At 41.8% G+C, this 266,050-nt stretch overlaps 38 protein-coding genes and 2 non-coding genes across 63 annotated transcripts in view; 21 read left to right on the top strand and 19 right to left on the bottom strand.

The window, feature by feature from the left end:
- Window positions 1–19,559, top strand: part of LOC115765433 — a 20,908-nt gene extending 1,349 nt beyond the window's left edge. Inside the window, 10 exon segments of the mRNA XM_030708979.1 lie at window positions 1–525; window positions 598–798; window positions 8,830–9,115; window positions 9,188–10,577; window positions 11,458–11,814; window positions 13,610–13,811; window positions 14,632–14,795; window positions 14,865–16,708; window positions 17,720–18,474; window positions 18,539–19,559. The exon segment at window positions 1–525 is cut by the window's left edge and continues 114 nt beyond it. Of these exon segments, the coding sequence (XP_030564839.1) occupies window positions 1–525; window positions 598–798; window positions 8,830–9,115; window positions 9,188–10,577; window positions 11,458–11,814; window positions 13,610–13,811; window positions 14,632–14,795; window positions 14,865–16,708; window positions 17,720–18,474; window positions 18,539–19,559 (6,745 nt within the window).
- A 3,093-nt stretch (window positions 19,560–22,652) lies between these two features.
- LOC115765311 (mitochondrial ornithine transporter 1) lies at window positions 22,653–26,356 on the top strand. Its single transcript, XM_030708809.1, has 4 exons — window positions 22,653–23,689; window positions 23,818–24,264; window positions 25,687–25,792; window positions 25,854–26,356. Exons 1-4 carry the CDS (start codon window positions 23,176–23,178, stop codon window positions 26,143–26,145), a joined length of 1,359 nt encoding a protein of 452 aa, XP_030564669.1. The 5' UTR covers window positions 22,653–23,175; the 3' UTR covers window positions 26,146–26,356.
- Window positions 26,353–29,026, bottom strand: LOC115765310 (FAST kinase domain-containing protein 5, mitochondrial). Its single transcript, XM_030708808.1, has 2 exons — window positions 27,117–29,026; window positions 26,353–26,458 (listed from the first exon to the last, which is right to left on the bottom strand). Exons 1-2 carry the CDS (start codon window positions 28,950–28,952, stop codon window positions 26,369–26,371), a joined length of 1,926 nt encoding a protein of 641 aa, XP_030564668.1. The 5' UTR covers window positions 28,953–29,026; the 3' UTR covers window positions 26,353–26,368.
- Window positions 29,027–30,933: 1,907 nt separating this feature from the next.
- Window positions 30,934–32,353, top strand: LOC115765313. The gene has a single exon (XM_030708811.1). The coding sequence runs from the start codon at window positions 31,296–31,298 to the stop codon at window positions 32,319–32,321; it is 1,026 nt and encodes a 341-aa protein (XP_030564671.1). The 5' UTR covers window positions 30,934–31,295; the 3' UTR covers window positions 32,322–32,353.
- An 846-nt stretch (window positions 32,354–33,199) lies between these two features.
- On the top strand, window positions 33,200–34,521 carry LOC115765403 (gustatory receptor 8a). Its single transcript, XM_030708938.1, is given in 4 exon segments — window positions 33,200–34,031; window positions 34,099–34,245; window positions 34,290–34,393; window positions 34,447–34,521. Coding segments are annotated over 4 exon segments (1,158 nt in total).
- Window positions 34,522–34,585: 64 nt separating this feature from the next.
- LOC115765326 (protein GPR107) lies at window positions 34,586–37,882 on the bottom strand. Its single transcript, XM_030708827.1, has 7 exons — window positions 37,525–37,882; window positions 37,277–37,387; window positions 37,061–37,206; window positions 36,172–36,997; window positions 35,978–36,111; window positions 35,651–35,918; window positions 34,586–35,583 (listed from the first exon to the last, which is right to left on the bottom strand). The coding sequence occupies exons 1-7, from the start codon at window positions 37,642–37,644 to the stop codon at window positions 35,005–35,007; spliced, it is 2,184 nt and encodes a 727-aa protein (XP_030564687.1). The 5' UTR covers window positions 37,645–37,882; the 3' UTR covers window positions 34,586–35,004.
- Window positions 37,883–38,378: 496 nt separating this feature from the next.
- On the bottom strand, window positions 38,379–41,761 carry LOC115765284 (glutamate receptor ionotropic, kainate 2). The gene is made up of 6 exons (XM_030708775.1): window positions 41,689–41,761; window positions 41,468–41,617; window positions 41,029–41,411; window positions 40,782–40,961; window positions 39,016–40,503; window positions 38,379–38,945 (listed from the first exon to the last, which is right to left on the bottom strand). Exons 1-6 carry the CDS (start codon window positions 41,732–41,734, stop codon window positions 38,424–38,426), a joined length of 2,769 nt encoding a protein of 922 aa, XP_030564635.1. The 5' UTR covers window positions 41,735–41,761; the 3' UTR covers window positions 38,379–38,423.
- Window positions 41,762–43,153: 1,392 nt separating this feature from the next.
- LOC115765285 (proteasome subunit alpha type-7-1B) lies at window positions 43,154–44,341 on the top strand. The gene is made up of 3 exons (XM_030708776.1): window positions 43,154–43,341; window positions 43,492–43,721; window positions 43,778–44,341. Exons 1-3 carry the CDS (start codon window positions 43,243–43,245, stop codon window positions 44,202–44,204), a joined length of 756 nt encoding a protein of 251 aa, XP_030564636.1. The 5' UTR covers window positions 43,154–43,242; the 3' UTR covers window positions 44,205–44,341.
- A 355-nt stretch (window positions 44,342–44,696) lies between these two features.
- On the bottom strand, window positions 44,697–51,519 carry LOC115765283. 2 transcript variants are annotated; one of them, XM_030708773.1, is made up of 7 exons: window positions 51,357–51,519; window positions 51,127–51,294; window positions 50,896–51,070; window positions 50,536–50,830; window positions 46,258–50,194; window positions 45,585–46,203; window positions 44,697–45,032 (listed from the first exon to the last, which is right to left on the bottom strand). In XM_030708773.1, exons 1-7 carry the CDS (start codon window positions 51,400–51,402, stop codon window positions 44,921–44,923), a joined length of 5,352 nt encoding a protein of 1,783 aa, XP_030564633.1. In that variant the 5' UTR covers window positions 51,403–51,519; the 3' UTR covers window positions 44,697–44,920. The 2 variants fall into 2 exon arrangements, with proteins under 2 accessions (XP_030564633.1, XP_030564634.1); XM_030708774.1 differs by lacking the exons at window positions 50,536–50,830; window positions 50,896–51,070; window positions 51,127–51,294; window positions 51,357–51,519 and adding an exon at window positions 50,272–50,525.
- Window positions 51,520–52,160: 641 nt separating this feature from the next.
- LOC115765274 (la-related protein 7) lies at window positions 52,161–54,170 on the top strand. Its single transcript, XM_030708764.1, has 2 exons — window positions 52,161–52,434; window positions 52,499–54,170. Exons 1-2 carry the CDS (start codon window positions 52,164–52,166, stop codon window positions 54,088–54,090), a joined length of 1,863 nt encoding a protein of 620 aa, XP_030564624.1. The 5' UTR covers window positions 52,161–52,163; the 3' UTR covers window positions 54,091–54,170.
- Window positions 54,171–54,431: 261 nt separating this feature from the next.
- Window positions 54,432–55,718, bottom strand: LOC115765292 (TM2 domain-containing protein almondex). The gene has a single exon (XM_030708783.1). The coding sequence runs from the start codon at window positions 55,636–55,638 to the stop codon at window positions 54,832–54,834; it is 807 nt and encodes a 268-aa protein (XP_030564643.1). The 5' UTR covers window positions 55,639–55,718; the 3' UTR covers window positions 54,432–54,831.
- A 162-nt stretch (window positions 55,719–55,880) lies between these two features.
- On the top strand, window positions 55,881–57,289 carry LOC115765378 (decapping nuclease DXO homolog). The gene is made up of 2 exons (XM_030708902.1): window positions 55,881–56,739; window positions 56,802–57,289. The coding sequence occupies exons 1-2, from the start codon at window positions 56,039–56,041 to the stop codon at window positions 57,247–57,249; spliced, it is 1,149 nt and encodes a 382-aa protein (XP_030564762.1). The 5' UTR covers window positions 55,881–56,038; the 3' UTR covers window positions 57,250–57,289.
- Window positions 57,273–58,354, bottom strand: LOC115765379 (rab-like protein 3). The gene is made up of 3 exons (XM_030708903.1): window positions 58,245–58,354; window positions 57,694–58,188; window positions 57,273–57,635 (listed from the first exon to the last, which is right to left on the bottom strand). The coding sequence occupies exons 1-3, from the start codon at window positions 58,282–58,284 to the stop codon at window positions 57,349–57,351; spliced, it is 822 nt and encodes a 273-aa protein (XP_030564763.1). The 5' UTR covers window positions 58,285–58,354; the 3' UTR covers window positions 57,273–57,348.
- A 143-nt stretch (window positions 58,355–58,497) lies between these two features.
- LOC115765298 (annexin B11) lies at window positions 58,498–63,574 on the top strand. 2 transcript variants are annotated; one of them, XM_030708789.1, is made up of 8 exons: window positions 58,498–58,576; window positions 59,885–59,950; window positions 60,607–61,155; window positions 61,911–62,292; window positions 62,376–62,605; window positions 62,671–62,880; window positions 62,952–63,020; window positions 63,083–63,574. In XM_030708789.1, the coding sequence occupies exons 2-8, from the start codon at window positions 59,939–59,941 to the stop codon at window positions 63,146–63,148; spliced, it is 1,518 nt and encodes a 505-aa protein (XP_030564649.1). In that variant the 5' UTR covers window positions 58,498–58,576; window positions 59,885–59,938; the 3' UTR covers window positions 63,149–63,574. The 2 variants fall into 2 exon arrangements, with proteins under 2 accessions (XP_030564649.1, XP_030564650.1); XM_030708790.1 differs by lacking the exon at window positions 60,607–61,155.
- An 87-nt stretch (window positions 63,575–63,661) lies between these two features.
- LOC115765299 (TNF receptor-associated factor 3) lies at window positions 63,662–66,346 on the bottom strand. The gene is made up of 6 exons (XM_030708791.1): window positions 66,154–66,346; window positions 65,664–66,083; window positions 65,446–65,594; window positions 65,106–65,386; window positions 64,290–64,405; window positions 63,662–64,225 (listed from the first exon to the last, which is right to left on the bottom strand). The coding sequence occupies exons 1-6, from the start codon at window positions 66,286–66,288 to the stop codon at window positions 63,917–63,919; spliced, it is 1,410 nt and encodes a 469-aa protein (XP_030564651.1). The 5' UTR covers window positions 66,289–66,346; the 3' UTR covers window positions 63,662–63,916.
- Window positions 66,347–67,902: 1,556 nt separating this feature from the next.
- LOC115765347 (probable phospholipid-transporting ATPase IF) lies at window positions 67,903–83,129 on the bottom strand. 3 transcript variants are annotated; one of them, XM_030708860.1, is made up of 10 exons: window positions 83,049–83,129; window positions 73,446–73,653; window positions 73,255–73,380; window positions 72,647–73,193; window positions 71,897–72,311; window positions 70,339–71,099; window positions 69,768–70,270; window positions 68,897–69,710; window positions 68,241–68,567; window positions 67,903–68,177 (listed from the first exon to the last, which is right to left on the bottom strand). In XM_030708860.1, exons 1-10 carry the CDS (start codon window positions 83,049–83,051, stop codon window positions 67,964–67,966), a joined length of 3,918 nt encoding a protein of 1,305 aa, XP_030564720.1. In that variant the 5' UTR covers window positions 83,052–83,129; the 3' UTR covers window positions 67,903–67,963. The 3 variants fall into 3 exon arrangements, with proteins under 3 accessions (XP_030564720.1, XP_030564719.1, XP_030564718.1); XM_030708859.1 differs by lacking the exon at window positions 83,049–83,129 and adding an exon at window positions 80,629–81,034; XM_030708858.1 differs by lacking the exon at window positions 83,049–83,129 and adding an exon at window positions 76,112–76,532.
- Window positions 83,130–86,556: 3,427 nt separating this feature from the next.
- Window positions 86,557–90,614, top strand: LOC115765294 (probable phospholipid-transporting ATPase IF). The gene is made up of 7 exons (XM_030708786.1): window positions 86,557–87,055; window positions 87,129–87,254; window positions 87,323–87,869; window positions 87,938–88,352; window positions 88,414–89,005; window positions 89,209–90,019; window positions 90,085–90,614. Exons 1-7 carry the CDS (start codon window positions 86,899–86,901, stop codon window positions 90,572–90,574), a joined length of 3,138 nt encoding a protein of 1,045 aa, XP_030564646.1. The 5' UTR covers window positions 86,557–86,898; the 3' UTR covers window positions 90,575–90,614.
- A 529-nt stretch (window positions 90,615–91,143) lies between these two features.
- On the top strand, window positions 91,144–93,327 carry LOC115765244 (negative elongation factor D). The gene is made up of 5 exons (XM_030708704.1): window positions 91,144–91,257; window positions 91,350–92,062; window positions 92,146–92,592; window positions 92,657–93,138; window positions 93,210–93,327. Exons 1-5 carry the CDS (start codon window positions 91,195–91,197, stop codon window positions 93,239–93,241), a joined length of 1,737 nt encoding a protein of 578 aa, XP_030564564.1. The 5' UTR covers window positions 91,144–91,194; the 3' UTR covers window positions 93,242–93,327.
- A 53-nt stretch (window positions 93,328–93,380) lies between these two features.
- On the bottom strand, window positions 93,381–96,562 carry LOC115765246 (trimeric intracellular cation channel type 1B.1). 3 transcript variants are annotated; one of them, XM_030708712.1, is made up of 4 exons: window positions 96,544–96,562; window positions 94,855–95,173; window positions 94,512–94,784; window positions 93,381–94,450 (listed from the first exon to the last, which is right to left on the bottom strand). In XM_030708712.1, exons 2-4 carry the CDS (start codon window positions 95,130–95,132, stop codon window positions 94,171–94,173), a joined length of 831 nt encoding a protein of 276 aa, XP_030564572.1. In that variant the 5' UTR covers window positions 95,133–95,173; window positions 96,544–96,562; the 3' UTR covers window positions 93,381–94,170. The 3 variants fall into 3 exon arrangements, with proteins under 3 accessions (XP_030564572.1, XP_030564570.1, XP_030564571.1); XM_030708710.1 differs by lacking the exon at window positions 96,544–96,562 and adding an exon at window positions 96,212–96,299 and having other exon boundaries at window positions 93,382–94,450; XM_030708711.1 differs by lacking the exon at window positions 96,544–96,562 and adding an exon at window positions 95,590–95,683 and having other exon boundaries at window positions 93,382–94,450.
- A 215-nt stretch (window positions 96,563–96,777) lies between these two features.
- On the top strand, window positions 96,778–99,606 carry LOC115765245 (dr1-associated corepressor homolog). 4 transcript variants are annotated; one of them, XM_030708706.1, is made up of 6 exons: window positions 96,778–97,042; window positions 97,325–97,702; window positions 97,763–97,950; window positions 98,292–98,580; window positions 98,634–98,849; window positions 98,913–99,606. In XM_030708706.1, exons 2-6 carry the CDS (start codon window positions 97,673–97,675, stop codon window positions 99,195–99,197), a joined length of 1,008 nt encoding a protein of 335 aa, XP_030564566.1. In that variant the 5' UTR covers window positions 96,778–97,042; window positions 97,325–97,672; the 3' UTR covers window positions 99,198–99,606. The 4 variants fall into 4 exon arrangements, with proteins under 4 accessions (XP_030564566.1, XP_030564568.1, XP_030564567.1 ...); XM_030708708.1 differs by lacking the exon at window positions 97,325–97,702; XM_030708707.1 differs by having other exon boundaries at window positions 97,325–97,950.
- Window positions 99,607–99,918: 312 nt separating this feature from the next.
- On the bottom strand, window positions 99,919–109,985 carry LOC115765251 (furin-like protease 2). Of its 4 annotated transcripts, none has more exons than XM_030708727.1 (17): window positions 109,923–109,985; window positions 107,195–108,211; window positions 106,606–106,710; window positions 106,433–106,508; window positions 106,233–106,354; window positions 105,545–105,679; window positions 105,322–105,481; window positions 104,305–104,608; window positions 103,060–104,235; window positions 102,419–102,606; window positions 102,190–102,346; window positions 101,849–102,123; window positions 101,495–101,777; window positions 101,229–101,428; window positions 100,876–101,166; window positions 100,595–100,812; window positions 99,919–100,517 (listed from the first exon to the last, which is right to left on the bottom strand). In XM_030708727.1, exons 2-17 carry the CDS (start codon window positions 108,053–108,055, stop codon window positions 100,113–100,115), a joined length of 4,956 nt encoding a protein of 1,651 aa, XP_030564587.1. In that variant the 5' UTR covers window positions 108,056–108,211; window positions 109,923–109,985; the 3' UTR covers window positions 99,919–100,112. The 4 variants fall into 4 exon arrangements, with proteins under 4 accessions (XP_030564587.1, XP_030564588.1, XP_030564585.1 ...); XM_030708728.1 differs by having other exon boundaries at window positions 106,242–106,354; XM_030708725.1 differs by having other exon boundaries at window positions 106,233–106,508.
- A 5,511-nt stretch (window positions 109,986–115,496) lies between these two features.
- LOC115765269 (protein no-on-transient A) lies at window positions 115,497–123,390 on the bottom strand. Its single transcript, XM_030708758.1, has 5 exons — window positions 122,987–123,390; window positions 119,291–120,527; window positions 116,940–117,284; window positions 116,813–116,874; window positions 115,497–116,001 (listed from the first exon to the last, which is right to left on the bottom strand). The coding sequence occupies exons 1-5, from the start codon at window positions 123,335–123,337 to the stop codon at window positions 115,894–115,896; spliced, it is 2,103 nt and encodes a 700-aa protein (XP_030564618.1). The 5' UTR covers window positions 123,338–123,390; the 3' UTR covers window positions 115,497–115,893.
- Window positions 123,391–123,842: 452 nt separating this feature from the next.
- On the bottom strand, window positions 123,843–125,779 carry LOC115765238. Its single transcript, XM_030708695.1, has 8 exons — window positions 125,099–125,779; window positions 124,924–125,032; window positions 124,723–124,858; window positions 124,509–124,653; window positions 124,366–124,442; window positions 124,187–124,302; window positions 124,003–124,117; window positions 123,843–123,941 (listed from the first exon to the last, which is right to left on the bottom strand). The coding sequence occupies exons 1-8, from the start codon at window positions 125,722–125,724 to the stop codon at window positions 123,844–123,846; spliced, it is 1,422 nt and encodes a 473-aa protein (XP_030564555.1). The 5' UTR covers window positions 125,725–125,779; the 3' UTR covers window position 123,843.
- Window positions 125,780–125,961: 182 nt separating this feature from the next.
- LOC115765239 (splicing factor U2AF 50 kDa subunit) lies at window positions 125,962–131,502 on the top strand. Its single transcript, XM_030708696.1, has 5 exons — window positions 125,962–126,067; window positions 127,436–127,999; window positions 128,077–128,165; window positions 130,766–130,888; window positions 130,955–131,502. Exons 1-5 carry the CDS (start codon window positions 126,055–126,057, stop codon window positions 131,414–131,416), a joined length of 1,251 nt encoding a protein of 416 aa, XP_030564556.1. The 5' UTR covers window positions 125,962–126,054; the 3' UTR covers window positions 131,417–131,502.
- A 541-nt stretch (window positions 131,503–132,043) lies between these two features.
- LOC115765237 (1-phosphatidylinositol 4,5-bisphosphate phosphodiesterase gamma-1) lies at window positions 132,044–137,966 on the bottom strand. The gene is made up of 4 exons (XM_030708694.1): window positions 136,671–137,966; window positions 136,123–136,609; window positions 134,745–135,601; window positions 132,044–134,677 (listed from the first exon to the last, which is right to left on the bottom strand). Exons 1-4 carry the CDS (start codon window positions 137,949–137,951, stop codon window positions 133,607–133,609), a joined length of 3,696 nt encoding a protein of 1,231 aa, XP_030564554.1. The 5' UTR covers window positions 137,952–137,966; the 3' UTR covers window positions 132,044–133,606.
- Window positions 137,967–138,829: 863 nt separating this feature from the next.
- Window positions 138,830–143,360, top strand: LOC115765234 (post-GPI attachment to proteins factor 2-like). Of its 2 annotated transcripts, XM_030708691.1 has the most exons (5): window positions 138,833–139,179; window positions 141,595–141,834; window positions 141,907–142,171; window positions 142,238–142,456; window positions 142,756–143,360. In XM_030708691.1, exons 1-5 carry the CDS (start codon window positions 139,018–139,020, stop codon window positions 142,914–142,916), a joined length of 1,047 nt encoding a protein of 348 aa, XP_030564551.1. In that variant the 5' UTR covers window positions 138,833–139,017; the 3' UTR covers window positions 142,917–143,360. The 2 variants fall into 2 exon arrangements, with proteins under 2 accessions (XP_030564550.1, XP_030564551.1); XM_030708690.1 differs by having other exon boundaries at window positions 138,830–139,179; window positions 141,907–142,456.
- A 2,286-nt stretch (window positions 143,361–145,646) lies between these two features.
- On the bottom strand, window positions 145,647–147,807 carry LOC115765235 (transmembrane protein 185B). The gene is made up of 4 exons (XM_030708692.1): window positions 147,504–147,807; window positions 147,377–147,447; window positions 146,751–147,325; window positions 145,647–146,692 (listed from the first exon to the last, which is right to left on the bottom strand). The coding sequence occupies exons 1-4, from the start codon at window positions 147,539–147,541 to the stop codon at window positions 146,300–146,302; spliced, it is 1,077 nt and encodes a 358-aa protein (XP_030564552.1). The 5' UTR covers window positions 147,542–147,807; the 3' UTR covers window positions 145,647–146,299.
- Window positions 147,808–147,974: 167 nt separating this feature from the next.
- LOC115765236 (NADH-cytochrome b5 reductase-like) lies at window positions 147,975–149,627 on the top strand. The gene is made up of 2 exons (XM_030708693.1): window positions 147,975–148,095; window positions 148,151–149,627. The coding sequence occupies exons 1-2, from the start codon at window positions 148,093–148,095 to the stop codon at window positions 149,075–149,077; spliced, it is 930 nt and encodes a 309-aa protein (XP_030564553.1). The 5' UTR covers window positions 147,975–148,092; the 3' UTR covers window positions 149,078–149,627.
- A 593-nt stretch (window positions 149,628–150,220) lies between these two features.
- LOC115765287 (band 7 protein AGAP004871) lies at window positions 150,221–152,576 on the top strand. The gene is made up of 4 exons (XM_030708777.1): window positions 150,221–150,462; window positions 151,482–151,995; window positions 152,055–152,220; window positions 152,287–152,576. Exons 1-4 carry the CDS (start codon window positions 150,285–150,287, stop codon window positions 152,464–152,466), a joined length of 1,038 nt encoding a protein of 345 aa, XP_030564637.1. The 5' UTR covers window positions 150,221–150,284; the 3' UTR covers window positions 152,467–152,576.
- Window positions 152,577–155,475: 2,899 nt separating this feature from the next.
- LOC115765432 (ionotropic receptor 21a) lies at window positions 155,476–159,388 on the top strand. Its single transcript, XM_030708978.1, has 5 exons — window positions 155,476–155,856; window positions 155,926–156,207; window positions 156,791–157,670; window positions 157,740–157,932; window positions 158,508–159,388. The coding sequence occupies exons 1-5, from the start codon at window positions 155,476–155,478 to the stop codon at window positions 159,325–159,327; spliced, it is 2,556 nt and encodes an 851-aa protein (XP_030564838.1). The 3' UTR covers window positions 159,328–159,388.
- Window positions 159,389–159,569: 181 nt separating this feature from the next.
- On the bottom strand, window positions 159,570–163,288 carry LOC115765282 (dolichyl-diphosphooligosaccharide--protein glycosyltransferase subunit STT3A). The gene is made up of 6 exons (XM_030708772.1): window positions 162,928–163,288; window positions 162,340–162,668; window positions 161,879–162,268; window positions 161,398–161,685; window positions 160,741–161,217; window positions 159,570–160,534 (listed from the first exon to the last, which is right to left on the bottom strand). Exons 1-6 carry the CDS (start codon window positions 163,046–163,048, stop codon window positions 159,980–159,982), a joined length of 2,160 nt encoding a protein of 719 aa, XP_030564632.1. The 5' UTR covers window positions 163,049–163,288; the 3' UTR covers window positions 159,570–159,979.
- LOC115765443 lies at window positions 160,603–160,689 on the bottom strand. The gene has a single exon (XR_004018118.1). It is a non-coding gene; the product is annotated as a small nucleolar RNA Me28S-U3344 (small nucleolar RNA).
- LOC115765442 lies at window positions 161,757–161,841 on the bottom strand. Its single transcript, XR_004018117.1, has one exon. It is a non-coding gene; the product is annotated as a small nucleolar RNA Me28S-U3344 (small nucleolar RNA).
- Window positions 163,289–164,089: 801 nt separating the features above from the next.
- LOC115765250 (blood vessel epicardial substance) lies at window positions 164,090–197,920 on the top strand. 6 transcript variants are annotated; one of them, XM_030708721.1, is made up of 9 exons: window positions 164,090–164,232; window positions 164,648–164,715; window positions 174,129–175,006; window positions 189,439–189,596; window positions 189,687–189,789; window positions 189,873–190,022; window positions 190,087–190,228; window positions 195,011–195,043; window positions 195,747–197,920. In XM_030708721.1, exons 3-9 carry the CDS (start codon window positions 174,467–174,469, stop codon window positions 195,809–195,811), a joined length of 1,191 nt encoding a protein of 396 aa, XP_030564581.1. In that variant the 5' UTR covers window positions 164,090–164,232; window positions 164,648–164,715; window positions 174,129–174,466; the 3' UTR covers window positions 195,812–197,920. The 6 variants fall into 6 exon arrangements, with proteins under 6 accessions (XP_030564581.1, XP_030564582.1, XP_030564583.1 ...); XM_030708722.1 differs by lacking the exon at window positions 195,011–195,043; XM_030708723.1 differs by lacking the exons at window positions 195,011–195,043; window positions 195,747–197,920 and adding an exon at window positions 191,790–192,082.
- On the bottom strand, window positions 176,243–180,742 carry LOC115765249 (transmembrane protein 205). Of its 3 annotated transcripts, none has more exons than XM_030708715.1 (3): window positions 179,681–180,742; window positions 177,306–177,586; window positions 176,243–177,066 (listed from the first exon to the last, which is right to left on the bottom strand). In XM_030708715.1, the coding sequence occupies exons 1-3, from the start codon at window positions 180,355–180,357 to the stop codon at window positions 176,618–176,620; spliced, it is 1,407 nt and encodes a 468-aa protein (XP_030564575.1). In that variant the 5' UTR covers window positions 180,358–180,742; the 3' UTR covers window positions 176,243–176,617. The 3 variants fall into 3 exon arrangements, with proteins under 3 accessions (XP_030564575.1, XP_030564576.1, XP_030564577.1); XM_030708716.1 differs by lacking the exon at window positions 179,681–180,742 and adding an exon at window positions 179,002–179,044; XM_030708717.1 differs by lacking the exon at window positions 179,681–180,742 and adding an exon at window positions 178,430–178,938.
- An 11,098-nt stretch (window positions 197,921–209,018) lies between the features above and the next one.
- On the top strand, window positions 209,019–221,584 carry LOC115765318 (the record flags this gene model as incomplete). Its single annotated transcript, XM_030708818.1, has 8 exons — window positions 209,019–209,362; window positions 214,009–214,184; window positions 214,944–215,039; window positions 216,791–216,931; window positions 217,594–217,811; window positions 218,850–219,208; window positions 219,278–219,861; window positions 220,676–221,584. Coding segments are annotated over 8 exons (2,622 nt in total), but the record flags the coding sequence as incomplete, so codon positions are not given.
- Window positions 221,585–221,779: 195 nt separating this feature from the next.
- On the bottom strand, window positions 221,780–226,819 carry LOC115765260. Of its 2 annotated transcripts, none has more exons than XM_030708739.1 (4): window positions 225,689–226,819; window positions 224,043–225,622; window positions 223,501–223,979; window positions 221,780–223,439 (listed from the first exon to the last, which is right to left on the bottom strand). In XM_030708739.1, the coding sequence occupies exons 1-4, from the start codon at window positions 226,335–226,337 to the stop codon at window positions 222,323–222,325; spliced, it is 3,825 nt and encodes a 1,274-aa protein (XP_030564599.1). In that variant the 5' UTR covers window positions 226,338–226,819; the 3' UTR covers window positions 221,780–222,322. The 2 variants fall into 2 exon arrangements, with proteins under 2 accessions (XP_030564599.1, XP_030564600.1); XM_030708740.1 differs by having other exon boundaries at window positions 224,043–225,617; window positions 225,689–226,044.
- Window positions 226,820–226,933: 114 nt separating this feature from the next.
- Window positions 226,934–230,169, top strand: LOC115765262 (NEDD8 ultimate buster 1). 2 transcript variants are annotated; one of them, XM_030708742.1, is made up of 5 exons: window positions 226,934–227,130; window positions 227,212–227,396; window positions 227,458–227,916; window positions 228,720–229,511; window positions 229,578–230,169. In XM_030708742.1, the coding sequence occupies exons 2-5, from the start codon at window positions 227,277–227,279 to the stop codon at window positions 230,037–230,039; spliced, it is 1,833 nt and encodes a 610-aa protein (XP_030564602.1). In that variant the 5' UTR covers window positions 226,934–227,130; window positions 227,212–227,276; the 3' UTR covers window positions 230,040–230,169. The 2 variants fall into 2 exon arrangements, with proteins under 2 accessions (XP_030564602.1, XP_030564601.1); XM_030708741.1 differs by having other exon boundaries at window positions 227,209–227,396.
- A 4,277-nt stretch (window positions 230,170–234,446) lies between these two features.
- Window positions 234,447–256,233, top strand: LOC115765254 (ATP-binding cassette sub-family A member 12). 2 transcript variants are annotated; one of them, XM_030708732.1, is made up of 14 exons: window positions 234,447–234,979; window positions 248,492–248,910; window positions 248,969–249,111; window positions 249,168–249,251; window positions 249,324–249,464; window positions 249,540–249,679; window positions 249,745–250,844; window positions 250,907–251,027; window positions 251,096–251,286; window positions 251,354–251,691; window positions 251,747–252,396; window positions 252,458–253,704; window positions 253,886–254,591; window positions 254,877–256,233. In XM_030708732.1, exons 2-14 carry the CDS (start codon window positions 248,615–248,617, stop codon window positions 255,720–255,722), a joined length of 6,003 nt encoding a protein of 2,000 aa, XP_030564592.1. In that variant the 5' UTR covers window positions 234,447–234,979; window positions 248,492–248,614; the 3' UTR covers window positions 255,723–256,233. The 2 variants fall into 2 exon arrangements, with proteins under 2 accessions (XP_030564592.1, XP_030564591.1); XM_030708731.1 differs by having other exon boundaries at window positions 249,324–249,679.
- A 4,421-nt stretch (window positions 256,234–260,654) lies between these two features.
- On the top strand, window positions 260,655–261,733 carry LOC115765304 (sentrin-specific protease 8). Its single transcript, XM_030708800.1, has one exon. It carries the CDS (start codon window positions 260,753–260,755, stop codon window positions 261,527–261,529), a length of 777 nt encoding a protein of 258 aa, XP_030564660.1. The 5' UTR covers window positions 260,655–260,752; the 3' UTR covers window positions 261,530–261,733.
- Window positions 261,734–266,050: the final 4,317 nt, after the last annotated feature.

The following is a 266,050-nucleotide window of genomic DNA, read 5'->3' as shown; positions in this document are numbered from 1 at the left end:
CGAGGACGACGATGACGAGGATGAGGATGCGGCCAGCAGCCATCTGGACAGCCGCACGGCGCTGACAGCGACGCATCTGAGCAGCAGCGCCGCCGCCGAGAGCAGCGGCTTGCACATGAGCGCAGTTGCCGCGGCCGCGGCAGCAGCAGCAGCTGCCGCAGCAGCAGCAGCGGCTGCCAAGCTGAATGCAGCAAATGTGTCAGCCGCACAACTGGAGCATCACAGCCAGAATGCCAGCTCGGTCCTGGACATGGTCAGCAATGTTGGCGGCAGCATTGGCCTTGGCATTGGCGGCGGCAGCAACAGCATCGCTGCGCCGAGCAGCCTCATCGGCGGCAACAGCAACACCAGCTTTTCAACGAACAACAACAGCAGCCATGCGCTCAGCTCGAACCTGGGCAGCGGCATCAACTGTGGCAGCGGCGAGCAGCAGCCCTCGCGCCACAGCAGCAGCTCGCACCAGCAGCACCAGCAGCAGCAGCAACACCAACATCAGCAACATCAGCAACAGCAGCAGCAACATCAGCAGCAACAACTGCACCAGCACCAGCAGCAGCACCAGCAGCAACAGCAGCAACAGTCAAGCAGCGCTGGCAGCGGCAGCGGCAGCGGCAGTGGCAGCGCAGCCAGCGAACGACGCAAATATCGCCACCAGAACTACAGCAAGAACATCTACATTGGCACCAAGAACGCCGAGAAATGGGAGCACATGCGCACCCGGCTGCAGTTCAAGAATGACGTCGAGTTCGTCGCCTACCTCCTGAATCTGGCCGATAACGACACGGATCGGCTTAACAAGTGAGTACAAACGTGAATCGAAATGTGAAAGTCAGTTCTATTCAAAACAGAAACGATTTCAACTAGAGAACCAGTTCATTGGAACTAGTTCACACAGCTTATCGAGTAGAAATCCGAAGGGAAGAAGGGTCCATTCTCGTGGAAGGAAATGAATTATATAAACAGACTGACTGACTGACTGATTGATTGACTGATTGACTGATTGAATGACTGCTTGACGGACTGACCGACCGATTTCGCTGCAGTTACCCTTGTCTTTTAATTCCACCCGCAACTGTGGAAAATGAATGGAAAATCATTAAATGTTTACAATCCGATTGACTTCGAGCACACTTTCAAAGTTGCTTGGGAAAATCCATAAAACAAGTTGTTCACATTCAAACTTGAGTTGCATGAATGACACTTGGATTGAATACATTTTTCAATAGTTGCTAAAAGGGGCAAAGTAAATAGATAAGACTTTCACTTAAACGGACGGGCAAACATATTTATTAGTTACTACAGCTTAGATTTAATACTATATTTTATTTAAGCTGCGACTTCTTAAGCAAATTACAAGTAAAAGAGGGCTTAACTATGTCAGCAAGGGTAAAGAGGTAAAAAAAAGGGGGAAGATATCGAAGTAAAAAACAAGCTCGTTCGAATTTATGTATTGCTTATTTCAAGTCTCGAGCTTATGATTTGCGAGATCGTCAGGCACGCAGAGAGACGGACTCAGACTCAGCTCGGCCTACACAAGATCAACAATTGACTGCATGCTGGCACTCGCTTTATCAGTCTCTGAAAGCTTAAACTTGTTGCGAATTTTAACGCGTCCAACGACAGGCGCAAACAGAAGAAAGCGGGCAACGCCGCTGTTTTACAGCTGTGTTGCTGTAGATGCTTAGATCTTATTGATTCAACAGCGGGAACTGAGTGAGATAAATGGGCCCAACTAGTTCCCTAATTGAATTATTCAAATGAAAGTTTGTTATGTCATGTGCCAGCCCCATACATATATTAATATTGAGTCTGTAACCCACATAGTCCATAGCACAGATGAGTCTTACCGCAGTAGTATCCCTAGGATTTCTATTGACAATCCTTAAGCGCTAAAGGATTGATCTCAAATATCGTTGAAAGCATCCCTTTGGCAGAATAGCTTCAGATAACCCTTGCTCAGCCAGTTGCAAACGTGGCATCTTTCTTTTCTTAGCAAACAGCATCCCTAGCTAAATTAATAAACTGGAAGAGCATTGATATATATATATATATTATTTTTTGTATTATTTTATTAGCAGAGCCAATGGATTTAGCCATAATGAAAGCCACCTTAATAGAACGTTTATTGCTCCAACGCTTCCAGCTCCATTAGCTCCAATATAGGTTCGTCAATATAAATTCACTTGTCGGTTTCTTTGGCTAGCATTTATATATCACGCATGTAAAACATTTGAATCGAAAGTCCAAACAGAAAAACCACTAAAATGCTCTTAAGCTAACATCAATTGTCCTGGCTACAGTCTCTGATACAGGATGTTCGCGAGCTCGTCTTATCGAGTGTCCTTTCCGGACTTGTTGTATAGGTTTCGGCCATTGAGCTCGACAACTTGCTCCAATTGTCGGAGGTGCGGACGAGCAAGCGCACTCTGTTCATGATCCTTCTATAGAGCTCAAGGGGTACCGCGGTTTGCAATTTGCATAGCAGAATATGTGGATCGGCACAGATCATGATCGCATTGGCAAAGTAGTGGACGGCCCTGTCCCAGTCATCGCGCCGCACATATGCTTCACCCAGATACACGTGCCGCAAAAAGTATTCGACCACTTCGGCATTTAGCGGAAGCTTGCAGTTGGCGGTTTGCGGTATTTCCATCATTTGCCGTCGCTCGTGCACTTTCCGTCTGTATTGAGGATCTTTGCAGCGTTTGTAGTCAAAGTAAATGCAATAGCTAACGAATGCCAGTGCTGCCAGACCGAACAATATCAGCTTGTGGCCACTAAATTCGAGCATTGTTTTCTGAATATGCTACTCCACACCTTAAATTTGGCCCGACGAAAATATTTGATATTCAGATATTCAGATGTCAAAAGTACTTAATAACTGATTACATTTTGAGTGACAGCTCTAGACGTAAATTACTCAAGCCGTGCCGATTTAAAGCGGATTTCAATTGTTGATTTGTGGTTAATACGAGATTACAGAAACATAGACTCGACATTTGGGTCTCTAGTACTCTTTGAAATCGTTCCGCTTATGCAGACAGCCGGACGAACAAGATCGACTTGATAATATGATATGCTGGAATATAACAGACATATATGTATGTGTATATGGATTTAGCGATACCTTCTCCAGTTTCGACCAACAGCTGATTTTAGTCGCATATTTGGATGTGGAAACACTGGCAATTGCATTTAATTTAACAGTTAGTTAACCTTAGCGAGCACTTAACTGAATGTGACATTTAAATAAACGCCAGCTTAACTGGACATTGTCCGCCATTTTGAATAAGCACTCGCCCTGCAGCTCTCGGCAGGCCGTCAAAAGCTCAACGTGCCTTGTTGGCGATCGCTTTCGCAGAGCTTTATCGCATTTTCTGCTGCTGCCCCATGCGCAGCTAATTATCTGCCTTGATTGCATTTCAAACGGAAGTCAACAAAGCTTTGTGAGAGCACATTACATTATGACGCTCTCTCGCTCGCTGCTCAAAAGCGAATGCCCGCACAAAAGCACAAAGCATGAACTGTGGCGTGGCTAGGCGCAACGGGCGAGGCGTGGCGGGGCGGGGCGAACTGAGTTGAGTTGAGTAAAGGCGAATTGAGTTGAATGAAGAACAAGAACAAAAGCCGCAAAAGGCAGCCAAAGATATGGCAACGCTCCGTTGCTCAAGATTGTTGATAGTTGAAGCGATGTCGACACAAGCACACGCACACACACACATCAAGCAGAGGCAGAGAGAGAGCGAGAGAGGGAGAGAGAGAGAGGGAGAGAGACAACTTTTGGGCAACACACGCCGTGTTACCACGTCTGCCGCGAACTGCGAACTGGGGGGGGGGGGGGGGGGGGGGGGGGGGGGGGGGTGGCTAAGTGCTGGGGAGGCGGCGCCGCGGCACAAAAGCGAACCATGTTAAAGCGATTTATGCCCGAGTGCATCAGCGCCCCTCACAGCCCCTCACAGCCCCACAGCCGCCCTTGTGCCCGCTGAAATCTACAATCGACTGCACTGGACTGCACCGCACCCTGTGCCAGCTACAAAGGCACAAATGCGGCATTCGTGCGGTTGCATGCAACGGCGCTTTCATGTTGCCTGTGTCGCAACCTGAGCCCAAACCCGAGCCCGAGCCCGAGCCTCAGCCAAAACCGGAGCCCGCTGTGTGCAACGTCGTTGCTGCCGCCATGTCAGCGGAAGCGGAAAAAGCAACATACATGCATACAACAAACAGAGAAACACACACACAAACACACACAAACACACACACACACACGCACACACGCACACGCGGGCACATACTTAAGCAAGATTGAACAGCATGCGGCTGCTACTGTTGTTGCTGCTGTTGTTGTTGTTGTTGTTGTTGTTGTTGTTGTTGTTGCAACAACATTTTGCATGCATTTGCATGCCATGCTGCCAATTCGCTTTATAGAGTGTGTGTGTGTGTGTGTGTGTGTGTGTGCGTGTCTGCATTTCATGGCGTTGCCTTCAAGTCGCAACCAAATCAGAAGCCCCAAACCCGGCAGTTACTGTTGCCTTGCCACGCCTTGTATGTAACGTTGTTCTGGATGTTGTTGTTGTTGTTGTTGTTGTTGTTGCAACGTGGCCATCATTTGGCGCCTTGTGCGTGTTAACGTGCCCAAAACTGATTTCCAGCATTCGCTTTCCAAATGCAGATGCCAATGCTTAAAAAGTTGATTGATTTTGCCTATGACTGAGCTCCATAGACTTTTCAATGGCAAATTCTAGCAAAGCAAATGTTAAGAAAGTACCCGGATATTGTTAGGATGTAGCCCGAGGACATTTCATACTGAAATAAACAAAAGTCGCTTATTCGTTTTAATTGTTAATAATTTACATACAAGCCTTTCGCCTGGCTTGAGAGCTTAAGCCCAAGAGATCAGCAAGGCTCTACGAAGTTCAGGGCATTGAGCTCACTGATTGAAAACTCTTTGATCTTTATTCTTATTTGTCCAATATCTTTAAAGATCGCCAGCTTTCATGCTGGCCCAGTTTTAGCTAACCAAAAACTCACTGCGCGAAAAGTTTATCAGCTGTGTTGCAATTCTTTTCCCGTGTCCCTGGGGCTCCATTGCACACTTCCCAAAGCTAATATAAACGTCTACAGCACACACACACACACAGAAAGAGAGAGAGAGAGAGAGGGAGAGACAGACACGCAGACAGAGAATGTCGCCTTAGCTTTTCGTTCAGTTTGTGTTTATTTCGTTTCTCGCATTTCGCCCATGTCGCCCAATTTCTGCGCATTTTCGACATCTCGCCCAAAAGCACAAAAACCAGTCATGAGTGGGAATGCGGCTGCAGGGGGCCTTTGCATGTGTGTGTGCGTGTGCGTGTCCGTGCCCGTGTGCGTGTGTGTGGATGAGTGTACTTAATGCGCCAACGAGTAACGCACACGAAACGAACACCACAAACTGAATCAGATTCCGAATCAGCCCCCATTGAAACTCATCAGCCCCAGCCCCAGCCCAAAGCCCAGAGCAACCCCCGCGACGCCCTCAAGCAGCACATTAATGGCAAAGCAACAGCAACAGCAGCACACACACATACACACACGCACACACACAGGGAAATAGAGAAAGAGCCGAGCACAGCAGAAACAGAAACAGATGCAGAAACAGAAACAGAAACAGCCAACTGTAAATTCAGAACAGAGCACTGAAAGCCGCGGCAGAAGCAGAGGCAGAGGCAGTGGCAGAGGCAGAGGCAGAGGCAGAGGCGGAGGCAGCTGGCGGCGAACCGAAAGAGTGTGCGGCGGCGCGAGGGGTATTGGGCTTAGGCTGTTTGCTGTGTGAGCCACAAAGTGGAGCAGGATGAGTGGTGCGAGTGGTGGGCGGGGGGGTGCAGGAGTGGGACTGCCTGCCTGCCGCTTGTTTCTTTGGCGCTGGCGCTGTTTTCGATATTGTTGTTAAGGTCCTAAGGTGGAGGATTTAATGAAGGATAACACACACACACACACAAACACAAACACACACACAGGGGCACAGAGACACATACACGCAGACAAAGTGACGCACAACGTACGCGTTGCTGCGGACCATGTGCAATTTTCAGCGATAGCGACAACAACAACAACAACAACAACAACAACAGCGACAAGGACAACAACAACGTGGCCGTATTACACTCAACATGCGGCGTTGTGCTGATGAATTTCCTGTGCACGAAGCACAGCTGAGAATAGGTTAATGGATGTGTGTGGGGTAAGGAGGGTAACGGGCGGGAGGCGGGGGGCGTCAAGCAGCCAGTGGGCGTAGCAGCAGTGCTTGGTAGAGATATTGTATATTGTATGCAAGTGCATATCATGCTGCCCGCCTTGGAACTGGTAATTAAAGGCGGCCCACTGGCAACTGGCATCCATATGGCATATTATACACGGGCTAACTCAATGCAGAATTCAAAGAATGCAATCAACAAACAGCTTAGGTTGAAGGCGACTTGTGGGAGTGGCAGGCAAGGCTGCTTGCATGCGCCCAGCAACAGCAACCAGTTGCACCTAATTGAAGAACTGATCTGCAGTGGGATTACAAAAGTCTGGCCAACTGTTAGCTAGCTGCCATCGGGCCAATGATGGGCAGGGAAATGATGGCCTGCATGGAGTGCTGGCAATGCAATGATTGTCCGCCTGGTTGTGGCCGTGGAACGTGGGAATGGTACGAAACAGCCAGGCAGGCCAGGAACTAGGCTGCAACTAGGACTCAGCTGGACAAATGCATCATAGTGCGATCAACAAACGGAACTGCGGGACAACAACGTGCCGCATATTGGATACCCTAACACACATGTTTATCCATAGTTGAAGTATTATTATTTTTATTATTGTTATTATTATTATTATTATGATTATTATTATTATTATTATTATTATTATTATTATTATTATTATTATTATTATTATTATTATTATTATCGTTACTACTATTGTTACTATTATTACTATTATTATTATTATTATTATTATTATTATTATTATCATTACTATTATTACTATTATTATTATTATTATTATTATTATTATTATTATCATTACTATTATTATTATTATGATGATTATTATTATTATTATTATTATTATTATTATTATTATTATTATTATTATTATTATTATTATTATTATATTATTATTGTGAATTATATTTGAATAATTATTGTTATGTACTTTTACCATAATTATACGATATTCATTCAATAGCCTCGGATTCAAAGCCAGTTCCTGGATTGTTCAGTTAAATTTGAATCACATTAAAATCACATTTTCTGCTAGATTCCATTCTCGAAATTTGAAGTTGATTTTTCAATTTTGAACGACTCTTCTTGATTTGCTCTTAAAATGCATATCAATATATTCTGATCCAAATCAGGCTGAAACATTTTTAGCCATATATGATATTGTGATCCGATGCGGCCGACTCGCATATATGTACATGTTGAATATGTGTTCTAGTTGGGATCATCAAACTAGAATATACCCTGCAATTTGATCCGAAATATCCTGGACTGTGCATATTATTAATATTCAAATAACTTTTCACTTAGATTAATCCCAAACGTGCTAACTGATAAAAAAAAAGTATAGCCTACATATTTAGTATTCGGGTTATGTTTACGTTCAAAATAGTCGAAGACTGATAAAAGCAATCCTAATCCTCTAGAGAACTATATACTGGACAGCAAATGGTCAGTTCTTCAAGGAGATTTACGATAATGATTCAACATAGCTGCATAGGGATAAATCGCTCGAACATTATAGCTTGCAGAAAGAAGAATTATTCAGAAATTAAGGAAGTCTTTCAATATTGAAAAGTCTCATTATAGCGTTCGATTCCTTTAAATAATTGAAGTCAACATGGAATGGCCTTAAATACGACTTAAATTCCTCCATGCACATAAATGATATTCTGTTCGCATTAAGAAATATAATTATAAAGTCTGAATGGACTTTACGAATTTACCATAAGTCAAATTAGGAAATGGGCGAACAAGTAATACTAAAGTCCTACGTCCATCAATTCGAGTATTTATTTGGATAATTGTAGTCAACTCAACACGGAATAGTCTTAAATACCTCTCGAGGTACATATATGTTATTCTATACCCATTTCAAAATATTTTGATAGATCCATGATATTCTATTCGGCATTCACTCTTAAAATCCCTAATAAATATGCATTGAGAAAGTACGACTGAAGTCCTACAGCATCAGGATTGACGATAATGAAAAAAAGTTGTCGATTCCTTTAGATAGTTGAAGTCAACTCGGAATAGCCTTAAGTACCTCTTGAGGGTTTTGTCCATGTACATATGTTATATATGTTATGCTGCACCCATTTGGACAAATTATGATAGCTCCACGATGTGCTGTACTGTATTCACTCTATAAATCTCAATTGGAAATGGACACAATCCTTTTAAATCCGCATTGAACATGTATTAGTGAAGTCCTACAGCTGCTGTCGCTGCTTAACCAGCGCCTGGCAGCGGTCCAGCTTATATTTGGGCACAGAATAGCGAGAAGAGCGTTAGAGAAATTAATTAAACGCAGGATAGCGAGAAATGAGAAGGACAATGGGCACGATGGCAATGGGGACAAGGGTGGGGATGGCGATGTGCTCGGCTGTGGACTGTAGGACGACGGCTGCTGGCGTTGGCAGTGGGCGTGGACGTGGGCGTGGAGGCAGCAGGCGTGAACGTGACGCCATGCATGGAAATAACGCATTTTGTCGACCCACTTTTGGCTGCGCACCACTAATCAACAATTTCCCCCGCCCTGTGTCACTCTTTTTCTATTTCTGTCCGTCTCTTATTCTCTTTGCAGCCTGCCGCCGCCATCGCCGGCACACACGCCCACCAAGGGATTCGATGGAAACTTCAAGCTGGAGCCGAATCTGAGCGTGAAAGACTTTGCCCCGCCGCCGGAGAATGGCAACGGAAATGGCAATGGCAGCCTCGAGTCCGGCGGCCCGTCCGTTGCCATGGCCACGCCCACGCCGACGCAGCGCAAGCGCTACAAGAAGCGCGTGCAGTTCACCACCGACGCCCTCAATGGCTATGCGGGCTCCAAGGCCAAGGGTGGCGCTGGCGCTGGCATTGCGGCTGCTGGCGCTGCCGCAGCCGGCGGCTACAACAACAATAACAACAACAACAACAACAATAACTTTGGCACAACAGTCAAGTCAAAGAAGCAGGAGGCCAAAGCGGCTGCGGCTGCCCTGAAGGCAGGCGCAGCGGCAGCGGCAGCTGCAGCAGCAGCGGCAGCAGCCTCGTCGGCACTGCCCGAGGTGCTCGACTGTCGCATCGCGGAAAAGATCAAGAGCGAACTGGAGGCCTGTAGCAAGGAGTCCCTGCCAAGTGCACTGTGTCTCAAAAAGGCTGCTGCAGCTGCCGCAGCCGCTGCAGCGGCAGCGCGTCACAGTGACGACGACGAGGATGAAGAGGACGACCATCATCAGCAACAGCAACAGCACCAGCACCAGCAGCTGGCGGCGCCGACAGCAACGGGCGCAGCTCACATCTCCACGGCACCGGCCACGCTGGTGGGCACTGGCTGCGGCGGAGCGGACATGGTGGATGCCAGCAGTGCCAGCAACGGTCAGCTGGGCAACTTCCATGTGCGTTCCAAGAGCCAGGCGGGCAGCAAGAAGTCGCAGTCCGCGAAAGCAGCCGCTGCGGCAGCTGCTGCAGCGGCGGCAGCAGCAGCAGCTGCAGCGGCGGCCATGATGCCGCCGAACAGCTATGATGAGCCGGAAGATGATTCGGCTGTTGGGCCGGGCGATGATGATGACGAGGACGATGAGGAACTGGACGAGGAGGCGTTGGCGCGTGAGATGAAAATGGAGCAGAACTTTGTGGAGGAGGAGGATGAGCATGATATTGCGTTCCGGTCGCAGCAGTCCTGCCGCGAGTGCTCCATCTCGCATGACCACAAGCTGTGCCCGCTGCGCAATGCCTGCGGTAATGTAACGGACGCAGTGGATCTGGCTGAGTGGATCGAGCGCCGCAATCTGGAGGCTTTGGCTAAGCTAAAGGCGGACGCACAGCGCCAGGCCAAGGTGGGCAGGCCGCGTCACGATGACGATGAGGACGACATGGAGGACATGGACATGGACGAGTCATCGCAATTGTCCGAGCTGGAGACCAAGCCGCTCATTACCTTCGCCGAGGCCTCGGTGCCCGCCGAATTCGAGCTGCACAACGTGGAGCCCAATGTCACCGGCGTCTTTGCCCGCACCGAGGTCCGTGCCTACACCAAACTGGGCCCACTCATCGGCCAGCCGGTGCAGAGCGGCGAGGTGCGCGAGGGCAGCGACATGAAGTGGATATTCGAGATGTGCGAGGCCGGCGCCGATAAATCCTATCTGCTATGCTGCGATAATCCCAACGCATCCAACTGGCTGCGCTTCATCCGGCCCGCGCCCAGCTACGAGGAGCGCAATGTCAATCTCGTTTCCATCGATCGCCAGGCCTACTTTGTCAGCTGTCGCGATCTCCGCAACGGCATGGAGCTGCTCTACTGGAGTGATGACTGCAACACCATGTGGCGCAAGAAGCACACAGAGAAGACAAGTAAGTCGCACAGTGGGCACCCACTAAGCCGGCCAGCATATGGCCCGTTGTTATTAACATTTATGTTTGCCCAACTAATTGGTTAACTGGATGTTAGTCATCAAATCATGCAATCATTACTTATGGGTCTGGCAATCTTGACAAGCTGATTCGTTTATGATTCAATAACATTTGCTGAGACTAACTGACATCTTCCTATCAAACTTGTCAGGCGCTTTAACTTGTTGTCAAATAGAGTCTCAATTATACTTCTGAGCCACCTATTATAATTAGCTGTCTATTTATCTTTCTGCTAAGTTAGCTATTATTGGCACAGATGGCAGTCCAGCCGGTAAATACATAACAAGAAGATGTTAACCTAAGAAAGTTGTCAGGCGCTTTAACTTGTTGTTAAATAGAGTCTCAATTATACTTCTGAGCTTCCTATTATAATCAGCTGTCTATTTATCTTCCTGCTAAGTTAGCTATTATTGTCACAGATAGCCGTCCAGCTGGTAAATACTTAACAAGAACATATAAACTTAGTGTAGCCCCTTTGCTGGGCATTGCATGGAAATAAACTTTAATTTTCATTAAAATCTATCAACCTCGCCATTAAATACTTAACGAGAAGTTATAATTAAGCTCTTCATCCTTATCAGATTTATCTTTTCCACTAGATATATACATTTTCCACTAGAGTCGCGATTAAACGACCTGCTTCTTACGCTAACTTAAAGTCCTTTCATTCATCCATGCCACATGCTTGTCTTTTAAGCCAAAGCTTGAGTGCATCTTCAACAAATGTCATTGTGGATTCTTATGAATTGCATTGAGTCAACACTTACTCATCTTTTTCTCTGTTATTTTCCGAAAAAAAAAAATAAATAAAAATAAACAGACTGCGGCGGCTGCAATTTGAAGTTTGAGCATCCGCTTTACTACCGCACGCACTGTTCAGTTTTTCACGATCCATCGATGAGCCTAACCATACGGAAGTACCACTGCAAGGTGTGCGGCGAGGCGGTTCTGGGCAAGGACAACATCATGAAGCATGCGGCCGAGAAGCACGACGGCAAGGGCGCCTATCAGTGCCAGTTCTGCAACAAGTTTTTCCTACGCCTCAACTATTTGGAGATGCATCGCACCTACGGTTGTGCCTCGAACCCGAACCGATCGCGGCCGGTCTGCGATTTCTGTGGTCGCAAATTCTGTCAGCCGCAAAAGCTGAAGGCGCACATTAAGCGCGTCCACAGTGGTAAGTTGCGTATATGCCACGCCTTCCACATAGAACGTAAATACTTACGTAAATACGTAGAAGTCTGTATATCGTAAGCGTATGCAACAATAGCGGAGAATATTGTAAGCTCGTATATCGTATATCGCATATCGCATATCGTAAACCGCATATCGTAAACCGCATATCGTATATCGTATATCGTAAATTGTATATCGTAAATCGTGTATCGTAAATATAAACCACACTGACGCTATACCGCTTCCCCATAGTAATGTACTAAACACTCTTCACCACACCCCAATAGAAACACACACACACACACACACACACTCACTAACCAATATCGTATGTACTAATATCGTAAAATAACGCAACCTGCTTAGCCGTAACTACTAACTAACCACTTAAGCACACAATCACCATCAGTCACCACAACAACACCCACCACCCACACTCAAAACACCCATTTGTGATCGCTCATCTTCATGACTCTTCAGTTGTATGCCTAATTGGTCGAAACCATTTTTATATGCTTGGTTCATTTCTTAACGAGTTTAGTTAATACACATCACACAGATCAAAAGCACACAAACACCTTAGTCCGGCAGACTTAATGGGAATTTGGAAAACTCATTCATGCCTGAATAGTATCAATAAGAGTACGAATTCGCAAGGAGCTTGCTTTAATTAATAATTATGATTTTCCCTTAAATGAAAATATGACACTTATTTCGGAAACCTTCTTGCTTAGCCAAATGCAACTAACATATGATGAGGGATGTGCCACATGGGTATGAGTATATAAAAAGGAAACCTCCTGGAATATTTTACGATATATAAGAAGTTTTAAATAATAAAAGTGAGGAACTGAGGTGGCACATCTTTAGAATCTTTTAGCTCGATGTACGTAGAGTTATCTGTGTCATGCTCGATTTTATTTAGATTAGTTTTCGACAATGTTCAGTTCAGTTCAGTAGAATGGATTAGTATCCCGGTCAGAGAAAGGCTTAGACCGCCTCTCACAATAGCTACTCTGTCATATTCAATATGTTTCAAAATGTAAATATGATTAAAGAACAAACTATTTTTGAAAAATGGTTCGCTTCAAGCTTTAGTTCATGTTCATAAATAAATGTTACTCCGCGCTCAAACTGATTCGATTCTGACTACAAAAAACTTGGTAATTTGCTTTCTTAAGCAAAGGCATTGAGATTCAGAATAGAGGACACACAGTTTTGCGTGTGTAGAACTTCAATTTAGAAAACTCTAAGCCTGACGATAGATCAATAATCGATAAATTGAAATACTTATTGAGACCGAACCACAGTGAGCATTAAAAACCACCTTTTCAGGAGGTGCAGGAGGTCACATTATAGTATTCAATGAAAGATGTTCAAGCCGTTTATAGAATTAACTATGTATACGAACCACTACACCGAACCACTGTACCACTGAACCACTGAGCCACTGAACCACCGAACCACCACCAAAGCAGCATACGTAAACAGCATCATTGTAAAATCGCTTTTAGTGAATGATTTGCTTTGTATTTGATTTGTGTTTGGTATTTGATCTTGAGTTTTTAGTGCTGGACGAAGATCAGCATTATGGACAAACTATATTGATATGGTTTATTTGTTCGATCTAGTGACTTATGCTTTCTGTGTGTTTTGGCTTACGTTCTTGTGATTTGTGTTCGTACGTTCGTTTGTTGTTGGTTTCGATTTACCTATGAATTTTCTGTATTCACTAATTTTCTTTCAAAATCACCACAATCCGAAAATTTCATTTTCTTCATACAATTTCATTTTAGATATGGCTGAAGTTTTACGAGATTTTCAGTGTAAATTATGTTCAAAACTTCTAGGATCGCGTGCGGCATTGCAGCGCCACTCGAAGGAGGTGCACAGCCGCAACTCAACTGTGGTCAGTTGTCCGCGCTGCCAGAAACTCTTCCAGAATCGCAGCAATCTTAAGATCCACATGCTCACGCATTCGGGCGTGCGTCCCTTCAAGTAAGTGCCCCCAGCCCGTTCCGACAATCCCACTTGCAATCGTCTTTTGCTTACACAGAGAGAACAAATCAAATACGAAAGCACTTGAATTAAGTAAGACGACTCTTAAAAGTACGCTTATATCGGTAATAGTTCGCTCAAGTATGAAATTCGTTTTGCTTGTACGAAAAAAAAACTTCAAATCAAGCTATCTTTATTATTTCATCCTATTTCGCTTGACTCAAGTGTTTAATTCTTAATTCTAGTATAACTCTGAAATATGAAATTCTTATTTCAAGAATAAAAAACTTGAATCATGTTATACTTGATGAAATTCTTATTTCAAGCTTGATTCTTTTATTCAAGATTTTTTGTTTTACATTCTAATAGAGCTGAAAAATCTTGTTTTAAGTATGAGTCAAGCCTAAAATTCGTATTACAGGTATGACCTCTTATGAATGAACTTAAATCAAGCTTTTTTTTGTATTTGTATTTTGTATTCATATGATCTTCATTTTCGCCCTGATATAAAACTAGTTTTGTCTTTAACTGTTCTTAAAACAATCCCAGCTTAACTTTGAAACAAGCTTAAGTTCGTCTTTAAGCAGGGCCTTTGCTTTGCAACTTCAAGAACTTGTTGACTTGAGTCAAGTTTGATTCGTCTTGATTTTTGATAGCTTGATTTGAGTAAAAATTTTTATTTGAATGACTTTTACTTGATTCAAGAAGTTCTAGTTAATCTCAATACAATAACTTTTAGCTTCAGTTAAGATTTTTGTTTTTTCTCTCTGTGCACATTTGATCCACCCACACACACACATACTCATCCGGTCATTCACAGGTGCGCGGAACCAGAGTGCAATGCCGCCTTCACCACGAAGCAGTGCCTACAGTTCCATTACAAGAAGGTGCACAACTATACCCAGGAGCAGATGCCGAAGATTGAGCGCAGCGTGGCCTACACTTTCGATGCCTACTCGGGCGGCATGAAGGTGGACTTTTTGGGTAAGCCAGTGGGGCAGGCGCAGTTGGGTGTACTAGCGCCACGCCCTAACGCTGCCCTCTCCTTCACAGAGCAAGCACCGCGTCGGCGACGCAAGAGCCTCGAGGATCAGAACCAGAACTCGATGCTCAGCAGCTCGATGCAAAGCGACACCGAGTACAGCGACGACAATATATTCGAGGCCATTAAGAAGAGCGGCAAATCCATCAAGGATCTGTGCCGCAACGAGCCGAATCTCTCGCTGCTCAGCTCCAAGATCTCCAGCATATTTGGCGAGAAGGTGCCACCTGTGCAACAGGTCTCGGGCCAGGTAAGCGCCGTTGTCGCCGCCACCGCAGCTGGCACTGGACGCAAGCGCAAGCGGAAGAAGGAACCGGCGATACCATCCCTCGCCGCCCAGCAGCAGCAGCAGCAGCAGCAACAGCACCAACAGCAACAGCTGCAGCAGCAGCAGCAACATGCTCAGCAGTGCCACCAGCAGCAGCAGCAGCAGCAGCAGCAACAGCAGCAGCAGCAGCTCCACGGCGGACATCTGGATCAGTCGCCCTCGCATCTGTCCCATCAGCAGCACCAGCAGCAGCCGCAGTATCATGCGCACAGCCACGCCCACGCTCATGTGCATGCACACGCCCACCAGCAGCAGCAGCAGCAACAACAACAACAACAGCAGGCGGCCGCGCACCACCAGCAGCAGCTGCACGATGCCGACGAGGAGGAGGAGAGCGTGCGTCTGGAACAGGTGCGTCGCAAGCAGAACGCCCAGCTCAGCCTGGTCGAGTCGTTCCTGACCACCACGGCACAACGCCTCAGCGCCCAGCAACAGGTGCAGCAAGTGGTCGCAGCCGCGGCCGCTGTCTCGGCAATGGCCGGCGCTGGCGAGGATCCCGCCAAGCTGGGGCACATGATGGGCCACATGGGCGGCGTGGGCGTTGGCCTGGACGATGATGACGATGACGACGAGGACGATGAGGATGCCACAACGCACCACCTGCATCACCAGCAGCAACAGCACCAGCAGCAACAGCATCAGCAGCACCACTCGCACCAAGCGCATCCACATCATGCACACACGCACCCCCACCAGCACGGACAGCAGGCGGCGCAGCAGCCGCACGATGCCGGCTATCGGCATGCGGCCGCCATGAACGCCGCCCTGGGCCAGAACCTGGTCGTCAGCAAGGGCAGCAAGAAGTGGATCGGCGCCGACGATCGCCATCTAAGCGATGGCGGCGACGTGGCCAATGATGCAGCAGTCGGCGGTGCGGGCAGCGGCGGCGGCGGCGGTGGTGTCGTTGTCGGATGCGGTCAGCTGTCAGGTGGTGGCAGTGCTGGTCAGGACCTCGGCTTCGCAGTGCCACCCAGCGCCGTGGACGAGCACAGCAAGCTGCTGGGCCAGAACCGCGACTTCCTGGCACGGCTCATGAGCAGCGCCAGCGCCAGCCATGCCAGCCATCAGCATCAGCACAGCGCGCACAGTCGCGAGGAGGACGAGAACAGCTCCTTCCTGGATGTCGTCGAGTCCAATAACAATGCGGCCGCCGCTGCAGCCGCCGCCGCCGCGGCCATGTCCCAATACCATCACAGTGCGGCAACCAATGGCGGTGCGGGCGCTGCTGGCGGCGCCGGTGGTGGCGGTGGCGGAGGCGGCGGTGCTGGCGGGCACACGCCCACCGGCCATACGCCCACAGCGCCCAGCAGCGTGGAGCCGCCGCAAATGCAAATGAACTCGCTCAGCCACTCGCAGTCATTCATGAGCTCCTTCTACAACAACGCCAACGCAAGACTGAGCGGCGCCGGCGCTGGCGTTGGCGTTGGCGTCGGTGTCGGCGCCAACTCCTCTTCGGCCAGCATGCTGGTGGAGGCGGCCCTCAACTCCGTTGGCAATATGATTGACAGCGAGAGCAGCGATCTTAAGGTGCGTCCAAGTATTTCATGCCAGCCCATTCGGCTAATATCATTTCAAAAATTTTAGCGACCATTGTAAAGAAATACAAATCTTTTTATTATGGAAGGGATTACGATTAATCTTATACATATATATATATATATATATATGTATATACAAATATTTATCCAGACTGACTGACTGATTGACTGATTGATGATCAATGCACAGCGAAATCGTCAGAGCTAGGGGGCAGAAACTGCAAATTCCACCCGAAACTGTGGAAAACTGGTGAAAAACAAATTTTTCAATGATCTGAGAAATTTGAGCGAAATATTGAGGTCAAAGGCGGATTTCAGAGAAATTCGAGCTGTTAGGGAGATATTTAAAATTTCAAATATAAAATTTGAAGAGAAGGCGAAAAACGGCTACAACTGGAAAGATCTTGAGCGAATCAAACGTCAACTTTCACAATTGAACCATAAAAGTCCTGAAGATGCAAGTGTCCGATTAGGAGACATCCTCTCCTTTGGCCCCGTACCATGGGAAGTGCGTTTTTGAATAACTTCGGTGTATATAGTCCGATCTTTATGAAATATTCAGAGCTTTCAAATGGCACCCAATTGTATGTATATGCCAAAGTGCCAGTCTCTTGTGGACGAGCTATTCGACAAGTGTGAAATATTCTTAATCTGTGTATATATTGTGTAGAGATCAAGGCTTCAAATTTGGGCGCCGCGTTCTCTTAGAAGAAGCTCTTAAAATGAAAGATGCTCACAAAGTATAGGCTAGAGCAAGAGACCTGGAGTCTTTTCGGCGATTTCCGTTGATCAAGAACATTTAGCAATAACTTCTTGAATGAGAGTGTACGCGTGCAAGAAGCTCAAGTGCAGCAAACCATTTTGTAGGGTGTCTTCTAGTCGAGAACACTTAATTATTCCACTCTAACTAGATATACCCTTTGATCTTATTGCATTCTAAGAGCTTGCTAAACTTATACGCATCTAATCCAATTCTATTCCGGGCATTCTCATGACTCAGGTACCCACCGAGAACCACATAAATAGCGATAGTCCGATGAGTGCGCACGTGGATGCGGAGGCGCAACGCTTTGGCAGTGGCGGCGGCGGCGGTGGCAGTGGGCCGAACGGCGCAGGCATTGGGGCGACCATGGACAACCTGGAGAATGAGCTGAAGATGATGAAGAACCTGGGCAGCTTTCCCATGCAGATACCGCCACTGCCTATGTTCCAGGGCGCTTGCAACATATCGCCGAGCGCCTCGACGCCCACCAATCCGCAGAGTAATCAGAATCAGAACGATGTGGATGTGGATGCCGGCAGCACGCCGCGGCCGCAGCATCCGGACTCTGATGGTTTCTCGTCGTCGCAACATCGCACACCGCCCTCGCCGCCGCCCATATCGCCGGGACGCGACTACGGCGGCATGTTTGGCGCCGGCAATGGTGCTGGCGGGCCCGGCTCGAACAGCACGCCAGCGGGCAGCTCCAGCGGCGGCGGTGCCCCAACGGTGGGCAACAATTTGTCCGCATCGTCGCCGCTGCCGGCGCTGCAGCCGCAGCGGCGCAACGCCTCCAGCGTGGGCAGCACATATCCCGAGCATGAGCTCATCTCGCCGGCCTCCTCGCCGAGCATACCCCGCTACAACTTCAACGGCGACATGATGCGCCACAAGCGCGCCGTCCAGGAGCAGGAGCAGCAGGAGCGACGACACAACATCTCGCGACACAATCACATGTCCAGCGACGAGGAGAACAGCATCATGCCACAGAACAGGTGAGTCGGCAGCCCCATAAGCTAGCAACGACTGCTCCAACTAATCCGTATTTTGTGTGAACAGCGCCGGACAGGATATGCGCATGAAGTTCCCGCAATCGCAGATCGATCTCATGTACTCCAAGTACGAGAGCATGGCCAGCAATCTGAAGTACAACAGCCAGGAGCTGGACTCCCCGGTCGAGTACCGGCAGAGCAGCAACAGCAATGCGGCAAGCGCTGCAGCCGCTGCCGCCGCGGCAGCCAGCGCCGCCAATGACATGTCCGATCTGCAGGGACTGGACATGAGCTCGCGGTCGAATGCCTCGAGCAATTACCATCATAACTTCCAGCTGCCAAGCAGTCGTTACCATCACCACATCTACGATATATTGTCCGATCGAGAACAGAACCAGCAGGCGCAGGCGCAGCAGCAGACCCCAGCCTCGGTGGTGCATCAGCAGGAGCATGGCAGCCATGGCGGTCACAGCAGCCAGCTGGCCATGCAGCAGCACCAGTCGGCGGCGATGCACAACATGCTGAGCGAGCAGCTGGGCGAGCAGGAGCACGATCAGACCACATCGGTGGACCTGAGCCGTACCGCCAACTATGTGGTGTCATCTCCGCCGCAGCTGCCCTACAATCATCCGCACCACGATATGCTGCGCATGGCCTCGCTGGATCTGACACCAAATACGGCTAATATGGCCGTCGGCAACAATCGATCGTTTCTGTCCTCGCAGATGCAGCACCAGAGCCGCGAGAGTCTCGAGCATCATCGGCTGCTATCGACGGTCGAGCAGCATCGCATACTGGCCGCCTCGAATGCGGCAGCGGATCAGCATCGGCTGCTGGTCGATCCCACCGCCCATTTGCTGATGGAGCAAAACAATCGGCTACTGGGCACCGCGGATCAGTCCCGTCTCCTCGGCGAATCGGCGGCGGCAGCTGCCCAGAATCGTCACATGGCCAGAAGCTTTGGTGCCTACCATCAGGTGGCATCGAGCAATTATCATCCGGGCGTACGGCCACCGCCGGTGCTGCCATCGGCCAACCATCATGCTTCCAATCCGTCGAATTATCATCCATTTCCCGCCTACTACTAGGTGGCGCCATCTGTCGGCCAGCACAGTTGATTCATGCAAATCGCAAACTAAAAAAGCCACCATTCCCCCCCCCCCCCCCCCCCCCCCCCCCTAGTTTCTATCCCACTATATATATATACGTGTATACAGATCTGATGGATCTGGCATATATATATGTGTGTGTACTCTGAATATACGCTAGATATACGATCATTTAATTATTTACTAACAGCTGCCAGATGAGATGCGTGAGGCTAAGTGGACATCTAGCAGAAGGACCTACACCTACATATATATATATATATATATATATATATATGGATAACCGGGACTGTGTGCAATTAAAATATCAGATATATGTGTGTATATAACCCTGTACGTTCGCCTGGCAGCAGCTACCTATATATATATGCACGATTACTATCCACGAATCCTTGATTCTATAGCTCAATTTCAAGCGCAAATCTATGTTTCAAACGTAACAATTTTTGGTTCCTCGGTTCTATTCGCATGTAACTCTCAACTAACAAGCCACAATTAACTCATTATTAACTATTGAAAGCCCCAATTAAGGTGTGTCGCATTATGTTCAGTGTCTCAGCTACTATTTGTATTATGTGTGAGCAATTGTTTTTAAAAATTAACAACAACAACAAATAAATAATAAAAACTACCAAAAAAAAAAATATATATATATGGAAAATAACAAAAACAACCATAAAGTGTGCCAATATGTTTAAGTGTACATTGAGTTTTTTTTTTTTTTTTCGCTACAGCTGGCAAACTACATATAGAAATATATGATTTTGTAACAATAATAATAACAATATGTATAGTTGTATATGTAAAAAAAAAAAAAAAATGAAGACGAAAACAAACAGTTAATATATAAAAAAAATACAGTTTGAAGAGAAGCTAAATTATAAATACATAAAATGCAACACATAAAACTGTAATTTTAAACAATTCGCCGCTGAGTTTGTATAAAATAGAAATTGTATAAAAACCAAATGCGATATTGTATCTCGTATACATAAAAAACAAAAAACAAAACAAAAATGCATTGCTATTTTTACACCACGAAAAAAAAAAAACAAACAAACAAACAAGAAGTAAAAATTATAAACGAGTACAAACTGTTGAGCAAAGGTTGAGTGAAAGGGCAACAATATAATAATAATACAAATTGTAATAACAAAAGATTAATTTGGCTTAAAACAGAAAAAAACACAGCACCAGATCCGTACGGGCCCCGGACAAACTCAGCGCTAGTAAAGATCAGTAAATATATAATGAATACCAAGTTATAATATTACTAGCTTAAACACTTATTATACCAATTGACAGACACACACACATGCATACATGTCATAACACATACATATATATATATTATATGCATATATCTCTTCATATATGTATATATATGTTTATATATATGGAACAGTTTGACAGATCAGGAACTTAGCTCAAGCGACTTTTGTATTTAGTCCTTATCAGTTTTTTTTTTGTTTATGCCTATTGAAAAATGCAAGATTTGGCATAACACGACAAATATATATATATATATATATATATACATATATATATATATATATATAAGCATATACATGAATGTACTAAAAGATATATAAATATAGCAAGTAAATGAATTAATGCATATAATTTCATGTAAATTATTAAATTAACAAATTAATAAAGACAGGCAAAAGTAACAGGAACTCTATATATACATATTTATATATATATATATATATATATATATATATATATATATATATATATATATATATAAACATCCCAATGATAATAATAGTGTGCGGGATGGCATATAACATAAAATAATGCTGATGTGCTAATTTGCCAATGAGCACATTGAAAATGCTGATAAAAATGATATTTACATGTGGAGTAATCAAATTATCGATTATAAATAAAACGGAAATTATTTGAATGAAAACAAACAATACCGATAGCAGTTACTTCGTGTTATCGATAATAGAGCAAAGGCAACAACTAGGAACAGCGTTGCCACTTGTTGCGCTAAAAAGTAGCCGTATCCAAAGTTAAAAATAGCCAAAAATAGCTGAATTGAGCTTCTGCGCAACTTTCAACATGATCATTGGAACTAACCGAATCTAGACAAAGAAACTAATCGGATATCAAAAGATCACTTGCATGCGATTCGTTAATTCTTGCAATGCCTGCATTTCGGGATATTTTAGTATATCTTTGAATGAAGTTCCCTACCATAGTATAATCTGAAGGAATGTTCCCTTTAATGATCTGACTGTTTTGTCTTTTGCTTGCAATTATCTGTGTGAGTGTCTGACTTGCTTGATTGAGAGCATACTGAAGAGCTAGAAAGTTTCAGCCCCATTATAGCTATCTTAACGACTGTGGAAAACGGTTGGAAAACTCTATTATGAACCATGTTTGAATTCTATCTAATTAGTTTCAAACTCTTTATAAAATATAGCTCAGCTTTAGTTATTTTGAATTATTCTCCATTCCATTCGTAAAGTCGCAAAACTGTCGAAAATTATTAGTTGAAGCGGAATTCCTCCACGTCTTGCATATGTTCCCGCAGCCGGAAAATGGGTGGATTTAGTGATGTCTTTTATGTGAAGAAAAGAACTTGATCTGGCCAAAACTGTCGTAAGAAATTTAATAATGAAATCATTATTTAAAATCATTATTTAAAACCCAGCAACATTTTTTTAAACATATTTAAATAGATTTCTATTTCGGAGGTATATTTTGGATAGCTAAAATAAAATTGCATTTCCTGTTTATCTATCATTTTATGACTGAAAATCCATAATTTTTGAATGGAATCGTATGTTAAAGAATTTTGTTTTTTTTTTTTACGTTTTTAGTATTTTTTCCAAAGGTTTAATTATCAGGAATGAACTGAATTTCAGATTGTTGTGGATTTTTTAATTTTGTGACATTTGATTGAGTACTTGTTTTATTTTTTAGATCAAAATTGTTGGCTTTTCATTAAAAGTGATTAAACCAGCCATGTTACTGAGATACGTTTTGAATGGACGTCCTTATTGAAAGCTAGATACGTGCTCATGGAGAAATATATATACTTATAAAATATATATTTACATACCTTCATACGTAAATAGTACATAGAGTAAAATAAAATGTGTGTAGTTTCATAACTTTGGCATTTCCTTCCAAATTCTTGTTGAACAAAATGCACAACGAGTTTTGTTTTCATATGCAATACAGAGTTAACGGCAAGGCAACAGGGCGGATAAGCAGAAGCATAAGCAGCAATATTAGCGGCCAGAGGCAGCAACAGTTACACGAGAAGAACGATAAGAGTAGCAGTCAGACGGGATTGCGATAAGAAAGAGGGAGAGAGAGAGAGAGGGAGAGAGAGAGAGAGAGAGAGAGAGAGAGGGAGAGAGAGAGAGAGAGAGGCAGAGAGTTAGACAGCAGCAGCAGAACGGACGACATTATCGAGAAGAAGCGTAGGTCAGAGAGACGAAGCGATTATTTGGAGAATTCGTGGCGAGAGGTTGCGAGAGAGCGCGTGCGAGCGCTATCATGACGCAATAGACAATCCAATGAATGAAATAGCAACAAACACAATAGTTGGGAGCACAGCAAGTACATACATATGTCGCCGACGCCTGCGGAAATTGTAGTAGCGACATCGGCGCCGCTAAGAGAACACAATGACAATGGCTACAAGTCGGCCAAAGCGGAGGCGGCGGCAGCGGCAGCGGCAGCGGCAGCGGCGCCATCAACAGCGTCAGCGTTAACCAAAGGCAGCGGCACTGGCGAGGTTTCGCTTTCTGCTGCTGAAGCAGCGCAGCCGTCGTCGCTGCCACCAGATATCGGCTCAACCAGAGTGGGCAGCGAAGTGCTGATAATGACGCCAGAGCAAATTGCCGAAGCTTACGAAAACTCTGTGCGAGAGGAAGAGCGTAAGAGAGCCAAAGTCGAAGAGAGCAAAGTGCGATTCAATCTGCCCGGCATACGAAAAAAGGCCGTAGCCTTTCGTGACGGACTCTTGCTGATAGTCGGCAAATTTTTGACATTCATTTTGCATTTAGACATGCATGGGGGCAACACCGGCAACAATATCAACTTCGTGGAGGGGCTCATAGACTTTATCGCCGGCTCGCTGGGTGAGTCCAGACTCGGCGACAATGCGTTCATATACGCTTTCTACATGTACATACATACATATATGGTGTATGTGTATAGGTCTGTATGTATTTAATTCGCACGTGTTTCTCGCCCTTCACACCCGCAGGCGGCGCCGCTCAAGTCTATGTTTCCCAGCCGTTGGACACCGTCAAAGTGAAGCTACAAACATTTCCCGAAACCTATAAGGGCATGTTTGATTGCTTTATTAGCACCTACCGCAGAGATGGCGTCATGCGGGGCCTCTACGCTGGCTCCGTGCCGGCGGTCTTTGCAAATGTGGCCGAAAATTCAGTGCTCTTTGCCGCCTACGGTGGCTGCCAAAAGTTTGTCACCTATGTGGTTGGCAAGGAGCTGGCCAGCGAATTGACAACCACGCAAAACGCATGCGCCGGCTCTCTGGCCGCCTGCTTCTCCACGTTGACTCTCTGTCCCACTGAGCTGATCAAGTGCAAGCTGCAGGCCCTGCGCGAGATGAAACACTTTGTGGAGCCCACCCAAACGGCCGACCTTCGCACGCCATGGACGTTAACACGTTACATCTGGCGCACCGAAGGTGAGTTCTGGCTTTTTTTTTTATATTTTTTTGGCAGCTTCTTGATTAGATTATGTGCATATCTCGATGTTATTGCTCTGCGTTCCTTCATAATTCACATTTAATCGCGTACACTGTAGATACGCTGCACAAAAGCAATCAGCTGCGTGTTTACTTGACTGTCGTCGGCGTTGCCAGACTAAGTTTCAAATAGTTCGGTTTAATTTACAAGTTTGGCTTGCGATAGATACAAATTGAAATTGCACAAATTTGACATATAATTATATGTCCAGGATTTGAGTCTTTGATTTTTTTAGAAGCCAAACTCCAAAAACTCCTCTGGCCATGCTCTCAGAACTTAGAGCTGCTTGGTAAATTGCATTTAAATCCAGTTCATTTTAAATTTTCCAGAAATAAGATTCTAGTCGTAACTAAAATTCATAATTTGATTATCTTTTCAAGAACACTTGAGTTTTGAGTTTTAGAACATTTTAAGCGCCTATAAAAATTAGAATATTCCCAATTTTAATTAGCACCTCGAACTAAGCGAGTCCTTTAGAATATTTCATTGAAACTGATCTGCTTTTAAAGATCTGTCAATTTGTATATATATAAATGTATGCATACATTTTCATTAAAGAACATTTCCTATATCATTCATTCACTTGATTTGATTAATGAAATGGTTCGACAACATGCTGAATCGAAGAATGAATCAAGTGAAGGCCTTACTTAAATATCATATATATCCGAAGAGTATAAAAATACCCAGAATTTATTCTGTTTTCTGTCTTTAGATAATTCACATTCGTTCACATTTCCTTCCTTCATAGCTTTTAGCTGTAGAGTTCTTCAGATTATAATCTTTGTACAAGTACAAATTTGTAGAACTGATAAAAGACACATTTTTTTTTACCTTTAAGAACATCAAATACATCCAATATATTATAATAGCATATTGATATATTGTGTTTAGGCATGGATTTATGGAGCTTTTGAAAATGTTATTGGCTAGTAAGTGATGTTTGGCTCTTATCAGTCAAGTGGAAATTTTACAGAATCTTTTTTTGATTGATTGACAACAGAATGGAGCACAGTACACGCTGGCCGGCTAACAAAAACTTGTTATGGTGCATTTGTAACGACCTCACATATGTATATTGCCCGGAGGGGTGGATCGGTTTTTCAAAATTGTTGTGATTGTCCGCTTTCATTCGCGCCTGGCACGCCAGCAACTGATAAGCAGCGTCACGACCAGGGTTACTCCACATGGGGGTTACTTGGTGTAGTCTATTAATAGAGCATTCATTTCCATTCACCGTCACGCACTTGAGAATCACATATAAATTAGCATATGCTCTGTCTCTCTCTCTGTCTCTCTTTCTCTTTCTTATGCGTTATGGCTTTGATGTCTCTCTCTCTCTCCCTTGCTGTTTCTTACAGGCATACGCGGGTTTTATCGAGGATTGGGCTCCACATTTATACGCGAGATGCCCGGCTATTTCTTCTTTTTTGGCAGCTACGAGGGCACACGCGAGCTGTTGCGCGGGTGAGTAAATATTGTAAGATGCGTGAATGCGTTAATTATAATGTAAATTTATACTTGACAGTAAGGATCAGACAAAGGATGAAATTGGACCGTTTAAGACAATGGTTGCCGGGGCCGTTGGCGGTGTCTGTCTGTGGACATCAACATTCCCAGCAGATGTCATAAAGAGTCGCATTCAGGTGAAGAACCTCAATGAGGGCATGTTCAGTGTCGGTGCGGAAATAGTTCGACGAGAGGGAGTATTGGCCCTATATCGCGGACTGTTGCCATCAGTACTACGCACCATTCCGGCCACGGCCACCCTGTTCGTTGTCTACGAGTATACCAAGAAGGCTCTCCATGGGGCGATGTGACTGTGACCTGTGACAGTTAAGACAGGCGTGGGCGTTGGCGTGGGCGTGACCGCGGGCGGTTACAACAAATAAGCTCACGCTGCCAGTGCTCCATTGCAAACAATTTCTGATTCTGTTGCCTTTGTTATTTTATTATTATTTTCGCTATAATTACTACTATCATTAGTATAATATTGCTGAGATCATCCACATCCTGCCCAGCATCACTCGTCGCTGCGGTCATTCAGATACTGGCCGCCTGCCGGAGACGCCGCTTTAAAAAGTCCTGCCGGTCCGCGGCCGTTTCCAGTGCGCGCCACTCATGCCAATAGATCTGCAGACGGACGTACAAAGTAGTTGAAAATAGTTTAACATTCGATATGTTGATGGGAAGCAACTGCCCTGACGCGTATATACGCACACAATTTTTTTGTATGACAATAAAAATGATTCAAGACAAGTCAAACGCTTGAAAATAAATTAAATAATTGTATTCTACTGCAACTAGAACAACAAGGATTATTATTTGCCTAGCCTATCAAGTTACCATTTTACCACCTTACATATACATATATAGTTTGGATCAGTGTCGAATTTCTTTTAGTTCTTTGAATTTTGAAAACATTGGCCTCTTAGTTCCTTAGCTAATTGTACGAGTTTGGTTAACATCAAAAATTATACATTGTTCATTCAAGAATCTCACGAATCTTTTCTATCGTATTGGTTCGATTCTGACGGAGTAAGAATCAGTCATGCTCGGATATGGTTCGAAATCTCAGAGTTTTGTGCTCGAAGCGTTCATACGTATGGACAGACAGACAAGGATGGCTATATACACTTGCCTGTTGATGCTGATCAAAAATATATATATAATCTGATCAAAAATATATATAATCTATGAGGTTAAGGAATGAGTTAGACACTTCACGACTCGAGGACATAATTTCAACGAAAATTAAATACATTTTTACAAAGCATTATGTGCCACTTACCACGACAGGCTTGTGTCCCAGCTGCTGCAGTTGTCGCAGCTTCATGGCAAACTGTCCCGTGTAGCGATCCTTTCCGCGTATGACATTGTTCCAGCCGGCGACTGTAATGATCAGCGTGTCCATGTGCGCTGCTTCCCTGGGGCCGAGCAGGTGCTGCCGCGTAAGCAGGACGCCGCTGTAGTCCTCCGGACAGCTGGCATCTAGGGACACAGCGCACTGCTGTTGTCGATCGTAGCATACAACCAGATCGCAGCGATCGTAGTGGGGCAGTATATGCTTCAGACCGACTGTGGTGCGCAGCAGACTGCCCACAGCATCGCGAATCTCCAGGAGAATGCGATCTGTGCTGTTGAGCTTGTATTGGATTTTCGCGCGATCCGGTATATACTGTGTATACAACTTGCCCATCTGCTGACGTTGCCGCTCGGTGAGCCGTGGCCCTTCGTAGCCAGAGCCCAGCAGCTGAGCAAAGCTGTCCAGGTGGAAGTATTCGCGGCCGGGCAGGCCGTTTCGATAGGCATGGCGCAGGAAGCGCGGCTCCAGGGCAACGCTCAGCTGTTCGACATCGTAAATGCCGCGCATACTGAGAAACTGCAGGCAGTTGGAGTAGCAGCGAGGATGGCGCACTATCTCATCGATGCGGGCGCGCAGCATGTCCGGAAAACGCTTCAGCAGGCGTTGCTCGACGCCGCTGGCGGTGTTCAGATTGAACAGTGCCATGACCAGACAAATGCGCTCCAAATCCTTGAGTCGTGTTGCATCAAGTTCGCGCTCGAAGCGCAGCAGAATGCGTTCCACAAGCTCATCATTGCAGGTCTGCAGCTCGCAGCCAAGCAGCGCCATGTGCAGGCAGGACATTAGCGAGACGCGCTCCACCTGCGACTGAAGCGCCACCAGAAGCTTACCCAGTGCTTCCACCTGCGGCAACTTGCTGCTGTAGCGCAACACTTTGATTAATGCGACCAGTGTAATGTCCTCGACGCTGTCCAGCTGCGCTTCCAGGCGCGTGTAGATGTGCTGCAACAGCTCGGGATTTCGTATGGGCGTCTGTGTTTTGAAGAAGCCCATGGCCATGATTCCCAGCTCCTGAAGCGTCATTTGCTGTACGCACTGCGCCAGATTTAGTTCAAAGTCAAACATCTCGAACACCGGCCGACGCAGCAGGTTGCACAGAAACATGGACTGCACCAGCTGAGCTGGCGGCATTTTTCGTATCTTGCGACCAAGCTTGCGCAGAGCTTGCCACACAAATTCACCAATCCGCGCCAGACCCAGCTGGTACCAGGCATCGCTGACCAGCAGCAACTGTGCACTGGACCAGCGCTCGATGCGGCGACAGCACTCGATGTCCAAGGTATTCCACAGCTCCATGTAGTTGGCCACCTTCGTTGAGGCCGGCGTCGGCAACTGTTGCAGGCCGCGCAGCACACCCAACAGCTGCTCGTCGCTAAATTTATGTAGCTCGTCGCATAAAGCGCCTATGAAATCTGTAAAACGTTCCTCGCTGATCTGGGTGCCCGTGTGCGCGCAGTGCTGTATCAGCGCCAGCAAATCCGCGTACAATTCATCCGGTTGCGCATTCTTTTCAGGTTCAAGCACATGCTGTGGCGCGGCAAAATCAGCTGTACCTGCTTTTGGGCTATCAATGGAGCGTACAAGCTGATACGGCTTCAAAGATTCGGAGAGAATACTGTGTGCGTACTGATTCTCATAATCGACAAAAACTTTTGCGGGCAGCGCTGGCAAGGTGCGTATGTGACGATGCAGCAACAGGCGGGGCGGACTCCGTGCCATGACCAAGCCACGCAGCATACATCTTGTTGTTGTCGATATCATTTCAGCTACAGTTTAATTCATAAATTCAGGAGCTTGAATATTTCGGCGTTATGTCAGGACAGCAACCAAAACCAACGCGCAACAAAGACATCAGCTGCTATCAGAGTTGCCATACAGTCAACCATGTGGCTGGAGGTGGCAATACTGTCATCTCTAATATTTTCTTTTTATCGATACTTTCGCGATGCTTTTCGATCATTTCCCAATGTACTCAATAATAATTCTATTAAATTTGAAACTGTAATAAATATATTCTAATAATACAAATAATATAATATAATATAATAATATATATATTTATACTTTTAAACGATAAGCAAAAAGTGCAATAATGGCGACCAACCTTAAATATGACGAATGTAGACGGATATCTTAAACAGTTTTCCCCAATTGGAATTCTTTCAAGTCACCCAGCTAGAAAAAAATGAAATATAATATAATTGTTGGCATTAATATTTAACAAGTTCATTTCAGTATGGTAATTTCAAAGATATTTTCTTGTGAAGCAATCTCCATACAAATGTAAATGATTATCAATATTATTTTCTTAAACTATACATAAGTATGATTAATTATTTGTTGTTTTAGTTCTTTGTATTATTGATATACACGTAATACGCCGTTATACATAATTTTAATGGCTGACCATGAATAATATCATTGTTATGCGTTCATGCTTTCCATGGAAACCAGTTTTTCGTTGATAATTTCTTTTTGAATTATTTATCTGGGCCGGGTTTTATGCATATGTATATATGACGTATACGCCAGATAAGCCCAACTGCCAAATACAGGCAATGATAAATATACCTTAAAACTTGTATATTCCAATTAGATAATTAATCTACATCTAAACCATGAAGAAAATAACAAGAAGGAGATGAAATATAATTAAATTTGCAAAGCTTGAAAATGTTTTTATTTTAATTTCCGCTAGCATATATATAAAACAAAAACCAATTCAAATGATTATGTATTGATATAGAGTATATGTATGTTATAATATATACAAAAATATACCTGTACATAATGAAAAATATATTATAATATACGTTTTCATCTTCGTTTTAAGCTTTAACGTATTTTATTCAAAATTGCGTAGAAATACTTTAAAAAATTATTTTTCAAAAGATTGCGAATTGTTTTAAGAAATTGCACAAAATGTACATATATGTATACTACATTCATATACATACATATCTATAGAGAGTGTTTAATGAGATGGCATAATGCTAATGATGATGATGATGATGATGATGATGATGATGATGATGATGATGATGATGATGATGATTTGTTGGCAACTTTCTCAGTGCTCGTATTTTTCCATTTGCATAACAATTAAATGTTATGTTTTAAAAATAATATTGAATGAAACTCATTAAAAATAAAAAACTCTAGAAATTGCCCCAGCTTGATTATACAATGGAAGGTGTCCAATTAGAATGCGCGAGTTTTCCAACCAGAAACGAAACGCCATTGAAGCTTCTAAAGTTTGGATATCGAATTCGTATCCAAAGACACTTTCATCTTGAACTTTCGTTTAACAAAATGCATGGCAACAAATGTTATTGTTGCTGCTGCCGCTTTTTGCTGGCGGCTAGAAAAAATCGGTATGTGGCCGGCTGCGGCGCATTTCATTTCAATAATAATGAAAACAAAAGTTTTAAAACAAACGAAGAAAAAATAACAAACAAAATATAACAAAAAAAAATCAACCGCTAGCTGCGCGCAAACGAGATCGTGGGCCAGAGGCAAAGGCAAAGGCAAAGACGCAACGCACGCATTAAAGATGTAAGCGGGGGCATCTGATATTTGGGAGAGGCGGACGCTTACGAAAATATGCTGCCCCAACTCCCCGCGTCGCTCTGCTCGAAATGACAACGACAGTTTACAGTTGCTTCCCAATACCCTAAGCTATTATGGCGTTCGCATTTAAAGGTTATGTTGGCACCGAAAGCACAGAAAGTTCTTTTTACTATTTATATAAACAGAAATAATAAATGTCTAATGTGCGAAAATGTCTAATTGATTAACTCCCTTGGCCAATTGTATTCTCAATGCGATTAGACTTGATATTTTGATGTGCCTTGACATAATGCAGGGTACCACAAGGTCGACCCGTCGAGGTTGTTGTCAATTTTCCCGTTTGAGCTGCGCAGTCGCTGCTGGTATATAAATTTTGACAAAAGAAAGACTTCGATTTAAACCAATTTTGGCAATGCGCGCGGCCATTAAGTGACAGCGCGAGATCAGAGCAGCAGAAGCACCAGTTATCAATATCGAGCCAAGCTAACCATACCGACAGCCAGCAGATACCCAAGCGCAGTTGTGGATTCCGTGATGCTACCGAAGGTGATTCCAGCTTTGCGTCTGGCGCTGCTGCTGCCGGCGATGGCGGCGGCCTTTGGCAACGAATATGTGCACATAAAGGTGCATGTGCCCAAGGATCAGGCGCCGAGTATTGCCATCGATGCGGAGCAGCCGCCGCAGCACAAGGTCATCCATCACTATCACCACCATGCGGCGCCGCAACTGAGATTGCGCGCACGCCCACCACCAAAGCCCAAGACAAGCCCGCTGCTGGAGAGCGTCATCTTGTCCGATCTTGACAAGCCGCTGCACATGAGCGAGCACGCGGACTATCTGAACCATGCAAAGGAGCTGGCCGAGCATCTCAGCGAAACATATGTGATCAAGAAGCCGCCACTGCCGCCAAAGAAGAAGGTGAACACCTACACGATCATCGAGGAGAAGCACCGGCCGACTAGTTACGACTACGAGTCGCGGCCAGAGCACGGCGTGGACACGTATCGGGTGCAGCATCATCATCACAAGCACCAGCAACATCAGCTCGCCGTAGACGACAATGACGACGATGTGGGCTATCACTATCCCGGCCCAGTGCACCAGCATCGCCATAAAGGCTCCTCCTCATTGTACCATGGCGGCGGCTATGCGGAGCCAGCGCCGGTGGAGGAGCCTATGGATTTAGATCAGGGCTATAGCTATTCGCCGCCCCTCTATGCCCATGGCCGACCGCCTACCCATACACTGGAGGCTCCCGAAGAGTCATCTCTGGACAGCCCGTATCCATATGACTTTAGCAGCAGAAGCGCCACCAGCAGCAGCAGCAGCAGCAGTAGCTTCCGGCCATCCCAGCAGCTGAGCACACAGCCAGATGCCTACGAAGACGAGACTGATTCCTATGCCGCGCCGATCCAGTCGCGTCGTCGTCGTCCCGGCCCCGTCGAGTGGCCCGGCCACCGCGGATATAACAGCGCTGCCGCCGAGACATATGCCGGCGCGGACAGCTACAATGCTGGGCCCGGCAGCACCGGATATCAGTATACCGGGCCCTACCTGTAGTCGTGATTCTTGAAACTTGCTTTAAGGCCTATTTATTTGATTTTTTTTCATAGTCTAAGTCGATTAAAACTCAAAGCTCCGCAAAATCAGAAAGTCTTCGTATACTCTGTTCACGAAGTGGATCTATATACCAAAATTGGTGTATTAGGCCAGGCGCTTATATAATATAATATAGCATTATGAATCGGAATAACATAGATATGTGACCCGTTCCCTATATACTCTCTTAGGATTCGTCTCGTCGATCTTGCTCTTTGATAGAAAAAAAAATCACAAATGAAGCAAGATCTGGTAACGCGATACCTGTGTACTTTCCTTTCAGACGTGTTTCACCCTTTCAGTCAAATCACTGCCTTCTGGGTGGAAAATGAGGGGAATCTCTGCATGGGTGAAATTTCAAGTTTCGACCGATCGGTTTCAAATACATTTTCAAAATTCTACATAAAGACTTTAGAAATATGTATTGATTTGAGTGTTATCGGGAATTACACCCGCAACTGGGGAAAATTGGCGGAAACGCTTCCGATTCTTGGCTCTTAATTCGTTGAAGTTCAAACTCAGTTTGTTTATACTCATGGAAATATTTCCTGAGGCGAGAAATTCTGTGTGGACCATCAAAAATGTAAAGCAAAAAAAAAAAAAATCTTGGACCGCGCAAGGCCGGGGAATACCCGATAGAAACTATTAAAATAGCTGTACCCATAAATAAACAATGCTGCAGTTGCATTCACTCTAGTGGAATCGACGCCCATCATCAAAGTGCAGTGAAGCAGGGTGTCATTTTGTCCTTGTGCGCCACGTTCCGCGGGAGATAGGCAACTGCGATAGGATCGTCGATGGCGGCAGAGTTCTGTTGGCGGAATTGAGGTCAAACGACGATGGGCTACCATATTGACAAGGTGCTGCGGTTTCACCTGCGCTTCTATCAGCTGCTCGGTCTGCACGGGCTACCGCTGCCCGGCGACGCGCATCCAAGCCGGAAGGCGAAGCTACTGCAACTCTGGGCCGGCTGCCTGCTGACAGGATTTAGTACAATAACATTTGTGTGCCTGGCCAGCGACGATGACTATCTTGGCCATGAGGACGCCTTTAGCTGCTTCAATGATGGCATGAAGTACGGATTTGCCGAAATGGCCATACTTAGTATCTACGGTGAGACACTGCCCTGACAACGATTCCAACTGGCGCGCTTCTGGCAACTGTATGGATCGCGAACGCCGCCAGCTAGCACGCTGCGGCAGCAATTGGTGCAGCATCGGCGCTACCTCATCCTGTTGTATGGCCCACTATTGTTGGAGCTGATGCTGCTGAGCATGTTCGTTGCCGTGCAGGATATTTCGCGTCACCTGCTGCTCTTTTGGATCACCTTTCAGCCGTTTGTGTTTGTGGTGCATCTGCGCAACACGCAGTTTTTGCTGCACCTGGAGCTGTTGCGCCAACAGCTGGTGCAATTGGAATGCGAGCTGGGGCTGCTCGTCGAGTACTCGAGATTTGCCAGCGGCGCAGCCAGCTTTAGTGGATTCGCAGAGTACCTTAGGCGGCGAATGCGCGAGAAGCAGCTAATGTACGAGCGCATCTACGAGCTGTGCACCAGCTTTAGCAGGGCCTTCAGCTATTCCGTGCTGACCGTGCTGCTCATGATCTATATACGCATCACAGTCGATTGTTATTTCTTGTACTACACCATCTACATAAACACCGACAATATTAGTAAGTTGTTCACCTCTCTCTGTCGCTCAATCTATCCCTTTCTCTGTCTAATCCGCGCGTTCTTAAGGCTTCGCTGACTATTATCTGATGATGCCCGCCGTCATGCAGATACCCGCCTTCCTCTACGCCTCGCAGAGCTGCATGCAAATGGTGCCCCGGATCGCCTACCAGCTCCACAATATTCAGACCACCTCCTCAGCACTTTCCGTTCAGGTGCGCAACTAGTCCTGGTATTGGAGATCGCATCTCAATTGTGTCATTTGCTCTTACAGATCCAAAACTTTTCGCTACAAATTCTACACGAGCCGGTGCGCATCGATTGTCTGGGCATAATTGTTTTAGACAATCATCTGATAACACGGGTAAGTGGAACACCAGCTAGTACGACTAATCTCAATGCAACCAACCAATTAAGATTGCGTGCGCCCTTTGCACTTATATGATATTTACCGTACAACTGATGCCCAAGCTGAGTGGATCCACTATATAGAGAGAGGCGATTAAAGAACAGGAGAAGAGCAAGTGGCATTGTCCAATGTATGTTATATTAAAGCTTTATGTATGTATCGTATATTCAATAAAATTATTTCATTATTGCCTTAAAACGAATCGGTTAAGCATCGATCTGGTTGTTGGCTATGTGGGGGAGTGTGGGATTGCGCGAAGCAACGTTTTTTATTTACACGTGCGTTTAGGTTGGACGGGCACTTTTTTCTTTTAAATCGAGGAGCGGGGCAGACTACTAACTAAACATCATTCAACCCATCCCAACCGAATACCCGTTTTGCAACAGCTGGCGGGAGTTGGAATTCGTCTTGCTTACAGTAAGATTGCAGTTAAGTGCGTATCTTATACATATGTATATATAAATACCAGTATACCATATATATATATATATAGATATATATATAAATCCTAATCATATATATGTATGTATGTGTATGTGTCTATCTGTGTAGCGCGACTAAACGATCTAATCGTATTCATGACTTGATTCACGTTTCGCAATCAGATTCTCGCGCTCATCATCGTTGCCCTCGATAATGGTGATGGTATTGGAATGGGCCGAGCGATTTAGCGGCTTAACGCGATGCACCGACGCGGTGAGGCCAGATTCGGTGACAACCTCCACCTCGTCGTCTTCATCGTCATCGGGCACTGTGAAGTATGGATGCGATGAGACTGGGCGGAACTTGTAGCCCGTGAGCACAAAGAAAACATATGTGGCCATTTCGCGGAACATCTCGTCCAGCCAGGCATATTGAAAGACGACCGTCATCTGTAGCAAGTCCACAATGATGCGCGTAAAGTAAATGTAGCAGACGATCATTATATAAAACTGGCGGAAAAGTTTCAGCTTGCGAAGATTAATTGCCGCCTTTCCGTCTGTCGCGGACGCCTCGTGCAGATGGCGGATGGACCACACTATTGGAAACAGTATGGCGCCGCAACATAGCAGATCCACAAAGAAGAAAATGTTGTGCCAGGTGCGGAACTCGGCGTCGCTTTGATCCGATTCGTCCGTTATAATTTGCGCTACATTAGCCAAAACCTAAGCACAGATTAAAAATATTATATAAATCGAATGCATTAAGAGGGCAACACAATTGCTTGCCAACCTGCAGCGGAATGACAATCATGAAGATCTTCTTGTCCTTGTCGGAGAGTATATGCTTGATAAATGTCCAGCCGGTGCCAATGAGCACAATAGTTATGAAAAGCACGGCACCCTTCAGTAGATGCGCTATGTAGTAGAGTATCGCCCAGGTTTCCACATGCTCGCCACGTTTCTCAATGAAATGATAATTGATTGAATGGAACATAAGAGACAGCGACTTTAGGAAAACGAGAACGGCCATAAGGTAATGTATCTTGTAGACAGTGTGCCTGTAAAACAATTTAACAGTATTAATACTATGAAGTGCGTTTGTCCAATGCGCACCCACTTGCTCTTCTTCAGGATGAACACCCAGAATAATCCTGACAAAAAGAATAGCAGACTCATCATAAAGTACAAGGCCGGCAACGGCATTTCTCCCGCCGACAAGTAGTTGCCATTGTTGTTTTCCTCAATGTCCACCTAAAAAATTACACAAATTAGCTAATTATTTTGGACTGGCCTGTCACAAACTGAACTTACATTGAAAGACAGCATCTTGGGGTTAACATAGTTGGGACAGGCGTGAAAGTATAAATTGTACAATCCCTCATCGTGCTGCGTGGCCACAAACATTGAAAACGTAAAGCTGTAGTAGTTGGTGCCATCGACTGTTTGCTTGATGAGTGGCAGCGTGAAATTCTTGCACAGCTCTTCCTGCGATTGCCTGAAGGAGTTGAATTCATAAAAGTTAGACCCAGAGCCCCGAGAACTGTCCACCGGAAGCGCTGGTTCCAGTTCGGCATCATCGAGCTTCTTGTTGTTGTTGCTGCTAGACGAGGCAGATGATGCGGCGACAACTGCACCAGCGTCGCCAATAGCTTTGGCACCGGCCTCAACTTCTGCTTCGTTGCTGACGCTGAGCACACCACTCGCCTTGGCGGCATCAAGGCCAGCTTGTGGGGCTGCTACAACTGATGAAGCACTTGCATTGTCCACTTTTGGTTGCACAGGTACCTTTTTGGATTCCTCAAGTACTGCAGACTCTTTCGGCTCCAAAACGGCAGGTTCTACCTTTGGCGCTGCGCTAATTTTGCCAGGCATAATGGGCGACGACAACTTGGGCTGTTCGCCATTCAGCTTGGCTTCAGCTGCATCCAACTCTGGTTGCATAGGTTCCTCAACCGAATGATCATCCATGTCGAGGACTTCGTCCGAATCAACGTTCATCACATCGCGACGGCGACGCTGCTGCATGAACAGCGCAGTGTCGCTGACCTTTGCGACATGCGAGTTGCGCTTGCGACGGTACATCACATCCTTGTAGATATGCTTGTTTGCCCATTCCGGTGAGCATTGCACACGTACTCTGGCGAAAAAATAAACAGCTATTAATAGACGCCCACTCGACAGTCGATGGAAAGAAGCTTACTTTAGCTCCTTCAGATCCAGCACAAAAAACAGAATTGGGCCACTTTTTTGGTTGGACGGCGGCTCCTCTAGTATGCACTTATTTTGATGCGAGTCCAGGTACGGATTAAGCTGATCAATGGTCGTCTTGTCCAACGACAGGCCAAACTGCAAACACCAATAACATATAAATACTTATTACCACCATACGAAATGCAAGCAATTCCATAATGCGCACCAAATCGGTCGACTGCTCATCGTCAACTGTTAGCTGACTCAGCTGCACGTCCAAATGTCCGTTTGTGTAGAAGCCAAAGGTGCTCAGCGCAATATACGGGCGCATATCATTCTGGAAGAACACAAAGGCATCTATATATATATAACTGCACTAACTGCACTCTTATGTATGTATGTATGTGCACATGCATAAGGGAGCCCGCAAAGGGATCGGAATCATCTGATGCGATGCCGGCCGCAATTACTTACGCGAACTTCCAGGTGATGTTTGCGCGAGAAAACGGCATTTGGTGCAATGAGCAGTGCTGCGATTAGTGTGACAAATATTGATTTAATATTTAATATGTGCGCTGGCGTTAGCGCACGCATTTTTCTTGCTCTTGTTTATTTTGCCTGCGCCCCTGTCGCCTGTGTGGCACTTTTTGCATGTATCGAAATCGATATGGATATGCCAACGCAGTTAAAAACTAATGTGACTTCGATTTTAATTAATTAAAGTTCGATTTGCTGCGCTTGCGTTGCTGTTGCAAATACAATTATTCACACTTAAACGATATCTTTGCTTCGTGTTTGTCGTCTTGTTGCACGCAATAAAATTCCTAGTTAGTACATTCGTGCTGCTAGCGATGGGTACAAAATAGATATCGATTAATCGATTTTACTTTTGGAGGGCCATTTTTCCAAATTCAAATTTGAATTTATCCAATACGATGTATCGTTTATTAATTATTTCTCAAAGTAAACATGACATTTCGAATTCAAATGAAATTTGTCAAATTCGAATGCCAAATCAATCAGCAGACAATATGATTATGAAATTCTAGGTCTTATTTTAAATTAAAACCGACTTTACGCTTGTAAGAGTTGTTCATTTTAGAAACCTTTTACTCATCAGTAATCAGAACCAAACAATTGGAAAAACCCAATTAGATTGACAGTTAGAAGACGGGCATGAGAAGGTATAATTAGCCACAATCACTTTATATATTGACCCCACAAATAAAAACTGTTCATATCGAAGTATAATGCATAGATGTAATTAATTTGCGTTTTATTTAAAAAGGCTAAGCAAAAGAGACAAACACAAAAAAGCACGATTTCAGATTAAGCTAATAATAGTTTAGATAATTCCAGTTAAATATGATACTTTATTCCATATAACCAATGTGGGGCTCCGTTGAGGTTGTGGCAAGCTCACGGCGCGAGTGTAGCCCATGCTCACGGAGTCGGGGCTTGAACTTGCCAACACCCAGCGTAATAGTTCCTGGTGGCTTTTTACCTCGAAATGTGGCTGCCTCAAATGAGGGCGGGGGCGTCAGTTTAGACGGCTTTTTAGATTTTACTGCCCTATCCGCAGTATTGCCCTTGGCATCGAGCCAGGCAATTTTGGTGGACGGGTCATTGACGTCCAGCGGCTTGACCTGCGTAACCAATGCCAAGGAGTTTTGCTTCTTTTGATAGTACATCACCTCAAAAGCCAGCGTAATCATAGCCAGAATTAGGCCAAGCAGGGTGGCTATGAAAACGCCGCCCAAACTCTCCAGGGTAATGCCCTCCTGATCCTCGGAAAGGGGACAGTTGCGTACATTCGATAGGTTCCAGTATTTTGCCTTGAGCTGCTCAAAGAAGCGGTCCTTCTGTAGCTCCAAAATCGCATAGCTTAGCTCATCCTGCCACCAAATGCAGAAACAAAAGTATTATCAACAACAAAAAAAAAAGGAAATCAAGAATAATACGCACGCCCAAATGGCTACCCTGCTGCACGGCGACGGCATAGGGTTGCTCGGCGAACACTTCGCCAACCTCCGTTAGATTGCAGTTCCTGGTGACCTCGTACTTGATCTCTGCGGAGTCGTGTATGAACGCATAGTCCGCGTTCCCATGCGCGTCCACTTTTTCAAAACCTTCGGTCGCATTGTGGACTGGCTTGGAGCTATTAATGGCCAGGAGTATGTGCCCAAACTGTTCCTTAATGGGATAGTCCCAAATGCGGAACTTGCGAAAGTCGCGGGATGCATTCAGTGCCAGCTCTTTCCACAGACGATATAAGGTATCTTCGGCGAATTTCATGTTCATGAAATAGTGATGCGTGTCCGAATCCTTGACGACAGTGTAATTAATGCGTGATTGTCGCGCCAGCTGCTCCAGCGACTGCACCGGCGTCTGCATGCGCTCGACAGTAAGAAACGCAGCCAAGTTTGCCGTGAACGTGGCCAGCATGAGCACCACAAATAGCCAGTAGGCGGCAACCAGCAGGCGTCCCGATATCGCCTTGGGCGCCTCGCCGCCACCTTGCGGCGTGAACGAGGTCAAGGCAAACCAAAAGCTCTCGCGTAGCGTAAACTCCCGACACTCGTACGGATAGGCATCGCGATTGTTGCGCGAACTGTACGGCGAATACTTGTCCATGAACCAGATCATCAGTGCCGTGCCCACCAGGGCGGCAACAATGCTTAGCCATACCTCCAGGCGCAGCACCGTCATGAACTTGAAGAGCGAGGTGCGTCGCATCGGCTTGCGCATAACTATGGAGATGCCGGTCTGCTCGTAGTAGGGCGGCAAGAAGTCAACCACTTCCTCGCGCTCCGAGTACATCTTGAGTGCAGCGATGGCAAAGTCTGTCTCGCCACTGACCAAGTCGCCTATGACGCCATCCCACTCACCCAGCTCGTTGCGCTCACCCATGTGTCCCTGCTTGGGTGCCACAATTTCGAAGCCAAAGTTCAGCTTCTCTGCCAGCCGTTCCATAAAATCGATGCAATAGCCCTCCCAGATAGGATCACCGTTTTTGGTTCGTAGCAGCTCGCCGGTTGCCGGGTTGCGACGATAATAGCTCCAGGGCAGGCTCTCGGCGGTGCCAATACGAAAGAAGCGCCGGCTTGGGCTAATTGTCTCGTTGAGCAGTCGCAGCTCGCCAGCTCCCCAAACGGCCAGGTCCGTCTTGGCCTCATGTTCGCTGGAATAGTAGCCTATCGAAATATTCGCCACAAAGCTCAAATTGGGCACTGGCTCCTCTTCGGCCACCTGTTCCGGCGTCTCGCTGCTCGGCATATAGCCCACAAAGTTACTCCAGTGCACATTCTCCATCCAAAGGCTGTTGGCGGCCTCTGCACTGTTTACCTCGGCGCTGGCATTGCAATCCAGGTAAACAGGCTGTGGAAACGACTGGCTGATCTGCGCTGCATAGATGAGACTCCGCAGCACATCCAGCAACAGACCACGGTGTAGCTGGAAAGATTTCTTAGATTTACATAGATCCAATATATTATAATGGTTATGTGCAAATGTGTGTAACAGACAGAAGGAGGCATCTCTGATCCCTCGCCTAGCTGAGTTCGGCTCTGGAACATTTAGAGCTGCCATGGAAGTCAAGGGTTTTTAGTTCGAATCTACATAAAACTGCTTTGGTCTTACGTACGTAGATATGTTTGAACTTGGCAGCCGACAAAAGAAAAGGGACCTGAGTCGAGGTCCTCTCGGATCACCCAGTCACATCTCGGGCTTACCGTAAATCCGCTTCCACAGTAAAGATCTCGCATCTGCATTGAACGGCAGATGGCGCGTGCGTTCAGTGTAAACCGTGTCGCAAGCTCCACCTGTCGCTTGTACTTGAAAACGCGATCCCTGGTGTCCAGAAAGACCAAGTGCCATTCGGTGGGTCGTTGGAATAGTTTGCCCATATCCACCTGCAACGATACGCAGCACACTCTGAAGCTGATTGCAACTGGAAGCGGTTCTCGGCCAGCTACTTACGCGCTCGAAGAGACCATTCATGGCGGAGCCACGGGCGAACATTGCATAGTAGGTGGGCGGCGGTCGCAACGAAGTGATACGCGTGACGAAATCCTCCGACTGTGTGTCGCTGGCATCCAGGATGAGAGTGCGAAAGGGATAGCCAGCCATTAGCTGTTTCATAGCCTCCATCGTGTCGCGAGCATTTTGAAAGATCATGGCCACATTGTTCGCACGCTTCTGCCGCATAAAATCGCCAAACATGTCCAGAAAGGGACGCATTACCCGCTCCAGACGCACATACGCAATGCCATGCATGCGCGCCAGCTCATAGCCCTCTGACCAGCGGCTGTAGCTAAGATCCACGATCACGGAGCTGCCCATGCTGCTCAGAATCTCGCAAACTGTGCGGGCCCAAGAAATTGTATCTGGCTAGTCTTGGCAAATGCCGGCTACTTACAGCTGTCCATGTCCTGCTGCTCGTCGGTGCGCGTGAGCTGCACCACCGAATCGCTTATGGTCACATCCAGCTGCAGTGCATCCAGTTCCTTCAGGACAATCGCAATATCTGCTTCAAACTCTGATCGCTGGACTGGCTCGATCCAAAAGGCTGGCAAGAGATGAAAACGCCAAGAATTGAGTTGAATTCCGCATGAGCTCCCCCCTGGCAATCACACTTACTTATCTTAAGCTCCCCAGCGCTGGCCAGGCTTTGGCTTAGGCTCATGCCAATGCCCAGGCACAGCCAGAGCCCAAAAATGTTCAACCGATCCATTCTGACCATCAGCTGCAAGTGCTGCCGGTAAATTGGTCAGACTGCGTCAGAGTCCACGCCAATTGACATATCCAAGTCCCACGTCCCTCATATAATTGCGCTTAATTTGTGCCCATCGATTGGACGTCCGTCAAGGCATTATGCATTTAAAAGCAGCTCCTAGCTGTTGTCCCAGTTATCAATTCGAAAATCGCATTAAATTTGAATACTGTCACCGACGGATGACCCCACAAGGACCTGCTCACGGGGCGTATTATGCAATATACAAGTCACAAATTGGAATTTGCAACTCTATGCAAGGCAAGGATTGCCGACTTGGCGATACCCTGGATCTACACACAATTATTTTGTTCAGTTTTGACATATTACATGATCCCGAGTTTTTCTTACTGTTCAGTTTTGAAACAAGATGAAAAAGTATTATATTCTTGATCAAACTGGGTATATCTAACTATCATACCCTTCGAGGTACACTTGAAATACCGTAGATGAAAATCGAAGACTAATTGTGCTTTGCAAACGTGACGTCATGAGCCTGTCGCGAGCGTCGGACTAGCAAGCGAGCAATCGTCGGCTCAACTCAACTTATTTGTGTGCCTCTCTCTGTTATTATTCACAAATAAAATTGCAGTAAAAGACAGCAACAAATTATATTTGTATTAAAATAAAAAATTGTTTAATGCAACAAAACGTTAGCATTTTCTGCTGTGCCATTTAGCCGAAACAATTTATGTGTGGGAAAGGCAACATGTGGGCAGTAATGATTTTCATAGCTAACGTTTGGTTCCTTAATTGGGCCTTAACAGGGACAATCGGGCCGTTGAATGCTTAAGGACCGTCCGATGTGAAGAACCGACATAAAATTTAATTTAAATATATTATGAGTTCCTTATGAGTTTCTATTCGTAAAGGAAGCCTTGCTTTAAATATTGCCCATGCATTTGGCTATACTCAAAATTCGATATCCCTAACGTCAGCTATCTCTACGCTACGATGAATCATTAGTGCACCTTCTTTAAGACCATGATGTTGCAGGATCAAATGGGATCTGTTGGGACATAATGAAGGATGCGAGTTTTAGATGAGTTTCCAGGTGCGGCTATAAACAAATATATATTCGAAATTTCAATATCGAAAGTTTCCAACACAAAAACAATCAATCGGTATGCACATACATATATCTGACGCCTTTGCTGAACCGCCTTCTCCACAGTGTCCCGGTTAATGACTCCCGATATTGCACATTTTGAGCCTATTCGAGCTGTGTGTTGATCACCTGCCCGATGGGTCAGGCCAGTTTTAAATATATGTATTACTATTTAAACTACACAGCATTCAGTTTTCTGTCTGGAATTAAGGACCTGAACCATAATAACATAGTAAACGGGGCTTGTTTTCCATTATACAATTAACGACAAATACACGATCTCCAAATATCATTTAAATGATTTATTTATACAATGTCTCGCTTTGATGAATCCGTTAATATATATTCGCCCGATGGGCATTTGTTGCAAGTGGAATACGCTCAAGAGGCGGTGCGCAAAGGTTCCACAGTGGTAAGTGCACCCTTTTGCGGCATATATTCTATATATTTAGATCGGTATCAGCCGAGTCGATATAGCCTCAAGCCCGCAATATGCCTGCAAGGGTATTCCATATTGGACAGGTTGAAATTCCTTGCCTCTGTCTTCCTTTTTATCGCTCAGGTGGGTCTTCGCACCAAGGAATGCGTTGTGCTGGGCGTGGAGAAGAGAGCCATTGATTCCCTACAGATCGAGCGTACGTCGCGTAAGATTAAGAAAATAGATCAACATATGGCAATGACCTTTGCGGGTCTTACGGCTGATGCTCGCGTATTGGTGAGTCGCGCCCAGGTCGAGGCCCAGAGCCACCGCTTGAACTTTGATCGGCCCGCATCTGTGGAGTACATTACACGGTGGGTGCTTAACCAAGCTGATCCACGGCTGCTCCTCACAGCTAACGTATTCACAGATATCTGGCCAGACTGAAACAGACGTATACGCAGAGCGTGGCACGACGTCCGTTTGGCGTCTCCTGTCTGATAGGTGGCTTCGATGAAGATGGCAGGCCGCGTCTATTCCAGACCGATCCCTCGGGCATCTACTACGAATGGTCGGCCAATACGACGGGCCGCCTGGGGCAAACGGTAAACGAGTACTTGGAGAAGAACACAGCTGTCATTTCCAGGGCCCCTGACGCCGCCTCGGCCATGAAGCACGTGATGCGAGCCTTGTTCACGGCCACATCGCTGGATGCCAGCTTCTATGAACTGGCTGTGCTCAGATACCGGCAGCCAATGGAGATGGTCAAACCAGAAACGTTGGAATATCTGTTGGGAGTCATTAAGCAGGAGACCGTGGAGGAGGCGCTTAAGCAAAGGCGCCGTAACGTGATTTGATGTGCATAGAATTTGGTTAATGTGTATGTATATATTTCGTCTGGCTAACCAGGTACATTTGCATACCGATTGTTTTTGTGTTAAAAATTCTGGATATTAAAATTTCGCATATATTTGTGTATAGCCGCGAGCTCATCATCTAAAACGTGTATCTCCCATAGAGTTACCAAATGTGGCAGCTTGATTTCTCATTATCTAAAAGATCCTATATATATAGATCCTATATACATAGATCCTATATAGATAGTACATAACTACTTTAAATTGGCCTATTTTGTAACTTGGGCTCGGTTACAGTCGATGTACTTTTAATAAAAGTAGACAAGCATGTATTGTTTTTAAGAGATTTATAATACAAAAAAAAAAGGTTTCCTTATTCGACAGCAATGTTGAATATTGTCAAGTGCATGGACAACATTTAAAGCGTAGCTATATTTACACAAAAAAAAAAAAATATTTCATAATATATTTAAATATCAGAGCTGCTTAACTAGTATAGCTGATAATTTATTAACCTTAAGCTTTAACCAACATACGTACCGCACAATACGTGATAACTACATACATCTAGTTAATTATTAATCAAGATCGTTTACATTTTTCGGAGTTCTAACGTAAATGAATAGATGTGAACAAAATATTATATTTATATATGCAAGTGTAATAAGGAAAACCAATGGGGGTTTCAAATAACTCCACGTAGAAACTTATGTTACTCATGTGCCATGCAAATGCGAGAGTATCGATTCAATATCCTCGATCTGGACGCCGGCATCGTGCCCCTCCATTTGCTGCTCCTCGCTAGTGTTTTCCTTTAACGGTGTATTGCTGCGTTCAGAATTGGAGAGAACATAGGAAAAGTTTGATTAATGCTGTGATAAAACAGAGTCCAGATATAGAAACCTTACGGCCAATCGTATTCGTTAAAACGAGAGAGCATAGCATACGAGTCCTTTGTGGCACACTTGCCATCTCGCTTTACTCAATGATACGAAATTACAGTAAAATCTTACAAAAACAGTCTTTTAGCGGAAAGCTATGAAAAACTGAGTTTCATGGAATAAAAAATAATGTAAAATAAATACCTCAATGTGAGTCTTTTGACCTGCACTGAGCTGGTAGAATTGTTCTAAGACAGACGGTTAAGGTTTTATCCTACTCTATTCTAAATTCATATATAATTTGCAAGCTATAAACTGCGTTTTTCTAGCTACTAAAGATAATAGAGTGAATAATTTATAACATAACTGTTACTCTTGACATGAACCAAAACAGAGGACGATATTGTATATATAGTATACAAAATCGCAATGGATTCAAATCCGGTATCGATTATCGATTAGATATATAGTTGGCTGCTGAGGTTATCCTTAAACTTACATGGAGGCCACTTCCGAATCGTTATCATCGCGCTCTTCACTCTGTGCGTTTCTGGCCAGCGGCGTTGATGCCGCCATGGGCTTTTCTTGGGCCACTGCCTGGTCCTGGGTGGTGCCGCTGGTGAAGCGTATGATCCGCTTTTTGGGTATGTTGCGTATGCTTGTGGCATTCGCATTGTCCTCTGTGCTGGGCAGCGCCTGGTGGAGCAGCTGTGGACTCGTAATGCGCACAGTATGCATTTCGCTGTCCACCATGATCCGCATTTGAAAATTTTTAAAGTAGGCGGGTGGCTGGCGGGGCACAGGATGGGCCGGCTTGCTGCCGCTGTCGGCAAAAGCGAAACAGAATGTGTTGGCCACATGACTGGCGCTCCTGCACATGTCCAATTCGTACTCGCCGCTGGCAACTGGGGCTGGCGACTGTGCCTGCGGCGGCAGCTGTTCCGGCGATAGCTGCGTTGTCTGCGCCTCGGCCAGCGTGGCCAATGTAGGTGCTGCAGTCTCTATGCGCGCCTCTGCACGCTTCTTGGCCGGCTTCTTGGTTACCTTGGTACTGGTCGATGCCTTGGCTGATTTGGTTGCCTCGCTGCTGCCAGGCTGTGGCTCTTCAGGCGCGGGCGCTGCAGGAAAGAGAATATTTAGTCGCCTTTGCCAAATGAATATCAGCTACTTACTCTTATTGTCAATGAGACGCGAGGAGCGTCGCATGCTGCAGCGCGACGGCTCCGTATTGGGTGGCTTCTTGGGTCGGCCACGTCGCTGGCCGGTGCTTGTGGAAGGCGCCGGTTTAGCAGCAATTTGAACTGTGGCACGTGCAGTCTTTGGCTGTTGCTGCTGTTTCTTGGCGCTTAGATTCAGTGCAAATAGCAGCGCAGGATCGAGATTGCTGCTGGACGGCTCTTGCGGCTCCGAGATGGCTTTAACTGGTTCACTGGAGGCTGGCTTGGCCTTGACTGCTTTACACGGTGCTGGTTCCCTCTTAACTGATTCAGTTGTTGTCGCTGAAACTGTTGCTTTTTTCTCAGGCTTCGCTGTTTGTGATTCCTTTTTAGGAGATTTATTCGCATGAATTGGATTGGGATTCGTCAGCTTGGCTGTATCGCGCATGGCTGTCAGCTTCTTGTTCGGTTTCTTAGGTCGCCCCTTAGGCACGGTCAGCTGTTTAACCTTCGCCTTGACGCGTTCACGCACCATGGCTAGATCTAACATACACTGCTCGATGGATTTCACTTGCTGGCTGACCTCGTTAGCGGTCTTGGGAGTCAACGTGGCCTTCTTGACGGCTGGCACAGCAGCTGGCGGAGCAGGCGGTGCCATTTCACCACTAGTGTCCGCATCCGCAGCGGCAGCGCCAGTTGCTGCAGCATCTTTACTGGGCGTCAGCCAATTGCGCAACGGATAACGCACCTCACCATCCTGGCTAACTAGCTGTGCTGGCTCGCTGTCAATGGCCAGGGGTGGTGCATTAAGTGAGCCAGCGGCAGCAGCTGCTTTTGCCCATTCCTCATCCTCGGTGCTGCTTATATCAGAGAGATTTTCCAATTCCAACAGCTTCATGGTGCTCACAGGCATCACTGCGTTGGTCACCTGAGTGGTGTTTGCTGATCCAGCGGTTGTGTTGCTGCTGCTGTGGCTGCAGCTGCCGCTGCTGGATGAGCTGGAGCTGCTTGAGGAGGTTGAGCTGCCGCTGGAGCTGCTGCTGGAGTGATCTACGACCGCATCGGGCAGACCGCCCACCAGCTTATAGTGTGGCGTCTCCACCAACTGCAGATCCGCATTGCCCGACAGGGCTGCAGCATCGGCGCTATCCACTGCCTCGCTGCCGAAGGAGCGCACGCGACGCAACACCATGGGCTCGACGGGCACCCGCTCAGCGTATAGCTCAATGCAGGTGGTGCTCTGCTTGACTACCTGCTCAACGTGATCCCTTGTCGGCGTTGGCTGCAGTGCGCACTGCGCATTTGTGTCGGTATGTTCGGCCTCATCTGGGCGGTAATAGGAACTGCCAGAGGAGTAGTCCGTTTTGGCACCGCTGCTGTGTGGCGTGCTCAGCGCATGGCCAAAGGGAGTGGTCAGGCGCATGCCTGGCGTAATTGCCGTCAACATGGGCGTGTCTAGTATGCTCTTTGTATCGCTGCCAAACAGAAACGACGCAGATGGCAGAAATTTTGCGTAGGGCGTATTCAATGTCGGCATTAATGCTGGACCGGGTGTTGGCGGCACATCGTCCGCTTCCGACAACGTCACCTTGAACGGCGTCTCTAGAAGAGCTTCTATATTGCCCATGCGATCTGCTGGCTTATCTTTGGTCACCGGATTGACGGGCGCTGGCTCAGGCTGTTGCATCTCCTGCTGGACCTGCTCCCGCTGCTGCTGCTGTTCCGGCTGCTGTTGCTGCACATGCTCCTGCTCAGACTTAATAATTTCCTTAGTTGCCTCCTCGTCCTTGATCTTCTCCGACTCCTTGGATACATTGTGTTTCTTGGACTGTTTTAGCTTCTGGCTGACAGCCTTAGGCTTTTTTGATGCTTTTTGCGGCGTTGTTATCTTTATAATAAAATCACCCTCGCCGCTGCTCATCTGCTGCTGCTTCAGCTTTTGTTTCTTCTTCTTCGTGCTGAGCGGCGGTGACTTTAGTTTCTTTTGTTTTGGCGCTAAGGGCGTCGCTGGCGCCAGTGTTTTCTTTTTCCTGGAAACGGGCCGATTGCGCCGCACTTTGTTCTGGAACACGTCCAAGCGCTTAGCATTGATTTCACGTAAACGCTGCTCCAAATCAGTGCTGGAGCTATTCATCTGGCGCTGCCAGGCGGCCAGCAGATCCTCTTTCTCGCTGCTCACCTTGGGCTTATTTGCGGGCACAACTGCCTCCTCCGTTGGCGACGTTTGATTCTCCTTGCTGTCATCCAATGAGACTGATGCACTCTTCCCAGCTTCCTGTTGCTTGTTGCCGCTTCCACCGTTACCCTCGTCCTGTGCGTGCGCCTCCGGAATGATGCGCTTACAGGCTGCTTTGGCCGCTGTTCGACGCTTTTGCTTGCGCTTGGGCGTCGCCACCATAGACGGCGCCACGGCTGCCACTGGGGTAGCCGACTTGGCTGTCTGTTTTGATTGCTTAATTCCAGCGACTGCCCTGATCACCGTCTGATTGCTGCTTTCCTCCATGGCAAAGAGTGGAGGCACGCAGCCGTTACTCTCATTGCCGCTGACATCGGCAGCTGTAGCTACTGCAGCCGCTGCTGCAGATGAAGCCGTGACTGCAGCTGCTGGGACGCAGGAGCTGCTGCCGAAATTTGGCAGAATCTCGATATTCTTTATAATGACTGGCTTCTCCGGCTGTAAGTCTGTTTGATTCTCCGGCTCTTTAGACTGTTTTTCTTTGAGTGTCTTTAGCTCCGCCCGCCGCTGCGCCTGCTGTGAATGCGTCTGCTGCTTTTGTTGGAGACGGCGGGTGGATAGAGGCGTGCTCTGGCTATGTGTGACCCCCTTGGGTGAAAAATTGAGCGTGCGCACGTGTGAGGTGCGTTTGCGGGGCGTGGATAGACTACGAAAGGCCTTCACATTGACAATGCCCGACGTGGAGGGGGTAACGCGCTCCAGCACCAGACGCGATGAGTCCAGCGAAGCAGGCACAGCACTGGCGCTCAACACTTTGCTGGCAGAGCGCTCGACCAGCACCGTACTCGCAGTCACTGGCTTTGGCTGCTCCGCAATAAGCTGAGCCGGTGGCTCCACCGAAGGCGACTCCACTGGCGTCGGCGGCTGCTTCACGGCGCTGTTTATGATTATCGAATTGGGCGGCAGCTGATTGGCGGTAACTGTAATGGGCTCCGGCAGCGGTATCTCAATGTGCGAGACATCCGTGTTGGCAAACGCATCAGAGCGCAGCTGCTGCGCCAACCACTCGTTGTTCACCAGAAACGGCAAATGCGAGATCAGACCCTCGTTGGATAGAAACATGGGAAATGTGAGCTGGCCATTAATGGCATCCACGCACACCTGACCGCCGGCAACAGCTGCAACACTGGCAACTGCATCAGCATCCGATAAAGCTGAACCGCCGTCGGCGTAATTAATGAGATTCTCACTGCCAAAGCTCAGATTGGACGCTGACTGCTGCTGCTTCTGCGCGCTCTCGTTCGAGTTAAGCACTATGAGCTTGGATATACTGAAATTGGGATCAATTAGAGTGCCAATTGAATTGTTCGCATTGAGCTGAATGATGGCATTGCCATTGTTGCCATTCACCACATTAACTTCGCCGCTGGCGTTAACAGCCGCCGCCGAATTCGCTGAGGAGACCGCTGCGCGAATTATAAGCGGAGTCTGTGGTGGCGCTGGCTCCGTTTCTGCTGCTACTGCCGCTGCAAGTGTTGCTGACATGGGCTCCTCCGGTTGCGGCTCCATGCTAACCACCTCCTGAATGATGCGATCAAATGATGGATCTTTCTCGGTAGCCTCCAATATATTCCTGACCAGACCATCTAGCACCGCCTCCGAGTTCACCGACTCTGCCGTAGGCGCATGCACCGTCAGCGACTGCAGCGCCACGTTGATATTGGTCAGCAGCTTGGCCTGAAATTCGCTGTTGGTCATGATGGCGTTTGTTAATGCCTGTAAATACACAGATGCATGTGGGAATACCAGTACAATTGATTATCAACACAAAACATTTCGAATAGGAATCATACCATTGTGCAATTTACTACATAGAAATCTATACGGGCTCTTGCTAGTTCTTATACCTTTGTAATTTTCAGTCAATTAGTCCAATTAGGACTAATTATTTCTTCTTATTTTTTTTTAATATTTAGACAATTATGAGTGTTATCTTGCTCCCGATATCTAAGCCGAATATTTTAAACATGGAATTACATTGTAGCAATTTTTGTAGGCTTGTGAAACCAGTTATTTGCAATAACCACAAATCGCATTGCATTCCCTCACATGCTTACCGGCATAGTCTGCGGCGTTGGCATCACTCGTTCTGCCTCGTCACTGGTGCTCGTACGAGGGGTAGAATTGTTTTTGGGCCCATGTTCAACAAAATGCAGAGCATCGTCCGTATGCTCGCTAGTGAAATCGGTGCCAGTGCTGCTGTCCAGCGAATCTTTTTCCTCTGTATGGTCGCTCAAGTTACGAGAGCTCCGCCCGACACTGCAGTACAAGTGCGGATCCAGCAGACGCCGACGCTTGCGGGCGGCATGCTTCGTTGGCGATGGTGAAACCGAGTTTGCGTGTTCCTCATCCCTGTCGAAAAAATCCATAAATAAATTGTTGGAAAAACGTACCCTGGGCGGTGATAGATTGCTTACATGCGTCGCCTCTTGCGCTGCTTATTTGAGCTCGCATTTTGCATACTGGCGCTGTCTTTGCTGCTGGTGAATGTTGACTTGTCCGCCTTTAGCAGCTCACCTACGCGCTCGGACAGCTTGAGCTGCTGCAGGCGCTGGCGCGCGTCGTTTGGCAACTTCTGCACCGCCGTGGCCACTGAAAATGGAACTCAGTTTAGTGGCGTCTGGATTATAGTGGCTAGGGCTGCTTACCCATGCTCGTGATTTTGACGTGCTCGCGTATGATCTCTTCCAAACCGTCATTGAGAAAGTTGTGCGGCTGCAGGCCCTGCCGTAAAGCAACAAACTCCTGGTGTAGATGCGGTGATGTGCGGCACAGCGTTAACGCCGCCCGTTTTAGATTGTTATTTACGAAATAGCCTGCAAATGCAGACATTGAAAGGCATTAAAGGCATCGAACGACATGGGACTAGCAGACTCACCCAAAATTAGACGCGCGATGTCAGAATGCAGCACAATTGATTCCATTTTTCTCGATTAATGAATACTTTATTTAGTTGTTCGTCCAATTAAAGTTGCTGCTTCGATTGTCGCACATGTTAACAAAACAAAACAAAACAAAACAAAACAAAAAAACAAACAACAAAAAACTAAATGCTTGTTTGCGTTGCTTTGCTTTTTGCTGCCGCTTCTTGTTTGTTGCTAGTTTTTCGTCTTCGCCGATCCCAATTTCGATGCCGATAATGTTGATAAACTTTGTTGGATACTGCTTCGTCGCCTTGTTTCCACTCTTTCACTCTCTACAAAATTGCATTGTTGTTTGCATGTTAACTAAGCTTAATCGGGTATTTAGATATAACGTGGTTTGTTTTTATTTTTATTTTGCAATTATCGTCGCGCACTGTACAACATACCTAAACAATAGCATCTGTTTACCGCCAAAATGTTAAGCTGCAGAGCTGCAACATATAATAATATCGATTATTATTTTGCAACTATCGATACAGGAACTTGTATTTTTATAGTTTTGTGGATCGAATATAATAAAGCCATGATATTATTTTGCTTGAATACATTAAAATCTACCTTGTTATAAGTCAGATTAAGCTATAAACTTAAAAGTTACTTACATCTTGATTTATTATGAAGAATAACAAAATTCTATGACAAGTTACGTTTACTATCATCAGCTTATCGATGTATGCACCGCTTACGAATTGAATAATTAATCGATCTGGCAACGCTCTTATTATGTTTAACTCTGCTTCAAAGGAATTTAATTAGAACAAATGGCTGCTAAAGCAGTTGTCTCCGAAAAAAATGATGGACAAGAGTCTGACAAACCTAAATCTACTGATGCGGAAATTAATCAGCCAGAAACGGCTACGGCCAGCATAGAAGTCGGAACAGCTCCGCCGCCGGCAAAAAGTGATAGAGGTGGTGGACGTAAGCGTAAGCGCCACCTTTTTAATGCAATTCGAACTCAAATGGAGTTTTACTTTGGTGACGCGAATCTCAGCAAGGATCGCTTTCTGCGTCGCTATGTGGAGCAGGATCCATGTAAGAGAATATTTATACAAACATCCTTTTTAACTAGTACATCTATTGTTGTTACTGTTTTTAGACGTCCCGCTAGACATATTTCTAACATTCAACAAAATCAAGACGCTCACACAAGATGTGCAGCAAATATCCACGTCGCTGTCTAATTCGCAGATGCTTGAATTGGACGAGACCGGTCTAAAAGTCCGTCGCAAGACTGCGCTGCCAGAGCATAGGGACGTCAACGATAAAACCCTATACGTGGAGGCGCTGCCGTCGACTGCAACACACGATTGGCTCAAAGAGGTCTTCAGTCGGTATGGCCCGGTCACGTACGTGTCGCTGCCTCATTACCCCGGCACGCGAAAGATTAAGGAATTTGCATTCATCGAATTTGAGAAGAGCAGTTCCGTGGAGAAGGCTCTTAAAGCCTTTGCTCAGGTTCAGGGCGTTCTATCGGTAGAGCACACAGAGCCTGGCGACTTGGCCAGCATACGATCGTTTCAGCAGCAACAACAGCAAAAGGCAAACACTGGCGCGGACGGGCAAGAGGGTACAACAGAAACAAATGCTGGAGCCAAACAGACAAAAAAGCGCGAAGGCGATAAAGAGGGTGTGCAGGAGGCCGTGGTAGCCAAGCGGGCTAAACTTGAGCCGCTGCAGGATCAAAGTGAATCATCTGCTGCCGAGACCACCGACGCAGACGAAGACAACACGCAGCCAAGTGACAGTGACAATAACAATGAGGACAAGGAGGTTTCTAGAAAACAAAAGCGTCGCCGAAAGCAAAAGAAGAAGATCGTCGCGGACAAGCTCAGGCCGAACATTGAACCCAGCGCCTTGGAGCTGAAGATACTGCCCAAGAGCAGCTGGTGTAGCCTGCGCAACAAGTACCTTAATCTGCAGCGTCGCCTAATCAGCGAGGCCAAGAGCAAGCTGTGGCGCAACTCTCAGGCTCAGCAACCATCGCACAAGTGCACATCCATGCAGCTGCAGTTGCAGGCGCAGCAACAGCAGCTGGTGGAGTCAAAAGGCAGCTGTAACAGCGGCGCTAGCAGCGGTCATGAGGAAACTGAGCCCCTCAGCGATGCTGGGGATGTGGCGGAAGTCCCAGTGCCACCCAAGCGTCGGAAACGCAACAAAAACGCTGGCGTACACAAAATGAATATGAATTTCTACGGCGCTGGCGGCAACGAGGCGGACGATACCAAACCGGCAGTGAAGGCGGAAGATGCGGCACAGGAGCGCTCGCCGCTCTTTAAATACGAGCCAGGTCTCATTGTAGAGTGCGCGCTCCACGAGCCCTGCGTAAACGTGAAAGACTTTAAGGCGGACATGCGACAGTACACGGACATTAAGTACGTGGACATCAAAGAGGGCGATCAGGTGGCGCATCTGCGCATGGCCACGCCCAGTGCCGCCGAGGAGCTGGCACGTCAACTCAGCTGCGCCGAAATGCAGTTCAAAGTACTGCGTGGCCAGCCAGAGACTCAATACTGGCGCAAAATCGAACAGGATCGCGAAGCCAAACTGACCAAAAAGGTACGTGTGCAACAGAAACGCGGGCGCGAAAAGGTTGCCAAGCTCTTGGCCAAGCACATTAAGTTTGACGATGCAGATGATGAGGTAATCAATGACCCGGCCTCCAGCATCAGCATCCCGTCCGATATCTAATTTTTAACGCAAACAATGTACAAAGAACTGAAATATGTATGCATATAAATTAAAAGAAATGTATGTACATTATTAAATTAAAGCAAATACAGCTGAATGCTTGAAGATTCAAAGTTTTGCACAGATGCACAGCTGGAACTATCTAGCCATCATAGCTTAGGGGAGCATTTCCTACAGCGAAGCGGCCAAGCGTGCCCTGCATGCATTATCTGTGAGTGCCCGCAGCTGTCATTGTCCTCAGATTAGAAGATTGCAAAGGAGCAAGTTTATCTGCTGTCGCTACCACCGATGTCCCTGTGGTCTGAGATGTACTATGTAGGTTATACGTATATATATTTATTTATATTTAGTCATAGACAGTCTCCTCTTATATATAACATGCTTTTGAACAATGCTTGGTACCTATCATAATTGGCTATTTAAAATGTTGAGCACATTTAATCTTACCTAGACCATACTTCGTAAATTAGCCTAAAATATTTATCTAAATAACAACTCAAAGTTAGTTTAAAGCTTAAAATTATTTTATATAAAGTTTACATTTACTTTTTATCTTATTTAGCTAGGTATTTCGTCAGTTGTCTTCATCTCTGTACTATGACTATACAATATTTTCTTCATGCCTCGCAAAAATGACAAAGTTGTACTTATATGATACGCATCTTAGGTAATCAAATGCAGCAACCCTTCCGACTGTCCACTGCATATTAACGCCGGCAAAGCGGGCTCTCTCTATCCGGATTAAATGTAGAGCGAACCGTCAGCGGGGCCCAAATAATGCATGGATATGAGCAGAACATCTATAATTGTCCAGACGCCGAGGCCGCCAAAACTGAACAGTTTGCCAATGCCTTCCTGCCAGTGGCCCAAATAGAAGCGGTCGGCACCAAAGCCACCCAGTGTTAGGCTGATAATCAACGCGGTGCTCCAGCGATAGCCCTGCGTCCAGTTGCAGCGTAAATTGCGAGTAAACGAACGACTGCCCAGGCAAAGTACATCCTGGTGCACAGTGCAATTGGTGCGATAGTATTTATCCGCTGCAGAGTTGCAATTGGCGTGCTGCTCGCAGCTCTGCTGCCACATCTCCGTTTGGTAGCAATAGCGACAGTTCATTGTACGCTGGAACGAACGCTCCCCCTGGCACTGCACATTGCTGGCCGCCTCGCAGGTGATGTTAATATCACGGCCGTACAGGCAGTTGAAATTATAGCTGCAGCGTATGCATGGGAATTGCAGCCGTTCGCACGGCATCTCCTTGTCCAGCGGGCACAGCATATTCGTGGTGCTATTGCCGTTGGTGTTGTCACCCGCCGCTGATGATTTGCTACCCATGCTGCCGAGTGCAGGCACAAATACCTCATTATCGTTGTTATTATTGATGCCAGCATTGCTGTTGTCCTTGCGCTGATCATTCTTAACATCCGTTAGATCCATTTGGTTGCCTCCGCTGGCGGTTTCGCTATTTTTGATGCCGGTCAGCACAAAGATGATGATCAGTGCTATTGCCGAACGCATATTGACAACGATGCATTCTCGCTGTTGCCTCATAGTTGCGAAATGGATACTACAACGAAATATCTCTAGGGCGAAGTTTCTCGGCGGATGCAGTTGTTTTGGTTGTGATAGCGATAGCAGCCACCCATCGATAGGCAGCATAATCGATGGCACATGAAAGTGTATCGATACATTGTGGGCGATATACGACAATTGAAGCATATTTGCTTATTTTGAAATACAATTTTATTTTATTTTTCTGAATCAGTACAGTTTGAAAATGTCCACATTTTTTCAAAGGAAAACATATATTATTTGTCACGTTGCCGCACTACAATCGCTATTCAAAACTAAACATATCGATATATCGATAAGACATAAACAGCCGAAATTTCTTTTAAAAAAACGGGTAATTGTCCCATGTTTTGGTTATATATTTACAATTACTTTTAAAATGTCTTACCACGGCAGTAAAGACAAGCGCACTTTTCACGTAGACGTGCGTCTGCATAGGTTCGGTGGAACCTTCTCTGGCGCTTTTCCAGAGTTCAGCCGTCCTGAGCCTATTGGATTCTACAGCGTCAATGAGGCACGGGAGTTCCAGGACAACGCCAATAATTCGTGCTTCTTGCGCCTGCCGCACCCCGGCGATATGCCGCTGGATCTCAATGCTGGCATTGAGAATGTGGAACGCAAGGGTGTTGACCCCGATTACCATGATATTTACCAGATCTGCCAGTACATCTATAACCATAAGGAGCTCTTGCGTACGTCGTCTACTGGGCGTCTTGAGCTTCCTGCGGATTTCGTTACGTTGCGCGGCATTCTACGCCAGATAATGAGCACGCCATACGAAAGAAATCGCGACTATCGGCTTGTGGCAACGCGCTTTAACGGCTCGATATACATATCCAAAGTCGAGACCAAGGAGCAGCGCATCGAACGCGAACAAATGACACGCAATCAACTGGACTTGTGCTCGTGGGGCTTCAAGTTCGAGCAGTACTGCACAACACAGATGCCAAACACTGCCCCTATTACAAACGAGCCAGTAAATGAGTCCAAAGAGTTTGCCTGCATCTATCGGAGCAAACTAAATGGACTTCGCCTCATGTACGGCGCCGAGATGGACTGCATTAAGAGCAACGTTTATATGTATGTTTAAACAGTTGTAATATTTCAAATCCGAAACTTATTTGCTTACTAATCTCTTATAGAGATTTGAAGGACCCAGCTCAGCTGCGTCTGGCCGAGTTTGTGGAGCTTAAGACAACCGCCCACAACATGACAAAGAAACAGCAGCGCAGCTTTGACAATTACAAGAGCCTCAACTGGTGGAGCCAGTCGTTTTTGGTTGGCATCGGCACTATTATAGCGGGTTTGCGCGATAATAATGGGCTGGTTCATGAAATCAAAGAATATAGCGTGCGCGAACTACACCGTCACAAGCCTTGGAGCCCAGCTGCCATGGCAACATTCCTGTCAGACTTTCTGCACGAGCTCAGGTCAATAATGCAGCGCATTAACGACTCGCACGCAATTGTCATGATTGACTATAGTGCGGATCGAAATAAGATTTTCTACTCTGTGTTGCGGGACGCGGATGTTAAGCCAGTATTACCCGACTGGTATCGGCGAATGATGCGCGGCAGCGCGCCATCCTAAACGGCAGCCAGATTAGCGTTTAGTTTTTAGTGTAAAAGTATATAAGTTGTAATATATATTTACTTAAATTTTAACTTTTAAACCTTAATTATTGGTGGTTTATTTTAGGTCGCTAGTTTCCAGCAGCGGTACAAAACTGTTGACGTCTGCTGACGTTTTGCCTGCATACATCGGAAACTCTGGGCTGGTGGGCTGTGAGTTAGCGGCTCGGCGTCTGTCGGTGGCATTGGGGCCGACCATATGCGCGCCAGAACAACCGTTGCTTTCGCGCTTCTCGATGACACAGTCGAAAAAGCGCGACAACTTGACCGCATCGGTAGTGCCGGCAGCCAAACTGCGTGTGTCCCGACAGTTGAGCCAAATTTCTTCGGCTCCGCATTTGTCCGCTGCAAGGCGAAACACAGTTACACAGATCACAAGTGGCCAACTGACAATAATACTGACCTATACCGCCAGCTTTCTTTACAGCTGTTTTGGGTTGACGCTTCTCATCGATCAGATCCAGCTTGGTGCCCATTACCAGTATTGGTATTTGTGTGGAGCCTAAAAACTCCTCCAAATCGAAACGCATATGGGCATCGGTGCCGTAGACGGGCGATGGCGATGGCGGCAACGAGGCACTGCGACATTTGTACGTATCCTTGCCCTCTTTGTTGACAATCTCGTATAGCCAGTCGAGCAGCTGCTCCTGCGATTTGCCATTCGTCAGATCGTGTACCAATATAACGCCGTGTATGCCACTGTAGAAGACGCTGCGCGTATTTTTGTGACTGAGTGAGCCACCGATGTCAAACAACTCAATAAAATAGGGGCACTGACGAGCAGTGCCCTCCTTGAACTCGTGAATTTTGACCTGTATGTTGCAGCCAACTGTCCAGCCCGGTCGTATCAACGACTCATTGTGTGCAATTAAATGCGTTAAGCATGTTTTGCCCACACCTGAAAGAAATTGTATCGTGAAATATTTAAATAGCTGCGTGACATTCAACAGTTACCCGAATCACCAACAACGACAATGCGCACGCGATTATTCATTATCAAGTTGTCGTGGCATCAGCTTAACACAATCAAATTATTGTTGCATTGCGCTTTGTTTTGGCAGTGCCTAGAGACGTTCGTGCAATCGACTAAATCGATATAAATGTCATATGACCATATGTCCACAAACTCGACAATTATCGATAATTTCTATTTCTATTTCGATATATTATTGCAACAGGTTGTTGTGCCGCCCTGTCAAATGCTCGCTCAGTTTGTAATATCATTTTGACGCTGTATATACTACACGGTAGACGTACACGTACATACGTACGACTTGATACTTAAAGTAATTATAAATACAGCCTATTTAAGTCCGACAATAGACACTTGTTTCGGTTTTTTTTTTAAGTTGCCAGCTAATTTAAAAGTGCCTGCCAATGAACGACGTGCTGTTAATTGAAAAGACGAGCTGTAAAACTCGTTGATTTTATATCTCGAGCATAAAGATACACATAGATACATATGTATCTGTATATACACATGTATATACATAATACATTCTTATGTATACTGAAAATAAGACATACATATGTGCAAGACGTTATGCGACAATTGAAACTTTCATTTGTTTAGTGTACTTTTAATTATATGCGCGCATTCATAGATAATGATGTATGTGTGTGGGTGTGAAAGAATTTGTGTTTATGTGCAACATGCACCCATCTGTTGATTTCGTGCTCTTGCATTAAGCAAATAAATACTCCAAGGAGAACGTTAGAGAAGGAACTGCAATTGCCTTGAAAACTTGACAAATTTTGGCATTACATGTACTCGCTATACAGATAGATATCCGAATGTGATGCGTATGTATCTTTGAAACATGTAGGTGGGCTGTAAGATGAATCATCAGGGGGGAACACACAATATATATTTGTACATAGATAGATATAGTTATATCTTGCCATTAGCACTATCATCACAAATTCCAAGCGTGCAAGTCTTGGATTCTTTGCTCATATCCGTTCTGGGCTTTTATTTTGCAATGCGTAATTAAACGCAATTGATAACCTAATACGACCTAACATACATGTACATATATGTATGCTTCCTACGCATGTCATCCGATGACGCAAATGCATACGCAAGCCAGCAAAAAGGGACCCTCTTGTTTCCAGAAAACGTGGCTACGCAACGTGACTCATTATAAGCCAGACTCATAGGGTTCGGTTTCTTGGAAAATCGCAGTCGTTGTGAAAATAAGATAGATACGCAGACGTACGTACTTGTAGATACATACCTGCGCGTATATGGCATAGTAGTTGCTATGCTGTCCGAGGTGGAGCTAATTACATTAATATGTAGAGTTAATATTAATGGTTGCCTTGCACGAATGACTGCGAATATTATGGACTATTTATTAACTGTGACATTAGATTTATGTTTGCTTGTATGCATAGCTGTCGCACCTAAATAGATAAATAAACAAAATTCAGATAAACAAAAACAAGCAATGTGCTCAACTATTGCATACCCTACAACTACTTAGATATTTTGCGACTGTGCATTAACTTTAACATGAATGTTAAGTTCATTATGACTTAAAAATTATTTGTTTAATTTAAAATATATTTCCTTCGCTTCTTCCTTTTTACAGTCTTGAATCTCACAGGAATATCCTTACCCAGTAATCTCATTAAAAAAAACGAATATGTATCCATACGTAAGTAGAACTTTCTTAATCTTGATGTTTTTGCACCAGCATTTTGGGCTCTTCCAGCAATAGACGCACTTTCTTTTTCTTTTTTTTTTCTAGTATCACAATTTTTAATTGAAATAGTTGTCGAACGTACGCTTCTTAGATACATATTAACGTTGTTTTTGATGTCGTTCGTTTTTTTGTCCTTTTCTTTTCTTAAAATACAACCTATTATTTTTTGTAGCCTAGCATAAATGTATTTCATTTAGTTAGCACTTCCTTATGAGTTATCAACTATTCACTTTTATGTGTAAATATTCAGATACGCTTTAAATGCTTTAAAATCAAATCAGTGAGTTTACGGTTAATATATATTTATTAGATTAACGTCATGGTGGAGCTGTTCTTAGAAATGTTCATGTACAAATGCATACATAAAAGACCCTTCCATTTCGCTGTAAATATATTACACGTTTTCCATGTAAAAAAGAAAATCTCCGATTCATTAGAAATGTTCGCATGATTTATGATTTCCAATTATAAATGATTATGTCGAAATTGTGATAGCTTGGACACATGACCATTGTTAGGAGGACACATTGATTCTTTCGCTGAATGTTAACGCATGTTCAGTCTAACCGACGCACAATGAATTGTATTGTGTATTTTGACTTTTATAGGGTTCCGGAATGCCACAATCATCACATCCTTCTACTAATGAGCAACCTAATGTGCCGTTCGGAGTTGGTTGGGTCACTGCACCAGTGCAGCAGAACGTTACGCATTCCTCACCATACCCACCGCCCACCGCACAACCTTATCAGCAGCAACAGTTCCAACAATATCCAAATCAGCATGACGGTGCCGCTAACTATCCAATGCATGCGTCTTATCCATCTACATCGACATCATACCCTCTTAATGTAAATGTATCTTCGCCACCATATCCAACCAATAGGGCAGACAGTGTGGCGCCCCATCAGGGCCTACATCAGCAGTATCAGCAGTATAGCCAAAGCCATTTTAATCAGCATCCAAATGCATCCTATCCAGCTGACCGTGGATACACACCAGCCATGACAGCACACTATGGATATGAGTCTCCTAGCCACTATGTTCAGGGGCATGGTTATGATTATGGTCTTGATCATAGTTATGGGTATGGGCATGGGTATGGTCATGAGCACGTGCAACAAAAACTCAATCAACACCTGACGGCCTATGAAGAGGTTTGTCTATAACTCTATGTTCCTTCCTGTCCCAATTCTCAGAAACTAACATTAAAAGTTTCGGATTAATTAAATATGGATCATTGTTTTGATATCCTTAAAACAAAAAAGTGCCCTAAATGTACTTAAATGATATTAAATAACTGATTTGTAGTTTCGGGCAAAATTTATATGCACTTGCTACCAAGACTGCAAATTCAACGAAAATGTTCGGTGGTTCCGTTCACGGTTCGAACCAATTGTACGCCTTGTGGTTCGGAACGTGAAACAGAATCAGATTTTGAATCCAGATATTGGGCTCTAACTCGGCTCTCATTTTGCATTTTTACAGTTTACAAAAAAAAAATAATTAAATTTTTTTTCAATTATAGATTAAATTTTATATATCTACATCATATTCACAGAACTGATAACCGAACAATATTAGTAAAAACATTTTCGAGTATACAAATTATCGAGTATACAGTTTTGAACCAAAACATCTTTATAATAAGTTTCAACATGATAAATTAAGAACTAGCATTCCGAGTCCGAACTGGTTTTGCCGGCGTAAAACCGGTTTGCAGTCCTTGTTGTATGAGAGTCTTTCCGATTGCAAGGCTTTTACTTGAACTGGAGCTGTCATGTGCGTAGCACAGGAAATGCAATGCCCACATCTATAATAATGAATAATACATATTTATAAAGCAATGCACTTGTATATAAATGCACAAGGTATAAGAATGACTTTTGGCTTCGTGCCTTATTTTATTCAGGGTACTCCCACTCTGTTCCCGGCTCAAGGGTTTGATCCCGTTAAGGATGCTCACGATTTGCGCAAAGCTATGAAAGGCTTCGGCACAGATGAGGATAAACTTATTGAGATCATCTGTCGTCGCAGCAACGAGCAGCGCCAGGAAATCCAACGTCAGTACAAAACTCATTTCGGCAAGGATCTAATTGAAGATATCAAATCGGAGACAAGTGCCAACTTTCAAAAGCTGTTGGTTGGTCTCTTGCGTCCAATTGTCGATTATTACTGTGCCGAGCTAAATGATGCCATGGCCGGGCTGGGCACCGACGAGGAGGTGCTCATCGAAATTCTATGCACTCTATCCAATTTAGAAATTCATACCATCAAAAATCAGTACTTGCGCTGTAAGTCTCACATGATTTAACAGATATGTATATCTATATGCATGCTTGTATATACTTAAACTTATATTCTATGTATATTTTAGTATACGGCGCACATTTGGAGTCGGAGCTAAAGTCGGAGACCTCCGGCAATTTCAAGCGTCTGCTTATTTCGCTATGCACCGCGGCGCGGGATGAAAGTGGTCGTGTCGATCCCAACAAGGCCAAAGAGGATGCCAGGGAGCTGCTTAAGGCTGGTGAGCTGCGCGTTGGCACCGATGAGAGCATGTTCAATATGATACTTTGCCAAAGAAACTATCAGCAACTTAAACTTGTGGGTTATGACAACAGCATCAAGGCTTTATCAATATTATTTACAAATGTATTTGAACCTTGCAGATATTCCAAGAGTACGAAAACATGACTGGCCACTCATTCGAGAAGGCGCTCAAAAAGGAGTTCTCGGGCGATATTATGGAGGGTCTAATTGCCATCTACAAGTGTGTCACAAATAAGGCCGACTACTTTGCCTCGCGCTTGCACAAATCCATGGCTGGCATTGGCACCAACGACAAACAATTGATTCGCGTCATCATAACTCGCTGTGAGGTAAATGATGAGTACAATATATAGACATTTTTGCATATTGTAAACCCAATTTATACAAATTCATCTTGCAGATTGATTTGGCGGACATTAAGGTGGCTTTCGAGCGTTTGTATGGCAAATCGTTGAAGAGCTGGATAAAGGTTAGCATATACGCTTCAAATTGTGTATCAAAATATTAAACATATTTATTTATCATTTTTAGGGCGACACTTCTGGGCATTACAAGCACGCTCTGTATGCGTTGGTTGGGGAACAACGCTCATCTTAAACTTATGCATAATTCAAAATAGCTGTTTTACATGTTGTGTATTCTACTTTTTATGTAATATGTATGTACGATGATTACGAAGTAACTATTTTTATTTAAATAAGAAAAAAAATCAATTCTACATCGCTTGGAATTGTGTATTCAAACATCCCAACGCTAAAAATTCTGTCTTAAGTGTGCCTCGACAAAAAAACGAAAACAAAAAAAAAAAAGAAAGAAAACCCTAGAGCTTATGCATTTACATTTATATTAAAGGCGCAATTATTCATTTCAAAGATGTTGCCTATTATCATATATTGAAACTTGTTCAAATTTTGCTCTATATATATATTATCAATGTAATGGATTGGAATATGGTCTCGACTCCTTACGTCAGACCCAGTTGACACTGTTCGTATTTTAAATATACCTATATGTATTGATGTATTTTATTAAAGGCGCAACGCCTTTAAATGATTGCTGCTCTTAATTTTTGGAATGGGGGCAGGTGTTTTGCCTGAACTTTGGCTTTTATTCGACAACAGGTTCATAATTCGCAAAATAATTCATAATCGCAAAATGGCTGCTGTCGAAAACATATTGGAATTGTATCTATACGCTAAGTTATTAAAATGCTTCATTTAGCATACGGGAATTGCATATGCAGGATCTGCAAACATTAATCAATAGTTCTTAGCATCTGGTCGAGGCTTATTAAAACAAGCTGTTGCTTAGCTGCTCATGAGTTGTTTGGCTTGGGTCTCGGTATATACATAACAACCAAGGACATCATTTCAGGACTCGCACCTCGACAAAGAGTGAGTCGTTGCGTAGATAGTTGCGACTGGTTATAACCTTGTGCGGAATATGGAAGTACTGGTTGCTCTGTATATAATCATCGCTCTTCTTTCGCACATTGATGGTCTTAACATAGTCCTGTCCCTCCAGCGTAATGCCACTTTGATCCCGTATAATAATCTCGGCCTGCAAGCGACATGGCCAGGTCAGAAGTGGATCATATTCGCCAGATAGCACATTCAGACAGGCGATCAAGTTGCGCCCCTTCCAAGTGCCTTTGCCATTCAAATATATGTCCAGCTGCAAGCATTATATAAATTTGAATTATCTGTTTGTTAATCTGTTTATATTTATTAATACTTACACGCAAGGCATATCCAAATGCCTTGTTGGAGAACATGGCGCTGTGCAAGATTGTATCATACTGCTTGGCCTCCTCCAATTTCTTCGAATAGTCCTTGATGCGCCAAATCAAATGGCCTGTAATCGAACAATATATATATATATATCTATACATTTTGTTATTTAAAATTTATATTCATAACTTTATCTTGAGTAAAAGGATAAGGCTTAAGAAAACTCCATCCAGTGCAAAAATGTCCTATAAAACTGTTGACATTATTTAATTTTTCATTCCAGGTGGTTCCCCCGGGGATAAAAGAGGTACCACGGTTCCACGGTAGATCGAAGGCAGCGGGCCGACTAGGATATACCCTACTCACAAATGTTCTACAAATATAGGCAACACGGAGGGACTGCTCTTCTTCACCTCTGCCCCACACAAAGCAAACTTCATCCTTTAAGAATTGCTGTGCTTAAGATGAGGAAGATAATTGGAAAATTCCAAAACGACATAAAGTACTTGAGTACTCTAAAAAAAAGCTATATAGAATATACTTTCGAAATTTCTGTAGCTTAACGCTCACAGAGAGACATCTTTGCCAAAAATATAAGCACATATATTAACATTTAAAATAGTACACTTTCAATTGGTACAATCGAGCTGAATTCACCAATTTTGAAAGCCTATCCTCACAGTTAGAAAACAAGTGGAAAACTCCAAAATGTGACTTTTCCGACCGCGCTAGCGATCAAATTCACCCAAGCAAATCGAGCGAGATCTTTTCACCCATTTTCCACCCCTTTGATCGAATATGCAGGAATGCCTGAAATTGCTTACCTCTTATATTCTGGACACTGGCGATGCGTTGCTGCATGGCCAGCTGGTTCTCGATGTCCGCGATGCTCTGCATTGTCTGGTGGAGCGCCTTGTCGAGATCTTGGACCAGGTTCTGCAGCCTATCGCAGCGCTCCTCAGTTTCACACACAATGCTTTTCACATTTTTGACTTCGCAGTCCAAAGTGGCTTGCTTTGTGGTGGCAAAGTCATTGCTGCCCAATTTGGTTTTGATGTCCTCATTGATCTCTTGTAGGAACTGCTCAATCTGCACAAACTTATCTCTAACGTATGCACAATTAAAACAATACTTTCTTGGTTTATTTAAAAGTTAATCGCTTACCGATTTAATCTCTCATTCTCGAAAACGATTTCCTCAAGTTTCATAATATTATCATTCAGCTGATTCTGATGGAAACTCACCTCCGAAGACAGTTGATTAATATGCTGTTGCAAATCGTTCATTTTCATTTCCACTTGCTCCTTTAGGGACTATATAAGAAACATATATGCGATATGCTTTAAGTACTTAAATTTGATGTGAATTCTTTCTGGCTTTACCTGTGTTATGTTGCAGCAATATTGAAAGTCCGCTTGGGTTTGTTCCGCGGCAAAGGAACGCTGTGCCCGCTCCTCCTCGAGCTGTTGTCGCAGTTCGGTGAGGCTGTCGTCCGTATCTTTGGTCCAATCCTCGACCACTTGATTGTGTTTACGTATATTGCCCACGTCCGTGATGAGATGCAAACGCTGTCGTATTTCCTCGTTCAGCACGGAGCGTATTGTGGTAATGTCCTGCTCGAGGACCTGAACACGATGATCGGCATGCTGATCCAAACGCTCCATGCTGGCGCTCATGCGCTGCAGGTGCTGCTTGCTGCGCGGACATTCCTTCAGATGCGAGCGCATGCGGATTCGTGGTATGAAGACATTGCAGCTGTTCGGGCACTCCTCAAGCACCTGGCCACAGTGTATGAGGTGTTCCTGCATAGACGCGAGTTAAGAGCTATTGAAAATCTAGTTTCAACAATTTGATCAGCATCAAAACACACACCGTAAAAGTTTGGGCGTCGAACCACTCATTGCAAAACAGGCACGATGATTTCTCATACTTGATTATAGTCGTCGATTTGGGTTGCTGCTGGATCGATGGTGGTTGGTCGTCAGCAGACTTATTGAGTGACATCATCTAGAAGATTTGCCCACAAGCAATTTGTCAGCTATTCGCGCTCTTTACACAAAAAACCCAAATTTGCCGTTACGTGAACCGTCTCTAAACATACTAAATTCAGCAAAAAAGAAAAACATGATATACTATACTATGTATATAAATAGATGATTAAGAATTGCCGTCGACACAGTCATACACACACAGCACAATATCTAGCCGCGCGTTCCAATACGCAGATAAAGATACGAGCCTACACATGTGTTGCATACATGACTGTGCCGTGGAAGGTTCCCTGATAAAGCCCAACTGGCTGGAGCTTAAATACACTCATAATAAGTTAACTTGATTCAATGAAAGCCACCAAACCGACGTGCCTTTGCACCGCTCACCATTTACTATACTCCAATTGGATCCAAGCCCGAACGATTTGTCTCCGACTCGAATGAACTAGGAACAGGTCCCACACTGTAATATGCTCACACACACTTGTACACACAGAGTACGAGATATCATTATCAATGGAAATAGCTGTACAATCAAATATTTTGGCATTGCAACAGTTAGCAGTATCACAACAAAGGCAGCACCATAAAGATAACAATAAAACCGGGCTGGGTCGATGCGAAACACAATCACCCTGCATGAGTTGGAGTATAACAATTTAAATGCAACCAAAACATGTATGCTCCAATAACATAAAATCTTAGTCGAGAAACCAATTGACATTTCGGGCAACTTCTATTTCAGTGCTTACGTAATTGTTACGTTTACCAGGCGGTTTATCCTTCAGTTAATTTTAGAAATGTATATATGCTTGTGGCAGCACACAATGTTGTTTGTTATCAGACCCCACACCACCTTATTTCCCTTGCGGTGTTATCAATTGTATTTTGTGCTGATGTTGTCACAATTGCAGACACATTTGACAAGAGCAAAACACAAAGTTCTTGTAAACTAACATGAGATTTGACAGCAACTTGGAAAAACAAAGTTCACTCTCACAACACTTTTGAGCCAACTAATGAAACACACAAATTAATGTTAAATATAGCACTTTGTCAACTAACAAAATGTTGTCGCAATGAATCATCATCAAATTGAAATAAGCAAAAGAGCTACTGGTTCAAAATTGTAAGCCTTTAGGTTACGAACTCTCAGTACTTTTTTTCTAAATTTACTTGATTGAACTCTCTTTCTTTTTTGAGAGAACACCGTACTCTCTACCTATTACATATATATATATATATATATGTTTTTTCTGATCGAAAAATATATACCATATAAGGGTGCCTGGGCATATGCTTCGAAGTTGAAATCACAATTACTAGTGCCAGCATATTACAGGGCGTTTTTATCGTGACTGTGAACCGCATAAATAAATATATGCATAGAAATATAGCCCATTCATATATCTAAATTAAATTCTAGTACCGCCCCTGATTGGCTCAAAGAGATTCTCATTATCTCTGGTGTGTGCTTCAGGCAACTTTTATCATTTGTGTCCGCTAGCTAGTCGACATTTTCTGTATGAAAAATAGTTCTAGAAGAATAATAAAACAGCTGAACGCCTATTTTAACAAACAATACATTTTACTTATAAACAACCAAAAAAAAAAAAAAAATGTATATTTACATAGGTATAAGAAAAAATAAATAAATAAACCGTATAAAAATTATGGCCTAATACTAAGTATTATAAATAGGTCGACTCGAACTTCTTGCGCATTTCACGTTTTCGCTGTTTGCCGGGAAAAATGCTGAAACCCTTGATTTTCAACGCTCTCTTCAGCATTCGCAATGTGAAATCCGGCAATAGACAGGCCACAACCGTCACAAGGATGTACAGCCAGACTGGCAGGGAGGCCAAGAGATTGTTGTATGCCCAGTAAATATCCGTATCGTAGTCCCTGTGTATTAAGATATAGATTTCGATTTCAGCACCAGAAGAAAAAAGGGGCATAACAACTTACAAATTGATGACGTTGTAGATGACGGTCGTAACCATAAATGCAAGTATCGATAATACTATGGTCGCAATATACCAATAGGAAAGATACATGGACTCCAGCCAGAGCTTAAGGTTCACTATGATCACCACGCCCCAGATGAGCAGCGTGCCAAAGCAGGAAAAGGCCGCCGTCTGGCCCCCATTAAGTATGACATTATTAAAGGAGAAAATGCAATACGCGAAATAGAAGATTATCAACGCATGGTAAATCGCAAATACGGTCCACATTAGGAAGTAGGGCCAGTGAAGTTGCTTATTATCCGTGTTTTTCCTATAAAGTTTCGGAGTTCTGCACGAGCGAAAAGAGATTAGAAAAGAGATTAATGAAAAGAAAAGAAAACAACCTGGAGTGTTTTAGTCTCTAGCCCTGAACCTACCGTCCAGGGAATGGAACGCATTCAAAAATTATAACTTTTCTATAACTTTTGTGTTCCTTAGCCGATTTTGACGAAATTTTCAACAATATATCTTATTACGCTATAAAACATTCGTTTTCCTCGAAATGGCAATTGAAAAGAAAAGTTACAGGATAACTATATCAAGTCAAGCTTGGGCTAAACCCAGTCTAAGGTGTATTTTCTTAAAATGGGTATCAAATTACTGAAAATTGATACTTACTGCATAAGGGTCTCCTCGGTGTAGGGTTTCTCGGTTAGAGATATGAAGAGAATGGGCAGCGACGTGTAGATCACATTGTAGAGGGTCAGGAACAGAGAATCGTAGACAGAGGATGAGGAGAAGAGCGTGTGGAATTGGAATAGAAACATGATGCCCATGAACACGATGTTCTTGTAGAAGAAGTAGAGCACTAGGAACGATAGACGCACACTGTGGTAGTGACCATGGACCAGGAGCAAACGCTTCAGCATGCAAAATTTGGCAAAGGCAAAGTCGGCACAGCGGGCCGCCTGGCGGCCCTCGCGTCCCATAATACCGATGCCGACATGCGCCTCCTGTATCATGGACACATCGTTGGCACCATCCCCAATGGAGGCCGTGTTATAGTTCTCATTGGACGACTTGATAAGCGCCACCACCTCGCTCTTCTGCAGTGGACTGAGCCGACAGCAGAGCACGGCCGTGCACTTAACGGCCACATCGCGAAACTCCTTGGGTGCTTCGGCCAGAGCGACGGCCAGGCTCTTGCCATCGATGAGCAGCGCGCACTCTTGGCCGATCCCAAACACAATTTCGCGCTCGAGCACATTCAAGTGAATCAACAGATCGTCGCGGCTCTTGCACTCGAGTATAATATACTTCTTGGCATCGGGTGGTATGTGGCCACAGGACAGAGCAATGTTCAGTGCCGTTTCCACCTTGTCACCAGTGAGCACCCAAATCTTGATGCCAGCTGCCTGCAGGGATACAAGCGTGTCGGCCACATCATCCTGCAGCGCATCCTCCACAGCTGTGGCGCCCAGCAGGTCCAGGTCTGGAAAGAAATGGCAAATGGCGTTGGGTATTTGCTATTTTCTATTGTCCACCTTACCGCTTTCAATCTTTGAATAGCATTCCTCGCAAAGTTGCTTTCGATTTTCCAGTGAGCTGTTCGCCTGGGCCAATGAACTGATGAATTCCTGATACTCCGTTTCAGTGATCTCCCGCCTGGCTATGGCCAGGGTGCGGAGACCCAAACGAGCAAAGTCACTGATGTGGTTATCCGTTTTGGTCACCATCAACGCCGAGCTGTTTGCGCATAGTGGAAATACATAGCTCTCGGCGCCTTTGGTGTAGATCCACTTCTTGCCAGCCTCATCGCGAACAATCACGCTCATACGCTTGCGATCGGAGGTAAACTCCAGCACGTGCAGCCGATAGAAGCAATCCTCCTTGGGCTTATTGCTGTTGATGGGTCGCTTATAGTCCAGATGCGGCGGCACAATGCGCACGCGCAGCACTTCGCCATCGTCGCCAGTATAGACAAAGCCCAGATTGGCGCACGCCTCCACAAGTGCCTTCTCGTCCGGGCTGGAGGCCTGGTAGTCCAGCAAGCTGAGGGATAAGCAAATGGACATGTCATGCACATGCAACTGGGGCCAGCAGGAGCAACTAATATATACCACAATGTTTGCTGGATTTCATTCTTTCGACGCTGCGATTCGGCACGTATGAGTATCGTAGGCTGGCGTGTAAATGTGGGCGCTGCATAGGACTCACGCGATGTGCTGCTGGCGGTGCGAAAGAGTCCACCCACTGGTGGCGTCATATTCCCAACGGGATTTGACAAATACGCATTGGGCGCGCCATATGAGTGGGCGCGCCTGTGACCCAAGGCGGCCGCACTGTTCGCCTCACCAAACTGCGGCAGATCCCGCTCAGAGGTGGAACGTTGGAATTGCAGCGATATGGGTCGCACCATGTGCGGACTCTGACTCTGCATCGGAGTGCCAACAACCATGGAATGGCCATTCTGCTCAGTCGTGTTGCCCGCCGTCGCTTCACCAACGCCCGCACTGTGCACCTTATTGGATCTGGCAAAGTTCGGGCTACGCTTGACCACTTGCGGCCGCTTGCGTCGCTCCACCTGGTAGCTGTCATCGCCAATCAGCAGGGGATTCACATCCGATGAGCTAACCGGAGCATTAACACCATTCGGATGCACCGAGATGGACGTATCAATCGTGTGGCTCACATTGAGCTCGCTGTGCTGACTAGAATTGTGACTCTCCTCGGTGATGTCCGTTATGGAGTACATTTCAGGTGGTCCCGACTTGTTGCTTTCATTCTTATTGGGCGCCACCTGGGCATCTGCCGGCGCGCTCGTTGCCACCTGCACTGTGTGGCAAATGGCCAGCGCTTGGAAGAACACCTTCTGGTCAATCTGTTGACGAAATCCGAGTTAAATAACATATCAAGCATTCTCGAAAATCTCGAAATATTTTTAAATATTAAGTTTCCGATATTCGATCATTTTCAAGTTTTTGCATTTGATTTTTTTCTCTAAATTTTGGCGAAAATTCAGATTCAAATTGTAGAAAATATTCCTTGCATAATTATTTATTCAATTGGATAATAATGCACAATATTTACATTATTTAAATTTTAAATTATTCTTCGAATAAGGTTAACCATTTATCAAAAATTGTATCGATTAATTATATGTTTAGGTGTGCATTTCTTTTTGGATTGATCGATTCCAATCATATTAGATAAGAGAGTTTTATAATTTTAACATTAATATACTATATATACTTGATCAGTATCAACAGTCGAGTCGATAAAGCTATGTACGTCTATCCGTCCGTATATCAGGATGTCAAGAACCGATCTGGTGGCATCTTCATATCATGTAGCTGCCATCGTGTTTGGTCAAAAATTTAGTTTTTGTAAGAACAACATTTCCTATTAATCAAATTTGGCATTTAATACTCTTTACATAAGGATAATTGAAAAATTTTGAGCAGTTATTGAGTACGACATTCATATAGAATCGGTTGTAAACTGAGATTTGTTATGGAAAATTAATAAACAATCAGAAGCTTCACAATTCTTATCACTCAACTACAAGGACATAGGTCATAGGTCATAGGTCGAGCGTATTCATATTTGGCATGCCAAATTCATTCATTCTTGTTATAGGATTATTAGTAATTTTGATGAATATTAATGTTGGCTTACGCTGAACTTGTTTATGTCAACCAGTGCCTTGGTCTCATCATCTTCCAGGCGAGTCTTCTTATAGGTATACTTGTGGCCAGCAATCGAGCACTGCTGGAAGTTCATTTCGTTCTTGGTGAGTGTGCCCGTCTTGTCGGAGAAGAGTATGTTGATCTGTCCGAGCTCCTCGTTCAAGTTTGATGTGTTCACGATGCACTGCTGATCGGTCTCCTTCTCATAGAGCTCCGTATCCCATTCCATGAAGAAGCCGCCAATGACGCGCTGCAGCTCAATGGTCACGTACAGCGAGATGGGTATCAAGTAGTTGAACAGTATGAGAAAGGACAGATAGTCCTGCAGAAACTGTTTCACACTATAGCCATCCGCTGCAGGTCCCAGATAGGTCAGCTTTGGTATCACAAAGAGCTCATTGTAACTGCAGGAGAAGTCATTATAGGCCAGGGATTAGACTTGCAATCAGATACACCTTAACTTTTACCTCCCACCATTAACATATAAGGTTTTAAGTTTCAAAATAATCGTGGTATTGTGGCTTTATCAAAAGATAGTCTACTGAATCCAAAATTTCTCGATATTGCGCTTTGGCTTCTGTGTATTGCCTACTTGGATTATTTTAACTTTTCACTTTTAGATTCGAGATGCTATGTATCGAAAACATAAAATACTTTCATACTCTAGTTCGTAAAAATACTGTGATATTATTCCTCAATTGAGTTTGTGGGTTTCAGTTGAAGCTGTTTATGTACTCACCGTTTTAGGAAATAGAGCAAGGTAACTATGGCTATTAAAGCTATAAGTATAAATATTAAAAATCTGTTCACATAGGTTTCACTCGAGGCGCTCTTGTTGCGGGTCAGTCGACTGTTCAGCTGCAGCTTGGTGGTCATACCGGTGTAGATGGCACATCCGATGACACACTCCGTGTTCTTTACACGCGATCCACGGAGCAGCACATTCTCGGCAGAGAGGGGCAGGACGCGCCCCTCGCCGCCGGCCAGCTCGATTTTGCCATTAAAACTATATAGATCGGTGCCGGCACTTTCGCACTCGATAATGCCCAGCTTGTGCATCTCCTCGATCGGGACAGTCGGCAGTTCTCTGGGCACCATCAAGGTCTTCAGATTCGACTCGCCATCCAAATTAGCCGTTGTGATAAAGCATTTGCCATGTGGATCGGTTGAGCGCAGCAGCACCAAATCGCAGGGCACATCGCAGTCGCGCTCCACAACGATCAGATCACCCGGTGCCACATTCTGTGACTGTATTATAGCCTCAGCGCCATTCTTTATGATGGTAACTGCAGGGCGTGAGGTAAGGTCAGTCTCGAATACACACCTGCCCCAATTCTGAATACCTACCCGGTGAGCGGTTAACCACATTATCAGTTCTATAGCGCAGGATGTCTTCATAGCCCTGTTTCGCAGCTGTCACAGCGATAACAAAGACTAGAGGCAACAGAGAGGTCATTGGCGAAACGGGACTGTCTGCCGGTGATATACAATATATATATATATAGATATATTTTGGCAATGCCAAGATTCGGTCTTACCAATTAATAGCGATATTATAGTCATAACTAGGAAATAAAAGTTAGCTATGCGACGAAACTGTTCCAATAGATTCTGCGGCAGAAATGTGAGCAATGTGTATTTTGTGGACTTAATGCGATTTTGATTCGATGGCTTTTTCTTTTTAACATCCTCAGAGCCGCCAATTTGTATTTGTAGCCAGTCATTTATTGTACTAACTCTGGAACCCTACAAAATATTTATATGTTATAGCATATTTACAAGTAGATATGTCATTTATTATTATTTACTTTACAACACAATTAGCAAATACACATATGTATATATTTAAAGAGTTTTTTAATAGCTTGAGTAGTTATATTAAGTATGGCGTGTTATTAGTATTCAATAAAGTTGAACCGGCTCGATGGTTCAATGACATTTGCATGTATCCTGTTTGCACTAACTAAAAAACGAAGTTTGGCTAAATTAAATGTATTCTTGATGTATGTTACACAAGTGTAGTACATACATAGGAACATTCTCCAATTTTCCCGCAGTATTGTTCTGCGACTTTTAATCCTAGATGAAAGCTAAAAAGCTTTTGAGGCGCATTCAATCAATCAGCCAATTTCACCTTTAAGGCATATAGCTCATAGCTCATAATATATATATTTGGCGGAACGAACTTTGGCAAACTTTAGTTTTTATGTTAAAATATGCAGTGAACCAAGAACTAAAACCTAGGTTCAGGAATATGGAAGCCAGCTTCGCGAAACGAACCTAAAGCCGAGTGGTTGGCTTAAGCCATGAACCCAAGAGCCAATATTTCTTAGGGGCTTGCAGCCTTCATTCTAAAAGCTATGATGGGATTCGTACATCTAAAGAGGGTTTCTCAATAGATGATCTAACGAAAAATTCTTAAACTAAATATTTTAAATGTAACCTGTTTAATATGGAAATGGACATAGACAAGACTGCATCCATCTATTAATATGCTGGCCTTTAATCCAAATCTTTGCACTAAATAAATTCTTTTCTGAAATTTAAATATAAAACAAGCTCCCGACTAGGGGATACCCTGAACCCTCTTCTTTCAACATCAAATGCATATATATATTCTATTTTAGAAGCTATATGTCAAGTTTGGTGAATCTGGCTCTTATTATTGCCCAAAAACAAGATATCGATATCGATTTTTATCGGTTGCTCGGAATCGGAGTAAGTTATCGATTATCGGAAACAAACTCAATCTGCGCGGGAACTAGGAGCATCTACATCTAAAATTTAAGTCTCTAGCTCTTATAGGTTCTGAGATCCTTGCGTTCATACATACGGACGGACGGACGGACGGACGGCCGGACGGACAGACAGACGAACATGGCTAGATCGACTCGGCTATTGATGCTGATCAAGAATATATATACTTTATGTCGGAGGTGCTTCCGTCTGCCTGTTACATACATTTGGATTTTGCACAAATACAATATACCCTTACACACATTTTTAAAGGGTTCAGGGTATAAAATATTTGACCAAAACAAAATTTCTATAAATTGAAGTTTATATATGACGCATAGATTCTCTCGACTTAAATGGCAAAAAGTATTTTATAGCTGAATTTGATAACATTCGAATTGTTATTGCAAGAAAAATATCTGGTTTGCTACATGCGATATCAGACGGATCCACTTTTTCGATCGAAAATGTATTTCTTTTATTGAAAGTTCTCGTTATTTTTTTGTAAGATATCTTACACAAAACTTGCTACTTGCGACATATGAGCAAAATCGGACGACTATATTATATAGCTTTTCAGAAACAGACGTATTCCGTAATATTATATGTTTTCCAACCAGTATTTGTGACTCGCTTGAACTCTTCCAGTTGCTCCGTGATGATTACAAGGAGCATTACGGGATACCCTGTTGGGAGTCTTTCTCATATTAAGTGTTCCATCGTAAGCTTAGCCTTAGCTTAGCTTAGTCAAAGCTTATATTTGGTTTTGTACTTTGCGAGTTCGTGTCGGAAGTTATACGACTGCGCCCCTCGCTCGGTTTGCGCGGAGGGTCGAATGCAATACGTTGCATTGGGATTCGCGCGAAAAAAAAAACTATTTAACATGGAAACAAACAGACATACTTGGCGCTATACACTCCACTTACGATATCGACTCGCCTGACGATATTGATTAAGAATATATATACTTTATTCGGGTAACCCTCAACAGGAATATAAAAAGGAATATAACAAGCGACTTCTGCTTCCGTTTAATTATAGCTTAGGGCTAAGTTTGATGAAATATCTTATTGAACAGTTTCTTTCTAAAATTCAAGATTGGCTTCCCATAACTTTTGCCAATGTATTTCCATACTAATATACTACTTATATATAGCTTGGAATTCGATATGAATTGTTATTAGTTACAAGTTTGGACAATTATATTAGTTGTACAGACATTCTTTGTGTATTTGTTTAGAGCAAAGCACTGACTGACAATCTTTTAATTTCAACAGCATTGCGCTTGGTTGAAGGTTAATAGGGTTAATCAATACACATACATAACTATGTATATATATATATATATATATATATATATAATTATATGTGTGTACAAGATTTCATGGCGGTTTTAGCGACCTAGTGAACTTTGTTAGTTTTTGGATAGATATGTAAATATGCAAATATGTACATATATGTGACGCACCTTGCGCTGTTTCCAAACAAATGTTTCCTTTAGATAATACTGCGGCTTCTGATCGGCCCAATTTGGTGTACGATACGTAACCGTATGATTAATGCGTCGAAATCCGCTTAGATAGTCATGGCCAAAGAAATTCATTGTCTAACACCTGGCTGACATTCATTAACAGATCAACCGTCTTTATCATAGACAATTTGTGCATGTGCATCTTCTCTATAGGGGCTCTGTGCTCAGTGGCGAGAGACAGCACGAGAGAGACAGTAAGAAAGAGAGAGCGAGAGAGAGAGAGAGGAGAGGCAAACCGATTGCTTAATAAGATCAGATTGTATCAAGATCTTAACATTTTTCTTAACATTTTATTCGAGCGATTCATATTTTTGGGCTAATGCCACTTTTGAACACCTGATGATTTTCCCTTAGCTAGATTGTTTATTTTCTTTTTAGTTATTAATATTCTTGTTGTTGTTGTTGTTGTTGTTGTTTTTAATAGCCTTTGTTATATATATTTCTTACATCTGCAAACAAGGCACGTGTGACTGTAAGCTTGTATGACTGTATCTGTTTTTTTTTTTCGTTTTCAGTTTTTTCTGTTTTTTCTGTTTTTTCTGTTTTTTCTCCACACATTAAAAGCTATAACCTTAAAACGATGTTAAGTGGGTAATTTTAACACTTCAATTGAACAGTTCAGTACGTATGCACATGTGTTTATCTATATCTATACAGATATATAAATAATATATATGTATATATGTTTTGTTGCTATTATGTGCGCATGTGAGTGCGTGGTATTTGCTTTTCACATTTACATGACTTTTAGTTAGAGATATCCAAGATTTCAATATGTGTTTTTACACGGGCGTAACGTCGGCATCACGTAATGACACGGAACATTTGAAGCAACTCATATGTTGTTTGTATCCAATGTATTTTGAATGCTTCTCCACTTAATATATGTACATATATACACCGAAAGACACATCGTCGATTTTTATTGTACATCTCGTTTGCCCTCAACTGACTCTGTCACGATAAATCAGTCAAAATTGTTGCAGTACATCGATCGGCAATCGTCAGGCTGTTCTTGTTGTTGTTGTTGTTGTTGTTGTCGGATCGCGCTTCTGAGGTTCCCATGTTTCGAAAAAGAATACACTAGTGCACATATAGATTTGGTACATGTACTCGTATGTATATTGTGTAGATGTAAACGATATTAAATTGATAGTTGCCCGCCGCGATGTGCGCAACTTAAAAGCCGTTCTCACACTGACAATTAGATCTGCATTGCCACTGGCATTCTCGTACCCATACCCATACCCATACCCGTGCCCATAGCCATTGCCATTCCCAGCTTCCAGCTTCCAGCTCGTACAGCTGACGAGCCAATATTCGTAAAAAGCTCAAACTTATTGGCGAGCTAGCGAGTATTCGGGACGCCAAAGATCTAGTGCTCGTGTTCTCTAGTTATGAGTTCAAAGTGCACGCTTAATTTACCAGTTCGTCAAATTCGTCAATATTTGATTGAATTTGAATTGAAATATTTAAATAAACGCGACCACGGGCATCTGTACTACTTTGTGCATGCGTTTTGGAGCAACAACTATGTCTACAGAAAACTTAAAACAAATGATAATGTCAAATGTTTAATTGAAATTTAACAATTATTGCAAGTTTTAAATAAAACCTACAAAAAAAAGCACAAGCCGTAAGAACTGAGAGGTTAAGAAATTTTTACTTTAGTTACTTTGTATGACAGGGTCTTGGAAAATTCCACCCACAAGTGTGAAAAGTCGCGGAAACTTTTGTATGCAAATTTATTGCTTACGCATTGTTTGGCCTAGAATTCATTTTGAAAGATCTTTGTTCAAATTCATTTTGCGAGGTGTTTCACACTTTTCGCAAATTTCATCCCATCTTGGTGGAAAGTAGATTGTAGGTTGGTTTTTGTTTCAAGTTTTCGGTTCAAGTTCTATTTCAAGAAGCTTTCTGAAAAGTACCCTGAGCCGCCTTTCCTGAATAAAATGTGGGCGTTAAGGATTCTTGCCGAGCATATTTTTATTTAAAATATATTATTTTATTTTCAATTCACGAACACATGAAATATGGAAGAGTTTGCCCTAACTGACTGACTGAAGAACGCACAGAGCGAACCTTCCTTTACTTACTAAAGCTTCATTTTGAGCAATAAGACGGATTTTAGGAATCCGGCCGGATCGGGCCATCATATCGAAGAAACGATCGATCGAAGAGCAGGTTCTTGCACGTGCAACTTTTCGGTTTTTCAAAATATATCTTCAACAAACCCGGCTTTTATATTTTGAAGCCCTATCGAAAGAATATGTCGAAAAATGGTTGGTTTTAAGTCAAAATATTGTTGTTTTTTTTCATGATATTTTTACCAAAATCTCATACATCGGCAAGGCCATAAGGCACATGTCCTCAAGAGTACTTAATCTTCGGTTAGCCGAAGTTAGATTCACTTTCTGGTTTTGCAATGAATAAGTATTTAATAGCTTGGGTGGAGAGAGTATGACGAATGCATAGATGAATGGTGACAGAATGCCAGAGTAAAGAGACGCCAAATAATTTTGCTAATGTCTGTTAAAGACAGAAAACATATATCTAAGATACATTTTTCACAAGTTCGTGAAATACGTTAATAGTTAACAAGAAAGTCAGACTTAAATGAAGTACAAATTAGTTAAATGTAAGTGTTCACGATTCCTTAACAGATATACTTATATGCGAGTTACAGATAATTTGCTAAGAAATCTCTAGCCAAGTACAAAAAGAAACAAGTAAGTAACTCGATCTGCGCGGGAGCTAGGAGCACCTACATCTAAAATTCCAAGTCTCTAGCTCTTATGGGTTCTGAGATCCTTGGGTTCATACATACGGACGGAGGGACAGACGAACGGACGGACGGACAGACGGACATGGCTAGATCGACTTGGCTATTGATGCTGATCAAGAATATATATACTTTATGGGGTCGGAGATGCTTCCTTCTGCCTGTTACATACATTTGGATTTTGCACAAATACAATATAGCCTTATACCCATTTTTAATGGGTTCAGGGTATAAAAAATGTCATTAATTCCGATATATTCGTTATGACTTGCTGTATCTTGTAGAAACAATTCCCTATCGACATTTTGTATACTCTTCAGATTAAAGTTCAATTCCGTTAAAGCAAACTTGAAGTAAGTGAGCGATGTCTATATGTGTATATAATATATAATATATATATATATATATATGTATATATAATTTAGGAGCATTTATTAATTGGTTTAATTTGTTTTATATTTGAGCAACTAAAAAAACTGTAAGATCAGTAAAAGTGTAATATAGTATTGTTATAGTATATATATCGTTTGATCTGGAAATCTGTAGTTTCATTAAGACGTTGCTTAAAAAATGTATATGCTGTAATAGTTTCAACTGAATCTCATGCTGGAGACGTCCAACATAGTTAAGCCCAAGGGCTTAGAGTGCTTTAGTCGCGAGTGCCCGACTAGCAAGCATCTTATCATCACACACACACACAGACACACACACAGACACACACACAGACACACACACACACACACACTCACACACACGCACACACACGCACACACTATGGGAAATGTATTCTTGAATAACTTCGGTGTTTATAGTCCGATCTTTTTGAAATTTTCAGAGCGTCCGTATGGCACCCAAATATGTATAAATACCAATGTTCACATTTAAAAAAAATGAGTTTTTTCCCATTTTTGTGGGCATAAGAGAAGGTATCTGAAAGGCAGAATATTCTATACTATAACAAAACCTACATGCTTAGAGTTTCTAGTTCTATAATGTTTGAGTTATGCTTTAAAACCGAGTCTCAAAATCGAGTTTTATCGATATTATGCAAATGATTAACTCATGCTGCTTTCATGTGCTTTCAAGTCTGAATCTTTCGTTCTGATCAAGAATATATATCATTTGTGTAGTGCACATTAGCATTATAGACTCTTACCCATATTCAATGGGCTTAAAACTAATAAACAAATACTTTATAATAGGAATAATGTCTAACCAATATCGAATTTTGTTGACGGGCTAGGTCGGTAGTGATAACAGGTACAAAAGATATGCCAAATCCATTAGTAAGAGCTTATGTTAAGCACGTTCCAAAAAAGTACATAAACTCAAGAGGGCGAATGTATTGAAGTACATGGGTATTTGGATGTGTCATAGTCATATCAACGCGCACTTTTAGTGGCAGATAATACGCAGATAATAACTATGGAACTAGATAGAGATTTCACACCTTCTGATATCGCAACATTTCACTGACTTTTGACGTGAGCACGGAAATTGATTTCCAAAATTGATTAACAGGATAATAGGGAGCAGAGCGTATTTATTTCGCACAAGAATTAGTTTACTTTCAATTTAGTTTAAATTAGAAGAAAAAAAAAACAAAAAGAACACTTTTTGGATTGTTATCGTTGTCATGATGAATGAAAAAACGTATACATATAAAACTCACCCGCTTGGCAAGTATTTTGGAAAACATCTTATCCATATTTTCCAAGTCCAGTCAAAGTCTAATACAATTGGTGGTATTTGCTCTTATTGTTTAAGTACAATGTGCCTCGGAGTCGCAACAATCGCATACTACCGAAAAGCTTGTATATATCTCCAAATAGCTGCGTCTACCTCGAATTGGTCCGAGTGCTTATCGGTAGTGCCTTTAGAAACCAATACCCGAATACAGCCGGTCACCGTTAATATCAACTGCCAATCGATCTAGGTGCGAGGTACGAGCCAGGTGCGTAAATGCGATTATGGGAGCATGTATTGCATGAAGAGCACACACATTCTAGCTAAGAGCGCCGCCAAACTTGGTTCCGGGACGATTGAGCGAAACACACGAAGGGGAAGCGATTGATACCAATGATAACAGGCTGTGCGTTTCTCATTAGTCCAAACTAGAAGTGACACTTATTTGTTGTTTTGTTTTCTTTACATTTATTTCTTGCGTTTCACGTTTTAACTGTGGCAACACTCCAAGATTAACAAAAACTGGTCAATTTTTGGAGACTTGTAACAGATACTAGACCAGTTCGCACCCTGCTACGAATCCGCACTAATCTAGCCTAGACGACTGTGGCCTGCTCCAAAACTGTTCGCGCTCTATGGAACCGTTGTTCTCTTTTGGGTCAATCGAGGCGCTCTTGACAAGAGGCTTTCCCATATCAGCACACACAAACGCCGTCAAGCCTGATAAGATTATAACAGTATTTTACTACCTCAGCTGACTAATACAGTCGAAGGCACTTGCTCGTGGAACATTAGTTCCACGAATTGATCAACAAATATCGCCTATTACCAATATGCCCAATCATATACCGCATTCCCAATATATGCATACGCTCTACATCCCCCAAATAATTATGAAAGTGCCCGGGATAGGTTGGGGCACGTCAGCAGCACCTTCTATTGTGCCAGTAGTTCGGTGCATTAGAACCGAAATGTTCTCTTAAATTTGTATATTTTATATTTCACAACTGGAAGAGCTCATGACGAGAGTTTATCGGCAATATCTGTTTGCAAAAAAGTCTTTTATGATGCTCATTAATGTTCAAGGCGTTAACCTTAAGTTAATATAGCATACTTTATGGAGAATACAAAAAGAAACAAGTAAGAGGTTCTAGTCGGGAGCTCCCGACTAGGGGATACCCTGAACCAACATCAAATGCATATATATATTCTATTTTAGAAGCTATATGTCAAGTTTGGTGACTCTAGCTCTTAATATTTACCAAAATTGCCCAAAAAACAGAATCTCGATATCGATTTGTATCGATTGCTTGGAAACGGAGTAAGTTATCGATTATCGGAAACAAACTCGATCTGCGCGGGAACTAGGAGCATCTACATCTAAAATTTCAGTCTCTAGCTCTTATACGTTCTGAGATCCTTGCGTTCATACATACGGACGGACGGACAGACAGACGGACAGACAGGCGGACAGACAGACGGACATGGCTCGATCGACTGGGCTGTGGGTGCTGATCAAGAATATATATACTTTATGGGGTCGGAGATGCTTCCTTCTGCCTGTTACATACATTTGGCTTTCGCACAAATACAATATACCCTTATACCCATTTTTAATGGGTTCAGGGTATAAAAAAAACGCGTCTTTATAAACATTTTGACAAATACAATAAGTTTTGTAGATTTGATTGGGCAACTAGAAAATGTTATCTGTACAACATTGTTAATTTTGCTACTGGATGTCGTGTTAATGAATTTATCAATTGATCATAATTGCATTCATCAATTTTTATTCTATACATATCTATCGAAAAGTAAATGATTCATTTGTACAAATTGGGAAAATGCACAGGTCTAGTTATTTACGTGTAAGCCGTATATGATTGATTAGGCATGTGATAGTTAGTCCGATTCTGTAAAAAATATATATATGGTATATTCCTGAAATGCCGTCAAACTCAATCTATATATGCTTGATACTACGAGTTGAGCCTATGCAGTTTCTGTTCACGTTTTAATACATATACTAATAATGCAACTATGCATAATGTGTCTTTAATGTTTAAGTCGACCAGATCATATGGCTCATGTATTTTATCCACCAGAGATTGAAGTATTTTATATGTACAGTATTTTAAAAAGAATTCAATTAAACACACATGTTTAAGCAAAACTTCGATTCCACAAATGCATTTTTCACAAAACAAAAAGACAAAACGTTGTTTTCAATTTTTCACTAGTCAGTCTCCGTAATCGCCATAAACAAAGCTTTATAAAGATTTCACAATCGCACTCACTCTGTATATTCGGATATATCTCAATAAATTTTGTATATACGCATAAATACCCTTTACACATATGTACATTTGAACTACACACATAATTGTTGGCAATATGTAAACATACCATTTTGTTGACAATGCCCTTTAAAGATTGAAGTGTATTGCTTAATTGGAAGCGAGCTACATATGTCGCACTCCGTTCCTTAAAGTGTATGCAAATTAAATACGAGTATTAACAACAAACAAAATATGTATTCAAATGCACGAGTATACACAGGAGACGCCTTCTACGCGCAAACTGATCTATCGGCAAACTGTCGAAGAATTGTTGATAGCGATAGTACTCACAATGATATGTGCCTTACACATACGCAGGGGCTTACCAAAACCCACACACACACACAAATATTAATATATATATATATATATATATATATATATATATATATTTCTATAGTATATATATAATTATATATATATATATATACGCATTAACAAATGTTTGCAAATAAATTGCCGCATACAAATTTATTATGTCGAGGCAACTTCATTCTCTGGATCATCAATCTAAGAGAGCGCAGACATGCTGACATACGTATTAACATATATATGCATATGTGTGTGTGTGTGTGTGCATGTCGAAGAAACTTTTGTAGATAACATTTGAGATTCAGGGAGTTACCTCAACCGCCCCTCACGCCCTTCCTGGGAGGCACTCCCAAATAGCGTACGCTTTTATTCCTAACAGTCTTCTCTTTTAACCAGCGACTGTCGCCAGCTTTTTTTTCGAACCAAACCGAAGAGATAAAGTCGATAACAGTATCTTATCTTAAAGCATTGAATCATACACGGACATACATACAGACATGCGAACACAAAAGCCCATACACCCCATAAACTTGACTCACGGCCATGGGCACACTGGTCTGATACTTTTGGGAACCCGGCCGCGCATTGACCGACGCTCCAAGAATCGCAATATATAGCAAAGTATTCAAAGTATTCATACATACATATATGTACATGTATATACATGCATATTACAGAAACAACCATGGCGTTAGTCCAGGGCCTTATCTGACCTATTAGTTTGTGCGAGTACACAATACTCTGTTTGAAATGTGACTAAAAAATCAAACAAAAATCAAAAGTTAGCAGTGCATAACATTCTTGTTAATAATGCTAATATTTATATGTTTATGTTGTTTCTTACAAATTAACTAAATTAGTGCAAACAATCTACATAGTAATTGCACATATGTGTCAAATACAAATAAAAGTACCCATTACTTACGAAAAGATAGCCCAAGTACATTTCCCTAACGCATTACAAGCAGAGATAATACATCCATTTGGTAGTGCACAATTAATAATGCTGCTGATCAATATATTTTAAACCTTTAAGGAACTTTGATAAATGCAAATTTTATGTACTTCACATTTTTTGCCCTGTTCCCTTTGAAAATGGGCAGAAAATGGCAAAATGGTTTTATGAATAGCTATGTAACAGGCAGAGGAATACATCTCCGACCCTGTAAAGTGTAACATATATGTATATATTTCTGATAAACACGTCGATCAATGAGCTAGAGAAGACAATCTGGAACGTAGCTGTTCCATTTTGCAAGAGTAGATCATATTTACTAGGCTACCAACAACTCGCCCGCTTACACAAAATCGATGGAACTCGATCCTTAGATAAGGTTTAATGATCTATCCCAATTAAGATCAAAACAGCTGAAAATACCAATTATGTTAAAATATACACAAAGCTATAATAGTTCACTCGTTCACTCATATCCGCGATTTCACTTGGTGAAATTATAATGAATTGCTCGAAATCATTTTTAGAGTTTGGTTTTTTAAACTCATTTCAAACTCCTTCTTATTTGTCGGGCTTATAATCACATTTTAACAATTAGTAAAAGTTAAAGTTGAAGTTCCCCAGCTGCGCAATACTCTGTTCCCAGTATAATTAAGAATCTGGCTACTTTTGAAGCTATAACATATAGATGATTAAAGACGATCTATCAGAATCCAACAAACAAAACAAGTAAGAGGTTCTAGTCGGGAGCTCCCGACTAGAGGATACCCTGAACCCTCTTCTTCCAACATCAAATGCATATATATATTCTGTTTTAGAAGCTATATGTCAAGTTTGGTGACTTTAGCTTTTATTATTTACCAAAATTGCCCAAAAACAGGATATCGATATCGATTTGTATCGATTGCTTGGAAACGGAGTAAGTTATCGATTATCGGAAACAAACTCGATCTGCGCAGACACTAGGAGCACCTACATCTAATTTCAAGTCTCTAGCTCTTAAAGGTTCTGAGATCCTTGCGTTCATACATACGGACGGACGGACGGACGGACGGACGGACGGACGGACGGACGGGCATGGCTAGATCGACTCGGCTATTGGTGCTGATCAAGAATATATGTACTTTATGGGGTCGGAGATGCTTCCTTCTGCCTGTTACATACATACAATACAATATACCCTTATACCCATTTTTAATGGGTGCAGGGTATAATTAGATGGCAAGCCTTGCCTTAAGAAAAAGAGAACCATTTAAATCAGCGCGAAGTTAGATATAATATCAATTACTTGTAATGCAATCTTACACAATATTTAATATGCTTATGCTTAAGGTGAACGACCAGTTGAAAAATCCAGCCGAATGAGTCAGCGATATTATCAAATGTTGGCGCTACCGTCATGGGGTGTGTTTCCTTACCAATGCATAAGTCGGCTTGTGATTAGAAGCTTAACATATCAGTCGCGAGCATGGAACCCGTTGACAAAGCTTGCAAAATAGCTTTTATAGATAATATGGGCATTGCCTATATCGCATTGACATGGCGCTGAAGATGGATAGCGGAGCGAACAAAGGCTCCGAAACAAAAGGATTGCCAGCAGATAAAAGAAACAATGTTAAAAGCTTATCTTGAATTGCTCAAGTTTAAGTCAATGACCACTTGGGTGCTTAAGGTTATACACATGGATCTACTTATATGGGTAAGTATTACTTGCTATACCCTTTAAGAGGGCACTACAAATTTGCAACGAAAGGTGTAACGCGGACTAATCGGCGCACTATATCATAATGCTGTCATAGGAACGATCGACCAATACTAAAGTTCTTCTATTAAAAAATGTCTTTGTCATGATATCTTGCACTTGGAATAAGCACAATGCTTCTGAAAATCTTATTTGAATTCCACGAGTATAGAAAGCTTAATAGAAAGGTTAATAAATGGGACAGGTGTGTTTCTTAAGATATCTTGAGCGAACTGGGCATTAACGAGCTTCACTTTGCAACAACAAACAACTTTAAAGGGTATTTTAACATCGGCGCTCTCTCCAGTTCCGAACACACATAGTATAGCATTATACTAAAAAACAAGTTTATAAATGTATTTATCTATAAATAGGAAACAGCCGGACTTAATAAATTTAACTTGAGCATGCCTATTGACAAGCTATAATCTAATCTATGGCTAATGTTAATCTACAAAAGCGACAACGGGTACATTGTTATAATGCAAGTACTCGCATGTAACTGCTATACTTGTTGTCTTATGAATCTTTACTTAATGTTGTCTTGTGACTTTTATAAACTTAAAAGTAACGCATCTTTTTGCTGTCCAAGAGCTTGTCCGACCGTCTGATTATACTTGCGATTGTCCGACGCGAACTAGCTGAATGGCTGCCGTGTACTTGTTCCAAGTAGGGTTTCGTATCAGAAAGCGACAAAAATAAAAAGAAAACGGTGTGGATTTCGATTAAACAGGAAAATGTATGCCGAATTTCAGTCGGTATTTAGCATGGAAAGATAACGCTCGTGTTCTGCCCATAATCCATATAAGTAAAAAGTCGATCGTATGGAATTGAAGAAAGTGCCAGCTAAATACATTCACGTCTCACCATGAAGAGCTCCAGTGCCAAGGGAAAAGAAACCTTACGCATATGGATTGGAAATGCAGATCTGCGAAAGAACCCGCCGCTCAACCGGGTGACAACGACCAAGTACACCTGGCTGACCTTTATCCCATTGAACTTTTACGAACAGTTTCGACGGGCCGTATACTTTTACTTCCTGCTGATCACGATTGTATCATTTTTCGTTAGTATGTCAGATCAATCGTGCCTCTGTGAAATGATCATTAAAACACATATATATTTTAATTAACACGCAGATGATACCATATCTCCATTAACATCGCTCCTGCCACTGCTCTTCGTCATGATTGTGACCGCACTGAAGGAAGGTCTCGAGGATTATTCCCGGTCGAAAAATGATAAAATCGTGAACACAACTAAAGGTTTGCCAATTGAATCCCTTAATTTCCATAGGGTTTACATTTAACTATGATTTTTCCGCATTCTTCAGTTACCGTTATACGCAATGGCAGGGAACAACGAATCGCCTCGGAATTTATAGTGCCGGGAGATCTTGTTGTAGCAACAAGTGCCAGCGATGTGCCATGCGATATGCTGTTGCTTCAGTCGTCTGGATCGGAGAACATGTGCTTTGTGAACACGGCGAATCTGGACGGCGAGACCAATCTGAAACCGATCTTTGTACCGGCTAACTACGCATACGATTTGCACTTGGGTTGCATCGTTTGCGAACCATCGACGCCGGATCTCTACGCATTCAATGGACGCATCGAGCTGCCACTCACAGACGGGGCAGAGGTCAACCCAGAGCCAATAGCACTGGGGATCGAGAACCTATTGTTGCGTGGTGTGCGCATCAGGGGCCCGGAGCGTGTGGTGGGCTGTGCCATTTACACGGGCATGTCCACAAAACTCCAGCTAAATAGCCGGTATACGGGCAACAAATCGGCGTCCAGCGAAAAATACATCAATAAATTCATCATTGCGCTCATTGTGGGAATGATAGTTGTTGTCTTTATACTCTACCTGATCGAACGGTAGGTATATACAGAGTTTCAGAAGCCGGAAATATATTTAATTTTTTGCCTCCTTGGATTACTTTCAGGCAAAAGGAGGCCAACGTCTATCCGGCTATACACTACTTGGGACCGCCCCCAGATTACAATGCGATTTTACAAATCTTTGAGGACTTTTTATCATTGCTGATTTTGTTTAACTACATGGTGCCGATTTCAATGTATATGAATATTGAATTGTATCGTGTTTTTGGTGCTCTATTTATGAGATCCGATCTGAGCTTGTACGATGAAGAGACCGATCAACCCTGTGGAGTAAATGCATCCAACTTGAATGAAGACCTGGGCCAAATCAACATTCTGTTTTCGGACAAAACTGGAACACTTACCAAAAATCAAATGATCTTCCTTAAGTGCTACGTTGGGGGTCACAACTATCATTTACAAAACACCCAATTGTACAGCCCCGATACAGATGAAAGCCACGAGCTGGACACAATGGATGTAAGTAGCCTTGAATCTTGATCCTATGCTCCATCTAATGCCAAACTGTTGCAATTCTCAGGCCGAGGTGATGAACTTTTTTGAGGCCTTGTCCGTGTGCCATACAGTGGAGGTTATGGCAAGCTGCGATGAAAAATCCGCCGAAGCTCAATCGGAGCACGATAATCTGATAACGACGGACATTATCGACAGATACCAGGCATCTAGTCCAGATGAAAAGGCCATACTTGAGGGCTGCGCCAGATTGGGTCTCATTTTCAAAGGTACTGACAATAATACGATGCACCTCAGCCGTAGCTTTGGAGGCCACATTGCCGGCGATCTACAATACGAACGCCTGCATGTACTCGAGTTTAGCTCGGAAAGAAAACGCATGAGCGTCATCGTTCGGGACGAGAGCGGTCAGATCTGGCTTTATAGCAAGGGAGCTGAAGCTTCCATTTTGCCGCGCTGCAAGGAAACATCTCCAACTGCTCAGACGGATGTGCAAATAACGGAATATGCCAAGGAGGGTCTACGTACCCTCGCTGTTGCAAGCCGCACCCTAACTGAGGAGGAATATGCCACATTTCTTGCCTCATGCAAAAATGCCAATATTCAACTCAGCAATCGAAAGGAACTCATCGAAGAGTGTTACGAGAGCATTGAAGTTGGTAAGCTTCCAAAAACATATCTAATTTTTGAAATCTTTCTACAAAGTCTGCTCACTGAAATAGATTAATATATATATATATATAGACAAAATGTATAAGCAGTTGGTGATTTATGATTCCCATAAATCCTATCGAAATTTGAACTTAGCTTAGCTGAGATTTCTAAAAGACTTCGCTAGAATTCTAATGGACTGTCGTTTCAGAACTTGACCTGCTGGGTGCTACGGCTTTGGAGGATGCACTCCAGGACGATGTTGACAAAACGCTGATTGCATTACAGGAAGCTGGCTTAAAGATATGGATACTTACGGGCGACAAGGTGGAAACAGCATTGTCCATTGGCATGGCCTGCAAGCACATACCGCAAGTAGCTGAAGTACATTTCCTTATCAATATAACCGAACCGGTGGAGCTGCAAAAGCGCTTGAATCAGCTCGAACTGGGCATCGCATCAAATGCATCGACTCCCACTTGCCTGGTAATCGATGGTATTACTGTGTCCGCGCTTTTAAGCCAGCTGCTCGATCAATTTGCTGAGGTGGCTCTCAACTGCAAGGCTGTGCTCTGCTGTCGCCTGAGTCCACTCCAAAAGAGCGAAATAGTTATGCTTATCAAGAAGTCGGGCAAACATATCACAGCTGCCATCGGTGATGGGGCCAATGATGTGTCCATGATCCAGGAGGCGCACATTGGCATTGGCATTTCCGGTGTGGAGGGCAAACAGGCAGCACGCAGCGCTGATTATTCCATTGCCAAATTTTCTATGCTGCAACGCCTGTTGCTGGTCCATGGCCATTATAATACCGAACGTCTGGCATTTATGGTGCTCTTCTATTGCTATAAAAACATTATTATCACTGGATGCATGGCGCTGTTTCAAGTATATGACTTATATTCGGCTACATCTGTCTATAACGAGCTGTATCTATGGCTCTTCGATATTATTTACATATCTTTCAGTTTCACGTATTTGGCCATGTCCGACAAGCATTATAGTGAGAACACCTTGTTAAGGTAAGCTTAGACAACTTAATATGGATAACATATATACCTTAATCAATATCAATATATGATTTCAGATTCCCGACCCTATACAAAGCAATATCGCACAATAAGCTCAGCTCATGGAAAACATTTACGATATGGATTTTAAATGGTGTCGTTCAGACTTTCATTATATTCTACTTTGCGTTTGCCGTGCTCAACGATAATAATGTCGTCTTCAATGAGGGACAAACTGCAGATTTCTCAACATTTGGTACTATGCTTATAATGGTACTAGTGATAGTGGGAAACCTGAAGGTACTCTTGGTTTCACACTACATGAGTTATCTGAACTTTGCCTTTATTATTGCATCAATATTTGCATTTATGTTAAGCACTTACCTCTACAATTTGGACAGCAGCAGTACTCTTTACCACGTCTACAATATGTTCTTGAGCTCGCTTCCCATGTGGCTCTATATTATTATATGCACGGTGGCATGTTTGCTTCCCGACTTTGTAATGAAAGCTGTTAACGATATGTTTTTAGACCCGCCAGAGCCGAAAGAAATCAGTAAATCCTAGATCGTAAGCTCCCCTGATATTTTTATTATTCTTCACATATTATTGCACAATAAAATATAGTTTTAGTCATTAAAAAAACCAAACTTTATGCTAATATATCATGAGCAATATTGGTATATATTTTTGTATTTCACTTTTAATTCAAACCGACTGTTAATAAGAAATATTTCGATCAATCGAAGCAACTACTCACCTTTTCGATAGCCTACCGATAACTACCAGGGCTACACAAATTTCAACAAGTACAGCTGTGCAATGAAAAATGAATGCCAATTATTAGCTTGCCTGGTTGGCAGTCCGCTAAGGGCTGCAAACGCTTATCGACTATACAGAATTGGCCACATCGTATCGAATGTTTTACTAAGTTATTATTTTTTATATAAAGGTTCTAAGTGCAGCTGATTGATTGAATGCATTTGGGATTTTGTTTCTTTCTCTAAATTTAGAAACAGAAAAAATGGGCAATTGCCGTAAGAAAGCAGTTGCTTGCAAATTATCGAATGTTTCTCCGTAGCTATCGATAACGAGAATGCATCGATTTTTTTGTTAACATGCCTAATGCAAATAAAATATAATAATAATAAGATAAAAAGTTTTTAATTAGCGAATATAGTGTAGAAATGGAAGTGGAATACGATGATTCCGGCTGGCAGGGCCGTACAAAACAACAGTCAACTACCGAGGTAAACATCAAATTTGACGTTTATGTCAACGCCAAGCCAACCAATCAAAACAAAAAACTTGTTTATTCTTATACACTTGTTTCTAAATAAAGGAACTTCACGAAGATAATCCACAAAAAACGATACAAGAATGCTTAGAAAAATTTCTAACACCCGACTACATAATGGAGCCTGGGATTTTTACACAGCTCAAACGCTACTTCCAATCCGGCGGCTCTCCAGAAGAAGTGATTTCAATGTTATCTGAAAACTATAAAGCGGTGGCCCAGATGGCAAATCTGTTGGCCGAGTGGTTAATTCTAGCCGGTGTGAAGGTAACGGAGGTCCAGGCGATGGTAGAGAACCATTTAAAGGAAATGATTCTGAAGTCGTTTGATCCGAAAAAAGCGGATACGATATTCACCGAGGAGGGTGAGACGCCGGACTGGCTGACAGAAATGATCGATCATTATACGTGGCGATCTTTGATATATCGACTAGCTGAAGAATATCCGGATTGTCTGATGCTCAACTTTACAATTAAGTTAATATCAGATGCCGGATTCCAAAGTGAAATCACGTCTATCTCTACGGCCGCCCAACAGATTGAAGTGTTTTCCCGCGTTCTCAAAACATCAATTGTTAAATTTCTGAATAATCCCGACGATGTGCACGGCGCCATTCAGGAGTGCGCCCGGATGGTGTGCCACGGCCAGCACACGTATGTCTACTCGCAGGTGTTGATACAAGTGCTCAGTCAGGAACAGAAAGGCGGCTTCAATATGAAACGGTTATCCCAGGAAATCATCAAATACGCCTTACAAAAGTACATTTGATTCACATATACATGCCACCTACCTGCTTACTACTACTAACCTTGTTCTCTTTGGTTTCTATGATTTGTTGCAGCAATCAGAATGTGACGCCTATAACAATGGCTCTGAATGGCTCGGCGGTATATCCGCAGGCGTGTCAGGCGCTTACCTCGATGTTAACGCGCAATACCCTAAATCCAGCTGATATAACCGTTCTGTTTCGTAACTATTCGGGCTCGGATCCGCCACCGATAGACCTCATACGGAATCCGCAGTTTTTGGAGCTATTGGTTGATGCGCTTTTTCGTTCTGGTGTCAAAATCAATCCGGAACATAAGCCCAAATACGTTTTCCTGCTGGCCTATGCTTCCTCTGTTATTGACCAGCCCGCAAAGAAGAGGCCCTTGACCGAAAGAACCCTAAATAAAGACGAACTGAAGAGCACCATTCAGGCCATTGAAAAAGCGCACGCTATTTGCAATGTAGACCAGGGCTCCACTGAACTTATAGCCGAGCTGCAGACTCTTTACAATTGCATAAAGTAAGCATATTGATTCTAATACTGACCAAATGTAGCTTATTCCCGCGCTTTTCGGTTCGTATAGGTATCCAGTTGTCGGTGTTGGTGTAATCCGATGGATAGAAAATGTTGTAATGGAGCCATCCTACTTTAAACTATCTACGGACAGCTGTCCCACGCATTTGGCGGTGCTCGATGAAGTAGCTGGGGTGCATCCAACATTGCAGCAGCAAATACTTTTTCTACTTATCCGTTTATTCGAATCCAAGCAGGATGAATTGGAGATACTTGTGCAACTAGAAATGAAAAAGATGATTCTAGATCGTATGGTTAATCTGCTGACACGCGGCTGCGTTGTTCCAGTGCTGCGATACATCAAGCAATGCTGTGCCATCGAGGACACGGACATTTCATTGATTCGGTACTTTGTTACCGAAGTGCTTGAGACAATAACACATCCCTATTCGGCAGAGTTTGTGCAACTCTTTCTGCCGATGGTTGAAAATGAGGAGATAACTGGCACGATGCGCGGCGAAGGCGATAATGATCCCGTCTCGGAATTCATTGGTATGCCTCCAAAATACGAAGATTTACTATTTCTTTGATGAATCTTAACTAAATTTTACCTCTTGTTTCAGTTCACTGTAAGGCGCATTATACCACTGTATAGCAGACAATTTTTTAGCAATTTAAGTACAAAATTTTTTTACTATAAGCCCACATTCATGTATGTAAATCAGTAAAAGTCCAGTTTTCAACTTTCATATTTTTATTATACAGATGATATTTGTTGTTGTCTTACTCTTCGCACTTGCCTCTATCTCGTCCCCTCTCACTCGGATCGATATTTGTGTATATGTAAAAGGGAAAAAAACGTTTGAAAAATTCAAATCACATAGATTTATTGCAACCAATGATCATTAGAATCTCATACAAACGCGTTCAATTGTATGAACGCGTGTTTACATATAAATATACACTAAATAGTCCGATTATTGTATATATACTCGTCTGTGATGAACTCTTTAAATGTATGAATTCCTTGGATATACTCCCAAACAAATGTAATATTTAACAAAATTTCATTGTTCAAAAAATGACTTAAATATTTACATCTTGGGGGTTTGAAAAAAAAACAGAATATGCCACGTCTATGACTTTTAGATACTTTGTTTATAAATATGAATTAGCTTCGACGTGCCGAAGACTGTGCTACAAAACCTCAGCAATTGCCCAGATTTCATTATACTGCAGACACAAATCGTACATTTAATTAGTCGTCGTCCTATTCTGAGTTTTTCAGTCGTCAATAAAAACAAAACAAAAAATTAGGTTTACGTAGTTTGAAAGTCCCCAAATATACTAGAAATTTAAAAACATAACTAAAAATATAAATGGAAAATCAGAGTCAAGGATAAGCAGACACACCCACTTGTTGCTTATCATTAAATTTGATTTTGTACATCGAATCTTGTACAAATACGGATATCAGTACATATTTTACTTATGAATTTTACATTGAATAATGTTTGTTCGATATTAATAAATTGTAGCTTTGGTTGGCAGCGTTTACTAATTTTGAGCTAATTTACAAATGATTCAATTGCTTTTCTTAACGTCTTTACTATCGCCATCCTTGGCCTGGCCACGTCCCAAAATCTTGGCCAAACTATCCCAAATACCACCAAAGAAGATTGCACAGCACAGATTTTCCAATGGAAGGAAGGGATCATGAATGCCCAACAAGATGGAGGACAACTTAAAGTACACCAAGAATATAACAATGCCAAAGTATACTAAGGCGTGCGGCGCTGAGATCCAATCGGTCTTTTTGTCCAGCACGAAGATAATGGAGGCTAGCAACGATGCTTTCGTATAGCTGAAACAAAGCAAAGCGTTCGATCATAAAAACGTAGGATACAGATAAATTATTAGCTTACAATGATGGCTGCATGAATTCCATTGCCGTCGGTGTCCATGCGCCTCTAATGAGGCGCTCGATCAACTTAGTGAAACCAGCGCCGTTGCCCTTGAGGGTGCCGATTATGATCATGATTATCCACGCGTTTGGATACAATTTGGCAGCATGTCCGACGCCGTCGTACACTTTCTTAGCACGGTATATTTCCTTCATGGCACTGGCGACAATTTTTACTGGCAGAAATTTAGCCACCTTGTATCCAATATCAAAGGGTGTATAAAATACTAAATACCTGCAAAAGCAATTTGCCAATGCTACATTATGCATTCACACTATATACATATAAGAGTGCTGAGACTAACCACACAGCTGTGCCCACAAGGAGCTGTCCGGTGTTCTTCAATGGAGCCAATATGGGCTCACCCAGTAATCCATTAGCCACCATGCCGCCCGCGAATATCACCAGCATTGTGGATAGCCAACAGGCCAATGGATGCTTCCTGGAGAAGGCCTGAGCGTTGGCGCCTAAATCCTCGCGCACGGCCAGCGCGGCAAGTAAACTGTGCGCGATATCAAAGAACGGAAACATTTTTAGCTTGATGACCTGATTGGCCACATCCAAAAACGCTTCCGGGTCCATGATCACAGCCGATCTTGTATCCTGCCTTCACGGATGATATTCTGAAAGTGCAAATTGTGCAATAATATTATATTAGTTGGAGCTTTTGAGTGCAATCTGAGTGTACATAGCTCGGGGAATACACAAATACCCAAAATGGGGCCACATTGCAAATATGATTAAGAAGCACACGAATAATAGTATTTAATATTTGTTGGTTTTTCTTTTGACTCACAACTGCAAAAATAATTATACTTTTTGGTTTTACAAACGTTATATAATTATAGACAAATTCAAGCAATAACTTGCAAGATTTGTACAAAAATAATTTTTGAATTGGCATTAAACATTTGCGGCATAAAAACAAAAAAAAAAAAAAAAAAATGATGCCTATGTAAGCAGATATACAACAATATGTATATTATCTAAATATGTGTACATACACATAGATTCAAATGCACTTGCTCTGATTTCTTACACTTTCTTATTGCAGATTCAATTGAAGCTCTTTGAACCCGCAGTCGTACCGAGATGTAGAAGTTGTCGAATTGTATGTTAATGTCGAAAAACATAAAAACAAATTCTAAGTCTAAATAAAAATGTCGCTGCTTTGCCAGAGCTCCAAAAATAAATTTCGCTGATGAATCGGCGAGGGCTGTAAGAGGCGCGCGCACCGGGTCCGTGCCTGCCCGTGCCTGCCCGCGCCACCGTCCGCCCATCCTCCCGCTCATCCGTTTCAACGTATTTTCTTGTTTGTGTGCACATGTACACACTGCTAGCTGGCGCCGACTATTTTTGAGCGGCGAAAGTTTGGAGCGATGTGAATATGCATGTACATGTACATACACATACACATGCACATCTCTTCGTTATTACAGGAAGCATCAAATATTTCCTTCTACTGTCCACTCGCTTTTCCGGTTGTGTCTCCTTTGTATAAATCATTTTTTATTTACCAAAACTTGCAGCAATATGCGCACTGTGCATACAATTTACTTAAAAACATGCATACATATATACCTATTTGTATGTATGTATATATAGATATATGCAAAAGATACATATACAGCAAGAATAATATAAATAATCTAACAAATTACCTACGTCTACACGCGAACAACGGATTGCTGAGTGCAGCACGAGCACGGGGAGACTGGGCTCGAAGCTGGCCCGTATATTACATGCTCATGTCGTTTCGATAATTCTACATTGCTCTCAGGAATATGTTATATATTTAGAATCCGTGAGTTTATGTTCAGAGAAACAAACCACATACATATACTCATGCATGTGTGCGTAAGTAGCTGATTAGACAGACGGCTAAGAGGACTGTGTCTCATAATTGGAAGTTTCGGTCTACGTGTATGTAAGCAGAATGGTGCATGCAAAAATATATATTGATACATATACATGCATTTATTTTTTTGCATACATATATAGTTCTTGTGACACGCAAAGGAGATGCTTTTGCCCGGCTCACTTAATAATTATGTATATTATTCTTCAAATCGCAGACAGTGGTCACATTGTTTCTTATAGGTACTTCTAGTGCTTATCATGAGACCGATACGAATTGAATTTAAATCGGGAAATCGATAGATCTTGCGCTGGACTTAATCGATACATCGATGTCTTAAATATCAAAATTGTTAATGTTTTTTGACATCACTAACTTACTGTATTTTTTGTGTTTTTACAAATTCTAATTAAAACTTTCAATACTTCAGCGAACTCCTTTTTACCAAATCCGTCCAAACAAGACAGAATCTCGGCTTAATTTGTAAACAAATCCACAAACGCTTCACAGAAACATTTTAAATAACCAATATATTTACATATATATATGCATACATATGCATATTGTTTGCACAAAAACTGGTGCATATCTTACATTGCCTTTAACAATAATATAAAGGCCCCACGACGAAGAGGTAAGTGCAATATACGGTTAATTTGACATCGCTACTCGTGTTTACAAAAAAGTATCAAAAGCAAGTTTCTGCTTCATTATATTGTTAATTTGCACCCAACAAACATATGTATGTGCGTATGTTTGTATGAAAAGCCATTGACCATGCACGCTCACACAACCCACACGCACGCACACACTAACGCACACACGCACGTACACACACACACACACACACACAGACACATACGCACTTTTTGTGAATCTTGGCTTATTTGGTAAAACTGATTTGCACAATTTAAAGGTCGCAGCATTTACAGGGGAATTTAGGTGAAGGAAACCGTAACGTAATATGGTTATAATCTGGGATAAGCCACACAAATTCTGGTATTAAGTAATTTATGCACGTAAAGCACATTCAAGCTATCGTATTTGTCAATAACTAAACGTCAACAGTGGCAGATATCGTATCACGCACATATATGCATGTATGTATGTGTGTGTGCTTGCACGAAACAACATCAACAATTGCGAAAATAGAGAGTTGTAATCACAAGCTAAGCTTTTATGCTTAGTGGGAATTGTATCGTACATAAATATCTAATTGATTGATCAAATTGCTAAAGGAGCAAGGAGCACGGGCCCAATTTGAATGTACACGCGTGCATGTGAATATTCATTTGTCTGTGTCTGTGTGTTGTTTGTATGTATGTAATGTTTGAAACGGGGCGTTGATTTTCAGATGGCTTCCAATTCATCTAAGAAAAACAAATCGTCTGGTTTGCGCATATTGTGGATACCAGGACGAAAAAGCCATCCGAAAGGTCGATTGAGTTCTACAAACAAACACATCTCGTATTCGCCCACCCAAAAGAAAAGCGAGGTGTGGACCTTGGGCGGCAGCAGGGCCCAAACTGAACTAATTGACTTGTGAGTATATTGCAAATACATATTTAAACAAAAAAAACAGCTAACATACCAGATACGTACTATATAAATCAAAAAGATGAGCGACCGCAACATTAAGCACATACTGTTGACAATCATATACATATGTAAGCTAACATATAAAAAACTTCAGCAGGCCAAGTCAAACTTCAATGTTTTAACTGTGTTTTTGTTGTTATTGTTTTTTTTTTTTTTTTTTTTCTTTTGTAGTATATACCAAACGATAAGATATATAATATATACATACATTTGTAGCTTCGATGCTGAAGTGAATTGATTGATTATATATAGATATTTGATACGTTTATCACATAATATTTTAGGCCCTCGCCGGAAATCAACGGTGCTTCGACATCATCATTGGCTGTATTGGGCGCCATGTCCTCAACGCTTGTGAAGAGTGTAAAAGGGGATTCCCTGAATCGTAATAACACTACACCAGATGATGCCACGGCTGTCTCAGAATGCGCCACACTGCCAACAACTCCAGTTGCCGCAATATCTCCAAATTTAAATAGTCCACTCTCGGAGCTGGCTCCGTCGACACCCTCAACAACCTCAACAGCAATGGCATCCCCGATTGTTGTGACAACAGTTGAAATTCTTGATTTAGTAAGTCTGATAGACAAACATATTAGCTAATTCTGATCTTTTGATCTTAACAGCACAATATTTTAAACCCCGATGATTTGCCGAAGGTGCCATCAATCGGCGAAACAGATTTGTCCACATCGGCTGTCGTATTAAATAGCTCAGCAGGAACAACAGCTTCGATAACCACTAATTCATCTCCATTAGCAAACCGCAAAGCCCACAATCAGGCAGCGGCCAACAACAGCTCGCCACATAAGAGCAGATACAGGAACCACAACAACAATCAGGTCCATTGAATTAAGATCGCGGTTTAACAATAGAACTATAACTTTTGTTCTTTCTTTAAGCAGGATGACATAAATTCCATCGAGAGTATTTCCAGTTTTAATAGAAATCAGGTAAACGCAAATTTCGAATGGATTGATGATATGGTGCAGCAACGCAACTGTAGTGAACTGATGCACAAAAACAAACGTAAAAAATCAAAAAAAATGGTAGATGCCAAGGAATCGGATCAATTGGATGGCCGCAAAATCAAGGAAAAGCAAGGAATGGCACCTTACGAGGACAATGACGAAAAGGTGGTTAAATGTCTCTATTATTCTCTCATGTGCTGCGACTGTACAATATCATAGATATAGATATAGTAATAAAGATTAAAACAAAAAGCGCATATGCACGTACATATGCCAGTGTATGTAGCTTAAGAATGTATGCATTTAAAAACAACCTGCTCAAATATTTTGTATGTATGTATGAACTTGTACATTTTTATACGGAACAAATGATAATTTGCCTATAAGTCTGTGTATACGTACAAATGCATTATTCGAAATAACCGTGACCAAGTATTCCATTTAATATACAATATTCAACATTTGAAAATGAAACGAATTTATGCAGCGCACACATTTCCAACATAGCCAAAACCGAATTATCGAAATATACCTATAAAATTGAAGTTTTTGAATTAATTTGCCCAGACATGCAACAGATATGTATTATATGGCTATTTGATATTTTTATATACACATGTATATTTTCCTGTAAATAAAGTGAAAGCATTTTTGTTTTCTATTGATACTTAAAAAAATATTCAAAATAAAGTGAATATCATAAGAAATTGTCACTCATTTGCATTTGCATCTGCATTTACATACTCTAACATCGTCATACTCTACATACTTATGCATATGTACATGCATATACCCATACCAAGTTCCTTTCAAAACGGCTCCTGTTGCACAGGATAAGTACAAAAAAATAAAGAGAAAAAAAAACATATTTTTGTTCAACTTGACATAACATTTTTCATAAAAATTTAATACAAACATTAAATTTACAAATATATATATATATAAAAACAATTCACAATCACATATAAATTTTTATCATTTCGGATGTTAAATATTTCGATTCGCTATATTCCTCAAGTAAGGTTAAAATTTACTAGTCCAGAGCAAGAAATTCAGGATCAAAGTTGTTGGTGTTGGTGTTGCTGTTGTTGCAATTGTTGCTATTGGTGCATTCACATTCAATTTATCAATGAATCAGCTATGAACAATCTTACTATTCATTCCGCTAGTGGTTGCCTGATTCATATACGTGGGACTGCTACATTCGGTGTGGTTTGTGTTTGCATTGCGTTGGGTATCGAATTTTGATTTATTCACACCCGCACCTTTACAATGAAACTCGACCGCATCAATATCATTTGTACTTTTAATAAAAAATTCGTTTCCATTCATTTGACCATTGGGTTCGTAGACGACCTTCTTAATAGCCCTAGTGTGGACATCCAAATCATCATCCGTATTATCTTCCGTATCGTCGCCGTCGTCACCCACATTGAATATAAATCTAGCTTCATTGCTCGGATCGCTTTTCCGACCACCCGATCTGCTTATTATTTTCCTATACCGAACCGAATTCCTCGATACATGATTACTATTGCGCTACAATTGAATAAAGAACATAGTAGGAGTCAGATTTGGTTGTATAAAGAGTGACAGAGTAAAAGAAAATTGTTTACCTGTAGAACGGCAAATATTATGGAGAATATAGTTATGATTAATAAACAGATGGCAACCGCAATTGCTGTGATTGCAGTCAGTGGTGAGTCGAGACGCAAGGCAAATGAGCCACTGTTGCCCTCGTCGGTAATTGCTGCTCGATCCATGTTTCTAAAAATACTGTCGGATCCCACCACAGTGCGGCGCTTGCCAGCTGTTGAGACAGTCTTACATTCACCTGAAATCAAATTAAAGTACAGCTGTTAAAGCAACTAAACCACATTTTATTAATAATGTCTACCTGTGTCCTTGTCGCAATGACAACAGTTCTCAGATCCAGTTTCATTATCGCCAGCGCTTTTATTCTGACAGCAGGGCACGCATTGGCTATTCAATTGATCCAAATGAAGCGGAGGAGCGCATGCCTTACACGAGTACTGACCGGGCCCAAAACACGACCGGCACGAATCGTGGCAGCTCTTGCACGTCTGTGTTGTTGTATCATAGTACTGGGAACTCAAGCATTCCATGCAAAGGCCGCCATCGAGCATAAAGTGTGTGGGGCACGATGAGCACGCCAGTGGACCAGCACCTATAATATACATGCATTTTCGATTATAATTCGTTCTTATACATGAACATGGCACAACCAACCGTTGCAGGTCTTGCAATAGTGATGACATTTCTGACAGCCGAAATCCGATTTGTAAAATCCCTCGGGGCATTCCGGATGGCATTCGCCCGCTGCCAGCTGCCAGCCAGCCGGACAATGCACGCACTGATTACGACGCGGTCCGCTGCACGTGTGGCAACTGAGATAACACTTGGCACAGATACCGCGATCGCTGTAGTAACTGCATTAAAGATGGATTACTTGTGGTAAATGTTTCATTCATTCTGTTGTATATTGTGTCAGTTACCCATCGGCGCACGTTGTGCGACACTCGCCGTTCTGCAGTTCGAGGCCCTTGGAACAGTTGCTGCAATTGGTGCGGGATACGCACTGGGTGCAGGTATGTAAACATGGCGTACATACGCCCGTTTCCATGTAGAAACCGTCTTGGCAGCCACTCACGCAGCTGCTCTGCTCTAGCAAGCGATTCTGATGACAAGACAGACAATTGGAAGACATTGGTCCGTTGCAGGTCTCGCAGGAGTCATGACATGGATTGCATTTGCCCTCACTTTGGCTATAGTACTCCGCTGCATTTAACAAGGAATATAAACGGGGTAAGAAACATCTTTAGATACTAGTCGAAACACATTAAACCTACATTCAAAGCAACTTTCACTGCCGGCTACAATGCATTTGTCCTTCTTGTTGAGCGTCCAGTTGGGTAGACATTCCGTACAGATACCATTGCTACTGCACGACTTGCAGCCCTCATGGCACGGCAGGCACTCCAACCGCTTTTTATCAGCATAGAAACCATCGGGACAGTTGTTTAGGCATTTGTTCTGCCAGGCATAGCGGCTGGGGCGGCAAGTAATGCAATTATTTTCGGTAGCTCCGTTGCATGTAGCGCACGAGGAGTGACAGTAGGTGCATCTGCAAGTGATGCAACAAGAAATACATATATTATAATGCCCAACATTCAAGTCGTGCCGATCTTACTTGTTCTCCTCCGTTTCGAATGTGTTCAAGGGACAAGCTGAATAGCATTTGTTTTCATGCATAACGAGATGATGATCACAGCTGGTGCAGTACTCGGGGCGGTCCTGACACGATGCACAGTTCGGCTCACATGGCACACATGTCCTATTCTTCACATCTATAGAGAAGGCAACAATATTAGCAACTGTCAGCGGTATTTAATGCAGCAGTTGCTGCCGCTCACACCCACCTTCAAAGTAACCGTCGGGACAAACTTGCAGACAAACGGCGAGATCAGTAACATGCAAGTGTGCTGGCGCGCATGTGAGGCAGCTGTCCGGTCCAGCTCCTGCGCACGTTTCGCAGGAATCATGGCATGGCCAGCATATGCCCACTTGATTTGGAAAAGAGCGCGGCGGGCAACGACTAACGCAGGTGCTGCACATGCAAATGTTAAACAATATCAAGCAATAAGTGGGCGATAAGAAACATGTACATTTTGCATGCCGAAATTTCAATACTCTATCAGACTTATTGTGCTGATGGATAGCCTGGTTAAGAGCTAGGATGCTCAGCATTTGCAAATATCCATCCAAAAGTATAGAACATTATTGGAGAAGTTAGTATACATCTTTTTTGAATTTCACAAGTTTAAATCTACATGTCTAAAACTGAGAAGCACCCTCGGAGACCTTTATAAGGGCAGACGGACCTGATTAGATCAATTTGACTCTTTGGGCTGATCAAGAATATATATAGGTATACATCAGGTCCCTTTCTAATGGGAACATAACTGTTGCAGCATTATAACTTGAAATGTTAATCAATACAATTAAAGAGAGATCTGCAATTACATTAAGGCAAGGGTGACAATTTGTATAGTTCGCTTACTTATCCAAACGATAATGGCTGCATGCCACACACTGTGTGGGTCCACGGCCGTAGCAGCCAAGGGAATCGCACTCGGCATCACAGGAATATAGTATGAGCTTGTTGTCTCCGTTGGGAAGTGCGTTCGATAGCTGAGCAGCTGTTGTGGTCGACACATTGTGTCCGTCTAACGTTGCAGTTGCCACCTCTGGACTGGAACCGGCGCTACTGAATATGTTTTGGTAGTTAAGATAGCTGGCAAAATTGTCCGTGTTAAAGTTGCCACCTTCGTTGGCCGGCTGGCCGATATTGGAGGCCGATGAGAAGATAAACGGATTGTTCGCAATGGGACTGTTGCGTAGTTGCGTATTCAGCAGCTCCGATTTGAGTCGCATGGGTTGCGTTGAGGTGCCATAGAAGATCAGCTGCCATTTGGATAGAATGCCTGGCTGATTGACGCGACGACGACCGCCGTTGATCACCTGCAGTGTCCAACGACCCTCGGCCTTTTCGCCCCAGTAGTGTACACTGAGGAACGGCCAGTCATCAAAGTTGGATTTAACAATGTCACGCGGCCGCTCGAAAAGCAACGTACTCGTTGTGCCCATGGGCGAGGTGAGCAAAATACGCAGATTGCCGCGCGGAAAGAAACGTAATGTGATACGGCACTGGACATGTTCCAAATAGCGCACCTCATTGATGGTGCCGGCGCAGCCATTTACGTCCATGTGCGTCGCCAGAGTGTAGCCGTAGGCTCCTTCAATTTTACGATCCTCATTGTTCTCCCGCGATTTGCATATGTGCTGCGGCGGCACCGAATTCCACTGTTCAGCAAGGGCAACCATAGCACCCGCATCCATCAAACCGTAACCAAACTTATGGCTATACTTGCGCTTTACGCCGTTCAGCGTCCACCCGCTCTCCTTTTCGAGTGGGCCCGGTCGCGATGTGTACACCACCAGATATTGCATATCGCGCCATGTTATACCCGGGTTGGCCTCAAGCGCCAGAGCGCATATACCGGCCGCTAGCGGCGCTGATGCCGATGTGCCAGTGTGCTCCACCGTGCAAATGTGATCGGGTCGCAGGCGTCCGTCCATGTCTACCGTGGCCACGCTCTTGTCATGTCCCGGCGTTCCCGAGCTGTACGTTGTGGCCAGCGTGGAGGAACACTCTTCCAAATACCAGGGCTTAAAGCTGAAATGTAAAATGTGGATAAGTCAATTATATACATAGCCATTCCAGCTCGTATGCTGAACCGCTTACCCAGCTTGCGTGGCGCTCGATATGGAAAGCGTGAAAATGGAATTGGTATAACCATCGCAGTTACACGAGTCAGTATAACGGCCACCGTTGCCAGAGGCCCACACAAAAATGGAGCCCTTGCCTTGACGGCCGCTGGTTACGCCATAGATAAAGGCACGACGTGCTAATGGACCGGGCCCATCGACCGTGGAGCCGTCATCCTCTGGACCCCAAGATGCACTGTATATGTCGATGTGCGATGGATTCAAACTCAAAGCCTGTGCCTCAACCACATCATTGACTTTGCCATCCAACATGCGAACACCTGCAAACCAAGATATTAATGTATCCATATGCATACATATGACATCGACGATGTGCGATTAAGAATGTAAGATTACGTATGTACAAGATCTCTGCCAATGCTCTTACGGCTGAGACCATTGAAGATCACAACTATGCCCATTATAATATGGTCAGGAAATATGTTCCTGGTTAGCCGAGTCGAAAAAGTAATGTCCGCCTGTCTGTTTCTATGCGAACTAGTCTCTCAGCTTTCAAGAAATCTTCACGAAACTTTTCTAGCAGACATCACATGTACATATATACCAGAGTTGGCCTCATCGGACCACAAGCACAAGCTAATCCACATTGGATTACTATTTTATGGCAAGAAAAATTTGAAAAGTTTTTCAAGATATTTTAAGCAAACTAGGCTATTTCGGGCAACACTATCTCACCATCATATGGTATTTACTTGGCGTGTCGAAGACAGCGATTCCTTCGTTTTATTATTATTGCTAGAGTTAATATTCCTGTTTTTCTTAATATGATTATCAACCTAACTTTTGAATAGAACTGGCTACTAAGCCCAAGCCTGGAAAGCGATCCTGGTCACTAGTTGTCTAGTTAACTCGGGAGCTATGTCGTTTAGATCGTCTGCAGCCGTCCATTTTGAGAGGCTATATTCGCCATAATCCTGATCATACTCGTGCTCTTCTGTCCGTGGTAATACCAATTGCTGCTAACTATGCTTACCACCAATGCTGGCATTATATGCCACACCCACTCCGCAGTAGTTGTTAAAGGCGACCGCAGCCACTTCACCAGCGCATCTTGTGCCGTGCTTATTGTCACCGTTGTCCTGCGGCGTTGGATCTGAATCGTTGCCATTAATATCAAAGGAAGCATCTGGATCCTACAAGTTTCATTTCAATTATAAAATAAATTATAATAGTTTAAGTACACATTTTGCACATACATAATTTTGAGCCAGATCCGGATGGTTGGTTTGAATTCCGTCATCTAGAATGGACACGACGACACCTTTGCCAGTGTAGCCCTTCTGCCAGGCAGGACCAATATTCATGTCAAGGCCATCCTTAGCTCCGCCATTCTATAAAAGAATTCATCATTAAAATACATATGTATTAACTTGTAGCTGATTGTTTTCAAAGTGGCTTTCAAGGGGTCAAGTGAAGGACTCAATGATCAATGGATGCGCTTCCTTATTGATCTCGCCTCGGGAAAGACAATGTGTGTATGTGTGTGTAATGCATATGTTCACATCGATACCCATGCGCTAAATGGATTGCATTTGATCAACATTTTAGGTATTTAACAGGCAGAACGGCAGAACAAAAGCCGTCCACCTTTCCGTCTATATGAACTTGTCGTTCTGGGAGGCCATAAGAATTGGACATGAATATTTTCAATGCAAGTCCGCCTTCTGCCCGCGCAGATCTAGTATGCTTAAGCTCATCGATAACTTGGGAACTTGTATTGTAGTGAAGAAAGAATGAAAGAAAGAATTCACTTTGATTTTCTTTAAAACCTTGGCACAACACATGCATGAATTTTGATCAAGTGCAAACAGCATTGGGGGTAGCCGCACATGGGATATCGATAATGCACATACAGATAAGATGAAAGACGGCATGATTACATACTTTACTCACCAAATACCACTGTTCCTTAAACAACGGATCGGAGAATATGAGGTGCGAGGTGACGTCGCGGTACTCGAGGCGCGGCGAATGGGTTCCCACCACAGATGATGTTAGCACAGGGTCTGGGGAATATGAAAAATGCGTATGCGTATGCGGATCGATAAGGTAGTCATTAGTCTGGCGCAAAATATTGTACGGACTGTAGGTGGGTATGTCTTGATAGGGGCCATCCCGTTTTCGGCGGATCTTCTCGTGTTGCTGCTGCAGCCATTTAACCTGAAAAAGCAAAGCAAACGTCAATCAAGCGGGTCATTAACCAAAACATTGAAGGTCAGACACCATAAATCAAGGTGTCCGCTGGCTATCCACTCACCTCGAACTCTGACTTTAAGGCACTGTGATGTTTGCGACTCGAACGAAGCGAACGCTTTGACACACGATGATGCTGAAACAGATAATAGTCGTCAAGGGCGCCAATCTGTGAAAGATAATGTTAACAATTATGAGTGCTAATGCATGTACCAACAACTCCATACCAATTAATTCAATTGATGTGAATGTTCAAGTATTCTTTAATTTTCAACCCTTGCAGAGATAACAACTAAATTGAACTGTCTGCAAAGAAGTCTCGCACTATTTGTATAAACGTACTTGAGTCTGGGTCGGACAGATCGAGCAAAGATATCATATAGCTTCCATAGTTGGTTGGGATTGTGTTTGATTTTGAAAATAAGTGAGCCAAACTCACATATGACGCCCACCCCATTTGATTAACAACGGACTTTTAAATCATATACCTTCGATAGGAACTATCCCCAAATATTAAACGAATATACACTGTTCTGCGTCTTTGTCTGCAAGGGTATTTAATCTTCGGCTTACCGAATTGAACAGTTTCGTTCATTTTCATTTTCATTTATCATTATTATTATTTTGTTGTTTTTTGGTTATTGTTCATGTACCTGTCCCTTATTGGTGAAGCCGTACTTGCCAGCTATGCTATCTGCCACATATTTGCCAGCAGGTATATGCACGGCAAACTCATTTGTATAGATGGGATCGTCGGGTATGCTATACGCACCAAATATTTCAATATCGTCTAAATGATGCTTCTCAGTCTGTTCAACGTTCTTCTCCGTTTGCTTCTTCGCGCTGGCTTTAGTGTTGTTGTTGTTGTTGGTGTTGTTGTTGTGAGTATTACTAGCCTCGGAGTCAGTCTCAGCGATGATCAGGGCTGGGTGTTTACTTTTACGATTCCCAGTTAGTTCTGTTTTACTGTATTGTTGATATTTCGAGTAGTTGTTGATTGGGGAGAATTCACTGGCGCTCTCGTTAATACGGAGTATTCCAGCAGAATGTTGAGTTTTGCTTACGCTTTCGATATTGTTATTATTATAATAATTATTATTAGAATTATTTGTAATATTATTATGAAAAGCAGCACTAGTATTTCTTAGACTTAAAATCGCTAAAACTAATACAAAATATATACAGCTTGTTGCCATTCGATTACATTCGCATAAGTAGATTCTTCTATTGAGTTTTGCATATGGATGGCATCTGCTGGCCGTCCCTTTGCCCGGCTTAACTGTTGGCGTTGACAATTTGCAGCAGGTGATGCTAGACGATAGATGGGGAAATGTTGATCTCGATGTTGCCACTGCCACTGATCTATATGCTTCTGCGTCTGCTTCTGCTTCTGGCCGCAGGTTGTTGTTGTTGTTGTTGTTGTTGTTGTTGTTGTCGTTGGCGCAATCAGTACACGTACGCTCCACAATAAATGGTAATTCGACGGTTCTTTTGCCAATGCCTATATCAAGCATATTTAACTCTGTTCGGCTCTGTTTTTATTTGTATTTGTATGGAGACAGCTTCCTGAATCTCCTGCACGGCCTTTCTATTCTGTGTGTAGGTGTGTGTGTGTGTCTGTCCTCCAGATTTCATGTATCTTCATAGGTATAACTGCCTTTTTGGATTATCTGCATTAATCAATAGATATACAATTAGTCATCATGCGGTCTGCTTGGGCCATTTTCCATTTAAAGTTAAACGAACGCACCTTCACCTGACCCCCACCCCCTGATTGAAGATCTTTTTACCGCTTTTAGTTGTTAAAAAAATAAAAATTAAATTAAATTAAATAAACAACAAAACCAATATCAGTCGCCGGAAACGTGATTCACGCTCCAACACACACACACAAGCAAACGGTTTTACATAGAGTATCATGGCTTTTGGCCTCTTAGATTTGATTTGCCGAGAACACTTTTTATTTATTCAATTCTTCTGAAAGCAGCATTCGTTAACATTTTTGTGTCAATCAATTTCGAATATAATTACAACCAACAATGTACACTAAGAACATATTCAATTCCATTAAGTGATTCCCCAGCTCGTGATCTGTAAATGCATACAGATAAATAACACATGCGTATACATGCATGCATACATGATATGCACATGCATACACATATATGTATGTGTGTGGTGCTTCCCAATTGAAAGCCGTATGTAAACAAGATAAAAAAAATTCGAATGCGACTTTAACTATTTGAACGTATGTATAAATATATCTACATATAATATTCATTGTTTGTTTTTTGTTTCACCATTTTACAGATAAATTCCCACTTAATGATGATCATCATACATATATGTATGTATGTATGTATATGCATGAATGTAGGTACATATGCAAATTCCGTATTATTCTTCTTTTATGAAGAAAAAGAGTCAAGTTGAAGCCAGGTACATTACGTACATACATATGTATTAACGTATATACGATTGTACACGTCCAGGCATGTAATACGTAATTGATTTATTTCAATTTTCAATAAAATACGTTTTTTATTATTATTGATTATTTGATTTTCTGGGGTGTCAACATTATGCTCTATACATATAAAACGCATGCATATACATATGTATATACATGCAGGCACGTCTGAGTGTGCATATGCATGTGTATACATGCATTTTGATGTATCGCAATTGAAACAAGTACTTTGTGCATACATACATACAAACAATTATGGGAATAAACCATATTACATATTGATTCCGATTCCGGTTTCTATTTCACTGTGCCATTCGTTTAAACAGCAACAAATCATGAATATATACATGAGTATGTATGCATGTGCTAATAGTTCAAAACATGCTCATGTATTTGTTTTCTTTTATTATAAATTCACACACGTTCATTTTTGCCAGCACTTAATCACTGATTTTTTTTTTTTACTGACATATGTACAGTAAAATATATCGCACTAAAAAATAAAAAAATGAATAAATCAAGTTGCAATAGCAATAGCATACATATGTATGTAAGTGTGGGTGAGTCGTGCACAGTGTACACATACAAGCATACATACATAGATGAACAACTCCTAATTATATGTACATATGTAAGCGCGTAATAGTTGGCACTGCATTTGGCTGTATGCATGTATGTATGTGTAAAAATGTATTTGCACCATTAAGTATATACACATTTACGTATAGCATACATACATACATCGCTTTTTCACAGACATCCGCATGTGTATTCAAACAATGTAGCATAAATGCATTTATACATACATATTATAAATGTATGTATGAGTTTATGTTCCAGTCACTTTGTTAAATGTCTTTTTATTTAACCAAAAGTAGTTTATCAACACCACTGAAGGAGAACGTGCTTACCATGAGGAACTAACCGAACGGAACGGAACGGAGCGGACCGACCGAACGAACAAACGACGCAACCTCGACTGCGCTCCAGCTTAAACTGAACTTTATTTTGAAGTTAATACATATGTACATCGATACGTTCATGAGTATGAAACGTACCTACATACATTCGTATAGCGTTGACTATCTCTGCTCACTCGACTCGACTTGAGCTAGTGGTAGTACGTAAGTACGTAAATATGTATGCATGTATGTATGTATGTATGTATGTACGGCTGTTCGTGCGTTAATACTCATGAAAGCACAGCTTTGAGCTTTCAAAACAAAATAAAATGCAAAACATAACACGCAACCGTGCTGTAACAAAATCCAAACTAATTAGTATTACGTATGTACATATTTTTCAATACATGTACACTTATAGATATACATACATATATGCATGTATGAAGGCACATATATACTAACAAATATAAGACATGTTTCGTATGCAGCTCAAAGCCAACTTACCTATACACATGCATATGAAGATGTGCACACATACATACGTATGCGTATGCCTCTATCTCTCTCAGAGCTGACATTCAAAGAGGTAGCGTCTGCTAAGCAAGGTTTTTTTTACTGGCCAAACAAGATACACGTTAGCGAATTGAGTTTTTTTTTTGTTTGCCAAATGTACACAAATAAATATTAATAACTTTAAACACCTATTTATTAATGGATGTATATTGTACAATCGTTAATAAATTAACATTTAACATTTGTGGGTGCATGCACGCAGGTTTGAGGTGGCGGTGCACAGGGTGACACAAAATTGTCCTTGTTCCAAAGTGGTACATCCTGTGCACAGCTGATTTGATGTTGCGCATCCGATTGTTATCGAATGAATGTTATGAGCTGACCCATAGCGGGTGCTGCTGATAAGACACCCATGTTATGCATATTTGGCACATTATTTATATAATATTTTATGTATGGTAACCATCTTAATATTGTTGTTTCATTTTGTTACCTGCTGCCAGCCGTTAATATCAGTCACGGCCAAAGCGCGCACGCCCGCAAAAACAGGCGTAAATAGATACATGCATATGTATGTATGTATGCATGCGCTCAGAGAGCATCCCGTTTCACACTCATTCTCCTCTACGAGCATCGAACGATGAAACTAAAAAAAAAAAAAAAAAAAACAATTAAAGCGGTAGTGCGGTTTAAACTAAGCACAGCACAGCACAGCACACCATCGCAATGTACATATATGCATGTTTTTTTCTGCACATGTATGTGTATGTACGTATTACATGTGTAGGGGAGAGCAGTGCAGATAGTTAAGCGTGATTGAATTGCGTCACATTTGCGATCAGTTTGAGTTTCCTTTTGTGGCCAGCATCCATTGACGGCGCCGGTAGCAATTGAAATACGGTTTTGTTTATGGGGTCTGTGTGCCAGTTTCATCAATCCGCTTCCGTCGTCTTGAAATTCGCAACTTGGCTTGGGGAATCTTGTGGCTTTGGGTTCCTGAAAAGCGTGGAACATGGCTAGAAAACCATTTATTGCAAAACACAAGTAAATAAACGGCTTTCAGTTGCATTTGGTATAATATATCAGAGTTTTATTTTCAATGTTTGAAGGATTCAATAATTGTTTGCTTGCATCAGCAAACATGAAACCTAAAATGTCCATGAAGGCGCATTGCTTCCTGTCTGTCGTCCTGGCTATCCTCGCTGATCCAAGCGATCTGTCCACGCTTTTCAGTTCCTGTAAACATAGAAATCAATAGAATCAGCCAATTCCAAGAATCTTAGTATATATACATATACATATATATAAAATCGCGCACAAACATTTGGCGACGTTCTGCATAAACAGAATTTGCATATTTTTCGATATCCTTGCATACTTTTCATAGAGGACAGATCGTGTATTGAAAAGGATAGTGAGGGCCAGGATAGATAGTATCAATTAAGCCAAAGACAAAAACAGAAGAAGAAAAACGACTACGAAAACCGTTTTTATTTTTGTTTTTATCATTGGGCATTCTTTCCATCAAGAACATCCAAAGTATGGTATAAATTAGAATTAAAGTTGAATGCGATTGGACTGTTAAACTATAATAATATTAAAAGGAAGCGCATGGAGAATTATATTTTGCCATTTTCCAAAGACAATGGAGTGCAGCTGCCAGTAATTACAATGGACTTTTAAGACTACATAAAGCACAGACGAGGGGTTCCATCCAGAATAACTTTTTCTAAAAACCCCAGTTGCTTGCGTATAGCTCAGGTGTATGTGTGTGTGTGTGTGTGTGTGTGTGTGTGTGTGTGTGTGTGTGTGTGTGTGTGTGTGTGTGTGTGTGTGTGTGTGTGTGTGTGTGTGTGTGTGTGTGTGTGTGTGTGTGTGTGAGTGTGTGAGTGTGTGAGTGAGTGTGTGTGTGTGTGTGTGTGTGTGTGTGTGTGTGTGTGTGTGTGTGTGTGTGTGTGTGTGTGTGTGTGTGTGTGTGTGTGTGTGTGTGTGTGTGTGTGTGTGTGTGTGTGTGTGTGTGTGTGTGTGTGTGTGTGTGTGTGTGTGTGTGTGTGTGTGTGTGTGTGTGTGTGTGTGTGTGTGTGTGTGTGTGTGTGTGTGTGTGTGTGTGTGTGTGTGTGTGTGTGTGTGGTGTGTGTGTGTGTGTGTGTGTGTGTGTGTGTGTGTGTGTGTGTGTGTGTGTGTGTGTGTGTGTGTGTGTGTGTGTGTGTGTGTGTGTGTGTGTGTGTGTGTGTGTGTGTGTGTGTGTGTGTGTGTGTGTGTGTGTGTGTGTGTGTGTGTGTGTGTGTGTGTGTGTGTGTGTGTGTGTGTGTGTGTAGAGGTGCAAGGCAAATAACGATTAGTTTTGGAATTATACAAATCTGGGATAGACGGATCAGTCACCATGTTGGGTTATAATACTTGCTTTGCATATATCATGATAGTTTGTGTTGTTGTAGAAGCTAAGGATGCCAAATTCCGAATCCGTTCGAAATTCATGTGTGTTTCAGTTGTTTGTAGCTCCGAAATCCAGAATTTACAAATAGACGATCACACTTTTGAAGCTCTCAATATTAATGGTAATCGATATTTTTAGTATATAATGCACGAATTCTAATTAATATCTGATATATTTTAACGTTTGCCCCAATCGTTATCCGTTATGAGAACTTGTACAGGAATCAGCTTAAAAACCAAGATGTTTTTACCATATCTGGTCGATAAGGTGACAGAATTTCTCTTCTGTTTTTTTTTGTTTCTCAATATGCTGCAAAAGTCACTCAAGTGGAGACGAAATCAAGTACTCAACTGTTATTCAAATAAGGTAGGCTATATACATATATATCTATATATATATGGAGGTTACCAAAAATAGAAGCTGGAGAAATTGATAAGTGATATAGCTTTCTTATAAACACATCAATGATATCGCAGTTAATAGTATTCACTAGCTCAAGCAAATGTTTTCTTTTTTTAATGTAATTAAGGAGAAATTCAATTACTTGAGACTAGAACTGCAATATTTTAATTATCGTATAATTCCGCTGAAAGCGTTGTGTGCGCGAGTTACGCGACAAACATCTGCAAAAAGAAAGCTACGTTTTGAGCAAGAAGGAAATTGAGATAATCGGCAAGCCGAAAATCAAATACCCTTGCAGACTGGAAACCGATTTTCGGTAATGATGTGGAAAGGCGAGCTAAAATGCTTTATGCTTTATGAAACGAGCGGCAAAAGAAAAAGATATTTGATATTCTAGCCGATTTTTCAATCCTTTAAATACATAATGCACTTCTAATGAAAAGCTGCAACAAACCTATTTTCAGAGGTTCGGTCCACAGCTCGAAGCAATTGCTCGATTCGTTTTCACATGTGAATCGAGTCTTTATTATGTTTGTCAATAACTATTTAATTTACTTATCGAAACCTAATTGATTCTACATATTCGGAACACAATTGACATTCATGGATTCGGCTCTTCTTTATTCGAACGAATGCGGCCTGAAGTTCGTTGCATTCAAATTCAGCAAATTTAAATACTCATTAGAATTCACACACATACTCGACCGTTCTGTACTTTGTGAAGTACTACTCAGACTTTTTATGTTTTTGTTTTTGAGTGTTTATAATGCAGGCACAGTATTCAAATACAGAGATTAAACAGACAACAGAAATAAATACATTTAAAGACTTGGATGCTGCATATTCCACATAGTTCGAAGACTCTCTGCAAGGGCAAGGGTAAACACAAATAAATTCATTCAAAAGTTTCTAGACACACATGAACATATGTCAGCACTCCCGGCCCAGTGTTAATTTGTGGCACATAAGAATTGCGAACCGAATTGCGTACATACCTTTTGCTAGTCGGTTATTGATTCCAAGTAATTAATATATCTTTTTGCTGGGATGTGTACTACACCCCCTTCTCTGTTGTGGCGAACGCCTGTACAGCTGCACATCATAGTTATAGAGAGAGCGTTAATGCCGCCCAGTTCTCTGTTGGAATACTTGCTCCAAACTTAATCGTAAAAAAGAAACTTACATAGTTGCATATATTCGTAATTCCCCAACAAATGTTATTTGCCCGTTATTATATTCCCATCATTTTCTTGACACCCCTTCCCTTCTTCAATGCCCAAGTCCTTGTTTTCATAGCTCATATTAATAATATTAAGAACATGAAAACCTTTGAACTTAATAATCAATAAATCACGCCCCCATATTCCCAACCATAAATTGTTTCAAAAAGTCGCTGGCTTTGCTGCTTGCCGCTGCCACAGAAATATTTATAAAAATCTTAAGTATATTATTTAAAAAACGAGCAATGGCACGAAGCCAACTTGATTTGTTACAAATTAGCTGCACTTATTAATATTTCAGTTAATATACAATTATTGTAATATTCAAAATCCACTTTGCATTCTATATAAGATTCTTCCAATCGTTTGGCATATAGAGTGTTTTTTAAGTCTTGAAAAGTAGCATCAGGTTGACTTTTCGTGTCGATTTGGTAAATTTCCCAAATCAATTTATAGACTTTTCAGATTCCCCCCATCAAAGAAAATATTATGCTCATAAAGCATGATTATGCTATTATTTACTTATTGTTTTTAAGTAATAGAATCGCAAATTGCTGCGATTTAATAATATAGAAATATATATATATGAAATATAAAGTGAAACAGGGCTTTGGTTAAAAAAATATACGAAACATAATTGTAAAAGAGATCAAATCCACATTGGAATAAACCAGACATAAAGAAAAAAAATTGGAGCCCCAGCCAAATCAAGAATATATATCTTTAGATCTTACAGATATATATATATATATATGTATATATATATATACCTATTAGGATTCCTCTCCCGTTCCATACTCACCATAATTTATTGATGCACATAACATTGGAGAAGATAAGATTATCTATGTATATATACATCGCATTATCTATGTGTATATACATCGCATATACTTATATCTTAGATAAACATGATCAAGACATGGATGCATTTTAAGAATAATACAAAGAGAAAAAAAAATGTACTAAAGAAATTATGCTTTACATATAGAAGCTACTCAAAAATGTTTCATATTTACATGTTAGATTCTATGTACCGGGGGGTTAAATATCACTTGCCGCCCGGATAACAAAAGTATGTTATTCTTGCATTCCATTTATGGCGATGTTTTATCTAGCACTCGGTTTTACTTTTATGTATGATTCTTTATTATAAGGACTTGACGATGACATATTTGACAAATAATTAAATCAAATCATAAAAGTTTTGGGTGCAGCAGTTGATTATAGATTAAGTATGTTCCATAAGATTTCTTGTTTTGTTTTCTCTCTTTTTGTTTGTATTGTTTTGCAATGAATTCTCACTAAAATAAGTGAAATGTGTCGAGTGTACTACGTAAATCGATGCATTCTGTCGATTTACGTATTATCCATACTGGGGGGGTCCATGCATTATATCGGCTGTCTAAAAACGACGTCGTCCCCATGGAACATTATTTCCGCCATTATTTCCACGTTGATTGCCGCCTTGGTTCATATTGTTAACCCCAAATTCAAAAGCAGCGAAGGAGTCCTATTCGAGCAACGAAAGTACAATTGTTCAATTGAGTTGTTACTGTTTTTTCACTGAGTAGAGGAACCCAATTATAAGCCAAAAATTTATAATAATGCATAATTAAAAAAGATAACATGGCCCCCAAAACCTTGTTAAGCCCACTCGCATACCCGCATATGCCATATGGCACGCTCTCAGATATATCCATGCGGGCAGCCACACGCAAATGTCGGGCTGCTATAAAGGATAACCATTTTGCGATTGTTTAAAGCCATTTCAAAATCCTCCCACTTTCATATTAACAGATAATGTTAAAAATGCGGTTGCCATGCTTGAAAGCTTGGCATCATTATCAGAAAAATGTAAAAAAAATTTGACTTTAGCGAGTCACGCATAGAAAACAATTATATATATATTTATATATATATATATATGTGTGTGTATGTATATATACATATCACTTATTTAGTTACTGAATGGGATAATGCTAAATACTAAGTTATACATGTGCTATTGTTGCGAAAGATTACGCTGAAGACTATTGCTAGTCTGCCAGTTGAGGCATATATAAGATATATATAAATCAAGCCCCCCCCACCCCATTCCAGTTGCCGCCCTGGCCACAAAAAATTACCCTTTAAATCTTGCTATCTACATGAGTGAGAACAGTCATTGAAATTATATAACCATAAATGAGAGGCGGCGCAATTTAACGATTATGGTATATTAATAGGCAGGTGTCCGCGCATCTGGTTCATATTGGAGTCGACCATATGCCATATGCTATTATATAGCAGCTCAGAATACTATGTCCTGTACGTTTACATACCTGCTGCTGGTTGTTTGCACCGGGTCCGGCATTGTTGCCCGCCATGGACGAGTTGTTATTACCTAGATGCAAATACGATAAAGGATTACAACATTTTTGAATGCGTTAAGTCAACTCAAGGATTTACCTCTGAATACTTCGAACGGAGAGTTGCTATTGCCTCCGAAGTTATCAAAGTTTGAATTGCCAACGCCGCCGCCACCACCGTTGCCACCGCCACCACCACCGTTGCCACCGCCGAAGCCTTCCTGCTGATCAAGCAGCGAGTTTAGCTGCTGGGCCTGCATGAATAATGTGTTCTCCTGCTGACGACGACGCATATCCTCCTCCTGGCGCACCATACGGCTCTGCATTTCGGTCTGGTGACGACGCATGGTTTCCTCCTCGCGTTTGCGCATCTCCTCAGCCTGTTTCTCGCGCATTTCCCATTCCAATTTCTTGCGCTCATTATCAGATTCGCGTTTTCTTAATTCTAAAAGAGTATTCGAGTATTAGCTGCCAAGTTAAGTGCTGGCTAAAGATTAGGGATATGATGAGACCAGTAACCAGGCACCATCTCGAACGCCGCCTTGACGCGACCCATAAAACATTTTATTTTAAATATCATGTATACAGAAATATATATACATCGGTAAATTTACAATTTGTTAAGATAATGAAGGATTCATGTGGGAATGTTATATCTAGCATACAGTCATCTTCGTCATTTGATATACATATATACCCACAAATGCTTTCTACAATAACAAAATGCTTCAGATATATTACATTTTTTTTTAATATTTTAGAATCCACCTGCCCAGATATATAAGGCTAGAATAGCCTTGTGATGCATATCCCTAGTAAATGGTACAAACATTTTTTCTATTGTTAACCAAAGAAATTCCATGACTTCCCAAAATTGTACAAAGAATCGGGATTGTACATTAAACCATATAGATAAATTATTATAATACTGCACTAATTCTGTTCCAAACAGATAAATCTATTAAGCACAGGCTATATCAGCAAAACCACAAAAAAAAAAAATAGGCAAGAGCAGCTACTTGTCAGTCCAACAGCAACAACTTTGTGCAAGTTGTGTATGAACGATTCTTCAGATAAACATCTAATATATGAGTAGTTCCAGAAAGTCTATTATAGCCAAAATTCAACATGTTTTTGTCGTTTAGAACCAAGGAAAATATACTCAAATTACTTTAACTTAGCTGTCAAGCCGAATTTTCAACTCTTTTCAGGGTTTTTCAATCTTAAAAAATAACTGGTTAACAGACATCTATAATGTGCGTATCTCATGCCCCTGAAACCCTATTTTTCAACAAACCATGAAAGAACTTAGAAAATATATAGATCAACTGACGGTAATTATGATGCTCAATATACTCTTAGATAGAAAATGTTGTGAATCAAATTTGAAGTAAATAATTAACGCAAAAAAAAAAAAAAAACAAAAACCATAACGTCTATAATGGCTAGCATAAAAAATACTAATGATATTCCATTCCAAAAATCTTGGCCTCAAGTTAAAGATATGCGTTTTTATACATAAATGTAGAAGCAAGCCACTTCGAGGTATAATCCGTAACGGGTTACTATTGATTTTTTTTTTTACAGTAAGCAAGGAGATATTTTGGTGACATGCTTTTTAAAAATCATCGCTTGATTTTGTTTTTTTTTTTTTTTGTTCATATTAAAAAAGCACGACTATGTGCGTGACCCTGGAGGAATCGCCCATATATAAACTTAAAAGATATTAACAAATATATGTATTATGCTTGAATGTGGTTGCTACATCACATTCGACATTGCAAGAACGCAAATAATGTAAACCCAAATTGAAGGTAAGTATCGTGATTGTGATTACAAAAGATAACAATAATAGTTTAAATGATTGACATATCGATGGACTCAAATGTTCCCCATTCATTGATTGTCCGAATCGATATATGATTCAAATGTATTAAAAATCGAAATATTGCTAGTCTAGCAATGCGATTGAAACGTGAAAAGCTGAGAAACTATCGGTAAGAATTTAGCCGATAGTTCATTGTTGCACTTCACAGCTTGGGTATAATATTCACAGAATGTAAACATAAACATAAAAATGTCAAAAGGTATCGATCAACAAGCAATCGATTTATCGATAATCGATATATTCAGATAGTTTTTGACTAAGCAAATTGCTTTTATCGTTTATTTTCCCAACTTTATCACCCAATTATATGTAAATCTAAAAAGCCTTAACCAACTATGAGTTTAGTTGAGCTTTGTGAGTCGAGTTTTAAGTAGAGAATAGTTAACGATAAGGAACGAAATGGACTTATTCCGTTATTATCGTTTCTCAGTGTTTTGAAGGTGGATCCACTTTTGGGAAGGGAACCACACTTGAAAAGCAGTAGAGATTGTGTAAAAACTTCGGCTAGCCAGAAGTTAAATATGTATTTGATTTAGATACTCGTATTACCCTGTTATACTAACCTTGACGCAAAAGCTCTGTTTCTTGCTCATAGCGAGCATACTCCATCTGAGCATCAAGTTTTTCTTCTTCCATTTTGAGCTCACGCTTGAGAGCATCTTGCTTGCTTTTGAATAGATCATGCAACTGTTTCCACCTGGAGCCGTACTCGTGCTCAAATGAATTTAGATCGGCGAAACGGGGCCCAACACTGCGCTCCTGATTGAACTCTTGCAGCTTCTTATTGAGGGCCTTCTCGGGCAATCCGTCGTTGTCATCGTTAACCTCCATCGGCTCCACCAAGCACGGACGCAACGAGGCCGTTAAAAAGAAGCATTTCTCATTGCACAAGCGCAGACAGGCGCTGGCCGATGATTTTTTGGCAAACTCAACGGTCCCCTCGCCCAAATGCTTGCCACGATCGTCGACTGTAATGCTGGCCCGCTCAATGGGCCCAAATATTTCAAAGGACTTGTAGAGCAGCTCGTTAGACACGAACGGTGTCAGATTGCTAACACGCAAGATGGTTGCGTTGGGGGCGAAACGGACGCGAAGCTGGCGACCCTTGCGCATTGAGCCGTCTAAGGCGCGCTTGGCCTTTTCAGCATTAATATGATAGTCAACCTTAAGGAATGTAAAGTTCTTTTCAAGATTCGAAAATATCTCGCCTATTTCGCCGTACGGCTTAAACATTTCGCGCAACTCCTCATCGGTAATGTCATTGGTCAAATTGCCAACATAGAGACGATTGCGTCCAGAGAACTTGGTCTCCTGGGCGACTTCGATCGGTGGTAGCTCATGTGTGGGACCACTAATGCTGCGTAACCGTTGGGCTATAAAGAAGTCATCGCCTCGCTGTGAATTGTTACCGCCGCCAGAGTTTTGTCCGCCGCCGCCACCACCACGCGATCCGCGATTCCTATCGCGTCCTCCTCCTCCTCCACCTGCGCCGCCGCCGCCACCACCACCACCACCACCACCACCTCCACCACCGCCGCCGCCGCGAGCCCTAAATGCTTGATTTTGAGCATGCGCATGAGCTTGAGCCTGGGCCTGAGCCTGAGCCTGAGCCTGAGCCTGAGCATGAGCCTGAGCCTGAGCCTGAGCTTGGGCCTGGGCATGAGCTTGGGCCTGCGCTTGAAGTTGTGCCTGGGCTTGGGCAGCTGAATTTGAATTGGATTGATTTGCATTGTTAGCTTCGTTAGATTTGTCATTGAGATTTCCTCCGTCCGCTTTTGGTGCATCTGTTGTGGACTTTTGCTATATATGTGTGTATTATATATATTCATGTGAGTATATAAAGAAAGAAATAAATGTGATTTACACTACGCAATTGTTTAACTACAGTTCTCTTCAACAACAAACAAGCTAAGTTGTTATTGGCAAACAAGTTTGCTAAAGTTTTAACAAGCACTTGCCTGCTGCAGTTCAGCTATTATAATTTATGTACGTTTAAGTGCGCGAAACAGCATATGTATATATATATAGCATATATATATAGACACTTACATATCTAGAATTGTTTATGTTTTAAATAGTTTCCTCTCAACCCAACCAACAGAATTATGCCTTACAGTTTAGAGAAATACCATTATTGTACATGTCGACAACTTTTGATGTTCAAACAAATTATAAAAAAAGGTACATCTAGCAAAAAATAAAAACCAAATGCTACAGTACAACTTAATTTGGTGGTGACTATCACCTGCTAATCTGATAAAAATTTCTCTTCTCTTCTTCGTCTTTCAACTCAATAAGCTGAAATGCGAATAGATTAATATAGAACTGTCGAATTTGTAAAGTAAACCCATGAATCCGACTTAGTTTTGGAGTTAATTCGCAAATTTTTAAGGCGCGGCGCGTTGTTAGCAATTGCCGCTTTAAGAAATAGCTAAATCGAATGCAAAAAATGGCTAGAAAATAGCTAATTAGCGTTTTTTCCGAGCTCAAATTGAATAACGTTCCTTGCACTTGCCATTGGCGTGCCGAGAAACTAGGTTTCCCTGTTTCCGGCCAACCTCCGAAAATGGCCGAATTTAGCTAGAAAAATGCTGAATTGGCAACACTGGAGCAGCCGTACTTTGAGAATTCTGGCAACATTTGCCAGTCCGCAACGAAAGAATAGAATATTAAATAAATTTTATTTCCATCGCATTTCAAATATTTATCTTGATTCTAAATAAACGCGAGTATTTTGAATGTGCAAATACCATCTGGAAATATGCGCAATCATCAACTTTTCGCATTGTAGATAGCGGAAAGAGGGCAAACACACTTATGTTTGTATGTTTGCATACACATAAGTTTGGTTGCAACATGTGGCACAAATGTACCAAAGCTGGTATTGAATTTATGAAACTTTTTTTTCACAAATCGTAATTTCTTATTCTTGTTTTCAATAAACTGTTGAGCAAGTATTTTAATATTTGCTTTTATTTTTAAGAACATACACAAAAGATTTAATAAACCCGAAATGCAATTCGTTAAAAGACGTTTTTCGTATACAAACAAGTCAACAAATTTGTACTTTTACCGCATAAGATACAATTTTTCTTGCAATCTTTGGTGCAAGATGCCTTATCAGATGGCAATCGTGTGCATACAAACACTTAGCTTGCCATACAGTTATATTTGAAGTTTTTTCCCCGTTTAACGGAACCCCAAGCACAAATTGCGCACGAACATAGATTTTAAAAGAACAGTTAGATCAAACACTAGAATGGACCAAGTCAATGAAACGGTTTCAGTTTGCCTAAACAAACTGTGCCCAAAGATAATAATTAAAGAAAGGTTAATGACATATGTATGTGCATAGCAACATACAAATGTGTATGTGCTAAACACATGTGCACATATGCATTTATTTATATATTAAAACGCCCACCCTTAACTCGCACAACGGTTGTTAACAAAATTCTCAATATGGAGACCATCCATTTGCCATTTGCCGGTTGTATTAAAAAAAAAAAAAAAGACAAGCAAATAACGCGACAACACAAGCTGCTTTAACTCGAAAGCCATTGGTGCGAACGAGATGAATGATACAACACGAACATACTGTACGACGCAAACATATACTAGTGTACATAGGGTTTGTGTATGCATGGCATACGTATGCCATGTGAATTGTGCAGAACACTCTTGTAGTACGCCGAACACATAGAACAATACAGAACTGCAATAGCTATTGCTTTTTGAATTACATAAATTTGAATGCAAGATCTCATCTAGGCAGCCCAGAAACACACAAGTACATACATATGTATGTATGCGTGTATGCATACCTTAATATTGTACAAAAAAAAAAACCAAAAAAACAAAGGAGAATCCCAATTTGAAAGAATATGCATATGTTAATATGCATCCATATAGCTTTCAGCGAATATAAGTAATACATTTCGTACCCAATGACTTCTTGCCACGTTTTTATTTGAATTTTACACAGCAGCATCTCAGCATAGCCTTTCGGCCGCCATTGTAATTGTATATGCTAGTACTTTTCGAGTGTACACACCACTCGCACAAACATACTGACACTATAGCCTGAAGTTGTTTGTTTTTGTACAAGATGCAAAAACACGATCGTCTAGGCCGTTCAATGGAATGGTATTAGAAAATTGCCGGCGGCAGTAATTAATCGAATTCAATGCAATTTCATTATTCTTTTATTACACATTGTGCATATATGTGTAAACTTGTGTTCATATGTATGTACTTACGTTTTGATTCTGATTTTGAAAATTCGACCTATTTTGATTGCCGCCACGATTGCGGTTGCGATTTCCACCTCCGCCAAATCCACCCTTGTTCGCGAAATTTTTATTTTGATTTTGGCCACCTCCGCCACCGCCGCCGCCTCCACCTCCGCCGACGCTACCTCCGCCACCATTCTGATTGTTCGGGCCAAAACGTTGCCGTTTTTCTGCTGGGCCACCGTCTGATGCACCTTCGTTTTGCTTCTGTGGGCCGTGTTTACCGATATTTTTATTCGGTTGATTATTAGCTCTTGCTTGGCGCTGTGGCAGCGGTGTTGAATTGCCAGAATTGTCCATTTTTACAGAATTTTCCATTACAAGATTGAAGAAAAATTATTTTTAAAAAAAATCAATTACACAACCGTCCAGCCCCGTACAGAAACTGAAGCGTAATGAAATGACAATGATTGTGGGAACGAAACAGTTCTATATCTGTCAGGGTTGTTTTTGTCGCTTCGATCTATCGATATAAAATAGTGATGTGAAACGCACTCGAGATATTTTTCGCTTTACGCAATGAAACCGATAGTTAGATAAAAATTTAAAAAACGTTTAATATATTTTATATGACCATGATAACTTAGTGCAATTATATAAAAATATATATCAATAACATGCCCTCCAAACCACTTTTGTCAGGAGACAAAACAGCTTAATAGCATATACTTATTTATATGTTTCCTAAAATAGGTCTTTAGACTCTGAAACAGAAAGTTCCTTAATAGATCTAGGTCTAAGCCAAAAAATCAAGCCCAAAGAGGAATGAAACTAATTTAAAGAAACTACAGATAAACTTGTTGAATAAGGTACATTTATTTAGTTTAAACTCGGAGTTTATATACAAAAATGATTAATTTTGAATTTCGATAAATAAAATATAATGGTTTTTGAAGTGGAGTGTCCAGCACTCTTAGGCAATCTATATTTTTAAAAAACGCATGAAATAATAGGTGTATACTTTAAATCATAGTTTCGCTTACCAATTTCATAGAATCCCTTTTTAATGTATTTCAAAAACATTTCTATGGGAAAATTTAAAAGCTTGCGGCGAAAACATTCCAGAGTTGCCAACGTAGCGCAAGTGAGCGCCTTTAACTGTAATCATAAAAAGATATTAGCTTGTCATTTAAAAAAATAAATAAATAATAATAATAATCAACTTACGGTTGCAAACACAACGTAGTAGACAAGAGTGGTCGGAAACAAGAACAATATTGCAGAAAAGAATATTGTTGCAAGGTATAGCTGGCGATTCATATAGTTATGAGCTTCGATTCTATCTAAAAACAAAAAACGTAAAATGAATGTTGATCAAAATAAGATAGTCTTTTTGTTAGACCTACTTCTTAAGATATTATAGCGATTGCCTCGTACCACTTGCCATAACACCGTCAGGCCTTTAACTTCGACGTTATTCAATCTGAAAAAAGTAATTTGGTAAAATTATATTTAACTAGCGTATATTTAAACTTTGGCTAGCTCTTACACTTTGGTGTAAACGTAGAAACAATGAGCATGTAAGCCAACTATTGATATTAAATCGGCAAGCAATGCTATTTGATATGTAAATCCTAAACATCCAAATGCCCCGATGGCAAGGAAAACCTGCCGTACAATTGGTTCGATCAAATCTGAAACGAATTGAAAAATAATAATGTTTGTCGAATAATAAATTGCCATCGTTTATAATTGTTGCATACCCAAAAAGGTGGACCACAGTTCAATGTGATATTTAAAGCAGTCAAGAAAAAAATTATTCAAATGTATGTTAAGCTTGAGACCGATGGGACTACCTTCCAAAACCTTCAAAAGACTATATAGCTGGTGTATAATAATCTAAAAATAAAGTATGATTCTTCAGTTACACAGCAGTGTCTCGTCCATAAAAACGTTGAGCTTACGTGGGAGATCTGAATAAGAAAATCGCCTGGATGAGAAACAAGCGTAAACAATATCAGCATTAAAATAATGCCCAATGCTCGATCTATCATAATATTCGACAATCTGGAACTGAGAACAATATATATCAATAAATAAATCAATTAATATGAATGAAATATTTGAAGCAAATCTTACCCCGCTGCATAGATCGATTGCCATTCCTTATAATGTCTATAAATGACTGTGTGGGTTATTATACTATTTATAAATTTGTTGCCAACAACATATTGAAACATTTGCATTGGAATATTTGCAAGCAAGCACAATGACTGACTCCCATAGAACCACAAGTCATTCGATTTGCGGCACGTGTCTGGATTTGGTTGAACCAACTGGGCCAGCATATAGAAATCGCACTCGTCATTAATTTGATTCTCCCTTGTCCAGTGGGCGAGGGTGTTGTTCTCTTTGATAACTAAACTACGTACTGTTTGTTTATCGTAAAGTATTAGTTTAACTTGGTTCAGATTTTCGGGCGTAATTCCAGTAAACATAAGCGAGACGTTCGGCGCATCGTTGCTGTAAGTGAAGCATAAGACGACATCATGTGAACGGCAATAGTTGCTGTCCGCATAGGAATCACTGCACAAGATAGATCCCAAGAAACGCATTTTATTTGTGTCCGAGTCTAGTTTATTGTTGTCAGCGTCTACCACATAATAAACTACGACATTATCCTCGCTAATGTGTAGTTGGCCATATAGATTGCAGGCCCGCTTTAGATAGAAGTATTCAGTTGGTAGAAATATCTTTATGCTCATAGTTTTTAATAAAGCCGACAACAATTGACCTCATAATACAAAACAAAACAAAGTGTATATATAAACATATATCAGTTTATATATAACATACATATTTCGATAACAATTTACCAGCAAGCCATCGATATCACTTAATATGCCGTGCAACCCTGATGCATGTTTGTGTTTCAATTCACAATTTCATAGTTTTTCACGTGTTCTGTTTTATATCGTTTCGCAGATATTTATTGACATACACATTCGCATTTTAAAGGGATACATATTTCATCGGCTTTTGTTTTATAGTTAAAATTTTTTTTCGTGTCAAAATATATTTGTGCAAATATTATAATGGGATATGATGGTAAGTTGCAATATTATAGCGCCTTACCCATGCCTTAAAAATACATATGTGTTTCAATGTGCTTAAGTTCGGGCATCGGCTAATTTACACATGCATGTACGTACATAAGTTTACATAAATAGAATGGGCGAATGTACTAATGCTTGCCAATTTAGACTGCACATGTATACTTGGTAAAACATGATCAATGCTGTTTATTTGAAAGTTTTCAAATCATTTAACTATTTATCGTTATTTTGCATACTCACCGGCAGACATATTGGGCGCTACATACATACGTACGCATGGATGTACATACATATGTATGTGTATTTGTTGAATTTTCATATATGCTATCCCTTCAATATGCCCGAGTACCACTCTGGTATGCGCATGTATGTGTGTGCGTAATTAATGCGACATATTGCATACTTTTTTCCCACCAAAATAAACGCATTGCGTATGACGATGAGGCAGTTTTCACTATGTAAAAATATGTATATGTGTGTGTGTTCGTGTATGTGTATGCGTGTGTGCGTCTGTGTGTGCAAATGTATATATGTATGCGTGTACGTTCGCAAGCCCCGTGAGTATACAACACACTATTTAAATTAGCTTATGTTTTTCATATGCATGTGAGCTACAGTACATGGAATTAAAGCCGGTGATAGGAACATCAGTATGATTATGAGTGTATGTAAATAGTTGTAGGAGCGTGTACAGTACCTACAAGAATTAAGTTCCCACTGCGAAAAAAAAAACAATGCAAATAATGAGTGCCGACAAGTATTAATATTTGTGAATATTACTTTTATCAGCTAATGGATGTGTTATAAAAGCTGGCTAAGTTAAAATTGAAATTAACCTTTTCATGGAAATTAACTGAGTAAATTTGTTACTATATATCAGTTTTGAACTATAAACTATAGAAGTTCAACCCAAGCGTGTATTATTTCAAATATATTTTAAGTACGACAATTCGACATTTTATAACTTTACTTTACCTTAAACTTTATAATGGTCAGAACCCTTACATCTATTTAAAATTAAAAAGCAAAGCAGAAAAGATCGAGGGGAAAAGGTAAATAATTTTCAGAGTCTATATATAATTTTCAGAGTCATATATATAAAATCTCTATATAGACAAAAACGGTGAATAGCCCTAAATCCTGTAATGGTTCAAATAGAAAACTTGGCCCGGGTAACGCCGCTCAGCTAGTTTAATATATCTAGTTTATATACACGTTAATTAACACTTCAAGCCTAAAGGCATTTGTTCAGACTTTAAGCATGGGTACAAACATATTTGGTATTTAAGATACATACATAATATGATTAGGAAATTGTTGGTGTATGTGTAATCTATAAATGTATGTTTTACATTAACAGATCGTGACCGTGACCGCGACAGGCGCCGCCATCGATCCCGATCTCGTGATCGGCATCGTGATCGCTCTAGGGATCGTCGCCATCACCGGAACTCGCGCCGCAAGCCGTCATTATATTGGGATGTGCCGCCGCCTGGATTTGAGCACATAACACCAATGCAGTACAAAGCGATGCAAGCGTCTGGGCAAATCCCGGCCAGCGTAGTGCCAGATACGCCTCAAACAGCTGTGCCCGTGGTGGGGTCAACTATAACGCGTCAGGCGCGTCGCTTGTATGTGGGCAACATTCCGTTCGGTGTCACTGAGGAGGAAATGATGGAGTTTTTCAATCAACAAATGCATTTAGTTGGTTTAGCACAAGCCGCCGGTAGTCCAGTGCTGGCATGTCAAATTAATTTGGACAAGAACTTTGCTTTCCTCGAGTTCAGATCTATAGATGAGACCACTCAGGCCATGGCGTTTGATGGGATCAATTTAAAAGGACAAGACCTCAAAATAAGGCGCCCACATGATTACCAGCCTATGCCCGGCATCACGGATACGCCGGCAGTCAAGCCCGCTGTTGGTAAGTTGTCCACCAAAATCAGTTAGTTGTCCTCTCAGAGCACACAAATACTAACACAATCTCTCTCTATTTAATAGTGTCAAGTGGAGTTATCTCAACAGTGGTGCCCGATTCACCACACAAAATATTTATAGGAGGTCTACCCAATTATTTAAACGACGAACAGGTAAGCGAAGAAAGCTTAAAAGCGGATTATAAAGAAATTGGAGCAAGAAATATAAGAGAACTCAATGAAGTATCCATGACATTTATAAATGCATTCGAATATATGTATATAGACTTATATGATGTAATACATAAATGGAAATATCTTAAATGTAAAACTAATTTGATTTGCATATGATATACTAAACAATAATATTCAGGGTTTGCCGATCAAATTTCAGCTCATATTAGCCGCCTTTACCGGTCCAAAAAATTGTGTTAGACTTGATTTTCAAGCCGATCGGACGATAGTTCAACCGGGTATTGAGTTTTAACCCGATCGGATTACAATAAAAAAAAAGAACAGAAAAATAGTTGTAGTAACTAATGAAATTCATTTATAATAAAAAGTTTCAACTCTTGAGAATTCAGCTCCTAGCTGCCGTACGCGTTATTTTGCACTGAATTCAGATACACACAGTAGACGGATATAAATATTAATACATATTATCGAAATACCAAATGTACTACCCAAAATATTTATAATTTCCGAAAGCGCAATCCTCGGTTGATATGATGTCTAGTTGACGAAAACTCTCAGCTGTCGATACAATATTTCCCTAGGCTAAAAAAAAAAACGAATACAGTAGAATGATTATTTCTAATTGAATTTATGGAAAAGGTTCATATATATTTAAAATTATATTCGTCGTATAATATAAAGCAAATATGCTATACAATGGTAGCGCTTTCTCTTGTAAAGTAATTAAAAGTGTTGTTGAATATAAAATCAGTAACAATCAGTTAAAAAAAAATAACGCCTTGGCATGTGACATAGCTCTCAGGCAAACATACTATCCCTGCAGACCAAATGAATAAGAAATTCCAATTGATAAGGAGTTCCGCAACAAGCTCGACACTGCAAAGATCCAAAGTGGTTACGAATCTTAGGGCACATGCTCCTGGCTCTGGCATGCTTCCTGTCCTTGGATACGCAAGCACAACCCGAAGACTCATGGACACATTGCAGCGAACAAAAAGAAAACACCTGAGTTGCATATAAGCACTCACTTTAAATGACTTTCAGGTGACCATACGCTACGCCCTATACAGATACGGTGACCTGTTTGAAAGCAACATCAGGTGGGGCAATAAACAGCTTCAAGACCTGCATATACCGGGTGCAGACAAAATAATCCCAGCCAAATACTGCATGCAATCAGATAGCTGAAAGATATCATCCAAAAAGTTTGTTCAACTGGAGCAATCCCAGAAACGTGATTTGTGGCTAATGTGGTTTTTAAGCAGGTAAATCCTTTCACAAAACCCTCAAAGATTGTCCTTCATTCTGAAGATGATGGGCTCCATATGCCTTCTTACTTCTCAAACTCACAGCACGCCTATAGGAAAGCCAGGCCCACCGAATCAGCGTTACATGCTGTCATTTCAATAATAGATAAATCTTTTCTGCAGAAGGAATTCACCCTAAACGCAATTCTTGACATAGGAGCCTTCAAGAAGGTCACCCCCCCATACAAACACCAGTGCAATTGCGAGCCTGGAGGTCGACCCTCGGATCGTGAACCTTATCGATGAGTTGCTGATACGCAGGACCGTCAAGGCTTCACTGGGATCGTCGGCTACTTCCAGGTTTGTGAGTCGAGGCACTCCACCAAGTGGTATCCTCTCTCCTCCCTTAGGATCGTAGCGGTCAACTTACTGCTGCGCTCAATGGAATGCGGACGATGTTGCTGTCGCACTCTCGGAAAAATATCCACAAACTCAGTGTACAAACATGACAGATGGCCTCCTTCATTCAGCATCAACACTCAACGTTTCGCATGCACCTCTGCCAAATGGACTCGCATATTTCTTGTCACTCCCTCAGCTACAGACTACTGTCGCATTCAATGGCAACTCGCACCCGTTTTTTACTCTCGATAGAATGGAGAGCTATTTTTGCCGCTCGGGGCCCAATAAATTTTTATCAGGGTCTACTGCCATGAATTAAGCAGTTACAAAATTATTTAGATTTCCGATTGATTGAAGTGTCTTCCAAGCGCAGGTGCGCAGGCATCAAAGAACGCGTCAAAGAATCAAAGAAGCATTCTTCTGCATCTGCATATATTCTGCCGCAGAAGCTCGATGAGAAAATAGAAGGACACATGTTCAGCACACTGGAAAACTACAATTCGTTATCTTGGAATCTATATCTGTCAGTAAAGACTCAAATGGCATCGACGCCACGGATTGGAAGTGCCACATTTTAAATCATTGAGGCGCAAGGGAGAACAAAATGTGGGACCACTAATGGTCCACGTGAGACGAGGGTGAGCTTGTCTCGGCTGCCGCGTTAGTTGGATTAAGCCTAGATGGTGTCATGAGTTGTCTATTCGTTTCCTACCTCTAAGACTGTGCGACATAAGCTCTCCTTTAGTTTTATTCTAGCGATTAAATATAAAAAAATGTACACGAACAGCAAAACGAATATACCGTTTTGCAGTTTGTGAACAGCATATAAAGTCTTCTATTGGTAAAATCTCTTTTAAATTAGTCTTGCCAAATAATATGTGTCTGTGCTCTTAAACAATAATTACATAACAACCATTTATTGCATTGCAGGTGAAAGAATTGTTGCTATCATTTGGTAAGCTAAGAGCGTTCAACCTTGTTAAGGACGCAGCAACCGGCTTGAGTAAAGGATATGCCTTTTGTGAATACGTTGATCTGAGCATTACTGATCAGGTAAGTTATATTTCTTAGTCATGTATCAGATGCTAATATGATAACTGTTCTTTTCTGTTCCAAAAGTCAATTGCTGGATTGAATGGCATGCAGTTGGGAGACAAGAAACTGATCGTTCAGCGTGCCAGTGTGGGTGCCAAAAATGCTCAGAATGCCGCTAATACCAGCCAGTCGGTTATGTTGCAAGTGCCGGGCTTATCGACAGTGGTGACATCTGGTCCGCCCACTGAGGTGCTTTGCTTATTGAACATGGTCACTCCCGATGAGCTGCGCGATGAGGAGGAATATGAGGATATATTGGAGGATATTAAGGAGGAGTGCACGAAATATGGCGTCGTTCGCAGCGTTGAGATACCGCGTCCGATTGAGGGCGTGGAAGTTCCTGGTTGCGGCAAAGTGTTTGTCGAATTTAACTCGGTTCTCGATTGTCAAAAGGCTCAACAGGCATTGACTGGCCGAAAGTTCAGCGATCGCGTTGTTGTTACATCATACTTTGATCCTGACAAATATCATAGACGCGAATTTTAGATAAAGTTTCTACGTATTTCACACATTCACCAATTTGTCCAATAAAAAGAAAAATCAAACAACAACAAAAATCACATAATAAAATAACAATTCATGACTTTTATCCAACATACAATTATTTTCTTCCTGCACAAACCCATCGATCTACGATCTATTTAAAACTGCAAACAAATTTAAGATACTTGAAGCCCACTATTTACGAAGTTGCAAGCCAATTTTCGAGTATCTCGTATAACAGTGTACAAATTGAAGATTAACAACAATATTGAATATCACTTACGCCGTAAAAACTTTATTTGGCACTGACGAATAAAACAATATAATTTATGTATATATACACATGTGGGTAAAACATTCATAACAGTATTAACATACAATTTCTAATTTGTATAATATATAAATATATATGCGAAAAAATAACTTAAAATAACAGAAAATGAAGCAAAATTAGTTCAGTTATGTGCAAATCGCGTTCTGATGACTACATTAATAAATGCTGTGTGCTTAAATCTCATTATGGAATTCGCTTGATAGTGCTGCTACGTTTGTACTATGAAATTGACGATTTCATTACCACCACGCCACTCTTTTTTTTTTTTTTTTGGGACGTCACAATATTTAAATGTCATTAAGTTGGCTGCGGCTCATGTTACATGCGATTACTACGTTTATAATATGGATCTTATGATAAGCCTGTTATGTAAGCACTAAAAATAGTTGAATTTCATGAATCCAATCTAAAATTGCTTTCCAACAATTTGATTTTCACGCGAAAGTTGGCATTGGTATAGTGAAAAGGTGAATTGCTTTACTTCACATTCATTTTGCGAATTTACAAGCAAACTTTTATGATTTTAAATTAAACGTTAGTCAAAACTGTGGCATAAACACATCAAATACATTGTTCTCGAACTCACAGAATGAATTGTTAGAATTGTTTTTAACAGAAATTAACTAGGTTGCGATTCACCAATTCATCAAATGACTTGATACCTTCATTAATACGTATATACGCCCGACTTGCACTGTGAAAATTATGCTTTGTGCACGTAACTGACCTAAGTCAGGAAAAATCATAATACTGATTAGTAAAACAATTTTTAAAATGAACACATTTCACTTATAAATTATATATAAGTAATTATATGGGCGATACCATCAAAATGTACACCTTGAGTTTATTTTTACACATTTACAAATAATCTAAATTGTCAAATTGCAAATCGAACGGCTGGAATACTGATATGCTTTTCCCTTTTTTTCACTTTGTTATGGAGAGATATCCTACAGATAATTGACAGGCGTATCTTTTTTAAGCTGGGCTACAAATAAAGCCGAAAAGGTTGGAACCTGGAATTTCAATTTCATATGTATCATGAACCGAGCCTTAAACCGGATTACCTTTGACCCAGAAAACTATTTTTTTGTTTGATTTAAAATGTTCTTGTAAAATTAGTTAGTTTTTGGCATTGCCCTTAGACTTGTTTAAGTACTTTGAATATGAAAAATTACCTAATACCGGATCAAGAGAATTGTGTAGAATTGAAGTGCTCTATATAAAATTGTTAAAAATGTAGCGAACTAATGTTCGAACTAAAACCTGGGCGAGGCATTGATTCGAACCGGCTTGCAGCGTATCAGTCACAATTTGCTAGTCCTAATCCGTTCGGTCCTACTTTCCCGACCGTTTACATCTTTTGCACTTAGACAGTAATACATTTTAAGCAATTCTTCCTGGAATAGCATGATATGTATATAATATAAATATATATTAAAAATATTATGCAGCACTTTCTAGTATTTTGGCGTATAAACGTAAACATAGTCAACTTTCGTGTGTAAATCGAATTCGTGAATTGGCGTTAGCTACGTTCCATGAAATTGGCTAGCATAAATACAATTTAAACGCAGCATATCATGAAATGCACACTCTTAAAAAACTGATTTCGCGAAGTGTCCATGGCATAAACACACATAAGCTTCGTAAAGGAATGCGAAAATCATTTGTCGCAAGTGCAGATTGTAAAAATCTTTCACGTGCAGAATGTAGTTTTGTTAAGTAATGCTAGCTGCGATATGTGTATGTATATGTAGTTAATATGTGGTTGGGTAAGATATGTATGTACGTGTTGTTTTGTGATATGTATGCATTGTGTTTAAAAATACTTGAATTCGGGCTGTGTTATTGCACTAAGTAGATTCCCGATTTGAAATCTCGATATTGACCAAAAGCGAGGACAGCTCCAGCTCCTCGCTGAACTTGTTGCGCAGGATCACGCTGCGATAGCCTTGGCGCACACAGGTCAATGGATAGCAGGCCTGGGCTATGAAATGCGTTTCGGCAAACATATCCTCGTCCTGGACCTCGAAGCGCAGCAGCGCAAACTGCGGATTGTGCACTGTGAACTCGAAGGATTCGTTCCAAATGGGATTGAATCCGTTCTCATTGACTTTGCTGCGGTATTTGATGCCGCTATCAAAGCTGGCGCCAACGATTTCCACAACAATTTGCGGATTGTTCGATTTGCCACCGCGGAATAGATGCCGAGCTGCAATGATGCGCACGCTAACCTTCGTTTCGATGAGGCCGTCAGACAAGGGATTGTTGGGATTGAAATTCTCGGACATCATAAACACTGGCTTTAGTATGTAGCCACATTGGCCATTATTTCGAAATTTGGCCTGATTGAGCTGCATGGCCTTGTCGCCAGTTTGATAATTCAGTGCAATCATTTGGGAGCCAATGTTCCAAAAGGGCACCGGATTAAAGTTGGATGAGTCCAAGCGTTGACCCTTCGGGTATACACGACTAATTTGATTGCGATGATACGACAGGAAGAGCGGCATATTTTGTTGTATAAACTGCTTTTCGGCCTTTGTTTCGGGAAAGCTGGACATCTCTTGGAATATCCAAGAGTGATCCCGGAACGGTACACTGCGAAAATAGATGATCAAATCGGACATCTCCTTGGCCACGCGTGCCGTGCGCTCCTTTTTACGTCGTTCTGTGGCCAATTGACTAGCAATTAGTGCTGCGTCCTGTATGGATTTGATCCACTCGTAGGCCGTCTCCTGGTTGTCAAATCCGATTATAAATGGATTTTGCATCGTTGGCGTTTGGATCTGCAGCTTTATTATAATTCCAGGCTCGTTTGACTCGAAAAGAGACGCCACTGCGCCATAGATCTCAATTGAATCGGTGCGCCCATCGTTGCCCTCCTCAGTGACCGAATTGTAATCCTCAGTTGCAGAATCAATGACCTATAAAATATGGAAAGAGAAGGTTCATTTGTTTAATCAAAAGTTTAGAATAAGAATAATTGGTTACCTTGACATAGTTAGCCGGCAGATGTTGTTGTATCATGCCACCGTAATCACCTTTCCACCACATCGAGTTGTTCCTCTGCACATTCGTTATGATCGCGTGCTTTGGAAAGGAGAGCTCGTCTGGCTTGTCGGCCTTATAGCTGTATAGGGCCTTGCATGTGACATATTCCTCCAGATTGGAGCCCATATAATTGGAGGCACCAGAGCTATCGTTATTGCTATGCTCACCGTGCAATTGGGCATTCTCTATTAGGCTCTGTCGCAGTAGCTCCTGGGAAACCGGATGGACGAGTTTGACGTTCCGATATAACGGATTCCTCATATAATAGTGTATTAGCGATACTAAGGACTCAAATTGCATTGTGTCAATGGCATACAGGCGACCCTCCTGCATGATCCGACAGTGTTTGATTTTGCGATTTATCGTAAAGGATATGACAAACGCATTGACGCTTTGCACCGATGGCCGCACCAGAAACGATCCAATGTCCAGCTTTAACAGACCCTGCTCGGCCTGCTCCTTTGTGGTATTTGGATGAAACCAATCCTGACTCTCGTGCTTCTTTGGTTGTGGTACTGGCTCCTTGAGGATAATGGAAAACTCCGAGCTACGCAGCATATTCTTGCGGTAGTACACAATCAACGAGTACAACGAATCAAATACAAAGTTCTCAACCAGATAATACTTAATGGAGCCATTCTCGTGTTTCAGCTTAATACGGCAATGATTGGGCCGATTGCGCCGCCAGAAGGACAAGCTATAATCCCCCACAAACGTGGCCGACTCGCGCACCAAGAATGTGCCATCGCCAAGGTGTTTGTAAGTTTCCAACAACTGATCCGCCTCTTGTCTTCCACCTAATAAAAAGATGCCAATAGAAATAATAATGCAAAACGAAAACCTTTCTGAATCATGTTATCTTATAATAATATCAATTATAATGTAGTTCGATGCGGATAAGCTTTTATCTTGGGAGCATATTTATTATACCCTCAACCTGTTACAAATGGGCAAAAGGGACAAATTGTTTTCGTGGAAATGAATAAGCAGACGGAGAGAAACATTCTCGGTCCCCCATGTTGTTTATGTTTGTATGTATGGAAAGAAGCTAGATTATTTATTTAGAAAGAAGCTATTATTTGGAAAGAAGCTAGATTATTTGAAGTAAAGCGGTTGATTTTGTTGAGATCATGTTAAACTGAAAATAGGTTCATGACAAAATGAAAGCGCTGTCATCGAGCAATGGTTCCTTTAACAGCTTTATATCATATGCTGCTCCGATACGGCATGGCCTACCAAGTTGCATCGAGCTAGTTGCAAAACTGCTCGGAGCACGGAAATTTGATAGATTAAATAATTGAAAAATTGAAACACTTACCCTCTAACTTGCCGTGAAACCAATTTTCACCAAAATGCAGCTCATCATTGGCCGATGTATCCTTCTGTTTCTGCTGCATATTGCTATTCAGCGTGCAGGACGACAGTCCGAAATCATCATCTTCTGAATTGCCGTTGCGGCATTCGCTGATTTCGGATGTGTAGATAAGCTCCTGTTGGGTGAGCACAAACTGATAGAGGTTCCACGACTTATCGACTGGGTCCTTAAAGTACAGCAAGCCTTTCTTTAGGATTTTCTGCAAATTCTCGCTATCATCCGTCGCGCCACCCAGAGAAGACCGGTGACTAAATGAAGCGATCGTTCCATTATTAACACCAACCGCAGGTAAATTAATTGCACTAACATTTTCATCGAATTGCGGCAACTTTTTGTGCTTTAGAATTATCTTGCGACGCAGCTGATTGGGCGACGGCAAATGCAGTTCATTTCGATCGCAAGGCTGTGTGAGCAGCATATCTCCAAAGACCTGGAACAGAAGATATAAGCATGTCATTTACGATTCGTATATGAATATCTGATAAGCCCACCTCAATCAGCGCATGTGCCATATTTCGCTGTTGCTCCAAGGAGCAGTTCTGTTCGATGGATAGAATTACTGGATACTCGGACGTGGTGAATGCATGATCTTTAATGGTCTTGATGACGTCCATGAACTTAATTTTTGAGGTCATGGTGTGACCATGGAATATGTACGGCAAATTGTCAGGGCCATTCCAGCAGTCTAGCTCGATGCAGCGACAACCCATGCGGAGGGCACGTGCATAGGCCTCGCAAGAGGATTCGCTCGAGAACTGGTCACCCGTTAGATATGTGTTGTGGGATGAGGCTATCCAGTAGGAGGACAACGGCTGGTTCATGTCCATGAAGACGGCATCGAATCTTGCGTCCCACAGATCATTTTGCTTGGAAAAGAGATAATCGACAAACTCGGAGATGGTTAAATATGGCTCCTGCACATCGCGTTCAACGTCCTGCACAAAGTCGCGCATAAAACTAGATATACTATTCAGTTCCAAGGCATTCAAATCGTGCTGTTCAATTTCCAGGAAACGTTTAAACTCAATGGGCCTTACTATTTTCTTGTCCTCCGAATAAGCGAACTGCGTACTACCAAGGACATTGACGAAATTAACGGGCAGCAAGAGTTTCTGATACAGACGCGAGAAATCGTCGAATTTCAGATCATGCTTGCGTTTTATATCGTCTGTAAAGCACTCCATAAATTTACTTGTGCTCATCTTGCAACTAACGTTGCTCAAGAATGTTTTGAAATCCTTGATGGTCACTTGGGAGCTCTGGTCGGATTTGGTCAGGTGCGAGTTAACATTCTCGAACGAATAGTATTCACGCCGCAGCCAACGATCGATTTGCAGTGGATACGGCGAATGAATGGTGTCCTTAACCATATACCTTAATCCCCGTACCCAGTTATCGGCTTCGATCTCCGAGAGCGCCACCACAGAGAAGCTCTTCAGCTTGAAACTGTTGCCGTACATAATGACAAAACATTTGCTGCTCTCGAAACGCTGGCAGTCATCGGCATGGAGTCGGAACTCCTTTGAGTTCTTGCCGACGCGTATTTCGCGTATCTCCCGCAACTGGATTGTTCCCTCGTATTCGGTGCGTGTCTGTGCCGCGACAGTGGACCATAACAGCTGACGGGTTTCTCTGATAAGCATGAGGTGTCGCCGATCGGGGCGTCGTTGTTTTCCATATAGTTTCGTTACAATTGTTCCGCGTTCTAGCATGCAAATTGTCTGCTCCATTTCCCCCAATAGGGGTGTATTCATTGCACTAAAGCAACTCATCGTTTTTTAATTATTTATTTATAATTTCAATTATTAACAAATTATGAAAACATGCATTAGTCGGAATCTCTTCTACAATATGTTGGATGTATGTATGTTAAGGTATTTTTGCGTTGGCTCTTTAAGGCTTGAAGAGCATTCAACGTATTGTGCTATGATTCATTGACGTTTTATTAATTCGATTTGGCAGCTAATTAGCTAATGGAAATTTATTTTGTTATTGATTACAATTGCACTTGTTGAATGTTGGACTCTTTAAAAGAATTATTGCTTGTACAGGAAAAGTATCGATATTATCGTTATCGACGTTAAAACGTAAGCAACATGGCATGCAGGTGAATTACGTTTACATTGCGTTTACATTTCTGTTATTTTGTAACATATTTTGCCTTTTAGCCTTTTTTTTTAAATGTGTTGGCCGGAATATATGTTGGTGTTCTTTTCATTAGTTTTATTTTTTTTTTTATTGCATATTACTGATTTCTTTTTTTATTTTTGTAAAAATTATTATTATGTTTTGTTTTGGGTTTAAAATGGTTTGCAATTTTTAAAGAAGTTGCGAATATCTGTGCAGATTGAACGTTACATTGGAAGCCAATGTGTCCATTTGGTAACGTTTTAATGAAAATGTGTATTTAATCATAGATGCAAATTATGCAGAATTTTTTAATTCCGACAAAAAATTGAATTTGCCATTCATAAAATGTACTTTGGCTTTTTCATGTTGATCTGTCTTCCTTAGAAATCGATAGTTGACAGCACTGGTGAGTGAGAAATAAAATGAGTATAGAGCTAACAGAACTGTTAAATCAATGTTTCCTATATTTAACATAACAGTGAAATGCTCGTGCACAGTGCTCTCTCAATGTTACTCATTAATAGTACCTTCGAGTGTAACAGAGGGCTGACATAAAAACTACTTCACGCTCCAAAAGATGAAAAAGTGAAAATCCATTGGCAATTTGATTACAAAAATAAGTGAGACAAGCTCGCGCGGGGCCATACACTCGTCGCTAGCAGCGTGGCGTACAAATTATGCTAAAAAGCATCAACGCTGCCTTCAAATATGCAGAAAATAAATCCAACAACGCCAGCGCCAGCAGGAGCATCGCTAGCGACAACAGCACTAGATAGCGTCGCGACAATTTCAAGTGCGACGCCAGCTTCAGCATCCGGATCCAATGCAAGGAGCAAGAGCGGCGAGCGTGGCAACTCCAGTGGTCCAGCGGTGAGTGCAAGTGTGTGTGTGTTGTGTGTACACAAGCTTCACCAGCTAGCGCGCGCGCTTGTGTGTGCGTGCGTGTGTGTGTGTGTGCGTGCGAATGTGTGCCATGCTATTAGTTTTTTCCAATTGCAGATCACAGGCTAAGCTTTAATTTTTCTTGCGGACATCAATTTCGGCCTTAGCCATTATATAACTCAATGACAGCGCACGCTTATTGACCTTACCCCTGCAGCCCGCTTACGCCCACACACCCACACACCACACTAAACCCACCGCAGACGTCACGAGCTGGGCAATTGTTATTGCTAGCCCAGTTCTGTTTTGTTCATTTTGTTTTCGCTATTGTAATTTTCCGCTGTCAGGTTGTTCGGTAAACGTGCCAATACCACCGCCCGCCCGCCCCCTCGACTTAAGCGCTGCTGCGCATGCCACCCACTTGGGCCCACATTGACCTCCTGCCGCCCCCGCTTCACGTGTGTGTTGCGTCTTGCTGCTTTCTTGTGCTTATGACTCTGTTCCGGCATTTGTCAATATACATTTTGTTTACCATTTGCTTTTAACCATTTTACATTAAGCTGCTGCTTCTTCTTCCTCTTCTCTTCATCTGCTGCATCATGCTTTTCGCTAAACATCTGTGCAGCTAAATGTGCTTGTGTGCGTCGCCGCCGCCCCCTTTGCCCCACATTGAGACTTGAGTGCTTGCTGTCGTTTGTTAATTGCTGCTTATTTTATTTTCATTATTACTTACTATTACAGTTAGTTACAACAAGTATTTTGTTGTTGTTGTTGTTCTGATTCAATCGAAAATCGAAAACATTCAATTTAATTTCTTACGTCTCGCACTTGTACTTGTGCTTCGTGCTAAATAATTTGGTCAGAGCCTGCGGCAATGCCAGTTCCGTGCTGATTACGTCAGGGCTATCTTACGTTTCACACACACACACACACACACACACGCACACAGACACAGGTCTTGGCTGACTATTTCTGGCATTAATCCTTTTTGGAGGAGCGCGTGCTGCGCATCGCTCAAGGCTGACAAAATGCCATTAGACAGTTTTTGTCATTTTGCTGTCGCCTTAATTAAAGTTTTCCACTTGCATTTTATTCAATTCAATTATTCAATTAAGTTGAATTGAATTGAATTCCCAAAATAAACACAATGCCAACTTGAATGTCTTATAGGGATTTCTTAAAGCTTTAATTAATTACATTAGTTTATAAGTCAAGAGTTCTTATACTTAATCTAAGACCAAATAGGGCTTATCTGCAATTAAGTATAAATAATACTTAATTCACTATTAGCTTGAAGAAAACATCATGATATTGAGGAAGAATTTTGTATTTAGCATTTTGGCCATCTGTGTTCGTTTTATTACTAAAACAGTTTCATTTCATTTCACTTGACTAAATTTAATCATTTATGAAAGTTTATAATCAATTAATTGTCTTCAAGTTTGTCGTTTTAGTTTGTTTTCTGCTTTCCATTCTAATCAAAGTTTTTATTCAAATTGATTTCAGTTTTTAATGAAGTTCTTAATTTTGTTTTTTACGACAATATTTGCCTGTTTAAATATTTTTTTTTATTGCGCAACCTGCAAAATATATAAGATTATTCTTCTAAATTTAGACTATAATTGTATAAATCTTATAGCATTACATTCTCCAAAAATACATTTTTGTGTAAACAATTGCAACTATTTAGCTGTAATGTATACAGACACGTACAAATATATTGTTTTTAGCTTTGCAAACAAATTTCCCTTCGCTTTTCTGACCGGAAGCGGGCACTTTTTTTGAAGCCCATAAACATTCTATAGGAATAACTATACGAGATACTTCAAGACAATCGACTATTCACGTTTTTTATAGTATTCGGGCATCTTCGGAAGAAGCCGAAGCTCAGATACACTTGTAAACATATGGCTTACGGAGAGATCCGGATCGGCCGATTCCAACTGACTTTGCCTGTGATATATAAACGGACCTATGCAAAGTTTCGTAGTTTTTATACTTATCGAGAATATATATTTTACGAAGTTGGGAATGTCTTCTTCTATAGCTTATGCTGTTTGTATGACTTCCCGACTTTATCGTCAGCAGACATTTTTTTAAAGATTTGTAATTTCTAAAAATACTTATTAAGCCACTTTAATTTATATTTTAATACTCATTAAATTATATTTAAAACATATTTATTTATGATTTTCATATAAACATACATTTATTTTTCTTTTATTATTTTATTATAGAGCTTTTTGTTGTTGTGCACCTAACCACAAACTCATCATGAAAATGTATTCCAGGGTTTTAGCTAGGTAAGCGCCAATTCGTCAAAGAGTGTTCACCTCATATTTCAAATCCCCGTAAGATCTTATGTATCTGTTCTAAAACTTTGCTTGATTCTCGCTTTCACAGTACGCCGCCTCAAAGCCGCAGCAGCAACAGCAGCAGCAGCAGCAACAGCAACAGGAAGAAACAACATCGAGCTGCAAGCAACAGGAACTGCAGCATGAGCAACCGATTGCCATACATTATCTGGCCAGCTTCCATGAGATCTGCGTGGTGACGGCCCTGCTGCCGCTAGTAACGCTCTTTACATGCTTTGTGACCGCCTACATATTCCAGTACGACGATGTACACGAGACACATTGCCGGGTATGTCCAGCTGGAGTGTAAAATATTTGAAGCAATCATATTTGCTAATATACCAAATTTGTATCTGTGCAGGTTTACAATATAATTCCCTCGATAAGTGCAATTACTGGCGTTAGTCCGCAGCGTTATTTCTGGCGCGCCAGCATTGCGCTGCACATCGGGCCGCGCATACCCATTGCCTTTGTCTACAAGAACTATTATCGCGCCCAGCTGGCGCGGCTTGCCCCGTCGCTGGTGCCAAAGACAAGCTGGTTAATCTCATTAATTTTGGTGCTAAACTGCATTGAGATTGCGGCGTTGGGTGGAGTGACCTATATATCGAATCGCGAGAATTATCGTAAGCTAAACATCATTATTTTTTCGGCTCGCATTAACCTATTAATGGTCACTATTAAATTTACAGCCGTTCATGAGAGGATCTTTATCACATTTATGGTTTGCTCGCTGTGCTACATGCTGGCTACCATTCATCTGAATGGTATATTGAATGCACGCAAAACTCTAAACGCACAACAGATTCAGTCCATCAAATGGAAGAAAATACTCTTTGTTGTCTCCATACTGAGCACCATTGGTCTCTTGGTCTTCTTTGCCAAACATCGTTTCTATTGCCATGATTTGGGTGAGCCAATTACAAAGCTATGCTTCAAGTTGGGCACGTGAATGAGTTGTGATAGCTCAGTCTTGATAATGAAACTTACACGAAACCAATAATTTTTTTTTCATTACCTGCATCATTTTAAAGGCAATTATTACCTGTATCCCTCTCTTGCTCTGTCGCGGTAAATCTATTCAGATTCGAATCGAGTCGAATCGATATTAGTTGTGCCGTAGTTTTCTTTTTTTAAATGTCACGCGCCCAACTCGTAAGTTTTAGCCACTCTAATAACAGTCATAATAATGTATCTTTATCTTTTACAGCATTCAGTTGGTTTGCATTCTTTGAATATTTGATTGCCATTGCCAATATGCTGTTCCATTTTACCATTATCTGGGACTTTCCATCTCAGTTCATGCTGATTGTGCAGGGACCGCGTGAGAATCTAACGCAGTATTTGGCCGCTAAGCCTAAAATTAACTAAGCCCATAACTTTTAATTTTCTTAATTTATAAATTGTACACACACACTAACACAGACACATAATCGTAATACCATACGTATATAGAATGTATTGCACCTATATAGAATGTCACTCTGACGAAACGTACAACTCAATTGAATTTCTTTTCTTGTGTCATTAATTCAAAACTAGCGCTTCCATAACCAAATGAAATGAATATGAAAATGTAATATTTTATATTGTTTCAAAAAGTTCCAATTTGTCAGTTAATTAAACCCGATTAACGATTTATACGGCATTATGTTAACTATACGTACAAAATCCAAAAGTTCCACTTTTCGCCATAAGTAAATTAAACATGTTGTATTAAACAGTATTGTGCGACATAAATCAACCGAGTTATTTAAGAAATACTTTATCGAATTCCACAAAAAACGTCATCCAAATAAAGCATGTGAACCTGTAGGCTGCTCATCTGTTTAAATATCTTTCATACAAAAAGTCTATAAGTGTTATTGAATAATTTTGGCATAAGTCTAATACATGCATAGGTGTGCAGCTAAGGGACATATGTATTAACTAATTATAGATCAATTTCGTAAACACGTTATGCTGTTCATCTTTTGAACGAGTTTCATTTTATATAAATATATTGCCCATCATATTTGTTTCAATACGTAAATTCTAAGATAGTATACGATAACGAAATATATATAATTCTTAAAATTGAAACAAATTTGATCTATTAACATACCAAATTTGGTGTCTTTAGCTTTAATATTGAACGAAGGGTTAACGAGCAAACCAATATGCCGAAGTTGAGATGTATAGCTAAATGTTGAATAGAGTTCTTTTGCAACCCTTTGAACACAGGTATTCAAACCGTTTTGCCCTAATAGATAAACTTATATTGGTCTAGATGAAATTTTTAAGTCGAAATGTTATTTATTTGATTTTTTTTTTTTTATTTTTGTTTCAATTGTGCTCAATACAGAAATATAAAGTATATGTCCCTATTTATATTCAAAATAATGTGTACCTTTGTGGAGTATATACCTGTATAACATGCCTACGTATATATGTATATGTACTTGAACCTACCCAATAGTCAGTTAACTTAGGTATTTTATTCTAAATTAACTAGTAGTTTCCACAAAACGCATCAATTTTGGCCATTGCTGTTCTTTGATGATCTCATGTCAATTGTCATGGAAAGCGTTTGTTAGGCATAGGTTTAAAAACAATATGTATTTGGAACTACAGTCTATATATACATATACACATCTATATATATATACACATAATACATAACACGTTAGCGGTACATATCGTTTATACATTCGAAATATTGAAAAAAAAAAGAAAAGGGGGGCCTATGGTTTATGTAGCGCTCTCCGACTCACCAGTGTTATCAGGAGTATTACACACTTATTCTAAAACCAGAAAAACAAATTCAGACAATAGCCATTTAAGGTGAGACAAGCAACGAACATCATTAAAGAAATTACGAAAACAAATAAAATAGTATAAGCCACAATTTTAGCTGCTGCTGCATATAAATCGTGTTAACAACTAACGAAATATGTTAAACAAATAGAAAACATTGAACAATTGTACTTACAACAATAACAACAACAAAAACAATAGCGTACATATGTAGCTCGAAATGATGAAATGAAAGATACAAAGAACCATCAAATATGATATGATGATTTGAGCATTTTTCAATTAGCAATTGATTTGATTTTGAATTCTGTATTTGAAATAACAATATCTAATCAAATAATTAATAACAATTAGGGCTATACAATGTATATTTTATAGGTGCATTTTTTTTTTCTTCAAATATTTAGCTGAATATTGAATCGAAAGTTCAAATTGAAAATTACGTAATAACTTTGTACTATACACAGCAAGGAATATTTTTATTGAAATCATTGTATAAATGTGCATTTTCACCTGGAGAGGTGAAAGTGTAAGTAAGGCATTCAGAAAATATAAATCTTGTTTATGTATTTCCTATTGTTAAGGTAAGCAAACAATTGTTATTATGCAACACAACAGAAACAAAATAAAAATAAGAAGAAAACCAATGAAAATTAAAAAACTAACACACACACACGCACACACACAGTGTAAAACGAATCGCATATACCAGCGCATCCTGTAATTAACTCTAATTTGAAAGCATATATATTAGTAGTATTGTTGCCAAGTTGCGAACTAACGAACATTTATATTTCTCCATGCAGCATTTTTATAAATGTTGAAAACATGCCATAAATTAATATGTTTTCCATTTTGTTGTACCTTATCAACTTGTCATTCGAGTGCCTCTCATCTGTTCCAACTGCTATATAGATATGTTTTATGATATTACGTAACAAACGATAATATGTACTTGATACTTTTTAGAGTGCAAATTTTTACCTTTGCATAACTTTTTAGGCAACACAACGTAAGTAACTTAAGTAAGAATATATGTCAACAAAAATTGTAAAACTTTGTAGCTTCCTAATTTGAATAAAGATTAATACATATTAATATCAATTTGAATTACCTGTCTACTGATCTAAAACAGGATACAAAAATGCCTCTCACTGTTTGTCTGATTTTGGTATGTAGATTCTCACGAAAAAATTTTAAAAATGAATCTTGATTATAAGCCCTTTTATAACAACAACACCCAAATAAAGGACATAAGTTGGAAGCACTTAAGAGATTTTTAATTTTGTATTGTTAATTATTTACAATTTCTTTTAAAATGTACAAACCCTTAAAAACATAAAAATATGCATACACCAATATAATACTTGCACATATATAAGGTAAAAGAATCTGAACCCCAACAAATGATGCATATTATAAAATATTGCTAAAAGAATTCACAATTCACTCGGTATGAGTTACAATTTGTTCGAAAAGCTAAAAATATATATGGGTATTTATATATAAATATGTATATAGTATATATTCAAGTTTTTGTGATTTTAAGTTAAGAGAAAACTGCTTAAAAAATACAGGCCGAATATATGTACAGATATTATATGCATGCTTGTATATTAAAGAGCACTACCTGGGCTTGATTGCGCGGGTGTTTGTGTGTGTGTGTGTGTGTGTGTGTGTGTGTAGCGCGGACGATCTGCTGAGAGCGAGGAGGCTTACAAAAGAAATTCAGTACGAATTAGCTACGGCCAAAGTTTGTATGCATGTATGCTAGTGCCTAAAGCTAAACACCTAAGAATAGGTGTACATATATAAATATATATATTTATATATATATATATGTGTGTGTGTGTTTCGTGTGATAACATTGCAAGCAATGCTTATTATTGTTTTTAGTTATTGTATATGTGCGGCGTTGCATCGCATATCTCCCTTTCTTTCTCTCTCTCTCTCACTTTCTAATCAGGCAAATCAATGCTAATGAATGGCACCACGGGCTTCATAATATCATTCTTGGCGGATTTCTTGCTCTTCTTGTCGTGCTTGCTAAACTCGTGCAGCGGCTCTGTGACAGCCATGTTGCTTGTTGATGAGGATGCATCCAGCGGCACTGATTGGCCCGCATTGCTTTGAGTTTCCGCGTGATAGCTAATATTCCCATACTCTTGTAGAAATGGCATGGCCGAGAGCAGAAACTGGCTAAACGATTTACGTATGCCAAACCACCACATGTTGCCGCCCTTCGCGGTAAAGCTTAAGATAATAAGTGCAAGTATAGAGACCAGCAGTGGGGCGAAGACCACAATGTACGGAAACTTAATCTCTCCATCCAGTTTGTCGCAGATAACCACCTGCATAAGATTGTGGTTGAGAATAACGACAATGCAAGTTGATAAGATTGCAATTTACCTGAAAGCAGAGCAACGGCAGGACGGTACAAATGTTACCAACAGCTGCATTTAGTGCCGCCTTCTTCTGTTGCAACGACACTTCAGGTGTGCGCATCATAATGCCACAGAATATTATATTGTAGAGGACGCTGACCAAGCTCAGGCAAATGACAATCCACATGGGCACAAACACCACATCCCAGTTCCAGTAAACAAACTTGTCCAATTTAAGCGGTAGCGATACAAACTGCAACGCATTAACAGCCAAAAACAGCTCTAGCTCAAAGGAGCGATCATGCTTAACGGCCCACACACAGGCGCCGACACTGACAACAGAGCCGAAGATGAGCGGTATAAAGACCAGCACCCAGAGATGACGCTCCGAGGTGAGCTTGTCGCAGGCTAACAACTCAAACATCAACAATATAAGGTGCAGCGACAAGGAGATGAGCATCGCCTTGAACTGCGTGTACGAGTCGCCTTCGAGCCGATAGTGGGGATAACGGCACCAGACAATGGCGCCCACTATAGCGCCTAGTATGGCAGTGCATTTCCAAATCCACAACGGCGTAAAAATAGCCCAATATGGCCAATCTGTAATTCGTAATATATAGTTCCGTTTTGGTTTGAAAGTGTTTTCCATACCTATGTATCCATCAAGGCGCAGCGCAAATAGCGTAACGAACGTGAATAGGCTGCAGTGCACTATGAATTTACTGAAGATGTTTTGGATTGAGTACAAAGTGGACAGCTGCTAGTTTGCATTGCTTACCAGGGGTTAAAATCACGAAATAATGATTCAAGATTCATGTTCCCTTAGCCAGAATACAACGCTGGCAACTGCTAATCTGTGCTTGATATCTCCTGAGATCCAGATCCTGATGCAGACGTCCGCCACTAGTTGCACATTATTGTTGCCGACGTTGCCTTTTGCAGCTGTCTGATGCTTTCTATCTTGCTGGCGCTCCGAGGGGAGAATAACGTAGAATTCTTTGTTCAATTTTGTTAGATGTCTTTAAATGTTTTATTTACACACTGCGATACTGTTAGAAAAAGGCATACTAAGTATTTTTGTTGTTTATCTGCCTATCAGAAAGGTATCGAACAGCGACGATTAATCCCGACGACGAGCTATCGATACGATAGAGATGGGTAATAATCTGTCAATTCAAGTAGTCAAGTGTTGTCAAAACTGTGACAAAACATACGATATATTGTTTAAGTAGCTCGTACGTATGACATTTGTGCGACGTATTCGTCAAAATGTCGCTTATTCCGGCTAATAATCAGAATTAGCTCAAACGCTTTTGTATATAAAACAAATATCAATCATCTAATAACAAGCAACTATATATACAAAAATGGTTACAAGTTAGACAACTCTACTGTGCTATTTACTCAAATATCGCTCACCTCTAGTTGATGCTCATGCCTGAGAACGAAGTGGACGAAAGCGACTGCTGCGGCAATGGCTGCACCAATTGCATTCTTGACAATAAGCCCAAGCCCAGTAGACGTGCACTGCTGGCGGGCAAGCGGAATGTCATCCTTAGCTATGCCAGATTCAAGCTGCTTAGTAACGAGGCGCACAACGGAGATGCACAAGTTCGATTGCTGCACTTTGGTTACGCAGTGGATGAGAAGGAGAACGACGATAGTATACTGGACATTCCACCGGGGCATCATGTTATGTTACGCGCTGTGCTTACTGGGCATGCTGTGCCGCTGCTGCGTCCCTACTCGCCCTACTGGACAGACTTTATAGCCAAAGAGTTCAAAATTCTGGTCAAGCTGCAACCGGGCGGACACATGTCCGAATATTTGGCAGCACTGGTGCCGTTGCAAGTGTTAGAGTTTCGCGGCCCCATTGGCAACTATGTGCATGATGTGAGCGCTGCCAAATGCATATACATTATAGCACAGGGCGTGGCCATTGCGCCCACTTTGCCGCTGGTCGCGCAGGTGCTGGACAACGAGGATGACATGAGTCGCATACGGCATCTGATATGTGCACAGAATCTGCAGCACGTTTACTTTCGGGATCGCCTGCTCGAGTTCAACCAATACTGGAATTACCGCAGCTGCCTCTATCTGGCACACCAACAGTGCAGATGCGGCTCCGCTGACTGCAACGAGCTATGTGAGCATCTACAAAAAAAGCTACGCTACAAAGAGACGGCGCGCAGGGTGCGCCTGGATGTTGACCAACTGGCGTCACATGTAGTGCCCGGCAACGAGGCCGTCTCCATTGCCATTATAGCGGGCCATCCAACTTTCCAGCGGACTATGCGCGAGCAAGCAGCGAGAGCCTTCGGCTTGCCAGAGGAAAATGTATTTTTATTGTAAACTATTTGTTTGACTAACTTTATCGGATGCATTTTGTGGCACCTAGCTTGGCTAGTAGCATCCAATTTGTATCTTTCCAATGTTGACGACTTTAATCCAATTATACTCTGTTTACAAAGTAAAAGAGTATATGGGTTTCGTTCGACTGGCTGTCCGTCTGCCTGTCCGTATGAATCAAATTCTTAGATTTCCAGAGACTTATAACATGCCAAAGGCAGTTTATTACGTAGAGCTACCGATTCGTCACCAAGAGCTGACCAAATAATCAGGAGGAGTCTTCAACTCATTTAATCGGCTTTTACACTGCGAATCGAGTATTGCGCACTTTGTTGTTTTCTTATGTCAATAAACAAAACGGCAAAGCTCTGAGCTTTAAAATATTGTTATCAAAACTTAAATAAAATTCCCCCATTGTAGATATTACAAGCTAAGAAATTTAAGTAGTGGGATTACTTTAAGCAAACTTTGTAATATAACTATATGACTATATGACTTGTTCTAATTCTTAGCTGCTTGAATTAATTGGCACTAAAGTGGATCAAATTGGTTTCCCAATCCTATTCAGGCCATCATTCCATCGTAGTTTCTGGCCATGGGTACTTCAAAAACTTAAGAAGTGTATTTTGATATGAAATCTCCTGTACGCGTTCCTAACGATCTTTCAAAATAGATTAGTTAGCGTTCACATAAAAATTGTTCTACAATTTTCCACCCTATTGCACCCAACTAGCTTAAACATCTTCTCTCCTCTCTCGATAGACTGCCGAAAACTTCTACGCGCTTTCTGTTGGGTTGGGTTAGGTTATGCGGATCGCTCGACGCGGGGGGTACACCCATTAGCCCATTGACGGTGGAATGGCGTTAGGTTGGACTCCACGTGCCTTAGATTTGTGGACAGGTCCAACTTCCATGGAGTGCTCGACTTGAGCTTTTCGCACTGACTGCGGATTGCAAGCGTTGGCTCATCGATGAATGATAAGCCTCTATAATGAGAGTCAGCTGAGCAATGAGCAGCGGGCATTGCGATTGATGAGCAATGGGCAGCCTGTGCGGCAAGTTTCGAGCAGTTCGCGCTTATCGGTCTTGTGAGCGAGAGCTTTTGCTAAAAACCCCGCAGACTGTCATAGCACAGTTGGTAGTATCACAGCCGTCAGTAACGAGCGGTTGGCCGACGGATTGGGTGCATTGTGGAGCGAACAGCAACGTCATGGAACAGCAGCGCAATTCACCCCTGTATTCTAATTACGAGGATTTGCGCGCTTCGGAGCTACCCACTGGCTCCAGCGCCCATATGGTCAACATAGCGCCGGGTCAACAGCCACCGGAGCCAGAAGTTGTGCACACAAAGCGTAATCCCGTGCCGGAGTATCGCGGATTTAAGACATGTAAGCGCCAAGTAGTTTTGGCAATTGGCAAATTATTTGTCAAAAGTAAACAAGATTAGATAAGCGAACTGATTTTGGTGCAATTCACATTATATTTGATGTTGTAAATTCTTCGATATGCTAAGATAATATAGCTATAAGATTCGCTGTGTTGATAAGGATCAAGATAACACTGGAAGCTATCAATTTTTTCTTTTCATATTCCCAGAGCTACTTTTAGCTAACAATCAAACACTTAACTACGTAATTGCATTCTTGCGACCAGTTAAGCCTATACGAATACCCTATGGGCTTGGCTTCAATTTGAAGAATTGTAAGAAACAAACAGAATTATCATTTTTATTGCCTGTGTGTGCGGTTCCCAGGAAAGCCTTTCGAACTTGCGGTACGCTTCGGGGCACGGCTATAAAGCTCGTTTCTTCACATTTCATTCAATTTTCAAAAGAACAATGCTATTTATTATATTCAACAGCCCCAACAGAAATTGTTTATTGCCTTTGGGCTAGGTTCCTGAAGCTGGAGTCACACAATTTTCTTTCAAGCCTTGCTTTCTCATATGTTTTCTGAGTGTAATTGGTGTAATTAATTTTAATTAATTAATTACATTTTCTACTACATCTAGCAAATATGTATGGATAAATGCATTGCTTGGGGCCGGGCTTTGCTCAAAGAATTGCTTTATTTATTTTTAACCAAACTCTTGTTGAATTAATCATTTTTTTTTTTTTTTGTTTAAGAAATTGGCTTGGTTTAGGTTTTGACCTATAGTAAAAATTAAATTGAAATTTCCCGCTACTAATACACAAAATCGCGTTTAGGGTACCTAGAAAAGTTCAGGCCTGATTGGCAGAGTATCATCTAGTCATTGTGAGTCAGCTTCTTAACGGATTAATTGCGTGTACCAGCATCATAAAAAGCAAGAAAAAAAATGTACAAAAAAAAAGCAACTGAAATTCGCTTATCAGGAACTTAGTCATGAAGGAGTTTGCATGGCGGATGCCTTTGATTTGTGATTGCAGCGGAAAACGAGCCGCTGGGCTGCATGGAATGGATTGTCACTCTGCTCTCGTTGCTGGTCTTTATTATCACGTGCCCCATTTCGATATTTATATGCATTAAGGTCGTGGCCGAGTACGAGCGTGCCATTATCTTTCGGTTGGGACGCTTGAGCGGCGGTCCTCGTGGTCCGGGCATGTTCTTCATATTGCCCTGCATCGATCAGTATCGGAAGGTGGATCTGCGCACGGTGACATTCAATGTGCCGCAGCAGGAGATGCTAACGAAGGACTCGGTGACGGTGACCGTGGACGCGGTTGTCTACTATCGCATTTGTGATCCATTGTATGCGATCGTGCGCGTGGAGGACTACAGCACATCGACGCGGCTCCTGGCTGCCACCACGTTGCGCAACATTGTGGGCACACGTAATCTCACCGAGCTGCTCACCGAGCGCGAGACTCTTGCCCACAACATGCAGTTGACCCTGGACGATGCCACCGAACCCTGGGGCGTGATGGTTGAGCGCGTCGAAATGTAAGATATGGATTAATGCACAAGGCATACAGCTGATCAATCCTTCTGATCCCTTGCAGCAAGGATGTCTCGCTGCCCACGTCCATGCAGCGTGCAATGGCTGCCGAAGCGGAAGCCTCACGCGATGCCCGCGCCAAGGTGATTGCGGCCGAGGGTGAAAAGAAGTCAGCAACTGCCCTCAAGGAGGCCTCCGATGTGATATCCTCCAGTCCATCCGCTTTACAGGTGAGTCGCACCTTCATTGATTCGAATGCGATTGCCATACCATTTGCTTGTGTATATTACCCACAGCTTCGCTATCTGCAAACGCTGAGCAGCATTTCGGCGGAGAAGAACTCAACGATTGTGTTCCCCTTGCCCATGGAGCTCCTGACCCCGTATCTGGCTAAGTATATGCAAATGCCTCCGCCGCAGCTGCCATCAGATCTGTTGAAGGAACAACAAGCCTCGTATCCTCAAACAATCCTCTAAGCTATCTACACAATTGTATGCAGCTATATTATTTGTATTGTATATGTCTGCATGCAGCTCAAATATGTCTATATATGAATACACAATTATACATATATTGCCCAGTAACACAATTAGTAATAGATTATCTATTTGCCCAGCTGTGGCTTTCGCTGGTTTTTTCCATGAGTTTTATGTCAAAGCCAGCATTCGGGTATTTCAACATTTATTCGAATGCATATAATTATATTTAACTAGTAAGAGTTCTACAGTTGAGAGTGCCCGACTAGGAGATACCCTGAACGTAGCGATGCTCTCGTCATTTTCTGGGCATAAATGTGTGTGTGAATACGAAAGTCTACCTTCAAAACTGTTTTATTTCCCTTGGAGGGAATGGATGGAGGTATTCACAAAATTTTGGAATTGTGTATAGTTTACGAGAGTCTATATGCCAATGTTGGGACCACACGCTCTTAAAACCTATCTCGATGTCGATTTTTATCGATTCCCCGAAAACAGAACAAGTTTTAGTGCTCGCTTCTCGTATAGTAAACACTGATCAAGTCTTTTTTATACCCTGAACCCATTAAAAATGGGTATAAGGGTATATTGTATTTGTGCAAAATCCAAATGTATGTAACAGGAAGAAGGAAGCATCTCCGACCCCATAAAGTATATATATTCTTGATCAGCACCCACAGCCCAGTCGATCGAGCCATGTCCGTCTGTCTGTCCGTCGGTCTGTCCGTATGTATGAACGCAAGGATCTCAGAACCTATAATAGCTAGAGACTTGAAATTTTAGATGTACGTGCTCCCAGTGCCTGCGCAGATCGAGTTTGTTTCTGATAATCGATTACTTAATCCGTTTCCAAGCAATCGATAAAAATCGATATTGAAATCCTGTTTTAGAGCAAATCCCTCAGGTTTTTAGAGCTAGAGTCACCAAACTTCGCATGTATATCCTAGAATACTTAGTATATATATATATTTCAAGCATCTTTAATTTTATATCTATAAGTAAACCCATTTGAATTGTCCAGCAGCTTAAGCCACAATTTAATGCAATGGACTTTTTGAGAGTATACAAATATTCTTTAGCACAATAAAATCTACTGTTGAAATTTTCATCAAGGTTGGTTGAGAAACACAGAAGTTATTAGAGAAAATGTGTGGCAGTCCACGTGTCCGCGGCAGCTAGCGCAAATTGCAATAATTTCTGTATACATAAATGCTATCAACAGCATTGCAATTTCGATTGTATTGTTTTTAATGCTGTGTGTATGTGCTGCTATCTTAATCGGTTTTTTTCAGGAGTGATCAGTTGATGGGTTGGGCCACTTTCGGGGTCGTAACAAAACTTGACAGAAATCGGTTGGTTGCAGCTTTTTGTTTTTTTTTTTTTTCTATCGACTTCAATTTCAATGTTATTTAAAATAAGATTCACCAATAGAGAAGGCGGAGAGACGAAAGTTATTCCAAACGCTATTAATCGCAGGTAAAACTTAATGTTTATTTATGGACAACTATTTGAGAGAAATTCCACTCGCAAGTGTGAAAAAATGGCGGAAAACAGTTTCCAGAAACTTTTTTATTTACCTTCCTATCGGCTTCAAACTGATTTCCAAAGGCTTTTGTGAGAAGTTGATAAGTGTTTCACATTCTTCGCAAAATCCAATACTCTTGAATGGAGCATGCAAAGGTCAAAGGTTGTATGAGCAAAAGAGACTAACGAGACTTAAATGTGCGGATTGCAAGTTCTGTTTCTCAATTCGATGGACTTGACTCCTTTTACAAATATCTAGACGTGGAAATTGTAGATAGTAATTGTGCCAATCGGCGATTAAAATAGTTCACGGCTTAAGCCTCGGCAATAAGCCAAACCGTCCTTGGCTCGTCATATTATACCCTGCAATGGAGAGATATGGGTATATGGAGTATGAGATATACAGTATGAGTAAGATGAGTATATATATGTAGATAGATAGATAAGGTTTTTCTTGGGCCAAGTCCGACATCGTTTACTTTGGAAAACCTCAAAGATTCTACTAATTGTTCGAATTAAAGGCATTTCTAGTTGAAGTGCGCTCTTTTCGACATTCTCAAATAATATAGAAATTGCTGATAAAAACACAATCTGGCAAATAACATTAATCAGTCCTTGGCTATCTGCAAATAGTTCGGGCATATACAAAACAAAATGTGGCAAGTGCTTGAATAATAAAACGTTGAAAGTGAAAACAACAAACGGAGCAGGCAATCATATTTTATATTAATAATAACTACCTTGTTTACGGGGATAACATATCTAATTCTTATACCCTGTAACCGCTGAAAATGGGTAGAAAGGGTATTATGTTTTTGTGCAAATCAATGTTACCGACAGATGGAAGCATCTTCGATCCCAGAAAGTATATATGTTCTGGATCACGACGAACTGACGATTCGATGTAGCCCAGAGATAGAGGTATATGCAGCTTATCATATATGGAACGATAAGAGCTAGATATATAGATATAGCCTATTTCACTTATAGATATTATAGATGTTGTAAAAATAGATATTGTAAAAATATGGTTTTTGAAGATAAGCTCTCGATGTATACATACTTTTGTACGCCATATTTAAGCTTTGAAAACTTCATGAAGATCGGACCATAAACACCGAAGTTAATCAAGGTTGCATTTCCCATGCAGGGTGTGGGGCAAAGGGAAGAAGAAGAAGAAGAGTAAGCATAGCATGCATATAAAGTGCGCAGCTTGTGTTTATTCGTTCTTGTTCTTGAGCTTAACGCTGGATGGAGGGTATGTTCTAGCCGGTCACAGCCCACTAGAGCCCACCCACCTGCCTGTTATCGACGCTCCTGCAGCCAGGTGTTACAACGGTTTCCCAACAACTTTGGAAACAATAATCAAATCACAAATGCATATAATTCGATTAGGCGGCAACCTCTCGCGTGCGGGTCAGCACATGCACGGGTTACCGTATATATAAATGCGGCGCCACATGGGGCAGGTCGAGCATTTGCAGCATGTTGCCGTGGTGGACGTGTCTGGCACTAGTTGCCAGCCAAGGGTTTGCTTTGGCAGTGAACAACGCTGGGGCTTGGCCTGGGAACTGTGTGAGTTCTCGTTTGATTGAGCGACATCGCCTGAACGAACAGCTTTATGGCAACTGCCATGAGAGACGCTTCAAGCGCCGTGTGGATGCCACGTTCCGTGGCAATCCGAAGCCACGCGCCGAACTTTTGGCCAGCAAATTTCTAACGTCGCACAATTTCGATCAGACTAACTCACTGGTAACGCTGGTCAACAAAATAGCCAAGGAGTATTTGGCCAAATGCCCGCCGGTCATCTACTACGACAGCCTGGTGGCCAAATCAAAGGGCCAACTGTTGGAGACACTCCTTAAGGCGAGTACTGAGCTGGCAAGTGGAAGCTCTAGAGTCTTATATTTTTATTTTTGTTTCATACCATACCAGACCATGCCGGTTACATTTTATCATGGCGAGATCAATGAACGCTACGAACCACAGAATCCCAACTTCACCAGGCATATTGATAACAACTGCAAGAGCTATATACTATTCCTGTCCGAACCATTAATGGCACGCAAGATTTTGGGTCCCCAAACGGAGAGTCGCGTCGTCTTGGTCTCCAGCTCATCACAGTGGAAGCTGCGCGATTTCCTGAGCTCCGACCTGTCGTCGAATATTGTCAATCTGTTGGTCATTGGTGAATCTTTAATGGAAATTTCAGAGCGCGTGAGTACGACTAGGCTTAAATACAGGGTGTTCTTTCGTTGTTCACGGAAATAACAGAAATTATTCAGTAGCTTAAACTATGAAACTAACCGAGCAAAAGCTGGCTAATGAATTAAGAGACAATCCTTTTATAGTTTGGATTTGATTTCTAAAGATTACATTTAAGTTTCTATAAGTATTTACTTAAATACTATAAAAGGGAATTCTCAGAAAATCAAAAGTTAGTTTAATATGATTATTTTTTTCTTTTTCTTCTAAATCCATTTGAATCGACAAGGCAGGGTTTTGGGATATTCCACTCCAACCTTTTTAAAAACTCAAACTCAAACTCACTTTCACACAATTCGCAAAATTCACCCTTTCTTGGTGAAAAGCGACGATTGGGTGAATCGAGTTTCTCAACTGGCTTCACTTCCACACTTTTCGTAAAATCCGCCCCGTCTGAGTAGAATGTGACTTGGTTAAAGATAAACGATAGGCTTTCAATTAATTGTTACTTTAGACATATAATTATTTTATATAAAAAATGTGATTCATAAATCATAAATATGCGAATATATAAATCGAAGAAATGCTTTTACAGGAGCGGCCCTTTGTGCTATACACGCATAAACTGTATGCGGATGGCCTGGGCTCGAATACTGGAATAGTATTGACCAGCTGGATCCGAGGCGCTCTGTCGCGACCGCACATCGATCTGTTTCCGGCAAAATTTCAGAATGGTTTTGCCGGACACCGTTTTCAGGTATCGGCCGCCAATCAGCCGCCGTACATCTTTCGCATCAAGTCGCTGGACTCCTCGGGCATGGGCACATTGCGTTGGGATGGCATTGAGATGCGTCTGTTGAATATAATAGCCAAGCGTTTGAATTTCACCGTGGAGATTACAGAGACGCCCAATCTAGTGAATTCGCGCAGCATCGTGGAGAACATACAATTTCAGATCGCAGAGGGCAGTGTTGATATTGGCATGTCGGGCATTTACATAACCGAGGATCGAATGCGTGCCACGGACATGTCGGTGGGGCATTCGCGGGACTGTGCGGCATTCATAACTCTGGCATCCAAGGCCTTGCCCAAGTATCGTGCCATAATGGGCCCCTTTCAGTGGCCCGTGTGGGTGGCACTGATCTGCGTTTATCTCGGTGGCATATTTCCGATTGTATTTACAGATCGCCTGACACTGAGGCACCTGATGGGTAACTGGGGCGAAATTGAGAATATGTTCTGGTACGTTTTTGGCATGTTCACGAATGCCTTCACATTTACCGGCAAATATTCATGGGGCAATACGGAGAAGACCTCAACGCGTCTGCTGATCGGCTCCTATTGGCTCTTCACCATCATTATAACATCCTGTTACACTGGATCCATTATAGCATTTGTCACATTGCCAGCCTTTCCGGACACCGTTGACTCCGTATTGGACTTGCTTGGCCTCTTCTTTCGTGTATGCACGCTGGGTACGTATCCATCTGGCTGGCGTTCCTTTGGTCCTTTCGCAACTGTAATGTCGTCTAACCAAATCTTAGATAATGGCGGCTGGGAGAATTGGTTTCAGAACTCCACACACGAGCCCACGTCGAAGCTGTACAAGAAAATGGAGTTTGTTGGCTCCCTGGAGGAAGGCATTGGCAATGTCACGCAGAGTTTTTTCTGGAATTATGCTTTTCTCGGTTCAAGGTCGCGTCTGGAATACCTCGTCCAATCCAACTATTCGAATGAGTAAGCGGACTCCACATACTCTTTGCATACACTAAACCCGTGGAGATTGCGTAGGATAGATGGATGGAATTCGTTAAAATGTATTTTAATGCAGGAGTCTTTTTCGGTCCCATATATATACTTAATCAGCATCAGGCTAATCTAGCTGATCTAGCCATGCCTGCCAATCGATCTCCAAGGCAATAAGAGGTAGAGTTGAAAAACTTGGGGTGTAGGACATCTATTTGCTTTTTTGGCGATCGAGTCTTGGACTTTGGTATTTATGCCATATTTATGACCAGAACATATCATAAAGATCGGGCTATACACACCGAACTTACGCACGTATTTCCCATAGTATGAGGCTCCGAGAAGAACCAAGTGACAGTCTATAGCTATCTTAATTTTTATAGTTTTCTTTAAGACAGAGCCGAAGTTGAGTCCGATTTCAGTCCGATTTCAATGAGTAACACTTCGTGGCAAATAGAAACAAAAATGCCAATCAAATGTAAATCACATTGCTTAGCCTGGACTGACTGAGGAGGAACATAAACTATGCATGAATTATAATTTCTCCACTTTTCGCGGCCAACCAGGAATCTATCCCGGCGTTCGGCATTGCATCTGAGCGAGGAGTGCTTTGCACTCTTTCAAATTGGCTTCCTCTTTCCGCTCAATTCTGTGTATAAACGCAAGATTGACTCGATGATTATGACTGCACAGGAGAGCGGACTGATGATCAAGCTGGGCCACGAGGTCAGCTGGGACATGCAGCGTTCGTCGACGGGCCGCCTGCTGCAGGCCAGCGCCAGCTCAGCGCTGCGTGAAATCATACAGGAGGAGCGCCAGTTGACCACCGCCGACACGGAGGGCATGTTTCTGCTCATGGGCATTGGCTATTTTATGGGCGCCGTTGCGCTTGTCTCTGAGATTGTTGGCGGCATCACAAACAAGTGCCGTCAAATTATAAATCGTACGCGCAAGTCCGCATCCAGCACCTGGTCATCCAGGCACAATTCGGCCGTGCTGCGCACCTCAGCCGAACAGCAGGTGCACGATGCACGCAAGGCGGCGCGTCGTCATGCTGCTGAGGATGCGAATCAGCGCATGGGATTCGGCGTGCGGGAGCTAAATCTGACACGTACCACGCTGCGCGAGCTGTACAGCTCGAATCGGCCGGAGGCCCAGACGCAACTGGAGTCCCACTCGCGTCCAGCAGAATTGCAGCCTGTTGTTTGGAATACATTGGATGAAGTGCCCAAAGAAGTCTATGAATCTTTGGACGGCCTGGATGAGTTTATAGCCCGGCTAGAGTTGGCCGATGAGCACAGCAACGAGTCTAACGAGGATGACGTGGCCGATGTTGTCTTTGGCAGCGAAATCGATGCACAGCAAGATGATAATCACATCAATTAAGCAAGTTCTCTAAATTATCAACTCACATATTCTCAGCATTTGTAGCATGTCCAGGATAATTTGAATTATGATCCACAACAAAATAAATAAATAATCTCAGCTGTCAATAATAAAAAAATTGCTGCAATCTTTTGTTTTAATCGTTTTTAATTACTTTTGTATAACTTCTATCGTACTTCTGTAGTTCCCATAAATACTATTCTCGATTTATATATTTCAATAACAACAAATAAAAAGGCACGTTTTATAATTTGAATGAGATTTGTTTTCACATATGTTTATTTTCGATCAGTTTGCTGGCTTACACCCTAAGAATATGCTCTTGCTTCGTATTTGATTCATCAAACGAAACTTTATAAATTACAATCTCTCTCAACTATGACAGGGAGAGAGCGCGAGAGAGACAGACACAGGGAATAACAATAATACTCAAGTAAGACTTTATATTAAAAAAAAAAAAAGAGCAGTGAGCTTAAAATTAAAGCTAAGCTTAATGAATGTACAAATTACAGAATGTTTTTTAATAGAGCTCTATCAAAGAATGCATGCATGCGAATGTGTTAGAGACATAGAAACAGAAATAGAGATAGAGTGAGAGAGAGAGAGAGAGAGAGAGAGAGAGAGAGAGAGAGAGAGTGGGCCCACGGCACATTTAGACGCCTCTATTTGGCAAGTCCTTCACTTTGTAGATGCGCACCAGCCAGTGCTCGGTTGTATATGCCTCCTCAAGCACATCGAGCTCAAAGTCCTTGTTGCCAATTTCGGCGGCACGCACGCGATCATAGCCCTGCGCTTTGCCGCCCTCCGTATACATTTGCCCAAATCGATAATAGCACATCTTGTACATGAGGCAATTGAGCAGTGTGGGGGAACCCTCTTTGTCTACACGAAACTCTCCATTTGCCGCATAGTAGTCCTTCTCTTTGATGTGCGCACCGCGATCGGTGCTGCCGCCGATGCGCACCATCCACAGGAACTTGTTAATATCGTCTGACGAGTAACCCGTCAAACCACCAAAAATGACTAGTACATAGTCAACGTCCAGTTCACGCATTATTTCATATGCCTTCTCCTCAGACGAGGCCATTGCCTGGCCCACACGTGAAATATGCGTATTGTTCCAGGTATTGTTGTCGACAAGTATCGTGCGATTGGCCATGGCTGTTATTTGATAGCCGTAATCCCACCAGGACATAATGCGCGCGTTCTGAAAACAGAAAGCAATTTGAATTCATTTGAACATTCTTTGAATATCCAGTAATTGATATGCAGATGCACATTTTCAGCAACATTTTGTTAGTACTCATTATGTTTCATACTCTTCCTATCAAGAATATACAAATTGTATTCATCACCAGTGCGAAATAGAGACACAGCGATATACCCCTCTCTCTTTCTCTTTTGTCCACTCACCTCAGGCGTATTCATTTGCAGCCAGTAATAGGCCTCGCGAAAGTCATCGAAGATGATGCGGCCACCATCGTGGGAGCGGGCGCTGAGCACAATGCTCGGCGAGGAGTAGGCCTCAGAAGTGACCCAGGTACAGTGAAGCGTATAAACGATAAGCATCAGTGTTATGATGGCTACAAAGCCAATGGCCACCTCACTTTTGACCCCACCACTTTGCTGTTCCAGTTTCTTGTGCTGCCGTTTGCTCTCCGTTGCGGGCTTGGAGGTGCCCGTGTCTACACACTTGATATACTTGGCCAACAGATGCGAAATGGCAATGCCAGAAAGAACACACATCACTGGCGCCAGGACAAGCATTAGACGCACCATGACGCCAGCAAAGTAAATGCTTGTCACGCCATACAATATGATGAATATGTTGGCATCTGTCAGGCGCGAGAAACAGAAGTAGAGGCCGGCGGGAAACAGAAAAACGAGAATCTGAAATGGCAAGCATACAAAAATTAGGGAATGCTTTAAAATTCAAAACATTTTAAATCGACTTGGTTCAGCGATCAAAGTGCTTGTAATCAATGCTTGCTTTAAGTCGCAAGTCATTCACATCGTATTTGGCGTCATCATCAAATCAGATGCCTGTACATTTTTGATAAAACTGCTTACCTGTAGATCAAAGTAGAATGATGACCAAGATGTGGGCTGATGCTCCGACACAGAGGCAATGATTGGAATGTGATTCTTGGCATAAGATGGATCCAGCAGCGAGTAGAAGCGACCCGTCCAAGGGGATACCTTGCCAGTTAGTGTTAGCAGCGTTCCCACAATCAACACCAGGCTAATTACACTCGACACCAGCGTCTTGAAGAGCAGGTCGAAGTGGTCCTTTGGCATACGCGAGCGCAGATAATCTACAAAGGCGTGTATCTGGCAGAGACCAAAAACTCCCAGTGCCTGTAAAACAAAAAGGAGAGATGAGCCATTAATATAGACATTTTAAATAATTAATAAATAATTCACAAAATATGGCGCATCAGTATTTTTTTATAGTACTCATTATGTTTCATACTCTTCCTATCAAGAATTACAAAAGTAATCATCATTTGGCAACACAAATTATAATAAACAACAAATGTTTGTGACATACCAGCATGTGCTCGGAGCTCTGGATGGGCTGGAAGCCCACAAACGATATCTGCATGGAGAGAATGGTGCCAACGCAATATAGAGTGCTATATGCTATATAAATACGGTGCGAAAAGCGACCAGTAAACATCAGCGCCAGCACGTGCAGCGGTATCAGATTGATGAGAAACACATAACCTCCCCACGAGGACACCATGTAGAAATAGGCAAGCGCCGACATTGCCGACCAGAATATGGTGCCCGTTTTGACAGCCTTGATCCATAGATAGTAGGTAAAGAGCATGCAAAATATGGCGATGCCTTCATTGTCATAGGAACCAGCCACCGAGCGTGATATATATCCCGGCACTATTGATATCAGCGCTGCAGCTACCAAGCCGGCGCCAGTGCTCTGCAAATGACATCAATATTTTATGTCAGACTCACGTGCACGTGTTCGTATTTAACCTAAATGTCACTCACGTGTATTTCCTTGGTCAACGCATATGTGACGAGCGTGGTCAGCGAGGAGAAGAATGGTGCTAGAAACACGCACACATTACGTATATCGATGGTTATGTTCAGCATCCACATTAGCCTGTACAGGGCCGCCGATGTAACCATCAATCCTGGGTAGATGGTGCCGCCGATGATGCGGCCAAGTGGATACCAGGCGCGATCATCAAACCAATTGTGGAATTTGTAAAAGCCCTGCTCGGCCAAGAACCGCGTGGTGCGGTAGTTAAAATAGGGATCGAACTCATGGATCACACTTTCAAAACGCAGCACAGAAAACAAACGTGTAGCGAACGCTGCAAGACGCAGAAAAGTAAAGACATTAAGTTGGTTGCACACAATTGTTATCGTACGTACAAAACTTCGCTCCGATATTTCGATTACAAATTTCTTCTTCTAGGCCGTGTTCACCAGCTCGAACTGAGTTTTTATCGATATTTGTGAATTCACGCCCACACACACATACATGTACATCTACTAATATATTTACTGATGTCTCCACCCCCGCAAATTGAATTTATACATATTGGCGTGCAACCCACGCAAAATACTCACATAAAACGGCGGCTAAAATAAGTATCGCTAGCTTAACAAGATGCTCTTGTTTTTCCCAGGTTAGGAGACCCCGTGCTTTCGTCGCTCCTCCGCTGCTTCCATTGCTAGTATCCACGGTCATGGCCGGTGTATTGGTTTCTGTCACGGCTTTCTGATGCTACCAAGAAATGCCGGTGCGGCTATTGCTCGATGCTGATTACTGGGTTGTCTGGGTAAAACTACATGCAATTCCACACACGGGTTTGCACATTAACCACACAACAATTCTGCACATTACCTGCGCTATTTTTGCTGCGCAGAACGAGTTTAAAAACAAACAAAATGTATTAAACTAAATGCGGCGAAGCTTCGTGGCAGCCTAATGAAAATTCGCTAGACGCCCGAGATTTGCGCAATGTTATCGATGAGTCGATGAGCGTATGTGCGGTGTTATCGATAAGTACATTGTTGCTCGAAGCGACACGACTGACTCGAAATTTGAATTCGCCCATCAAGCGCAAATCAGCTTTTAATTCCTGATTTTACTTTAAAAATAACAATATAAATACATATATAACATTCTGCTTATTTATATTTCTCCAATTTTTCGTTATAGGCTGTTTGTTTACATTTAACATAAGTGCATACATATTAACAATTTAAAAAGTTCGCGGCTCCATTGTGCTATCATACAGTTTTGGCTGCATTGAAAACGATCAGCTGTTTGTGATGTGCGCAGTTCAGTTTCGATAGCATTTTGTTGCTGCGATAACAAAGTCGTCGCTTGCGATTAAGTAAAGATGTACGGTCGCTTTAATTTCTGCCTGCAAATGTCGTCACAATTTTGATTGCAATTCATATTAACAGCTGAAATCCAATTCAATTTTCAATCATTTAATTTAAGATTTTGTTTGGTAAAATCGATCATTATGTTTGGCTTTAATTGAGTTCAAAACGAACTCTATGTGTGCTAAGTTGTACACGATTTTAGTAGTTTGTGATTTATATTTAAGCAATGCTGCTGGCAATTAATTCTTACAATGTTGTATTCTTTCTTTCCAAATATAAGCACCTAGTCGCTTCCACTCAAAACTATAAAGCTGTGACGTCACAGAGTCTCAATTTTACTCTCTCGCTTCAACGCCGACAAGGGGCCTGCGCAATGCATACCTACTATTCATTAAACCGCGGTCGTCTGGTCGTCGCTGTCGTTGCTCTCGCGCGGACGTCGTCGCTGCTCTGCCGACTTATTGTTATTGTTTTTACTTTAAAGTGCTAGTGTTTTTTTTTTATTTGGCAGCTGAAGACACGCATTCGCTCCAACTGGTAAATTAAATAATAATAATTGCAATTGGCAGCAAAGCGCGCGTTTATGTGATAAACAGCATTAATTGCTTTTGGCTATTGCCCAGCCACACACTAACTAGAAAATTCACACAGCACACACATACATATGCACAAACTAGTTAAAATGTCAAACTGTGTGTGTACATAACCTAAGCGAAGGGCAGCCGCCGCCGAAGCAGCAGCATCATCAGCAGTTAACAGCAATGCTGTGCTTCTGATATGTATAATCTTTTGTTGTTATTTTTTTAAATGTTTTTGTTGTTGTTGGTTTTTGATTAACGCATATGCGTGTGAGTCAGTGTATGGGTGTGTGTGTGGCCAATTGAAACTTGGTCGTGCTAAAAGTAAATTATAAATTAATAAATATCGCTCAAATATGTCAACTGTTATGCAGCGCAGGGACACCGCCTACAATTGAAGCAGCAGCAGCAGCAACACGAAGTGCAACAACGACTCAATGTGGTAAGTATATATATATATATATATATATGTTTAAATATGAGATGGTTGTGGGAACGGGGGTAGTCCCCTCAGCAGTGCATGGCCAAAATCAAATTGATTGCGATATACACAAAAACACACACACACACATGCAGACAGGCGGAGGCATGCACATGCAGCTCATACAATTTTCAAGAATGGTGAAAAATCGAACATCAACGCGTGGCCAAGCGGGTGGTGGCAACGGCGGGCGGCGTGCGGCGGCTGTGGTGGCAGTTGCATGCACACGCACACGCGAATAGAAAACAAAAATAAAGAAAAAGCACACAGAGTGCTATAATATGTGCCATAGAAGAAGCAGCAGCAACTTCAACGCTCAACGCACTCCCCGCTTGCCGTCACTTGCACTTCATGCCACACTGCACCATGCCTCGCATGTGCCCCACGCGAGCCAATTGCATTTGTTGTGCAGCCAATTGATGTGACGTTGTTGTTGTTCTTCTTCTACTTCTACTTCTTCTTCTTTTCGGTACGCGTGTGTGCGCTTGTGTGCGTATGTGTGCATAGTAACACACCAGGGCTGCAAGAAGCACACATAGACGCGACTGTTGTGTGAATGCAGCAGCTGCATACTGTTAGCCATCCCTAGCGGTTTGTTATCGCAATGGCCATAAGTCACAAGGATTCAAAAGGATTAGGAGCTTACTTGTCAAAAATTCCTACCACTTGGTAAATATAATCGCAAAAAGTATGCTCTTTTTGCTTACTTTTCCCTTGGATAAAGCTACTATATATGCTTATGGACATACAAGGATACAAACAATTGATTTCCTCCTGACACTCGCCACTCATAAGATCCTCAAGATCTCTTTCTAAAAGTATATCAGATAGAGTGTTACAAAGATCGAGGTATTAAAAACGTAAAATATAGAAAGGTTTCATTCAAACTTTGAGTACTCTGATTGAACGCATTTCTGGTTTCCGTCAAGTGAGAACATTTTCAAATGGAATTCGTAATTCCTATTACCCCCCCTCTCTCTCTCTCTCTCTCTCTCTCGCTCTCTCTCGCTTTACGTACATATTCAATTAATGAATAGAGTTACATTTGAAAGTACATATTAAATTCTCGTACAATGATCCATAAAATGTGTTTTTCTATTATCAGCATTTGTGAATACACACATATACGTATATATGTATATCATGAGGCCCTCGAGCATAAGCTGAGCTACTGTGTGGGTGGGTGTTCCCATTGCTGGCTTGTAACTGCAAGAGTATGCATATATATATATATGCATGTATCTGTATGCGTAGTATGTGTGTGTGTTTACTAAAGCAAAGACCGGCTTTGTTGGTGCCATGTGTGCAGCTTGCTGATTGGAAAATTTGCATGGAATATTAAGCGAGATTTTTAATCTGAACTGAGCTCGTTGCAAGGCAACAGCTACAACAAGTTTCATTGTGTAAACGCCTTAAGGCGTAGTTTCGAATATGCATATGTATAAAGCATGTTTCATCAGATATGTTTAACTTCTGAATCGGTTAACCGACTAATTAATGGACCTGCGGCACTTGCAACAATTGCAAGATCTCTTCTGGCCTCATATTTTTCGCTATAATTGTAATATGTAAAATGTACAAAATCGCTAATTATGTTTACGTAAACAGGTTTAACAAGTGTACTATAGTCGGGTGTGCCCGACTCGAAGATACCCCACACTGTGGCACATGCATTCCAGATTAGCTTCGGTGCTTATTGTCCGATTTTTATGATCTTCTACTAGGGCAAAAGCAGAAAGTGTGCATATGCCGAGGTGCAAGGCTCTACTTTTGAAAACGATTTTTTCTGATTGTGAGACATTCTTAATACGTGTTCGTTATATTATACAAAAATATATATATCTCAAATTTGGGTTTATTTTTGTAGATTTCGAGATTGACGACGATTTATGGGTAAATTGACTCAGCTCGTCTTCCTGATCAAAAATATATATGTGTATATTTCATAGTGTCGAAGATGCTTCCATTTTCCTGTTACATACACTTGCACAAAACCATTCAACTCTTTCTGCGCATTTTCAAGGAACTTAGGGTATAACGATATCTAAACAATTTTTGAAAAAAAAAAAATCATTTACTGACCTACTCTGTGTTTCTTTTCTTTAAATATATAACAAATAATTAGTTTTCAGTCCAACTTTTGTGGACTTTTTGTTGATTAGCATAATGAAATGCGAACGTAATTTTGATAAAAACTCAATTATTATCTTTAATTGTTTCAAATATATAATTTGTACTGATAGCAGATACTCATGTGCTGCATACACATGATTCTTACATCCTTCCTATTTTAATCACGTTGGAAAATCCTAGAAATTCTGGTTCAGCATCTTCAGCGCCACAAACAACTTGACAATCTTTTCGTTAGATTCATTACTTTCTATTTTTTTTCTTTACCCATTAAAACAAGAAACTGATCATCTGGTTAATCTCAAAGACGCGTAGGGCTGGCAACTCTGCCAGATAGGGATGTCGATGAGGGCCTGTAGCGGCCGATAAAATGTTAAACGTCTGTTGTGTAACAGAAGGGATGGTAACATGAGCATATTAAAATAGGCAGCAGGGTGGATTCGAACTCCCGAGGAGGACAAACGTGCGTTGACTATAAGAACGCAAATGTTTGATTGTACCAATAATTAACCAAGCTTATCAAGAGTGCAAAAACGAATGATATTAAGATATTAAGTTAACAGAATATAGCGTGAATCCAGACAAATTCCCATATTTATATTGGAGTCAGTGTCTGATACACCGATAGAAAATTGACTTATTTACGGATGTCTTGAACTTACTTACAAGCTATGAATTTTCGGATTACCCAATTGCTCCAGTTGGAGCACTCGATCGAAAGTGAGTGCATAGGATTAGAATATTATGTAAGTTCTTCAAATGTCTGGAATCGTATTCAATTTTCAGCACTCTTTTACTCTACTTATAAGTGTTGCATGTTGTTTTTGTCTAGTTCGTTATCACTAACACAGCTGACAACTGAAATGAACGTGTGATGGGTTTTTACATATACGCGGCCTCTATAGTTGTTGTACCTATTGAAAATGTATAGAAAGGGTATACTGGCACATGTATGTAACAGGCAGAAACATGGATTCTCTGATCCCATTAAGTACAAATATTCTTGGCTAGCAGCAATAGCCGAGTCGATCGATCTCAGAACCCATCAGAGCTAGAGACTTGATTTTTCAATCGTAGTTCCTCCTCATCAATAACATACGCCATTTCCATAGATCGTATATTTGCGTAAGGCAGAAAACTAGAATGCTTGTGGATCTTCTAGTCGGCCACTTCCGATTAGATAACGTTTACATCTAATTACTTATAATGATGGGAAATATTTGCCTCTCACTGTTTGTTAATGATATTTCCAGCGCTGACTGATCTTAGCCCGAAAATGAGATAGCAAACGCTGTCATAAATTTCTAGTTAAAAATTTTTATTTTAAGTGTAGTTTTTGCTTATTGGCAGCGTCACCTTTCGCAGATTTTTTAACGTTTTTTGTTTTTGCTACTTTGCTAAGCAATACAATATTTCAAGTTTCTATGTAATTAACATTTAACAGTTCTGTTATGCAAACAAATGTTAAGGCTGTATGCATCTACATATATGCTTTGGAACTTAACAGTATTAGCTTATTAGTTTTTTTTCTACTTTACTGAGCAATACAATATTTCAAGTCAACATTTCTGTGTAGTTAATATTTAACGTTTATGTTATGCATTCGAATGTTAAAATTGTATACATCTGCATGTTTTGGAACCTAACAGTATTCGCAGAATAGCCATTGCTCAGTAAAGTACCAGCAATACAATATTTCATGTTAACATTTCTATGTAATTAACATTTAACAGTTCTGTTATGCAAACAAATGTTAAAGCTGCATACACCTGTATGTCTTGGAACTGTTAACGAAGTGTTAGTTTATTAGTTTTTGCTCAATTCCAGCTAAAGCTCTTGATAGCCGCAAATTACTTTGATCCGACTTTGAGTGCGAAGAATTCTGTTTGTATACTGAGTATATTCTGCACCTTGCTTCCATAAAAATAAACAGACATATGGAAGTTGGTTTGCTCTGCGGGGCCTTTGGGTACGCTAAGAGCAATTTTATTGGTCTGCTGCATTTTGCTTTCGCTCCAATAACAAAAAAAAAACGAAAAAAAAAAAAAACTTGCATTTCGCAGCTGTAAAACATTGTGTTCGTCTGTAGCAGTTGCTGCTGAAAATATTATTATTATTATTACTACAACAGCAGTATCGGTGCTGTCTCTTTTGTTTACTCGTGGGAAACGGAAATTGTAAGAAATCCGTCGTCGTGTCGTTTCACTTTCTGTTTGCTGCCTGGGGAACTGAGAGCCAAAGGCATTAGCCACATCTTCTTCGCCAGCGGCTTTCAAAAGTCCATATAATTAAACGTTTATGGAATATAAATGAGCTCCTTGCTTAATGTGCCCGTACTATCTGGAACTGTACGTCCCAATTTGCATTTAGATATTTGAAAATGTGTCCATTGAATGAAGTATCAAAAATTTGAATTGCCGTGTTCTTCTCATTAGTGTGAAACTTCAAGTCGAAAATTAATCTTTAATGAGGCAAAAAAAACTTGCATGCAACCGTTTTCCGCCAATTTTCCACAGTTGCGGATGGAATTTCTAAAAGTGCGTTCGAATTAAACATAACATTCACCCCGGACGGGTAGCTTCTCAGTGTAAAACAAAACTCAAATACACGCTCATTAAGATTCTTGTAGATGAGTTTGAACCAGAAATTTCCGATGGAATTACAGTTTTTTATATACAAACATATATACTTATATTACTAATCAGTAAAAATAGCCGCGTCCGTCTCTCTTCGGATCTGTTCTCTCAGTTGTGCGAGGCTACAACTTAATCTAGATCTATTCATCGGCTTATATCATGACAATTTACAGAGTTGAAAATTGGAACTAGTTCCGCATCAGACCGTTGACATACACAGCTTGGCACGAAACAATCGAAAATCGTTTGTCTTTAAGTAATTTTAATTGATAAGTTTTTTATTAAACCGCGCAGAGTTTATCGGAAAATTTGTAGGCTCTGAGCCCATTGAAAATCCGTATATTTGTCCGCCCTTAGAAGCTATACGAGCGAGAGACTAGCTTTTTCTGGTGCCCGCACATTCCGATTATATTTCCGATTATCGATAAATTGCTCTGTTTCCACAAAATCGATACAAATTGATATCGAAATCGGGTTTTGGTTAACTTCAAATTTCATCACCCCCTGAATTTTATTTAAATCAAACTAAATTAAATTAATTAATTGTTGCTTTTAATACCTTTGATACTTCTGACCGATAAGTTTGCCATTTAATTTGGTTTGATTTGTTAACTTTACAATTTGTAATTTTGAACGACTTTATTTGCCTTAACCATGAATTTGAAATATAAGGATCCGACTATAAACGACGCCGGCCAGAAGGAAGAAGAAGCCCAGACGTTTTTTGTGTATGTTTGTGTGAAAGGAAGTATAACTTATACAGACAGCTTGGCATTGGGTACAGGGTATCTCCTAGTCTGTTACTTTTTGAGTTAGAGCTATGATGGGGAAGTGCATTGCGATGGACTTTGATATCGACTATGAAACGCGTCTTGGTTCGAAGTTTGATTGTTGGCAGCCATTTAACCTGCTTTGTATAAGACAAATGAACAATTATGTTGTGTGTGTGTGTGTGTGTGTGTGTGTGTGTGTGTGTGTGTGTGTGTGGTCACACAACAACGCAACCAACCCACGAAATGGGAACTGAGCCATCGCAAAATGATTGCTGGTTGCTTTTCAAGGCAACCAAATGCGATGACTTCATCTGCTTTGACCATTTTCTTGTTTTCAGTCCACATATGTATAAACAGCTTATATATATATATATATCTGTGTGTGTACGTGTGTGTGTGTGTGTGTGTGTGTGTGTGTGTGTGTGTGTGTGTGTGTGTTTGTGTGTGTGTGTGTGTGTGTGTGTGTGTGTGTGTGTGTGTGTGTGTGTGTGTGTGTGTGTGTGTGTGTGTGTGTGTGTGTGTGTGTGTGTGTGTGTGTGTGTGTGTGTGTGTGTGTGTGTGTGTGTGCTGCACACCCCCATGCCGCAGGAGGCGTTGGTGTTGGCTTTGGCTTTTTTCTCGTGTGTCAACCGCAACAACGACAACCACAATATGCAAAGTGTTGAGTAATCAACAACTGTTGTTGTTGTTGTTGTCGTTGTTGTTGTTGTTGTTCTTTGTGTTGCGCCTTTGGTCTGACCGCTTTTCATAAAGGCCGGAATATGGCCACGAACTTTGTCATAAATTGATTATTCGAAGCTTCCTCAAACACGGTCGCCCGCCCGCTCCTTCTCCCGCTCTCTCTCTCTCTCTCCCTCTCGCTCTCTGTCTATCGGCTTTCACTGGTGTCTTTTATGGCCATTGCGTTTCAGCCAGTGGGATATATGTTAATGCCGGAAATGTTTATTTGGCTTTTTGGCCAACTCTTATGGGCGCTCCTCCAGCTGCTCACTTCTTCCCCATTTATGGATTGACCCCATTTTTTTTGGGTCAAACGCACAACCTGTTTGTTTTTCGGCTGCCTCTAAGGGTGCTGCCAAATAGCTTATTAATGGGCCAGATGAGAGACTTCCCACAATTCATTTGACTATGTTTCCGATCACGTTCAATTGGCGCAGAAGATAGTCGTACAGAGCTGGGTCTTGTATGAGCTGTTGGCAACCAGTTTGGCACTGCGTGACGTAATTTCATCAAATGCGATTCACACTGATACACTCCAGACATCGCATCATAAATGATTTATGGCCGTTAAGATGCTGAGCCATTAAAGCAGCGTTTCGACCTTTCTAAAAAGCTGTTCGTTAGCCTTTTAAATGCGAGCGCTAAAGAACAATCTGTGCAAAATTTCTGCTCTGCAGAAACAAATCAATTACAAGCAAGTGTAACAAATTATAAAGTTAAATAAAAACAAGTAAGAGATTCTAGTCGGGAGCTCCCGACTAGGGGATACCCTGAACCCTCTTCTTCCAACATCAAATGCATATATTTATATATATATTATATTTTAGAAGCTATTTGTCATGTTTGGTGACTCTAGCTCTTATTTACCGAAATTGCCCAAAAAACAGGATATCGATATCGATTTTTATCGATTGCTTGGAAACGGAGTAAGTTGTCGATTATCGAAAACAAACTCGATCTGCGCAGGCACTTGGAGCATCTACATATAAAATGTCCGTCTGTCTGTCCGTCCGTCCGTCCGTATGTATGAACGCAAGGATCTCAGAACCTATAAGAGCTAGAGACTGAAATTTCAGGCTCTCTCCTGCTTGACGCCATCAGAGAGAGAGGCGCCTCCAACGGTAACAGCTCGGCGACCCACTTACGAGGCAAATTATACAAATACCTGACAGTATTACGTGTGATGTTCTCCTTTCCCTTCATTCTTAAAATCCCATTAACGAAAATCCCACATAAGCTACAAAATCATGTAGTTATACCTTATTTTGCAGTCTTTCGCTTGGCACAGATCTTTATGAATTAAAATTATAGCATACAGAAAACGGAGCATACCAAAGCTCAAGGATGTACCCCTACAAAATTAAACTATTTCTTTCAACTTTGTGTGAAACGAGTTGAGTTAACCGAAAAAATTAATACTCTACAAGTGAATAGATTTTAAGTATTTGTATTTGTGCAAAATCCAAATGTATGTAACAGGCAGAAGGAGGCATCTCCGACCCCATAAAGTATATATATTCTTGATCAGCATCAATAGCCGAGTCGATCTAGCCATGTCCGTCTGTCTGTCCGTCCGTCCGTCCGTCCGTCCGTCCGTATGTATGAACGCAAGGATCTCACAACCCATAAGAGCTAGAGACTTAAAATTTTAGATGTAGATGCTCCTAGTGCCTGCGCAGATCGAGTTTGTTTCCGATAATGGATAATAACTTACTCCGTTTCCAAGCAATCGATAAAAATCGATATCGATATCCTGTTTTTTGGGCAATTTTGGTAAATAATAAGAGCTAGAGTCACCAAACTTGACATATAGCTTCTAAAATATATATATATATATATTTGATGTTGGAAGAAGAGGGTTCAGGGTATCCGCTAGCCCGCTCAAAGTCGCGTTATGATTGAGAAATCGACAAACAGTTAATAAACCCTTGATATTTTCATCAAACTCAGTAAGGCAAATGTCAACAAGGGTATACTTGCATTCTCGTTTAATTTGAAAATCAACTCGACAATCTCAGCATAAGCACATATTGAAACGGAAATGAAGAAATTTGACCGATAAGTTTCTAAGTTGACTATATACACATATATGATATATGACTTCTATCATTGATTATTAATAAAGAATAAAAATAAATGCCTATTTTCAGTTTCACCGATAAACTTATCTTTTAAAGTTTTGCCGGCTCAGTTCTTATCAAATAAATTATTGGGTCAAATTCTTGAATATTTGGCTTGGACAGTTGATAAAGCAACATACGCTTATGTTTATATCATGTCATAATCCTTAAGATTCTGAAATGAAATGAATTATATTATAATCTAAAATTCTGTCCCACAACTAAATGTTCTACAAATGTTTGTTAGAGCATTGGTAGATATTGATAGATTTGGAATAACAAAATTAATGGAATGGATCCAAAAAGTGAAATATTTAAATCTGTGTGTTAGGAGAATCCACATACCAAATTTGGGGTCTGTAGCTCTTATAATCTTCGAGATATGCATAGAAAACATGTCCAGAAATCGATATTTATCGATATTATGCAAATTGTTGGTGATATTAATAGAAATGGGATTCTGGATCTGTGTTTGGGAGAAAAAAACGGTTTAAGTTTCTAATTTTTGTAGATCAAGAATAATCAAAAAGATAGTTTTGGTTTTCTTTTTACCGATTCAAATGGAGTTCAGAGTATGAATATGGGCATAATTTTTCATATGGCTAGTGTAGAGTATGAAAACTCTCTTGGAGGGAATGAAACTTGTAAATGTTCTGTTATTAATTCAAGGTGAACGGATTGTCAAGTCAAATATTGTTTTAGGATATGATACATATATACGAGATGGTGCTAAAAGAGTTTTTATTGTAAACATACAAAAAAGTTATGTAAATATATTCCAGCTATTCCAGCTGTTGTGAAATTTGAGCATTTCGTTAGTGAAATACGATTAATTAGAAGACTTAAAAGCAGCTGTTTGTTTTAATGGGCGATGTTCAATTGCTGTCAGCTGAGTTTTCTCCCAACATTTAGGATTAACTTTTAACGAGCTTAATTGATTTCAATCGATTTTTAATTATGGCCTTTCGATGGCTTTTTGTGCACTCTAATTGCAGCTAAAGTGCCTTGGGTGAAATATGCAGCGATGTGACCCAAACCGGAAGAAGCCGACAGCAGCAGCAGCAGCAGTAGCAGTAGCAGTAGCAGTAGCGGACAGCAGTAGCAGTAACAGAAAGCTGCGAGAGCTCATCGTGAAGACAACATACGCATTAGCGGAGACAACAACCAACTGTACAACCAATTGCTGAACCAAACAAACAATACAAAACGCCGAGAGCGAGTAGACTGAGCAACGAGTGGGCAAAGAGAAGAACGAGTACGAGTACGAAACGAGAGCGAGAACGAGAAGAAAAGAGAAAGCGAGAGCGCGAGCGAGAGAACAAAGATCAACGACATGCCCAGCACGGCAGGCAGTGCGGCCGGCGTCGGAGTTGGCGCACTGATCAACAGTGCCGGAAGCAGCGCCAGCATGGGAATTGGTGTCGGCGGCGGCGGCAGCGGCGCAGCGAGTGCTGGCAGCAGCGCTGTGGCTGCAGCCTCCGCTGGCACATTGATAGCGCAGAGCACGGCGGGCACCAGTGCCGCCAGTGGCACCATCACCTGGGATAACAATGGCACCCTGCGCTCCATTAATCCCGGAGACTGGTCGATTGAACAGTGCCTCATTTGGCAGCAGCCGCATCATCTGTACTTTCAGCTGGGCTGGGCCTTTCTCTTTCTGGCCTTTTTGGCGCCGCACGGTCCATTTGGTTCGCTTTGGATGCGCGCCACCCTGCTCATTGGGTGCATCATGATGGGCATGTACGGTTACCTGATTGAGTGCACTCCGGATGTGGTGCTCTGGTCCGGGCTTGGCATTGGCATCAACTTTATCTATCTCATTGTGGTGCTCTGCCGGCTGCGTCCGGTGCGTTTCGATCAGGAAATTGAAGCGGTAAGTGAACACTTACACACTACTTACCAACACTGGAAAATTAATAATCGAGCTATCGATACCATATACAATTGATTCTCGATTGTCTGTGATTATCATTGCTGAAAATCGACAGTTCCGCTTAACAGAAGTCACATTTAAATATTCCAAATAGTATTATGTTTAATAAGTTCCAAAAAACCGGATAACCGAGTATTAAACTATATATATATATATATATATACCCTGCATATAGTCGGTGATTACTTCTGTGATTCATTCTGATTCGTTTGATCAAAAGAAAGCCCAAGTTAGATATAAGCGGAACCCGCCTAATTTATGTATCAACTTTGGTTTAATATATTGTCAGAACAATTCAGTTGGGTTTAACCGACTTCGCCATACTCTCTGCACAGTGCAATTACCGATTAGATCGGTCGAAGAGATTTTTCTTATTTATAGAGTTCGCGACTTTCAAACTGTGCGCCTAGGCTAATTGAATTCTTTATTGTTTATATTGACGGGAGGCGAATGTGGGCGTGGCCGAAGCCATTTCGCCAAGTGTGATATTCATTTTTGTTCATAGTGTGATATATTTACAGGGTATATGCTCAAAATACGCACACATAACGTAAACAAATGCATTCACATTAAGTTAAACGGTAAATTTTGCATCGATCCAGTTACTGAAAGTCTGTGTTCTAATTCGCAACTGATTTAAGCAAATGTTGAATGTGCTCCAAAATGGTATCTATTGCAAATTAAAAGAAGTTTTTCTTTGTAATAATACATTGTTTTATTTTTTTTTATTGTTTTTGTTTTATTTCATATTTTTGTTTGCTTTGAATTCTTGTATTTTCTCAGTTTCAGTTGCGAAAACAAATGCACATAACCTTAACAAATAAATAATTTCGATAATTTATGATTAGAAAAAAAAAATTGGGTTGAAAAAAAAATGTGTGATAACTAAATGCTATTAATTAACAATTGTGTGTAAATTATTGGCTACGCGGCTAAACTACAAAATGTGTGTGCGTTTAAGTGTGCATGTGTGTGCATGTGTGTGCATGCGTGTGCATGCGTGTGCATGCGTGTGCATGCGTGTGCATGCGTGTGCATGCGTGTGCATGTGTGTGATTGTTTATTTCTGTGCATGTGTTGTGAGTGGGAAATGGGCTGGGGTCTTGAATTATAGGCGGGGTGAGTCTTATCACAGGTTTTTCAAAACAATTTGAAAATGTTGCACAAACGATTTAATGCTATTTCTGAGCTCGATATTTCGTTTAGCTAGTTTATTGTTGTTATATGCATGGGATAATTGTTATTGATGTGGTGGTTATTATAAATACATTGTCTAATAAACTACGCGTATATAGTTAATAATTTAATTTGAGACAATCATTGACAGTAAAATACAATATCAACTTTTATATGTGTGCATGTAGGTGTGTGTGTATGTGTGTGTGTGCGCGTGTGTGTGTGATGTCATGGTGACTTAATTGCGCTACAAATGTTAAATGTTATAAATTCTTTTTGCATTTGGGAGAAAACAAAAAACCGTGGCAGCCTTTCAGGCGCTGCCCGAAAATGTTAGCGCTGCTGCTGCGGCTGGGCCTCCCAGTGGTTCGCGTCTTAGCTAATTCGTATTTTCAATGCCAGAAAATACAACTGCAGACATGTGGCCATTAGCACAATCATATTGCCAATGGCAATGGTCATGTGTATGCGCCGGAATGCCTTATGTATGCGCTGATAATGCGGACACTCGACCAGATCACCCTGGACCAGACTGCCCACCTCCTGGCCACTGCCGATGGCGCCCTCGATCCTATACTTCTCGTGCATCAGTCGAAGCATGGGCGGTGCCAAATATAAACGCACCACCACCTCGATGGCAGCGGTCAGTGCCAGTGTGCCCATCTGCACACCCGCCGCCGTTGTCCACCCGCTCAGAAAGTATTTGACATAAATGATCAGCATGCTGATGCTCAGCATTGCGTTCAGCGCAAAGTACTTGGGGAACAGAATCTGCTGGCATTGGCCGAAGGTGTGACGCGGCAGCGAGAAATACAGCGAAAGGCCTGTAATAGATAAGGGGAAAGGAAGAAGAACGATAAGTAACGAAGGGTGTGCGTGTGTGAGCGAGCTTTATGGATAATGCCTACGATTTGGTTGACATTCAGTTTGACATTGACATGGACACATTTGATGATTGATGAAGATGGCGAGCGATAGTTGCGGCAGTAGCAGCAGCAGCAGCAGCAGCAGCAGCAGCGGCAGCAGCGGCGGCAGCGACGCTGAATATGCATTGGAAACTTACCCGAGACAAAGGTCATCCAGATTTGTGAGCCAAAGTGTGTGGCGAATGCGCCAAGATATGCCAGCGTTGCCAGTGTGCTGCCAACCATTGGGGCGGCAGCAGCGGCGGCAGCGGCGGCAGCCTGCGTCGTTGTTGTTGTATGTATCGCTGCTGTTGCCAACTGGCTGCTGTGCATCGTCGTTGTTGTTGTCGTTCTGAGATCGGGTCCAACGGTCAGTAGCACAAAGGATAATATTAAAATGGCCATCAAATGCGCTGGCTGCGTGGTACGCGTCAGGATACTGTTAAATAGACATAGAGAGAGAGAGAGAGAGAGAGAGTGAGCGAGAGAAACAGAACTAGAAAGCTGTTAAGCTAGCTTTTGCTGTAATGTTAGGCTGAATGTTAGGGCATGCATCTTATAATGTAAAAGTCATACATCTTTACTCTTTTCATTGGCCTTTTGAATATTGTGATACAAATGCATATATTAACGCCTACACGTGCCGCCCCACCTGCCTCTTTTTTAGCCGCGATTAGATATGCTTCGAACTTTTGCACTTGCCAATATTTATAATAGCACGGCCCTCACGCTGCCCCCTCAGATAGGCAGCGTCGACGACAGCAATAGCAACAGCAGCAACAGCAGAAGCAGCAGAATAAGCAATAATGAGCGCTTATCTAACATCGAGTGGTTTGCACTGAGAGGCGCGACGGTCGACGCGTCGCTCGAACATTGTACTTGCGGTTGCTGCTTACGCATTTGCTGCGTTGCGTTGCGTCTGCTGCGCTGCGCTGCGCTGCTGTTGCGTTTCGTCTGTTTTACGAGCTTTTTTTTGCATACGCTTTGTGATTTGGGTTGTCGCATTGGCATAGATCATGTGTAGTATGTATGTATGTATGTGACGTTTAACGACGTCGCTGCTTCTGGTGCTGCTTTGACGATCGGTAGACATTGCGGCGAATAGAGTCGAAAGTGGCGTACGTGCAAAAAAGCATGCAACCAAATATTGTACATATACATATGTATGTATGTATTTTCGTATTTTGCCATTTGCACAACAATAATTGGAGCGACAATGGTCACTAAATTTAATACAACAAATTTGCAAACTACAGACACACGCGCATACGTAGATACGTACGTGTGTGTGTGTGTGCCAGCACTTGCATATGTTAAACGACTGTGGGAGCAGCGCGGCAAGATAATTTAACACTTGTCGCTGCTTGGCACATTGCTGCTGCGCACAGGTTCAATCGAAGCTGAGAGCGAAATCGTAAATCAGCTGTTCAATTGAACAGCTGCTCTCCAAGCTGACAATGCGATGCCGTCGTTTACGATAAGCCGTCAAACCCAGAGAGCTAGCTGACTCAGTAAATTAACAGTGTCGCCAACGTTGCCAACCGCCAGGCACTGACTGTAGCGTCGACGTCGACGTCGACGGCGACGTCGCCTGTGACGTTAACATAGCAGCTCGCACTTTGTACCCTGTGGGCTGGAATTCTGTTGACATGGCAGAGATACGACGTCATTAGGCTTTTTTTTTTACGATAACGGCATTATAGTCCCCTGCGAATGGGTCACCCACAGAATTTATCGTTGAGTCACAGTTATGGTCAAGGCCTTGGTTATTATTTATAAATAAAGTGTGATAAGAAAATATCGTCAGTTTTGTTGGCTACCTGTATCTGTATCTGTATCTACATATATACATACGTGTGCATACATATGTGTATCAGGGGGCGTTACACGCAGGATGAATCATTTGGCAAAGCTGCGTAGCATTCTGAGACTGTGCTAACGTTTCATTTCAAAAGCAAGAAATAAATAAACAAAAAGCTGTTAATTTTAAAGCAGTTTTCATGCGCCGTGATAAAGATTTCATCAGAAATGATGATAACACATGACGTGCCAAAGAGCCCCCTCCCCACCCCACTGTTAACCTAAAAAGAAGCTTTCTGGCCAACGAACCAAGCACGTGCAGCGCACAGTGCGAGCTTTTAAAAAGCTACAGGTTCATTTCTAGTGGCTTTTATACAGTGCCCTTCGCTCCTGTTGTCACGCCCATTGGCTGTTTGCATAACAGACGACAGCAGACAGTGGAAAAAATGTAAACGCAAAATGAAACTGAAAACACCCGAGAACGACGACAAAGTACAGAAAGAGAGGCGTGCGTGTATGTGTGTGTGTGTGTGTGTGTGTGTGTGTGTGAAATAGTCGAATGGGCGTAATCTTCATTCGCGTGATTGACATGATCGAGCGCCGTGATAATGCCATTGATAAGGGGCCAATTTGCCGTCTGTATCTCTTCAGTATACATACATACATACACACATATATACATATATTTGTCACATGATGAAATGAGCATTAGGAAGATTTAAATGAGACTCACGTGTACAGGCGGGTGCCATGCAGCTGGGCGATCAGGCAATGGCAACGTTCAGCGAATTTGCGTGTCATTTGAGTGCCAATTGCCAGAGCATCATCCATCGATGGCTCCATGGAGCTGAGTTTGCGCTGTTGTTGGGCTGTTAATGCAGCTGGTGTTGCTGTTGTTGTTGTTGTTGTTGCTGGTACTGTTGTTATGTGGCTGCCGTGCAGAGAGTTTACAGCATCTGCCGGCAGCTGCTGCTGCTGCTCCTCTTGCTGCTGTTCTTGCATTTTACGAAAACGTCCACAGAATTTTGGAATTCTAAACATATCGCTTTTACTGTTTTCTAAGACTGTTACGGAAGCTGCTTCTTCAGTTTTAGCTGCTGTCACTTCTGCAACTGCATTTGTCTCAGTATCCATTTCTGTTTCAATCAGCTTCTGCTGCACTGTGCGTTTGGGCTTGATGTCAACATCGGTGCCGCTGTCGCTGTTACTGCTGCTGTTGCTGGCGCTGTTGCTGACGTCCTCGACATCGCTGTTATTTTGTGATTGGTCCTGCTGTTCTTGCCTCTCCTTGCGCTGCTGTTTTTCGCGCTTGCGCATCGTGTATTTTACGCTTCTGACGGCTTTCTGGGGCAGACCGAAGGCCATGTACCTTTCGATCTGTTCACTTTCAATGCCCGAATTGTGGCACATGTTTGCATTTGTATGTTCTGCTTAACGGTTCTTTGCACTTCTTTTCACTGTTACTGTTACTGTTACTGTTACTGTTGCTGTTACTGTTTCTGTTATTGTTTCGATTACATTTGCTGTTTGCTCGATTTTGCTTGCACTTGAAAAAAAAATTACAATTTTTTATCTGCAAATTTTGATGACTTTTGGGGGATTTTTCTTTTGATTTCGTTGTAGTAGTAGTAGTTGTTGTTGTTGTTGTTGCTTTTGTTGTTGGGTTAGTTAATTAGTAAATTTCTGCTTGCTGTTTTGTGTATTTCAAATGATTTGATTTAGTGCGCGCGCGGCTTGCAATGGGGCGGGTAGGGTGTGGGGCTGGTACTGTTAGCTGCTGCTGCTGCGAAGTCTACGCGACGAGTTAATATGTGCGATTGAATGGCCAGCCAGCAACGGAATCCGCTTTTATATAGCGCCTGTGCATGTGTGTGTGAGCTTCAGTTCTTGGACGTCGCGACGAGCGGCGCGCTCTCTTTAGCTTTAGCTTCAGCTTCAGCTTCGGTGAATACCAACGACGGCGGCAGCGACGTCGACGCTCCCACGCACGCAACGTGCACTTGATCCACATAGCTGTAATGCTCAGCTGGTGGGACAGGGGCAGGGACAGGGGCAGTGCCTGGCAGACAGCTGTTGATCGTGCCAGTCCGTGATGCAAAAATGTGTACCCTTGCCCAGAGAGCGAGCGAATGAGCGAGAGAGCGAGAGAGCCAGCTTAAGAGAGTGAGCAACTGTTGCACATGCGCTCTTAAATGTTAGCCAGAGATTAAATGCTCCGTGTCACGCTACACTGTGTTCTGTGCGCTTTTATGGCCAACCTGTCCCTGTCCCTGGGCCTGGGCCTGAGCCCAAGATCCGCGCTGTGGGGATGCGGACGTGCCATACACCTAAGCATACTTAAATGACTGCCAAATGGGCGACATTCTCGGCTTTCTATTGCTAATGCGCGCCACATGTGCATAGTTTCAGCCAGCGGGTGGAGTGGGTGGGCGGTGCTCTCTGTGTGCAGTATGTGCGAGTGTGCAGTTGTGCAGGTGTGCTGGCCTGGGCGCCTGACATAGCTTAAGCCACCCACTGTTTACATTGTTGCCTGCCAGCTGCGACGGGCCTTGTCGCCCTTTCTTCTTCCTTATCGAAAAAACCAAAAACCAATCGAAATTCTGTTGATGCTCTTCCTTTGACATCATTGGGTTAAAAACCAAATATGCGCGGTATTTGGAATTCACCTGGCTCTCTTGTCGATGAGTAACTGATCTGTTTTGGATAAACGTCAACGTGCCCATATCCCATACAGGTGATCACTGGGAACCGGGAACTGGTTAACCGATCACTGAACGATTTGTGGAATTGTTGTAATCATCCAGTTACACCAATCACTAGACACAGATCGCAGGTCAGTCGCAGTTCATTTGTCACAGTGATCTTGGCTTTAGCTATGTGATTTTCCGCTCTTGACTTCATTCATTAATTTGCTGGCACACGGCAACCACGTGATTGTCCGTGAACGTGTGCCTCATGCCAAGGAGATGCCGCGCCGACATATTAATGAACATCGATCGCTTTCTATATAGCTAGTACATATGTACGTTATCGGATACAAAACACAGCGAAAACAAATTTGCGCCGCATTTGGTACGCTAATGCCATCAAGGATTGTCGGCGCCAGGGGCAGGTGTCACGGAAAGGGGGCTGCTGGCAATGGGCAGGGAGCCGGCGGCATTTTGGGTAGGATCAACGACGCTTTCATGAATGGCTAACAAACTGCTAATTATCTATTTGCGGCAAGTTCCGTTCCAGCCGATTCACCAACCGATCAACCTGCTCAACAACAACAACAACAACACCCAGTCGGACATCCAAAATATGAGCAGCAAAATGTCTGTCGATTAGCCTGGCTTTTATAGCCCTCCAGAAGCGTCATTTCGCATACAAACTTGTCATTAGTGAACTGTTATGGATTCTATGTATATATGAATATATATATATATATATATATATATATATATATATATCTATGACATATTGATTTGCCGATTCTTGTACATTTTGGGGATGCGGTTGTTTTTGTTGTTGTTTTTGTGTTATTTTATTCGTTGCATGCTTCAAATTTCGCTGGAAGTTTTTTTGCCTATTCATCGTTAGCCTGAAGATTTTTGAGACCTGGGCAAAAGTCTTTGGGCAACTTTCTTCGCAAAACTGGGCAAAAGTCTTTTGGGCAGCTGAAGCAGAGCTAAGCACAAGCAACAATTGACCATGATTATTAAATTTAATCAAACGTTTGTCAAGTTTTTTTTTCATTTTTTTTTTTCTTCTTTTCATAGTCTGACCTTTAATCAACTAAATATTTGGTTTCTCTCTCTCTCTCTCTCTCTCTCTCGCTGCTAGGTTTCAGTGGGGCGTGGGGCGGGGGGCGTGGGGCAGCGGCTTTTGCATAATATTATTAATGTTATTTGCATTGCCGAGTGCCGAATGTCACGTAAGACTGAAGAAATGGACCAAATGTTTTGTTTTGATGCTCTGGCCGCCTTGTTGTTCGGTTGTCAAAAGAACCATGAACAATATACATACATATGTATGTTATAGGGTAGACAGTGTTCCGGCTGATAACAGTTTGTATAAATAAATCCAATTCCTATCTATAATACGTTTAATTTGTCTGCAATACAAACTGAAGGCGCAGCGTTTCCTGCCAAAGCTCAATTGTGAGCCAGTTGACAGCCAAATGAGCTGACTCAAATGAACTATTTAAATAAATAATCTGGCAACGCTGACAAAATACTTAAATTAGTTGCTTGGCTTAACTATGGCATTTATAATAGAATCCAACGAAAACGGAAATGAATAACATAATAAGAGCAATAACAAATAAGTTTCAGCAGTTTCGACCGACTCACCCAGATATATGGAAAAGTAAACATTTTATCGCTAGCTTTCGATTTCGATTTCGATTTCGTACCTTAATCCTATTGCCGAATGATTCAGTTGGTTCAAGGTCTCTCACTTACGCACACCTACGTTACATGTATGAATACGATAGGTGTTTTTTTATTTTTGGGGTGTTTCGTACAATTTAATGGGAATTTCTAATCATTTATATTGCTATCGATCACAGCGAAAAATGCAATTTAATTGCGTGCTGTTTGTGCTATTGTTGCTAACCGAATTATTTTTACAGAATGGCGTGCTTTTATATTAACATTATGCTCGGCTTACATGTGTCTATCGATATTCGATAACAGAATCGATACAACTAGTTCTCTTGAACTAGTTCACTAAACTTGAGGCAGAGGCCAATTCAATCGGAACATCTTTCAATACTTTGACTTGTGAATCAGTCTAGAAACCATAATGCATTTATTTTGATTAGTTAATTCTGTATTTTAGGGTCATTCGTGTGATTTTTGTACTGTCAAAATTTGCCTACGTGAAGCTCAGCTCTGGTTCTGTGAATTTGAATGATGTTGCCTCGAAAATGCGTACGTGCAGCGTTTGCTTTCGCGTTACATTTCCCGCAGGGACTTTTCTTCAATTTGTCCCCCCCCAAAAAAAAAAAAAAACACACCTGACGCACACAGACCCCGCCTAGCCAGTCATAAGGTTTTTGCTGTTTGCGTCAGCCGCAGCAGCAGCAGCAGCAGCATCATCTTTGTTTGTCTCTCTGGCCATGGCATTCGTCCAAATTGTTTCACATGTTTCTTCTGGTTTCGATCAGCTTTTTGGGGCTCGTTTGTTGTCCGATAGCGGCTGTCGCGCGCTTTCGCTCAATCATCATTGGTTGATGCGTAGAGAGAGGGTGGTGTGTGTGTGTGTGTGTGTGTGTGAGGGGGGTGTGTGTGTGGCTAACACAGCCCACGTGAGCGACATGAATCACATGGAAAAATTTGCCACAATTGTTAGCCAAATTGATTAGCGGTTAAAAAAAATAAAGAAATGTTCTCTTCCTTTGTTAAATGCTCTCTCTGCCATTCTCTCTCTCACGCTCTCTCTCTCAGACGCGCCTTCACGCTCTTCCTTTTGCCGTCAGTCGGCTCGTGCGTGTTTATCTGCATTTTGCGCGTCTCAGCATTATAATGCAACTGTTCTTCTTCTCGTTGTTGCTGTTGTTGTTGCTGCTGCTTTGCCGATAAGCCGCCTTTGAGGGCTCAACAATGCACGTCTGCCGCCATCTCTGCTGCCGCTCATCTCCCCTCTCGCTCGCTCTTATCAGCGTTTGATTTAGCCTGTAAACAGCTGATTGTATGGCCACCTTGTTTACGAAATTGATCGACATTTTTGTTTACAGCTAGCAACATGCAAAAAAAGAAAGAAAGGAAAACAACAAAAATATAGACAAGCTAGTCGGCTATGACCGACTGCGCAATACTCTATACATAGTGTCTTTACCAATTGAATCAGTCGCAGTGTCTTATTGATGATTGGCGTGACTTTAAAACTGTGACCTTTGGAAGTATCGATGCTTGTCATTTTGTTAGGGCCGGGTGGGCGTGGCCGCGACACTGTTCTTGTTCTTTATACTTGGGGAAAGGTCAACAATGATATAATTGCAAAATTGGAGATACTGTGGTATATGGGCGTGGCCAAACAATTTGCTGCGGCTATGTACGAATATAAAGCGCAAGTTTCTAAATCTGCGATTTAACCAATATACTCTGCTAAATATGTGAAATGGGTATATAAATAATCTAAGGTTTCTATGTTATGTGAGAGCACTTCATGCTGTTGCCCTTATGAAGGTAATAATTCTACTCAAATATACTAAAAATTAAAGCAACAGCTCTTTTGATTTTGGCTGGAGCAAAGGGAGCTGTCAAAAAATCAAACTTAGTTCTCCCAGATCGGATTGAGCTTGGATATCGATTATTATCGCATGGACAGCTTTCAGTTTTTTACGATTTTGAAAGTTTGATATATCGATATGTATCGATTTGTAGGTATGTAAACTCTCTAAAAGATCGAGAGAGAGAAAGAGAGAGAGAGAGAGAGGGAGAGGGAGAGAGGGAAAAAGGTTGACTTGACTAAATTGATCGAGGTAGCCAAGAATATCTATTGTACTATTTGGAGCCGGAAATGGCTTACGTGTAAGCTGTTCTTGTGTAACGTTATTTGTTGGCTAGCTAAATGATTACAGGGTATACAAAGCAGTTAACAGGCCAAGAGACCAACAGGAAGTGCTGCCATTCGGTTGCTGGGCAATGGCGTCTTTCATTGGTGTTCGGTGTACGGTGTACGGTGTGCAAAGCTCGTGGCAATATTCAATTACGACTGCGCTGCCAGCGCAGCTGCTGCTGCTGCGGCGTCGACTGTTGCTGGCAATGCTATCGACACTCGCTCTTAATGCAAAGAGAGCAAAGCACGATTCTCTTTGCTTGCCAACAGCTTATCAATACAGCAGCAACAGGTTCGGTTCAATGGCTCTTGGCTGGGTCTGCTGCTGTAGTTGCTTCCATGCCACGAACACCAATATGGGCATATCTATGTATTGTGTGTCCGTGTGTCTGTGTGCGAGTCTGCGAGTGTGGGTGTGGGGGGTATACAATTCAGGCAGGTCAGTTCTAAAGCGCTCGCTAGTGTTGTAAAGAAAAAGAAAAAAAAAAAAAAACTGTGCCACGATCACTTTAGATCGGCTCAGATGAAATGCGAATAGAAATGCTAAATGCGACTTTTTGCTTTTGTCTGCAACTAAAACTCTGGAGAGCGTGACGTTATGGTAAACAAAAATAGTTTCTTGTTTTTTGTTGGGAAATCAATTATTTAAACTAAATAAAATTGCCGCTGCCAGGCGAAGGCAGTTGATCAATCCAAATAAGCTGTTCACATACACACACACACACACACACACACACATATGTTAATACATGCATATGTATAAAAGTTATGTGCATGTGCTTCCAGATCCTAAAATAGAACGAATATAATCGCAGACGAGCGTGCTCAAGTGATGATCGGCATGTAATAAGCAAAATCAATAAGCTGTTGACACTATTTGGACATTGATCATGCTCTATCTCTGTCATTGCTATACCCCTTACATTGTGTAATGCAAAGCGTGTAATGGAGATTTTTGAGCTTGTGTCAACTTGCAAAAAAATATAAATAATTATTAAAAAGAAACCTGAATTAGAAAGCTATAATATATGCACTTGGCCAGCATTGCAACAACATGTATAGGGTATCTGTCAGTCGGGTGTGTCGACTGGTTCATTTTTCAGCAATTGCCAAATGGCCGCTTTTTGTTTTTGTGTCAATCTGTGTGGGGCCAGCGCGCTTTTAGTCTTTTGCTTTTTTTTTTTTTTTTTTTTTTTTTTTGTTTCAATGTTTTGCTTTCATTGAATTCAATTGCAAATTGACCGGCGCAACGGATTTGTTTTTGCTTATCTGCCAATTGCGTAGATAATCCCACGCAGCAACTGCCGCTCAGCAGCTTATCTCCATCAGCATCAGCCACAGCCAGAGCCTCAAAACTAATCTCATTGGACACACATGTGCAGGCGTAAGAGTGTGTGTGTAAGGGAGAGGGAAACAGATGCGCTTTGGTTTTACTGTTCCGTTTCGTTCCGTTTGATCTCTTTTGCTTGTTTGCCTTTTGCTACTCTTTACACTTGTAGAGCGTCGACGTCGACGTCGACGTCGCGGCTCGAGTCGTGGCAGCCCCTCGTGGCTCCCACTGTCTGCTGCCTGGCGTACGTGACTTTAGCATCAGCGGCGATGTCCGCCGACGCCGTTGCTGCAGGCGCTGCTGTTGCAAATCTCGCGCCACATGCGGCGGCAGCCAAGCCAAGCCGGTCGACAGCGGCAACAACAGCGGCAGCAAATAAACCTGCCCGGATTACAATTTGTCCGCCTTTGAGCTTAGCTCTTGATTATTTTATTTATTTATATACATATGTATGTATGTATGTATGTATGCGTGTATGTGTGTATGTGTGTATGTGTGTATGCTGCCTTGCGAAAAGAGAGAATACAAAAAAAGAGGAAAAGCAACAAGAGTAGCAACAGACGAAACGAAAGCTGCATTTTGGAACGTTGACTTGTGAATACACTAATCCAGCTAAATTCACTCAAGAGCTTTTTCATATACTGCTTTGAACTGTCTGATTAACTTGGCTTATCTTCAATTTTATATTAATCAGTTAGGGATGCAAGAGATTGGACATTTGTTGGGCATTTGAAAATGTTTTGGCTCTCTCTTAAACTTCACTTCAAATAATTTGCACTTCAATTCTGTTGACGACAAAGCTGATGTCAGTTAACGAGCGTTAACAACTGACAAGAGGTTAAATTTTCTTACACACTGCTAACTTGTTGTCAACTTGAATTTAAATTGTTACTAAACAGTGAAAAAAGAAAAGCGATTATTTTGAATAAGAGTGTACGTTAGTGTTGACAGATAATGCACAGAGTTGCCATATGAGCATTTCATAATAAGGTGGCAACAGTTCAATTTCATATTCTTGTCAAAACTTTATTTGCGAACGGCATTAAAGCGATGTTGCCCAATTTTGGACAGAGCATTGGCAAAACTGCTGGAGTTTCATGTCGCGGCGTGTTGCCTGCCCCACCCCGCCACCCCGCCAACCCGCCACCCCTGGTGGCCAATGGAGGTGGTGCTAATGCTGGCCGACTCGTATTGGATATCTGGTGTCTGCGTCAGCAAAATCGTTGAATAAACTTTTTGCATAGCAACAAACAGCCGAAAATCCGCTAACCGAACGCCGTCTGACAATTGGCCATGTTGGCCATGTGGCTGGCCATGCGAACATGCTTTTGGCCCATTTCAGACCGCCCGCCGTCTTGGCACCGACGGCGCACGTTAGACACATGATTTTACTGCTCCGATCGTAGCTGAGCCGTGAGTCGAACGATATTAACAGGGCAAATGCTGCAACAGTTCACACCCGCACACTCTCACCTGCCCAAATATTTGCCCAGAAATAAAAGCAAAAAGCAAATACAAACAAGTTCAGCAGCCTTGTGATCAGCGATCGGCTAACCTGTCAACATATTAAACGTCTTTTCTCGAAAGCAGATGACCTGTTCTGACCTGAAGCCAGGCATGGTAATAATCTTGTGATAGTTCCATTAAGAGCTGGCTCAAGGATTCACGATCCTAAGCTAAGGGCAAGGAACATATATATGCTGGCAGCTTTCAGGTTATCTTAACAGGAATATTGCAACTTTAAGTAAATGTAAAGTTAATTAGTTTTCAATTAAGAATTGCATTTCATTTGGAAGATTGCAAATCGCAGGGTATCGCAGGAAGGGACGGCCAGTCAATTGTTTTATTTGAATACCCATTGAAATTGTAGGAATTGAAGAAAGCATCCTTGATCTCGTTCAGAGTGAATAGTTGAGTTGATCTAGACTTGTCTGTCCGTCAGTTCGTCTGGCGAACTATCAGAACTAGATCCATTCAACTGGGCATGTTGGGTTTCGCATTGCCTTGCCTTTTAATTATGCCCTTAGAAAGCATATCATAAAGATCTTCATGTCCTTCGATTCCTTTGGTAACTTGGTAGACTTCACAAAGCCGTGTATTCTAGTTTTCGAATCCAAAAAACAATCAAGAAAAGGTTTGGCTTTTGCTTTAGAAGACGTTCGCTTATTAATCCTGCGTCCATGGCATTGACCATAAATATGTTCATGATAAGTAAATAATTTATACAGTTTCTTAATATTTTTATTATACTTTAATTGAATTGCTGAGGCAATTTGGACTTGACTTTCAATGTGCCCGAATGGGCACCTTCTACGGGTAACTATTATCTCGGGGCTAAACAACTTGCCGGGCAATGTCCCAACGTGCTGATAAGCATGGAATTGGCTTGGAAGAGGAAATGCACTTCAACCGGGTCCAACAGATCGCGTGATCAAATTCCATGAGCGGCTCGAGTAATTAAGAACCTTATGGATGGGATGGCCAGCAGAACTGCATGGCAAATGTTTATCCATGTGGATAAATAGCAGTTGGCGTTTTATAGCCTCAATTACAACATGGCATTTATTTCTTGTTCTCTCTCTCTCTCTCTCTTTGTCTCTCTCTCTTCTTGGCAGGTGTACGTGGCGCTTTTTCAGCCGCTGTGCGTGACACGGCATCAGTTCAGAAAGGTGCTCAATTGCATGAAGGTCATCAGGGCGCTGAAATACCAGGAGGTCTATGCTCAGGAGAAGGTCACCAAAGTGGACAGCCTGTCGCTGGTGCTGAGCGGCAAGTGAGTGAGACGAGATCACCAAGAACTGATCCATGCCAATCGATTACAACCGATATCGATATCGATATTGATATTCGATCTCTTTCCCAGATTGGTCGTCTCGCAGCATCAGCGGGCGCTGCACATTGTGTTTCCCCATCAGTTCCTAGACTCGCCAGAGTGGTTTGGCGTCTCGACCGATGACTATTTTCAGGTGAGCATTCGCTTTCCCAGAGCCAGCTTTTACTTAGCTTCTATCTTGTGTGTGTGTGTGCGTGTGTGTGCGTGTGCGCGCAGGTGTCCATTATGGCCATGGAGGAGTCGCGTGTGCTCATCTGGCATCGGGACAAGCTCAAGCTGTCGATAATGGCCGAGCCATTCCTGCAAACTGTGTTCGATCACATACTGGGCCGCGATGTTGTCAAAAAGCTGATGCAGGTGACACAGGTGACAATCGTTGAATTTACCAGCAACTTTTCGCTTGACTAAACATTGATGTCCTCCATAATAGGTGAGCGAATCGATAGCCAGCAACGGTTTCCTGCCCTCGGGCGGCTATGCGGAGGATGCTGAGGACAAGCCCATGCTCATACTGAAGAAGAGCGTCGATGTGGGCCACGGTCTGACGGCGCTCATCAATCGCCAGCTGCAGGGTGAGTCCATAGCTAAACTTGTAGAATACTCCTCTTGCTCCCACTTCCACTCTTTAACTCAATCTCTCTGACTCGCTAACTGGCCCGCGTGCGCGCCCTTCCGCTCCCACCCGCTCTCTCTCTCTCTCTCTCTCTCTCTCTCTGCTGAAACTTTGTTTTTGTGTAACAGCTGCGACTCTTTGATACCCTAACCATTATCCAATCGTGCCTTATGCCTATCAATGCTTTGTTGCACGCTTGCGCTGGGCGCCACTGGGTTTGGGGCGCGCGCTTGTTGCATGCCACGTGGAATTACAACTAACATAAACAAGTTTATGCTTTAATTGATTTTAATTTTAATTTAATTCAATTTTTGATATTTTTCATTTGTTGCATTTGGTTTTTGTTTCGTTTTCTTTCCATTAACTGTACAAATGTTGATGTTTATGTTCGTTCTTTACGATTCGCTATCTAATTTTAGAAGAGCATGTTCCTTTACTTGGTCGCACGTACAAACACACTAAGCAGCCGCTGCCGCAGCCGCTGCCACTGTCGACGCCGCCAGGTGTCGCACCTTTGGCGGACACCAACGTTGATAACTACTGCAATGCCGCTGCAGGTGCAGGTGCCACTGGCAGCACTCAGAGAATCTGTAACTGAATCCTGATAAAAGCAACTGCACACACTTACACACACACACACACTTACACACCAGCTATGTGTTATGCGTATGCGTGCCCTTTGTGGCAGCTTCAGTCAGCGACACCAGCAGCAACAATGGCAACAACAACACGATCAACACGTTCAACACCCAACAACAACAACGATAACAACGATAACTGCCAGCACAGCTCGAGAAGCAACATTTGAAATAAAGCGCAGCGACCTTAGCAGCATCTGCATCTACATTCAAGTCATCGTTGATATGTTTATCTAACATCTACTCATCTACTCATCTATCATCTATTCATCTATCATCTACTCATCTATTCATCTATCCATCTATCATCGTCATCGTCATCGTCATCGTCATCGTCATCGTCATCGTCGGTTCTCAACTCATCGCACGCACTCGCACTTGAATGCTCGTCTAACTCTAAGCATAAATATCCAGAAATAACACAAAGTATGTTTAATGAATATTCGATTTAACCTGTTGCCAGGCACTGTTGTAAGATTCGTTGAGTTTGTTTACACTCGTTGCAAAATGTTTGCTCAGAGTTGCGACAGGCGCTAAATAGGTATCCATTCAATATCCATTCAGCTCTTCAAGTCAAGTTCCAGCTATATACATACTGATCGTCACTGATCGTGCGTCACAATTGGCACATATTAAGCGATCGTTCGGCTCAATTATATTTGAAAATTGTTAGCTCTAAAAAACTCTCCATGCAATTCGCCGTGTTCCCCGCGGCATGTGATCGTGATTTACAGCCGACAACTAAGTCATGATCGTCAAGTGATCGACACTGTATTCACAAGATCAAATGTTTAGCATTACGCAACTGCTTTACAAGGCACTCAGTTGTTTTCTTATTATAATTATTATTATTATTTTGTTTTTTTTTTTTTTTTGATATAGTTAAAGATCAAAGTTCGGCGCCATCTGCCTGGCCATAGTCAAGTGATCACTGATCACCAATTGATGATTCCCTTAGCAAAGCTGAGTTTGTTCATAGACCACAATACTATAAATAAGTATAATAATATTACAAAATAATCAATACAATCAAATAAGCAATTTCTAAAAAGTTTCGACTTCCGTTCCACATAAAATGGACAATTTTTACTGTGCGGGCACATAGCCAATTTTAGTTATAAATATATACGTTTGCCTATCATTATCACATTTGTTTTATTATTATTATTAATTTCTTTTTGGATTTTGCACATTGTGTTCTTTTTTTTTTTTATTTTATTTCATTTGTTTCTTTTTTTTTTTGTTGTTAATGAGTTTGTTTTTGAATCGATGATTGATTTGCATATTAATACGATTTGAATTGGAAAAAACAAGAAAGAAGAGTTATGCAGAGTAAATAAAAGCGTAAATTAATTATAATTAATATCTATATCTATATCTATATCTATATATACACGCATACATATACACACGTAATACACTAAGTGATATGCATATACATATGTAGCCTAAGCTGGCATATTAGTCGTTGTACATACATGTACGTATACATATACATATACATATATTTATATATATATATATATATATATATATATATAACTGTATCATACACCTAACATACTTTTGTAGAACATTAAATGCGGAATCAATGTGAATGTAAACAAGCCAAAAAACAAAACAAAAAAAAATAAAAATAAAAATAATAATAATAATAATAACTAAAGCCAGACATAAAAATTGATTTGAATTAACCTGTTTAATTGATTAAGTTTTACATTTGATCACATTGCGGCAGCGCTTAGCCTGGGTTCGCGTCTCGGCTAATTGAGCGGCGCGCGCATGCTAAGCACGTGCACGAACCCAAACGAAAAGGCAACCCGATCGAAGCGAACCTTTTGCCCGGCGGCTATTTGCGTATCATTAACATTAATTTTGCGCAAATGGCATTGATTTCTGTTTCTGTTTTTGTTTTTGTTTTTGTTTTTGTTTATTTTAAATCACAATTAAATGAATAATAATAATAATAATAAAAATAATCATATCGTAGCAAAATATTTGTTATTTAATTTACAAATTATATACCGCCGCCTGCTGCCATTCCCCCCCCCCCCCCCCCCCCCCCCCCCCCCCCACGCCCCCAGCCTACGCTACAGCCAAACGACAATAGCTGATAACCAGCTAGATCCTATCTGTAAATACTTTGGGCATGCCCATAAACCTACACACAAAGTGCAGCCGACGGGCATCCGCCAGCTCGTCCCCAGCCCCTCCTCAGATATCTGCGCCCCGACTGTGTACACTTGGGCCACGTGCCATTGTTAGAGGCATAAAGTATGCAAACAACTGTGCCAATTTATCATTTTTGTTTTTGTTGACGAGCTTCCGTTTTATATTTTCTATTTTCGCATGGCCATCGATTTGCCACTTCTGACGCAGTGCATCGTGTTCACCTTAACTCACTCGCACTCGCACTCGCACTCGCACTCGTGCTCACACTCTGTGCCGGACTATCAATACTCATCGTATGCGCACGTATCTTCCAAGTTCCAGGTGTTACCAGCACAACCGTTAGGGAAATGCACTTGAAGGCCGTAAAGAGCTGAAAATGCTAGAATCTGATGAATATCTAGAGAATTCTGAAAATGCTTAGCCTAATCCAGACTTGAGAATCAGAGCGAAAGTTAAAGCAATATGAGATCTAGTTTATGTTGTACTTTCATCCCGTTTTTATTTTCCTGGAAGCTTTGGTTCATAACTTGTTTGTTTCATTATTGATTTAATTTGCTGCATTTACATATTCTTATTTATCGAAATAAGTTTATTAACTCAATCAATTCATAATATTGTGCTTAATCAAAGCAGTTGTGTGCCAAATATGGTTTAGGTTTAGGCTCGGGCTTCGTGTTAATAGAATAGATTTTAGTTTCGGGTACAAACTTGTTTAGTGCAAAACCAGTTTGCAGCCTTGATTTGAATTCAAATATTTTATATTCCCACCTCCAAGCAAAGATTAAGTCGTGAGTTTCGCACTCATGATATCGAATAATAAATAAATAACTATTATTTGTTCAATATAGACTTTTGTGAATATCGATGTGGACTGCCTTTCGATTGGCAAATTTGATTGAAATAAAAGTGAAGTGCTTGTTGTTTTACAGTCCGATTGGTAATTCTTTACAATTTGACATCTCTGGACAATAATTAGGTATTCGCCATCAAAATGTTTTGATTTAAGAAATCAAACTTTCGAGACAGTTGTTTTTCTCATTTCAAATCACAGCTTCGTTTAGCTTGAACAATGTTTTATTTAATTGTTTGACAATAAATCGTAAATTTAGCAAGTGATATTTGTACAAAGTATCCATGCATTGCCCCGTTTATTAGCTGTAAAAAGAGCTATAAATTATTGCCGCATATTGACAAATTGTCATGAACAAAATTAGCACGTTTATAAATAACGTTCAATTGCATCACATAGCCAGGCGATCTATTTATGTGCACCTGTATGCATGCATGTGTGCATGTATGTGTGCATATAGGTGTGTATGTCGTGCATGTACATAAGTACATTGAGTATTGCTCCCATGACACACTTAATCAGCGAGCTGCCAACACGAGTGTTTACGCAAATGATTTGCTAGTGCCAATTTTGTTTAGACACAATCTTGAAATTGTTAACGCCTCCGCCCACCGCCCACCGCCCACTTTGTTGTGATCGTAAAAGCTCTGTCAATATCCTGATGTTCTACTTCGAATACTATCTAGTTTTTTCTGCTGATCATTATGCGTGTGTGTGTGTGTGTGTGTGTGTGTGCGGGTATGTGTATGACTCGCACTATCCTTAACATTTTGTACATGATTGTATTTAATTTAGATTTTATTTTCAATATCGTCCAACGAATTTATGAATTTTTCCAATGATTTTCTATATTTTTTGGGTGCCTATAATTTTGTCGTATGTACTCGTAAAACGTCGTATACTATATATGTATATTTATATATATATGCTTGTATATATATAACTGTATATATATATATATATATCGTTCATAAACGTTAATCAACAACAACAACAACAACAACAACAACAACAACAACAACAACACCACTACAACCACAACAACCACCCAACCACGAACAACAACAACAAATGGTAACAGCTCTGCCCAGGATATCGAAGTATTATGATTGTGGTAAGTTGCATTTCCAGTATTCCTTTCAAGAACACCAACAAAACACCTCGTCCCAACCCCAGAGAGAGTAAACCCAGCCGGCGATCGAATGCAACAGTAGTTGTAGTCTAATTAACTAACTAACTCACTAACTAACTAACTAACTAACTAACTAGCTAATAAATTATATATTTATTATCTGTATAATATCTAGCTGTTTAACCAACTATCTAACTGAATCTGTTTGTCTGCTTGTCCGGCCGTCTGTTTGTCTGTCTGCGTCTGTGTGCGTGCCTCTCTGCAGAGTCGTGTGCTCCTTGTGCTTGACGCTACTGTACGTGTGCCCTGTCTGTGTGAGCGAAACGTTTGGCTGTGTGCGTGCGTAGAGTTATTGAAAATACTTTCTCGTAGCTTGCATGCTCGGTTTGATTTTGAAAGAAAGATTTAATTCATTAATATCAACCCGCACCTCCCTCCCCCCCCTCCACCCCCCCACCCACTCCACCATAATACGCTGACATACCCACAAGTCATACACACCCCGCCTGCGTCTGTGCCGTGGGTGTGTGTGGCGTTGTGTTTTGGTGTGCGGCCCGGTTCAATGTTTTATTAATAACCGCCCTTTGTTACTCATGCAAACGCTATTGTTAAACTTGAAACTCGAACTCGATCTCGATCTCGAAACGAAAACAAAAACGAACATCTTGTGTACTTCTCATTGCAGCCGGCGATCCCAATTCCTGGCGCCTGGGGCGGATCGACGAGACTGATCATGAGACGGCCGTGTGAAAGCGCATCAGCATATAGATATTAACATATATAGAGATATTCATTGTATGTATACCCAATGTGTGTATATATAGAAAGCGAAAACAGTTCGCATCAATGTGGGACAGGACAATGTTTAGACTTGCGTTTTTGAGTATTATTAGAGGTATATCTTAGGCAACATATGGCATACGCATTCGAATAGCGCAGACAGAGAGCGCAGCATACTTTAGTATAATATATATACATACATATATATATACATATATATATATATATATATATATATAGAAGGTATTCATGCTATATATAGTTGGGTGTTCGCATTGACAGCCATTTCACAGATGCGCTTAGAACAGGTCATGAAGTGCATGATGATTGAGCAAATGTATTTTTTTAATATAGAAACCTAAGAGTACACTACACACAATTAAATATAGTATTAGTTTGTATGTGTATGTTATGCTATATATAAGTATGTAACTTTGTATACATATGTATGAGTGGCCATTGGATGCCTAAACTATTCAGAGTTTGAATTCAGCAATCGTTAATATGTTTGGCAGCCCCATTTAGTGACTTATTCGATACGATTTCCCACATTCGCAATTGAGTTACAAATATATTAATATACATATATCTATTTTTTTTATATATATAGGATAAATCACATTAAATGAACTCTCTTTAGGATTGTAATTTGATTGGAGGATCATTGTACTTTCTAGCGATCGTGTTTATATATTTTCGAGCTACATAATAATACTTTAAAATTTCTTGATAATTTGATTTCCTTTGCGGTCTGCTAGTTTTCTGTACAAATTTAAGTTCAGCCAAGTGCCGAATCCGGAATTAGGTTTGATAGCAAAAGGCTTTTCATATTCATGCGAACAGGTTTGAGTATCAGCATAATCACATACATTTCGAAGGGAGAAAAGTGCGAAAAATTTGTAATTTTGATAGCATTCAAAACAAAACAGAAATTTTCAAATAGAAATTGTTAATCTAGCCGAATTGCGGAATTCAGATACCCATTGATTATGTTGATAAATTTCCAAAATTTGAAGGCAATCTGAATCCGAGTTGTATAATATTATTCGATGTCATAATTTAAAATTATTTGAAGCTTTCAACGCATTGCCAACTATTGAGTTTACACGGAAACAAGTTTGCTTATTTTAAAAGTTAACCTTAAAGTGTGCTACAAATATTTGAAATATTTTCAACGAATTGTTGATACAAATTTAAGAAACAAAGTCGTGAGTGTAGCTGAATAACAATATAGTCAAGCCTCGATATGCTAGGCCACAAACAAAAAAAAAGAAGATATATACAAAAACAGTTGAAGCGGTCATAACATTTCGGACGCCACTGTAGAAAACGCCATGATAAGAGTCCATTGCATACTTCTTGGTGCTGCATGTAAATGCTCAGAGTAGTAAGAGAGGATGTTGAAGAATATGATGCATAATTTTGATGACAATGTGTTTGTTCAAGACGCCCCCAACTTTCGCCCAAAACCAAACAAAAAGCCATCCCCCAGCCCACCCAAACGAGTAAAACGCACCCCATACAAAGATTGTCTGAAATTTAAGTATTATATATTGTTATAATTGATTTAAAGTATTATAATAAATATTTACCTATATTTATTGTTGTTGGCGTGAATGAATTTTTGTCAATCAAAATTTAACTTTAGACGTGTAAGCCTAGCAAATTCTAAAAAAAAAAAAAACAAAACAGAAAACAAAGACAATTGAGAAAAGCAAAATTATAATAATTAATTAATACAAATAATACCGAAGCAATGTTGTTTAATTGAGTATTTAGCTAGACATATGAAATACAAAGGATAACAACTAAATGTTTACTTAATGCAGGAAATAAAACTATGAAATATTTAAACGATTAAGCAAATATATAATTTACATAAGTGTGTTTATGCATTCAAATTGAAATTGATATTGAAATTGAACTTGAAATGAACACAATAATCGAACTGCTGCTGGAGTTGCGAAAGGCGAGAGCTCTATTAAAGATACAATATGATGTAAGTTAACAAATGAAGAACAACAAATAAATATTGATATGAGCATACCAAAGTTTTCAGCTAAATGCCTGTATTCAGTTTATAGAAGAAGCAAAATATACATATTTCGTTTTTAATGTACATCAATACGAGTGTGTCAATTTATTTCCGCATCCATTCATCCAGCAAAGGCTTTCTCCCTATAAACTATTTCTATCCAGTAATAAATTGTTGCCTCGATTCTTAGATTCCAAAAATGTTTTGAAAATGAGTCGGAGGCTAATCGCATAAAAGTGTGAAACACATATATTTATACAGATCTTTGAGATCGATGTGAAAGAGGCTCGAATTATAGCGAAGCGCTACAGATGTTCGCGATACTCCGATCTTGGAGTGTATTTTTATAAATAATTAAGAAATGTGTTCACTTTATTCTCACTTTACTCTTGCATCAGATATGCCATATATTTTCAATTGTCTCTGCAGAAGCAGTATGACGGTATAGTCTAAGATATAGTCCGATTTTGATGAGACTTTGCTCCAATTATAATTAGTAACTATTAATGGAACTCAGCCTTGTTGTGTTTAGTCAAGATATGTTCAAAAGCATCTTAGGAACATGTCCGCGTGATAAGATTTATGGCATTTGATTAAAAGATTAAAAGAGCATGTTTTTGCGAAAATGTATGTCACAATCTGAAGGAAGCATTTGCAATCCCATAAAGAATATATGGGAAGACGATGAGCTCAGTCCATTTCGACAACTCGTCTGTCAATCTGTGTGAACGAATCGATCTTGGAAACTACAAAGGCCACAGATTGAAATTGGAAATATATATAGTAGCACCTTACATGTGATTTTTCTTCGATATCTCATCCCATTTGCATAATTTCGATAAATATCGATTTGAAGATATGGTTCTTAAAGTATATATATGTAGTTAGTTACATCAACCATGGTAAGCGGGCTCTCGTATATATATCACACTATGAATACCTGCTGCTATTCCCTACAACATAAAGGGAAGAAGAAGCACAGCCGCTGCATAAAGTGTGCATGTGTAGTGGCAGGACATCTACTGAAGATTACGAAATTGGTTGCTTTACGTTTTGCTTGAACGTGCTTCCATTATAAAAACTTTATTATTCCTTCCTAATAAGTACAGGACTTAATATTGTACCAAGTTATCGCTTCACAATTTCAACTTTTATTTTGCGCATCAGCCAAATTAGGTCACATTTCCAGCTGCAGTGCTTTGTAGCGATGTTGTCTGAGGGTAGAGTTTAAAATTTAGTTGCCCCATGCACAATTTACACCTGCTTTGAATCCTTCAGGATGAGGACACGCGACCACTGGACAGCTAAAAATAAAATAAAAAAAAAAAAAAGATACAAAAATAAACGGCTTAGCGTTGGTGTGTAAGTGCGCGGGTGTGTGTGTGTATGTGTGTGTGTGTGTGTGTGAGAGTGTGTGTCTGATGTGTTTGGGTTTAAAGCAGATAGACAGACCATTGAACAAAGGCCCAACAACAGCACTATGGAGAATTCAACCGGTTTTTCAGGGAAAAACGATGATAACTCAAAGATAAGGGTCTGTTTTGAAAAAAAAAAATGATTGAAAGCAGAGTAACAGAGTATTTTATTACAAATAATATTGTTTGTTTGGGATGAAGCTGTGATGTATATGAGCCAGAGAGAGTAGATAGTCTTAGGTATGGTTTTGTAAATCAGTAAAAAACGAGAATTAAAACTCTTGTAGACATTTCCTTAGTGCAGATATGTAAGAATAGTACAGCTCTACAGTGCTGCATTTTCCTATTACAGCTATAGGAACTACTTAGTAAACGTTAGTTATCTTAATATAAAAGTAGGTTTCCATATCAGAATCAACTTTTCGGCGGATCGTTACAATGGCAGCTATATGATATGTACTGCCTGCCGTAGATGCATAGTTCTAGGACGATGGCCTTAAATCTAAGAGACTAGTTTGCAGAGAAACAGATAGACGGGCAGGACTATATCGCCTCGGCTGTGGATACTGATCTTGAATATATATACTTAAGGGAGTCAGAGATGTCTCCTGCTGTGTGTTAGACATTTCATTATAAAATTGGAATACCCTTAACAAGGGTATAAAAAAGCATCCAATTCGAACACGGGCGTTTGTATGAAGCTGTGTCCAACCGCTGTTAGCTTAACAGGATTGCTTAATGTTAAGAGTATGTAACATTGCAGGTTTGTGAATGTTTTATGTCAAAAGTTTTTTATCTTAGCCACTTTTAGAGAATGTGTTTTTGACAGAAAAGTTGTGCATGCTCCCCATAGTGCAGAGTCCAACCACCACAACAAGTAATCGCAGCAGCATCACCAACGGAGTGCTTTGAAGTTGGCAGCGACAACGGCTCAAGGGGGAAATTGGGCGAGCGCTCCTAAGTATGCTATAGTTTTTCGCCGACTACTGACACAATTGTTCCCCCAATGGCGCCGCGACCCCCTGACCCACTGACTGGCTGGTTGTCTGGTTGACGGGCTGTCTGCTGCTAGTACAAGTAATTAAAGTTTCAGCTGCTGGTCAAAAGTTGCTGCCCCGAATGCAAATGCCATGCAAAAAGCGGCCAAGACAATAAACAAAAATGACAAAAAACAAAATGAGAAAAAGTCGAGCGAAAACTTTCCCAGCACAAAGTTGCAAAAACAGTACGAAAAAAAAGGAAATGCAATAATAAAATTGGCGCAAACACAATTTGAATATATAAATACCTTAAAGAGTTGGAGGCGCATGTGGATAAGCAGATGCAACACAGCGAAAAACAAGTGAGAGCGCTGAGTATGAGTATGAGTATGAGTATGAGTATGAGTATGAGTATGAGTATGAGTATGAGTATGAGTATGAGTATGAGTATGAGTACGAGTACGAGTACGAGTACGAGTACGAGTACGAGTACGAGTACGAGTACGAGTACGAGTACGAGTACGAGTACGAGTACGAGTATGAGTATGAGTATGAGTATGAGTATGAGTATGAGTATGAGTATGAGTATGAGTATGAGTATGAGTATGAGTATGAGTATGAGTATGAGTATGAATATAAGTATGATTATGATTGCTTTTGACTTCTCTCTTTAATCGCATGGTGGCACTGGTTGTTTTGCTGTTGGTTGCCCTGCCTCCTATTCCCCTTGCCACACCAGCCTGCCTCAATCTGCAGTGCATTGTGGTTACGCATATTGTTGTGGCCAAGCATAAAAAGGACAAAAACAAAAGAAATCAAGTCCGATTGAAAGGGTTGTGGAAAAGCGAAATCCCAATAAATCAACCTCATTTGTTTCAGTTGTATGCCACATAATATGAATGACAGCTCGTAGCTCCAGCTTGTTGATTGGTCAGAAATGGTAAAAGTTGGCGACTTTGCTTTTCCTTTCCTTTTCAGTCCTTTTTTAGCGCCAATACTGAATCCCATGCAGAGACTTACATTCATCGCACAAGAGAACACAGCTTAAAGCACTATGATAGCTATTATTCAATTCGTGTGTGCTGCTTTCATTCATTTTTAAAAACCATTAGGACACGAAAGAGCTGTAAATTAAGCAGATTACAACCCAATATTTGAATTTCATTAAGTAAGGGCGCGAGGGCGCCATAAACCTAAGCACAGGGTAAGTCGTGGTCGAGCATTCCGCTCTGAGCATACTCTATTTGCTAGCGTACATTATAAAAGTTAAAATTTTTGTAAAATAAACTTCAAGAGTAATCGATCGAGCCATTTCCGTCTGGTCGTATGTATGAATACATCAGGCTCAGGGACTATAAGAGCTAATTTTTCGCTGGCTTTTCCAAAAGTAGCACCAAATCATCGACAACTCGGAGCACCAATTCCGCGATATCGATAAAAATCGATTTTCATAAAAGGTTCTTTCACTTTTGTAAGACCCTCTCCAGTTCTACGCAAAGTTTATATGTGCCTTTTTTTTAAGTTTTTCTTGGGCATTAGTATTTACTCAAATTTCGATGCCATATTTATGTTGTTAAAATTTCATTAATATCGAGCGCTAAACACCGAAGTTATTTAAGATGTTTTTCAATAATCTCGGGTTGAGGGAAGAAGAAAGCCTGTTATAGATAAGGACCTTCAAAGCACATTTGAATACCCCTGAATAGATCACTTAAAAGTGATACTTTTTGGATCGAAGATCCTTTCGTTTTATTATTATAGGATAAGAGTTGATGTAATAATTCAAGAGAAGATCTTAGAAAAATGCACTCTGATCTAATAAAAATGGTTAATAAGAAGTATCATGGTTTTGTGGGATTGTGGGAAACGTCTTCGGTTCAAAAAAGATACCTTTATTCTGCCAAAAAGTTGTCACAATAAAGACCGCATACATTTAAGGAAAGAAGAAGCCCAGAGTTTGTAATGTCAGCTGCGTTCAGGGTACTGCCGACTAGAGCAGACTTACTTACTTATTTCATTTTTATTTTTGTCACGCATTAGAGAAGACATCTAGCACCCCATTAAGTATGCTATACATTCTGAATTAGTGTTTAAAGACGGAGTCTGTAAAGCCAAGCCCCTCTGTCGTAGAGCCTAAAAGCTCTAGAGGCTTGAAATTGGTATGAAGCTGCTGCTTAATAAGTCTGTTACGAAACAAATATGCCCTTTGTCCAGTTTCAATGGGTAGAGCACATAATAAAACTCTAACAGCCGCGATATGGTTCTGATGTTGAATTTTGTGATTTATCCTTCGGGTCATTTTTTGGTCAAATTTCGAATGTTACAGCCCTGACGGCTCACGGCGATTTTATTACACGAATTCGTTTTCAATTGTGTGGATGTTAAAATGTACGGAATATATAATTATAATTTACTTGGCAAATACATGAGTACAAACTTTAAATAATAATTATTTTCAATACATAATTAGTGCAGTTGTAAGTGGTTCTCTAATTAGAGAGTCTATGTGTTTTTGTGTGTGTGTGTGTGTGTGTGCGTGTGTGGTTTAGCTTTAATTCAATTTGCTGGCAATTATTTTGCTTTAATTTGTTCAGTTGCCAAGCACAACTCAAATGTGGCAGGTGTAAATGAATTGCAATAAACTTGTCGCATGTTGTTCTTGTCGGTTGTTGTTGTTGTTGTGGTTGTTGTTGTTGTTGTTGTAGAAATTTGCTACGATTTGGCTTCCGCTCCACTTAAAAGAGAAGCGCGTTCTGCAACATGCAAATTGGCCATGGAATGTCAGCTTTGAATTTGGGTTAGTCGTCGGTTAGCAGAGCCTTAAATCAATTAACGTTAATAAACCCACTGCGGTTGGGTCCGACAGTCAGTCAGTCAGTCAGTCAGTCAGTCCGTCAGTCAGTCCGTCAGTCAGTTAGTCGCACTGTGAAACAGTTTATCATGCAGTCAACCAATCAATTGCTTCCGTTTCCGCTTTGGCTTTGCCGCTGCAGTTGCGCAGGTGCACCACGAATTTAATATCGCTGATTTAGTCCGTTTTATGCAGGAGGCTTGGGGGGGAAGCTGTTACTGGTGACGGGCTTGTGGTTTAACAGTGTGCTGTTGAGTATGTGGCTGTTGTTGTGGATTTTGATGTGTCTGGACGTCGTAATGTTATCGCTTCGCTGCCTCGCGCCCTGAGTGGGTCAGTCGAGGAGGCATTGAAGCGTGCCACGTGAACCCATTGAACGGGTGTAACGGGTGTATTGCCCCGCCTACCGCATACCGCCTACCGCCAATTGGCAGCTGCCTGCTCCAAACAACGCTTTGGTCAATAACCTTAATTGTTCATCAATTTACACACACACATACACATGCACAGGTACGACAAAGGCGCTAATCAAGCAACATGTGTGTTGTCATGCAAATCCCGCTCGTGTATGTGTATGAGTTTGTGTATGTGTGTGTGCGTGTGTGTGTGTGGTATGTGTGTCAGCGTGCTATCTGCAGCAGCGTTCATTGGCTTTGGCCATTCGCATTTAATCAATATTAATGTACTTCAACAAAACATTTTAATTGAAGTTGCCAAAGTGTCAAAAGTACATTTTACAGAATTGATTGCACACCTAGCACACACACACACACACACACACACACACACACAGAGACACACGCAGAGCGGGATTTGCATGACAACACACATGCTGCAGTTCCAACTCTTCCATTTAAAACCCGATTTGTAGCCATGAGGCGTTTTATATCTTTATAATTAAATCATGCTTCAAGTATCTCTAGATCACATCATAAACCTATATGGTTGTACAACTCAACTCAGTTTTAAGGACACAGAAGGCATAGACAAGTAAGTATTTGTATCTGATAGACATGTTAAATAGTTGCCAAATAAGTAGCAGGTCGGGTCTAGTTCCAGTTTGCACTCAAAGAACTGTACAACATAGCTCAGTAGCGCAAAAGTGTGTCGAATACTTTAAATGTGGAATTTTTTGTTTATTTTCTGATGTTCACTAGAGATTCTGATCCTAATCAATATTAGGAAAATCATAATGTTCATTTAAGAACCGGAGTTCGGAGAAAACACAACAAAGGAAACCTTATACATGTGCATATACTTACGTATGTGCAGCTGAGCTAGCCTTCAGCTAAAACACAACTACATGCATCCACGCAAGCCTGGTAAATATAGTAAAGCAGGAAAAGCGGTTGTTAATTTAATTGGAAATTTGGCAAGCAGCATATTAAGTATCAGCATTCATAATGTGAGTATGCATTTCGTATGAAGAGGCTGCCATCGTTTTCTGGGAAAGCCCAGAATATGCAATTATTCAAAGCCATATAGTGCATCTGAACATGTATGTGCGTACGTTGTGTGCAGTTTTAAGGTAAAAACATGCCCAATATGCTAAGATATTAGTTTCAGTACAGCTTAAAGGAAAATTCTCTGCAGCGGACAAGAATGAAAATAATTAGCTCACTTCAGAGAATTCTGATATCATACACAAATATTCTTGGAATTCTAAATTTATAGAATTTAATGTGTGCGTAGAACATGTAAGATGAACCCATTTTCGAACATTTTTTTCAGCAGTCCGCATACTTTTCTTTTCTTTGCATACTTATCAAAGCACGATGCAGTCCAGCTTGATAATGTCGAAAATGACATTCTCTGCTTTGCCGTCTGAATTTACATGAGATTTATAAGCATTATATTTTTTGGCATATCTCGGTGCTTCTTAGAGTTTAAGACCTCAAAGCGTTCCACAATAATTTTATTAAATTAGAAATGCGGATAATTTTTACACCTTCAAATTATTTCACATTTTTTCATCACATTTAGACATTACATTTAAGCCCTGAATAAAGATCGGGCAATAAAAAACGAATATATTTAAGCTCGCATTTTAAGAAGAAGCATAGTCCCAGCATCGGCAGATCGGCATAAGCTCGCCGCTGTGTGCAGGGTAGCTGCTAGTCGGGCACTCTTGACTAGAGTAGCCTTTCTGTGTGTATTGCTGTAAGCTTTCCTTTGTATGCAATAATCAAATTCAATTCAATAACAATACTTATATTAATTATAATAAGAATAAGAATAAGAATAATAATAATAATAATAATAATAATAATAATAATAATAATAATAATAATAATTTTAATATAAATGGGTCGGAAATAAGAACACACTACAATATTTGGTGGCTTACAGGGTATCTTAGCAGACTTTCCTCATTTAATATTCCCGTCCCTGCTTTCGTTAACATTTGTATTTGTTTATATTTCTTTTTATACCCTGTTCCACTGAATATGGGTAAGAGGAGTATAACGCTTTTGCACAAATGTAAGTAACGGGCAGAATAAGGCTAACCCGAGCACATGCTCAACATCAACAGCCCAGTTAATCTAATAGTATGTATATAAACTCATTAATCTCAGATGCTAAAAGATCTACATTCTCAGCTTAAAAATCGATTTTCCAATAAAGTTAGGAACACAAAATAATACATGTATATTATGCCTACTTTTTGCTTACCTTCTCCTATTGCATATAAAATTATATTTAGTTAAGATTAAAAGTTATAGCCTTGCGCTTATGCATAAGTCCAATACACCTTGACCTCTAAGTATGAAAGTATTAATTTCCCATAGTGTGCGTTTGCGGAAGGGAGTGCATGAAAGGCGCAGATTGACGCCTCGTGCAGGGTATCTGCTGATCGTGCACGCTCGACTAGACCACGCTTACTTACTTTGTTTTTGAGCTTTGCAACTGTTAAACATTCGCCGAGGCTGTCGGCTGCTGCTGTCGTCTGTCATGTCGTTAGTTTTGTACTTGCACTTGCTCAAAACTGGGAAGCCGTTTGTGTGTGGGCTTAGTTTTGAGGCCCGGTTGGCCCATTTAATCGAATACTCTGATGTAGTTGCATTGCGGGGTACTTAGAACTCGTCTCTGGCAGTTGACAGCAAGCTGCAAGCCTTGTCAAAGGACGCTGGCCATATAGCTGAACTCATCATGTTTTAAATTTCACTTTTCCCTCTGCCTAATTATTTTATTTTTATTGGAAGCTTGTTTACTGCGAACTTGTTTACAAGTGACTTTGACGTCGGTCATGAATTCGCAGAAGAAAACCGATTAATGTGCCTTGAATATTTTTCTATGAAAATTGCAAAGGTCACTGTGAAGCTGGGTAAATACACTGAAAACCAATACTTTTTTCCTTCTGCCCGTTACATGAATTTCTGGAAACGTGTGCAGCAGGCAGAAGGAGTCAACTCCAAACCCATTAGGTACATATATTCTTGTCCAGCATCAATTCAAATTCGGTTTCGAAATCCAGCTCTTCGAGCATATCTCGCAGCTAATTTAAGCTAGATATATCAACCATAGTCCAAAGTATTTTACTTATTGCATAGCCGCTCGCTTTGGTATTTAAACACATCTGGATGCATCACATATGAATGCATTGAAAATTTCATAAGGATCGGACAATGCACACTGAAGTTAGTCAAGAACGCATTGCTCCATTCCATTTCCATTTTTTGCAGCAACGAGCATCAGCGTCCTTTCATCTTGCACTAGTTGAGCAATACTCCATTTCCTTATGGGTTTTACATAAATGTCGCTCTGATCATTTCTTCTTAAGTTTTTCTCATACATGCAAGTCTGCATTAGGAGCTCGTCTATTGTTTCATCTCCATACTAGGTCAAAAGTATGCAACCTTGGCGAAAACTCTCAAAACAGCTTGGCAAAATGTGTAACAACTTAAATCAGATTTGTGAGATTGATCCGATAATTCTGCAGCCGTGCAATATGAGTCGAAGTCTCATTACCGTGAGCCCACAAGTATGCAAAGAAGTCTGAGCAAATCTTATAAATCTGTTCCTGCTTATCCTTGTCTATGAATCCTAAAAAAATATAACCTTAACAATTTTTATTTGCTTATAGAGTGTTTGGTAGGATACACAGTGTATCTGCTGGCTCTACACTTCTGATGTGTAATATATCATGGAATTAATCAAGAGGCCTTAGCAAGTTCAGTTTTGACGGACGTTGGAGCTCTTCAGACCTGGGCGATGGGCATTTTCCAGTCACGTGCTCTCGGTTATTGTAGATTAATGGGCCAAGAGTATGTATTGAAACATTCTGTGGCTCTAACTGGTTGGCAAGTGGCTTGGCACTCAATTAGTTTGCGTATTGATGACTTTGTATACTCAAGAGGGCAAAGTGGATTTTTGAAACCACTTTTGGTCGAAATTCCCATTGTTCTCAAATCCACTTTGGCCAACTTCACAGAAACACGCACAAGAACAAGAACACGCACACAGACTAATCAATCCGTCTGTGGAGAGAGTTGGCTTTCTTTCCTTTCCGGCTGTAGGAGCCATGTCAAATTGCAGTGCTATTCTTACGGCTGGTTCTATAAACTGCTGCCAGCAGTTGCTCAACAATTCCACACTTTCACTTAATGGCGGGGTCAGCAAGGGAAGCGGCGCCCAACCTTAGTGCACTTAACTGTGCACCTATGTGGCATGTACATGCACATGCACATGCATATATATCTCCCTCTGTGTGTGTGTGTGGGTTTTGGAGTTTTTGGGCATTCGCAGTGCCTTAAAATGTGGCACAATCATCGCACAGACTCTCTCAATCACATTTGGGAATTCAATTAAATGAACGGGCCGCAGCAAGTGCAAAAGAGGCAGCTGTAAATGCATAGATTTGCAGCAACGTGTAACAACAACAACAACAATAACTGTTGTGCGTAGCACTTGTGTTGCACTTGCAGGCCCAGACACATATACAAAGAGAAGGGCACATATATGTGTTTATAAATAGATCCCAAAGCGTCCGGAAGTCACTTTTAGCTAACAACGGAAGTTGCAAACGTCTGCTGGTTGTTGTTATTGCTGCTGCTGTTGCTGCTCTTGCTGCTGTTGCTGCTGCTGGTGTGTTTTATAATCGCTTTTGAGTTGCGTACAAGCGACATGAGCCCGTCGCCAGCGCCAGCGCCGTGTGCCGTGTGCCGTGTGCCGTCTCGTCTGGCCAGCCAACAAGACTCGGCTGTTATTCGTGTGCCCTTAACCGAGTCCTGGCGGCTGCTGCTGCTGCTGCTGCCACAGTTAGTGGCATGCTGTTTGGCTCCATGTTTAGTCATTGAGAAGTTCTTGAGCGCGTCGCACGTTGACGGCAACAGACCGACAGCAGTTCGCTTGAATGTTAGTTCTTTTGTTTTTGGCGCGCATTTTTAATTCACAATTAAAGTAGCTACATTTTTGTTCTTGTGCTCGTTTTTGCTGCATACGTTGTTTTTTTTGAGTGCTCAAATTGAATTCAGAACAGAAATAAAACACAGCTGCAACAGGGTCCGGAGAGCTGCACAAAATGCGTGATCATCCAGCAGTGCCCAATGTGTTTCGAGTGGCCTCCTCGCACAGTATAAACAGCATGGGCGTAACGGCCACGCCTCGCAACAATAGCAAGCAGCAGCAGCAACAACAACAACAGCAACTACAAGGTGGCAGCAACAACATTCAATTGGGCAAGAGCAACAGCTACGAGCAACAGCAACAGCAACAACCAGCACAGATGGAACCACAACCACAACATCATCTGGCTAAGCATCAGTTAACCACCAGCGCATCAATTGAGCAGACCCATCAATCCGTGCAGCCACAGCAATCGCCATACGCAACGCTGCCACGCGGCGGACAGCAGCGACGTACACAGCAGCAACAGCAGCAACAGCAGCAGCAGCAACATCTGCAGACTGGTGTCATCAACACTATTTCCGGCAGCATTCCAGCAACTGGCTTTACATCGCTGGCGGGCAGCTTCAGTGACTTGCAGCTAAACAATCTGAACCCCAACAACATCAGCTACAGCAGCAACAATAATGAGAGACGACAGCAGCAGCAGCAACAGCAGCAACAGCGACAGGTGTCTTCGCTGGGCACCTACAAAACTGCGGAGCAACAGCAGCAGCGGAGACCGACAACTGGCGCTGGCGGCGCCAACTTGGATGTCCAGAGCGGACTCGGGAACATGGTTAACGCCAACACCAGTGGCACTTTTCTATGGCTATTGACACCTGTTGCGGCTAGGTAAGTGTCACGAAATTTGACAATTTTATTGCTCTGAAAACTGTATAAAAAAATTAAGCAACAAATGGCATGCTCACATATTTGTACGTGCCTCACTAATTACTGCCCAATTTAACTCGTTCCCGAAGTGGGTTGAGGTTTTTTTTCGCATTTTACTGACATTTTAATGCGGATAAAATAACAATATACCTATTGAAAATGGTCTCAAACAGCGGGTATATTGAGGTTGTTGCCAGCAGGTGGCATAAATCAGCAGAAATATAAACAAAATAAACAAAAAACATATTCCACGTAACGAAAACATGTTAGGGAACCGGGCTCAGGAAATCTCCTTGCATGGCAGACCCAGACTAGAGATTATTACTTTTGAATTATTACTTGAATTTTTAGATGTAGATGCTCCTAGTTCTCGTGCAGATCGAGTCTGCTTCCGATAATCGATAACTTACTCCGTTGCCAAGCAATCGATAAAAATCGATATCGATATCCTGTTTTTTGAGCAATTTTGGTAAATAATAAGAGCTGGAGTCACCAAACTTGACATATAGCTTCTAAAATAGAATATATATATGCATTTGATGTTTGAAGAAGAGGGTTCAGGGTATCCCCTAGTCGGGAGCTCCCGACTAGAACTTCTTACTTGTTTAATTCTGGTTTTGCGACCTTTCCATTTTTGATTTGGCAAAATCATAAATTAAATACAATTTTGTTGTTAAAAGCTTCACGTCAAAGAGTAAAATAATTGCCAAAATATATGGAAGAAATATATGCTGAAACAAAACTGTTTTGAATTTTTAATGTTAATATATTAAGGACACCACGTCACCTGCTGCCTGCTTAAAAAATATTTATAATTTAGTATGATATAATATAATGTATATAACATATAATATATATAATTTTTATGTAATAGCTATACGTAATGTTTTCATTTTATAAACTATCCGTAGTCAAAGGACTAGCTTCATATTAATATTAATATTAAAAATATGCATCAACAACTTGCTTGGCTAGGCCATAAGTTAGACTAATTTATACAAATCGGACACTTGTCCAGTGTGTACTATTGGCATCTGATTTTTTGAGTCCGAGTTGAGTTTAAGTCTTTTTTGTAAAAGCGCTTTGGTGCCTTTTAGGGCAATGCTCTTTTTAAACTTGGCTCATAAGCTGGATATAAAAAGGAGTAAAAGAGTTTGAATATACAGTTTCTAAATTTAACATTTGGTCTTATGTTTAACAAAAGGAAATTTCGAAGCATCGAATTTAAGGAGCTCCTTTCAAGTAATTATTAATATAATACAAATATATAAATTCAAGAGATGAGAGCCAAATAAAACAAACACAACAGTTTTTCAGTCACTTTGCGATCTTAGGGTCGATATCGCTGAAATAGGAATTAATTAAATTTTTGTGTTTTGAAAAATGTTTGAAATTGATGTCATCTAACTCAAGCACAAAACGCTTCGAGAACGATTTTTACATTGCAAAAGAAAAAACAGTTACACACATATGTTAAATAAATCTGTAAATTTGTGCTTTATGCTTTGTTCCATTGTGAAGTACATTGAAATAATGTTGTACCTACGATTGCCACAGGGCTGTTTAATTTCTGGCTTAACACATATTTAATTCAAAAACAATTTTTCGATTTGTAAGGTCGAAATTCCTTGCAGTCCCACAACTTTGTCAAGCGTAAGGACGAAGGACAGGAATACCTTTAAAGCGGCTGCCAAAGTATGGCAAATATGACAAGAATTGTTTGAGTGCAAACTGAAGAAACCGAAATCCAAATTGAGATTGTCATTGCGTTGAAGGAGTGTAGCCGAGCTGAGTTGCAAACTTTTCGAAATTAAGCACAAAAATTTGTGCTCCTAAATGTGAAATGTAAAATGTGGCGGCGGAAGCAGAGGGTAGGTTTTGGGTACAAAATGTAGACGCTGCTCAAGCAAATGATGAAGGCGAGCGCACCCACAGTCACTGCAAATAGTTTGCGAACAAATTAAGCCCACTTTGCAGTGATTTGTGTCGCTAACACAATTATTTGTCAGCGGCAAGGGCGACGAGCAGGAACGCAGCCCGGGCCCCAAGATGTTACGATGTCTATGCCTGTGGCTGACTCTTTTCCTTTAGCGCCACTGACAGTGCAGCTGACGCCTTCAGCTCCAGCCCCAGCCCCAGCCCCAGCTTCAGCTTCAGCTTCGGCTTTGGCTCTGTTCGATGCTGTCCCTCTCAGTTCGCCGCTGTCCTGCCCTCTCCTGTTTCCGTCTACTGTAATGTTTAGTCCCTCAATCTTGTTGCTGTTTATTGTTGTTGTTGTTGTTGTTGTTGCTGTTGTTGCTGTGTCGAGCACGTGGAAATACGTGCAAAATACACTTCGCGTTCCTTGCCGCCATCAGCGAATGTGTGATGTGAGGTGAGGTGCAGAGCCGATGCTCCAGTTGGTTGACAAATGTCAAAAGGCAATACATACGTGCATGTGACCAAGCATATATATATACATGTATTTACATACAATATATACATATACATATATATATAAATATATATATATATAGGAATATTACTGAATAAGTAAAGCCTGGCATCGACTTTGCTCGAGAGACTTCTAAGGCTTCAAACTGGACTGATTGAAGCGTCACGATTTAATATCACATGATAAATACACGTTTTTATAAAATGTGTAAAAAGGGAAATGTGTGTCGAAGGCCAAACATTATGATATGTCATTATTTTACATATCATGACTGAGAATTATATGTTGATTCTCATTTAATTAAATTAAATATGTTCAATTCGCGCACATTCGTATCGTTTAAGTGCATTCATGAGTGCTTTTTGGCTCGCATTGCTCTATTAGTCACATATTTTTTCTGCTGGCAAGCCCTGATCCAGCGCTGCCCCTCCCCCTCTAATATAATATTTGTGCGCATTTTTTTAAGCCAACAATTTGCTAGACATTTATTTGCATATCAGCCAGGATGTCTCTGAAAGCCCATTCACTTTTTGTGTTCACCTTCCTTTGGCATTTGTGACTCGTGCGCGGTTTCTTTATACCCAGCGCGCGTCACTTAGTACATGGGGTATTTCAGTTATGTCCGGTTATTAGTTGTATAGCTATTGATGAATAGGTGACTCAAATAACCGCCAAATTATATAAACAGCGCCCTTTTTAACGTGCGGGTAGATTTTTTACAAGTGCTTGAAAAAGTATCATATTTTTTTTTTATTTACGCTGAGCTTTGAAAAGGAGTTTGAGATTAGTAATAAGTTTGAAATAGGGTAACTAATGGGACAAATTCAGCTTCCCAGCTTAAACGAACAGCGTGTGCTGTATCCAACAAGTCAGACAGTTATTCAGGACAAATAGTTTTCGACTAAGTCAGGTTCGTCTAATTTAGGGACTATAGCCGCTAGAAATAAATTATGTAAGTTCTCGCATGGCTTAGACATGTTTAATTTTCGGAAATTGAATTGAAATTGAAATGAAATTTTCGTTAAATATATTTCCAAATGTGTACGAAGGTATGTTAAGCACATTTGTAACTAAAGGATAATGATAGAAAGTATAGAAGATCGGCATAATATAGAAAATAAAGCAGGCATCTAGAATGCTTGCAGCGGCAACTTAGCGCTGGCTTGAGGGTATCTTCCAGTCGGGCACTCTCTAGACTAGAGCACTCTTAATTGTTTTATTAAATATTCAGAATGACAATATCGATGAAAAGTAAAATTAATTGCCATATGTTCGCTGGCAAATTTTGAAATTTTAGAATAGACTGAACACAGAACTCGGCGTAGAGACGCAAAGACATGCAAATTTCCGCTGAAACAGTAGCGACCGCACGTTTAAGCCAGTTCTGTGCTCAAAAAGATAAAAGGAAGCATTTTAAATCCCTGCCACCCAAAACCAACGCCAGCCAATGCAATTACCGCCCGTTAATAGATAAGGACCTTCAAAGTAAATTTATGAAGTTTTAGTAACCAGTGTAATTGCAACAGTTCCAGCAACTCCTGGCTAAAAAAGCTGTTTGAGGAATTAAAAGTAATCAAGTTCTCCTTCTTGAAGTCAATAACGATGAGATTGTTAAGTGAAAATACTGAGATTTGTAGAAGTTAAAAATTCAGAATTCCACCTGAATATTAACTTGTGTGTTGACAATTTTTATTCAATGCCCCTTTTGAAATGAAAATTATAAATTAGAATAAACGTACTCATCCCAAATTGATAAAATACACTTAACTGATTCGGTTTGCTATTAACCTATTCGACTGTAAAAGCAGCCCCAAAAAGTATGCTTTAATTATTTCAGCGAGACCTGCGCGAAAGTTAAAATGGGAATTAGTATTTTCGGTATTCGAACGCTATGCCATGGATGGCATATTTAGCATGCCCATTTGTTCATTTCATTCGTTGCTGCTAACGACACAGATATTAGATATTTTTAATCAGCATTCAGACATGAAAACTCACACACACACACACACACACACGCACACACGCCCACACACATGCTGGCTGTTCTATATAATATTACAGGGCGCCCAGGCTGTGTGTGCGTGTGTGTATGCGTGTGTGTGTGGGGTAGGCGTGTCGCCTTCATTTGGAACATGCACAGACTGCAACTTAGACTTGGCATCTTTTACAGCATTTCGGTGGCAATTGTTATCGCCGCCCTGGCGGGTCCCCAGTGGCTTTTCACGGAGGAGAAGCTGCCCAATGCCAACTATAATGGCACTGCCAACTTTAATGCACTGGACGATGGCGCCTATGTAACAAAATATACCAAGTCTAGCCTCTGGATACTGTGCACAACGCTGCCAGGTGAGTGAAAGTGCGTGGATTAAATGAGAACAAACGCGTGTGGCAATGACATTGCGCATACGTCATGTGGTCCAGGCCAGGTTTTGGCTGTCATTGCGCGTTAATAAGGTGACAGGGAACAACTAAATGAATACAAACACAAACGCAAACACACACACACACACACACACACACACACACACACACACACACACACACACACACACACAGGCACAGATATAGAAACAGACACCGCAACACTTTGCAGTCTATCATCCCGTCAGCTAGTCAGTCAGTCAATCAATCAAGCACACAAATAAACGGAACATCTGCCCCCAATTAGCGCCAGTCGCTGGCAACTGAACTGATTTATTTGGTTGACAGCGCTGCCATCCGAAACTTATCCAATAGCTGCCATGCATGTCGTGTACTTCTCTACGTAATTATGTATACAGCTATTTTTTTGATTATACTTTTATGTTTTTGTTTTTGTTAACAAAGTGAATATTAGTTTTGCGACCGTTCGTCAGTTCATATGAATTTCAAATTTGCAAAATATGCTCGCGTAACGCGTGTCACAAAAAGAACTTGGCAAAAATATTTCGTTTATGTATATCCATCGAACAGCAAATGAGAAAAATCACTATATCTAGGTTTAGTATTATTCTTATTATTATAATTTATTATTCTTATTATTATTGTTAATTTAAGTATTTTGCTTGAGCAACTGCTTGCATCCGACTGAAAAGAGAGCAACTAAGCGTAATTGTATTCTTGCAGGTCTAGATGTGGACACATTCAACTGCGTCAAAATTGATTACTTCCCAAATGAAGGCTATCAACCTGATCCGCACGACTCAACGGCAGCCATACCCTGTAAGTAGTGCAAGAGATTGTCAAATCATTTCCGACTTTTTTAAATTATCATGTTTGTATACCAAACTTTTGAAACATTAAACAGGAGCGGAACAGTAATATTTTGCCAGCTACCAGAACTTCTCATTTGTTCATCTTTGTTTGGTATTTCCCAGTTTTTATTTTAGTTGATAATAGCTCGACTATCGAAATATATGTTAGAATATAGAGATGCCGTGCTGGTTGTCAATGTGACCAATTCTGTCAAGAGGTAAAAGGTATTCTGCTAAGATTTTCAAGATTGACTATCAAATTGTTCCCTTTGCTAATGATCAAGTCTTTAAAATAGATATATTTGCTAAATATATTCAAAAACAAGTCCGACAGACTTTCTTCTGTCTTATGCATCCTTCTGTCTGATACATAAGCTCATTACACGCCGGTTTGTAATGGGTATCATCTATTCTATAATATTTTATATTAGTAAGCAATTAAATTGTAATTGTATGTCAGTTCATTGGGGTCGATAATGAAAATGACATTTATTATTATTATTAATTTTGAATAAAGTATTGTAAATAAATTAAATTATCATTGGCAAAATGATTGAGAATGAAAAAAGAATATCATTATCATTGAAATAAGTAATTCGCCTAGTCTAAAGAGAGTTTTTCTCCTGCCTGTTACATACATATGCACAGGCCCATTGCATCCTTTTTGTCCGTTTTCAGGCTCAGAGTACACAAATCGGCAAGTGTAGGAAGTGGCAAAATATTGCGCTGTGATTCGCAAGCAGTTTAAGCGTAAGGTCAAGTACAGTCATTTACATTCTGTGCAATAAATATTTTATTGACTATGCAGGCATACAAATTCATTTTAACTGCGAGCTTATAAAATAAATATTTAATTTTAATATTGTTGAAGCATTTAATAGCAATAAAATTTCTTTAACCAATTGATTTGTTGCACATTCCGAGCCTAGCATAGCTTTTATTTGTTTTTGTTTTTTTTTTTTTATTGCATTATTTGATTACATTTTAAGAAATGTTCACTTTCAATTGGCTTTTATTATTATTTATTGTATTTTTTTTCTATTTACTTTGACATTGCAATTATATTTTGCTCAATATAACAATCTGAAATATTTCATTGATTCGCGACAGCAATTCGCAGCGAACAGCAAACTTCGAACTAATTTGGAAATTGCTGCGGGTGACAATTTGTTGCTGTGTAAAAAACTATTAGACAGCAAAATGCTTTCCTCTCACATCGTTCGACATTTTCACATTTATTTCTTATTACTTTTTTTATTATATTTTAAAGCTGAGCCGCGGGCAAAACACAAACGGCCCAACCAAAGCTTTGACTTTTTTTTTTCATGCTGTTCACGTTTATTGGGCTTGTTTAAAAGGGGCACAAGAAAGTTATTGATGTGGCATGCAACAGGCAGCAGTCAGCATTTTTAATATATTTCTTATAGGCATTCAATCTGTGTGTGTAACTGTGTGCCCATCTAACCAGATATTCGCGTTGATCTCAGAGCATTTAGGAACCAGGTTATATATAGTACACAGATTCTTTAATATTTACACTAGCATGTGCCTTGTAAATGTTCCAAATAGTTTGGAAAAAAGTTTAACACATAAAATTGTTAATATTTATGTTTAATATTAATGCATAACTAGATATATATATAATATGTGCCTATGAAGCACACTCCTCACTGATTCTTATAACTCTTTCATTACTTTTGTCCTTTTTACCTTCTTTAGACACGGTAACTAAGTCCTGCCCCATCTTTCTGTCCGCCGGCATTCTGCTGTTCATCAGCTTTATTATCTTTATGATACCCACGTGCTCGCATCAGAACAGTCTGTACTACTTTAGTGCCGGAATACTATTCATCGTGAGCGGTAAGTCAACATTGCAAATAAAGCTATTGTTTCTTTCTTCTTTAATAATGTTGGAGCTTTATTTAGAACAAATTATACAATCTACATATTATTGTTTATTTATAATATCAACTTATAGTGTAGGACCTTGGCTATTTCCTTATTTTTACCATTGTTTTATTGTTTTACAGCTGATAAAAATGAAGTTTAACGTAGAGTAGAAGTAATTTGGATGTGCATTGTTATGTGCTTACAGATACATATCAGTTATATGGCACATTAGTATGTCTGGGCAGATTCTATAGCGTGAGACTCACCAAGTCAACAGGATATGTTCTTAGCTGCCTTATTCTGGCCGTAATCCTTCTCCTTTCTGCTAGACATATACTTAGTTATTATGGGGACATACTAACTTATCCAGCTATCTCACAGCCTGTTTGTTTATGGTTTATCCAAACAATGTCTCACGTATGAATGAACCGTTCGGATCAACTAATAAGTTCGAACACGGATCTCGCCTGAACAGATCTTAACCCATGCTGATGCACGATGCTGCATCAGCGATCCATTATAGCTGGACAGTATATTGCATGTTCAACATTATTCATTTGCCCCGAGCGACGCCGGGTAATTGTCTCTAGTTATACTTTTATTAAATATTTTTCTGTTTTTTTATCCCAAAGGTCTGGTCATGCTGATTGGACTGATAGCCTATATATCCATACTGAAGGCCGAGATTGGCTCGAAGCTGCGGCCACGCTCTACGCTGCAGCCGGCGCTTATTAAGGTTACCTACGGCCAGAGTTTTTTCCTGTTCGTCTTTGGGTTCATTGCCACTGAGTTTGTCGGAGTGCTTAACATTTTTCTCTTCATTAATCTGCAAGAGTTCAGCTATTACAGCGTAAGTATTCCTTGGCGGCGGCCGCATCCGCATAACTTGGAACTTGGAAATGGGCTATTACATTTCCCTTCGACCCCCACTTCCGGTTGAAAGCGGCGTGGCAAAAGTCGCAACGAAATTAATTTCATGCAGCTCTTGGATTTAGGTGCCAGGATTGACTGCCTCGGTCAGCAGCAGGTTATGGCCCCTGTCAATATTTCAACAATTATTTCATTATGACCCCAAAACACAGGTCATACAAATGATTAGCAGTAGATTAATGCAATAGTTAGTTATACTAGCCACACTAAATGTTAAGGATCTATAATAATATTTAGGGAGGACTTCTTGTGTACATTTTCGACATTTACATTAAATGGTATCCGAAGTTGGTATAGTTTTGAAATCTTTAAAACTTTTTGCTGGTGGATTAAGTTGATGCAAAAACTATATTTTCGGCCGATTGCTAACATATAGGTTAAAGTAAACCGAAGCAAGTTAAGTTGCAATAGAAGATGTCCCGAACCCATCGCCAAGCTGCCGTAGCTAAGATTCTAGCTTCCTGCTGTACATAAATATACAAAATAAAAAGAAGATATTTTATCATCCCCACACTATGTATGAAAAATGCATTCTTTGCTTACTTCGGTGTTTAGTATCCGATCTATGTGAAATTTTCAGGGCTTAAATATGGAATATACATATATGCATAAACGAAGGTTCAAGACCTTGAATTTCACTTTGGGAGAAATAGGGGAAGTTCTCAGCTAGTTCCCATATTTTTAATTTGCGTATACTATTCGAGAACCTACATACCAAGCTTGTATTCGTTCTGTGTTTAATAAACAGTATTAAGTATTTTATGACGATCGGATAGACCGACAGAAGTACATAGCTCAGTCGAATCAGCTCATCGTCCTGATCTATTCCCACTCCTGCGAGTCATCGTAAAGAGAGAACAGGGTATTGCGCAGTCAGCAACAGCTGATTTGTCTTCTCGTAATACCTAATTCATTATGCAGTTTTTTTTTGTAATTCACACTCGTCGATTTTCAACAGCGCCTTCCGTGCTTCAGTGTGGCCAACATACAAGCCAGGTTCAAGGAGGGGCAAGCGGAGCATGTCCTAAGCCATTCGTATAAGCGCTATAAGCAGCCGGGCACTGCAGCTGCTGCATCCCAGGAGACACCTCCAATGCCAGTGCATGGCCAACGGGAGCAACAGCAGAGATCTGGCCTCCAGCAGCAGCCGCGCCAAATGGCGCTGCGGTCGAGCAATGGACGATTGCATCAGGTGCACGATGCGGGACGTGGTCCCAGCCAGACGCAAACGCTTCCTGCCGGCTACGCGTGCCGCAAACATCCGAATGGTGGCGGCTCCAATTTGAATCTCTATCTTCACAACGATCTGGAGCGTCGGTAAGTAGACAGCCACAGATTCGTTTGCCACGGAGAGAGCAACTAATGCCATTGAGCCACGCCTTTCAGCTTCTACTTTGAGAAGCCGGCGGTTTCAAAGTGCAATGTGCATTCCCGCAGCTTTGCCAAGTCCCTGAATGAGCTGTGCATGGAGCCAGCTTTGCCGGCACCGGCACCACCGCCGCCAGCAGCAACGTTTGCCGATCTGCCGCAGGAGTTTCCGCTGACGCGCTCCGTTTCGACCACGACGGACATTTACACGACAGCAGCGCCACCCTCGGCGCAGCCGCAGCGCAAGCAGCGACGCAACATGGCCACCAACACCCAGACTCCGTATGATGACGAGGAGGAGCAAACGGCACGCCTATGCGGCCTGAAGCGCGGCCTGCGCAAGACCAAAGACGAACTGTTCCAGGAGTTCTGCAAGCGCGCTGGCATGCGCAGCAAGCCCAAGAACATTTACTACATTCCCAGCGAGGATGCGGATGATGCGCCGCCGTCCCAGGAGCCACAGCCACTGCGGCGCAGCCACGAGGAGAGCCACAAGAGTAACTACAACGATGATGACGACGATGACGATGGCGATGATCATGGATTTCGACAGTTTCGCTCCGGTCCTACCATGGACGAAGATCATCTATATGTCGTCGGGGGTAAGTGGCAAAGAAATGTTGCTATAATATTATGTATTACCACTAAGCATGCAATAGATTTTTTAAAGTATTATTATTTTTAAAATATTATTGCCTTTTTCTTTGTGCAAAATAAGGAATTGAATAAAAAACTATACTAAATATACCCTGAACCCATTAAAAATGGGTACAAGGGTATATTGTATTTGTGCAAAATCCAATTGTATGTAAAAGGCAGAAGGAAGCATCTCCGACCCCATAAAGTATATATATTCTTGATCAGCATCAAGAGCCGAGTCGATCTTGCCATGTCCGTCTGTCCGTCCGTCCGTCCGTATGTATGAACGCAAGCATCTCAGAGCCTATAAGAGCTAGAGACTTGAATTTTTAGATGTAGATGCTATTAGTTCCCGCGCAGATCGAGTTTATTTCCGATAATCGATAACTTACTCCGTTTCCAAGCAATCGATAAAAATCGATATCTATATTCTATTTTTTGGGCAATTTTGGTAAATAATAAGAGCTAGAGTCACCAAACTTGACATATAGCTTCTAAAATAGAATATATATAAATGCATTTGATGTTGGAAGAAGATGGTTCACTTGTTTTTTCTTGTTACGATTCAGTAACTAATTTATTTGCTGTTATGCTTAATATTTTTAAGTTTTTCTTAATGGGTAGATCTTGTCAAATAAGACTAAGAGCTCGGAAGACCAGCAAGGTCAAAGAAGAATGAAAGATATTTTTAGTTAGTTGGGCTTTTCTATTGTTGAGTAGATATTTTAAATAAGTATATCTCAAAGAAATTAATACACATTTTTGATTGATCCACAGATCAAGCCCAGCTTGTGCTTCCCCGCCGCGTGTCCATGTGTGTGGACCCAATGCTTCCACCGTTGATGCAAACACAGCAATTGCGCAAACTCAACTCAAATCTGTCGCTGCACACACCACAATCGGATGCTTGGCCCTGGCCGATGCAGCAGCGCCTGGCGTCGGAGCATGGCCAGAGCCGGACGCTGCCGCGCTGCTTCCTGCGTCAGCCGGCAGGCAGCCAGGACAGCCTGGGCTCGTTGCAGAGCAGCTACAGCGCCAGCCAACAGCGCTTCTCACAGCTGATGCACCAGCACCAGCAGCAGCTGCATCAGCAGAACCGCTATCTATCCACGCTGACCCTGCCACGACCTTGCGACGAGGCACAGCTCAAGCCGCAGCCGGCGGTGCACTGGCCAACGGCCATACCTTCCTCGCCATCCAATTACGCCACCGGCTACCCACTTCCGCAGCCGGTATACGCACCCGCTATTGCTGTGCCGGTGTCGAGTGGTGCACCACTCGCTGTACCACATCCGCCCAAATTCCAGCGCGCCTACGCCTTCGACGACGCTCAGCGCCGTGCCAGCTTTGCCGTCAACGAGGGGTATGATCTGGACGAAATTGAGCGTGAACGCAGACGCTCTCATGCGAGTCTCTTCGGTGCTCCTGGCGTGCCGCAGACGAGGGAGCAGTATGATGTTATCAATGGCACCGCAGTTTAGAGCCAGGATGAGTTCAGGACAACTGGCATATGTAGATTGTAGATTGCAGATTGACGACGATTGGAGAGCATCTATCTATTATGACTGCTTGACAATTAACTATCGTTCACTCCACTCAAATAAATGTTGCCCTAAGCCTTAGAGAATCGCCATAAATTGAAAAGCTTTCTTAGATTCAGAAAAAAAGTATTGTTTTTTCATATTTAAAACAAACATTTTCTGCTTTTTCAAAAAAAAAAAAATATCTCTGTTATTTACAAAATATTCCTACATTTTAGAAAGAATTTTTTTTTTTTTTAAACTTTTGACTTTTTAGATATCATTCTACATTTTTGAAAATTTACAAACGGGGTTTAGATATTTTTATTCAAAGAAAAGGGCAAATTCTATTTACAGACGAATTTTTACATTTTATAGAGAATCTAGCCTGTTTTTCTGAGTCAACTAGAATTACATTTAAATCAAGGCTGCAAGCGTCAAGGAATCATTTTTGGGGATTCCGCTCGAACCAATTCCTCGCCTTAAAGCTGGTTTCTTTAGCCTAAAAAAAAAGTTCTTTAGTCAAGAATATAACTAAATCTTATTTCAACTTGTTCCACCAATTATTTTATATTGAATTTTCTCCACCCGAAGGATACTTAATTCTTCCGTTTATAGCTTATTAATTATAAGCTTTAACTACTTCGACACACTATATTAATATGATATGAATATGTATATTAAGAGCTTTGAACATACTGACATAATTTTGGAGGAGCCGCGTTAAAAAGAGCTACTAACTTATCAAGAATATAAACTATAGAGTATGTGTATGCACGAGTGTATCAAGCTTTATTGTATTGACGGGGCTGGGCTGGACTGGGGGCGATAGCTTTGCTAGTCAGGATCGCAGCGACACATCTGCGAGCGCGTCCAGCAAAGCAATCGTCGCGTCGCCGTATGATCACAGATTCATGCGTTTCCAGAACTCCAGACTATGTGACAGCGCCGGACTTGAGGATGCATGTGATGCGGATGAGGCATTGCTTACCAGCTGCGCGTACACCTCACGCATGGCAGTGGGACGATTGTCGAGGCTGCTGCCCAGATTGCTGCCCAGGTTGCTTCCCAGGTTGCTGCCCAGGCTGCTTGAATTGGCCGTTGTGTTGCCAACATCGCTTAGCGCGTCCAGCAGGCCCAGAAGATTCGGTCCCCCTGCATGAGGTGGAGTCATCTCCGTGCGGCTGCTTGGCGCTGTGTGCGGCCGCTGGGCCAGTTGAGTGGGTGGGCAGGTGGAATTCAGTATACTTGTGGGTGCACTCCAAGGACGCGATGGTGGCTTCGTGTTAGGCTTCGGCAAAGCATCTGATCGCGTCGGGGCCTGTGCTTCGGCATGGGTGCCAAAGAGCTGATGCATTCTGGCCATCGAACGCTGTAATTTGCGACTGGCGGGCGGAGTTATCGCCTCATCGCCGCCGTCCCCACCACTGCTCAGCCTGTCCATGTCTGGTAGCGAGGTGAGCGTGCCGCTGCTTAGCAGATCAGCTTCCAGCTCAGCGCCGAGCTGCGATTCGGCGGTCATCAGCTGCAGGCTGGCGGGCTGGGAGACACGCGCCAAGGTCGCCTCCACGCGGCTCAGCAGATGTTGTGTCTCGTGCTGCACCTGGTCGGCCAGCATCTTGTTTGCCATTGCTGGCAGCTCCAGCTCCAGTTCCAACTGCGGAGCCGTTGCTGCTGCTGCTGGCAGCACTGGGTGTGAGGTAGCCTGCAGCTCCGAGAAGAGTTTGCGCCTGGCCACGGCAATGGCATTATTGAACTGATAACTATCCTGATCCAGCTCGGAGCCACTGTAATTGGGTGATGCCACCGGCGGAATCGCCGTGTTCAGCTGCACATCCTCGCGCCGTATACGTCGCTGCCACTCCCGAAAGCTGTCCAATGTGCGATGAATCTGCTGGCGCTCGCGGGCACAGCTAGCGCGGATATTGAGCTTCTGTTTCTGGGCGCGCGCACGCTCCAGATAGCCCAGGAAGCTCTGTTCTAGCAAATCGCTCTCCTGCTCCAGCTGTAGCATGCGGTTTCTGCGGAGATTGATGGGTCAATTAGTTGGCTGCATGCAAACATTCGATGGGTTGCACCTACTTGGCGCTAAGCAGCGCTTCATTGAAGCTGGGCACGACTTGTGGACGTGCATCCACAATGGTGTGTTTACTTTGGCCATTGGTGTTGGTGGCAACGCTGTTTAGCTGCGGTCTGGGTGGTTCAACAGCAGCAGCGGGAGCGCTCGGAGCAGCGCCAGTTGAGGGCGCAGCTAAGCCCAGCACACTGTGTGGAAACGATGCGGATATTGTCCTTGCTGTTGATGCAGGCGGTACTGGTGGCGATTTAGATTTGGGTTTACTTAATGCGGACGGTACACGGCAGACATCGTTGTTGGTCTCCGCGTCGGTCCACACCGGCTGGATGCGTGCTGTTTGCTCGGCGGCCAATTCCGTTTGCTGTATCTTCTCGGCCAGCAGCTGGTGATGGGCCTCGTAGTGCTCCAGCAGCCGAAATATCTTGTGCACTAGCTCACGTGCCTCTGAGGAGTGCGAGTCGCGCTCCACATGCCGGCACAGAGTCTGCAATGGAGATTAATTAGGGATTAAGGGCAAATTGGGGTCAAGCTGGTGAGCAATACTCACGCGCCAGGAGCTCTGCCTGCGACTTAGGCGCATCAGTTCTGCGTGATGACGCAGTTTCACTTCAAAGAGCTCATCCAGGCGCTGCTTTTGCTGCTCTAGTGCTTTGTTCAGCGACAGTTCAACACGCTCCAAAAAGATGTGACCACTATGGCTGTGTAGCATCTCATAGATCCATTGCTCATAGCTACGTGACGGTGCTGCTTTGGTAGCGGGTGCCGGAGCGGGTACGGGCGCTGCGGTAACTGGGACTGGAGCTTGGGTCGTCTGGCTGGCGGCATCTTTCAAGCATTGCTGCTTGTGATCCGTGTTGGTAGTAATGTGCCGCTGGCGCAGTCGCCTCGTTTGGGTGGCGACCGTCTGCATTGTGCATGTTGCCGACAGTATTTGGGTTTGGCTGGAGGTGTCCCGATGCTGCTGTTGCTTTTGGCACTGCATGCCCTCCTGCACGCCCATATAGTGGCCATGGGAGAAGCCCTCGCGATAGCCCAGCTTGAAGCCCTTATGCCTGCCCACGGCGTACTCTTGCTCCATGGCCAGATTGAGCACATTGCTCAGCGTTTGTACACAGCCGGCGAGCTCGCCCACCAGCGCCTCCAGCCGGTCCAGCGTTATGTACATGCAATCCTGGGGCTGATGCGTCTGCTGCTGGAATTTCTGCAGAGCTTGCTGCACCATGGCCAGGCTGGCCACCTGCTCCGCATGCAAGTGCGGCAGCTTTGGCACTGATGGCGATTCCGCCGGCAATTGTATGGGCCCCACCGGGGACAACACTGTGTTGCCATCCTGTCTCGCCACCTGCGTCTCTTGCAGATGCGTCAGCACTGGCAGCTGTATGGCCGTCTGTCCAGGTCCCAGCGTTTGTCCAGTAACTAGCAGACGCTCGCGCTCAAGTATCTCCTGCTGCAGCAGCTTCTCAAACGCTTGGTACGGGATGATTTCGACAGGTGGCGCACAGGATTTACAGAGTGCGTCCATATAGTGCATCAGCTGGGATAGCTGTTGCTCGACGCCGTTCAGCGACTGCGAGACGCGTGGTCCAATGAACACAGTGCGTCCGTCGGCGGCCACAACCAGCTCCTCGGTCTGGTACAGCCGGCTGTTGTCCACATCTGTAGAGCTTTGCACACATGCCGCCGGCTCTGTTTGCGTGGCCTCTGTCCTGCTTTCCCATGTCCTATGTGTCATTGTGCTTACGCTGACCTGTGTCAAATCCGTGCGACGCGAATCCACCAGAGTTTTGAGCAGCGCAAGCAGCAGCGACTGCTTCGGTTTGCTATAAGTCTGAACTAACGTCGGCCCGAACTGAGACGGCGTTTCCCTGTGCTCGCCCAGCACCGCAGTGAGCACCTGCTGCAGCTCTTCCTGGTTAAATCGAAACTCGGCCCGACCCTCGAAATCGGGCAGCGTATGGCGATGCGGCATCTCGCTGCAGAAAACGGAGAGCGTGTAATGGAAGTTCTGCTCATAGAGAAACTCGGCGACGAGCGTGTGCAGCGCCAACGCTATGGGCGACAGGAGCAGGCAATTCTGTTGCTGGCTCACCTGTGCAGCGGTCGCTGACGCCTTGCTCAACAGCTGGCCTGACAGTAAAATTGGGTGGGATTAATGTGCTGCTGCTGGTCTACCGCAAAACGGATGCCACTTACCCAGCGAGGTGCTGTTGAAGGTGTTGATGAGATCCATGCGCAGATGCGCATGCATTTTGCCCTCGATGCCCTCCTGTGCCATCCACTGGCGGAACTCACGCTCGAAGTCCTGCTGCGACAGCTGCGCCAAGTGCTCGAGCTGCAGTCGAAGTTTCGCAGTCTCCTCGTCAGTGGTGCCGGAGCTGGAGCCGGAGCCAGGAGTGGTGGCGGCAACGGTGGCATTGCCTGTGGCTGCAGCAGAAGCAGGGCCAGCGCAAAAGGTAACATTTTCAGCAGCAGTCGACGCAGCGTCTGGCTTTAAGTGGATCTTCTCCGGCTGCTTGCCAGCTTTTGCCGGCTGCGGCTTTGCTCTGTCATTGATTGGCTTTGAGAATGAACGCGCTGTTGGCGGCGCCGGCGCCGGAGACGGCGTTCGTCTCCTTAGTACAGCAGCTCTCTTCTGCTGCGCCTGCGCCTCTCTCTCCTTTCTGGCCGCCTCGTGTTTGCGCTCGCGTTCGCATTGCTGTGGCTGCGGCTGTGGCTGGCGCTGTCTCAGTCTGATTAAGTCTTCTTCTTTGCTGCGCTGCCTGACGGTTGTCAGTCGAGTGCTTCCGGCAGCGCTCGTCGCAGCAACAGCAGCAGCAGCAGTTGGCTTTTGCTTTGTTTTCATTCCGTTTCGAATTTGAACACTTGCAATTTGGTGCGCATCGGTAGAAGTTTCAGTTTCAGCTTTAGATTTTCGCTATAGCTTCAATCAAAATAATTTTCCTATTTATTTGTGCATATTTTATGTGTTTAACTTGTTTCTGTGTTGCTGTTCTGCTCTCGCTCTCTTTGTAAATGTTGTTGTTCTATACTGCGATGTTGCCGGCACAGCCAGCGCTTGGTAAATAGTTTTAGGCGCTGCACCAAGCTGCAGCCACCACCGTCAGGTGGCCAACTTTGACAGCAGCGGCAGCGCTGCCTGCGTCGCAGGACGTGAAATGGTCAACTGCCGGCGGTCAACCGGAACGTTGCAGGTGCAGGAGTAGGAGCAGTCGCAGTCGCAGTCGCAGTCGATAATCAGTCTAGCGGGTTTCCAGTTGCTCATTGCAAGACTTGTTAGAATACATACGTAAATATGTTTCGACGACATACAAAAACATTTTGTGCACATTCAATCAAAAATTTTACTAACACATTCGGTTTACAAATTGTTAAACAAATCCTGTCATTAAGTATTGTTTTTCTTCTGCATATATAGTTGACAGGAATTGTAGAAAAAAAAGCATTTGAAATACAAACGCCACAAATTGCGCAGCAACGTCCATCACACAGACAAAAGCTGCTTACGTTGCCAATCGATACATCGATTACACGTGCTATCGGCTATCGGCACAACTATCGGCAAGGAATCAAAACAAACACCACGCATTTATTTCAACAGCACACGTTCAACAAAGGGAACAAAGACGACTTGCACGGTAAATATATGCATAATGCGCACAACGTGACGTGGTGCTCTATTTGGTTTTAACACTAACCCAAAACAATTTCATCAGCAGTGAAACGAAAAACGCGCAGTCATCATTTTGAGTAGCACTTGGCGCAGCAGTCACGCACAGCTCCCATGTCGCAGATTGACAATATATTTAATCAGGTGCGTGCCCGCCTGCAGGCCCAAAGCATCAAGCTGTGGGAAGAGCCTTACTATTCCGAAGGCGTGGGCAGCATTGAGGCCTCAATTGAAGTAAGTGCAACCCGGTCAGACCAAGTGCAAACAGTAAGCATTTCGTTTGCCCATCGAACAGCGTCTGGCTGATGACTACGGCGCCCAGCTGGGTATCGACGCATCACGCTGCAAGTGCGTACTCACTGAGCTGCAGGACAATGCGCTGCGAAAGCTCGCCGCTCGTCGGGAATTCAGTGAAACGGGATTGGCCACGTTCAAGGTGCGACGGGTAGATAATCGCAATGGCACCACCAGCATACTGGACATCAAGTGTGACTTGAATGAACTGGGCTCCAAACTGCAGCAGACGATTGCGGCCAAGCTGCAGCTCAGCGATGCCAATCACGTCAAGTGCATCTCGGCGGGACGCATTATCTCTCCCAATGCAACGCTGGCTGCACAGCAGCTCAAAAACAATCAGCAGCTCATTGTGATCGTTGGACAGGGCGACGACCAGAACGCGGCACTGCATGAGCGAATCGGCAAGATCAAGGCGGATGTCGATGCGGTGGTCGCATCCCAGAGTCAGCTAATGGAGGTGGGTATACTAGAAATCATAGCAACAGCGAAATAGGCATCTTTGAAGTGCCAAAGATTATTTATAAAAATCTTTAATGTCTGATCGTTCGATTGCGCTTCGCAACTTTACTACGAACCATTTGAGACGTTTAAGGGATGAGACACCAATTTGAGGGAGACGGACATGACTATAACGACACGACAGTTGCACCTAGTGATTATATGTACGCTTATATTTATGTGCGGCCGAGTTTTTGCTTCAAATTTTAGATATCACTCTTTTACCATTTCCCAACAATTGTGGACAATTTAAACTACAGTAAGGTAACTACAGTAAGAAACTCAGCTCGTCAATCAGGACAATCAGTCAATATAATTAATGTAGTTAGAGCTATTAAGTCAAGAGCGTTCAATTAGCAAAAACTTTGTTCGCATCTTTATACTGTTCAGAAATTTAAACGAACTGTTTTACTTTGAACGCGACCCTTGAATTACAAAGAATTTGAAAAACATTTGAGGTCGATGGGATGAAACAAAGAAAAATTGCCAATTAACAGCTTGCTCATTTTTCCCCCGTGGATAGATTTTCAAAGTTAGTGATGCAAGTATTTATCAGAATAGGTAGGGTATTGATATTGACAAGGTAGACATAACTGGCAAATATAGAAAGCGAAGCATGGAATGCTTAGTTCGGTAACCTTCGACCATAGAATTTCTATCTAGCGTTAGTTCCTAGCATAATTGGGATCAGCCAATGTCATAGCTCCGAGATGGGTATACGTGTTCAATTAGAATTTGATAATATACTTGTTACCCATATAGATGGAGGATCAGGATGGCAATCCGGTGTTTCTGCCGCCAAACGAGAATCGCGCACTGCTAACGGGCATGGGCTACTGCGAGAAGGCGCGCGTGGCAATGCACCGTGAGGATTATGAGGAGGCGTTGCTACTGCTGCTTGAGGCGGATGAACAGTTTAACGCCTGCGATTCCAAGTTCCTGGAAACGGTGGATAACTATGCTCTGCTCAATTTAGATATTGTGTGGTGCTATCTGTGCCTTAAGAATGTCTCTCAACTGCCGGATGCCGACCGCCGTCTGAGCATCTGCGAGCGCAGCTTCCAGCGCAGCTATGGCGAGAACTATTCGCGTCTTTACGCGCTTAAGGGTCGCGGCTGTCCGGAGCGTGCGCTTATTATGCGCTTGCATCTGCTCCAAGGCGTCGTGCTGTACCATCAAAACCAGCGGGATGCCGCCTATGAGCGCTTTGAGGCGGCTGCCGCGGTGCTAAGCGAGCTGAAAGTCAATGATGAGCAGCTGCTGTTGCTGGTCGAAATGGGCTTCGAGGTCAGCGAGGCGCGTCTCGCCCTGCGCTCCAGTTCAGGCAACGTGGAACGCGCGGTTCAGTACATACAGCAACGGAAACAACAGCTATCCGATGCCCGCAAACAGTCAAAGGGTGAGCGCGCCATGCACCGACGCTATGCCAAGCAGGCGACCAAGGACAGCGACTGGGTTAATCCGCGTAGCGTTTGCACCCTTACCGAAATGGGATTCGATCGTCGCCTGGCGGCGGCGGCGCTGCGCCGCACCCAAAACGATGTGCCACGCGCAGTGAGTTAGCGAGTCCCTCTGTGCAAGGGCTTGACCTTATATGTGAATATCTGTGAATCCTTTTAGGTGGAACTGCTGCAGACCAACTCCGCTGAGCTGCGTGCAACTTTGCTTGAGTCGCAAAGCGCTGACGCCGTGCAGCTGGCTGCCCTGTTGCAGCTGGGCTTCACAGAGCCGGCTGCACGCGCAGCCCTTGAGAGCGCACAAAACAATTTGGAGCAGGCAACGGATTTTCTGCTCAAGGCTATCCAGAGCGAGGAGGAGCTGTTGCAGACCGTTGAGCGTGTGACACAGCTGGCCACCGATGGCATTGGCAGTGATGCAGCGTCCACGTCACAGGCGGCCATATCACCTACCGGCTCCCTGATAGATGCCGTGCTGCAAAAGGCCAAAGCCGAGATGGAGGCATATCAGGCGTACAAGCGTTTGCACGCCGACCTCACGCACAGTGATCAGGACTATTTGGATTTGCCGCTGCTGCAGGAGGAACAGCTCCTAGCCGAGTACCGCAACTTGCTCGAGCAGTAAACGGGAGTCGCTAGCTGTGTTAGCTGTTTGTTTTTAGCATTTAAGCCATTAAATTTAATTACGTTCGTTACGGCCGCTACGGCACGCTATATAAAAACCGGTTTATCACATGTGGATAACTGTAATCATGACTTGTGTATTGCAAATCGGAAATTATAATGGCACTTAAGTGGGGTTCCTCCCGTTGCTCCTAGTCCCCGCATTCCCGATGCCAGTATCCCAGACCCGTAACCCAGCTTCTAGCGATCTGTCAACTGTAAGCGTAGTGCGCATTGCGTCTTGGCAAATAGTCGCTACTAATATACATATTTATATATATGTTTGTATATATATTAATGTATATATTATAATGTCTATGCAATCGAATCGCCAATCGAATAGTCTGTGTTTGTGTGTCACACAGGCTATTAGCGTCTCATGCTAATTCATTTTATTTACCCAACTGAACATATCATTGTCAATCTGCTGCTGCTGCGCCCGTTTGACCTTGTGCCAGGCCAAAAGGCCAAAGGTTGGGGTACATTTTGTTAAGACTTCATTATTCATTCAAATTCGGCCTAACATTTCACAGCACATGGCTGCGCTGGTCCGCAAAAGCCGTATGCTGTGTAATGATCTCGAATTTCCTAGAGCATTTGTTATTGCAAATTCTAAATAATAAGCATAAACTCTGGATAAATTGTGGCTGACATGCCAATTTCCGTAGAAGCTCTTCCTGTTTTGTTGTTGTTGTGTGTTAGTGACTAAATGACATCAACAACATCGACAATTATCGGAGCAGATGAGCCGGCATAAGTTAACGGCCAACGAAGCGAAGAGATTCTGTATGTGTTGCTGTTGATTTTGGAATATGATTTGTTGTTTTCTAAATAACTATTGTTATTGGCATTCAACAGTTTTTAACAATTTCGAATGCTGTAATTAAATCGTTTTATGAAACGGTGATTATATATGTAAAAATGTTCTATCAAAGAGGGGCTTGACAAAGTACTCATTTTTAGAATGGCCTCCATTTATCATCAACTATGAATAAATCAAATAATTTTGTTTTTTATGTTTATACCCTGAACCCATTAAAAATGGGTAAAAAGGGTATAATGTATTTGATCAAATGTTTGTAACAGGCAGAAGGAGGCATCTCCGACTCCATAAAGTATATATATTCTTGATCAGCATCAAAAGCCGACTCGATCTAGCCGTGTCCGTCCGTCTGTCCGACCGTCCGTCCGTCCGTATGTATGAACGCAAGGATATCAGAACCAATAAGATCTAGAGACTTGAAAATTGCACCGAATCGATATCGAAATCCTTCTTTTTGATCAAATCTCGTAAGGTTTAAGAGCTATGGTCACCAAATTTAGCATGTAGCTTCTTGAATAGAATATATGTATATATCAAGTATCTTTCGTTTTCTAGCTATTGTCACCGCCCCCGCCTACACAAAATAAGTAGCTATAAATCAAATAAGTAAACTAATTTGTATTGCCCACCAATACCAATAAGCCACAATTTTAATACAATTGTCTTTTTGAGAATATACGAATATTCTATAGCATATTAAGATCTACTGTTGAAAATTTCATCAAGATCGGTGCAAATTGCAAGAATTTCTTCATGCTTGTACACACACACATTCATGAGCTTCTTTATTGGATTCTATCAACAGCATTGCACCTGCGATGGTATTGTATTTTGACCTGGGTTATGTGTTGCTATTCTAATTCTGGATTTTCTCGGTAGGATCCGTTTGGTGGTATGACTATTGAGTCGAGGCGTTGGTAAGTAGTTCGTCTGTAACGAGCTCAAATCTTAATGAGGGAACTATATTTTAAATTTGTTTTTATTACTTATTTATTTACTCATTAGCTACTTTCTTGCTATTGGTATCTCATGAGAGCCGTAAGGGTTAGACTTGAAAATTGCCCGTTATATTACCCGTGCATACCCATACCTTAACTATGAATTGAATAGGCATGCATTGCCACCTTCTAGCCTTTAGGAGCTTAAGACGCAAGAGAGATTGGGGGAAGAAGAAGCACATCAGCTGCAGTACGAAGCTTGCAGTGTGCTTGTGTGTGTGTGTGTGTGTGTGTGTGTGTGTGTGGGAAGGTGTGCAGTTGTGCTTGATTGTTGTTGACGTGCTCTCAACCCTAAGTGCAGGATATCTCCCAGTTGAGCACTCCCGACTAGTGCGATCTACTTGTTCGTTTAGGCTTTTACGATTTACCTATTTGTTCCGAGTGCAGGGTATACAAATACCATTCTTTTAACGCTGTCTGCCGCCTTCTTTACTGCAATAAACCTTCAACCGGCAATAACAAAAACCTGGCTCTTAGTTCTACTACGGAATTCTTATTCAAGACTTTAATAGTTGCACTAATGTTCTATGTTTTGTCTGTCGCATGATTAAAATTGCTGATTACTGCGTTTTTAGTTAGTGTTTACTTTAACAATTACATAACTAGACATATTTATACCCTGTAGTCATAATTTGGGCTTGCTTTTATGTATCCCACAAACCCGATTTAAGTCGGATTGCCAAAAGAGATTGATTTATATAGATACCCATATGTTTGCATAAATTTATAGCATTTATTTATGATACATTCGGGTAGAAGGTATCATCTAGTCGAGCTGTCTTCATTAGTGTACTGTTGTTGTTGGTCTTTCTTGTGGCATGTTTTGGCTTTAATTCCACCTTTTTTCCACCACTTAGTATTTAACGTTTTTAATGAGTTTGGCAATTATGCGCAACTGATACGCAACGAACCGAAACTTTTGGCCATTTTATACAAACGGATATCTTGTTGTTTTGGCCAAAATGGTTCTGCTTTTGATTTTGGGTCCAAAGGCGCTTTACTGGCCCGAGTCCACCCAAAATTGTTTTCAAATTTCGGCTTAAATCGTTTTATTTATTAAGAATATAATGTTTTGTATGTATGTATGTGAATTTCATAAATTTTGGTTGTTACTCAAATGCTTCCAGTTGAATGGGCATGTTGTTGGCTTAGATTACAAACTTGGCTTGGTGTTTGCTGAAATTAGTGGAAGATCAGCAGTCCAAAGTTATGTTCCTCCACAGTCTTGAACAAACGTTCTGTTATAATCTTCTAGTCCATCTATTCTAGCTATGAAGATGTTCAATTTGTTTTTCTAATATTGTTTACCATTTTGGAATATTAGTTCATTGGCTTTCCATTGTTTCTGTGGAAATTTGCGATATACAAATTTGTGTGGCGGGTTCTAGTATTAACTGTATTGGAAGTACACTTGAACCCATATCGTCTGGTATTGCTCATGCTGACTGTAATGTATATATGTGTGTATATCTATCTACTGATACTGATTGATATTGATATGCAATTGGCGTTACAACTGTTTTGTATTAAAAATGACGGTAACCGGACTGCTTAGAGCCAAAATTGGCCATTTTAATCGGCCTGAAAAAGTAATAAATTTGTTTTTCCTGTCTAGCAGCTGTTTTGATATCAATGTTAGCTCGACGATAATTCAATTTTGTTAATTTCGCTAAGTGGGTAGTTCCGACTCCTTTCCACTGGTTGGTTGGCTAATCCTAATGCTTAAGGATGGGCCAGCTAACATTTAAATATCATTCAGTTAGAAGCAATGCCAAAATGGATAAAGATCGCTTTAGGCAAATCAAGTTCCAACTCATTTACGTTTTAGCCACAATTGAGCGTACAAAGTGCGGATATGGATGGAGCCTGAGCTGTGCACGCCTGACTTGCGCTCCCCAATAACGATGACTTTCAGTTTTTCGGGCGATATATCAAATAATAAGGTAGATAGGTGTATGTGGATGGGGTGTGGGGTGTGGGGTGTGGGGTGCGGGGTGTGGGGTGTGTATGTTTGCATTGAATCTGGGCGAAGAACTGTAATGTCATGCATTAAAGCGGCAGGGAAACGGCTTTAATATATGGAATTAACTTATGGGAAACGGTGCAGCAATTAAAGCCATGCTATGCGACATCTCAATTTCCTGCGTTCTGCGTTCTGCGTTCTCTTTTTTGTTGTTGATGATTGCTTTGGCCCAAAGTTCTGGCCCTGTAAAGCAGCTGCACGCCATCTGTTTACAGTTAGAACAGATCACGGAAAAGTAAAGCGCCAGCAGGGATGGGGGGCGCGGGACGGGCAGCGGCGGGGAGTGTGTGGGGTAGGGTAGGGTTCGTAAAAGGGGTTGCCGGTCTGTTATACGACTCCAAAGCCGATCGGCCAGGTGAGAAGCGGCCGCGCTAGCCCAGCCGATCGTCGCTTGAATCGTTGGCACGTTAAATCGTTGCGGCGCCGCGGCTGCGGAATTAAATAATTTTCCGTAAGCGCGCTTTGCGAAGCTCAGTTCAATTGCGGCAAGCGTTGTCAACGGACGTCTTTTCACAAGCATAGCACAGCTTTTCAACGGCAAGTTACACGACGCAAGCGCAACAGGTCGACGCACAACAACAACAACAAGTAGAAGAAGAAGTAGAAGTAGTAGTAGAAGTAGAAGAAGACGAACAATAAGCAGTCAGTGATTCGATGCAAATGATGATGCAGCGCTGCAAAGTGAACGAAGAACAAGAAAATGGCAACAACTAACAGTTAAAAAGCCCATTGTGCGTGTGTGTGTAAGTGAAGCAACATCAACAACAACAACAGCGTACATCACAACAAAACGCAACGTATTGAAAGTAAAACTTGGCGTCGCTCTCTCACGCCCAAAAGCGAAAACCAATAACCGAAATACCATTAAAAAAAAAACAAGCAAACCAAAAAGAAATAAGAAAAAAAAGAGTCAAGCGAAAAACAAGCCCAAGTCGTGTCTTAGTTTTTATATTTTTTGTTTTTGTTTCATTTGCTTGTGTGTGTGCCTCTGTGCGTGTGCGTGTGCGTGTGCACAGCGACGAGAGACGAGAAATCATTTTGGATCATGTGCAGCGGGGGTTAGTAAGTCAATTCAATTGCATCTAATACCAGTTTAACTTCCTTTAACTAACACAAAGTGTGGCAATAACTCTACCAAAATAAAAATAAGAAATGAGCAACAACTAAACGAAGTTGTGAAGGAACGCGAAGAAGTGAACGAAGATGTAGAGAAGGGCGCAGCCGTAAACGAAGCTTTGATTAAAAGCTTCAGGGCTCTCGCCCGTCCGTCCATGCGTCCTCAAGTCGACAGCTGTTTTTAATCGCTATCGCTTTCAGCTTACTTTTTCCTTTCTTTTGCCGTTGCTGTTGTTGCTATTGCTATTGCTTTTGCTATTGTTGTTGTTGTTTCTTTCTTGACACGTTGCACTGTTGTTGTTGTTGTTGTTGTTGTTGTTGTTGTTGTTGTTGCTGTTACTGTTATTGTTCGGCAATTGTTCGGCTGGCTTATTGTTTCATCCGTGAAGGGCCGCGCTCAGAGTTGGCAACAAAAGAGTTGCTTTACTTAACGACAACATCTGAACGTTAAATATAATAGCACTTGGTCCACTAACAAATCAGTTTAGTTGCACCGATTGAAAGCTATTCGATATTCCAAGAACTTGATATCCAAATTAGCACAGTTACAATTTGACTTTCGTCAGAGAATATTTGATTTTTTTTTTCTATTGATTTCAAATGATCTAAGTCTACGATTTCTATGATATGTTTATTTAATGACATTGCATTTGTTTACACAACAAATTTGTAAGCCAAAGAAACAAGCAATTTTATAAATATTTCTATAATTGTCAGACGACTGCATGCATAAATATTTATGTGAATATCACACTCAATATCCGTAATAAAATCTGTGTATATATTTGTTTCGAATTCCGCAAGTGCTAGTGTTTTTAATCATTCTACTTTGAAGGTGACTAGTCGAGGCCTTAGACTCCTGATTTCCATAAAAAAACGCCATACATTGTGCATGGTGTATATGCATATATGCGTAATTCGTTCAAAACTATTCGATACGGTAACTAAATCTTCTCTAAACGTATCTCAATCATTCAAGCTGCTGACTGAATAAGAAAGCCCAGTATAATATTGTAAATGTTAATTTACCGAATATTTACACAATCTGGAAGTGCTCTTTCCTCTGGTCTTTAACTATCTTTAACCGGTTTCAGCTGGGACTGTAACTTCATCATAATATTTGAACATTTTCTGCTTCACACACACACATATTTTGCCGGTTACTTGACTTGTTTTGAGCTATTTTCAAAAACCAGACCCTAAGTGGCTTCAAGCTTCTCCACTTTGAAGAAACCAACTTGCTTAATTTGAGTCATTCCAGCCGTATTTCAGATCATAAATTAATTGCTAAGTTATTTGTTTCGTTTAATGAATATTTATCTGCAGCATCGGAAAATTGTGGTTCGAGCATATATCAATGGTAATATATTATTGGAAAAGCTAAAAATAATAAGTTCGGCAGTAAAGACACCCATTTAAGTATTGTAGCATAGATGCCTATATGTTTTTGGTTTTGGATATTCGCGAGTATCACTCATATATTGCCATTAAGTACTTTGAGTATGCTATGCCTTTTCCCAGTGTCAGCTTATTTTCATTCGCGGATTCTCTGTTTCTTTATTATATGGCATGCATACGCTCTTTTATTCTTGCGCAATCTTTGAACCATTTATTTTCAAAATTCAATAACTCCGCGAGGGCATCATAGCTTCGGTGTGCGACTGTTGTTTATTGACTTTCTTATCTTTGGCACACTTTAGCTACTCTCTGCAGATTGCCCTGTTAGTTGGCCCTTGAGGCAACTGATAGCATGCAGTAGCCCCCCCCTTGGTATACGACAGATACTCGTTTACATATGGAGGTAGCCGGGCTTAATTGCATTGAGACTGTTGCACGTTGACCTTGCAAGTTGCTGAGCAGGTTAAAAGCAAAAAAAAAAAAAAGAGTAAAATACAAGCAAGACTGCGTTAGTCGGGCGTACCCGACTATGAAATACCCAGAACTCAGCGCCAAGCTGTCGGTACAAACGTATAAAAACAAATATACCCAAACGCAGCGAATTTGCTTCTTCTTATTGCCCTACACTATGGGAAACGCGTGCTTGAATAACTTCGGTGCATATAATCCGATCTATCTAACTAACGGGTTATTTTTTCCTTTTTGACAGAAATACATAAACTGAAATTATTTTAGATATTATACTATATCCTAGATAACAAGTTTGATGGAGTTATGATAGAAAAAACATGTACCTAAATCGATTTTTTGATGATTATGAAAATGGGTAGAGACATGGAAATATATAAATATATGATATACTCTACGTAAGGTATAGAAAATATTTCAAATTTCAAGACTTTAGCTTTTGACGGAAAAACAAACGGACTTTAGCTAAATGGACTCAGCTCGTCCTGATCTAGAATGTATACAGCTCATGTGAAGAAATGCCGCCTTCAGCCTGTTACGCTCATTGGAACAGAACCAATATACCCATCTGCAATGAGCCCAGAGTAGATTAAAAATGAAAATTAAATGCTAGGCAGCATTTCCTATGCACTCAGCCAACAGCTTATAAATAAATACATATGCGATATACTTAAGCGCAAAAGATTTATAATATTTTAGCCATTATAGGTATTTATAGCCAACAATGCGTCTCGGATCGATGAGGCCACGGTTATTGCCGAATCATGCTGATGATGGGGCTACAACTTGGCTGCAAGATCGCAAAATAAATGCCAGAACCAGAATCAGAGATTGTTGAAATATCAAAATTAGTTCGTAGATCAGTCCGACAACAGTCGTTGTCCGGGAGTTCAGAGTATTATGTATGCTTATATCGAGAGCAACAGCCATGTAAATTTAAGTGGGGATAATAATCAAAATAAAAACGCATTATAATAATAATAAAGCTGGGCGGGTGTTGGGGTTGGCGGGTTCGGCTTGCAAATTGACAATGAATACACGAAGCAAACGAGTTTTCTATTTATTAAGTTTTATTTATTTTTGATATTCATTTATCGCAGAAACTACGACCATGTTTCCTCTCGTCTCTGTTGCCTCTGTCTCGACTTAAATGTGTGATTTTTTTTTTTTTTTTTTTTTTTTTTTTTTAGTAACTGGTCTTGAAGACTCATGGCCAAGGTCGAGTACTTAATACACAGATCTATATACCATAAGTTGTGCTAAAAGTGCCTCCCCGACAAATGATATATTTTTGCTGTTTTTTTCTTTTCCAGTTTTTTTTTCCCATTTAAATATTGGTTGTTTTTATTTTTATGACACTTAGTTTTTAAACATGCTGTCGCATAGTTATTGCTACTTACAACTGTAGCTGGGCTTTTTGTGTGCGTATGAGTTGTTGCTCTTAGCCTGAGTTGTTGTTCCTATGCCGAAGCATGTGGGCGGCATGTTGCAATAGTATGTTTAAGCCGTCAGCTTCAAGGTGTTCAGCCTGTTCTTATCATAATTAGTGCAGCTGTCAGCCATTTGGGGCAATTATCACATTTGGCGGCCGTTGTTGAGCATCTCTCAGAGATATGTCACACTGTGAGGCCTTCTGACTTTTTTATGTGTTTCAGAAATTATTGCTCCCAAACAATTATATTATTAGTGTTGCATTCATAATTTGCATGACCAATTACTCAGCTTCACATCAAAGTTCTAGTTCGTTGACATTCAGTCAAAGTTAATGTGCAGTTAAATTGCACTTTGCTTTCTCATCCTTCATTTAATGCCAGCACGAGTCAAGAAATGTAAAAGCTTGACTTTTAACTGCCAACATTCATGTCAAATATTTACTATGTGAATAGGCGGCGTTAAATTTGACGACATGTTAAAGTGACTGCTAACTTTACCAGCCGGAGGAGTGGATCTTAAATTCGTTAGGGAAAAGTTTTCGAGAAATTGTCAATCTGTGGCAAGATGAAATACCTTGCTTCCATATGTTGCAACACATCGGAAAAAAACAATAAGTTGACTTTTTTTTCCTTTGCTGAGCCGATATATTTCTAGAAGTCCGATGCTAAGCTGATTTTGGTCAAACTGGAAATAATGTGAACCTAATATACACTGAGTTTGGTTAAGATATTTTTACAGAAACAAAATCTCACAGTTGAAGACTTAACGTCAAAACACCTTGTACAATATGAAGTTTTTTATACAACTTCTTAAACATGTGATATAGTTCTAATGTGTACTTTAGAAAAACTATCTTTGCAACTGAGAGACTAGTTTTTACAGAAACAGATAGACCTATAGACAACTCTGGTATTCGTTCCGATTAAGAAGTTGTCTTTTACAGTTCGTGGCTAAAAATCCCATTTCGTTTGGATTTCTAATACTATTCGAGTTCCAAAGGAAACCCCTTTTGGAAGCTATAAACAATTCGCTTTCAAATATTCAGATGGATACTTTTAGGAAAGCCAATCAAATATTCTACAAATATATTTACCTATTTCGTACTTTTCGAGTATTTAACAACTGGAACGTGTTTTCTAAAAGATTTCTTTACAAAATTTGGAGTTATTTACTTAAAATTGTTTCAGATTTTCTCATGCCTTCTCATACAATAGGGCATATTAACATAGCAAAAAAGGAAGACTTCTTTGAACTTTATTATTTTTCAAGATATAAAGAAACTTGAAAATTGAGCGAGAGAGAGAGAGAGAGAGAGAGAGAGAGCGAGTTGATGCTCCGCACAAACGAGCAAAATCTTATCGGCATCTGAATACTTTATCATTTAGCTATATGGGCATAATTGGAATTATAATTGCCATCGGCTAAATGCTAATCGTCACGTAATGGCGTCTTTCAACCCGCCTCTAAGATGGTGTCATGAATTCATTGTTCTTCGATGACACAAGCGTGCACCCACTGTAATTAGACAAGACTACATTAATTTCGGCCATTGTTCTTCTATAGTTTAAGACTTTGAGAGCATAGTGTAGACCTGTTAATTGGTTCTCATTCATTTGGCGTAGGGTATATTGAATAATTGTATTTGATTTCGCATCCATTGTAGTTCTTCTTCAAACGAAATAGCTTGGCTTTGAAATTGTATTATGCAAGTGTGTGTTTTATATAATTCCCTTACAATTGTGGAAGAAGTGTCAGCAATTACGGGACTCCAGATAAACATTTAGCTAAGTTAATGCTTCTCTAACGCTTTCTAACACTTTCGATTGATGTGATGGCTGCGCCTGACAAGAGCCTCGAGACAACGAAGCTTTTAAGCTGTCTAAAAATTAATTTGAATTAATTAAAATTGCCAACTGCTGAAAATCGTGAAGAACCCTAATCGTCAGTCAGGTGTGCGAACAGGTTTGACAGACAGACGGAGTCGGCATGTCATACATGCTTCGGGTACTTTTTCTGTTTTTTATTTCGTTTTTTTTTTTTGTTGTTATCTTTGTTTTATGGCAAATTTCACGTTTGACAACATGTCAAAGTTAAGCGTTTTTTTTTTCAGTGTATCCAGCTTGTTATTCTCCATATGCAAGCGGCTAACTCTGCTGATCATTGGAAATGATCAGAGACGCACAGAATGAAAAAACAACTTTGCATTACTTCAAGTGTGATGCGGTTAGTCAAGTGTAAAACTGTGGAAATTCTAAGCTTATATGGCAACTGTTTCGAGTGGACTGTATTTGATTATTCCAGTCAGTTAGTGTTGGCTTAACGCTTCATAGAAGAAATAATCATGTACACACATTTATTTACCCAGGCGCGGTATTTTTCATGTGCATTAGTTTAAATTAGAAGATCTAATTAGCGACTGCTTAACCTATCCAGTGTATATACGATAGAATTGAAATATCCATAACTTTTTCTCTGTTCTCTGTTTTCTTCGATTTGGTTGTTGAATCGAATCAAAATTCGTGAATTGGTATTAAAATGCCATAACGCATAGAATGGGACATCTTCGACAGCTTAAAGTGTATATACTCCTGATCCGTATAGACAGCCGAGCTTATATGTCGGTCTGTCTGTCTGTCTGTCTCCTTTTATGCAAATTAGTCGGGACGGGTCCGTGTTTTCTTGGCAGCCAGTGAATATACATGTATCGGAAACGGCCGAATTGGACCACAGAGCTAACATTCATTCACCCCTTAGGGATATGTTTCGTTTATTTTGTAGACTAGTGTGGCCTGGTTGAGCATACCAAGAACTGAACTGGCTGCCCGGACCTAGCGCAAGGTTCGAGCCGGCAACTCTACGACTCGCTGTCTGGGCCCTACGTGCCTGGACTGGCTAATTGCAAGTGCGATCTTTCGCACAGATATAACCAATGTTTGTGTATGGGGATTTCGAGTCGCGTTTCTTCCGCATGCAAAGTGAATCGTCTGCGTGCTGTCGGCTGAGGCAAGTTGGGGCTGGGGTGGGCGCGGGCGCGGGCGCGGGCGGACCATGCAAGCAAATAATAATCTCACATATGTGTTAATTATAACTTGCTATTGTCTTATATTTCCATTGTTATTGTTGGCGCTGTTTTTCTTTTGAATTTGGTTGTGATGTATTGGCAAAATCATGTACTCTTTACTTAGCTTGTCGATTCGGTATACACTGAGAGCCCAAAAAAGTGTGAACGTGTTTTTAAAGCGAGCTGTTTTCACAAGGAACGTGACAACCAAAGCGTAGCTATGCAAATTTACAAATATTTTGCCAGCTACAACAATTCCATTGCAAATTTCAATTCATTTTTAAATTGATTAAATTCTTCAGTGTTATATAAAAAATACGATGCGGTTAAATAAAAAGCCAACTAGCATTTCACTGTAATTGCTGATCACCAAGATCATGAAATATATTTTTAAATAGTAAATGAAAGTGTAGTTTTCCAGCATCTTCAAAGTTAATCCAGACATTTATACTCTTGTCAATCAAGTCGCGAAAATCTATATCATTCACAGGCGTGAAACCTCTGAAAATCTATATTGGAGATGAGATGAGATACCAACATTTATTACCCAAGGGTGGAAATCCTTTTTGAAGCGAACCAGCTCGAACAGTTAACCTATTTGTTTTTAATTTGAACCGAACCTGAAACCAGAACATTTGCACAGTACAAGGTTGAACCAAAGATTAAAGCCAAGTTTTTTTTTCGATCAAATTTTAACCAACTTATGTATACATATATAAAACGGGCAATTATAAATTAAAGATTGCATAGTTTCAAGTTGAACCCATAAAAAGAACCTATTTGCTGGGATTGGAAACCAGGTTCAAGAACTGAACCTCAAGGCAGACAGTTACTTGGAACCGTAAGTCGAACCAAGGATCATTATATTTGGAGCTTGCAGACCTGATACTATCGACAAAGTCGAGATTTCCTGAGACTTTCAAAATAGCTAGGCACCTAATAATCTAGAAGACTCTTCTTCAGCGCTATTAAATAGCGAAAACAGAGTATAGTGTAGCCGGCTACACCCGATTCGAGTTTCTACTTCTATCAACATTTAAAAATGTTAAATTTTTAAAACAAACGTCCAAGTTTTGTCTGCAAATTGTGGTTTGAAACTTTTTGAAACAATATTTTGAAAGCGTTATTTTCTAAGTTTAGCTCTTTAGTGTTAAAACTTGTATACGAAATGTACATAAAATATATAATGTGTAATCGGAGCGATTAGCACTTGAATCTCGGCCGGACTTCAACGCTTATACTGATAGAGAAAATATATAGAAGTCATAAGTAAATTGGGCTTTCAATTATATCTCAAACTTAAGACCCAGTCAAAAAGAAGTCTAGGTTGTTAGATCTAATTTACTTAACAAAGTAATAGTTATAAGATTAATGTATTACTAATTCGTCAATAAGGATCATTATGTTTGCACGTACAGATCGATGTATATCTATCTTTATCAGTTCATAGTTCCCCACTTGAAATACTGCTTAAATTAAGAAAAATAGTGCCTGCGACATACCTTACCACACCACGTGTGAGTATAATCGGCAAATAAACAATATGTATTGCACATTTAAATACACAGATATTAGCAGCCTAATCTATTTTATAGAGCCCGTAATATTGTAGACTAGAGAATTATTTGTTGTATTTTTGTGAATTCGCCTTGGAATTATCAGTGCCGATTCTCGCTTCAGCCAATTCCCAACTGATTGTGGGGCCGGGTTGCACAATAAATCAGTGAATGACATAGTTCTTAAGAAAAAATTTGTTATTTTATTGAACTCGTGCGTATTTGTGTGTTGGGCTAATGCTCAGCATTTGAATGATCGCAACTAGGTCGATCGCTTGATCGCTACATCATTAATAGATCAATAAAATGCATAATAATAGTGTCATAATGTCATTAGCTGCTCACGCGTTTGAATGAGAGCAACAGCTTGATTTCTATATATATACAGATACTTACACACGCACACCCAATGCACTGAGTGTGCAATAAGTGTGCGAATAACTGGTTCAGAGATTGCGAACAAGTCGTCGAGAAGAGATTTAACATCAGATGGATGCAATTTCGTAATCCATTCAAGTTGGAAAATTGTGAAAACGACCACAGAAAATAGTTGCCGTTTATAATATGTGCAATACGTCTTAGCTCTTTGCTGGCGTACACAAGACCCAATCCTCTATTAGGAAAACAAAAAATGAAAAAACGAATATGATTACACTCTATTGATCGAGTTATAAATGCAACTGACTGACGAGGAGTGGCTTGACACTCTTGTGTTAGCATATAAATGCTGAATAGTCTTAGTCAAAGAGATCCTACTTTGTCTTTAAACTGTTTTCAAAGTTATTGCTTAGAACTGAGCACGAAATATTTTTAAATTAGCTTAAATCCAAAAGATCACATTTCTTATACATCCATTAACCAGATATTCGGATGGATAATAGGAGTGTGAATCGGGTTAAAAGAGTTTTGTTTGAATTGATGGAACAGGCGGTTGAAAGCATCTTTGAGCCCATAAATTATTCTTGCTTAAAAACAGGAACTGAGCCGAACTAGCGATGCAAACTGTCTGTGTGTACGCCAGATATTTTAAATATATATTCTATATAATATTGATTAGAACCGATTTTAATACACGGCTTATTTCAAGCACCACTTATAGTATATACAGACCCCTCAAGTCTTCCAAGCTCACTTAGAGCCCTGCGCCTTGATATAAAGCCCGACAAATTTGAATAGTACATTGAAATATAAACGCCCAAGTTAATCAAGAATACGTTTCCCATACTAGAATAATAAGTAGAGCCTATGGGTGTGGGCTTAGGAGGAGTAGAGGATATCTCCTAATCGTGTATTCCCGACTAGAGCACTCTAACTTGCCGTTGTTGCTGGGCGCCTGTGGAAATTTGTACGCTAATGTATGTATGAATTCTTATTTGAGACTCAGATAAGTCTGGATTTGATTGATAGTTAGGGTGTTGCCTTTATTAGCGTTTTGAGCAAACACAACAGTAGATGAGCAATCAGTTAACCAGTTCTCTAGCCTGCAATTAAAAGGTCAATAGCTATGCATAAAACACTATAGATCGAATGCCACATTGCGAGACTATGATAACTACCGAGAATAAGTCAAGGAAATAGCATTGACACAGAAACTTAATGCACGAGTACAAGATTTCACAGACGAAAGACGAAAATGTATTTCTTTTGTTTGGATTTGCGAGAATATTGCATATTATTGCAGCCAACTTCAGTCCAGACAGACGAGTCACAGCAAGACCAAGACAAACTCCAAGATTTATCCATGATTTGGCTCATAAATTTGGCTGTTACATCAATGAAGGCGTAGAACGCTTGAGTGAGCCTTGGACCCGGCGTTCAGCGGCTGCCAAACCCCCTTTTAGGATGGCAAATTAATTGAAACTTCTAAAAATAAACAGAATAAAAAAACCCAGCCATTTGAGAGACAAAAAGTTGCAAGCCAAGCTTTGCATGCAAATATAACGAGAAACCCTAACTGGTTTTTGGGTTTTGGATTTTCGTTCCCATCGAAACCTACGAGAGCCTCCAATTTGAACAGTTTCGTGTTGTTCAGGAATTACTTAATTCCGATTCAGAGTTGCTCAACTGCAAACGTCTGTGAACTTTAGCATTTAAATTCTAGCCGTATAATATATTGACTTCGAATACCCTGCAGAGGTTGAACCTAGAATACCCTGCAAATGGGAAGCGTATTGCAGTGGCTTGATAAGTCGTACACTTCTTTATCCAATAATCGTATCCAATAGTTAAATGCCAAACTAATTATACAACAAAAGAATTTATTTATTTTTATATGATTAATTGAGGAATTTAACGATTTTTATGGAAGTTTTTGATTACCCTGTGCGAAGTGTCCCATATTTTAGAAACCAGAATTTGGTTTGTCATCGATTTTAGAAAACTTAATGGAGCAATTCAATATTTCTACCAAAAATATTGAAAGCAAATATTTTCATATACAAGAGAGAGCCGGCCAAGATTGGAATCTACCAAACATGGTTAGACAAATGCAATTGTTGATATGGTTTGATGCAACTGGTTCGGTTAAGGGTTCAGTTCATTTTAATAAGATGAACGGAAATTCCATGCTTAGCCGAGCCGGTTTGCAGCCTTGTTGGCTGACAATCTATTCGAAAGTGATTAAAACCGGAATTACTTTGTATATCTGTAAATCACATAGCCGTCACACTAAGGAATGATATATGGATTGGGTATACAAATGTTTTTCTATGCTCAAGCAATACATTAACTAAATTGTTGCCTTAGGATCTTAAAAATGTTCTTAACACAAGCGATCGTTAAAATATTGCCTTTGATAATCCCAAGATTAAGTTTAGTAAATTTCAATGGTCTTTTTTACCATTGATAATCCAAAGATTTTTGTTTTATCTCCACTTCACCTGCCTGCTTCTAAGTGTAGTAAATGGAGATGTAGTAAATAGGAGATCATATAGATTTGCGGCGGTAGCGATTGATTAGCTGGCTACCCCTTGCGTTGTTCTATAATTGCGTGTGTAATCTTTGGTGACTCAATTGTTGCGACAATCGCGTAAAAGTGCCACGTTAATTATTTAAATTAAATAATAACAACCCGTGCAATAGATGTAATTGCAACTGCAACTAAATGCCAGGAGCGGTCCAGCAAACTGTCGGGTGTCTTTAAAGCGCGTTGCGTCCATCAAACGTGGAAGCATTTTAAATTCAAGGTGAACTGCAAGTTGGCCAAAGGCGGAACTAGCGGATATGAATTAATGATACAATCAAACATATGGCTAATTAGGCATTACGAGAAAGTTAACGCGTCTGTCTCAAGTTGACAGATGCCAGACAATGTGGAAAGTCGCACACTTGCCGCAGGCGCTGATAAAGCATCCACAAATGTCGCGTAAACCAAATCTAAATCCCGCCCAATTATCGCAAACAATTGGGAATCCATTAGCACCCGCTTCTGGCCATAGCTACAGGGGCGCTGTTGTTACCCAAACCGGCCCAAGACGACTTGATAGTGTTTTGTTGGGTCTGGGAGCAAAACGAGAAGTGATAATGTTTCGCACTTTATTCAACATACAATTAGTTCGTTTGTTCGCATCGGCTCATTCTCAAATGTTTAAGAAAATGTAGGCGGGGGAAAACGGTGCACCAGCAATTGCTCACTTTTATATTTAATTATTTAATTTGTTATTTCCACAAAAAAAGTAATTAACAATAATATTCAATGAAATACAACAAATATATGTAAAGTGAATGCGAGCCAACCGTTTAAGAATTATTCTTTGTTTGGCAACCGCCTAATCTTCCATTGAGCGTCGGCAGATTAGCCAAGACAACAAGTTTGGCGTTCGAGCCCCCAAGAACACGGAGCATAGATTATTTGTATACCCTTGCAGAGGGTATTATAATTTTGTCTCGACATGTGTAACGCATAGCCCATAATGTATATAAATTCTTGATCAGCATCAACAGTTTTTCAGTTTTAAATTGAAACTTTTAAGTACAAAACGTTCCACGGGCAAGGCCGGGCAATATCCGCTAGTATTTAAATAGAGGAACACTTATTTGAGCAATGGGAGCAGTAATGAGTTTTTTGCAGCGTTTACTGAGTTTGTTAATTATGCCACAACAGGGATAATAGGGCAATGGAATGTGTTAGACCGCCCAATGGGAAGAACCAGTGTAAGATCTCAATGCATGCGACGGTTCACGAGTTCACAATTTCATTTATAATCTATTGGTAGTTTATATAGGAGTATGATGAACAATACAAACAATTTCACTTGCATTTTCAACATTATTCATTTGAGCCCGGCGACGGCGTGTAATTTATTCTATATATGTAAATATATAACACAGCAAAAGCCCAAATTTCCGGCCCTTTGTTTGTAGATTTATTATTACTTTATTAAATTATGAATTGATTGCTTGGGGGTTGAACTGCGGAGCACGCACAAAGACTTGTCGCAAAAATCTACTAAGGCGTGTATTTTCTTGATCAGTATTGACAGCCGAGTCCACATAGCCATATCCGTTAGTCCGACAACTATTTTTGAAACTATCGTCAATAAACTTTGCATCAGCAGTGGCACATGCTTGGCATTTAAGACTTTTAACTGCTCCCTTTATATTTTTTCCAATTCATATTGACATTGATTTTCAATTAGTCTTGACCAGCCTCAGTAACTAGCAGCTCTACAAGTCTCCTAGGTCACTATCAACTCCGTATAAAAGGGTACTTCTATCAGCCAGGAGTAAAGCTTTTGTAAAACATTCAAGTCGTAAGTCTACAATAATTTTCTGCAGATCAGTTTGAAGTGACCGTATGAGTAAGTCTGGCGGGAACAGGGACATTTATTGAAAATATAAAGGAATCTCTAGCACTACAAAGTCTGTAAAGGCGCAACTACACTCAAGTTGACCCAACTCGGGTAGAGGGCAAGCTGTCCTTTGGTACTTTGTGTTCGTATAAAGTTAAAGTAAAACTGCATTTCGACATTGCTTTCTTCTTGTCAAATAGCTAACATATAGATAGATTGACAAACAGTTTATGTCTAAAAGTTCAATTTTGAATGCATACTCGTGCAGAAGCGATTGGTTGAGGACTTCCAAAGAAAACAATGAATATGTATATATGAAAACAAAAAAAAATTTGATTAATTATAGTATTGACACTCGTGAATTTTCCATTTTTTGTTTTTTGTTTATGCTTATCACTTTCCTCTTTGTGAATAACAACAAATTAAGCGAACCAATATAAATTGAAAATTGCGGCTGGACTTGCACCGGCGACTTCTTGCATGTTAGTTCGACGCTCAGACACCTAAGCCTCGCAGACTCACGACGCCACGTTTGCTTATCACACTTATTCGGTTATGTTGTTGTTGGTGTTGATGTTTTTCATACATACTTTGATTACAATTGCCCCCCATTTGGAGGTGCAAGTATTGAAAAGCTTGTCTTAGTGCTTCAGTAAACATCAATCAGCCAGGCAGTCAGGATAAGCTCTTATAAATATGTAGATTTTCCCTAACCTAAATTAACAGGACCAATCTTTTCACTTGCAGAAAAATTACAGCATTAAAATGTGTCAATGATCTTTAAGATTGTGAAGTCAACAGAGAGTAACTGTCGAAACCCCCAACTGCAGACCGTGGAATTGGAGTAAGCTGCAAGTGGATACGATCGCAATGTCCTTCAGGACGAGCGAGGTTAGAGCCCTGCTGCGCAAGGACGTGCTTGTGCGCTGGCGCCAGAAGGGCTTGACGTTGACGCTGTTCCTCTGGCCATTGGTGACCTTCATACTGCTTTATCTCATACGGCTCAAATATGGCTCGGAACAGGTGGATGCTTGCCAGTTTCCTACACGCCTGCTGCCCACCAAGAATCAGGTAGTGCCCAGTGCATTCTCCTATATTTGCAGCATAGAGAACAAGTGCTTGAAAACCGATCCATATGAGGAGTACTCCAAATGGCAGGGAGCACCGTAAGTCTTGGGTCTTGGCTGGTCTTGTGAACCATTTTTGATGATCCTCTGTTTGCAGCTTGCATTCCGTGATTGACATTGTTAATGCATTCGTCACCGATGATCGTCTGTACAATGCGCTTATTGAGCTACCGGAGAAGGCGAACTTTGTGAATGCGGTGACTACGCTGGTCACCAGTAATCACCTGGATCTTATTCGAAGTGAGTTGTTTGCGGATATCCTAGCGAAATTGTATATCCTAATCGAGCCTTTGCAGGCAACATAAGTGAAATTATTTCACTGGTGCCCGAAATTGAGCGCCTGATGAATTACAGCTTTGATATCACGAAACTCTTTTCAAGTAAGTTGGCAGCCCCGCAGCTAGCTCTTATGCTATTTGTACTCAGAGCAAGAACTTTGATCTCTTTCCTAGACCGGGAGACATTCGTTAAGCTGGGCGTTCTGCTATGTGGTCATCCGTTTCCCAGCACGGAGAGCATACCTCTGGTCAACGACATACTATACTCCGAAGACTTCAGCGAGGTCAACGACAATGAGCTTAAGGCCATGCCAAGTATGTCCCATTCACCTCCGCTTTCAGCTCTCATTCAAACCACCCTTTCTCTCTTCCTCTCGCTCACTCTCATAGCCAAGTATTGTAAGCGTTTGTATTTAGATGTTACTTCGACGAACCAGGGCAAGCTCACCTGGAACTTCATAAAGCCGATTATACAGGGTAAAATTCTATATACGCCAGCCAATGCGGATACAGAGAGCATTGTCAAGTTTGTAAGCACTCCAACCAAGCTTGTTAACAGATCTTTGGCATCTACGCTAACTCTTTACTTTTGTAGACTAATGCCACATTCGAAGAACTTGGTCGACTGAAGAATGTTTTTAGCGCCGCTGCCGCCATACTCAACAAGCTGCATACGAACGCCACCTTCCAGGAGGCCTTTGACAATCTGCTGAAGCTGGCGCGTTCTCCGCTGGTCAAGAGCCTGTTGGGCAATGACTTTGACATTGGGGAGATCGAGCGTGTCATGAATTATGTGCGCAACAATGAACTTATCTACGAGATACTGGCGACCGTCAGCGAACTGCTAGAGTGCCTTTCGGTGGACCGCTTTGAGCCGGTGTCCGATGTAGACCAGCTGCGGCGGCGCGCATACGAGCTAAATCAGCAGCGTATTTTTCTGGCCGCTCTTAACTTCGAGAACGTGGGGGGTGAGCACATAACGTACAGACTGCACATGGACACGGACAATACGCAGCCCACGTTCGAGAACAAGAATCGTTTTTGGTTTCCGGGACCGGCCGCCAGCATGCTGGTGGATCTCAAGTACCACAGGGGTTTCGTGCAGCTTAAGCAGATAGTTGACCTGGGCATTATCAAACATAAACGCCAAGAGTTGGGTCCCGTCGAGGAGCCCGTATCAGATCGGCCCACACGCCCCGTCATTAGCTTGCAACGCGTGGATGATGACGAAGACCTCTTCAATGATGAGGATGACTTGGACCCCAACATGGCTAGCTCCGACAAGCCGGAAGATTCGCACACGACAATCTTTCCGCAGACACCAGAAGTAGAGACAACCACCGTTGGAGAGCAACAGCAGGATACTACCACGGAACAGAAGACTACGCAAGAGGGAGATAGAGCCACATTATCCACTAATAACCCAGATTTTGTGTTCCTAAGCAATGGCGATGTAAAGGAACGCAGCGAGCGCGTGCGACGCCAGCAACTGTCCGACCTAACTAGCTCAAGTGACCAACAGGAGGAGGAGTTAAATGGGCCAGCGGTCAATGGACATCGCGTCAAGCGTCAGGGCCTCTTGGATCTGCTCAGCAGCTTCGGTAGCGACATAGAATCGAAGGATATAAAATTCGCCGTGGACGATATGCAATTCTATACCAAACAATTTCCCTATCCGGCCTATGTCAGTGATGAGTAAGTGATCCATTATGCAAGAGGCTTACCCACCTATTTGCCTAATTGCCTAATCCTTCCAGCTTTAAGCGTGGCATCTACTTGGCCCAAGCCGTCCAAGTATCCTTCTGTTTGGGTCTGGTTGTAGCCGTGGCCATATGCGTTCGGGAGCGTATCTGGATGCGTGAGAGCCGTAACAGCATGGTGGGTAACAGCAAGAGGCATCCTAAGGATGCCATATAATTCTGATGATGACTTTACGGATCTTTCAGCTAATGCGCTCCATGGGCCTGCACGCACACTCAGAACTGGTCGCCTGGATTCTAATTAGTTTCGTGGAGCTGTGCGTCATCTTTGTGCTGATCAGCATTGTCCTCTATGCCGGTGGCATTCTGGTCTACACCAACTGGTTCTTCATGATGTTTTATTGTCTCGTATTTGGCGCGTGTCTGATCTCATTCTGGTGTGTACCCCAAAAAAACAAATTGACTGTGGCATTTGACTAAATGACAACTCCTTGATATCTGCAGCTACATGTGTTCCAACTTCTTTATATCTGCCAACATTGGTGCCGTCGCCGCGGCGCTGATTTTCTTTATAACCCTCTGTCCATTTATCATTGTGCTTCTTTTCGATGCGAAGCTAAATTTGCTGGAAAACTTTCTGGTGAATCTATCCTTCACGACAGCCTTCGCCAAGGGCTGGAGTGAACTGATGCGCATGGAGCTGCAAGAGCAAGGTTTGGGCGTAGGTCATCTGCTTCAGCTGGGACCCATGGGTAGCGACTGTGCGCTGGCATTCCTCATGTTCATTCTAGATCTTCTGCTGTATGCGGCCATTGGCTATGGCTATCAGCGCTATAAGAAAAGTGAGTCCAGCTTTCGATCTTTCAAGTGGATAAATCCAATCTGGCTTCCTTTTAGATAACTATAGCTTCGTGCGGGTAGCTCGCGCTCAGCTGGACGCCAAGTTGGGCGCCTCACTCAGCAGCGTGACCAAGATGTACGGCAACAAGTATGCCATATCGAACCTCAGCCTGGACTTTGCCCGTAACCAAGTGACCTGCCTGCTAGGACGCAATGGCGCCGGAAAGAGCACGCTCATCAAGCTGCTCACGGGCCAGACGGTGCAGACGACGGGCCAGGTGCTGCTAGCCGGCGAGCACAATGTGGGCGTTTGCTGGCAGGATAATATACTTATACCCAAGCTGACGGCACGCGAGCATTTGGAGCTGTACGCACAGCTCAAGCTGGATGCGACGGACAGCGAGCATGCGAATGCTGAGCAGGAGGTGTGTCGTACTTTGGAGAGCCTCAACTTTGGCAAGCACGAGAATTACTTTGCCTATCAGCTCTCCGGCGGCTATAAGCGGCGTCTGTGCGTGGCCATTGCGTTCATTGCCTCGCCCAGTGTGGTCATCCTGGACGAGCCCTGCAATGGGGTGGATGCCAAGGCGCGCAAGGACATCTGGCAGCTGATTGAGCAGCTGCGACAAGGACGCGCTGTCATCTTTGCCACACATTTCCTGGATGAGGCCAAATACCTTAGTGATGCGCTCTACACCATGCGCAATGTGAGTCGTCCTTTTAATTCCACATTATCCTTGGCTCATCGTATCCCGTGTCTTCTTCCAGGGCCGTATTGTTGCCCAGCACAGTCGGGACTCGCTGCAACGTCTCTGCACCTCCGACTACAGCGTGGAGATGCGCTGCCTAGATCGAAATGCATCGGCCGCCATTGTGCAGCTGGCTCAGCAGCTGCTAAGCCAAAGCCATGTGTTGCCAGGACGAGAGCCACAGCAACTGATCATCAGTGCCAGCTATGCGCAGAATCTAACGCCGGCTGCTGTGCAGCTTCTGGAGCAGTTGCAGGCGCAGGAGGCAGCGGGTATCATTACCGATCTGAGGGTCAACAGCAGCGGCAGCCTGGAGCAGGAGTTCGAGCAATTAAATCGCAGAGACGAGTCGCTTAGTCAGCAGTTGACGGCGACCACCTCAAGCATTGTCACCGGAGCCGCCGATGTTACGGAGCTGCCGCCTGGCTGCTGGACACAATTCCTCCTGCTGCTGAGCAAACGGCGGCGTCATTTGATGCGCAACTACCGCCTGCTGCTCTACGTGCTGCTGCTGCCAGCAATCTTTGAGCTGTGCGCCATGTGGTTTGTCAGTTATCGTCTGGAAGATGACTTTGACACGGTTCTGCCCCTGACTCGCAATCTCTATCCGCACACTGCGCAGGTCTTGAGTCGGGAGCGATTGACACGCTTTACAGAACCTCTCTACGACAATCTAAAGGAGGGCTGCGACACGGACTTCGAGTGCAGCGAGTTCAGCAATTCCCGGCAAGCATTCCACTGGGTGCTGACTAGCCTGGACGAGTACCGTGGCCGCCGCTATGGGGGCTATGGTCTTAATGGCACCGGTGCCACCGTCTGGTACAACAACAAGGGCTACCACGCCATGGTGTCCTGGTTGAATGACCTGAACACTCAGCTGCTGCGCACGTCCCTGAACAGGACGAACTACGCTATACGCGTTCTGAATGAGCCCTGGAAACTGGGCTATGCTGAGCTCAGCACCAGCTCGGTGCTGCGCCAGGCTGGTGACTCCTGCATGGTCTTCATACTGCTGATCGCATTTGGACTGGTGGTCGCCGCCGGCTCCGTTTATCTGGTCAACGAGCGAGTTAACGGCGAGAAGCTGCAGCAACGTCTGAGCGGCGTCAGCGCTACCACTTATTGGTTGGTGGCCTTCCTTTGGGACTACCTGATCATGGTGCTGGCTCTGGTCGTTTGCCTAGCCATTGTGCTCATCTTCAACATGCCCGTTTTCGTCGATCGTCAGCAACTGGGGGGCATTGTGGTCCTATCCCTGATGTTCAGGTATGATTCCATACTGTCAAGGGACTGTTCACTTATCCGTGACAATTATTATTTTTTACTTTAACTACGATTCCCCTTTTATTTCAACTTTCATTTTCACTTCTAAAATCAATTTTTCTCTTCCACTGCAAATCCTCTTTTATTCCACTTCGATTTCACCTATTATTTATTTGTTCTACAGCTTTGCATGCGTGCCGGCCGTGCACGTTGCGGAAAAGATCTTCAGCGACTCAAGCATAGCCATTGTGTCCATCTTTTGCGCCAGCATCATAATTCCGCTGATCACCATGGGCATCGTGCTAATCCTGGGAGTTGTGGGCGACAGTGCCATCTGGGACGTCTGGCGGCATGGCCTGAACAATGCCTTCCTCGTCTTTCCCCAGCACGCACTGGGCGACGGCCTGCTGGAGCTGTGCAAGAACTACATGGCCGCTGTGGTCTTCAAGCGCTATGACATTGACTCCTACAAGCAGCCGCTGGCCAGTGATCTTCTGCAGCGTCACTTCATAGCTTTGGCCGTTGTGGGCATTATCTGTCTGCTGCTGAACCTGCTAATTGAGTGCCATTTGCTGAGTCGTATGTGGCAGCAGGTGACTAGCCTCTTGGACTGCCAGTACCGACGCGAACTACGCAAGCTGGGGCAGCTGAAGCTAGTCAACATTCAGAGCATCTTCAAGAGCTGCGTTAGTGCTGGCGAGGCACTGCGGGTCGAAAATCTATGGCTCGCCTACCGACGTGGACGCTATGCGGTGCGCCAGGTCCACTTTGGCGTACAGCGCGGCGAGTGCTTCGGACTTCTTGGAAAGAACGGAGCCGGCAAGTCGACCATTTTCAAAATACTCACACGTCAGCTACTGCCAAATGTGGGGCACATCTATTTGGAGCATGTAAGTTAGATGATTTTTTTTCCACAGACTGGTCTGTCGGTATAAGCGCACACCTTTTTCTAAGCTCTAAAAGCTAGGTATCCCATTCTTGGGATGGCCTCTACAAAGGGGATATTTCTCAACCAATCCATTCAATGATCCGGTCAATGTTATATAGTCGTGATCAGGGCGACAGGCTTTGTCAGTCTAGCCATTAACTTTAATTATTTATCATTAACTTTTGAATATGTTCTTTTAAATTTTGCCTTGATTAATAATATGCTTCATTCTGTCTCGATCACACAGCCCGGCATTTCGTATTGCCCGCAGACCAATCCACTGGATCCACTGCTGACGGTGAAGGAGTGCATCCTGCTTTATGGCCAGCTGCGTGGCATCAAACAGCTGGATCGCCTGCTGGAGCGCATACTGGACACTTACGAGCTGCGCAGCTATCGGGACGTGCAGGTGAAGAAGCTTAGTGGCGGCAATCGGCGCAAGCTAACGGTTGCTATCAGCTGCTGCGGATACACGCCGATTGTATTGATGGATGAGCCGACGAGCGATATGGATCCGGTGACTCGCTCCTTTGTCTATCTCACCATTGAGCAGCTGCTGTCGGCGCGTCGGGCCGTGCTGCTAACATCGCACTCCATTTCGGAGATTGAGCACCTGTGTCAGCGCGTCGCTGTGCTCAAGGACGGCCAAATCGTGGCCAACAATAGTCCGGCAGAGCTGAAGGCCCAGCATGGTGGCTACTATGCCATCAACTGCTTCTGTGCGCCCATTCAACAGGCAGCGCTGGCCAAGATGCTAATCCAGCGTCTGCCCGGCGCGTCCGAGCTGCAGCATTATGCGCATAGTCTGCGTTTTCTGGTCAAGGTGCGCCAGGCCAGCAGCTCGGAAGCGATTGCCAAGCAGCCGACGCTTGCCGAGCTCTTTGAGGCGGTGCGTATAATGTCCGCCAGTCTGGAGCTGCCGGCGCACTTTGCGATCAGCCGTTGCCGTTTCGAGGCGGTCTTTGAGCGCATCCTGGACAACTGCGAGGCAACCTCAAATGGCGGATCCGATCTGCCCACCAAGTCAGCGGCGGTCAGCGGTACGCTTGCAACGGGCTATGTGCATTGTGGCTACGAGGAGACCACGACCTAAAACTAGACCACAACGTAAATCTTTTTTTTTTTTTTAATATAATTATTAATATAACATATTTTATTGTAGAATTGTATGTTTATGTTTTATGTTTATGCTTCTATTTTTACTCTATAGACAATTTATTTGTGATAAGTTAGGACGCTCCGTTCCAGTGATAAGTTTACGGTAAATGATTTGTTCGATAGGCTTGCAGGTTTATTTGGGTTCGGGTTCGGGCTTCCCAGTCAGGGTGTCTTTAAGGTTAGGACAATCTAGAGCTTTAATCAATGTGTGTAAATGATTTCGCAGTTAGGCTAGGTACTTATCTAATCTCAAGTACAAACATTTTAATCAAGCGCCGGCGAGTGCAATGCAAGCGTCTTAGTCCCCGATTTCAGCTTTTTATATATTTGAATGTTACACGATAATGCTTGATATAACATATGTTTGTATTTATTAAACCTGAATTATGTATAACAATTATGTATAACAGTAATCTGTAAACCAATAAACTGACCAATCTATGTGTATTTACAAACTTGAAGAGGGCATTTTTATAAGGGAAGAACACATCTCCGGGAAGAACACATCTCCATGTCCGTCTGTCCGTACGCCAGTTTTGAAGCATCGTCATGGAACTGTAGCCCGATCAGATTACTTTATCATATAGCTGCCACAGAAATGATCGGTCGAAAATTCGATCCGCAATTTATCAGTTTTTCTATGCTTTTTAAACATGAGCAGAATCTTATCAATAGCGAACGGCTATATCATATAGCTGCTTTAGAAACGATCAGGTGCAAATAAAATTCATTTATGACAACTTTTTACTTCTTCAAGACTTGGCATTTGTAAGCTCTACCATGCTCCACATACTATATATGAGCCAAATTTGATCAATCTGGGACTAATATATAACATAGCTCTATAAGAATTGTCGGTTGAAAAATGACTTTCTGTTTATCAAGATATCATCACCAAGCTTAGCAGTTACTAGCTTTACAATTATCCTTTACAATTATCCAATTATCTACAGCAAACCTAGATTTAAGCTCTTATATCTATAGTACCTATAATCTCCTAGACATGCCTAGCAAAAACCCTTTTCCACATCGATACATGATAGGCTCGTCTATTATGCCTATTACCACAATTTTTCCAGTTTCTTTTCTTTTCGAAAAAAAAGAGAGCAAAGTCAACCGTTGTAGCAAATACATTCGCACCGAGCTTTTTGAATTTAATTAAGCAGTTTAAGGCGCCAGAAATTCGAGCTCTGGTCTATAGAAAAATGTAATTATACCAAATGGTGTAACATTAACGAAAACGTGCCATGAAAGGCGTACCGGACACAGGAACCCAGCCTCATTTCTAAACTTTGTGTCTTTGTGGGTGAGTTGTAGAGAGTGTGGTGTGTGTATGTGTGAGTGTGTGCGTGTGTTTGTGGTATTTGAATGGAAGCTTTTTAAGTTTTGCTATTCCATTGTAGGTCCAAAATGGTAATGACAACGGGGCAAGGTTCGGGCGAGGGGTTAGGCGCTGGGCAATGGCACGAAACGAGCTCTTCGCCAAAGCGCTTTATATATGGTATTTTGTATTTGGTTTGGAGTCTGCGGACTGGGGACGGGATGATGTGGCGTGATAACACCTAAATTATTTTTTCAAAGGATTAAATTAAATTCTATTTGGTTTCAAAAACACGGAATATGCCCAGGTAAAACAAGCGCCTGAAATTAAATCAGCGAAAAATCAACATAATTAAAAATGTTCGTACAATTTTTTCCCTCTGGAACTGGACTCGTAACGTAATTAACATGCGCAGTGTGTGTGTGTGTGTGTGTGTTCGGTTGCGTGAGTGTGTATGTGTGAGTGCCTATCTGTGGGGCTGCATACAGCACTGAATATGTATCTGGCGATGCTGTTCTCATACCCTGTACTTTTTTTTTTGTCCACAAAGGGGCTTACTAATTTCCGATCATTAAAATGTATACATTGTTCGAATCAATTTGTATATATCCTTTTTTTGTCGGTTGCCATCGATCAGAATACATAAGCACGATCAACTTCGAATCAAACATCTTTCATATACGAACGTCAGCTCTAGAAATAGAAATTTCAGCTTGCGATAAATATCACGAAAATCTCATTAAAATGTTGTGGACTCGTATCGTATTGTATTGTGTTTCCTGTCGGGCATTTCCGACTGGAGTTCTCTTGCATGTCTTACATCACATTTTGTATTCTTTACTAGTTTTTGACATGAGTTTCACACACTATTCAAGGTGTGGGATGTCCCCAGAATAAATCATCAAAGAGGGCAAAATTGGTGTAACAAGCGGAAGAGGGCATCTCCGACAATCCTTTTTCTTATATGTGCATTGTGGATTGCACTTGAAAAAACAAATATTTTGTTCTCCATTTATTCAACAATTTCTTAAAATAAACAAACTGAAATAAAGGAAGCGATGCTTGAAAATGGCGAGTATTTTATGCTTTGTTCGGTCAGATAAACTAATAAATAGTATTATTTCTAGAAAAAATGTATATAACTCTTGACTGACTTACCAACACAACCGTAACAGCCGCGCAGATTCCTTTTGGGTCGAAAGTGAGCCCTCAAGCCCGCAAGTGGAAGAAATCGTTGGTCAGATTTGGCATGAGAAACAATAAGAACAACATATCTATATAAATGTGCTCTGGGGCAACAATCATGTGTGGCTTTGACGTTAGAGCGTTGAACTCGCAAGCGGGAGGTCGTAGGTTCAAACGTCATTGCGGTTTTTTGTTTGTTACATTTTGCTTATTCTCACAGATAAAAGCAATGTTAAAATACTGAAAACAAAACAAAAGGAAAACTAATGGCAGTTAACAAAATTAATTAAATGTTTCTTTTGTTGTGTGTGTTTCGTCAACCACAATGCTATCATATATCCGCAAACTGAGCACGAAGCAAGTGAATGCGGAGACAAACCAATTTTTTTCAATTAAAATTGGAAAACATGTATTTTTGAAAAAATTAAAACAAAATAGAAGAAAACTTAACATGGGCAATAAGACAAGTTTTGCCATCTTGTCTCTGTCTGAAGTTGGCACGAATTACACAAACAATTCCTGGGAACGGCGGGTAATTTCTTCTATATCTTATTGCTTTGCATACTAATAAAATAATAGGGAGGGGTAGGATCCGGGCCACCGCCCAACCAAAACCGCTCGCTAGAAGCTATTTTTTAAACATTAGCCCAATTTAAATAATTAATAATTTAAGTCTATAGATTGGAGATTATTTAAAGTCCAACTCGGTGCAGTTCGCATGGATATATATGTACATGGGCTATACACTGGTGGGTTGGTAGCGCCCCCTGATTGAATATATATGTGGAAAAAAAAACTATTATTTGGTTGGTAAGTTGTTTTTTCTTTTACTGTTAAGCGATATTAATATGCAATATTTTCTAATAAATTATTTTATTTATTATGCAATTATTTGTTTGTACTTCCGGCCGAATTATGCAAAACCACAATAATTATATTTGAAATTACACATATCGATATGTTAATGTAATTACCTAATAAAATAAACAAATAGTTTTGTAGTTAAAATAATAGCTATCAGAACGCAGGGGAATAATCTGTTCAACTAATAAAGTTATTAGCTACCCATTAGTATTAAATACGCTTAAGTATATTAACCTCTGCACAAGCTCCACAATATTTTTGGTACCAACGCGTTTCAAAGCTAGTAGCTAATATGAGTAAAATGTTAAGATCGGGATATGGAGAACAAATATAGTTTGATTCCTTTTGATTCTATTCAAGGATGGGCTTACAGTTAATAACGGTTGGAGTTCTGATTCAGCTGATCTGAGCTTATATATCGAGTGGTAACTGATATGGATATATTTATACAAACATAGTTTTGTATATCGGTATACGTTATAGGTGCGATAACAAAATGCTTGGGTCGATATCCTAGATTTAGTAGGCTCTGAGAAAAACTTGTTTTTTTGCCTACTCTCGCGAAAGTTAGTTTAGCAGAATATTTTCAGTAGTCGACAATAGTCGGTAGCGCATAGCAGAGCTCTCTGAGAATTAGAAAAGCGAAATAAAAAGTTAACAAAGTAAGTAAGAATAACTGAGCATATGATTTGCGAAGTCTAGTTAAATAGTTCCTTGATCCACACGAATCAGGTTACTTTCAAAAATATCCCAAAAGATATAATGGACGGACCTCAAGTGGCTGTGCGTTTGAATAGCAAGGGCGATGTTATATATGGCTGGGAGCGCGGACGTGATTTGATAAAAATCTGCGATGCTTTCACATTCAAGGAGGAGCTGTGGTTTCTGGTCCTTTGGGAGGGCTACGAAATGCTGGAGGCGGTGCCAGCGATTCTCTTGGGTCACAACTTTCCCCTCATGGTCATAGAATACTGTGAAAATATTGTCATATTCGAACCAGAGCAATCGGAATGAAAACTGTTCATAAAATGATTATGATATAATAAACTTAAATGCCTGCTCTTTCAATATATTAATTTAACTAGTTTTTAATGTAATTCTTAAAAGTTGCAGATTATTCATGTTTTCACTAGGAGCTGTCTATGGCGGACCACAAAAGTCTTCTAGATCCCTATACACCCAGCAGCAGATTTTTCTGCAATAAGAAGAGAAACTCAAGGTTTAAGTTTTGAGAGTTCGTAGAATCTTTAAAACCTTAAAGAACCACCCGGACCAGCCCGAACTGTGTGTGTGTATTTTTTTTGTATGTATGTGCAGGGGGAAACTGAAAGCTTCTCAAAGCAGCTTGGCGATGGGTTCAGGGTATCTTCTAATTGGGTACTCCTAACTAGCTTTATTTATATCAGTACATTTACATTCTATGGTAAAAGAAACACAGTCGGCTTTGGTTGAGTACACCACAAAAAAAGCAATCAAGTAGGTTTGATATCGCAAAGCTGTTGTTAAACTGTTGTTAAGGTGCCCAAACATACATACAAATACATAAATATACCATACACTGGGCACCCTCTGAGCTTAGATTTTATAAGGTCGAGATGTCGAAGGTTAAGAAGAAATTGAAGAAATCAGCACCGCCGTGCCGCCTGCTGGTGGCAAAGGCTAGTATCAATGACGATTACCTGCGCACCTGCCAAATGGATGGAGAGAACTCAAGTAACGCAATTGTCTCGTTGCGCTTCCAGGAGATGTCTCTGCGCCATTCGGATGTGCAGCTGCTGCAGGGACCGCACGCGTTGAACGAGCGCCTGATCGCCTTCTACTTCGCATATTTGCAGAGCCGCCGATACAAGATGCAGCCCGAGTTACATTTCCTGACGCCTGCGCTGGCATACAGCATACGGCATCTGGAGGGGCGTGAGCGTCGGCGCCTGGCACGCAGCTTGGACCTAGGGAGCAAGCGGTTTGTGTTTGTGCCGCTGGCGGAGGGGTCGCACTGGTCGCTGTTGCTGGTGTCCCGACCAGATCGCAAGTTCTATTATTTCGATTCGGAAGACGATCGCCACCTGGGCTTTGCGCGTCTGCTCGAGGAGCGGCTGCGCCGTACGCTCGTCGCCAATGATTACACATTCACTCGCGGCCGCTGCCTGCAGCAGGGCATTGATAAGGGCTACGAATCCGGCGTCCATCTCATGTGCATGGTGGACAACATGACCGAATATGTCACTCGCTGCGGCTATGCCACCAGCACGCTGCTCGTCTCCATACAAGAGGTGCGAGGCAAGCGCGAATCGCTGCTTCAACTGATTCGGACACTCGGCGGCATTTTGCCAATGTCTAGCTCAAAGTCCCCGACCTCGACCTCTGAATCATAAGTTATCTTTAGTTTTTGTTCCCATCCCATCAACCGTGTATCGCCTAACAATAAATGCAGTGGACGGAGGCCACCTGGTAATCGGAGCGGCATGCAGGCAATCAGACAGCCTCCTCTGCTACGTTTGTTGTATGTATTTGGTTGACTTAATCGTTCTTGGGAATTTCAATTGTTTCTTCATTATGAACAAGCTACGAATAAAAACGTCGTTTTATCGAAGTTCACATAGCCATTGTTATCAACTATTACTTGACGTTTTGACGGACAGTCGATTTTCGATCGATTTTCGCATTGGTGTTGGAAAAGCCAAAAAGTTTTTTTTTTATTTTATCTTAAAAACGACTTTCAATTGTACTTAAAAAAATCTTTATGATATTGTCTGGGAAATTTGTTAAAAGCATATTCTGCTCGGAGACCCTTGATAACAATGAGTCTCAGCTCTGCTTGTTGGAAATTTAGTGTTGTTAAAGATCATAAGACTATTGATTTGTAGGTTAGTGTAACTAAAATGAACTTTTCTTACTTTTCCGGCAATCGTTGGTAGCCCACCACATATTTGGAAGAGGTAGGGGGTGGTATGTACGCGAAGCTGTAATTTGTAGCTAAGCTGCGCAAATAACTCAATTAGTCTTTGCACTGCCACGCCCATTTGGTCTGACGCCCACCCCCTTCGGCTATTAAGTATAAACATGGCAGCTAGCTGCTAAAGCAGTTTGTTGGCCCCGGGGCGTGTCGCGGGGTTCGGTGAGGGGCATTTCGCTTGGCGCTAACTTCGTTACGCCTTGCACCAAAGTTTCCAAGCGCGTTGATGAAGAAGTCCATAAAGGTGCGAAGCCCAGCGGCCGCCCCTCAGCCAGGTCTCACTCCGCATCTCTTCATTCACTGCTCATCTCAGCTCTTTTACACTGCCATGCTCTACTCTCTCTCTCTCTCTCTCTCTCTCTCTCTCTCTCTCTCTCTCTCTCTCTCTCTCTCTCTCTCTCTCTCTCTTTCTCACTCCCACAGATTGCTTGGCAACTAGAGATGGACACGGGCCGTGCCGAGCTAGGTGGCGCGTGAGCCTCGTGACGCAAATACATATTCCGGATCTTTTCGTTTGTCAGCGATATGCATATTATCTGAGAAGCTATTCGCAGCAGCTGTGAAAATTAATTTATTCGGGAAGAGCAATGTAATTGTTGTGCTTGGAAAACGTTATAATAATTTGAGTACGACTACGCTATGGTATGGATGATAGTTTTTATGGATTTCATTTCCCGTGCCGTGCCTCACATCAAAAGAAGGCCCGTGCCCATCTCGAAGGGCAAAGCCGGAAACAAACAAAAACCAACTCTCGACGCTTTAGGGCGCCACAGCAAATGGCAAATAAATAAAAGCAACAACGGCCAAGGCAACAGTCGACGCTGCAACTGCAAAGTAAATTTCAAAATAGCGTGAAAATGTAAGCGAAAACAAAGTTAATTGTTGGCCGCTCGCCGCCGCTGCCAGCTGCGACGTGGGCAATCCAAGACACACTTCTACACAATTCTACAGGTACATAAACATGTCCTGCTATCCAGTCTAAAGCGCAGCCAGCTCCCGAATTACCTATGTATGTACATATCTGAGGCGAAAAGCTACTTGATAGTAATCGTTATAGTCGAAGCGCTTATTTCAGATAGTTGCCTTTAAGCGAAGCAGCTCCAAAGTGGTCTTTAATAACTTCCTGAGCGAATAATTCCCAAAAACTGCCTTGACATTAATCAGCTAGGAATTGTCTTGTCGAAGTGGCCGACTAGGGATACCCTTCTATACATACAGCTGCTGCACTCCTTCTTTCCTTAGGATAACTTCGATGCCTATCGTCCGAGCTTTAGGACATGTTAAGCCAAGTCTCAAATTTTAGTACCTATCGACAAAAAATGGAAAGCTTTCAAATTTAACGACCCCAGCTTATGTATTTTCCGAGATTGACGCGCTCACTCAGAGGTACATGACCAGCTGGATCCAGTTCATAATCGTCGCTCTCGAATAGCTGCAAAGGAGTTGTGAAAACTTCCTAAAATCCTTAAAGATGCGTGCGTGTACTTAAGACAAAAACTCGATGTTGGTTGTCCTGCTAAGTACAGTTAATAAGTGTATTTGAAAATAATAAAGATTCTCGTTTAACTGACATTGGCCAAAGCTTTCATAATAAACTTTCACTGAAGTCCTGCTCCATTCGCAGGATTGCAGGAAATTTAATTTTTCATTCTCATAAGCCGGGCCATCAGTGGCCCATTACCAATTAGACCAAACTCAAGCACAATGGTCCGCCAAGGTCAACGGACTGTGGCTGATATTGGGCATTGGATGGTCTGGCCATTAGGCGTTCACTTCGGGCTTAATTAATCATTGCAAAGCGAGCCACAAAAAATAGGAAAAAAAACGGAAAAAAAAAAACAGAAAACTGTTAGACATAAATGTGATTCTTTTTTTTATCCTACCCGGTTCGCCATCGTCCGTTTGCCTTGGCACAATGCTCGTTTCCGGCTGCTCGGCGCAGGGCACACAAATTACTTAAAGATAGACGAGCTGCAGCGAGGCCATGGCTAAAGAGCTAGCGCTGGAGCTGGCGCTGGAGAGGGAGAAGGATCAGAAGCAGGAACGGGCTGATGGCAACCACGCGTTATATCCGTTTCCGTTCAACTTCAACTTTCGCCTCGCCGCATTCAACACTTTGAGCATTGAGTGATGAAGTTTTGCCCGGTCCCTGGCCAGGTCTTGCCCTCGCCCTCTGTTCTGTTCCCGCCAGCGTCTCCGGTCGTGTCGCCGGCTTCTGACATAAGGCATAATATTTTTTTTTTTTGCTTTTTCCAGCTGAATCGTACAAAGCGGTGCTTCGGCAAGTGATAAAATGTTTTATGTGCTCGAGTGTCTGATAACAATAAATAACACCATCAGCGAAACCCGGCGGACAGGAGACCAGGCAGCCGAACAACCAGGCGATCATTGGACCACCGGGGACATGTAAACAAATTGGCGTTGAAGGCCCGTTGACGGGGCTCCATTGTCGGGGCCATGCCCCAGGCATTGATTCTGCGTGGCATCAACTGAAACTTGTGGCAAGTTGTTTGTTTAGGCTTTAGCTGATAACCCCGCACCGCTTATTCGGCTGAACCCTAGCCCCATTGTTTTTCTTACGCTCAATTTAGCTTGGGCCTATTTGCATTTTAATGATGAATTGTAATCAACATCAATTTGCGGCCTTCGCTTTGCCTATTAATCATCACGCCCATTGTGTGTCGCCCTTTCTCTAATATATAAGACTAGCTGGCTAAATCGACGCTCCCGCACAATAACCTTGGAAAAGTGCTTGGGTTAGAGCTAATTTGTTCATAACACTTAACATATATTGAAGCGCAACAGCTTACGCCGAATAATTCCAGTATTTTCTAATATATTAACCTAGAAACAGCCTCCATCCGGAACTTGGCCATATTAAGTTAAACTTGTACCATTCTCCCAGGTGTGCACGGAGAACTGATTAAAAATTGAGAGATCTCTTGAAACTAAAAATGAATTATGATAATAATAATAATTAATAACATTCAAGGAGATGTCAAACAAATAGCCAGATTCCATACAGGCAATACCTTTTATGCAAATTTAAAATTATTATCTTTAAAAAAACAGTTAGTCTTAACTTTTCTTAAACATTTAAAATTTAAAAAATATCTAAATAATATAAACTCAATTTTATAATGTATGGTTAGGTTTTAAGATTTCCCTGATTAGCTTAAGCTTATTTTCCATTTTTATTTTTTATGCAATTGACTTTCCAGCTCTCATGAGAACTTGATACACTGTGACAAACGGGCGGAATACTGTTGATGGCAATCAATTATTTTTAATCCGATTCCTTTTAAATGAATTCCTTAAAGACCTATGGAAAATGTCGTTTGGAACAGGTAGAACGCATTAATTTAACTTGAAGTGGCGAAAGCCGGGTAATATTCGCTAGTGCAATGTAATTCAATACGATAGCAATACGGGTAATAGTTACGGGCATTCACTTTCTATTTGCTCCTGCTGGATAATAGAAGTTCAAGACGCTCTTTGTGCTCCAAAGATGTCATTCCTTACTTGTTGATTGCTTGATTCCCGGCCCGTTGCGTGCGCCTCTCGTGTCCTGTACCTTTATGGCCGCCTTAATTAGCGCACTGCTCACTTGGAAGACGGCATCTATCAGCCGATGGATAGGCTTGTCAACAACAACGCCCCGTTTGCTTGCAGCCAGTTAAGGCAAGCAGCTAAGTGACAGATGCCCTTCTTCTCCAGCTCCTGTCCCTGTACTACCTTTGGGCGTCACTTGACTTTGATGCAGCCCAGCGGCTGGCTGCAGCTGGAGCTGGAGCTGGAGCTGGAGCAGGCGATGAAAATTCTGACAAGGACAGGGTACAAGGCGTCGTCAACGTCGCGTTGCATTTGTTGCAATTGAAATCGAAGTCGCATCTTTCCCCATTCTTTTTTTTGTTTCCCGGCGTGTCCCTTAGCCGTCTTG

The sequence above is a fragment of the Drosophila novamexicana genome, unplaced genomic scaffold, assembly GCF_003285875.2.
Source record: "Drosophila novamexicana strain 15010-1031.04,08,12 unplaced genomic scaffold, DnovRS2.1 tig00000960-arrow-arrow-pilon, whole genome shotgun sequence".
NCBI classification, from domain to species: Eukaryota; Metazoa; Arthropoda; class Insecta; order Diptera; family Drosophilidae; genus Drosophila; species Drosophila novamexicana.
The sequence above is the reverse complement of the archived record's forward strand: the minus strand, read 5'-3'. Positions and strand labels throughout refer to the sequence as shown.

Bases quoted from the DNA above. Each gene is read 5' to 3' on its own strand.
- LOC115765311 (XM_030708809.1), top strand. From the start codon at position 23,176: ATGTCGCCGACGCCTGCGGAAATTGTAGTAGCGACATCGGCGCCGCTA. The intron at 23,690-23,817 runs GTGAGTCCAGAC...TCACACCCGCAG, and splicing joins CTTTATCGCCGGCTCGCTGG to GCGGCGCCGCTCAAGTCTAT. The intron at 24,265-25,686 runs GTGAGTTCTGGC...TGTTTCTTACAG, and splicing joins TTACATCTGGCGCACCGAAG to GCATACGCGGGTTTTATCGA.
- LOC115765310 (XM_030708808.1), bottom strand. From the start codon at position 28,952: ATGATATCGACAACAACAAGATGTATGCTGCGTGGCTTGGTCATGGCA. The intron at 26,459-27,116 runs GTAAGTGGCACA...GTCCGTCTGCAG, and splicing joins TGGGACACAAGCCTGTCGTG to ATCTATTGGCATGAGTGGCG.
- LOC115765313 (XM_030708811.1), top strand. From the start codon at position 31,296: ATGCTACCGAAGGTGATTCCAGCTTTGCGTCTGGCGCTGCTGCTGCCG.
- LOC115765326 (XM_030708827.1), bottom strand. From the start codon at position 37,644: ATGCGTGCGCTAACGCCAGCGCACATATTAAATATTAAATCAATATTT. The intron at 37,207-37,276 runs GTGCGCATTATG...TGGTGTTTGCAG, and splicing joins ATGAGCAGTCGACCGATTTG to TTTGGCCTGTCGTTGGACAA. The intron at 36,112-36,171 runs GTAAGTTCAGTT...GTAATTTTTTAG, and splicing joins CCAAGATGCTGTCTTTCAAT to GTGGACATTGAGGAAAACAA.
- LOC115765284 (XM_030708775.1), bottom strand. From the start codon at position 41,734: ATGAGCCTAAGCCAAAGCCTGGCCAGCGCTGGGGAGCTTAAGATAA. The intron at 40,504-40,781 runs GTAAGCCCGAGA...AAATCTTTCCAG, and splicing joins ACTGTGGAAGCGGATTTACG to CTACACCGTGGTCTGTTGCT. The intron at 38,946-39,015 runs GTGCGTATTATT...ATTTGGTGGCAG, and splicing joins AGCAGGGTAGCCATTTGGGC to GATGAGCTAAGCTATGCGAT.
- LOC115765285 (XM_030708776.1), top strand. From the start codon at position 43,243: ATGTCTCGCTTTGATGAATCCGTTAATATATATTCGCCCGATGGGCAT. The intron at 43,342-43,491 runs GTAAGTGCACCC...TTTATCGCTCAG, and splicing joins TGCGCAAAGGTTCCACAGTG to GTGGGTCTTCGCACCAAGGA. The intron at 43,722-43,777 runs GTGGGTGCTTAA...ACGTATTCACAG, and splicing joins TCTGTGGAGTACATTACACG to ATATCTGGCCAGACTGAAAC.
- LOC115765283 (XM_030708773.1), bottom strand. From the start codon at position 51,402: ATGGAATCAATTGTGCTGCATTCTGACATCGCGCGTCTAATTTTGG. The intron at 51,295-51,356 runs GTGAGTCTGCTA...CTGCATTTGCAG, and splicing joins CATCGCGCGTCTAATTTTGG to GCTATTTCGTAAATAACAAT. The intron at 50,831-50,895 runs GTAAGCAATCTA...TTTTTTCGACAG, and splicing joins CAGCGCAAGAGGCGACGCAT to GGATGAGGAACACGCAAACT.
- LOC115765274 (XM_030708764.1), top strand. From the start codon at position 52,164: ATGGCTGCTAAAGCAGTTGTCTCCGAAAAAAATGATGGACAAGAGTCT. The intron at 52,435-52,498 runs GTAAGAGAATAT...TACTGTTTTTAG, and splicing joins CTATGTGGAGCAGGATCCAT to ACGTCCCGCTAGACATATTT.
- LOC115765292 (XM_030708783.1), bottom strand. From the start codon at position 55,638: ATGAGGCAACAGCGAGAATGCATCGTTGTCAATATGCGTTCGGCAATA.
- LOC115765378 (XM_030708902.1), top strand. From the start codon at position 56,039: ATGTCTTACCACGGCAGTAAAGACAAGCGCACTTTTCACGTAGACGTG. The intron at 56,740-56,801 runs GTATGTTTAAAC...AATCTCTTATAG, and splicing joins ATTAAGAGCAACGTTTATAT to AGATTTGAAGGACCCAGCTC.
- LOC115765379 (XM_030708903.1), bottom strand. From the start codon at position 58,284: ATGAATAATCGCGTGCGCATTGTCGTTGTTGGTGATTCGG. The intron at 58,189-58,244 runs GTAACTGTTGAA...AATTTCTTTCAG, and splicing joins TGTCGTTGTTGGTGATTCGG to GTGTGGGCAAAACATGCTTA. The intron at 57,636-57,693 runs GTCAGTATTATT...TTCGCCTTGCAG, and splicing joins AAAGAAAGCTGGCGGTATAG to CGGACAAATGCGGAGCCGAA.
- LOC115765298 (XM_030708789.1), top strand. The intron at 61,156-61,910 runs GTTTGTCTATAA...TATTTTATTCAG, and splicing joins ACCTGACGGCCTATGAAGAG to GGTACTCCCACTCTGTTCCC. The intron at 62,881-62,951 runs GTAAATGATGAG...TTCATCTTGCAG, and splicing joins TCATCATAACTCGCTGTGAG to ATTGATTTGGCGGACATTAA.
- LOC115765299 (XM_030708791.1), bottom strand. From the start codon at position 66,288: ATGATGTCACTCAATAAGTCTGCTGACGACCAACCACCATCGATCCAG. The intron at 66,084-66,153 runs GTGTGTGTTTTG...GCGTCTATGCAG, and splicing joins TCGACGCCCAAACTTTTACG to GAACACCTCATACACTGTGG. The intron at 65,387-65,445 runs GTAAGCGATTAA...TGCATACGTTAG, and splicing joins GAGAATGAGAGATTAAATCG to AGATAAGTTTGTGCAGATTG.
- LOC115765347 (XM_030708858.1), bottom strand. From the start codon at position 76,246: ATGAATTTCTTTGGCCATGACTATCTAAGCGGATTTCGACGCATTAAT. The intron at 73,194-73,254 runs GTAGGTATTCAG...CACGCCCTGCAG, and splicing joins TGTGGTTAACCGCTCACCGG to TTACCATCATAAAGAATGGC. The intron at 72,312-72,646 runs GTGAGTACATAA...CTTCTCCTGCAG, and splicing joins TTGCTCTATTTCCTAAAACG to TTACAATGAGCTCTTTGTGA.
- LOC115765294 (XM_030708786.1), top strand. From the start codon at position 86,899: ATGGATTGGAAATGCAGATCTGCGAAAGAACCCGCCGCTCAACCGGGT. The intron at 87,255-87,322 runs GTTTGCCAATTG...CGCATTCTTCAG, and splicing joins AATCGTGAACACAACTAAAG to TTACCGTTATACGCAATGGC. The intron at 89,006-89,208 runs GTAAGCTTCCAA...CTGTCGTTTCAG, and splicing joins TTACGAGAGCATTGAAGTTG to AACTTGACCTGCTGGGTGCT.
- LOC115765244 (XM_030708704.1), top strand. From the start codon at position 91,195: ATGGAAGTGGAATACGATGATTCCGGCTGGCAGGGCCGTACAAAACAA. The intron at 92,063-92,145 runs GTACATTTGATT...GATTTGTTGCAG, and splicing joins ATCAAATACGCCTTACAAAA to CAATCAGAATGTGACGCCTA. The intron at 92,593-92,656 runs GTAAGCATATTG...CGGTTCGTATAG, and splicing joins ACTCTTTACAATTGCATAAA to GTATCCAGTTGTCGGTGTTG.
- LOC115765246 (XM_030708712.1), bottom strand. From the start codon at position 95,132: ATGGACCCGGAAGCGTTTTTGGATGTGGCCAATCAGGTCATCAAGCTA. The intron at 94,785-94,854 runs GTTAGTCTCAGC...TTGCTTTTGCAG, and splicing joins CTTGTGGGCACAGCTGTGTG to GTATTTAGTATTTTATACAC. The intron at 94,451-94,511 runs GTAAGCTAATAA...GCTTTGTTTCAG, and splicing joins GAATTCATGCAGCCATCATT to CTATACGAAAGCATCGTTGC.
- LOC115765245 (XM_030708706.1), top strand. From the start codon at position 97,673: ATGTACACGCGTGCATGTGAATATTCATTT. The intron at 97,703-97,762 runs GTCTGTGTCTGT...GTTGATTTTCAG, and splicing joins GTGCATGTGAATATTCATTT to ATGGCTTCCAATTCATCTAA. The intron at 97,951-98,291 runs GTGAGTATATTG...ATAATATTTTAG, and splicing joins CAAACTGAACTAATTGACTT to GCCCTCGCCGGAAATCAACG.
- LOC115765251 (XM_030708725.1), bottom strand. From the start codon at position 108,055: ATGCTTGATATAGGCATTGGCAAAAGAACCGTCGAATTACCATTTATT. The intron at 102,124-102,189 runs GTAAGATCGGCA...CATCACTTGCAG, and splicing joins TTCGAAACGGAGGAGAACAA to ATGCACCTACTGTCACTCCT. The intron at 100,813-100,875 runs GTAGACATTATT...ATTTGATTTCAG, and splicing joins TCATTGCGACAAGGACACAG to GTGAATGTAAGACTGTCTCA.
- LOC115765269 (XM_030708758.1), bottom strand. From the start codon at position 123,337: ATGGAAAATTCTGTAAAAATGGACAATTCTGGCAATTCAACACCGCTG. The intron at 120,528-122,986 runs GTAAGTACATAC...ACACATATATAG, and splicing joins TTCAAAATCAGAATCAAAAC to CAAAAGTCCACAACAGATGC. The intron at 116,002-116,812 runs GTATGTAAACGT...TTGCTCGAATAG, and splicing joins GTGCAAACAACCAGCAGCAG to GACTCCTTCGCTGCTTTTGA.
- LOC115765238 (XM_030708695.1), bottom strand. From the start codon at position 125,724: ATGAGCATAAAGATATTTCTACCAACTGAATACTTCTATCTAAAGCGG. The intron at 124,859-124,923 runs GTAAGCTCAACG...CTTTATTTTTAG, and splicing joins TTCTTATTCAGATCTCCCAC to ATTATTATACACCAGCTATA. The intron at 124,654-124,722 runs GTATGCAACAAT...AATTCGTTTCAG, and splicing joins ACTGTGGTCCACCTTTTTGG to ATTTGATCGAACCAATTGTA.
- LOC115765239 (XM_030708696.1), top strand. The intron at 128,000-128,076 runs GTAAGTTGTCCA...TCTATTTAATAG, and splicing joins GGCAGTCAAGCCCGCTGTTG to TGTCAAGTGGAGTTATCTCA. The intron at 130,889-130,954 runs GTAAGTTATATT...CTGTTCCAAAAG, and splicing joins ATCTGAGCATTACTGATCAG to TCAATTGCTGGATTGAATGG.
- LOC115765237 (XM_030708694.1), bottom strand. From the start codon at position 137,951: ATGAGTTGCTTTAGTGCAATGAATACACCCCTATTGGGGGAAATGGAG. The intron at 136,610-136,670 runs GTGGGCTTATCA...CTTCTGTTCCAG, and splicing joins TGGCACATGCGCTGATTGAG to GTCTTTGGAGATATGCTGCT. The intron at 135,602-136,122 runs GTAAGTGTTTCA...TCTTTTTATTAG, and splicing joins GTTTCACGGCAAGTTAGAGG to GTGGAAGACAAGAGGCGGAT.
- LOC115765234 (XM_030708690.1), top strand. From the start codon at position 139,018: ATGCAGAAAATAAATCCAACAACGCCAGCGCCAGCAGGAGCATCGCTA. The intron at 141,835-141,906 runs GTATGTCCAGCT...GTATCTGTGCAG, and splicing joins TACACGAGACACATTGCCGG to GTTTACAATATAATTCCCTC. The intron at 142,457-142,755 runs GTGAGCCAATTA...TATCTTTTACAG, and splicing joins TTTCTATTGCCATGATTTGG to CATTCAGTTGGTTTGCATTC.
- LOC115765235 (XM_030708692.1), bottom strand. From the start codon at position 147,541: ATGAATCTTGAATCATTATTTCGTGATTTTAACCCCTG. The intron at 147,326-147,376 runs GTATGGAAAACA...TACGAATTACAG, and splicing joins GCGCCTTGATGGATACATAG to ATTGGCCATATTGGGCTATT. The intron at 146,693-146,750 runs GTAAATTGCAAT...AATCTTATGCAG, and splicing joins TGCCGTTGCTCTGCTTTCAG to GTGGTTATCTGCGACAAACT.
- LOC115765287 (XM_030708777.1), top strand. From the start codon at position 150,285: ATGGAACAGCAGCGCAATTCACCCCTGTATTCTAATTACGAGGATTTG. The intron at 150,463-151,481 runs GTAAGCGCCAAG...TTGTGATTGCAG, and splicing joins GTATCGCGGATTTAAGACAT to CGGAAAACGAGCCGCTGGGC. The intron at 152,221-152,286 runs GTGAGTCGCACC...TATTACCCACAG, and splicing joins CCAGTCCATCCGCTTTACAG to CTTCGCTATCTGCAAACGCT.
- LOC115765432 (XM_030708978.1), top strand. From the start codon at position 155,476: ATGTTGCCGTGGTGGACGTGTCTGGCACTAGTTGCCAGCCAAGGGTTT. The intron at 155,857-155,925 runs GCGAGTACTGAG...ATACCATACCAG, and splicing joins TGTTGGAGACACTCCTTAAG to ACCATGCCGGTTACATTTTA. The intron at 156,208-156,790 runs GTGAGTACGACT...ATGCTTTTACAG, and splicing joins TAATGGAAATTTCAGAGCGC to GAGCGGCCCTTTGTGCTATA.
- LOC115765282 (XM_030708772.1), bottom strand. From the start codon at position 163,048: ATGACCGTGGATACTAGCAATGGAAGCAGCGGAGGAGCGACGAAAGCA. The intron at 162,669-162,927 runs GTGAGTATTTTG...TGCGTCTTGCAG, and splicing joins TATTTTAGCCGCCGTTTTAT to CGTTCGCTACACGTTTGTTT. The intron at 161,686-161,878 runs GTATGTCACAAA...TTTGTTTTACAG, and splicing joins AGAGCTCCGAGCACATGCTG to GCACTGGGAGTTTTTGGTCT.
- LOC115765250 (XM_030708718.1), top strand. From the start codon at position 174,467: ATGCCCAGCACGGCAGGCAGTGCGGCCGGCGTCGGAGTTGGCGCACTG. The intron at 189,597-189,686 runs GTGAGTGAGACG...TCTCTTTCCCAG, and splicing joins TCGCTGGTGCTGAGCGGCAA to ATTGGTCGTCTCGCAGCATC. The intron at 190,229-190,688 runs GTGAGTCCATAG...ATCTAATTTTAG, and splicing joins CATCAATCGCCAGCTGCAGG to AAGAGCATGTTCCTTTACTT.
- LOC115765249 (XM_030708715.1), bottom strand. From the start codon at position 180,357: ATGTGCCACAATTCGGGCATTGAAAGTGAACAGATCGAAAGGTACATG. The intron at 177,587-179,680 runs GTGAGTCTCATT...TCTATTTAACAG, and splicing joins CATGGCACCCGCCTGTACAC to TATCCTGACGCGTACCACGC. The intron at 177,067-177,305 runs GTAAGTTTCCAA...TATCTATTACAG, and splicing joins CTGGATGACCTTTGTCTCGG to GCCTTTCGCTGTATTTCTCG.
- LOC115765260 (XM_030708739.1), bottom strand. From the start codon at position 226,337: ATGAAAACAAAGCAAAAGCCAACTGCTGCTGCTGCTGTTGCTGCGACG. The intron at 225,623-225,688 runs GTAAGTGGCATC...TTTTACTGTCAG, and splicing joins CTTCAACAGCACCTCGCTGG to GCCAGCTGTTGAGCAAGGCG. The intron at 223,980-224,042 runs GTGAGTATTGCT...TCTCCATTGCAG, and splicing joins GCAGGCAGAGCTCCTGGCGC to ACTCTGTGCCGGCATGTGGA.
- LOC115765262 (XM_030708742.1), top strand. From the start codon at position 227,277: ATGTCGCAGATTGACAATATATTTAATCAGGTGCGTGCCCGCCTGCAG. The intron at 227,917-228,719 runs GTGGGTATACTA...TTACCCATATAG, and splicing joins CCCAGAGTCAGCTAATGGAG to ATGGAGGATCAGGATGGCAA. The intron at 229,512-229,577 runs GTGAGTTAGCGA...GAATCCTTTTAG, and splicing joins AAAACGATGTGCCACGCGCA to GTGGAACTGCTGCAGACCAA.
- LOC115765254 (XM_030708731.1), top strand. From the start codon at position 248,615: ATGTCCTTCAGGACGAGCGAGGTTAGAGCCCTGCTGCGCAAGGACGTG. The intron at 251,692-251,746 runs GTGAGTCCAGCT...GCTTCCTTTTAG, and splicing joins CTATCAGCGCTATAAGAAAA to ATAACTATAGCTTCGTGCGG. The intron at 253,705-253,885 runs GTATGATTCCAT...TTTGTTCTACAG, and splicing joins GTCCTATCCCTGATGTTCAG to CTTTGCATGCGTGCCGGCCG.
- LOC115765304 (XM_030708800.1), top strand. From the start codon at position 260,753: ATGTCGAAGGTTAAGAAGAAATTGAAGAAATCAGCACCGCCGTGCCGC.